This window comes from Ranitomeya variabilis, chromosome 4, assembly GCF_051348905.1.
Source record: "Ranitomeya variabilis isolate aRanVar5 chromosome 4, aRanVar5.hap1, whole genome shotgun sequence".
NCBI classification, from domain to species: domain Eukaryota; kingdom Metazoa; phylum Chordata; class Amphibia; order Anura; family Dendrobatidae; genus Ranitomeya; species Ranitomeya variabilis.
Window position 1 is genome coordinate 448811514 of NC_135235.1, and position 288358 is coordinate 449099871.

Genomic DNA, 288358 nt, shown 5'->3' on the forward strand with positions numbered 1-288358 from the left:
AGACATGTAGAGTCCATCCGTTCACCTTTTCAGCGTCGCACAAAGACACGGTGGTTGGAACCAAAGATCTCACATTTGGACTCATCAGACCAAAGCACAGATTTCCACTGTTCTAATGTCTATTCCTTGTGTTCTTTAGCCCAAACAAGTCTCTTCCTGTCCTTAGCAGTGGTTTCCTAGCAGCTATTTTACCATGAAGGCCTGCTGCACAAAGTCTCCTCTTAAGGCCGGAGACACACTGGTGCGAGATACGGCCGAGTCTCGTTGGTTAAAAGCAAGCTGTGGCACCTGCACTCCGGAGCGGAGCATGCAGCTGCATAGCAATACATGGAGCCGCACGCTCCGCTCTGGAGTGCCGGTGCCACAGCTTGCTTTTAACCAGCGAGACTCGGCCGTATCTCGCACCAGTGTGTCTCCGGCCTAACAGTTGTTGTAGAGATGTGTCTGCTGCTAGAACTCTGTGTGGCATTGACCTGGTCTCTAATCTGAGCTGCTGTTAACCTGCGATTTCTGAGGCTGGTGACTCGTATAAACTTATCCTCAGAAGCAGAGGTGACTCTTGGTTTTCCTTTCCTGGGGCGGTCCTCATGTGAGCCAGTTTCTTTGTAGCGCTTGATGGTTTTTGCCATTGCCCTTGGGGACACTTTCAAAGTTTTCCCAATTTTTCGGACTGACTGACCTTCATTTCTTAAAGTAATGATGGCCACTTGTTTTTCTTTACTTTGGATACTTTCACACTTGCGTCGTTTGACACAGGTCGCAATGCGTCGTTATGTAAAAAAAAGCATCCTGCAAAGTTGCCCACAGGATGCGTTTTTTCTCCATACATAGCGGAGCATTGCGACAGAGTGCCACACGTCGCATCCGTCGTGCGACGGATGCGTCGTGTTTTGGCGGACCGTCGGCACAAAAAAACGTTACATGTAACTTTTTTTGTCCATTGGCTCTGCTTTTTCCGACCGCGCATGTGCGGCCAGAACTCCGCCCCCTCCTCCCCGCTCATCACACTGGGCAGCGGATGCGTCGTAAGACTGCATCCGCTGCCCACATTGTGATTAATTAACACACTGTCCGTCGGGCCGACGGTTTGCGACGGCCCGTACCGACGGACTAGTGTGAAAGCAGCTTTCGCTGCTTTTTTCTTGCCATAATACAAATTCTAACAGTCTATTCAGTAGGACTATCAGCTGTGTATCCACCAGACTTCTGCACAACACAACTGATGGTCCCAACACCATTTATAAGGCAAGAAATCCCACTTATTAAACCTGACAGGGCACACCTGTGAAGTGAAAACCATTTCCATTGACTACCTCTTAAAGCTCATCAAGAGAATGCCAAGAGTGTACAAAGCAGTCATCAAAGCAAAAGGTGGCTACTTTGAAGAACCTAGAATATAATACATATTTTCAGTTGTTTCACACTTTTTTGTTAAGTATATAATTCCACATGTGTTAATTCATAATTTTGATGCCTCCAGTGTAAATTTACAATTTTCATAGTCATGAAAATACAGAAAAATCTTTAAATGAGGTGTGTCCAAACTTTTGGTCTGTACTGTATATATATGTGACAGATTATTATTATTATTATTTATTGTTATAGCTCCATTTATTCCATGGCTCTTTACATGTGAGGAGGGGTATACATAATAAAATCAAGTACAATAATCTTAAACAATACAAGTCATAACTGGTACAGGAGGAGAGAGGACCCTGCCCGCGAAGGCTCACAATCTACAAGGGATGGGTGAGAATACAGTAGGTGAGGATAGAGCTGGTCATGCAGCGGTTTGGTCGATCGGTGGTCACTGCAGGTTGTAGGCTTGTCGGAAGAGATGGGTCTTCAGGTTCTTTTTGAAGATTTCGATGGTAGGCGAGAGTCTGATGTGTTGTGGTAGAGGGTTCCAGTAGGGGAGTAGGGGTGATACGCGAGAGAAATCTTGTATACGATTGTGGGAAGAGGATATAAGAGGGGAGTAGAGAAGGAGATCTTGTGAGGATCGGAGGTTGCGTGTAGGTAAGTACCGGGAGACGAGGTCACAGATGTATGGAGGAGCCAGGTTGTGGATGGCTTTGTACGTCATGGTTAGGGTTTTGTACTGGAGTCTCTGGGCAATGGGGAGCCAGTGAAGGGATTGACAGAGGGGAGAGTGTTATGATCCCAGTGGCTTAGGATCACAAATCTAACCAGCTAAGTCAGAGATAATAGGAAAAGCTCTGGGGATGTGGTAACTGGACTGACCGCAAACCTGATTCTAACCAAACACACTAAAGGTAGCCATGGAACGTTTCCTGAAATCCTAGACGTCTCTTCACGGCCTGAGAAACTGACTACCCCTAAAGAGAAAGTAAGACCTCACTTGCCTCAGAGAAATACCCCAAAGATATAGAAGCCCCCCACAAATAATAACGGTGAGTCAAGAGGAAAAGACAAACGCAGAGATGAAACAGGTTAAGCAAATGAGGCCCGCTAACGCTAGATAGCAGAAAATAGCAAGGGATCTGTGCGGTCAGTAAAAAACCCTATGCAAAAATATCCATGCAGAGAATGCGAGAACCCCCACACCAACTAACGATGTGGGGGGAGCAACTCAGCACCCCAGAGCACCAGCAAGCAGGGAAATCACATATTAGCAAGCTGGACCAAAACACATCATATACTAGGACACATCTTGAACACAGATGAGCAAAAATAAGCAAACAAAACTTAGCTTCTCTTGGAGAGACTGATAACGGATGTAGACAGGAGCAATCAGAATAGCACTGAATACAACGACAGCAGGCAACCACTGAGAGTCCAGCTGAACTAAATAGGAACCAGCTAACAGATAACGAGACAGCTGATCCAACCTCAGACCTGCAGAATGACACAAAGAGCCACCAGAGGGAGCCCAAAGACAACACTCACACAGTACCACTTGTGACCACAAGAGGGAGCCCAAAAACAGAGTTCACAACAGTACCCCCCCCTTGAGGAGGGGTCACCGAACCCTCATCAAAACCCCCAGGGCGATCAGGATGAGCCACATGGAAGTCATGAACCAAATCGGCCGCATGAACATCAGAGGCGACAACCCAGGAATTATCCTCCTGACCATAGCCCTTCCACTTAACCAAATACTGAAGCCTCCGTCTCGAAATACGAGAAACCAAGATCTTCTCCACCACGTACTCCAATTCGCCCTCAACCAGCATCGGGGCAGGGGGCTCAACAGAAGGAACCACAGGCACCACATACCTCCGCAACAAAGACCTATGGAACACGTTATGAATGGCAAACGACGCTGGGAGGTCCAAACGAAATGACACCGGGTTAAGGATTTCCAAAATCTTATAAGGACTGATGAAGCGAGGCTTGAATTTAGGAGAGGAAACCTTCATAGGAACATACCGAGAAGACAGCCATACCAAATCCCCAACACGAAGTCGGGGACCCACACCGCGACGGCGGTTGGCAAAGCGCTGAGCCTTCTCCTGTGACAACTTCAAATTGTCCACCACATGGTTCCAAATTTGCTGCAACCTATCCACCACAGAATCCACCCCAGGACAGTCAGAAGGCTCAACCTGACCCGAGGAAAAACGAGGATGAAAACCAGAATTGCAGAAAAAAGGCGAAACCAAAGTAGCAGAACTAGCCCGATTATTAAGGGCAAACTCGGCCAATGGCAAAAAAGTCACCCAATCATCCTGATCAGCAGAAACAAAACATCTTAAATAAGTTTCCAAGGTCTGATTAGTTCGCTCGGTTTGGCCATTCGTCTGAGGATGGAAGGCCGACGAAAAAGACAAATCAATGCCCATCTTAGCACAAAAGATCCGCCAAAATCTGGACACAAACTGGGATCCTCTGTCAGACACAATATTTTCAGGGATGCCGTGCAAGCGAACCACATTCTGAAAAAATAGAGGAACCAAATCGGAGGAGGAAGGCAACTTAGGCAAGGGCACCAAATGGACCATTTTGGAAAAACGATCACACACCACCCAGATGACAGACATTCTCTGAGAGACTGGAAGATCCGAAATAAAATCCATGGAAATGTGCGTCCAAGGCCTCTTCGGGACAGGCAAAGGCAAAAGCAAACCGCTGGCACGAGAACAGCAAGGCTTAGCCCGAGCACAAATCCCACAGGACTGCACAAAGGAACGCACATCCCGCGACAAGGAAGGCCACCAGGCCACCAAATCCCTGGTACCAAAAATCCCAGGATGGCCTGCCAACACCGAAGAATGAACCTCGGAAATAACTCTGCTGGTCCATCTATCTGGGACAAACAGTCTCTCTGGTGGGCAACGGTCAGGTCTATCCGCCTGAAATTTCTGCAGCACTCGTCGCAAATCTGGGGAAATGGCAGACAATATCACTCCCTCTCTAAGGATACCAGCCGGCTCTGAAACTCCCAGAGAGTCAGGCACAAAACTCCTAGAAAGAGCATCAGCCTTCACTTTTTTCGAACCAGGCAGGTACGAGACCACGAAATCGAAACGTGAGAAAAACAACGACCAACGAGCCTGTCTAGGATTCAGCCGCTTGGCAGACTCGAGATAAATCAGATTTTTGTGATCAGTCAAGACCACCACACGATGCTTAGCTCCCTCGAGCCAATGTCGCCACTCCTCAAATGCCCACTTCATAGCCAACAACTCCCGATTACCAACATCATAATTCCGCTCGGCAGGCGAAAACTTTCTTGAAAAGAAAGCACAAGGCTTCATCACAGAGCAATCAGAGCTTCTCTGCGACAAAACAGCCCCCGCTCCAATCTCAGAAGCATCAACCTCGACCTGAGAAGGAAGAGAGACATCAGGCTGACACAAAACTGGAGCCGAAGAAAACCGGCGCTTCAGCTCCCGAAAGGCTTCCACGGCCGCAGGAGACCAATTAGTCACATCAGAACCCTTCTTGGTCAAATCTGTCAAGGGTTTAACCACGCCAGAAAAATTAGCAATGAAGCGACGGTAAAAATTAGCAAAACCCAAGAACTTCTGAAGACTCTTAACAGATGTAGGCTGAGTCCAGTCATGAATAGCCTGGACCTTGACTGGGTCCATCTCAATAGTAGAAGGAGAAAAAATAAAACCCAAAAAGGAAACCTTCTGTACTCCGAAGAGACATTTTGAGCCCTTCACAAATAAGGCATTAGCACGCAGGACCTGAAATACCATCCTGACCTGCTTCACATGGGACTCCCAGTCCTCAGAAAAGACCAAAATGTCATCCAGATACACAATCATAAATTTATCCAGATATTCTCGGAAGATGTCATGCATGAAGGACTGGAACACAGAAGGAGCATTAGGGAGTCCAAAAGGCATCACCAAGTACTCAAAATGGCCTTCGGGCGTATTAAATGCTGTTTTCCATTCATCCCCCTGCTTAATACGCACAAGGTTATATGCACCACGAAGATCTATCTTGGTGAACCAACTGGACCCCTTAATCCGAGCAAACAGATCAGATAATAATGGCAAAGGATACTGAAATTTGACTGTGATTTTATTTAGAAGACGATAATCTATACAAGGTCTCAGAGAACCATCCTTCTTGGCCACAAAAAAGAATCCTGCACCAAGAGGGGAGGAGGACGGGCGAATATGTCCCTTCTCTAAAGACTCCTTTATATAACTCCGCATTGCGGCATGTTCTGGTACAGACAAATTAAAAAGTCGTCCCTTAGGGAACTTACTACCAGGAATCAAATTTATAGCACAATCACAATCCCTGTGAGGAGGCAGGGCACCGGATCTGGGCTCATCAAATATGCAGCGCCCCAGAGTCCTGGTCGTTGCAGTACTGTGGCTCCGCCACTATGGGGAGCTATAGTGCGTCTGATGGCACTGAAGGAGTTCATCTGACCAGGTATCACAGACACCAATACTTTTCACAGCTGGGCCTCCGGGGGGAGCTAAGGGTTCTATTCATTAGGCCACTCCCCACCATAGTGGGTAAACTGGGGGTCAGTCAGGAAGTTAGATCAGAAAGCTGACTGGGTTGGAACCAGGCATCACCTTGTGGCAGAGGGTGTTGTGGGGGAAGATACAGTAGGGTCTCTGTCAGGGGTGGGATCCTGACAGAGGCTTGGCAACTTGAACGAACGTAACGGGACCGCGCCTGCTCCGGGTAGCGGCGGTGCCCAAGGAAGGACTAGAAGCGAGATAGATTGTGCTGAGTGAGAAACGAGATCAAGCAAAAGGAGAGATACCAGTAGGGGTCGTGCTGTAAGACCGGAGCAACACCCTACTGAGGCGCACTACCGGTGGCCGGAACGCCGAGGGAGTATCATAACATTCAGCTTCAAGCAATACTCTAAACAGCGGCAGGACAGTCAGTCTAAGGCGGGCTGTCTAACTTAAATCACCTATGCAGTCTTGGGGGGCAACTTGTGGAGAGGGGCGACTCTAGGGTCCCGGAAGAGCTCCGAGCCTACCCGTCATACGGGTGCCGTCCCAACCAGAACAACAGGGAGGGACGGAGGATTAGAAGAACATCATTTAATCGAGTTGTGAGGGAACTTAAGAAACAGACACAACGGTTGTGGGGACTTTCCGTAAGCACAGCAGGGAAGGACCACAACACATAGCGCTAGAAGGAAGGCACCAATTTCCACCTGTAAGGAGAACTCCGGAGGTGCCATTGGACCGGCCGGACTTGCGCAGCCTGGTGAACCGTATTCCGGACTGAGGACCCAGAGATCTTCAGTAAAGAGGTAAAGAGACTGCAACCTGGTGTCCTTGTTATTTACTGCACCGCACCACTACAGCCTCACCCCCATCTACATCATCCACTCCTAGTAATCCCCTGTGCGCCCCACGGCAGGGTCACGGACCGGGGCCTAGCCGCCGTGACAACCCCAGAGCAGAGACTCAGAGGCCCGGTACCGGGTACCCCTCGGCCCTGCGGCAGTGGGGGCGCTTCAACTTGGCGTCACGAACAGGATCTACTTAAGCCTGAAGAATCAGGTCATGTGTGCCTTGGAACTGTGACTTGACGTGCTTGGACTGTACTTTATTGAGAGACTGTGTGCTGTGCCATTTGCCGCCAAAATCCGCCGCCATTACAGCGCTGAGGAGAGCGTGGGAGGAGAAGAGGGGCGTGAAGTGGGCGTAGGCAAGCTGGAGAGCGCGAACAGCAATGGCCGCCCAGTCTAAATATTTCTGTGTCTTGAGGACGTGTCCGTCAACAGCTGAGGTCCGCCTCCTGATCCTGTTTGGAGGGTGGAGACCATGGAGACGGGGCCGCCCACGAAAGAGACCGCAGGAAGAAGACATTGGAGAGGAGATAAAGATGGCGACACCAGAAGCATCGCATGGGGATGGTCGAACTCAGAGAGAGGCTGGACAGCCCGGTGTGGCTCAGGATACGCCGCCACTGCGGGAGCTGACCCTTACGGAGCCAACGATGGGCCGACCCCCCCCGGCCGCCGTCGGAAGAGTGTATGGCCGCAGCCGAGGCCCGGCGGATCGCTGCCCGCCTGGAGGCCGATGCCCGTGTGACTGCTCGGCTGGGCCAGCCCACGGAGGTCTGCTTGTCTCCAATGTCCCCTGATCCTCTCAACCCGGTCGCGGCTGGAAGTGCGCCGCCGACACCAGGCTTGAAGCTCACGCCTGAGGCCGAACACCTGCGGCGCATGATGGCTGCATGGCGAGCCCGACCACAACCGGTACCCCAGGTAGACTTACTCACTGTTGCGGAGCCCCCCTTGTCCCACTGGGGTGTAGTGGTCTCCTTCAACCCCCGATATGGACGCGGGGTTATCCAGGAGATCGGGGAGCCGCTACAAGTCCACGTGGACCGAGAGGAGGTGGAGCCTTGCAGTGGAAGGTTTGATCGTGACCTGGAGCCGGGTGATGCCGTGACTTACACCAGGTGGAGGAGAGCAACCGGCGAAGCGGGCTGGATGGCGCGGGGCGTCCAGCGGTGCGTCGCGCTTCAGGCCGCCGCTGCAACTCCCGAAGATAAACCTCCCGCCGATAAGACAACAGAACCTGATCCTGGGGAGCAGCGAGGGACCCGGACCCAACATGCACCGTGGAGGCGTGCCGGATCCTCGGTAAAAAGAACATCCCGGCGAGGGATCCTGTCGTTGTTGGGGCGGGACCCGATCCTTGAACCAGCAGGACGACCCGTTGGTCTGGTGAGGCCCGGGAGGAAACCACCTTCCTCCCCGAAAGACGAGTAAGCATAATTGCTTTATTAATATGTAAATAGTTATTGTTTCCTGATTTTTGCTGCTGAACCCATCCAGGGTTAACTCTTAAGGGGATCCTTCTGTGGACCTGGGATCCCTATTGTTTTGCTTTTGTTTGATTTTTCTAAAGTTTTATTTGCACAAGTTTCTAGAACTGCTGAAATCATGAACAGTGCATGATCCGAACTTCTTGTACATAGTTTGCACCTTATTAAAGGCGCTCCCTACTGGTTTTACTTAAAGAAGGACTCTTTGTGAAGATATCACACTGGAACCTTTGCTGAGTATGGACTGGTAGCTTGAGAAGGCGTGCTACCTCACAGAGACTTGGTCCCCTCTTAAAGGGGATGTTCATTTGTTGCGCTTAAACCGTGATATTGCTTTAAGACCGGAAGCAATAATGTCTTGACCAAAGAACGTGATGATAATGTTTATATGAGAGAGTTATATGTATTTAATTAGTTAATTGTGAAGAAATACTGATGATGTTCTCTGAGAAGAAAGAGGTGAAAGATAGAAGAAGGATGCAGTGGGCCCGTAGGGATAGACGTAGTGTCCAGCATGCATGATAGAAAGAAAGATAATGAGAAGGCTTAATGTTCAAAAGAAAATGTTTTGACAATGATAATAGATAGGTAGGATAGAAGGTAAACCCTGAGTCCTCATAGGAGTCATGTAGAGATGGCTCAGTGCTCTTAAACTGAAAGTAATGTTATGTTCTATACTGTGTATAGTAGTGAAAAGGCAGTAGGCCCTGGCTGAACGGGGCGGTCCTGTAACCGAAAGGAGAGGCAGTAGGTCTGGTGCCGATAGGACAGGCGGTCCTGCAGATTTAAAGAAGGAGAATGAGAAAGTTAAATTACCTTATAATGTGATTATAGGAAGGTCTTTAGTGGATAAAGAGTGTATGTCCTTAAAGGCGATGTTAAATTATTGTCCAACAATTTTGCACTTAGTAGAATACCCGGTTGGGTAACAGGAGTTATTTATAGCCTGTAATTTACAATGTTAACCATGTTTGTAACGTTCGACTGTCCTTACCTCCCATAAAGGGAAGCCTGTTCAAGTATACTTATTGTTATTGCACTCAACAAAACTGTATGTCTTTTTGCTAACTTGTATTGTTGTTTTCTTCCCAGTCCCGGAGTACTGTGTTTAACCAGGGGGGAGTGCAGCGCCCCAGAGTCCTGGTCGTTGCAGTACTGTGGCTCCGCCACTATGGGGAGCTATGGTGCGTCTGATGGCACTGAAGGAGTTCATCTGACCAGGTATCACAGACACCAATACATTTCACAGCTGGGCCTCCGGGGGGAGCTAAGGGTTCTATTCATTAGGCCACTCCCCACCATAGTGGGTAAACTGGGGGTCAGGCAGGAAGTTAGATCAGAAAGCTGACTGGGTTGGAACCAGGCAACACCTTGTGGCAGAGGGTGTTGTGGGGGAAGATACAGTAGGGTCTCTGTCAGGGGTGGGATCCTGACAGAGGCTTGGCAACTTGAACGAACGTAACGGGACCGCGCCTGCTCCGGGTAGCGGCGGTGCCCAAGGAAGGACTAGAAGCGAGATAGATTGTGCTGAGTGAGAAACGAGATCAAGCAAAAGGAGAAATACCAGTAGGGGTCGTGCTGTAAGACCGGAGCAACACCCTACTGAGGCGCACTACCAGTGGCCGGAACGCCGAGGGAGTATCATAACATTCAGCTTCAAGCAATACTCTAAACAGCAGCAGGACAGTCAGTCTAAGGCGGGCTGTCTAACTTAAATCACCTATGCAGTCTTGGGGGGCAACTTGTGGAGAGGGGCGACTCTAGGGTCCCGGAAGAGCTCCGAGCCTACCCGTCATACGGGTGCCGTCCCAACCAGAACAACAGGGAGGGACGGAGGATTAGAAGAACATCATTTAATCAAGTTGTGAGGGAACTTAAGAAACAGACACAACGGTTGTGGGGACTTTCCGTAAGCACAGCAGGGAAGGACCACAACACATAGCGCTAGAAGGAAGGCACCGATTTCCACCTGTGAGGAGAACTCCGGAGGTGCCATTGGACCGGCCGGACTTGCGCAGCCTGGTGAACCGTATTCCGGACTGAGGACCCAGAGATCTTCAGTAAAGAAGTAAAGAGACTGCAACCTGGTGTCCTCGTTATTTACTGCACCGCACCACTACAGCCTCACCCCCATCTACATCATCCACTCCTAGTAATCCCCTGTGCGCCCCACGGCAGGGTCACGGACCGGGGCCTAGCCGCCGTGACAACCCCAGAGCAGAGACTCAGAGGCCCGGTACCGGGTACCCCTCGGCCCTGCGGCAGTGGGGGCGCTTCAACTTACATCCTGGTAGTCCGACAAAAACTCAGGGACCTCAGAAGGAGTGGAAGAAGCAATTGACACCAAAGGAGCATCGCCATGAATCCCCTGGCAACCCCAACTTGAAACAGACATAGCTTTCCAATCCAGAACTGGATTATGGGCCTGCAGCCATGGCAGACCCAAAACGACCACATGCAGATTATGCAGCACAAGAAAGCGAATCACCTCCTGATGTACAGGAGTCATGCACATGGTCACTTGAGTCCAATACTGAGGCTTATTCTCAGCCAATGGTGTAGCATCAATACCCCTCAGTGGAATAGGGAATTCCAAAGGCTCCAGGACAAAACCACAGTGCCTGGCAAACGACAAATCCATCAGGTTCAGGGCAGCACCTGAATCCACAAAAGCCATAACCGAGTAGGATGACAAAGAACAAATTAAAGTAACAGACAAAATGAATTTAGGCTGTATAGTAGCAATGGTGACAGATTTAGCAATTTTTTTTACGCGCTTAGAGCATGCTGAGATAACATGAGTTGAATCACCACAGTAAAAGCACAACCCATTTTGACGTCTATGATTTTGCCGCTCAATTCTGGTCAGAATTCGGTCACATTGCATAGACTCAGGTCTCTGTTCAGAAAACACCGCCAGATGGTGCGCAGACTTGCGCTCCCGCAAACGCCGATCAATCTGAATGGCCAAAGCCATTGAGTCATTCAGACTTGCAGGCATGGGGAACCCCACCATAACATTCTTAATGGCTTCAGAAAAACCTTCTCTGAAATTTGCAGCCAGGGCACTACTCATTCCATTGAGTAAGCACCGACCATTTCCGAAATTTTTGACAATACACCTCAGCTTCATCCTGGCCCTGAGAGAGAGCCAGCAAGGCCCTTTCTGCCTGGTTCTCAAGATTAGGTTCCTCATAAAGCAATCCAAGCGCCAGAAAAAACGCATCCACATTCAGCAATGCAGGATCTCCCGGCGCCAGGGAGAAGGCCCAATCTTGAGGGTCGCCACGTAACAGGGAGATAACAATTCTAACTTGCTGAGCGGAATCACCAGAGGAACGAGGTCTCAAAGAAAGAAATAATTTACAATTATTCTTAAAATTCAGAAACCTAGATCTATCTCCAGAAAACAACTCAGGAATAGGTACTTTTGGCTCAGACATAGGACTGTGAACAACACAATCCTGAATGCTTTGCACCCTTGCAGCAAGATGATCCACACTAGAAGTCAGACTCTGAATATCCATGTCTGCAGCTGAACTCAAAGCCACCCAGAGATTAAGGGGATGAGAGAAGCTGGACAGACTGCAGCAAAGGGAGAGGAAAAAAAAAAAATTGTACTCAGGAGTTCTCTTATCCCATTTCTGCGATGCATTAAACACTTTTCAGGCCTGCTGTACTGTTATGATCCCAGTGGCTTAGGATCACAAATCTAACCAGCTAAGTCAGAGATAATAGGAAAAGCTCTGATTCTGATTCTGACCAAACACACTAAAGGTAGCCATGGAACGTTTCCTGAAATCCTAGACGTCTCTTCACGGCCTGAGAAACTGACTACCCCTAAAGAGAAAGTAAGACCTCACTTGCCTCAGAGAAATACCCCAAAGATATAGAAGCCCCCCACAAATAATAACGGTGAGTCAAGAGGAAAAGACAAACGCAGAGATGAAACAGGTTAAGCAAATGAGGCCCGCTAACGCTAGATAGCAGAAAATAGCAAGGGATCTGTGCGGTCAGTAAAAAACCCTATGCAAAAATATCCACGCAGAGAATGCGAGAACCCCCACACCAACTAACGATGTGGGGGGAGCAACTCAGCACCCCAGAGCACCAGCAAGCAGGGAAATCACATATTAGCAAGCTGGACCAAAACACATCATATACTAGGACACATCTTGAACACAGATGAGCAAAAATAAGCAAACAAAACTTAGCTTCTATTGGAGAGACTGATAACGGATGTAGACAGGAGCAATCAGAATAGCACTGAATACAACGACAGCAGGCAACCACTGAGAGTCCAGCTGAACTAAATAGGAACCAGCTAACAGATAACGAGACAGCTGATCCAACCTCAGACCTGCAGAATGACACAAAGAGCCACCAGAGGGAGCCCAAAGACAACACTCACACAGTACCACTTGTGACCACAAGAGGGAGCCCAAAAACAGAGTTCACAACAGGAGAGGCCGGGGAATAGCAGGGGGACAGGTGGATTAGTCGGGCAGCTGAGTTTAGAATAGATTGGAGGGGTGCAAGAGTGTTCGAGGGGAGGCCACAGAGCAGGAGGTTGCAGTAGTCAAGGCGAGAGATGATGAGGGCATGGACTAGGGTTTTTGCAGATTCTTGGTTGAGGAATGAACGGATTCGTGAAATATTTTTGAGTTGAAGGAAAGGGCTTGGATATGTGGTTTGAAGGAGAGATCAGCGTCAAGGATTACCCCGAGGCAGCGAGCTTGTGGGACTGGGGAGAGTGGGCAGCCATTTACTGTAATGGTTAGGTTCGTTGGGGAGGGTCGCGTGAGATGGGGAAAGATGATGAATTCTGTTTTGTCCATGTTAAGTTTGAGAAATCTAGCGGAGAAGAAGGATGAAATAGTGGACATACATTGAGGGATTCTGGTTAGTAGGGAGGTGATATCTGATCCAGAGATGTAGATCTGTGTGTCATCAGCATAAAGGTGATACTGAAAGCCATGAGATTCTATGAGCTGTCCCAGGCCAAAGGTGTAAATGGAGAAGAGCAGGGGCCCAAGGACTGAACCTTGTGGGACTCCGACAGATAGGGGGCGAGGTGAGTAGGTGGTGTGTGAGTGGGAGACGCTGAATGTCCGGTCTGTTAGGTATGATGAGATCCTGGATAGGGCCAAGTCTGTGATGCCAAGGGATGAGAGGGCCTGTAATAATAGGGAATGGTCCACTGTGTCAAAGGCAGCCGACAGGTCGAGGAGGAGGACAGAGTAGTGTCGCTTGCTCTTGGCGGTTAAGAGGTCGTTGGTGACCTTAGTTAGGGCAGTTTCAGTGGAATGGTGTGACCGGAAGCCAGATTGTAAGCGGTCAAAGAGGGAGCAAGAAGAGAGATGGGAGGACAGTTCAAGGTAGACGTGTTGTTCCAGTAGTTTGGAGGCATAAGGGAGAAGTGATATAGGGCGATAGCTAGATACAGAGGATGGGTCAAGAGAGGGCTTTTTGAGGATAGGTGTGATGGAGGCATGTTTAAAGCTTGAGGGGAAAACACCAGTTGTTAGTGATAGGTTGAAGAGATGGGTTAGGGTTGGGATGAAGACTGTGGTGAGGTTTGGGATGAGGTAGGATGGGAGCGGGTCAAGCGCACAGGTGGTGAGATGCGATCTTGAGAGTAGAGTGGAGAGTTGATCTTCTGTAATGGTGGAGAAGTTGGTTTTGGAGGTGGAGGGCTGGGAAGTCAGGAGGAAGGGCTCTGGGGGTTGTTGACCAAAACTGTCTCTGATGCTATCAATCTTCTGCTTGAAAAATGAGGCAAAGTCTTCAGCGGAGATAAGTGGGGAGGGAGGAGGTGCTAGGGGACGGAGGAGAGAATTGAAGGTGTTGAATAACTGTTTAGGGTTGTGAGACATGGAGGATATGAGAGATGAGAAGTAGGTTTAGCTGTGGCGAGTGTGGTCTTGAAAGTAGTGAGGGACTGTTTGAATACAATGAAGTGCTCATTGGAGTGGGATCTTTTCCATCTGCGCTCAGCAGCCCTGGAAGCTCGCCTCAGTTCTTTGGTCAGGCTGCTGTGCCAGGGCTGTCTGTTGATTTTGCGAGCTTTGGTATGTGTAAGTGGGGCAGCAGATTCCAAAGCTACAGCTATTGTGGTGTTATATAGAGCGGCAGCGTCATCCGCATTGTGTAAAGAACTTATGTCTGTGAGAGGGAGGAGGGATTCAGAGAATGAATGTAGGTTAAGATGTTTAAGATTTCTGCGAGGGTGTGAAAGTTTGTGGGGTGGGGATTGTAGACATGGAGTGGAGAGAGATGAGAATGTGAGAAGGTTGTGGTCAGAGAGTGGAAGAGGTGAGTTAGAGAGGTTAGATAGGGAGCAGAGGCGGGTGAAGATGAGGTCCAGTGTGTGACCATCTTTGTGAGTGGCTGCAGAAGACCATTGAGTGAGGCCGAAGGAGGAAGTGAGAGATAGAAGTTTAGTGGCAGCTGAGAGGGAAGTGTCAATGGGGATGTTGAAATCGCCCATGATGATAGTGGGGATGTCCGCAGAAAGGAAATGAAGTAGCCAGGTGGGGAAGTGGTCAAAGAAGGTGGTGGCTGGCCCTGGGGGGCGGTAAATGACAGCAGGTTGGAGGAGGAGTAGATGCGCACAGAGTGCACCTCAAAGGAAGGGAGGGTAACAGAGGGTGGCAGTGGGATTGGGGTGAAGGAGCAGTTATCTGACAGGAGAAAACCAACTCCTCCGCCATGCTTGCTGCTAGGGCGGGGTGTGTGAGAAAGGTGGAAGCCACCGTAAGAGAGTGCAGCAGGGGAGGCTGTGTCAGAAGGGGTGAGACAGGTTTCGGTGATGGCGAGGAAGGAAAGTTTGGTAGTAACAAAGAGATCATGGATGTAGGAAAGCTTCTTGAAGACAGAGCGAGCGTTCCACAGAGCTCCTGTTAGTGGGACTGGGGAAGTGGGGGCTGGGCGAATGGGTATAAGGTTAGAGAGGTTACGGAAATTTGTGATAGAGCGTGGATGGGAGGTAGAAATGACTGTGGGGATGTGGTGAGGAGGACCAGGATTTGGAGAGATATCACCAGCAGTGAGAAGGAGCAGAGATAGTGTTAGCAGGTGGGAGCAGGAGAGGGCATGAGGGGGCTGCCTGTGCTTTGAAACAGAGGATTGTATGTTAAGGAACAGTTCTGAGGAGGAGGTGAGATGGATGGGGAGGATTGAAGCAGAGATAAACAGTTCCTTACTTGGTGTAGGGATTGGGGGAGGTAGCAGAAAGTGAAAGATTATAGGGGTAAAAGTGAAAACAAACTGAAACATTGTTTGCAGTAACTGGCCAGTTACCTTCAGTTCCCTTCAGGTTCAATTCAGGTTTTAATTCTAATGTAATCCACACTTTTAGGACACACTTCTAGGGATCACACTGCAGACTAAAGTCATTGCAGACTTTTGCTATGCAATATATGGAAAACTAAGTGCGTTCAGGTGAGAAGCAGAGAGGAGTGGTCTCTGCTCATCTTGGTCAGAGAATTAAGAGTGGACCACATGAATACAATCAAGCCTGAGTAAACAACGTCATAAATAACACAGGGTAAGCTGGGGTTAGCTGAAAGACATACCATGTGAAAGCAAGGAGCAGGGGGAAGTCTATGTGCAAAGCTGGGTGATGTACTATGTGCACTTCATAGACAGACAGCAGGAGAGCTGGGTGGATGAACATACCATGAGAATGCTAGGAGCAGAGGAAAGTCTGTGTGCAAAGCTGGGTGATCTACTATGTGCACTTCATAGACAGCAGGAGAGCTGGGTGGATGAACAGATAGATAGATAGAGAAATAAAAAATGGAACAGCACAGTATAATACTTATCTTCGGCTGCAAGGCCCCTAGACAATCCGTCCAATGATTATCCAAACTTCATAGAATTCCAAGAAAGAGGCAGCACTCCATTGTTTCAGTCGGAAAATGTGCAGGATTTTAATCAACCCACATGTCTGAGCGACGTTTCGGCTACAGATGAGCCTATCTCAAGCCTGGCTGAAACAATGGAGTGCTGCCTCTTTCTTGGAATTCTAGATACAGTAGATACGATAGATAGATAGATAGATAGATAGATTTTTTTTCATATTCCGCACTAATAATGTTCCAAGTGTATGTGTGCAAACTTTTGGGGGCTCTATCTGTTAAAATAAAGGGTTAATTCACGGAACTCTAGCTTTGGAATTTTTGAGAATATTTTCTCACGCTCGAGTTCATATGAGGTTATGCCAGCAGGGGGCGCAGCACCGCAAGTCTAGGTAGCTACATTCCCCTGCTTTCCATTAATTCCCCAGTTTTTACAGTCTGGAGCACGCTGCACTAGCAGGCTCCTGGTTGTAAAATTATTTAACCCCTTCTGATGGATTTACATCGTGGGACATGACTGTAGCGGCGGAGAGGTATGGGATATTGTTGTTTGTTTTTTTTACCTTTTTTACAGAAGACATGGTTCGTCATTTAGATTGAGCGTATAATAAACATATTACAACACCCTGTGTATTTATTTTGTTAAAATACTTTTGTCCTATTGTGTGTGTGTATTATTAACCCTTTATTACTATTGGATTAATAATGGATAGGTGTCTTATTGACACCTCTCCCTTATTAACCAGGCTTAATGTCACCTTACATTAGCAAGGTGATATTAACCCCTTATTACCCCATATCCCACCGCTACTCGGGAGTGGGAAGAGAGTGGCTAAGTGCCAGAATAGGCGCATCTTACAGATGTGCCTTTTCTGGGGTGGCTGGGGGCAGATGTTTTTAGCCAGGGGAGGGGGGCAATAACCATGGACCCTCTCTAGGCTATTAATATCTGCCCTCAGTCACTGGCTTTCCCACTCTGGCGGAGAAAATCGCGCGGGAGCCCACTCCAGTTTTTTCCGTGAATTAACCCTTGAATTAACCCTTTATTTTAACAGCTACAGCTCCCAAATGGGGAGTGAGGAAGGTGTAAAAAATTAGGGATATGAAATGGTTTACTGTATATAAACCATGTCTCATATCCTGTCGGGTTTGGGAAGGAGAGAGCAAAAGCCTGCAACTGAATTACCTGCTTTTCTGCTATCTAGCGCTGTATGAAATATAAATATATATATATATATATATATATATATATATATATATATATATATATATTTATGTGCCTCATTGACATATATATATATATATATATATATATATATATACCTATTCTATGTGTATATATCTATTCTATTCTAACATGTCAGTGTGATTTTCAAAGAACACTGATACGTAAAAATCAGCACTCGCATGGTGTGAGAGTTGTGCGATTTTTTTTCTCGCACCCATTAACTTGCATTGGTGAGTCTTGTCCGAGACTCGCAGCAAATCGCAGTATGCTGCAATTTTTTTCTCAGTCCGCTTTCGGCTGAGAAAAAAATCGCAAATGAGATGTCACCTCTTGACTAACATTGGTCCGAGTGCAATCCGATTTTTTATCGGATTGCACTTGTCCATTTTGCTCTCAAGTGAGAATGAGCCCATAGAGTTGCATTAGCGCCGGATTGTGCCTGATGTCCCAACATTTCATCCGTTTTTTGCCGCATCCATCCAAAATTTATTTTCCGTCGGACGGAGAAAACGTACAGAGGAACTTTTTTTTTAGTCCGGCGGAAAACCGCACAACCACTGATCCGGCCAAAAACATATGAAACCGGATCCAGTTTTTGTACAGAAAACATGCATTTACCATTCTGGAATCTCTCTCTCTCTCGTCCCTGGAACAGGAAGTCCAAATTGTATAAACAAAAACGGATCCAGCCAAAAAACGGATCCGGCGCATCAGTTTTTCACAATTTTGCACTGGATCCATTTCTTTAAAAAATAGACGGATTATGCCTGAAGGCAAAAAACTGATGTGTGAAAGTAGCCTAACAGTGATTACACGGAATCGCTTTCTTCTAAAAATAGACTCCTAGGAAGTGAGCAGAGCCAGGCTGAGGGCTTCTATGGTCTACCCCACTCTTCAATCGGTGGTCTCAGCACTAGAGCAAAGCCCACCCTTCTGACATGAAAACGTTTCTCAAACTGGTTACACTTTAAAGAACCACTCCTCCCATCTACATTCTTAGCATATTTCAATCATTATATAGCACTGTGCACCTACTATTGCTCATTTTCCCTTTCTACCCAGATAATTCATCTGTTTCCCATTAGGTCTGTGACATGACATGATCACAAAACAGACTAGCTGAATCCTTCTAAGCGCTATGTAGAAACAGTAGGACAATTTTCCCTGCATGAGTCATAAGACACTGCAAAGGTCCCTGGAAGTAGGGAGGAGCTGGGTCACGAATAATTATATATTATTCTTCTGCACTGCAGAGCATCTCATGTATACATGCATATACTATCCCCCTGTCCTGCAGAGCATTTAACCTATATCTCTTTGCTATTCTCTGTCCTGCAGAGCAGAGGTGTCAAACTGCATTCCTCGAGGGCCGCCAACAGGTCATGTTTTCAGGACTTCCTTGTATTGCACAGGTGATAATTTAATCACCTGCACAGAATGATTCCAGCACCTTGTGGAATGCTAAGGAAATCCTGAAAACATGACCTGTTGGCAGCCCCCGAGGAATGCAGTTTGACACCTCTGCTGCAGAGCATCACACCTATAATTATATATTATTCTTCTGCCCTGCAGAGCATCTCATGTATACATGCATATACTATCCCCCTGTCCTACAGAGCATTTAACCTATAATTAAGCCTGTGGGCAATTTTCTGTGGGCATTCTTCACCTTGCACCTCAAATATCATGGATCTGAAACTTTGTAATGCTGCAATTGGCAATTTTCTGTGTGGGCAATTTTCCGTGTGGGCAATTTTCCATGTGGAGAATTTTCCGTGTGGGCAATTTTCCGTGTGGGCAAATTTCCGTGTGGGCAATTTTCTGTGTGGGCAATTTTTCTGTGGGCATTTTTCCTGTGGGCATTTTTCATGTGGGCATTTTTCCTGTGGGCATTTTTCTTGTGGGCATTTTTCTGGTCACCGTAATTTTTATTTCTCTACGTGGCCCCAGTTGTGTTCCTGTAAGTCCCGGACAAATTTATCGTCTTGTGCCGGCAAGTCAAGCATGTGTAAATTGCAAATGAATATTAACCCCTTCCCCTGTCCATAATTCTGCCCACACCTCTGCACTGGCGTCACTGATTCAGTCAGACTGCCATATGCCAGAAGATCGCATAGCAATCCACGGACTGACCGTCTGCTCTCCTGACCTGAGAGTGACAGCTGCATAGAAATACATGCTGTCACACTCATATCAGGAGAGCAGATGGCCAGACTGAGGATTGCAATGTGATACTCCGGCGAGTAACATAGCAGCCTGACTGAATTAGTGACGCTGACTGGGAGAAGTGGGCAGGATTATGTGTGGGGAAGTGACGAATATATAATATATTGCATTTACATGTGCTTAACTTGCTGGCAGCTGACTATAAATTGCCCGGGGCTTAGGCTGGGTTCACATTGCATTATAGGCAGTCCGTTAGATGGAGTACGTTACACCGTGGCATAACGCGGTATAACGTAGTCCATTGACGCCGCCATTAAGTTCTATGTTGGACGCATCGCTAGCGCGCGTGCACAATGGGCGTGTGCTAGCGATGTGCTGTCATTGAGTGACGGACCCTGGGACGCAGGCTGCAGCGCTTCCGGGTCCTTCACTGCTAGCGCAGATAGAGCGTCTGCTAGCTCTATCTGCGCTAGCGTGATGACATATCTGCACTTGCGTTAACAGCAGCCCGTTAACGCATGTGTTGAACGTGCTGCTGTTAACGCAATGTGAACATAGCCTTACAGGAACACAACGGGGGTCACACACAGATATAAAAGTTATACAGTATATCCCGAAAGGGCTGCTGTACTTCAGGATACCATTAGGATACTACACAAAAATCACCTGACAGATTTCCTTTTATCCCCTTAAGAACCAAGCCACTTTGTAGGTTAATGACCAGGCCTTAATTTTGAAATCTGACCACTGTCATTTTATCAGGTTATAACTCTAGAATGCATCAACGGATCCCGGTGGTTCTAAGTTTGTTTTTTGTGACATATTGTACTTTATGATAGTTGTAACATTTCTTTGATATGACTTGCGTTTATTTGTGAAAAATTTGTAAATTTGGCAAAAATTTAAAAAAAGTCACAATTTTCAAACTTTTAATTTTTATGCCTCTAAATCAGAGCATTATGTCACACAAAATAGTTAATAAATAAGTTATAAGGGTTAAAAGTTGATGTAATAAGCTATGGCCTGGATATACCAAGCCTGTTGCTAACTCTTGGGGATTATCGACAGATATCAGCTAGAAGAGTATATCCCAAAAATTTTTTTTTTTTTTTTTTTTAAAACATAACTTTTACTGAAGAATGTTAAAAATTAGAACAAACCATAACAAACAATTAGTGCTCACGCCGAAAACTGTGCTCAAGATAAAAAACTGGTTTGGTCTCACCAATTAAGGACAAAGGATCTCCAGATGGGTGAATCGGGTGATCCTAGGGAGGGCCCACACAGTAGATTAATGAAAGGGGACAGGAACCTATTCCCCTGTCGTGCCCCGGCAAAAAACTCCTGTCCTTACAAGGACAGGCCCAAGTATGCTCTACTTTGGACACCCCCCACCAAATGTAATTGACGCCTCCCTACGCGTTTCTTCACCAATGATGGAGATTCATCAGGGGAGATTTTTTCTGGCCAAACAGGCCTGGACATCAGTTTCAAAGTCCATAAATAAAGTCCACTCAAGCATCCAAAAGTACAGGGTATACGCAGTGGCTGTATAGCATCCTGGAGATGAGTGATATCCTGTGGCACCCCACTCTGGTAGGTGAGTCAGCACAGAGTGGTTAAAGCTATCCCTTTTTATATATGTAACATATTTACATGATCCCTCCTCCACCAAGCGGGTGTATATCAGTTAGTGCCTACCCCCATCCGGCTCTGCTTGCTTACCGGGTACTTTTGCGCTCCATTACTGGAACGCACGCCATCCTCCCATGTGTTCGATAGTCGCCGACCTCCTCCCAGTGTGTATCGCGCAACCGGAAGTGCCGACGCCATATTGGATGCCTCGCTTCCGGTGCGCCGTTGCCGCTGTGCGCTTCACCATGAAACGCAAGCTGCTACCAACAGGCTGGCGCAACAGGATGACGTGATCTTATACATAAAGCTGGGCTGGTCTAGAGTACTCCGGACATTAAGCGCCAGTATAATATATGCAGGCACTTCTACAGCACATGAACGCCTTGTTTAGGACTCAAAAAGCAATGAGCCATCATAGACAGTTGGTTATCATTAAGGCTAAGTACATCCTATACGTCTAAGTACCTGATAAATAGACTACTCAATAAAACGATAGTCGATTTATGTGAGCTGGAAGTGTCCAGACCACATGATAAACTATAGGTGTACTCTTTATTATATATAGAAGTGTCCTAATATAACAAGAGGCACATAAAGGATAAATATTCATATGCCTAACATAGAATAAAATTATAATATCATAAAGGCCAACAATGTGCTGCCAAAAAGCCACTCCACATAGGGGAACATGCAGACACAAGGAAGCATAGCCCCCTATATAGTGCTGAAAGATGGATAATGCAATATATTACAATAAGAGCACCAAATGGACGTAGATGTATAAAAAGTGCTGCATATTAAAGCCCAGGGGGTATACAGTGGAAAAGTTTAAAAGATAGTCACTTGATGAACTTATGTGCCACATGGATATCGGATATATATAGTTTGTTCAAAATAAATTGCAGTACCCCTAATCCCTGGAATATAGCAAGGTTTACAAACAGAATCCCAATCTACCGAGACCAGAGATATGGTAAAAGACAGGGGACCCTAGGCAGGGGGGTAACCCTGCACATCAGTATGCAAATGTTTTGTTTATTATAGCTGGTTCCTTGGACTGGAGGTCCAAGACATCTATCAAAGGGTACCCTCACAGAGGGAAGGAAAAACAGAGAAGAGAAAGAGAGAAAAACACTCTTAAGCAAAGAGTCCAGAGTAGATGTATAAAACGAATATGTGCAAAACGCACAGCCTTGCATGGCGAATGCGTAAATGTCACTTGGAGGTGGACAGAGGGTGCCAATGGCTACAGGAAACAGCTGAAATTCAATTGTTCATTGAGTCCATGGGGGTGGCAGGTGTCCAACATAAAAATCCACCTAGTTTCCCTTTGTAGTAGGGCTTTATCAAAATTCCCTCCTCTAGGGGATGGAGACACCTTGTCAATCCCCATAAAGCTCATGACACCCACATTGCCCCCATGGTTCATGGCAACATGTCTTGCAATGGGGGTATCCCTCTCGTTGCGGATATCCCCCAGATGTTCTCCCACTCGTCTCCTGAATTCCCTAAAAGTTTTGCCAATGTATGTCATACCGCAAATACATACTGCTCTATATACCACCCCTTTTGATTTACAATTGATGAATTCTTTGATGGTATAAGTTCTTTGAGTGTGGGTGTCATAGAAATCCTTCCCCACCCGTATTGACTCACACGCAACACACCCTCCACATCTGTAGCACCCCCTCGGCCTCTGTGGCAACCAAGTTTTTTTAGTGGGTGCAATAAGATGACTATGAACTAGTCGATCTCCCAGGGTCTTACATTTCCTATACGTTATCTGAGGGCGTGTGCCTACAACTTCCCTGAGGTCCTCGTCCATCCCGAGGATGCCCCAGTATTTCTCTAAAATTGTCCTCACCGAAGAGGCGCCATTATCGAATGCACAGATCATTCTGATAGAATTATGATTGCCCCTCTCCTTTTTGTGCGGTACCAACAGATTATTTCTAACCTGGGCCCTGGCATGATGGTAGGCCTCCCTCAGCACCCGATCAGGGTACCCCCTATCCAAAAACCTAGATCTCAGGTCCCTTGCCTTGATTTTAAAATCCGTGTCATTGGAGCAATTCCTTCTCAGGCGGAGGTACTGGCCTTTAGGGATGCCTTTTTTTAAGGAATACGGGTGATGACTATCCCATCTTAGTACTGAATTCGTAGAGGTAGGTTTTCTAAAGATTGTAGTTTCAATACCATCATTATTATCATTTTTTGAGATCAAGATATCAAGAAAAGGTAAACTCTTTTCCTCCATTTCAAAGGTGAACCTGAGACCTATGTCATTTAGATTTAGTGATGCCAAAAATTTCTGGAACACATCTCTAGTACCCTTCCACAGGACAAATACGTCGTCTATATATCGAACCCAAAGGTCGATATAGACGGTATAGATCTCATTGGCTTCCGAAAAAACGATGTTGTCCTCCCACCAGCCCAGGAACAAGTTGGCATAACTTGGCGCACATGGGCTACCCATTGCAGTGCCCCTGAGCTGGTGGAGGACCCTCCCATCGAAACAGAAATAGTTATTATTGAGAACGAACTCCAAAAGGGTCATCACAAATTGGTTATGGGGGCCAAACTGTTGACCTCTTGTCCTCAAAAAATGCCGTACCCCTCGCATCCCACAAGTATGCGGGATCGAGGAGTACAGCGCCTCGACATCTATGCTTGCCAACAAAGTACCAGGTTCAAGGGAGATTCCCTCGAGCCTCCGTAAAAGGTCCATAGTGTCCCTGATGTAGGATGGGAGCGATGTCACAAATGGTCTTAAAATTTGATCTATATATGTTCCTGCATTCTGGCAGATGCTCCCTATCCCCGAGACAATTGGTCTACCCTTTAGAGGCTCGACTCCCTTGTGGACTTTAGGCAAGACATAGAAGGTAGCCATAACCGGGTGCTGAGGGAGGAGAAAGGAGAATTCCTCTTGACTGATGAGATTATCTATAAGGGCTTGCTGTAGTATGCCTTCCAAATCCTTTACACAGGATGTTGTTGGATTGTGCATTATTCGGGTGTAGGTGGTTGGATCGTTTAGCAAGGCCAGGCACATGTCTTTGTATCTCTCTACATCCATCACAACCACATTGCCCCCTTTGTCTGAGGGCTTAAAGATGATGGTTTTATCAGTTTCAAGGTTGTGGAGTGCTGTAATCTGTGCCTTGCTAAGATTATGTCTAGACCATGTCCCCGTGAGTTGTTTAATGTCCTTAGTAGCCAGATTTAGGGTATGTGCACACGTTGCGGATTTCTTGCAGAAAATTCCTGAAGAAAACCTGAAATTTTCTGCAAGAAATCCGCATTTTTTTTTTTGCGTTTTTTTTCCGTTTTTTTCGCGTTTTTTTAGCATTCTGCAAGCGTAATTAGCTTGCAGAATGCTAAAGTTTTCCAAGCGATCTGTAGCATCGCTTGGAAAACTGACTGACAGGTTGGTCACACTTGTCAAACATAGCGTTTGACAAGTGTGACCAACTTTTTACTATAGATGCAGCTTATGCAGCATCTATAGTAAAAGATAGAATGTTAAAAAAAATAAAAAAATGCTTATACTCACCCAGACATCTCCTCAGCGGCGTCCGTTCCTCTTTCTCTAGCTGGCGTGTGCGCACAGGACCTTCCGTGACGTCACGGTCCGGTCACGTGAGCGGTCACATGACCGCTCACGACCAATCACAGGACAGTGACGTCATTCGGCGAGGTCCTTCAGCGCACACCAGCTACAGGAACCAGCCAGCGTGCAGCACAGAGGCGGGAACACAGCGCCGGACATCGAGGGTGAGTATAGGACTGTTTTTTATTTTATTTCTTATTTTTTTACCAATTATATGGTGCCCAGTGCGTGGAGGAGAGTTTCCTCTCCTCCACCCTGGGTACCAACCGCACATAATCTGCTTACTTCCCGCATCGTGGGCACAGCCCCGTGCGGGAAGTAAGCAGATCAATGGACCCCTAGGTGTGCGGAATCCCCGCAATTCCGCATTTTTAATGAACATGTTGCTTTTTTTTCCGCTATGCGATTTTTTCGCGGAAAAAATCGCAACATTTGCACAAAAAATGCGGAATACCTTGTAAATAATAGGAGGCATATGTTAGCGTTTTTTTCGCGTTTTTATCACGTTTTTATAGCGAAAAAAACGCGAAAAAAACGCTAACAATCCTGAACGTGTGCACATGCCCTTAGGAAGACATCTATTGCTGAGTCGTCACCCCCTACAGGTGCCATTCTCTTACTGGGGTTCTTCAGCTGTGTGAATGGACCCATGCCTCTATCTGTCTGGGGCATAGTATCCAGGTTAGCTAGTAATTGGACGTCCTGTATCATATCTAGAGGAATCCCTAGATCAGCCGCAGTTTTTCTATCTTTTTGTTGGAACAGTTTATGCCACCTCAGTCTTCTAACAAATAAATGTAAGTCCTTTACCATATCAAATAGGGCAAAGTCTGTAGTTGGTATAAAGGAAAGTCCCTTTGAGAGAACCGACATTTCTATAGAACTGAGATGCCTATTAGATAAATTTATAACTTGTGGGGCTACTCCTTGTTGTAACTGTTGTGGCTCCTTAATTGGTAAGGACGGTCTAAAAAACCGGGCCTTGAAGTGGATGAGTGATATCTACCTCCCCTTTGATAACCTCTGTTTTTGCCTCGTTGTCGACCTCTAAAGGGGCCCACTCTACCCTCAGTGTCAGATATGTCGGTTTCAGTGGAGGAAAAGTCGGTCTCTCTGTCCACCCTATCTCGTCGATCTCCCACTACCTGATAGATCTTATTGTCCTTAAAATCTTGTAGGTCTCTCAGATATTGCTTATGTTTCCTCTCTTTCAGGTTGTATTGAAATTTTTCTATAGTACTCTGCAGCTGACTTTCTTTGGTAACAAAATCACTTTCTGAACTAAACTTCTTGGTGATCTCTATTTGTTCTCTGAGTTTAACATTGAGCCTTTCTAAATTGGTCTTCTCTTCACTGACCAAAATTTGCATTAGCCTGAGGGAACTAGAGGTAGCCTCCTTCTCCCACAGGCTCATAAGTTGTGGTGTCCTACAGCGTATAGCTGGCGGTAGGGAGATTCGCAAACCCCTAGGTACAATGCTATTAGCCAAGTAGTTTTCAAGGCTCTGTAGTTCCCACCAAGAAACTATTTGTTCTTTATAGGTTCTGGTAAGATCTTTAAAGACCGTACCATATGTTGGTGTGTACTTTTTTTTGGGCAAAGGTCTTCTCAGAAAAGATATCCTTTGCTTCCGTTAACCATAGATTAGTGTCCGGCCCCGCTGCCGTAATTTCAGGTCCTGAATGAAGAAATAGGCATCAGGACCTGAAATTACGTCACGGCTTGCTGTGATTGGTCGCGTCGCGGTCACATGGGCGGCACGCAACCAATCACAAGCCGTGACGTAATTTTAAAAATGCGCGCGTCTCCTGCCTCCCGTGACGTCACGGCTTGTGATTGGTCGCGTCGCCCATGTGACCGCGACGCGACCAATCACAAGCCGGAACGTAATTTTAAAATCATGAATGCCTAGAATTAGGCATTGAGGACCTGAAAATTACGTCACGGCTTGCTGTGATTGGTCGCGTCGCGGCCACATGGGCGGCACGCGACCAATCACAAGCCGTGACGTCACGGAAGGAAGTAAACGCGCGCATTTTAAGCAAACAACGCTGCCGGTTCCCTCGGTGAGGTCCAGGCTGCGTCGGAGAGGTGAGTATAGCAATATTTTTTATTTTAATTCTTTATTTTACACATTAATGTTGTTTCGATACCGATACCCGATACCACAAAAATATCGGATCTCGGTATCGGAATTCCGATACCCGCAAGTATCGGCCGATACCCGATACTTGCGGTATCAGAATGCTCAACACTAGTTACCATCAGTACTGTACAACCTAAATTTCTGTTATCTGTGTCCCTGATCTGCTCATTGTCATCATTTTCTGTCATGGCGTTTGTGGATTCAGGCGCCGCTTTGAACTTAATGGACTTTGAATTTGCCAGGCGTTGTGGTTTCCCCTTGCAGTCTTTGCAGAATCCTATTCCTTTAAGGGGCATTGATGCTACACCTTTGGCTAAAAATAAACCCCAGTTTTGGACACAGGTGACCATGTGTATGGCGCCAGCCCATCAGGAAGATTGTCGTTTTCTGGTGTTGCATAATTTGCATGATGCTATTGTGCTGGGTTTTCCATGGTTGCAGGTACATAATCCTGTGTTGGATTGGAAGTCTATGTCTGTGACTAGTTGGGGTTGTCAGGGGGTTCATAATGACGTTCCTTTAATGTCAATCTCCTCTCCCTCCTCTTCTGAAATTCCTGAGTTTTTGTCTGATTTTCAGGATGTATTCGATGAGCCCAAGTCCAGTTCCCTTCCACCGCATAGGGACTGTGATTGTGCTATTGACTTGATTCCAGGCTGTAAGTTTCCTAAGGGCCAACTTTTCAACCTGTCTGTGCCTGAACATACCGCCATGCGGAGTTATGTTAAGGAGTCTTTGGAGAAAGGGCATATTCAGCCATCTTCTTCACCGTTGGGAGCGGGATTCTTTTTTGTTGCTAAGAAGGATGGCTCCTTAAGACCCTGTATTGATTATCGCCTCTTGAATAAGATCACGGTCAAGTTTCAATACCCTTTACCTTTGCTTTCTGATTTGTTTGCTACGATTAAGGGGGCTAGTTGCTTTACTAAGATTGACCTTCGGCGGGCATATAATCTTGTTCGTATTAAGCAGGGGGATGAATGGAAAACTGCGTTTAATACACCCGAAGGCCATTTTGAGTACCTTGTGATGCCATTCGGGCTCTCTAATGCTCCATCTGTTTTTCAGTCCTTCATGCACGACATCTTCCGGACTTATCTTGATAAATTCATGATTGTATATTTGGATGACATTTTGATTTTTTCCGATGATTGGGAGTCTCATGTGCAGCAGGTCAGGATGGTATTTCAGATCCTTCGTGATAATGCTTTGTTTGTGAAGGGGTCTAAGTGTCTCTTTGGAGTGCAGAAGGTTTCTTTTTTGGGCTTCATTTTTTCTCCCTCATCTATTGAGATGGATCCGGTTAAGGTTCAGGCCATTCATGATTGGATTCAGCCCACATCCGTGAAGAGCCTTCAGAAATTTTTGGGCTTTGCTAATTTTTATCGCCGTTTCATTGCTAACTTCTCCAGTGTGGTTAAACCTTTGACCGATTTGACGAAGAAGGGTGCTGATGTGACGAATTGGTCCTCTCTGGCTGTCTCTGCCTTTCAGGAGCTTAAACGCCGATTTACTTCTGCCTCGATGTTGCGTCAACCGGACATTTCTCTTCCGTTTCAGGTTGAGGTTGACGCTTCTGAGATTGGGGCAGGGGCCGTTTTGTCTCAGAGGAATTCTGATGGTTCCTTGATGAAACCGTGTGCCTTCTTGTCCTGTAAGTTTTCGCCTGCTGAATGCAATTATGATGTCGGCAATCGGGAGTTGTTGGCTATGAAGTGGGCATTTGAGGAGTGGCGACATTGGCTTGAGGGAGCTAAGCACCGTATTGTGGTCTTGACCAATCATAAAAATCTGATTTACCTCGAGTCTGCCAAGCGGCTGAATCCTAGACAGGCTCGATGGTCCCTTTTCTTTTCCCGTTTTGATTTCGTGGTCTTGTATCTTCCGGGTTCTAAGAATGTTAAGGCTGATGCCCTCTCTAGGAGTTTTTTGCCTGATTCTCCTGAGGTCCTTGAACCGGCCGGCATTCTGAAAGAAGGGGTGGTCCTTTCTGCCATTTCCCCTGATTTACGACAGGTTCTTCAGGAATTCCAGGCTGACAAACCTGACCGCTGTCCAGTGGGGAAACTGTTTGTTCCTGATAGATGGACTAGTAGAGTGATTTCTGAGGTTCATTGTTCTGTGTTGGCTGGCCATCCTGGTATTTTTGGTACCAGAGATTTGGTTGGTAGGTCCTTTTGGTGGCCTTCTTTGTCGCGGGATGTGCGTTCTTTTGTGCAGTCCTGTGGGACTTGTGCGCGGGCTAAGCCTTGTTGTTCCCGTGCTAGTGGGTTGCTTTTGCCTTTGCCGGTCCCTGAGAGGCCCTGGACGCATATTTCTATGGATTTTATTTCAGATCTTCCGGTTTCCCAGAGGATGTCTGTTATCTGGGTGGTTTGTGACCGGTTCTCTAAGATGGTCCATTTGGTGCCTTTGCCTAAATTGCCTTCCTCTTCTTATTTGGTTCCGTTGTTTTTTCAGCATGTGGTTCATTGGCATGGTATTCCGGAGAATATTGTGTCTGACAGAGGCTCACAGTTTGTTTCTAGATTTTGGCGAGCCTTTTGTGCTAGGCTGGGCATTGATTTGTCTTTTTCCTCCGCATTTCATCCTCAGACAAATGGCCAGACCGAGTGAACTAATCAGACTTTGGAAACTTATTTGAGATGCTTTGTGTCTGCTGATCAGGATGATTGGGTGGCTTTCTTGCCATTGGCCGAGTTTGCCCTTAATAATCGGGCTAGTTCGGCTACCTTGGTTTCGCCCTTCTTTTGTAATTTTGGTTTTCATCCTCGTTTTTCTTCAGGGCAGGTTGAGCCTTCTGATTGTCCTGGTGTGGATTCTGTGGTTGACAGGTTGCAGCAGATATGGGCTCATGTGGTGGACAATTTGGTGTTGTCTCAGGAGGAGGCTCAGCGTTTTGCTAACCGTCGTCGGCGTGTTGGTTCCCGACTTCGGGTTGGGGATTTGGTCTGGTTGTCTTCCCGTCATGTTCCTATGAAGGTTTCTTCCCCTAAGTTTAAACCTCGGTTTATTGGTCCTTATAGGATTTCTGAGATTATTAATCCGGTGTCTTTTCGTTTGGCCCTTCCGGCCTCTTTTGCCATCCATAATGTTTTCCATAGATCTTTATTGCGGAAATATGTGGTGCCCGTTGTTCCCTCTGTTGATCCTCCTGCCCCGGTGTTGGTTGATGGGGAGTTGGAGTATGTGGTTGAGAAGATTTTGGATTCTCGTTTTTCGAGGCTGAAGCTTCAGTATCTTGTCAAATGGAAGGGTTATGGCCAGGAGGATAATTCTTGGGTTTTTGCCTCTGATGTCCATGCTGCTGATTTGGTCCGTGCCTTTCATTTGGCCCGTCCTGATCGCCCTGGGGGCTCTGGTGAGGGTTCAGTGACCCCTCTTCAAGGGGGGGTACTGTTGTGAATTCTGCTCTTGGGCTCCCTCCGGTGGTTGTTTGTGATAGTGCAGTTGTCTCTGGGTTGTAATCCAGGGCAGGTGTTTCTGGTGATTGCAGCTCTATTTGGTATTTAGGTGTGCTGGATTCATTAGTCAGTGCCAGTTGTCCATTGTTCTTGGAGGGTTTACATCCCTGTCTGGTTCCTTCTGCTCTGCTGCCAATTCAGCCAAGATAAGTGTCTGGTTTATTTTCCTGCAGCACACATGCAGTGTGCTTTTCAGTTCAGAACAATTAATTGTTTTGTCTTGTCCAGCTTAGACTTGTTTGGATTTTTTCAGTCATGCTGGATTCTCTGGAGATGCAGATATACATTCTATGTCTTTAGTTAGATGTGGAATTTTTGTATTTTCTGCTGTGGATATTTTCAGAGTTTTAATACTGACCGCTTAGTACTCTGTCCTATCCTTTACTATTTAGCTAGAAGTGCCTCTTTTGCTAAATTCTGTTTTCAGCCTGTGTGTGTCTTTACTCTTATATTCACCGTCAATATTTGTGGGGGGCTGCCTATCCTTTGGGGTTTCTGCTCTGAGGCAAGATAGAATTCCCATTTCCATCTATAGGGTTATTTAGTCCTCCGGCTGTGTCGAGGTGTCTAGGATGTGTTAGGTACACCCCACGGCTACTTCTAGTTGCGGTGTCAGTTTAGGGTTGCGGTCTGTACAGGTACCACCTTCTCCAGAGAAGGTCTCATGCGGCTCCAAGGCCACCGGATCATAACAGTTTAGGGACCTATATGACAGAAAATACCCAAAAGTGACACCATTCTAAAAACTGCTCCCCTTAGGGTATGTTTCCACGGTCCGGAAGCTCTGCGCTTTGGATGCAGCAGATACCCCGCTCTGCCCAAAGTGCCACCCCCCTTTGCATGCACCAGGGGCCGGCCCGAGAGATCACGGCACCCTAGGTGAAACTATTTTGTTGTGCCCCTACTACTTTTAACATACCTCCCAAGTTTTGAAGATGGGAAAGAGGGACAAAGTTTGCAAATTTTAGGCCACACCTCTGACCACACCCATTCATAACTAGCCACACCCATATCCACATCCCAACCACACCCATTTAGCACTCCTGATCACACTGTTTCATAAAGAATAATTATAAACAAAAAAATATGGCCACACAGTGCTCCATACTGTATAATGGCCACACATGATGCTCCATACTCTATAATGGCCACACATGATGCTCCATACTGTATAATGGCCACACATGATGCTCCATACTGTATAATGGCCACACATGATGCTCCATACTGTATAATGACCACACATGATGCTCCATACTGTATATTGGCCGCATATGATACTTTGTACCGTATAATGGCCACACATAGCTACTCCTTCACACGCGGCTGTGCTCCGTACACACTCGCTCCGCTCCATACACCTCGTACACACGCGGCTCCCCTCCGTACACCTCGTACACATTTAGCTCCGCTCCATACACCTCATACACACACGACTCCACTCCGTACACCTCATACACACGGCTCCGCTCCATACACCTCATACACCTTCAGCTCCGCTCCATACACCTTTTGCCTTTTGAAAAGATTTTTTATAATTTTTTCAATTTTTTCTCCGGTGCCCCCTTAGGGTCGGCGCCCTAGGCATCCGCCTACTTCACCTATACGTTCGGGCCGGTCCGGGCATGCACGGTGTTTACGCATGTGTTCATGGAATCCTATCCATAGACTGGGATACAAGTGACCCCATTTTGTAAACTAGACCCCTCTCAAGGGACTTATTTAGATGTTTGGTGGGTGCCTTGAATCCCCAGGTGCTTTACATAAGTTTGTAATTTAGAGCCATGAAAATTAAAAAGCTAATTTTTTCCACAAAAATCATATTTTAGCACCACATTTTTTATTTTCTCAAAGGTAACAGGAGAAAATGAACCCCAAAATTTGTTGTGTGATTTCTCCTGAGTTTGCCAATACCCCATGTGTGGGTGAAAACTACTTTTGAGGCACAGTGCAAAGCTCAAAAAGGAAGGAGCGCCATATTAGAGTGCAGATTTTACTATTATGGTTTGCAGGTGCCAAGATCCACTGGGAGAGCCCCTGAGGTGATAGAACAGCAGGACTCCTCATAAGTGACCCCACTGTAGGAAATACACCTCTTGTTGAATTAATCTAGCGGTGCAGTGATCATTTTGACACCGTTAGGTCACAGACTTTTATACCAATGGACAGTGAAGAAAAAATAATTACATTTTTACCTCAAAAAATTTGTTTTAGCCTCAGATTTTACATTTTCACACAAGAAGTGGGTAAAAAATTTGTCCCACAATTTCTACTGAACGTGGCAATACCCCATATGTGGCTGTACAGTACTGCTTAGCCATACGGAGAGTCTCGGTAAGGATGAAGCGCTATCTGCCTCCTGGAGCGCAGATTTTCCTAGAATAGTTTGCGGACTCCATATACACTGTGTTCCAAATTATTATGCAAATTGGATTTAAGTGTGATAAAGATTTAATTGTTTTGTTTTTCAAATAAACTTGTGGATGGTATTGTGTCTCAGGGCTCAATGGATCACTGAAATCAATCTTAAACACATGGGATAATTAGTTTTCCACGTGATTCTAATTAAAGGAAAACTACTTAAAAATGATGTTCCACATTATTAAGCAGGTCACAGTTTTCAAGTAACATGGGAAAGAAAAAGGATCTTTCTGCTGCTGAAAAGCATCAAATAGTGCAATGCCTTGGTGAAGGGATGAAAACATTAGAAATTTCCCGAAAACTTAAGCGTGATCATCATACTGTTAAGAGATTTGTGGCTGTATCTGAGCACAGATGTTTGTGCTGATAAAGGCATAATGAGGAAGATTTCTGCCAGGCAAATTCACGGATTAAGAGAGCAGCTGCTAAAAAGCCATTACAAAGCAGCAAACAGATATTTGAAGCTGCTGGTGCCTCTGGAGTCCCTCGAACCTCAAGGTGTAGGCTCCTTCAAAGGCTTGCTGTGGTGCATAAACCTACTATTCGGCCACCAATAAACAGTGTTCATAATCAGAAATGGTTGCATTGGGCCCACACATACATGAAGTCTAATTTCCAAACATTCTTGTTTACTGATAAGTGTTGAGCAACCCTGGATGGTCCAAATGGATGGAGTAGTGGATGGTTGGTGTATGGCCACCATGTCCCAACAAGGCTGCAACAACAGCAAGGAGGTGGAGGAGTCATGTTTTGGGCCAGAATCATGGAGAAACAGCTGGTAGGGCCCTTTAAGGTTCCTGAAGGTGTGAAAATGACCTCTGCAAAGTATATAGAGCTTCTGACTGACAACTTTCCTCCATGGTATAAAAAGCAGAAACATGCCTGGAGGAGCAAAATCATCTTCATGCATGACAATGCACCATCTCATGCTGCAAAGAATACCTCTGAGTCATTGGCTGCTATGGGCATAAAAGGAGATAAACTCATGGTGTGGCCACCATCTTCCCCTGACCTCAACCCTATAGAGAACCTTTGGAGTATCATAAAGCAAAAGATCTATGAGGGTAGGAGGTGTTATGGACTGGTAATTTAGGAGCGACATGCGACTAGCTCTGAGCAGGTGGTAACTATACAGACCGCAGTTCCTGATCTTAACACAACACTTTTCTGTAGCCGTGGGATGTTCCTGTCACTCCCTGGACACCTCGTCACAGCTGGAGAACTAGCTACCCCTAAAGGTAGAAACAGGAAAGCTATCTTGCCTCAGAGAAAATCCCCAAAGGATAGACAGCCCCCCACAAATAATGACTGTGAGAGGAGAAGGAAATGACATACGCAGTATGAAACAAGATTTAGCAAAGGAGGCCACTTCTAGCTAGATAGATAGTACAGGAAAGAACACTGTGCGGTCAGTAATAAAAACTAGAAAAAGTCCACCCCAGAGAAATGCAAAAATCTCCACACCTGACTAAAGGTGTGGAGGGCAAAATCTGCTGCCGAGAGCTTCCAGCTTAGCTGAATAGATCAATACTGATAAGCTGGACAAATGAGCAAAACATAGAATGTGCTGAACAATTAAGTCCACAACAAGTGGACTGCAAAAGGAGAAGCAAGGACTTATCTTTGCAGAACTGGTCAGAGTGTCAGGGAAATCCAAAAGAGCAGTGACTCCAAGCAGGAACAATTGACAACTGGCATTGATTGAGGGATAAGGCCAGACTAAAATAGCCGAGCCAGAAAGACGATCAGTGGAAGCAGCTGCTGATGCTAAATTCAAGAAGCAGCTATACCACTCAAAACTACAGGAGGGAGCCCAAGAGCAGAATTCACAAAAGTGCTACTTACAACCACCGGAGGGAGCCCAAGAACGGAATTCACAACAGTGAGGCAGTTCACATCAAAACAGCAGCTCTGGGAGGCTATTCTGACTTCATGCAAAGAAATACAAGCAGAAACTCAATGGATGCAGGAATTGTGAAGGTGATATCAAAGAAGGGTAGGGTAGGCCGCATGGGAGCCGGTTCCTCCTTCTTCTACCATAACCTTCTGAGCCGTACACAGGGTATGAGCATGTCCATTAAGAATTTATTTTGATGATAAACTCTCTAGTATGGGCTCTGAATTTTTTTACTCTATTTAGCTAATAATCTTAATATTCTTTAGGTTGTGTACCTGGTGGAGTTATTGCATTGATTTTCTATACGGTCAGGATATGGTTGTTTATATTTGTATTTATTACACTATTGAACTACCTTTTCCTCTATATTGGGTACCAATCTAGCTTTATAGGAGTTCTTTGAGAGAGAGCAAAATGTTGCACTACTGGTATGGTATATGATTTTGGAGGTAATCTAAAAAGGGACCGTTTTCCCGTGTGTATAACCTATTGTCTCCCCATCATCTCTTTGGGTATATTGTTTTGTCAATGTGCTTTTAAGTGTTTTTAACTCATGTTGTGTGGTCTTAGGACTTTAAATTAATAAAATTCGTTATACTTTGTTGATCCCTGCGTTTATGCATGTCTCTTTTCTTTGGTTTGTCATTGTATATTTTTTTGACATGCTGCGGGTTGAGCACATATAATGTTTGACTAGATGGTGCCCTCTTTCTCTAAGTGTATGATATCAAAGAAGGGTTCCTATGGTAACATGTAACTTGGCCTGTTAGGATGTTTTGGAGTTAAATAGCTTTTTGTTCAGTGAATGTGACCTCCTAATGCTGCAAATTCCACAAATGAGCATTTTCAGTTCTTTAAAACATATCAAATGTTTAGAAATTCTACTGTACCTAATAATTTGGAATAGTGCATTTTAAGTTTTTATTCATTTTTGAGATTATACAGTTATCATTGGGAGGTTTATTCAATAAAATTCGATGTATACTCTAACGGGTGATTACTTTTATTAGACTGACTGTCATTTGCACCGACCATTTAGGAAAATCCGAGAAAAATGTCATTTGCATAATAATTTGGAACATAGTGTATAGAGCCCCTAAGTGCTAGAGAGCAGAATCCCCCATCAAGTGATCCCATTTTGGAAATTATACCCCTGTCAAATGTGAACGCTTAGGCTAAGTGCACACGTCGCAGAATTGCCACGGAAATTTCCGCAGCAATTCTGCAACTCCTGACGCGGGTATATCGCATGCGGAATTGGCATGCATATTCCCACTAAACACTAGCGTTTTGCAAGCGTAATTAGCTTTCAGAATGCTAGCGTTTTCCAAGTGATCTGTAGCATCGCTTGGAAAACTGATTGACAGGTTGGTCACACTTGTCAAACATAGTGTTTGATAAGTGTGACCAACTTTTTACTATTGATGCTGCTTATGTTCACACGCTGCGGATTTTGCTGCGGATCCTCAGCGTTTCCGCAGCTGCGGGTCCGCAGCGGTTTCCCATGCGTTTACAGTACAATGTACTGTACAGTGCACATGCTGCGGAAAAAAACGCACGGAAACACAGTGGTTTACATTCCGCAGCATGTCAATTCTTTGTGCGGAATCCGCAGCGGTTTTACACCTGCTCCAGAATAGAAAACCGCAGGTGTAAAACCGCAGTGGAATCCGCACAAAACACGGTAATTCCGCAGTAAGGCTAGTTTCACATTTGCGTTTAAAAATGCAAACGCAGGTGGTGAAAAAAACGCATGTAAACGCGTGCAAACGCTGTGTTTTTTAGACGCATGCGTTTTCGCATGCGGTAAAAAAACCCGCGGCGTTTTGCCGCGTTTACATGCGTTTTTTCCTGCGTTTGCGTTTTTGAAACGCATGCTGAGAAGTGTGTGACAGCTGCCAATCGTCAAAATCAACAAGAAAACCCACTATAAATAGAAATAGCTAAGGTTGGGGTTAGGGTTAGGGGTAGGGTTAGGATCCCTAGGGCTAGGGGTAGGGTTAGGGTTAGTGTTAGGGGTAGGGTTAGGATCCCTAGGGTTAGGGGTAGGGTTAGGGTTAGGATTAGGGGTAGGGTTAGGGGTAGGGTTAGGGGTAGGGTTAGGATCCCTAGGGTTAGGGGTAGGGTTAGGGTTAGTATCCCTAGGGTTAGGGGTAGGGTTAGGGGTAGGGTTAGGGGTAGGGTTAGGATCCCTAGGGTTAGGTGTAGGGTTGGGGTAGGGTTAGTATCCCTAGGGTTAGGGGTAGGGTTAGGGGTAGGGTTTGGATCCCTTTATCACCTTGATGGTGGGGGGTGGCTTATCAGTGTGTATTCTGTTTTTTTTCTATGGAAATGCATGCGTTTAAAAACGCAACCAAACGCATGCGCTTAAAAACGCATGCGTTTACATAGATAGCAATACGTTTTTTTGCCGCAAAAAAACGCATGCATTTTTTTGCGGCAAAAAAACGCCTCTAGAAATTACTACATGTTGCATTTCTGCAACAAAACGCAAGCATAGAAACGACGCATGCTTCGTTAAACGCGGCAAAACGCATACAAAAAAAAGCATGCGTTTTTAATGTTAAATATAAGGAAAAAAAACGCATGCGTTTTTAATGTTAAATATAGGGGAAAAAAACGCATGCGTTTTTTGCGCTAAAACGCAGCGGCAAAAAACGCAAATGTGAAACCAGCCTAAATCCGCAATAAATCCGCAGGAAAAATGCGCAGTTATTGCCCTGCGGATTTATCAAATCCGCTGCAGAAAAATCAGATGATCATTCTACGTGTGCACATACCCTTATTCAAATCCACTCTGCACTTCCTTCCATCCTACGCCTGCCTGCACCTGAAGTATATGTATGATGCATAACTAGGTAGGGTCTGTTCACTCTTACTCTTGGTACTCATAAGTGGACAGGGAAAAAAGTGCCTGCACCAGATTCACTGCCACTGAAGTCAATCGGAGAGCGGAGCTGCTATGGCACTTCCGCTCCCCTGACAGATTCTGACGGAATCTCACCTTTCTGCGGTGCCTTCTGGGCTTCCAGGACCATCTATCTCAGCCAGCAGCACCCTGCTTTTGGTGGGCACCCACTGAGATGATACTGTATTAGATCTGACCTGCAGTCCCATGCAGGGCCGGACTGGGACTAAAATTCAGCCCTGGCATTTGAAGTCACACAGGCCCACGTGTCACATGGTGACTGTATAATATCTTTGTACACTTGTAGGCTACAAGAAGTGAGGGGAGTGTAACACGACTATATAACATATAATTACAGCTGTATCCAGCATTACAGCTCAGCCCCCATAGAATGCAATACAGCACAGCCCCCATAGAATGTAATACAGCCAGCCCCCATAGACTATAATACAGCACAGCCCCATAGAATGTAATGCTGCACAGCCCCCATAGAATGTAATACAGCACAGCCCCCATAGAATGTAATACAGCCAGCCCCCATAGACTATAATACAGCCAGCCCCCATAGAATGTAATGCTGCACAGCCCCCATAGAATGTAATGCAGCACAGCCCTCATAGAATGTAATGCAGCACAGCCCCATAGAATGTAATACAGCCAGCCCCCATAGAATGTAATACAATCAGCCCCCATAGAATGTAATGCAGCACAGCCCCCATAGAATGTAATGCAGCACAGCCCCCATAGAATGTAATGCAGCCAGCCACCATAGAATGTAATGCAGCCAGCCACCATACAAAATAATGCAGCACAGCCCCATAGAATGTAATGCAGCACAGCCCCCATACAATATAATGCAGCACAGCCCCATAGAATGTAATGCAGCACAGCCCCATAGAATGTAATGCAGCACAGCCCCCATACAATATAATGCAGCACAGGCCCATAGAATGGAATGCAGCACAGCCCCATAGAATATAATGCAGCACAGGCCCATAGAATATAATGCAGCACAGGCCCATAGAATATAATGCAGCACAGGCCCATAGAATGTAATACAGCCAGCCCCCATAGACTATAATACAGCACAGCCCCATAGAATGTAATGCTGCACAGCCCCCATAGAATGTAATACAGCACAGCCCCCATAGAATGTAATACAGCCAGCCCCCATAGACTATAATACAGCCAGCCCCCATAGAATGTAATGCTGCACAGCCCCCATAGAATGTAATGCAGCACAGCCCCCATAGAATGTAATGCAGCACAGCCCCATAGAATGTAATACAGCCAGCCCCCATAGAATGTAATACAACCAGCCCCCATAGAATGTAATGCAGCACAGCCGCCATAGAATGTAATGCACCACAGCCCCCATAGAATGTAATGCAGCCAGCCACCATAGAATGTAATGCAGCCAGCCACCATACAATATAATGCAGCACAGCCCCATAGAATGTAATGCAGCACAGCCCCCATACAATATAATGCAGCACAGCCCCATAGAATGTAATGCAGCACAGCCCCATAGAATGTAATGCAGCACAGCCCCCATACAATATAATGCAGCACAGGCCCATAGAATGGAATGCAGCACAGCCCCATAGAATATAATGCAGCACAGGCCCATAGAATATAATGCAGCACAGGCCCATAGAATATAATGCAGCACAGGCCCATAGAATGGAATGCAGCACAGCCCCATAGAATATAATGCAGCACAGCCCCATAGAATATAATGCAGCACAGCCCATAGAATATAATGCAGCACAGCCCCATAGAATATAATGCAGCACAGGCCCATAGAATATAATGCAGCACAGGCCCATAGAATGGAATGCAGCACAGCCCCATAGAGTATAATGCAGCACAGCCCCATAGAATATAATGCAGCACAGGCCCATAGAATATAATGCAGCACAGGCCCATAGAATGGAATGCAGCACAGCCCCATAGAATATAATGCAGCACAGGCCCATAGAATATAATGCAGCACAGGCCCATAGAATATAATGCAGCACAGGCCCATAGAATGGAATGCAGCACAGGCCCATAGAATACAATGCAGCACAGGTCCATAGAATACAATGCAGCACAGGCCCATAGAATACAATGCAGCACAGGCCCATAGAATACAATGCAGCACAGCCCCATAGAATATAATGCAGCACAGCCCCATAGAATATAATGCAGCACAGGCCCATAGAATATAATGCAGCACAGGCCCATAGAATATAATGCAGCACAGGCCCATAGAATGGAATGCAGCACAGCCCCATACAATATAATGCAGCAGAGGCCCATAGAATGGAATGCAGCCAGCCCCATAGAATATAATGCAGCAGAGGCCCATAGAATGGAATGCAGCCAGCCCCATAGAATATAATGCAGCAGAGGCCCATAGAATGGAATGCAGCCAGCCCCATAGAATATAATGCAGCAGAGGCCCATAGAATGGAATGCAGCACAGGCCCATAGAATATAATGCAGCACAGGCCCATAGAATATAATGCAGCACAGGCCCATAGAATATAATGCAGCACAGGCCCATAGAATATAATGCAGCACAGGCCCATAGAATGGAATGCAGCACAGCCCCATAGAATATAATGCAGCAGAGGCCCATAGAATGGAATGAAGCCAGCCCCATAGAATATAATGCAGCAGAGTCCCATAGAATGGAATGCAGCACAGCCCCCCCCCCCCCTCATAGCTCCACAATCCAGTCATCACTCATTGATAAAAAAAAACAAAAAAACACTCTACTCACCTTTCCTCCTGCCCCGCGCTGCTCTGGCTCTGGTCTCAGCAGTCGCAGTCTGCCCGCCCGGTCACACAGCAGGTGCGCGATGATATGACGTCATCACGCACCCGCAGTGTCAGCGGCAGGCAGAGCGGGGAATGATGGGAGAGGAAGCGTCAGCAGACGCTCTCTCCTCCATCATTGCATTCAACTGTACCGGCGTCTATGACGCCGGTATAGTTGAATGCAGGGCCGGGAGTGCGCCGACAGCGGGGAGAGTGTGCCGACAGCGGCACACTCGAGCGGCCCACTACTGCCACCGGCCCTTCTGGCATTTGCCAGAACTGCCCGATGGCCAGTGCGGCCCTGGTCCAATGTAACTCCACACATAATAGAGTGATTCTTTTGTGAGTACAGATAGCAGTGATGGCTCCTCTGGATCACACTGCTGCTGGTTCTGCATGTGCTTCTGCTCTGGGCTGGTGGGAGGAGTAAGGCAGAATCAGTGAGAGATGAGAGCAGACTAGATCTATCTATTGCTGAGAATGACAGACTGCTACAAACCACAGATCTTCAGCATGTTTGCAGTTTTGCACTAGGTCAGCTGTAAATCACAAGTTGATCACAAATCATGTGAACATTCTCACCTTTCACCTCAAATATCATAGATCTGAAACTTTGTGATGCTGCAATTGGCAATTTTCCATGTGGGCAATTTTCCGTATGGGCAATTTTCCGTGTGGGCAATTTTCCATGTGGGGAATTTTCCGTGTGGGCAATTTTCCGTGTGGGCAATTTTCTGTGTGGGCAATTTTCCTGTGGGCATTTTTCCTGTGGGCAATTTTCCTGTGGGCAATTTTCCTGTGGGTATTTTTCAGGGAACCGTAGTAGCGATCGCAAAACCGGGGTCGGAAAGAACCGACCCCAATTATGTTCTCTGGGGTCTCAGCTACCCCCGGCAGCCAAGACCCTGAGATCTGCCGGTTACCGGCTGGCAGATCTCGGCGGACCCACTACGCATGCGCCCGCCATTTTTTTCTGGGAAAAGATGGTGGCGCCCATAGGAGGGCCGAGGAGCACGGGAGGTATCGGGGACCCTATTACTCTCTCCTCTGATGTGCGATCACATCAGAGGAGAGAGAAATTAAATGGCACATCGGACTTTTTTTTCTGCGGTCGCCGGTAAATGGTTAATACCGGCAATTGCAAAATTGGGGTCGGTAAAACCCGACCCGAGTCATGTTCTCTGGGGTCTCGGCTACCCCCGGCAGCCGAGACCCCAGAGAAAATCCGACTCTAGGGGTGCTATACACTTTTTACACTGCACCGTTAATTAACGGCGCTGTAGTTTAAGTACCCTTAACTGGTTCCCTGAAAAATGCCCAAAGGCTCATCGGCCCTCCTGCCCCCTCCCATGGGCGCCACCATCTTTTCCCAGCAAAAAAATGGCGGGCGCATGCGTAGTGGGCCCGCCGAGATCTGCCAGCCGGTACCCGGCAGATCTCAGGGTCTTGGCTGCCGAGGGCAGCTGAGACCCCAGAGAACATAATTGGGGTCGGTTCTTACCGACCCCGGTTTTGCGATCGCTACTACTAACCATGTAGCGGCGGCCGCAAACAAAAAAAAGTCTGATGTGCTAGTTAATTTCTCTCTCCTCTGATGTGATCGCACATCAGAGGAGAGAGAAATAGGGTCCCCGATCCCCCCCATACTTACCAGTGTCTCCTGGTGCTCCTTGGCCCTCCTGCTTCCTCCGGTGGGCGCCGCCATCTTGATCAGGGAAAAAAATGGCGGGCGCGTGGGTAGTGCGCCCGCTGAGATCTCCCGGCCGGCACCAGGCATCAATAGGAAGATTTTTCCTATTAGTTCATTTTGGTCACTGTGATAAACCCTGTCACAGTGATCAAAATAAAATAAAAAGTAAATAAACCTCCATTTATCACCCCCTTAGTTAGGGAAAAATAATAAAATAAAGAACATATATTTATTTCCATTTTCCCATTAGGGTTAGAGTTGGGCTAAAGTTAGGGTTAGGGTTGGGGCTAAAATTAGGGTTAGGGTTGGGGCCAAAATTAGGGTTAGGGTTGGGGCTAAAATTAGGGTTAGGGATAGGGCTAAAATTAGGATTAGGGTAAGGCTTCTTTTACACTTACTGTAGTTTTGCATCCCATTTTTGCGGTCCCAATAGATTTCTATGGGGCCACAAAAACGGGCCACAATAATTCCACGGAGCGCCGTGTGCCGTTTGGCCGTGAGGGCTGTATTTGTGGCTGTAAAAAAATATTGAGCCTGCTCAATATTTTTCACGGCTTACGGAAATAGCCCCCATTGTAATTCATTGGGGCCGCAAAAACAATGGAAGGTTGTTTTTGCTGTGCATCGAGACTTCCGGTTTTGTGGACCACCGTTTTTTTCCAATACTTTTGCCATAGTATTGCAAACCTGAAAAATGGCTATCTGCAAGTTTTTTGCGGTCCGTTATTGCGGCAGACCGTGAAAATTGCGGCAGTACAGCCCGCAAAAAGGGCTCGCAATAAAGGGGCGGCAAAAAACCTAGTAAGTGTAAAAGAAGCCTTAGGTTTGGGATTAGGGGTAGGTTTGGGATTAGGGTTATGGATAGGGATGGGATTAGGGTTGGGGTTAGGATTAGGGTTGGGATTAGGGTTAGGTTTGGGATTAGGGTTATGGTTTGGGATTAGGGTTATGGGTGTTTTGGGATTAGGGTTAGGTGTGTGGTTAGGGTTATGGTTAGGGTTGGGATTAGGGTTAAGGGGGTGTTGGGGTTAGGGTTGTGGTTAGGGTTGGGATTAGGGTTAGGGGTGTATTGGGGTTAGGGTTGTGATTAGGATTATGTTTAGGGTTTGGATTAGAGTTATGGTTAGTGTTGGGATTAGGGTTAGGGGTGTGTTGGGATTAGGGTTGGAGTTAGAATTGGGGGTTTCCACTGTTTAGGTACATCAGGGGGTCTCCAAACACGACATGGCTCCACCATTGATTCCAGCCAATTTTGCATTGAAAAAGTCAAATGTGCTCCCTCCCTTCTCAGCTCTGTCGTGCACCCAAACAGTGGTTTACCCCCACATATGGGGCTTCAGGGTACTCAGGACAAATTGGACAACAACTTTTGGGGTCCAGTTTCTCCAGCTACCCTTGGGAAAATAAAAAAATTTGGGGCTAAAAAATCATTTTTGTGGAAAAAGAAGGATTTTTTTATTTTCATGGCTCTCCATTATAATCTTCTGTGAAGCACTTGGGCATTCAAAGTGCTCACCACACATCTAGATAAGCTTCTTGGGGGGTCTAGTTTCCAAAATGTGGTCACTTGGGGGTTTCTACTATTTAGGCACATCAAGGGCTCTGCAAACACAACATGACGCCCGCAGACCATTCCATCAAAGTCTGCATTCCAAAACATCACCACCCTTCAGAGCTCTGCCATGCGCCCAAACAGTGCCCCCCCCCCCCACATATGGGGTATCAACGTACTCAGGACAAATTGGACAACAACTTTCATGGTCCAATATCTCCTGTTACCCTTGTGAAAATAAAAATTTGGGGGTGAAAAAATAATTTGTGTGGAGAAAATATGATTTTTTATTTTCACGGCTCTACGTTTTAAACTTCTGTGAAGCACTTGGGGGTTCATAGTGCTCATCACACATCTAGATAAGTTCCTTGGGGGTCTAGTTTCCAAATGGGGTCACTTGTGGGGGGATTCTACTGTTTAGGCACATCAGGGGCTCTGCAAACGCAACATGACTCCCGCAGACCATTCTATCAAAGTCTTATTCCAAAACGGCGCTCCTTCCCTTCCAAGCTCTGCCATGCACCCAAACAGTGGTCCCCCCCACATATGGGGTATCAACGTACTCAGGACAAACTGCACAACAACTTTCATGGTCCAATTTCTCCTGTTACCCTTGTGAAAGTAAAAATATGGGGATGAAAAAATAATTTTTGTGGAAAAAATATGATTTTTTTATTTTCACAGCTCTACGTTATAAACTTCTGTGAAGCACTTGGGGGTTGAAAGCGCACACCACACATCTAGATAAGTTCCTTAAGAGGTTTAGTTCCCAAAATGGTGTCACTTGTGGGGAGTTTCCACTGTTTAGACACATCAGGGGCTCTCCAAAATCAACATAGCGTCCGATCTCAATTCCAGCCAACTCTGCACTGAAAAAGTCAAACGACGCTCGTTCCCTTCCGAGCTCTGCTGTGCGCCCAAACAGTGGTTTACCCCCACATATGGGGTATCAGCGTACTCAGGACAAATTACACAATAATGTTTGCTGTCTAATTTCTCCTGTTACCCTTGTGAAAATAAAAATTTGGGGCAAAAAGATAATTTTTGTGGAAAAAATACGATATTTTATTTTCACGGCTCTACGTTATAAACTTCTGTGAAGCACTTGGGCGTTCAAAGTGCTCACCACACATCTAGATAAGTTCCATAAGGGGTCTAATTTCCAAAATGGTGTCACTTGTGGGGAGTTTCCACTGGTTAGGCACATCAGGGGCTCTCTAAACACAACATGGCGTCCAATCTCAATTCCAGCCAATTCTGCATTGAAAAAGTCAAACAGCACTCCTTCTCTTCCAAGGGCTGCTGTTCTCCCAAACAATGGTTTACCCCCACATATGTGGTATCAGTGTATTCATGAGAAATTGCACAACAAATTTTGTGGTTCATTTTCTCTTTTTACATACACTCACCGGCCACTTTATTAGGTACACCTGTCCAACTTCTTGTTAACACTTAATTTCTAATCAGCCAATCACATGGCGGCAACTCAGTGCATTTAGGCATGTAGACATGGTCAAGACAATCTCCTGCAGTTCAAACCGAGCATCAGTATGGGGAAGAAAGGTGATTTGAGTGCCTTTGAACGTGGCATGGTTGTTGGTGCCAGAAGGGCTGGTCTGAGTATTTCAGAAACTGCTGATCTACTGGGATTTTCACGCACAACCATCTCTAGGGTTTACAGAGAATGGTTCGAAAAAGAAAAAAAATCCAGTGAGCGGCAGTTCTGTGGGCGGAAATGCCTTGTTGATGCCAGAGGTCAGAGGAGAATGGGCAGACTGGTTCGAGCTGATAGAAAGGCAACAGTGACTCAAATCGCCACCCGTTACAACCAAGGTAGGCCTAAGAGCATCTCTGAACGCACAGTGCGTCGAACTTTGAGGCAGATGGGCTACAGCAGCAGAAGACCACACCGGGTACCACTCCTTTCAGCTAAGAACAGGAAACTGAGGCTACAATTTGTACAAGCTCATCGAAATTGGACAGTAGAAGATTGGAAAAACGTTGCTTGGTCTGATGAGTCTCGATTTCTGCTGCGACATTCGGATGGTAGGGTCAGAATTTGGCGTAAACAACATGAAAGCATGGATCCATCCTGCCTTGTATGGAGCATCTTTGGGATGTGCAGCCGACAAATCTGCGGCAACTGTGTGATGCCATCATGTCAATATGGACCAAAATCTCTGAGGAATGCTTCCAGCACCTTGTTGAATCTATGCCACGAAGAATTGAGGCAGTTCTGAAGGCAAAAGGGGGTCCAACCCGTTACTAGCATGGTGTACCTAATAAAGTGGCCGGTGAGTGTATATGAAAATTAAAAAAAATTGGTTCTGAAGTAAAATGTTTGTAAAAAAAAGTGAAATGTTAATTTTTTCCTTCCACTTTGCTTCACTTCCTGTGCAGCACGTAAAGGGTTAATAAAAAATTTTAATGTGGTTTTGAGCACCTTGAGGGGTGTAGTTTTTAGAATGGTGTCACTTTGGGGTATTTTCTGTCATGAACACCCCTCAAATTGACTTTAAATGTGAGATGGTCCCTAAAAAAAATGGTTTTGTAAATTTTGTTGTAAAAATGAGAAATCGCTGGTTTCCAAAATTGTGCTGCTAAAAAGTAGACATGTAGGAAATGTTATTTTTTTTTACTATTTTGTGTGACATATCTCTCTGTTTTAAAGGCATAAAAATTCAAAGTTTGAAAATTGCAAAATTTTAAAAATTTTCGCCATATTTGTTTTTTTCATAAATAAATGCAAGTAATATCAAAGAAATTTTACCACTAACATGAAATAAAATATGTCACGAAAAAACATTCTAAGAATCAGCGGGATCCGTTAAAGCGTTCCAGAGTTATAACCTCATAAAGTGACAGTGGTTAGAATTGTAAAAATTGGCTTGGTGATTAAGTACCAAATTGGCTCTGTCACTAAGGGCAGGACCGTATTTGCCACTAGGCACTTGAGGGCACGTGCCTAGGACGGGACGATGCGGGGGGCGGCACCTGAGCAAGGTGGTTTTGTTTTTATATTTTTTTATTTTTTTAAGTCCTGGGTCACCTCCCGACCGACCGCATACAGGTCCTTTTTTTATTTTTCCAGGCGCGTAAGACTGCTTAGTGCAGTCGAAACGCGTGGACTGGGTCATGTCGACCATGTAAATTTTTCTTTTGTATGCACGATATTTTCTTTTGAAAAATAAAACGAAAAGGAAAATCCAGTCCAGTTGAGCCGGACTCCAATTTTTTATATTTTTCTTGATGTGAGGCCAGGTCGAGGCCGGTGTCAGAGTCCCAGGTAGATGAGCATAGAGCTACTAAGTTGCACTGTATTATACCTATACTGAAAGCTTCTGACACCGTGTGAGCATGGTCTCAGAAGGTTTCTGTAGCTTGGTGACCCCAAGTCACCATGGCAACGATTGGGCTCCCGCGACAATGTCCTGGGGACGCCGACCTGAAGGCAGAGGGAGCTCCCGTCCCTCTGCCTCACTCCTGAACGCTGCGATCACGCTCAATCGCAGCATTTAGAGGGTTAACAGCCAGGAGTGGCCCTGACACCACTCATGGCTGTTAGTGCAAACCACTGGCAGAGCTGAGCTGCTGTACTGATAGGGCAGGAAGTGCTGATATTTCAGAATCTGCTGCGTGATCATGCTGTGATCGGTCAGTCAGATTGACTGACCGATCACAGCTATCTGGGTGTGGGGACCTACGGCATTGGTCCCTTCACCTCTTCCCATGCCTCACAGCTGTCACAGACAGCTGTCGGCATTGAACTGTCACTGCGTGACACGCAGTGACAGTTTAAATGCATGACGGGTATAGCCCGTCCTGGTGTGGTAATTTACACCCAGCCATGATGGGCTATGCCCGTCATTGGACGTTAAGAGGTTAAGGAAGCACTCCCATCAAAGTTTTTATCCTTTCAGTGTATTGGAACAAGTCAGCTAGTGTGGCCATGGTGATGGTGCTCAGCAAAATCGCTGAAATGTGAAGGGAGGTGCTTTGGGGGTTATCTCTAATATAATGAAAGGAACGTCACTCTGTCCGAAGCCTTTATAGACTGCACAAGCACGACGCGCCTGCGCAGTCTTGACCCCAGAAAGATACGCATCCGGGGATGAGGATTGTGGCCCAGGAGATTGCGGTATGCGTAAGTACTGAACGCATACCGCGATCTCCAGCACAACAACTTACCTATCCAGCAGTAGCGTAGCTACCGGGGGGGCAAAGGGGACCATCGCCCCGGGCCGGTGCTCAGAGGGGGCTCACCCTGTAGAGGTCTGTCTGAACATCTGAAAGATGCCCTGGCACTTCACCCCCCACCTGATTCTCTGGAGGACGCCATGACACAAGCCATCCAGATGGATCGCAGGCTGCGGGCGAGAGGGGTGATGCAACTTGAGACCCCGTTGTTCACCAGTGGATGGGGAGCCAGTCCCACATCTGAATCTAAGAAGATTGATGCCATCACGCTTAAGCAAAAAGAAAGACACCGCCGTGAGAAGCAGTTGTGCTTCTATTGTGGAGAATCTGGGCATTGGAAAAGAGACTGTCCCTCTAGCCTGTCATCAGTGAAGACTTCGGGAAACGACTAAGTCTGGGTAACGATCGGGGAGGTTGCCCAGACTCCCAGGTACTTTTGTCTTCGCTTTCTAAGATCCTTCTTCAGGTGGATCGTCCTGGTGATTTTGTGGTGACTACCGCTTTTGTCGACTGTGGTTCTACTATCAATTTGATTGACTCTCGTGTGGTATCTCTTAATTACAGTAGATAGAGACAGTCAGGCTCGGGATTCCAGTCAAGGTGGTGACCATTGACTCCTCTCCTCTCACCAAAGATGGAATTTGTTTTATTTCTGAGTTTTTTTCCCTGAGGGTGGGTCTGGCTCACGTTGAAAGATTAAACTGTTTTGTTTTGGATAATTTGCCGGCAGGTTTGGTATCAGGGATGCCTTGGCTTCAACGTCACAACCCTATTATTGACTGGGTCTCTGGAGTAATAACCTGGTGGGGATGTAAGGCTAACAGCCTGTGCGGTAATGTAGTATCTACTATTACGCCTGTGAAATCTGTGTCAGTGTCGTCACACACAGTGCAGAGGCGCTTCCACCATGTAGACCTTTCGATTGTGCCACTGATTTAATCCCTGGGGCCAAATTGCCCAAGGCTCCCCTGTTTAATTTGTCCGGGCCTGAGCGCCAAACTATGAAGGACTATATTTCTGAAAGTCTTCGCAAGGGGCATATTCGGCCTTCTGTGTCACCGGTGGCGGCAGGTTTCCTTTTTTCTAAAAAGTAAGACGGTGGATTGCGGCCGTGCCTCAACTTTCAGGAATTAAATAAAATTACTGTGAAAAACACATATCCCCTTCCTCTTATCCTGGACCTACAGTATGTAATCAACTTACTGGGGCTAAATGGTTCTCCAAGCTTGATCTTCGGGGGGCCTATAATCTCATAAGAGTCCAGGAAGGGGGCTTTTTGAAAACTTGGTCATGCCCTCCGGTCTCACTAACGCTCCTTCTATTTTCCAGAATTTCATTAATGTTATTTTCTCTGACTTAATTGGGCATTTTGTAGTTAGCTATCTGGATGACATTTTAGTGTATTCTTCTGACAGCCAGTCTCATTTGCACCATCTGCGTATGGTTCTTACAGGATTCATGGAAAATAATTTGTATGCCAAACTGGAGAAATGTTCTTTTTTCATTCAAGAATTGTCCTTTTTGGGTTTGAGTGTGTCCGGGGATGGCTTCCGTATGGATCCAGGGCAGGTTCAGGCCATTACAGATTGGGTGCAACTGCGTGATTTGAAGGGGTTGCAACGATTTTTCGGCTTTGCAAATTTTTACAGAAAGTTTATTAAGGGTTTTTCGCAGGTGCTTAAGCTGTTGAATGACCTCACACACAAGGAGGCTGATGTGAGGAATTGGTCTGTGTCTGCAAAAAATTATTTTCTGGCTTTGAAAAAAATGTTTTTCTTCCGCTCCTGTATTGGTTCAGCCAGATTCGTCAAGCCCTTTTATCATGGAGGTCGACACGTCGGAGGTGGGGGTTGGGGCAGTCTTGTCTCAAGGTCCTCTTACCCTTACTAGCCTTAAACCCTGTGCCTTCTTTTCTAGAAAATTCTCTCCGACAGAGAGAAATTATGATATGGGCTGTAGGGAACTGTTGGCTGTCAAATTGGCCTTTGAAGAATGGAGGCAGTTTTTGAAGGGGATATTCACCTCTTTACCGTAATCATAGATCACAAAAACTTAGCCTATATCGAGTCTGCCAAGAGATTGACCCCCAGACAGGCTCGATGGGTGCTGTTTTTTTCCCGTTTTCATTTTACTATTACTTTTCATTCGGGATCCAAAAATATTAGGGCGGATGCCTTGTCCCGAAGTTTTGATCCCGTGTCTCCTCCTGAACTTCCATTCTCTATTCTTCAGACAGGAGTGGTCGTGGCCAAAATCTCATCTGAATTAGGGAGAGGGGTTTAGTAACCAAGGTTACTACAGAGAGACAGGAACAGAAGCGAGCTTACTATGTCACACACAGTGTAGGAAAAACTAAGTGCAACACAAAGGAATAAGGGAAAGGGAACTAAACACTAGGAAGCGGGGAGTGGAGACCCGTAGACAGATCTAGTGTCAGCCTGTCTGCCCTATCATCCCTATATAGGTTCCACCCCTATCGCCAAGCAGTATACCTGATCCTTGCCTGACCCTGGCGATAAGCCCTGCAATCCCCACTACCATTAAAGACAGATGGGATATACAAACAAGTGAGAACACTTAGAGTAGACTCAGAGAGAAACACAGGTGTCCTCCTGCAACAATAAGGAGGAAGATATCTGACTGCAATGGCTCCAAGCCTCAACAGGGAACTGGAAATAGAAATATCAACTGCACCTTAGATATATGAACAGAACCAAGTTTACTGAATAGATATGGTAATCAGAACTGGGCTTACTACATAAATATGATAATAGCAAAGTTTACTGCATAGATACAGGAATTAAACCAAGCTATATAGATATAGTACCAGAACTGAGCTTACTACTTAGATAGTGCAACAGAACCAAGCGTATTACACTAGATAAAGATGGGACCAGAACCGAGCTTACTACATAGATACAGGAACAGAACCAAAGCTTACTGCATAGATATGATACAAAAACTGAGCTTGCTACACAAGTACGGTAAAAGTCAAGCAGGGATATACATAGAAATCACGGGGCCCCATTGCAAAGTTCTAATTGGGACCCCTAAAGGAAAAAAACATATTATTCGGTGGAGTCCCAAAAGAGCATATCAAGTTTGCCGCCTTTGCAAAGTAATTTTCCTCATTCTGGAGCCCTAGATTCCCCTTTCATTGCACTCATAAAGTATGATGTCAACAAATGTGCCTCATTAACACTGTAAGATACCCTCACAGTGAATTCCTCCACATGCAGTGTATGATGACTCTACTGTACCCCATCACTGAGCACCCCCGGAAAATAATGGTGACCCCCAACACAGTATGATCCCTCAACTGTGACCCCCATATACCCTTCCATACAGTATTATGGGCCTACATACAGTATAACCGCCCCATACCTCTCTACACTGTATATTGGCCATCACACAGCCCTTACTCAGTATGATGGACCCAACACAAAACTTCACACTGTATAATTGCTTGCATACAGTATAAAAGCTGCCACATAGCCTTCCATATATAGTATAATGCACTCTCCATGGTCCTTCAAATAGTATACTGCACAAACCATAGTCCTCTATATAGTTTACTGCTTAGTGTTCCAAATAGTATAATGCACTCCCTATATACTTCATATAGGATAATGCATCCCATAGTCCTCCATATAGTATATGGCATTCCTCATAGTCCTCCATATAGTATACTGCACTCCCTGTAGTCCTCCATATAGTATACTGCACTCTCCATAGTCCTCCATATGTTATAATGCACTTCCCATAGTGCTCAATATAGGATAATTCTCACCATAGTCCTCCATATAGGATAATTCACTCCATAGTCCTCCATATAATGTAATGCAGTCCCCATAATTCTCCATATACTATACTGCACTCCTCATAGTCCTCCATGTAGTATACTGCACTCCCAAAATTCCTCCTTATAGTATACTGCAGTCCTCTATATAGTATATGTCAGTGGCATTTAAATTGTTAACAGCCGTGGGTGGATCACGGGTCCACCCACAGATGTTAGAGGCACATGACAGCTAATCAGATACACAATCTTCAGTTTCTTCAGAAAAGAAATGAGGTTTGCTCCTAGGATTTCATGATATTTAATTGAATTCTGTCAAGAACCGGAAAGGGGCAGGACGCGGCTTAGCAAGCTTAGTTAGCTTATACTCCCGGGGTCTGTGGCAGCTGAGCATGTGGGCAAGGTGGTGAGATGCAGGACTAGATGACAACGCACAACTTCAGGTGTGAAGAAACAAAGTTTGCTTAGACAAAGTCATCATACAGAACACAGGACATAATGGGAACGTTACAGGACAGCAGACGTTACACGATGGCAAGAGGTCATCACGGGTTGATGCAGTCCAGGGTCATCTGGCACGGGCATATCAAGAGAACCTCTCTCTCAGGCCTCAGGCGTAGCACTGGCACAGCAGGAGAACATCAGAAAACGACCTCGGACAGACGTCATCACAGGATGGACCCCAGGGCACGGGCAAGACATCAGGACACGGGCAAAACACGTACAGCACGGATCCAGGAACACCAACGTGGAAGCTCAAGACATCGGCTGGTCAGATCAGGACACACAGGCAGAGCCATCAGACTGGAGACTCCCCAGGAACATGGAGGAGGAGCCCATCCAGGCACACGAGTAGACTGGAGACTCCACAGAAATACAGGGGAGGAGCTTATCCAGGAAAATGAGTGGGAACCGATTCACAGGCACAGGCTGGACCACCAGGAACACGGAAGGCAAGGCATCTGAACTCCGGACAACAGACACGGCTCCAGGCACAGGACATCAGGGACAATGGCAGGACATCAGGGACAATGGCAGGACATCAGGGACTCCAGCAAGACATCAGGGACTCCGGCAAGACATCAGGGACTCCAGAAGGACATCAGGCATGACCTAGAAAGGAACTCAAGTGATATGGTGCAAGCATTGCAGCAACGGACCAGAGCTGGACGGAGCAAGCGCCGCATAATAAACTGAGCACACAATAGAAAGCGCTCAGCAGGAACTCCAGGCTCCTTCTTCAGAAGATGAACACAGGTTTATTCTCAAGACACAGATTACAGAAAGTTCACAGACTCTGGGTACATGTTCAAGTCACAGAAGGACTTCAGGAATATCACACAGCAGGAAACAAGTTTCAAGGGCAAGGACTTTGGTACCAACACATAGACAGGACAGGTCCAGGGACAAAGACATCAGCTTTCCTAGAACTGATAGCTGGAAGAACAGGAGCTGGAAAACAGGCACACCAAGAGCAACCAGGAGGACCAAACACACATGGCTAGGTTAAGAAACCTAATGAAAAGCTCTGGCAATGCCCAACAGGGAAGAGGAACTTTAAATAGAAGCTGCCCCTCAGCAATAGGCTGGGGTCAGCAATTCAAGCACACACACTGCCCCTAATAAAAGTGGGGAAGGTGTGGCCGCGCTCACCCTAAGCACAGACAGAAACCAGTACAACATAGCAAGCAAGGAACTGCGGCTTAAGGCACCTGGCAGCGACTGCAAGCCTGGGCACACATGGAAAGTCATGCACCAGCTGCAGAGGACCTCGCAAACCACGGATAGCTTCCACAGCGGCAGCCAGGGACCGCACACATGGATGGTCGTGCAGCGGAGCAAAGACCTTACAACACATGTACGGCTACGCAGCACAGCAGGAAACTGAGCAGCATCCATACAGGTAACAGTCAACAGTATCCCAGCTGGTTAGGGGGAAAGGAGCAAAGGGTAAGAGCACAGACATGCAGAGTAATGCCGGGGAAACAAGACACAGAAACAAGGACTCAGACCAGGGTACAAAGCCCCATTGGGTGGCAGAAACAAGGCAAAAAGACACTGGCATTAAAAATTCCATTTTGCCTTTCTCAGTGCCAAGCAAAGCAAACTAGTCCTGGTAGCATCACCAAGTCATCACCATGCCTCAGTGTAGGCACCACAGTGCCACCCATATGCCGCACTACATGCATCACTGAGCCACCACCATGCCTCAGGGTAAGCATCACCAAGTCACCACCATGCTTCACAATAGGCATCACTGAGCTACTATCTTGCTTCACTATAGGCATCGCCGAGCCACCTCCATGCCTCACTGTAGGCATCACCAAGCCACCCCCATGTTTAGCTGTAACAATAATATAATAATAATTTTTATCTTTATGGTGACATATTCCACAGCACTTTACATTTTAGAGGGGTCTTGTACAGACAATAAAGACATTACAGAATAATACATAACTCAGATATCAAAGGGAGTGAGGGCCCTTCTCCCAAGCTTACAATCAATTGTAAGCATCACTGAGTCATCACCAATCTTCACTATAGGTATCACCAAGCCACCAACATTTTTCATTGTAGCCACTGTATTGCTTCAATGTAGACATCACTGCTTTACTGCCATGTATCACTGTAGGCATCACCAAGAAATTGCCAGTTTTCACTGTAGGCATCACCAAGCCACCACCAGGCTTTGCTCTAAGCAACTCTGAGCCACCACCATGCTTCAGTGTAGGAATCAATGAGCCACCACCATGCATCATTGCACACATCACAAAGCCACCACCATGCTTCAATGTAGGCATCATCAAGTCACCACCAAGCTCCATTGTAGACATCGCAACGCCACCACCATGCTTCAATGTAGAGATCACCGGGCCACTGCCATACTTCTCTGTAGGCATCACCAGACTACCTTCATACGTTACTATATTAGGCTGATGGTATTAAATGGCAACATCACGTGGATAAAGTACATATGCGCACACCGAGTTGCGTACTAGCCGGACTTGTAACCAACCTAGTCGTAGCTACATGATACAAAGGGGGGATGTGGAAACCACAAAAATACGACAACAAAAAGAAAAACTATAGGAAATAAGGAGATCTTTATTGATGCAAAATACATACAAAGTTAAAATACGGACCATGACATGTAACAAAGTGGCAAGATGGTGCTGAACACAGAGAAACTGCTGCCTGTGCAGAAAATGAGACGTGCAGCTAAGAAACTGGCTACGAGTAGTAACTATATAATGTTAATAATAGGGGATATAGCAAACCAGCTGAAACACCTACTGTCTATCAGTATAGTTGGTGTCCCTGTGTGTCTCACTGTTAAACCCTAAAACAAATTGTAAACACTGTTGCGGCCCAAACGATAATAACAAATATGCCAGTGCATGTATTAAGCCGAAATATATACAAAGAATCATATAGGGTAACACAAGTACAGGAAAGACACATTAAGCAGACCAATGTGCAGACTAAATCCAAAGCTACTTCCCCATGGCCGCAGAGGTTAAAGTACAAAGACTCCCCACATGGTGTTGAGCAGACTCAGCTGCTCCAAAGTATATTACCTGCTGCGGGCTGCTCACTGTAAACTGCCAGCTCCTAGAACTGCACGTCCACCCGACGCGTGTTTCGGAGATGAACTCCTTCGTCAGGGGGCGTGTCAAGTGGGTCTCATGCTGAGGTTTAAATGTCCCACCGCTGAATCAATCAACGGCGCACACCGGAAGTGACGCAGGCGTCGCCACGACAACCCGACACTCTCAGCGGCGGCGACATCATGCAAGGGCGCCGTCAGAGTCATGACAACTGCCCAAACATAAAGACGCCGCAAGCCGCCCAGAGCGACGGTGCCCAACGCGCCTGCGTGCAGGTGCCGCCGAAGAGATACAAACACTTAGTTATAGATATAGTAGCCATAATGTATAACGCTGGAATAGAATATTAATAGCAGCCTAACACTCCTACCATAATATCACTTGCGGTATTTGGCCACATTCGGCAGACATGTTAACACCTCATAGTATACAACCTGCAGCAGTAAAACACACATGAGACCAATATGACAATGATGATGAACACATATTAACTAATCAATCTCAGTAAACAGCTAGGACTAGTCCTAACAGACACAATACATCTAGTGAGAAAACTATAAATATACACACAAAACATAAGACAACACAGATACATAAATATGCATAAAAAAATATATATGTCCGTTGACCAGATGCGGACACCATGGCTGTGTTAACGGGATATCCTCTTGATGTAAACTTCTATAAAGCTTCTAAAGGTAAATGTTGGTGAACTTAGAACGAAGCACACAGCCATCCGACATATCCAAATGATGAACATGGCTGAAAAGATTGATTAAAAACAAAATTAAAATCATGCACAAGCAAAGTCCACTGTATATCCCACCATCCATCGTGTCACAACCATGATCATAGAAACGACGCAAAACTAATTGTCTCATTGAGGCCATGTGGGTGGATACTGTTGAGGATACTGTTAGTTAGATCTCTACGACAATTTAACCAAATGTGCCATCGAAACGACCCTACCGTTAGTATATATATATATTTTTTGTGTGCAATACCCTACTTCTGTTCCATTTATAACTATATACGGTACTTTTGTGACACCCCAGGGTCCTGGTTGTCACAGTGGCATTGCTTTCCTCATGGGGAGAGTGATGTCATGCTTGAAAACGATGACGTATAACTGTCACCAGATAACACAAACATGCAACATGTTCACTCTCCAGGCCACAAGGGGGAGCTTTTGATCCTAATTCTAGGTGACTCCCCTGCATATAGAAATATATTGTGGCTTGGAGGGAAAGTCAGTTAGATAGTGCGGTTGTGTGGGACTCTAAGACTGACAGCAGAAACCGGCAGGACAGCTGGATTACAGATCACCTGTCCGCTCTAACACCCAGGAGGCACAGTGACACATAGAGCCCGGGTCATGATAGAGATCTTGTAAAAAGGCTCGAGTCACCTGCCATACGGGTTTATGTCCCACCTTTATGGAGGACAGAGAGAACTGTGAGGACCTTATCAGAAGCCATAGGCAGTAAGGGACTACAACACCACCGCGCTATGAGGAAGGTTTTTACCTCCACCTGGTAAAGGGGACTCTGAATTCGCTTCCAAGCCGGCTGGATCCTGCCTGTCCTGTAATCTGGTGCCCTGGACTGTGGCTACCTGAGGTCTTCAGTAAACCAGGTAAAGAGACTGCAAAACTGTGTCCTCATTCTTTACTGCACTATTCACCATCTTCCATTTACACACTGGGAGCCCTGGGGATATACTTCACCTGTGGGAGGTTATACCATCTATATGCCATAACATCACCCCAGAGGACCCCTTAAAGCAGCGTTGGTCCCCACTGACCGATTACCACAGGTGACGTCATGAACATAAACTTTATTCAATTTTCCTTTTACATGGGCGCCCAGGGCCACGGACCGGGTCACCACCGTGACATCCCCCTGTGAACACCGGACCCGGTACCGTGACCCCACGGTCCTGGCGGACGACTCACTTTCATACTGCTTTTATATGGCATTGAAGTGGCTATATGCACACATACTAATATTCAGCATTTTGGTCTCTGACATCTTCTACTACTATTGTTTTTACCTTTACCTTAGTGCCTAAACACGTTTAAAATAGGCATTAGTCCTTGTTGTGTATCCGCTTTTTGGGCTCCCCTGGTGGTTGCTGGTGGTACTGGTGACTTGTTTGCACTTTGCTTCTTCTGTTCACCTGCTTCCATCAGTGTTTGGGAGTTTCCTATTTAGCCTTGCTCTCCAGTCATTTCCTTGCCGGTCATCATTGTAACCAGAGCCTTCGGTTGCATGTTCCTGCTACTAGTCTGCTGATCAGCTAAGTGGACTTTGTCCTTTTGTTTTGTACCTTTTGTCCAGTTTGCAGTTTTTGTAATTCTCTGTAGCTGGAAGCTCTTGCGGGCTGAAATTGCCACTCCTGTGTCATGAGTTGACACAGGAGTCTTAAAGTAATTTCAGGATGGTTTTTGAAAGGGTTTTCAGTTGACCGTGAAGTCCTCTTTTGTATCCTTCTGCTATCTAGTAAGTGGACCTCTCTTTGCTAAATCTACTTTCATACTGTGTATGTCTTTTCCTCTTAATTCACCGTTATTACATGTGGGGGGCTGCTATCATCTTTTGGGGTATTTCCCTAGAGGTAAGCCAGGTCTGTTTCTTCCTCTACCAGGCGTAGTTAGTCCTCCGGCTGGCGCGTGGCATATAGGAAGCCGTAGGTATGCTCCCTGGCTACTGTTAGTTGTGTGGTAGATTTAGCTCACGGTCAACTCGAGTTTCCATCACCCGAGAGCTCGTTCGTTACTTATGTGTTTTTTACGTTCCCTTGCCATTGGGAACCATGACAGTATGACCGGCCAACAAAGTGTTAATTGTTTGGGCTGAAGCAGGAGAAAAAGAAGTGTTGAAGGGAAATTTTTTTTTTTTTTCTTTCCCTCAGAGTTTTGCTGCCTAGCCCTTAATTGCTGTCTAGCTGCTTCTTACCTCCTCTTAACCTTTGAATGGCTCTGACCTTAGCTGTTTAACATGGATGTCCAGAGTTTGGCTGCAGGTTTAAATAATCTTGCTACGAAGGTTCAAAATTTACAAGATTTTGTTATACATGCTCCTATTTCTGAACCTAAAATCCCTACACCAGAAGTGTTTTCCGGAGATAGATCTCGGTTTTTGAATTTCAAATATAATTGTAAATTATTCCTTTCTCTCAGACCTCACTCCTCAGGAGATCCTGTCCAGCAGGTTAAGATTGTAATCTCTTTGCTGCGAGGTGACCCTCAAAATTGGGCATTTTCATTGGCACCAGGGGATCCTGCGTTGCTCAATGTGGATGCATTTTTCCTGGCTTTAGGGTTGCTTTATGAGGAACCTAATTTGGAGATTCAAGCTGAAAAAGCTTTGATAGCCCTATCTCAAGGGCAAGATGAAGCGGAGATATACTGCCAAAAATTTCGTAGGTGGTCTGTGCTTACTCAGTGGAATGAGTGCGCCTTAGCGGCAAATTTCAGAGAGGGCCTTTCTGATGCCGTTAAAGATGTTATGGTCGGGTTCCCTGCGCCTACAGGTCTGAATGAGTCCATGACAATGGCAATTCAGATTGATCGGCGTTTGCGGGAGCGCAAACCCGTGCACCATTTGGCGGTATCTTCTGAAGAGACGCCAGAGAAAATGCAATGTGACAGAGTTATGTCCAGAAGCGAGCGGCAGAATTATAGGCGTAAAAATGGGTTATGCTTCTATTGTGGTGATTCTGCTCATGTTATATCGGCATGCTCTAAGCGTACTAGGAAGGTTGACAAGTCCATTTCAATTGGCACTTTACAGTCCAAATTTATTTTGTCTGTAACCTTGATTTGTTCATTATCAGTTATTACCGTGGATGCCTATGTGGACTCGGGCGCCGCTCTGAGTCTTATGGACTGGTCCTTTGCCAGGCGCTGTGGGTTTGATTTAGAGCCTCTGGAAGTCCCTATACCTCTGAAGGGTATTGATTCTACACCTTTGGCTTGTAATAAACCACAGTTCTGGACGCAAGTGACTATGCGTATGACTCCAGACCATCAGGAGGTGATTCGCTTCCTTGTGTTGTACAATATACATGATGTTTTGGTGCTTGGATTACCATGGTTACAATCTCATAACCCAGTCCTTGACTGGAAGGCTATGTCTGTGTTAAGCTGGGGATGTCGGGGGGCTCATGGGGACACTCCTATGGTGTCCATTTCGTCATCTATTCCATCTGAGATTCCGGCATTTTTGTCTGATTATCGTGATATTTTTGAAGAGCCTAAGATTGGTTCACTCCCTCCTCACAGGGATTGTGATTGCGCCATAGATCTGATTCCTGGCAGTAAATTTCCAAAGGGTCGTTTGTTTAACCTATCTGTACCTGAACATGCTGCTATGCGCGAGTATATTAAGGAGTCCCTGGAAAAGGGACATATTCGTCCTTCTTCATCACCTTTAGGAGCCGGTTTTTTCTTTGTCTCTAAAAAGGATGGCTCTCTGAGGCCTTGTATTGATTATCGTCTCCTGAATAAAATTACAGTCAAATATCAGTATCCGTTGCCTTTGCTGACTGATTTGTTCGCTCGCATAAGGGGGGCTAAGTGGTTCTCTAAGATTGATCTTCGTGGGGCGTATAATTTGGTGCGAATTAAGCAGGGGGATGAGTGGAAGACCGCATTTAATACGCCTGAGGGCCATTTTGAGTATTTAGTAATGCCTTTCGGCCTTTCTAATGCACCTTCTGTCTTTCAGTCCTTAATGCATGATATTTTCCGGGAATATTTGGATAAATTTATGATTGTGTACTTGGATGATATTTTGATTTTTTTCTGATGACTGGGAGTCTCATGTTCAGCAGGTCAGGAGGGTTTTTCAGGTTTTGCGGGAGAATTCTTTGTGTGTAAAGGGTTCAAAGTGTGTTTTTGGGGTTCAAAAAATTTCATTTTTGGGGTATATTTTTTCCCCTTCTTCTATTGAGATGGACCCTGTCAAGGTTCGGGCTATTTACGACTGGACGCAGCCTACTTCTCTGAAGAGTCTCCAGAAATTCTTGGGCTTTGCTAATTTTTATCGTCGATTTATAGCTGGTTTTTCTGGCGTTGCTAAACCTCTGACGGATTTGACTAAAAAGGGTGCTGATGTTGCCAATTGGTCTCCTGCTGCCGTGGAGGCCTTTCGGGAGTTTAAGCGCCGCTTTTTGTCTGCCCCTGTGTTGCGCCAGCCTGATGTTTCTCTTCCCTTTCAGGTTGAGGTCGATGCTTCCGAGATCGGAGCGGGGGCGGTTTTGTCGCAGAAAAGTTCCGACTGCTCAGTGATGAGACCTTGTGCGTTCTTTTCGCGAAAATTTTCGGCCGCCGAGCGAAACTATGATGTTGGTAATCAGGAGCTTTTGGCCATGAAGTGGGCATTTGAGGAGTGGCGTCATTGGCTTGAGGGTGCCAGACATCAGGTGGTAGTTTTGACTGATCACAAGAATTTAATTTATTTGGAGTCTGCCAGGCGCCTGAATCCTAGACAGGCACGTTGGTCGTTGTTCTTTTCCCGGTTTAATTTTGTGGTCTCGTACTTACCGGGTTCTAGGAATGTGAAAGCAGATGCTCTTTCTAGGAGTTTTGAGCCTGACTCTCCTGGGAATTCTGAACCTGCTGGTGTCCTTAAGGATGGAGTGGTTTTGTCTGCTGTCTCTCCAGATTTGCGACGTGCTTTGCAAGAATTTCAGGCGGATAGACCTGATCGTTGTCCGTCTGGTAGACTGTTTGTTCCTGACGAGTGGACCACTAGAGTCATCTCGGAAGTTCATTCTTCTACTCTGGCAGGTCATCCGGGAATTTTTGGCACCAGAGATTTGGTGGCTAGATCCTTCTGGTGGCCTTCCCTGTCTCGAGATGTGCGTGTTTTTGTGCAGTCTTGCGATGTGTGTGCTCGGGCCAAGCCTTGTTGTTCTAGGGCTAGTGGGTTGTTGTTGCCCTTGCCTATTCCGAAGAGGCCTTGGACGCACATCTCTATGGACTTTATCTCGGATCTCCCTGTTTCTCAGAAGATGTCTGTCATCTGGGTGGTGTGTGACCGTTTTTCTAAAATGGTTCATTTGGTGCCATTGCCTAAGTTGCCTTCCTCATCTGAGTTGGTCCCTCTGTTTTTTCAAAATGTGGTTCGCTTGCATGGTATTCCGGAAAACATAGTTTCTGACAGGGGTACCCAGTTCGTGTCTAGATTTTGGCGGGCAGTCTGTGCCAGGTTGGGCATTGAATTGTCCTTTTCGTCTGCATTCCATCCTCAGACCAATGGCCAGACGGAGCAAACTAATCAAACTTTGGAGACTTATTTGAGGTGTTTTGTGTCTGCGGATCAGGATGATTGGGTTGCCTTTCTGCCGTTGGCGGAGTTTGCTCTTAATAATCGGGCTAGTTCTGCCACTTTGGTTTCTCCTTTCTTTTGCAATTCAGGGTTTCATCCGCGTTTTTCATCTGGTCAGGTTGAATCTTCGGATTGTCCTGGAGTGGATGCGGTGGTGGATCGGTTGCATCGGATTTGGGGACAAGTGGTGGATAATTTGGAATTGTCCCAGGAGAGGACTCAGCAGTTTGCTAACCGTCGTCGTCGTGTTGGTCCCCACCTTCGCGTTGGGGACTTGGTGTGGTTGTCTTCCCGTTTTGTCCCTATGAGAGTTTCTTCTCCCAAATTTAAGCCTCGGTTCATCGGTCCTTATAGGATTTTGGAGATTCTTAACCCTGTTTCCTTTCGTTTGGACCTCCCGGCATCTTTCGCTATCCATAATGTGTTCCATCGGTCGTTGTTGCGGAGATATGAGGTACCGGTGGTTCCTTCTACTGAACCTCCTGCTCCTGTGCTGGTGGAGGGTGAATTGGAGTACGTCGTGGAGAAGATCTTGGACTCCCGTATTTCCAGACGGAGACTTCAAAATCTGGTTAAATGGAAAGGCTATGGTCAGGAAGATAATTCTTGGGTAACTGCCTCTGATGTTCATGCCTCGGATTTGGTTCGTGCCTTTCATAGGGCTCATCCAGATCGCCCTGGCGGTTCTTGTGAGGGTTCGGTGCCCCCTCCTTAAGGGGAGGGTACTGTTGTGTATCCGCTTTTTGGGCTCCCCTGGTGGTTGCTGGTGGTACTGGTGACTTGTTTGCACTTTGCTTCTTCTGTTCACCTGCTTCCATCAGTGTTTGGGAGTTTCCTATTTAGCCTTGCTCTCCAGTCATTTCCTTGCCGGTCATCATTGTAACCAGAGCCTTCGGTTGCATGTTCCTGCTACTAGTCTGCTGATCAGCTAAGTGGACTTTGTCCTTTTGTTTTGTACCTTTTGTCCAGTTTGCAGTTTTTGTAATTCTCTGTAGCTGGAAGCTCTTGCGGGCTGAAATTGCCACTCCTGTGTCATGAGTTGACACAGGAGTCTTAAAGTAATTTCAGGATGGTTTTTGAAAGGGTTTTCAGTTGACTGTGAAGTCCTCTTTTGTATCCTTCTGCTATCTAGTAAGTGGACCTCTCTTTGCTAAATCTACTTTCATACTGTGTATGTCTTTTCCTCTTAATTCACCGTTATTACATGTGGGGGGCTGCTATCATCTTTTGGGGTATTTCCCTAGAGGTAAGCCAGGTCTGTTTCTTCCTCTACCAGGCGTAGTTAGTCCTCCGGCTGGCGCGTGGCATATAGGAAGCCGTAGGTATGCTCCCTGGCTACTGTTAGTTGTGTGGTAGATTTAGCTCACGGTCAACTCGAGTTTCCATCACCCGAGAGCTCGTTCGTTACTTATGTGTTTTTTACGTTCCCTTGCCATTGGGAACCATGACAAGTCCTTATGTATTGTATCATCATTTATAATAATCGTCTAATTCTGTCTGTTTGTCTGTAACGGAAATCCTGTGTCACTGATTGTTCACCACATAGTTCACTCACGTTTACTGAACTAGGTCTGTCAGTCACAGTGCCACGTAGTTCAGTCACTTTTAGTGAGCAAGTTCTGTCAGTCACAGTGCCACGTAGTTCAGTCACATTTACTGAACAAGTTCTGTCAGTCACAGTGCCACGTAGTTCAGTCACGTTTACTGAACAAGTTCTGTCAATCACAGTGCCACATAGTTCAGCCACGTTTACTGAACAAGTTCTGTCAGTTACAGTGCCACATAGTTCAGTCACGTTTACTGAACAAGTTCTGTCAGTCACAGTGCCCCATAGTTCAGTCACGTTTACTGAACAAGTTCTGTCTGTCACAGTGCGACGTAGTTCAGTCACGTTTACTGAACAAGTTCTGTCAATCACAGTGCCACATAGTTCAGCCACGTTTACTGAACAAGTTCTGTCAGTTACAGTGCCACATAGTTCAGTCACATTTACTGAACAAGTTCTGTCAGTCACAGTGCGACGTAGTTCACTCACGTTTACGGAATAAGTTCTGTCAGTCACAGTGTGACGTAGTTCACTCACGTTTACTGAACACGTTCTGTCAGTCACAGTGCGACATAGTTCAGCCACGTTTACTAAACACGTTCAGTCAGTCAATGTGGTGTACAAAAATATTTTGGGTTGATATTGTTAACAAATATATTATAGTGTCGATGTACTTCTTTTGTCCAATGATTTATTTAAATACAGTTAGATATTCATGTAATGGTTTATATATTTTGATGATCTGTTTAATAATTTCGTTCAGTTGTATTAAGTTCTATGTGCAATAAAATTTAATGATAATGTATATATTTTATCCGGAAAATCCTGTGTATTCATTGCATTATTCTTAAATCTTCATAAATAAACTACAGTTACGTCCATATATATTTGGACAGAGACAACATTTTTCTAATTTTGGTTATAGACATTGCACAATGAATTTTAAACAAAACAATTCAGATGCAGTTGAAGTTCAGACTTTCAGCTTTCATTTGAGGGTATCCACATTAAAATTGGATGAAGGGTTTAGGAGTTTCAGCTCCTTAACATGTGCCACCCTGTTTTTAAAGGGACCAAAAGTAATTGGACAATTGACTCCAAGGCTATTTCATGGACAGGTGGGGGCAATCCCTTCGTTATGTAATTCTCAATTAAGCAGATAAAAGGCCTGGAGTTGATTTGAGGTGTGGTGCTTGCATTTGGAAAGTTTTGCTGTGAAGTAAACATGCGGTCAAATGAGCTCTCCATACAGGTGAAACAAGCCATCCTTAAGCTGCGAAAACAGAAAAAACCCATCCGAGAAATTGCTACAATATTAGGAGTGGCAAAATCTACAGTTTATTACATCCTGAGAAAGAAAGAAAGCACTGGTGAACTCATCAGTGCAAAAAGACCTGGGCACCCACGGAAGACAACAGTGGTGGATGATCGCAGAATAATTTCCATGGTGAAGAGAAACCTCTTCTCAGCAGCCAACCAAGTGAACAACACTCTCCAGGAGGTCGGCGTATCAATATCCAAATCTACCATAAAGAGAAGACTGCATGAAAGTAAATGCAGAGGGTTCACTGCACGGTGCAAGTCACTCATAAGCATCAAGAATAAAAAGGCTAGACTGGACTTTGCTAAAAAACATCTAAAAAAGCCAGCACAGTTCTGGAATAACATTCTTTGGACAGATGAAACCAAGATCAACTTCTACCAGAATGATGGAAAGAGAAAAGTATGGCGAAGGCGTGGTACAGCTCATGATCCAAAGCATACCACATCATCTGTAAAACACGGCGGAGGCAGTGTGATGACTTGGGCATGCATGGCTGCCAGTGGCACTGGGTCACTAGTGTTTATTGATAATGTGACACAGGACAGAGCAGCCAAATGAATTCTGAGGTATTCAGAGACATACTGTGTGCTCAGATCCAGCCAAACTGATTGGTCGTTGTTTCATACTACAGATGGAGAATGACCCAAAATATAAAGCCAAAGCAACCCAGGAGTTTATTAAACCAAAGAAGTGGAATATTCTTGAATGGCCAAGTCAGTCACCTGATCTCAACCCAATTGAGCATGCATTTCCCTTGTTAAAGACTAAACTTCAGACAGAAAGGCCCACAATCAAACAGCTACTGAAAACCACCTCAGTGAAGGCCTGGCAGAGCATCAAAAAGGAGAAAACACAGCATCTGGTGATGTCCATAAGTTCAAGACTTCAGGCAGTCATTGCCAACAAAGGGTTTTCAACCAAGTACTAAAAATGAACATTTTATTTAAAACTAGCTGAAGAGCCTGGCGTTGCCTGGGCATAGTAAATATCTGTGATTAGTTATAGCACTTCACTTATTTTCCCATCACACGACTCATTTAGCACCTCACTTCACTCATTTTCCCATCACGCCTCTCATTTTCCCCCTCACATCTTTCATTTTCCCCCTCACATCTCTCATTTTCTCCCTCACACCTCTCATTTTCCCCCTCCTCTTATTTCCCCCCTCTCATTCCCCCCTCACTCCTCTCATTCCCCCATAACACTTGTCATTTCGACCTCACATCTGTCATTTTCCGATCACTCCACTATTTTCCCTAATTCCTCTCATTTTGCACTCACACCTTTTCATTTTCACCTCACACCTCTCATTTTCACCTCACACCTCTCATTTTCACCTCACACCTCTAATTTTCCCCTCGGTATATACATGTTTGTCATTTCCCTTATATAGTATACACCTGTATGTCATCTCCCCTGTATATAGTATATACCTGTATGTCATCTCCCCTGTAAATAGTATATACCTGCTGTATGTCATCTCCTGTATATTGTATATACCTATGTGTCAACTCCTCCTGTATATAGTATATACCTGTATGTCATCTCTTCTGTATATAGTATATACCTGTATGGCATCTCCTCCTATATATAGTATATACCTGTATGTCATCTGTATGTAGTACTGTATATACCTGTATTTACCTGTTGTATGTCAGCTCCTCCTGTATATACCTGTGTGTCATCTCCTCTTTTATATAGTCTATACCTGTATGTCATCTCCTTCTGTATATAGTATATACCTGTAAGTCATCTCCTTTATACAGTATATACCAGTGTGTCATTTCCTCCTGTATATGGTATATACCTGCATGTTATCTCCTCTTACAGGTCCTTCTCAAAAAATTAGCATATAGTGTTAAATTTCATTATTTACCATAATGTAAGGATTACAATTAAACTTTCATATACTATAGATTCATTATCCACCAACTGAAATTTGTCAGGTCTTTTATTGTTTTAATACTGATGATTTTGGCATACAACTCCTGATAACCCAAAAAACCTGTCTCAATAAATTAGCATATTTCACCCGACTGTCATGAATCCCAATGGCTAGGGATAGCAAGGGACAAGCAAAGTAATACAAAATATCGGACGAGCTCTAGGGTGATGGAACCTGGGCTGACCGCTGCCCTACGCCTGACAAACGCAACTAGAGATAGCCAGGGAGCGTGCCTACGTTGGTTCTAGACGCCACGCACCAGCCTAAGAGCTAACTAGTACTGCAGAGAAAATAAAGACCTCACTTGCCTCCAGAGGAATGAACCCCAAAAGGTATAGTTGCCCCCCACATGTATTGACGGTGAAATGAGAGGAAGGCACACACATAGAGATGATATATATAGGTTCAGCAAATTGAGGCCCGCTGTAAACTAGAAAGCAGAACGATACAAAAGGGGTCTGAGCGGTCAGCAAAAAACCCTAATCAAAAAACCATCCTGAGATTACAAGAACCCATGTGCCAACTCATGGCACATGGGGAGAACCTCAGTCCACTAGAGCTACCAGCTAGCATAGAGACATAATAAGCAAGCTGGAGAAAAAAACCAACAACTGAAAATCAGCACTTAGCTTATCCTGAAAGATCTGGGAGCAGGTAGGCAGGAACCAAACAGAGCACATCTGAATACATTGATAGCCGGCAAGGGAATGACAGAAAGGCCAGGTAAAATAGGAACCACCCAGCCTCTGATGGACAGGTGGAAACCAAAGGCCGCAACCCACCAAAGTCACCCAGTACCAGCAGTAACCACCAGAGGGAGCCCACAAACAGAATCCACAACAGTACCCCCCCCTTGAGGAGGGGTCACCGAACCCTCACGAGAACCCCCAGGGCGATCAGGGTGAGCTCTATGGAAGGCGCGGACCAAATCAGTCGCATGAACATCGGAGGCGACCACCCAGGAATTATCCTCCTGACCATAACCCTTCCACTTAACCAAATACTGGAGTTTGCGTCTGGAAACACGAGAATCCAAGATCTTCTCAACAACATACTCCAATTCTCCCTCCACCAGCACCGGAGCAGGAGGCTCAACCGAAGGAACAACGGGCACCTCATACCTCCGCAACAACGACCGATGGAACACATTATAAATAGCGAACTATGCTGGGAGATCCAAACGAAAATATTCAGGGCCAAGAATCTCCGAGATCCTATAAGGACCGATGAACCGAGGCTTGAACTTAGGAGAAGAGACCTTCATAGGGACAAAACGAGAAGACAACCACACCAAATCCCCAACAAGAAGTCGGGGACCCACGCGGCGACGGCGATTAGCAAACTGCTGAGTCTTCTCCTGAGATAACTTCAAATTGTCCACCACCTGATTCCAAATCTGATGTAGCCTGTCCACCACCACGTCCACTCCAGGACAATCCGAAGACTCCACCTGACCAGAGGAAAAACGAGGATGAAACCCCGAATTACAAAAAAAAGGAGAGACCAACGTGGCAGAACTAGCCCGATTATTAAGAGCAAATTCGGCCAGTGGCAAAAAAGCAACCCAGTCATCTTGATCAGCAGAAACAAAACACCTCTAATAAGTTTCCAAGGTCTGATTAGTTCGCTCCGTCTGGCCATTCGTCTGAGGATGGAATGCAGACGAGAAAGACAAATCAATGCCCATCTTGGCACAAAACGTCCGCCAAAATCTAGACACAAACTGGGATCCCCTGTCAGAAACGATATTCTCCGGAATCCCATGCAAATGAACCACGTTCTGAAAAAATAAAGGGACCAACTCAGAGGAGGAAGGCAACTTAGGCAAGGGCACCAAATGAACCATCTTAGAAAAGCGGTCACACACAACCCAGATAACGGACATTTTCTGTTAAACCGGGAGATCAGAAATAAAATCCATGGAAATGTGCGTCCAAGGCCTCTTCGGGATGGGCAAGGATAACAACAACCCACTGGCCCGAGAACAGCAAGGCTTAGCTCGAGCACACACTTCACAAGACTGCACAAAGGTACGCACATCCCTAGACAAGGAAGGCCACCAAAAAGACCTGGCCACCAAGTCTCTAGTACCAAATATTCCAGGATGACCAGCCAACACAGAAGAATGGACCTCGGAGATGACTCTACTGGTCCAATCATCCGGAACAAACAGTCTTTCTGGCGGACAACGATCCGGTTTATCCACCTGAAACTCCTGCAATGCACGTCGCAAGTCTGGGGATACGGCGGACAATATTACCCCATCCCTAAGGATACCAGTAGGCCCAGAGTCTCCAGGAGAGTCAGGCACAAAACTCCTGGAAAGAGCATCTGCCTTCACATTCTTAGAACCTGGCAGGTATGAAACCACGAAATTGAAACGAGAAAAAAACAACGACCAACGAGCCTGTCTAGGATTCAAACGCCTGGCAGACTCAAGGTAAATGAGATTCTTGTGATCAGTCAAGACCACCACACGATGTTTAGCACCCTCAAGCCAATGACGCCACTCCTGAAATGCCCACTTCATGGCCAAAAGCTCCCGATTACCCACATCATAATTGCGCTCGGCGGGCGAGAATTTTCTAGAGAAGAATGCACATGGCTTCATCACCGAGCCATTAGAACTTCTCTGTAACAAAACCGCCCCCGCTCCAATCTCGGAAGCATCAACCTCAACCTGAAAAGGAAGTGAAACATCTGGTTGACACAACACAGGAGCAGAAGAAAACCGGCGCTTAAGTTCCCGAAAGGCCTCCACGGCCGCAGGAGACCAATCAGCAACATCAGCACCCTTTTTAGTCAAATCAGTCAAAGGTTTAACAATACTGGAAAAATTAGCAATGAACCGACGATAAAAATTAGCAAACCCCAAGAACTTCTGAAGGCTCTTAACAGATGTAGGTTGTGTCCAGTCACAAATCGCCTGAACCTTGACGGGATCCATCTCAATAGTAGAAGGAGAAAAAATGTACCCCAAAAAAGAAATCTTCTGGACTCCGAAGAGACACTTTGAGCCCTTCACAAACAGAGAATTGGCCCGCAGAACCTGAAACACCTTCCTGACCTGTAAAACATGAGACTCCCAGTCATCAGAAAACACCAAAATATCATCCAAATACACAATCATAAACTTATCCAGATATTCACGGAAAATATTGTGCATAAAGGACTGAAAGACTGACGGAGCATTGGAGAGTCCAAAAGGCATTACCAAATACTCAAAATGGCCCTCAGGCGTATTAAATGCGGTTTTCCACTCGTCACCCTGTTTTATCCGCACCAGATTATACGCACCGCGAAGATCTATCTTAGTGAACCACCTAGCCCCCTTAATGCGAGCAAACAAATCAGTCAATAATGGCAGTGGATACTGATATTTGACTGTAATCTTATTCAGAAGGCGATAATCTATACAAGGCCTCAGGGAACCATCTTTTTTGGCCACGAAAAAAAAACCTGATCCCAGAGGGGACGAAGATGGACGAATATGTCCCTTTTCCAAGGACTCCTTAATATAATTCCGCATAGCAGTATGCTCTGGCAGTGACAGATTAAATAAACGACCCTTAGGGAACTTACTGCCAGGAATCAATTCTATAGCACAGTCACACTCTCTATGAGGAGGGAGCGAATTGAGCTTAGGCTCCTCAAAAACATCCCTATAGTCAGACAAAAACGCAGGGATCTCAGAAGGAGTAGATGAAGCGATTGAAATCGGAGGTGCATCATCATGAACCCCCTGACATCCCCAGCTTAACACAGACATTGTTTTCCAGTCCAGGACAGGATTATGAGTTTGTAACCATGGCAGACCAAGCACTAGTACATCATGTAAATTATACAGTACAAGGAAGCGAATCACCTCCTGATGAACGGGAGTCATGCGCATGGTCACTTGTGTCCAATACTGCGGCTTATTCATAGCCAATGGTGTAGAGTCAATTCCCTTCAGAGGGATAGGAACTTCCAGAGGCTCCAGACTAAAACCGCAGCGTTTAGCAAATGACCAATCCATAAGACTCAGGGCAGCGCCTGAATCCACATAGGCATCGACGGAAATGGAAGACAGTGAAAAAATCAGAGTCACAGACAAAATGAACTTAGGCTGCAGAGTACCAATGGCAAAAGATTTATCAACCCTTTTTGTGCGTTTAGAGCATGCTGATATAACATGAGCTGAATCACCACAATAAAAACACAATCCATTTTTCCGCCTATAATTTTGCCGTTCACTTCTGGACTGAATTCTATCACATTGCATAGTCTCAGGTGCCTGTTCAGAAGACACCGCCAAGTGGTGCACGGGTTTGCGCTCCCGTAAACGCCGATCAATCTGAATGGCCATAGCCATCGACTCTTTCAGACCTGTAGGCGTAGGGAACCCCACCATAATATCCTTAATGGCCTCGGAAAGACCATTTCTGAAGTTTGCAGCCAGGGCGCACTCATTCCACTGAGTAAGCACCGACCATTTCCGAAATTTTTGACAATATATTTCCGCTTCATCATGCCCCTGAGAGAGGGCTAATAAAGCCTTTTCAGCCTGAATCTCCAGGTTGGGTTCCTCATAGAGCAATCCCAATGCCAGAAAAAACGCATCCACATTGAGCAATGCAGGATCCCCTGGTGCCAATGCAAATGCCCAATTCTGAGGGTCGCCCCGCAGGAAAGATATTACAATCTTAACCTGTTGAGCAGGGTCTCCAGAGGAGCGAGATTTTAAAGAAAGAAACAATTTACAATTGTTCCTGAAATTCAGGAAGGTAGATCTATCTCCAGAAAAGAACTCTGTAATAGGAATTCTAGGTTCAGACATGGAAGTGTGAACAACAAAATCCTGTATGTTTTGAACTTTTGCCGCGAGATTACTCAGGCTGGAAGCCAAACTCTGGACATCCATGTTAAACAGCTAATATCAGAGCCATTCAAGGGTTAAGAGGAGGTAAGAAGCAGCTAGACAGCAATTAAGGGCTAGGCAGCAAAACTCTGAAGGAAAAAAAAAATAAAATAAAATAAATTTCCCTTAAACACTTCTTTTTCTCCTGCTTCAGCCCAAACAATTAACACTTTGTGGGCCGGCTATACTGTCATGAATCCCAATGGCTAGGGATAGCAAGGGACAAGCAAAGTAATACAAAATATCGGACGAGCTCTAGGGTGATGGAACCTGGGCTGACCGCTGCCCTACGCCTGACAAATGCAACTAGAGATAGCCAGGGAGCGTGCCTACGTTGGTTCTAGACGCCACGCACCAGCCTAAGAGCTAACTAGTACTGCAGAGAAAATAAAGACCTCACTTGCCTCCAGAGGAATGAACCCCAAAAGGTATAGTTGCCCCCCACATGTATTGATGGTGAAATGAGAGGAAGGCACACACATAGAGATGATATATATAGGTTCAGCAAATTGAGGCCCGCTGTAAACTAGAAAGCAGAACGATACAAAAGGGGTCTGAGCGGTCAGCAAAAAACCCTAATCAAAAAACCATCCTGAGATTACAAGAAACCATGTGCCAACTCATGGCACATGGGGAGAACCTCAGTCCACTAGAGCTACCAGCTAGCATAGAGACATAATAAGCAAGCTGGACAAAAAAACCAACAACTGAAAATCAGCACTTAGCTTATCCTGAAAGATCTGGGAGCAGGTAGGCAGGAACCAAACAGAGCACATCTGAATACATTGATAGCCGGCAAGGGAATGACAGAAAGGCCAGGTAAAATAGGAACCACCCAGCCTCTGATGGACAGGTGGAAACCAAAGGCCGCAACCCATCAAAGTCACCCAGTACCAGCAGTAACCACCAGAGGGAGCCCACAAACAGAATCCACAACACCCGACCAATCAAATAAAAGTGTTTTTTAATACCAAACAAAAAAACCATCAAATAATAATGTTCAGTTATGCACTCAATACTTGGTCGGGAATCCTTTGGCAGAAATGACTGCTTCAATGCGGCGTGGCATGGAGGCAATCAGCCTGTGACACTGCTGAGATGTTATGGAGGCCCAGGATGCTTCAATAGCGGCCTTAAGCTCATCCAGAGTGTTGGGTCTTGCGTCTCTCAACTTTCTCTTCACAATATCCCACAGATTCTCTATGGGGTTCAGGTCAGGAGAGTTGGCAGGCCAATTGAGCACAGTAATACCATGGTCAGTAAACCATTTACCAGTGGTTTTGGCACTGTGAGCAGGTGCCAGGTCGTGCTGAAAAATGAAATCTTCATCTCCATAAAGTATTTCAGCCGAGGGAAGCATGAAGTGCTCCAAAATCTCCTGATAGCTAGCTGCATTGACCCTGCCCTTGATGAAACACAGTGGACCAACACCAGCAGCTGACATGGCACCCCACACCATCACTGACTGTGGGTACTTGACACTGGACTTCAGGCATTTTGGCATTTCCTTCTCCCCAGTCTTCCTCCAGACTCTGGCACCTTGATTTCCGAATGACATGCAAAATTTGCTTTCATCAGAAAAAAGTACTTGGGACCACTTAGCAACAGTCCAGTGCTGCTTCTCTGTAGCCCAGGTCAGGCGCTTCTGCCGCTGTTTATGGTTCAAAAGTGGCTTTACCTGGGGAATGCGGCACCTGTAGCCCATTTCCTGCACACGCCTGTGCACGGTGGCTCTGGATGTTTCCACACCAGACTCAGTCCACTGCTTCCTCAGGTTCCGGTCACCTCTTCTCGTTGTACAGCATTTTCTGCCACATTGTTTCCTTCTAACAGACTTACCATTGAGGTGCCTTGATACAGCACTCTGGGAACAGCCTATTTGTTGAGAAATTTCTTTCTGGGTCTTACCCTCTTGCTTGAGGGTGTCAATGATGGCCTTCTTGACATCTGTCAGGTCGCTAGTCTTACCCATGATGGGGGTTTTGAGTAATGAACCAGGCAGGGAGTTTTTAAAAGCCTCAGGTATCTTTTGCATGTGTTTAGAGTTAATTAGTTGATTCAGAAGATTAGGGTAATAGGTCATTTAGAGAACCTTTTCTTGATATGCTAATTTATTGAGACAGGTTTTTTGGGTTATCAGGAGTTGTATGCCAAAATCATCAGTATTAAAACAATAAAAGACCTGACAAATTTCAGTTGGTGGATAATGAATCTATAGTATATGAAAGTTTAATTGTAATCATTACATTATGGTAAATAATGAAATTTAACACTATATGCTAATTTTTTGAGAAGGACCTGTATATATAGTATATACCTGTATGTCATCTCCTCCGGTATATAATATATACCTGTAAGTCATCTCCTGTATATAGTATATACCTGTGTGTCATCTGCTCCTGTATATAGTATATACCTGTGTGTCATCTCCCCTGTATATAGTATGTACCTGTATGTCATCTCCTCCTGTATGTAGTATATATGTGTGTGTCATCTCCTTCTGTATTAGACCTCTTTCACACATTATTTGGTCAGTATTTTTACCCCAGTATTTGCAGTATTTGTAAGCTAAATTGGCAGCCTGATAAATCCCCAGCCAACAGGAAGCCCTCCCCCCTGGCAGTAGATATTAGCTCACACATACACATAATAGACAGGTCATGTGACTGACAGCTGCCGTATTTGCTATATGGTACATCTGTTGCTCTTGTAGTTTGTCTGCTTATTAATCAGATTTTTATTTTTGAAGGATAATACCAGACTTGTGTGTGTTTTAGGGCGAGTTTCATGTGTCAAGTTGTGTGTGTTGAGTTGCGTGTGGCGACATGCATGTAGCGACTTTTGTGAGATGAGTTTTGTGTGGCAACATGTGTGTAGCAACTTTTTGTGTGTCGAGTTGCATGTCACAGGTTAGTGTAGCAAGTTGTGTGCAGCAAGTTTTGCGCATGGTAAGTTTTGCGCGTGGCGAGTTTTATGTGTGGTGCATTTTGAGTATGTGCAAGTTTTGTGTGAGGCAACTTTTGCATGTGTTGCAACTTTTGTGCATGTGGAAATTTTTCCACGTGTTCAAGTTTTGCGTGTGGCGAGTTTTCCATGAGGTGAGTTTTGCACGTGTGGCTAGTTTTGTGTGAGACTAGTTTTGCATGTGGTGAATTTTGCGCATGGCGAGTTTTGAGTGGCGATTTTAGTGTTCGACTTTTATGTGGCGAGGTGGGTGTAAGTGTGGTGAAATGTGTGCTGAGGGTGGTATATGTGTTCAAGCACGTGGTAGTGTGTGGCGCATTTTGTGTGTGTGTTCATATCCCCGTGTGTGGTGAGTATCCCATGTCGGGGCCCCACCTTAGCAACTGTACGGTATATACTCTTTGGCGCCATTGCTCTCATTCTTTAAGTCCCCCTTGTTCACATCTGGCAGCTGTCAATTTGCCTCCAACACTTTTCCTTTCACTTTTTCCCCATTATGTAGATAGGGGCAAAATTGTTTCGTGAACTGGAACGCGCGGGGTTAAAATTTCGCCTCACAACATAGCCTATGATGCTCTCAGACTCCAGACGTGTGACTGTGCAAAATTTTGTGGCTGTAGCTGCGACGGTGCAGATGCCAATCCCGGACATACACACACACACACACACGTACACACACACATTCAGCTTTATATATTAGATTATTGAATCTGTCCAATTACTTTTGGTCCCTTTAAAAACAGGGTGGCACATGTTAAGGAGATGAAACGCCTAAACCCTTCATCCAATTTTAATGTGGGTACCCTCAAATGAAAGCTGAAAGTCTGAACTTCAACTGCATCTGAATTGTTTTGATTAAAATTCATTGTGGTAATGTCTATAACCAAAATTAGAAAAATGTTGTCTCTGTCGAAATATATATGGACGTAACTGTACGTGCTGCACTCAACAACTGTCCTGTGCTCAGAGATCATGAGTCTTCAATGCGCTTGTATGACAGTAGACTCAGTAGACCTTCTTTAGTTTTGATACTTTTTTCACACTTTTTTCCAGTGAGAGCATCTGGTTTCGCTTGCGGGAGATTCCATAAGTTTCTGTGATTTTTTCCCCAATATTTACTTAATGTATGCTCACATCTGCTGCCTTCAGGTAATTTGGGACAATTATTATTCATCATAATTTAAAGCTTTTATGACATTTTCACCTCTTGTTTTAGGTTGAGTCTTGAATTCCTAATGCTTAATGGAATGTGTCAGCTATAGGATTAGAAGTTCATAAAGTTAGCATTTTATCTAAGCACAGGTACGGAGGAGCACAAGATTTAAAGGGAACCTGTCATCAGGTTTTCCCTATATAAATGATATCCACCACCTTTAAGTCATGTTCATTAAACCCTTTCATAAGAATCCAGCTGCCCCACTTATCTAATGTATCAGGGTTCCCAGCACAGCAAGCCTACACAGGACCCTCACAGACCTCATCTTAATTTAAACTTAAATTCAAAGATGTAAATGCTGGGCCAGACCCTGATACCTCATGTATGGCCCATGGCTAACTGCTGCTATGCCATTTGCAAATTTTTACTGTGGGTCAATTGATGCCACTTTTCCTGGTGTCTGCCCCTAATTTTTGGAAATGTTTTGACTCCAGGTTGGGTCCCCTTCATGTGTGTTGCCTGTAGCAGTCGGGCTCCCAAACCAGCAGGCCTGCACTTACATTCAGTCACCTACCTTTGTTACTATCTTAAAATGTTTTTAATGATAGTTATCAAAATTGATATTCGTGTCACCTGAGTGTGGCTAAGCAGAAAACCAGTTTGAGCCGTTGCATGTGGTATCAGGGCTCCCAGCACAGCAAGCTTTCACTGGTCCCTTACCCACCTCGTCTTAATTTAAACTTACATTCCAAGCTGTAAATGCTGGCCCAGATCCTGATATATCACGCATGGCCGCCCATGGCTGACTGCTGCTGTGCCTTTTTTTTTTTTTATCAAATATTGTTTATTGAAAAAAAAATGTTTTTCCTCAAAAAAAATTTTCACAACATATATCACCATAATCAAAACTTCTCTTTTTATAAACAAGTATCAGCAAAATGCAACAGAAATTTAAACAAAATCTCAGAAACCTAACATAGGGGTTGCAAACATGCATTATTCCAATATATCAGACTAGCTCTATACCATCCAATATTATTTGCAAGCATTGTATCTTAAATCTATGATCTTGACTTCCATTACAGAACAATATTATTCTAATAAACATTTTGATCATGTGTATACGGCAAATTACAACATCCATAACACCACATTCTACTGTGGGCCAATTGATGTTAGTTTTCCTGGTGTCTGCCCCTAATTGTTGTAAATGTTTGGACTCTAACCTTCATGTGTGTTGCCTGAATTTGGCAGGGCTCTCAGAGCACCAGGCCTACACCTGTCACTCATCCACCTGATACTGATCAATGTTTCAGCTAAAAGACTGTTCCAAGTCCTGTCCCAGTTCCTATCCCATGCCGCACAATTATACTATTTGTACTCTAGGTCAATTGATGACACTTTTCCTGGTGTCTGCCCCTAATTTGAGCTGTTTTGGCAGCTTTTTGGCCCCTCTGAAGGTGTTGTCTATGCATTTGGTTTTGCCTCCCATTGAATTCAATGGGATTCTGGTATGTTTGATGAACCGTTCGGCGAACATCAGGACATTTGCTGAACTGAACCAAACCTTGAAAGATTCGCTCATCTCTAGTAGTGATGATTTGATCCATGGGTGTTTTCCAGAAACAAGCAGCAGTGGATGTTGTTGAGTGAAAATTGCAAATCTGCTATTCTAGTGCCCAATACATTAGGTAGTGCTCAGTACGTTGTGGTGTCGACTACGTTATGCCCAGCTCATGCTTCTGGAGACATGCAACCATAAACTAAGCAAGGTCTCGCTACAGAAATGCCAAACATGTGGGCACTAAATGTGGTTTAGGCACACTGGGGCTCAGAAGAGAAGGGGCATTTGGATTTGGGAGTACAAATTTGCTGGATTTATTTTGGGGGTGATGAAGCATGGCACTTTTCCAGAGCCTTTCTACTACCAGTAACATGGTAGTCCCCTAAATTTCTGTTAACAGATGATGGACCTGTTTGGGGACTTGCTTTTTTTGTGGATTGAGTTGAAGCTTTTATTGGGAACATTTTGTATAGCGTTTGGGATCACATTTATCCTGCGCTCTACACATTAGAAAAAAAGATTTATTTTTACATTGCTTTATACAGAGAGCTATAACTATTTTACTTTTCTACTGATGGAGCTGTTTGGCTACTTGTTTTTTGCAAGATGACATTTTCAGTGATGCCATTTTTAATTATATTTATCTTTTGATCACGTTTATTTAACTTTTTGTTTGGCGGAATGATGAAAAAGCATAGTTTTTTGCCTCTTTTTTTTTTTTTAACGGTGTTCACTAAAGGGCGAACTTGTGGGACAGTTTTATAGGTCGAGCCGTTTCGGACGCGACTATACCAAACTTGTACTTTTTTTGTTTATTTTTTCTTAAAAATAGTTATTTATGGGTTCAATATATATATACATTTTTTTATTATTTTGTGTTTTTTTAAAATATTTTTACTATTTTTTATTACTTTTTTTTAAACATTTTTACTTAGCATTGCATTGCTTTATAAACTGTCAGTGCTGCTCTGACACAAGCTTGTTAGACCATGCACTGCACATAATCTAGAAAGCTTGGTAGCCCTGATGACCCAGATGTCATCATGATGACTTCGGGTCACCATGGCAACGATTGGCCCCTCCCGTTGACGTCATGGGTCGCCGATTGGAGGGGAGCCCCCTCCCTCTCCCTGCATTCTATATGCTGCGATCCATACTAATCGCAGTACGTAGGGGTTTAAACTGCAGGTACCACTCCTGGTAGTGAGAGTTGGGTGACAGCTGTCAGATTCGCTGAACACCAGTCAGCGATTGCGCACACACAGAGACTGTGCATGCAAAATGGCTAGGACGTATCCACACATCCAAGGTCGGGAAGTCTTTCCCAACTTGGATGTATGGATACATCTAAGGTCGAGAAGGGGATAAGAAACATTTGTCATGTCTTCCTGAGATCAAAGTTTTGACTGGTTGGGAGGGTCTGTGTCTTAAAGTAGTTTTCCACTACCCAGACAACCCCTTCTCAATTACACACATTCCATTGATGTTGGGACTGGCTCTCCTGACCCAAGCATCATGTAAAATTGTTATGTCACATGACATTTCCAACCTCACTCTCTCCGTGCTTTTGCCCTTTGTTTTTGCTGAGCTCACGGAACCACACCGATCAAAATATTTGAGGTTTTTTTTGTTTTTTTTTTAATGATAGGTACATTAATTATTCTCCTGGCTTGTGTAGAGAAGGAGAGAAAGGATGTAAAAGAGAGTTTCTGCCCTCTGCTGGCTGCATTTAGTAAAACTAATAATGTCTTAGGTTCTATAACCTGACAACACCATTTTAGGACAAGAGTTCCAGCTTGTGACTGTCCTACTAAATTAAAGGAACTTATAAGGAATTCTTAAATTGGTTGCCACTAAGCTTAAATCTTTGCCACTGCAGGAGCATTGCTATGCTTTACAAACTATCTGTGCTGCACTAACACACAACCATGCTCTGAGCAAGGCATAACAAGTTTGCTACCTCTGGTGACTCGGATCTCATGATGATGACATTGGGTTACCATAATAACGATCGGGCCCCTACGATGATGTCGCAGGGATTCCGATCAAAGGGCAGCGTTACATTTTTCCCATTTCAGGATACGTGCACACGTTGCAGGAAGTCTTGCGGATTTTTCCAGACTGATTTTGGTAAATCCGCAGGAAATCAAATCCGCACTGCGGATTTACTGCGGAATTACCGCAGATTTACTGTGGGGTTTTTTGCGGTTTTTGTGCAGATTTCAGCTGCGGTTTTACACCTGCGGATTCCTATTATGGAGCAGGTGTAAATTGCTGCGGAATCCGCACAAAGAATTGACATGCTGCGGAATAAACAATGCAGCGCTTCCGCGTGTTTTTTTCCGCAGCATGTGCACTGCGGATTTTGTTTTCCATAGGCTTACATGGTACTGTAAACGCATGAAAAACTGCTGCAAATCTGCAGCGGCCAATCCGCTGCGGATCCGCAGCAAAATCCGCAGCGTGTGCACATACCCTCAAAGTTCTGGGTGAGTTACCATATATGGGATCTATGTTGTGTTTAAAGAAATATCAATGTATTGTTTATAATGTATGCAGCAGGATCCCAGTGTATACTATATGATGTATGCGGTAGTCTCAATGTATTCTATGTGATGTATATAGCATCATCAGTGTATTATTTGAAGTATACAGCAAAGTCTCAGTAATGGTGCATAAAAAATCACCAACAGAGTATAATTCTTACATTCAAATCTTTATTAGTAAGATATAAAAATCAGACAACAATAAAATCAGAACTACTTGAGTGGACACCATTTATCCAGGGACAGAATGTGACCAACACACCTTTGTGCCTTTTTTAGAAAAAATTGTACACTAAACCACATTACGACCTCCAGCATTAGTGATCAATCATAATAACAAAGTGCAATGTGCATATTTTGAAAGAGCATATAGCTTTCATTAAGATCTATTAGATAGCAGGATCCTACACACAAAATCAATATAAAGTGCATAATGCATACTATGAGGTCCAGGAAAAGCAGCTAAAATAAAGAAAACCATCCAAAATCAAACACAATGCTGTAAGGAAATGGAGCATGAGGAAGTTGTTGTCTGATTTTTGTATCTTACTAATAAAGATTTGAATCTAAGGATTATACTCTGTCTTATGAATTTTTATGCACCATTTCTTTGGAGATGCATATCATGGTTTGAGTTCTTGTCCTTTATACTGTATTGGGATATCATTTTTGAGTGTTAGCAAAGTCTCAGTGTCTCCTATGTGATGTATATAGAGCAGAGTCTCAGTATATCCTATGTGATGTGTTCAGCAGCATCAGAATATCCTATGTCACGTATACACAGCACTCTCAGTGTATCCCAAGTAATGTATACAGCAGTCTCAGTGTATCCAATGTAATGTATATACAGCATTCTAAGTATATCCTATGTGATGTATATGCAGCAGTATTAGTGCCTATGTGATGTATATACTGTACAGTCTCAGTGTATCCTGTGTGATATATATACATCATTCTCAGTGTCTTCTATGTGTTGTATACAGCAATCTCAGTATATCCTCTATAATATATACATCAGTCTCAGTGCATCCCATGTGATATATGCAGCAGTATCAGTGTATTGTGTGTGATATATACAGCAGTCTCAGTTTATCCTATTTGATGTACACATTTGTCTTGGTGTACTCTAAGTGATGTATACACAGCAGTCTTAGGGTACCGTCTCACAGTGGCACTTTTGTCGCTACGACGGTACGATCCGTGATGTTCCATCGATATCCATACGATATCGCAGTGTCTGACACGCAGCAGCGATCAGGGACCCTGCTGAGAATCGTACGTCGTAGCAGATCGTTTGGAACTTTCTTTCGTCGCTGGATCTCCCGCTGTCATCGTTGGATCGGTGTGTGTGACACCGATCCAACGATGCGTTCGCTTGTAACCAGGGTAAACATCGGGTTACTAAACGCAGGGCCGCGCTTAGTAACGCGATGTTTACCCTGGTTACCGTCGTAAAAGTAAAAAAAAACAAACAGTACATACTCACATTCCGGTGTCCGTCAGGGTCCCTCGCAGTCTGCTTCCCGCTCTGACTGACTGCCGGCCGGAAAGTAAGCAGAGCACAGCGGTGACGTCACCGCTGTGATCTGCTTTCACTTTACGGCGGCACTCAGTCAGAGCGGGAAGCAGACTGCGAGGGACCCTGACGGACACCGGAATGTGAGTATGTACTGTTTTTTTTTTTTTACTTTTACGACGGTAACCAGGGTAAACATCGGGTTACTAAGCGCGGCCCTGCGCTTAGTAACCCGATGTTTACCCTGGTTACCCGGGGCCTTCGGCATCGTTGGTCGCTGGAGAGCGGTCTGTGTGACAGCTCCCCAGCGACCACACAACGACTTTCCAACGATCACGGCCAGGTCGTATCGCTGGTCGTGATCGTTGGAAAGTTGCAGAGTGTGACAGTACCCTAAGTGTAGCGTATGCGATGTATAAACATCAGAGTGTCAGTTTATCCTATAAGATGTATAGAGCAGTTTCAGTGTTGTCTCCTATGTGATGTGTATACAGCAGTCTCAGTGTATCCTATGGGATGTACACTGATGAACAACCAAAAGAAACGTACTATCCTTAAAACGATATTTTATTATATTGTCTAAAATTCCAATTAAACATTAAACTCAAATGTATGCTATCAGCATCAGCCGACTGGGTTGGGTAAGCTAGAAAAATAGGGAAAAATAGCAAAGGTATACCTGACAAAGTCCCTGTTAGGTGGCCCTATAGTCACTTTTACCTACCTAACAGCGGAGGTTGGCACCCTAGATTTCGGTATGGCGCCCCCGCTCCACGTCGACTGTCCCTTCTCACCCTAGTAGGTCCTACTAGCTACCCACACCCAGGTACCCACAGACATACACACAAATTGACCACAAGGTCACACTAACCAAAAAACGTGATAAAGTGAAAAAGAAAAAAGTGAAAAACAAGTGTACAAAAAAAGGTTCTAAAAACACTGCAGAAGTTACTGCATAAAATGCACTAAATTGCGTGTACCCCACAGCTATATCAAACAAATTATTCTTAGATAAATATCGAAATGTACAAATAGTAGTACAGAACTATGGGGTACAACAGAGCACAGTTGAAGTGTGCTCAAATCAATGCTCAGAGGTCATGAATAGTGGAACCTCTAGTATATGTAACAATGTGTCACTGTCTTTGTTAGTGGTTAATGACCTGGATGTCATTAAGGCAGACCAATCAAAAAGAGCCCATATACAGAATGGATCCCTACACAAGATGACACAAATCCAAAAAATAGCAGATATATTAATACACTCAGTAGATGTAAATGTATTTTGGGTGATATATATATATTTTACACCCTAGATTGTCCAAAAATAAACGAAACAAAATATTCAACAAAAAAAGAAAAACAAAATAGACACAAATGAAAAAATTATCTGCTATATAGGGTATCACATATAGTATTTCTCATTTAATTTTTGGCTAATGCACATAAGGATACAAAAACGACTGAGGCCAATCCCTCGTTACCCTCTCATCAATAGATACTATGATAGATTTTGTTACTATGGGTAACATATAAATCTGCACTCTAGATGCCATACGAGTTCCGCATCTTATGCCAGAGAAAAAATTAGCAAAATATTAAATAAAATCAGAAAAAAGAAAGAAACACAACTGAAAAAGTTATAGCAAGTATCACATATAGCGTCTCTCATTTGAATTGGACCAGTGCATCTAGAAGCCCAAAGTATCTGAGGCCAATCCCTCATTATTTTCTTGTAGGCAAATACTGTGCTTGGTCTGCCATGACAGATAAACAGAAAGAAAAAAACTTATCTGAGTAGGTGACATATTCAGTCCCATCTCGCCATCCCTACGCGTTTCGCCCCTTCCCAGTTTAGGGGCTCATCAGGGGATAAATTCGGGTATAGCAACAATGGCTTCAGAAGTCTAGCAACAATGGCTACAGGAGTGGATTTCAGCGTGCGGAAGTAGCAGATGCTATACTTAATGATTCAGATTACCGTAATGTTTAAAGGCAAATGTCTTTTCTTCATGTTACATAGCGGCATTACAAGGTATCCGCGCCGCTCTTAAATGCAATAGCGTGCGCTTATTATGCCTCGTGGCACTGAGTGCCTCCCCACAGAGTCACATTACAACCCGGACCTCCCGGGAGCTTGACACGCAGACTGCGTGTCACCAGTTCGACATGCGCAGTGCTCAGAGTATGCTCATTATACATATAGGGCCAGAGCCCGCCCTACCATATGTTGAATCTTGGAAGTTCTTGGAGGAGTGAAACGCAAATGCGTGTCACCGGTACGTCCTCCCAGCACCACTAAAACGTGCTACTCTGCACATTGCGGCTGAGACCCGCCCCTACATCACATGCCTTGCAGCGCTCCCAGAGTAGTGGAACGCAAATGCGTATCAGCAAATGCTGACATGCGCACTAGCTCAATTCTAGTCTTATATGAGCCTATCTGCCGACGGGATATTATTACCCGGTATCAAATCATGATGAAAATACTACTGGCCCATATTTTTAGAGCATGTACATTGGCATAAGGTCATGTTCAAAAAAAGGGGAAACCCCAAGGTAAAGGTTTTAGAAAGAACTATACATGTCTTCCAACAATAAAGGAAAAAATGCATATATGAACAAAGCATACTTCTTAGTTACATATCAAATAATTCTAAGCTACACTGCATACTCAATGTCAGTAATATTCTGTATGCTGCCGGCCTTGAATGCCTAGAAAAGCACCAGATAGTCTCATATATATTGCCACCATTCCTACGCACACCCCACTATAGTATGTATATCGTGTTCTTTGCAAAAGGGCATATAGGCCCACACTAAGAGGCCATCTGACCTCTGCTGATGAAGATATCACTGTAGGGGGAAAGAATAACCCACAGTGTCTTTGGACTCACCGTCAGTCAAGAAACTGGACCAAAAGGGGGATTGGCCTCAGATACTTTGGGCTTCTAGATGCACTGGTCCAATTCAAATGAGAGACACTATATGTGATACTTGCTATAACTTTTTCAGTTGTGTTTCTTTCTTTTTTCTGATTTTATTTAATATTTTGCTAATTTTTTCTCTGGCATAAGATGCGGAACTCGTATGGCATCTAGAGTGCAGATTTATATGTTACCCATAGTAACAAAATCTATCATAGTATCTATTGATGAGAGGGTAACGAGGGATTGGCCTCAGTCGTTTTTGTATCCTTATGTGCATTAGCCCAAAAATTAAATGAGAAATACTATATGTGATACCCTATATAGCAGATAATTTTTTCATTTGTGTCTATTTTGTTTTTCTTTTTTTGTTGAATATTTTGTTTCGTTTATTTTTGGACAATCTAGGGTGTAAAATATATATATATCACCCAAAATACATTTACATCTACTGAGTGTATTAATATATCTGCTATTTTTTGGATTTGTGTCATCTTGTGTAGGGATCCATTCTGTATATGGGCTCTTTTTGATTGGTCTGCCTTAATGACATCCAGGTCATTAACCACTAACAAAGACAGTGACACATTGTTACATATACTAGAGGTTCCACTATTCATGACCTCTGAGCATTGATTTGAGCACACTTCAACTGTGCTCTGTTGTACCCCATAGTTCTGTACTACTATTTGTACATTTCGATATTTATCTAAGAATAATTTGTTTGATATAGCTGTGGGGTACACGCAATTTAGTGCATTTTATGCAGTAACTTCTGCAGTGTTTTTAGAACCTTTTTTTGTACACTTGTTTTTCACTTTTTTCTTTTTCACTTTATCACGTTTTTTGGTTAGTGTGACCTTGTGGTCAATTTGTGTGTATGTCTGTGGGTACCTGGGTGTGGGTAGCTAGTAGGACCTACTAGGGTGAGAAGGGACAGTCGACGTGGAGCGGGGGCGCCATACCGAAATCTAGGGTGCCAACCTCCGCTGTTAGGTAGGTAAAAGTGACTATAGGGCCACCTAACAGGGACTTTGTCAGGTATACCTTTGCTATTTTTCCCTATTTTTCTAGCTTACCCAACCCAGTCGGCTGATGCTGATAGCATACATTTGAGTTTAATGTTTAATTGGAATTTTAGACAATATAATAAAATATCGTTTTAAGGATAGTACGTTTCTTTTGGTTGTTCAAATTAATATATCCTTTCAATATTCTAGTTGGTTTTCATGTACACTGATGAGCAACAAGGTAACAATGATTTGAACTTTTGTCTTTCAGGCTCCTTATCTCACCATCCACTACTGCTTAGAATGTGAGACTACCATCATTTTATATACAATCATCTTGGCTATCTGATACATAAATTTATGTTCACGCTAGAACCCAGTACCCGGTCCAAGAAGTCTCTCATGGACATTCGCACTAAGTAGTAAGTACTGAAATTTTTTTAGCCAGCAGTACTACTGGTAATTCTATCCATTTCCGCATATGATCTATACTATTTTTTATTGGCAGTGACCACCAAAAGGATTTAATTCTCATGAGTTTCCTGATATATGCTCCATATTAACACAATCACAGAGTGAGTATTTTTTTTCTCTCTCTCTCTCTATTATCTCAGCATAGCGCGGTGAATTGGTATCTCATTTATTAGCAAAAATAGAAGTGCCCCCAAGCTTTTTTAAATATTATTTAAATAAATAATTAAAAAAACCAGTGCATGGTCCCTCCCTATTTTTGATAATTAGTCAAAGTAAAGCAAACAGCTGTGGACTGGAATTTTCAGGCTGGGAAGGTCCATGGATATTTGGCCCTCCTCAGTCTAAAAATAATAGTCCGTAGCCACCCCAGAAAAGGGGCATCCATTAAATGCGCTAATTCTGGCACTTTGCCTGGATCTTCCCGCTTGCCCTTGTGCGTTGGCAAGTGGGGTAATGGTTTTGGAATTGATGTCACCTGTGTAATGTTGTTGCTATTAAGCCCACGTGTTTGTAGTGGAGAGGCATCTATAAGACACCCTTATTACTAACCCTGTAGTCAAAAGTAATAGACACACACAGAGAAAAGTCTTTTAATTGTACAAAGCACCCTGACCCTCTTTTACCCATTTTTTACCTTTAAAAAATAAAATAAACCAAAGGTGTATGCTGTAAATCCATCCCACGTCCCATGACGATCCCCGTCTCTGGTATATCTGGATTCTGTGCTGAGTGGTGACATCAGTAATATGATCGCTTAGGACAGCTGCCTGAACACACTGACAGTAGTGTGTAAATCCGGCTGCTGCTTCCTGCGCTGACGTCACTAAACTTATCGCAGTTCATAACCAATGAATTGCGATAACCTTACTGACGTCTCCTTTCATAGCATGAGAAATTTCTCACTCTGCGAGCGGTGACATCAGTAAGGTTATTGCAGTTCACATAAACTGCGATAACATTACTGATATCATCAATTTTAGCTTGAGAAATTTCTCATGTTGTGAGTGGTGATGTCAGTTAAGTTGCCGCAGTTCATCGGTTATGAACTGCGATAACCTTACTGACATCAGAGCTCATCGCAGCAGCCGGTTCACACACCACTGCCAGTGTATTCTGGCAGCCATGCTGAGCGGTCATATTACTGATGTCTCCGCTCAATGCTGCTTCTGGATTAGCAGAGTCGCGGATCATCGTAGGACATGGGGTGGACCCCTTTGGATTATTTTATTTTTTAAAGGTAATAAATTGGTAAAAGAGGATCAGGGAGTGTTTTGGACAATTAAAGAACTTTTTTCTGTGTGTGTGTTTAATACTTTTGACTGCTGGGTTCGTAATGGGGTGTCTGACAGACGCCTCTCCATTACTAACCCCTGGGCTTGATGTCAGCGTACATTACAGTTACAAAGCTAACATCAACCCCAAGCCACAACCCACCATGTCAATGCACCAGGGCAAGCAGGAAGAGCCAGAATTGGCGCATCTAAGGAATGCGCTATTTCTTGGGTGGCTGAGAGTTGCTGTTGTTAGTCTGGGAGGGGGTCAATATCCATGGCCCCTTCCCAGCCTATTGACATCAGCCCACAACTGTCTGCTTAGCCTTTGCTAGTTTTTAAAAATAAGAGGAACCCCACATCATTTTCTTAGGTGGGCCCCCCTTTTTAACAACCAGATAATGCTACGCAGACAACCGTTAGCTGGTATTAATAGCCAGGGAAGAGTCATGGATATTGATCTCTTCCCAGAATAACAACACCAGTCCCCAGCTGTTTGTTTTTCCTCAGCTGGGTATTAAAAATAAGGGGTACCCACCACATTTTTTTTCTTTATTAATTAGCTAAATACATGTACAGTAAGCTACACATGCACTGCACTAATACACACATATACTATACAGTATATCTCACTATACTTACTATGCGCAGGCGCCGGCTGCTCATAATCGGCGTCACCTGCTCTCACTGCTGTCAGCAAGACCAAGCGCATGATGTTGGTAGTAGTCATCAGCTGACACCTGACCAGCAAGAACCTTTTCACCGCCGGTCACAGCTGCTGCTTCACACACTGTCCTCTGTGTGACAGCGTGGGAACCCACACCAGTTCGTGATACCCAGCTGTTGTGGCTGGCAGTGACTTCAGTAAGGTTACCGCCGGTTAACGACTCGGACGTTTTTCACGCAAGTGAGAAGGAGCCCTAAGGATGGAGAACAGAAAGAGTAGAAGAAAATGAGGTCTGGACTTGAAAGCCAAAATAGTTGAAAAGTATCAACAATCTCAAGGTTACATATCCATCTCCAGATATATTGATGTTCATTTGTCCACAGTGCACAAAATAATCAAAATGTTTACAACTAGGGATGGTCAGACCCATGGATGTTTAGTTCAGGTACCAGAATGGTACCCAAACCTGATCCCGAACCTGGACCAAGTAAATGGGGGCCTGAACATCCAGCAGTTCCCATGCTGTCATCTGTGTGATAGCACAGGAAACACCAGCTCTGACCGGCGGTAACCTTACTGAAGTCACTGCCAGTCACAACAGCTGGGTATCACGAACTGGTGTGGGTTTCCACGCTGTCACACAGAGGACAGTGTGTGAAGCAGCAGCTGTGACCGGCGGTGAAAAGGTTCTTGCTGGTCAGGTGTCACCTGATGACTACTACCAACATCATGCGCTTGGTCTTGCTGACAGCAGTGTGAGCAGGTGACCCCGATTATGAGCAGCCGACGCCTGCGCATAGTAAGTATAGTGAGGTATACTGTATAGTATATGTGTGTATTAGTGCAGTGCATGTGTAGCTTACTGTACATGTATTTAGCTAATTAATAAAGAAAAAAAATGTGGTGGGTACCCCTTATTTTTAATACCCAGCTGAGGGAAAACAAACAGCTGGGGACTGGTGTTATTATTCTGGGAAGAGATCAATATCCATGACTCTTCCCAGGCTATTAATACCAGCTAACGGCTGTCTGCGTAGCATTAACTGGTTATTAAAAAGGGGGGCCCACCTAAGAAAATGACGTGGGGTTCCTCTTATTTTTAATAACTAGCAAAGGCTAAGCAGACAGTTGTGGGCTGATGTCAATAGGCTGGGAAGGGGCCATGGATATTGACCCCCTCCCAGACTAACAACAGCAACTCTCAGCCACCCAAGAAATAGCGCATTCCTTAGATGCGCCAATTCTGGCTCTTCCTGCTTGCCCTGGTGCATTGACATGGTGGGTTGTGGCTTGGGGTTGATGTTAGCTTTGTAACTGTAATGTACGCTGACATCAAGCCCAGGGGTTAGTAATGGAGAGGCGTCTGTCAGACACCCCATTACAAACCCAGTAGTCAAAAGTAGGGCTGAGCGAAACGGATCGAACAATTTCAAAAGTCGCCAACTTTTGGCAAAGTCGGGTTTCGTGAAACCCGACCCGATCCTAGTGTGGGATCGGCCATACGGTCGGCGATCTTCGCGCCAAAGTCGCGTTTCGTTTGACGCGTTTAGCGCCACTTTTTCAGCCAATGAAGGAGCGTGGGCAGAGTGATGACATAGGTCTTAGGGGCGTGCACACCTATCGCCATCTTATCGCTTGTGTGCTGTAGCGATATGCAATGTGTAACACCAGCTTGTCTGTGCAGGGACGGAGAGAAAGAGAGAGAGAGAGAGAGAGAGAGACTTGCATTGGGATTCATGTTTCGGTCGATCCCCGACTTTTCGCGGCAATCGGCCGATTTCACTCGACTCGACTTTTGAGATAGTCGGGTTTCGCGAAACCCGACTCGACCCTAAAAAACTTAAAAGTCGCTCAACCCTAGTCAAAAGAATTAAACACACATACAGAAAAAAGTTCTTTAATTGTCCAAAACACTCCCTGATCCTCTTTTACCAATTTATTACCTTTAAAAAATAAAATAATCCAAAGGGGTCCACCGTAAATCCATCCCATGTCCTACGATGATCCGCGACTCTGCTAATCCAGAAGCAGCATTGAGCGGAGACATCAGTAATGTGACCGCTCAGCATGGCTACCAGAATACACTGGCAGTGGTGTGTGAACCGGCTGCTGCGACGAGCTCTGATGTCAGTAAGGTTATCGCAGTTCATAACCGATGAACTGCGGCAACTTAACTGACATCACCACTCACAACATGAGAAATTTCTCAAGCTGAAATTGATGATATCAGTAATGTTATCGCAGTTTATGTGAACTGCAATAACCTTACTGATGTCACCGCTTGCAGAGTGAGAAATTTCTCATGCTATGAAAGGAGACGTCAGTAAGGTTATCGCAATTCATTGGTTATGAACTGCGATAAGTTTAGTGACGTCAGCGCAGGAAGCAGCAGCCGGATTTACACACTACTGTCAGTGTGTTCAGGCAGCCGTACTAAGCGAACATATTACTGATGTCACCACTCAGCACAGAATCCAGATATACCAGAGACGGGGATCGTCATGGGACGTGGGATGGATTTACAGCATACACCTTTGGTTTATTTTATTTTTTAAAGGTAAAAAATGGGTAAAAGAGGGTCAGGGTGCTTTGTACAATTAAAAGACTTTTCTCTGTGTGTGTTTATTATTTTTGACTACAGGGTTAGTAATAAGGGTGTCTTATAGATGCCTCTCCACTACAAACACGTGGGCTTAATAGCAACGACATTACACAGCTGACATCAATTCCAAAACCATTACCCCACTTGCCAACGCACAAGGGCAAGCGGGAAGATCCAGGCAAAGTGCCAGAATTAGCGCATTTAATGGATGCGCCTTTTCTTAGGTGGCTACGGACTATTATTTTTAGACTGAGGAGGGCCAAATATCCATGGACCTTCCCAGCCTGAAAATTCCAGTCCACAGCTGTTTGCTTTACTTTGACTAATTATCAAAAATAGGGAGGGACCATACACCGTTTTTTTAAATTATTTATTTAAATAATTTTTTAAAAAGCTTGGGGGCACTTCTATTTTTGCTAATAAACGAGATACCAATTCACCGCGCTATGCTGAGATAATAGAGAGAGAGAGAGAAAAAAAATACTCACTCTGTGATTGTGTTAATATGGAGCATATATCAGGAAACTCATAAGAATTAAATCCTTTTGGTGGTCACTGCCAATAAAAAATAGTATAGATCATATGCGGAAATGGATAGAATTACCAGTAGTACTGCTGGCTAAAAAAATTTCAGTACTTACTACTTGGTGCGAATGTCCATGAGAGACTTCTTGGACCGGGTACTGGGTTCTAGCGTGAAGGAGTTCTGCTAGTAGTGTGCTTTAATTGTGCATATTTAGTACTTCAGGGAATAACAATATGTTATATGATTAATGGATGTGTTCCCTATACCTAACTACTAGCCTCTGAGTATTTGAGACTTACTGTGGTATAGGCAGAGGCAGCAATTGACACTTGAAGGTGAAGGCAGTCCAACCAGTGAGATACTGATAGAAAGCACTAGGTAAATGAGAGCGGTAATTAGAGGAGATCGCTCGTGCAGTTGAGTGCTTGAATAACCTGTGCTTATATGTGTAAGATTAGTATGAGCCCATAAGACCTTACTGCGATATAAGATACGGGCAGAGGCAGCGTATAATAATTGTAGGGGATGGCAGCCCAACTAGTAGAAATGCTGATAGCAAGCACTAAATTACTGATATATGATAGCGGTGATTAGAGAAATACTCTCAAGGAGTTAAATGCTAGAGATAGAATTGCAATTATAGTGCGCTTACTTGTAGAGACTAATTCCTTGTGTGGGCCGGCTGGGTGCTGCTGCTAAGCGTGGTGGTGCTGGCTAGCAGTGACAGTGCGGTCTGAGGAGTGACATGTTAAGCATGTTGAGATGAGGAGACTTGAAGCCGCAATGCTCCTCTGAGAAATATGCAAATTGTCTCTTCAGAGAGGAAGAAGACTAGAATTCTAGTGCCACCTGATGGAAGTAGCAATTCTAACAGTCAATGTCGACCCTTTAACGAGCCTTGTCGAGGAGCATTGCGGCTTTACGTCTCCTCATCTCGACATGCTTAACATGTCACTCTCCGCAAGGAGAAATGATACTTCTTGGCTCCCGGTCAGACGCCTCTCAGCCAAACCAGATCTCCACTTTGCACTGATGAGGGGCAGTACCCCGAAACACAGTGTCTGAAAATTGAGATTCTGGTTTGGCTTTTATCCTAAGTCATGTGACAAGGCTCGTTAAAGGGTCGACATTGACTGCTAGGATTGCTACTTCCAATTGGTGTAACTAGAGTTTTAGTCCTCTTCCTCTTTGAAGAGACAATTTGAACATGGAACTCTTCAGAGGCCTGGCTCTCAAGATCAGAGGCGGTCCCAGCAGTAGAACCCACAGCATGTGCAACATTTTTCACAAGGATAGCAAATAACGTTCAAACTTGGCTGTCCTGGATTAATTTTTATTTGCCCGGGTAGTGCCTAGGTGGCACTAGAGTTCTAGTCCTCTTCCTCTCTGAAGAGAAAATTTTCATATTTCCCAGAGGAGCATTGCGGCTTTAAGTCTCCTCATCTCAACATGCTTAACATGTCACTCTCCGCAAGGAGAAGAGTTCCATGTGAATGCTATGTGCTTTTCAGTCATGTTACCAATCCATCAGAGTTCCTGTTTCTTAATTCTGAAAGCTCTCTGTTCTCACCATGCCTTTGCTCAATATTAGAAATAGCACAAGGGAGAGGGAGGAAGTTGTACATTTTGCAGTAGAGCAGGAAGGAAGCATCTCAGGGAAAACAGTGTATAGACAAGGACGAAAGCACATGAAGAGGAAATAAGCAAAGTACTGGAGCTGGGCTAGTACAGAAAAGCACGTGTAGCGTAAGGCACACTACAGCAAATGAAGACAGCACCATCCTGGATACACATAGCTCATATCCAACCTATATTACTGAGAGAGACACTCCCACAGGAGAAAAATGTAAAACTTAGAACAGGCTGCAAATTACATATCAGGATGTCCTAAAATGAATGATTGCAGTCTGTAACTTGCAATTTTAAAGTGAAATGTTGTTAGCTAAACGTAGCCACTAATATATATGTAGAAATCAATTTTTTCCATGTCTGTAGACTTTAAAGGGAATCTGTTAGCAGGTTTTTGCTATACTATCTGAGAGCAGCATGATGTAGTGGCAGAGATCCTGATTCCAGGCATGTACCACTTTGTGGACTGCTTGGTGCAGTTTTAATAGAAAGCCTACTTTCTCTTTTGAAAATAGAGCAGTGGTCAGAGTACTGAGCTCTGTATATCCAAACCACACCCCTGATTAGCAGTTTCTTGTGTACACTGTGAGGGTATGTGCACACGCTGCAGATTTTGCTGCGGATCCGCAGCGGATTTGACGCTGCGGATCCGCAGCAGTTTTCCCAAAGTTTACAGTACCATGTAAACCTATGGGAAAAAAAACCCGCTGTGCACATGCTGCGGAAAAATCTGCACGGAAACGCAGCGGATTATTTTCCGCAGCATGTCAATTCTTTCTGCGGATTCCGCAGCGGTTTCCAACATGCACCAATAGGAAAGTGCAGTTGAAAACCCGCAGAGGAATCCGCAGAAGAAACCGCGATGAAATCCGCAGTGAAAACCGCAGTGGTTTTGCACTGCGGATTTTCCAAATCCGCTGCGGAAAAATCCGCAGCAGAATCCGCAACGTGTGCACATACCCTGAATTGTCAACAATCTGCCAATCAGTGGTGGGGGCAGGGTTAAACAGATTAGCCTGACTTGTCTGCACATTGCACCTAGTCAGTCAGTGATAATCTCCTGCTGATAAAAAAAAGTGATTATATTTAAACACAGCCTAATAAGTGTTACATCCTTGGAGTCGGGCTGTTTTGCTCTAAATTATGCTGCTTTCAGAATAAATAGCAAACGTTTGTTGACAGACTTCATTTAAATGTGGAGTTTGTGACATCATGTAATTTACCCGTTATGTATTGTATGGCTTCATTCTTCTACTTGTTTCTCATCCTAATAACCACTGTATATAAAACATCTTTCTAGTTAAAATTAAGTTGTCACGACTTGTGGTCAATTTAGACTTATTTTGAGAAAGACACATAAGGTTTGCTTGTTAAAACCACCTTTATTACAAAAGCAAATGATGCAGGATTTATTCAATTTAATTTTAAAATGTTTTATTCTGAGAGTACAAACTGTATGTGGTTGTAGTCCAATACAAAGCTCATTCCTGAGACATGCTGCACTCCATACATCAGAGGTCTCCCAAACATTACAAAACCACAACTCCCAGCACACCTTTCTAGCAGTTGTAGTTTTGGGACAGCTGGAGAACCACAGGTTAGAAGCCCCTACTGTTCATGATCACATCCCCGCTGTGATGCGTCAGACACGTACAGTAGGACCCTGTGGCCACATATTTACAGAATCATCAGAATCAGGTAGTCACTGGCACTGCCATTTTGAATCGCACATCTAAAGCTTTTACAGTCCACAATGCTTTCTGCGTATATCAATATTCAAATACAGAATTTCATTTTTGATATATACAACGTTCTATATACACCACTGCGCATGTACAGAATTATGTAGCTCTATAAATATTCTTTAATTTGTACAAAACATTTACATATGATCCAAACCTGCCAACATTTACAATTTTGCCAGGACAATCCCACAAGCCAGACTGAAGAAAGAGCAGAGTTTGGCAAAATCACCACCCAAAGTTGGTTTTAGGTGTGTATGTCCCATATTTGGCATTCTAACTGTTGGTAAGTACGTAGGATCAAGAGTTAGAGAGGTTGTCCCAGTACAGACATCGAAGGCATGATGCTTCTATACAACATTTATGTCCAACTGGTGGGAGTGCGTCTGTACTGATCTCCGCTTTTTGCTACAACGAAGTAGAGGCAACATAAAAACCACTAACTGGGCAGCTTACATTTTACTAAAGCTGTTTAAGAAATGAAAGAAAGAAAGAAAGTTTTAATAAATGAGGCCCACCATGTCCTCTGTTGGCTAGGCTTTATCAGAAAAACCTAAAAAAATAGCCTATTGGAGCCACCATGGCATGAAAAGTCACCACTGCTACTACATTCAGTCCCAGCAGTGAGGCCCTTGCAGATTCGTGTGGAATTTGTACTGACGGCCATATTGGTTGTCACATAGCTATCCCAGAAATAGTAATAAATAACATTAAAAAAAAGACAAAGTTTTTTAAAATCCTGATGGATAAGAATTAAGGATTTATGGGAAGCAAAAGATCCATTGGCTGAATTCTGATAAAAGTTTGGATTTTTATTTCACATAATTAAAAAACGGATTGTCCAGACAATTTAAAAAGAAGTGCCCGTTCTGACGCGTTTCTGGCCATAGCCCTTAGTCATCGAATGTGACTGTGAATTTTCCAGTGGCCAATGGATTTGAATCCTAGCTGTACCTTTCATATACTACACGGTGAGGCGTTTTTCAACTTTTTTTGTACTTTTTTTTCTTAAGGATTTATGGTATATTAAGTGTTGATGTTTATTTAAGGAGTGAAAAAAATTCTAGCGGAGTCTATGTAAGGGCTTTACTATACTGTATATGTATATGTCTATAGACTCCCTGCAGGTAGGAATGACTCCATCTATGTACATGTCTATAATATCCTCTATATACAGATCTACATAATTCTGTGTACACATACATGTAACTCAACATATGTACAGTTCAGGTATTTTTACATATATATTTACATAGATCTGAAGATATACACACAACCCATGCTCTGCCTATAACACAGATACAATCTTCTTTGGATACTGTAATTCCTGCAGTTATGACAACCGACAACAGCGCAATATTCTGCCTGCTTCTTGTTCTTCATCCTCAGCTGGAGACTTTAGCCGTAAAATTGGAGGGTCTCCACTGGTTGGTGTGTAGTATACAGAGGTCCCATTAGAGCACCATGGTGGGGTCCCAGGGTCACTGGAGTAATCTATACTTCCAGATCCAAGCAACTCACTAGTACTCCGGGCGAGGTACCGCCCCTGCTTGGCTGCCATCCTCTGCCTTTTTAGCTCCGAAAGAGTAAGAGGCGCCTGGTCCAGGACTCCACTCCATATAGGACTTTGTGAATATGAGGACAAAGAGTGATTGCTGTTACCATTGGTTAGTGGGGTGGGTACTGGTGAATCAGTAATAGTTTGGGAACAATAGAAAGGAGGTAGTGGAGAGCAGTACCCATTCCGATATGGGGCTTCTGGAAAGGTTTCTGGAGATGACAGAACTGTGTTCAGATCCATAGAATCGTGCTGTAAAAAAAGATAAATATGATAAATTATTGACTTGTGCTGATGTCATCAATATTAGGTTTGTCTTCCCATCAGTCGCACCTCAGGGTTTTGCTTTAAAGACAATCAACATACAAATTGTTAATGTAAATGGTTATTCTCAAGTTCTTTAATGGGTAGAATACTTGTATAAACGCGGACATTTAAAATTTTTCTCTCATTAAAAATTCTCTTTGTTCTCCAGAATAGGGGGATTTTTAATTTTATTGTTTACTGCTTGTTGCCTAAGTTACACACCACCACTGCAGTCTATCAACTGATCTCCTAGGCAAGGAGGGCTGCGCTTACAAGCTCTTTGTTATTCATTGTTCGATCCTGCCAGCTTCAAAGATTTTGCACTTCTCTTTTGCTGAAGAGGCAACCCCCGTGCCACATCGTAGACTGCACCGTATGGGCCAGCAATAGTGCCGCTGGCCCAAGCTGTCAATCAATCAGGAGTGCGCTGCTCCCTGGAAATCAGAATAGCCTGGATTCTGGGGAGCGGTGGACTCCAGAAACTAAATGATGATAATAACTCTTATATAATAATACTTATATGTTCATACATAACAGTTGATTTGGGCTCCCACTGGCACCAGAGCATAGGGAGACTACTATCTCTGCTCCTCCTATAGCTACACCTGTTTATTATACAGGAAGGTGCAATATAGAGCAGGTCTGGATCTGATGTAGATATCTATCTGATTCTAACACCTCTATTTTGTAGTTAAAACGAGCCATATCCTTAAATTACTATGTTGTCTACAATAACATGGCTCCGATTTTTCATCATGCAATTTTACATTTTCCTCTGTTACTTTACTGGCATAGATGTCATCATACTGCTCTACTTGCTACAGTATATGATATCCTTTTGTTTTCTCCATGTTGCTGTACAGCAGATGGAGGATATATATTTTTTAACATCTAAATAAATGATTAGAAATGTTCTAGCTTATTTTTTTTGGTTGTGTAACACAATATGTAAAATCCTAAGTACTAGAGATGAGAGAATTAATTCGCTGGACTTTGATCCTCCGGACAAGTGTTAGAATTCCAGATGATTTTCCTGATTTGTAGACGTAGAGTGACGTGATTTTCGTGGCATAACGTCACGCAGGAAGGCGGTACTGGGGTTGCCAGCACGTAGGAGGCGGTTTGCAGTGCTCCCGTTCAGCGGCAATGGAATACTGAAATGGCCAGATTTGGTTATCGATTTGGTCAAATCTACTAAATACTCAAATGATTTTTAAATTCATGAGCAAGCAAGACAATGTATGTGTAGTAATTGCCCATTGCTTAAAATGGTCGTCAGCTATCTGCTGAAACTTCAGAAATGACATACATTTACTAGTAATAATATTTGAAACCCTAAAAACTGGCTCAATACTTACCACAGCACTGAAGATGAAGTCTCCAGCTGCCAACATGTAAATATGTAGACTATGTCTTCCAAGATGACCAAGTGCATGATTGCCTCCCTGGCTGTGATCTCTACTGTACAAGTGCTTTAAATATTCCACAGAGGAGCAAACACAAGCAACAGAATCTACTGTATCTGTGACTGTGGTGAGCGCTTATAATGCCTGAGCTTTAGGGGACACAAATATGGAATTGTTTATGTGGGTATTCATGAGACCACTGTAATGTTGGGAGCTATGGATGGAGCAGTCCATTTATACACTGTACTCTGGGGCAGCGGGAACATCTACGTGCGTTCTACAGCAAGCAATGAGATGGTTTAAAGATTCCTGTGCAAGTACACGTCAGTGTAACAGTATGATTATGTATTTCAGAATTCTCTGTAGAAAGGGAAGAACTAATTTATCTATACATTTGAGGTGTTAAATAAACTGCACCAAGAGACTGTGCTGAACATGTATGATCCGCGTTTTATACATTAGGAGAAGCTAAGCAGATTGATATATTGATTTGTGGGAAAAGATGCATTATAACTGTAGACTATGTGCACACAGAGTATTTTTAAGGGTACAAAACCACAAGTTTTTCAAGTGGAAACCACTTCAGGAAATGCTTTTGTCTTGAAAAGTTTTTGGAGATTTTCCTTTCATGAAGCATTTTTCAGTTTTTTTTAATCCTGAAGTGTTCTTTTGCAGCCTTTTGATTTTGTGTCTTGTTTGAATATGTTTCTTTTAGGATCTGCTTCAAAAAAGTGACACGTACTTTATTTTTTCCACAAAGCATGTTTCAAAATTTCTTCATGAGTAAAAAATCTAAAAAATATTAACTGTAAAGTGGATTTCCCATAGAAATAATAATAAGAATTTTCCAAGCATTTTTTAGGTAACTTTTGAGAAGGATTTTAGAGCTCCCAAAAACTCCATGTGAACATCATGGTGTCATACCATAGTATATATTCCATGTGTTGGAATCAGATGTGTATATACTAGACGCGCGCTGTGAGTTCCCCAATAACTGGCCTAGCTGTGAAAACAGCAGCGGCCTCGTCCATCACTTGTTAGTCAATTGGGTAATTGACCTGATGTTTGGAGGCAGCAGAGAATTGTTCCTTGACAAATTGGTGGCAGCGCTGGGATCTGCCTGACCTCTCAGGTGTTTCCTTGACGGTACAGTATATCTTTCAGAGTGTTCAAGTTGCCACTAAGCAGGGTATTGAACTGTAGTGTCCCAGCCGTCACACTGTTTACTTCCAGTCATTGGGAGACCTGCAAACAGCTGATCAGATGGAGTGGAGAGCGTTGGACCCCCACTGATCTGATATTGTGGGTTGTAAATATAAATAAAGTCCTAAGTCCTGGACAACCTCATATATTGCAACTATTGTACATAGATTTGTTGTGTATTCCATCCGTTCCAGCAACTTGAAGAAACAACTCATGTAGTGTAAGGTTTTCAAAACTATATATTTACCCTTTGCATGTCGGGACTGCCTTCTTCTTCATCTTGAGTCCCCTCAGCATCCCCTGCAGAGACGAGGCACTGCCACACCACAGCCTCCTTCTCATACTCCCGCCTGTACATATTTGTTCTCTCTGATAAGCTGGCACGTCGCACTACCTTCCTGAAAGACAATAAAACGATGTTACTGCTGCAATGAAATGTGTATTATATTTGGTTGTGGTATTTGCAAAATGCATAGACCGAATGGATAGATTTCTCGGCTATCTAAGTATCAAGTAGGACCTCATAATATTTTGAAAGGTTTGTCTTACCACGCTAACCCCGTCTCGTAATGCAGGAACCACATATACATGCTAGATCGAAGGGCTGCTCCCCCACTCTTTTAAATCCAAAGCCCTTATACATTTTGTAGACGTCATTAATTTTAAAGTCTGATTTATGCTTCTAGTTTGTGTATGATAAATGCTATTAGTTGACACTTTTCCAGTGATGACAGCTGATTAGCAGTGGTTAGAGATACTTGCTTCTTTTCAGATATTAGAAGTCTTTTCGCTTTGGCAAGATGCATCAGACTATGGTATGCAATGTAAGCACAGTGCCAGCGCAGGTACTGAGATGCCACTGAGAAGAGAAGACTCTACGTCATCTTCAGGACAGTACGGAGTTTGGGTGGTTTAATAACCTTCATTATCGGCCGATTATGAGGGCTCTTAAAATGAAGCATGAGCAGGTCACATTTTGCTCCCATCTTTAGAAACACAGGCATTGCCAGCCTACAAGGGCCATCGTCAAGAGTTATGGTCAAATGTGTGTCTTCTAAAGGTAGCAGGCAGTAGACCTTTCATCCTAACAGAAATGGAGAGCTGAGAAGTTTAGTTTGTTGCCTGGCATCCAAGGATTTACAATGTATTGTGATGTGAAAATTGATTAGCCTATCTAACCCAAGAGATTATGATCCTGTGAGTTAATCTTCCACCAAAATGTTGTAACATATACATTTGGCACAATTTACTAGTACATAGTTTAGATTAAGACTGGAATATGAAACAACAGTCTGCGCCGTTGATTATAACAACATAATTTTAGGGTGGTCGAACTCTCTACATCTTGTTGCATACATCTAAATCTTCAGCTACCATGATACCCAATGGCCCACCATTTGTTTCAAATCCATGCAATTGGGCATCATGGCGGCTAGTATTGCAATGTGTGTGATCACCTTAAGACCTTGTTCACACTGTCTTTTTGCAGTGCATTTGGAGGTCCCAGCTGTATCCCCTTAAAAACAAGATTCATACAGACCCCCTTAAGGACATAATAATGAACTAAAGGGGAGATTCAGGGGAAACCCATGAAAACACTGCAGGTACACAGTATGAAAGGGGCCATTGGGGTGAAAATAATTAGAAGATTGAATGGAGTTTTTAAGACTCTGACCTTCACCTATGAGATGTTGCTTCCTTTCACAGCAAATTATTATGAAAGCATAAATTTGAACCTTTGCTTACCATAGCATTGTGCTGAAGAAAAGAGTCTTATGAAGTTTCTGCTACTGTAACATAGTACTTAAAGGGTACCTGGCATGTGGAAAAACGCTATTAACCTACAGATATGGGGTCAATCTGCAGGTTAATAGTGTTCTAAAGATGTGTAGCCACCGCACTGAAAGCCTGACTGCTGGGAACGAAATGAACTTTATTCCTCCTGGCATAAGCGCATAACTTAAATGGTTATTTCCAACTTAGATATCTATGGCATATCCGCAGAATATGCCATAAAGGTCTCTGAAGGTGCAAGATTCAGACCAGTATCTATCCCCACCTGTGTCACACCTGCATTTTGTCACCCGATCCCTCACTTCTCCAGAGCATTTGATAGCAATAAAAGTAGATGTGATTGACTAAATATTTAATTATACAAGTGAAAGACTGTTCTGGTATCAGCAGGCAATTATTTATTTGCCCTTTGGAGATGAATAACTAAAGTAGCAGTTTTTTGTTATACAAAGCATATGGCGGTCATGACGGGACTGGGGGTGATTATATCTCTGGTGGGCTATGTGAGGGTTAGAAATGATGGAAGGATTGTATTCAGGGGTAGAGTTTATGAAGGGTGGTAGGTAGGGCAAGCAATTGGTGAAGTATGCTTTAAATGTAATAACCAAGCACCACTTTCTTACTGACCCGTGACTCCCAGTGCTGGAGCTCCTGCGGCTCAGAGAAGACTTGTTTTTCTGCTGAGATTTCATTATGAGGTCATGCTTGTGCTTCAGCTCTAGGAGCAAAGAGCGGAGGTCCTCATCCTCACATAGATCTGGGGACAAAGTGTAAAACATACAGGAAGTCACAGTGCAAGAGGGACACCACTTCAGAAACCTTTCCTTGCAGACAAGTGATGGACATGACTAGTCCTCTCCATCTAATCTTGAAAATGGAGGGCCCCTTGATAAGGAAGCCTTATAAGAGCAAGGTGGTGAGAAACTAATTAGCACGCTACCTCATTAGTCATTTTTGCACAGTAGCAGGTCAATAAATTGCATATTCATCACTACTGTTTCTCCCACATAAGAATATAATAGTTGATCCAGTCCTGATACATCTACATAAAAGAGCACATAGGGGTAAAATATAAGAAACAGTAAACATGATAAAACTGGATCAAACAAACCACATCACCTCATATGTGTCACAGGGATACCCGCAACAGAGGGGGCATAATACTGTGTTGCCTGATTTCATGCACTCTTGGACTGGTTAGAAGTACTTCACCACTGTATTAAACAGTGCAGGTTTTTTCTTGAGAGCACTGCGACAGTTAATCTGTTCAGCTGAAGCTCCTGAAGCTTTCCTACTTGGATTGTTTCTGCTGTTCAGTGTTGGCCACTCCCCTCTGCTCTATATGCTGGAGATTGCCAGTGTAAGTTCTTACTGCCTGGTTCTGGAGATGGAGGTGTAGTTTGTGGTTGAACATTATTCAGGAGATTTGCCTGCAGTTTTGTCTGTGTGGACATCCTCATTCTCACCTATTTGTTTTCTTCTTTCTTTAACTCACCTGTGTCACACTCTGTTGTGTGGTGTGTGTATTTTGTATGGTTGGTATTTTCAATTATCCCTGTCCTTCTTCCCTTGTCTGGTTAGTGTGTTCCTATACACTTCAGCTTCCCCCTAACCTGGGTGAGGGAAGGGACAGATCAGGGAAGATTTGGGAGCATAGTAAGGCATGAGAACCCAGCATCTCTACCTTCAGGAGTAATCCTGGGGACATGGATAGACAAGGGCGCCCCTAGTTCTAGGGATCTGGTAAGCACCCAAACTCCCAAAACCTTCATGACACCTTTGTGACATTAACACTGGCCCATACCTTTTTGTTCCATTATGTATCCGGTGGCTGCTCTGGCAGGGCAAATACAGCAACTCAGCTTGGAGGTGTATAGTAAATCATATAAAATGCATACCCATGAAACAAGTATTGAAAAATATGAAATTTTATTAATCATAGGAAGACAAAAGACAGTGTTGACTTCGGGTCCTGTGACTGGACCACCCTCCTTGACGCGGTCCTGGGATGCACTCCTACTGATTGGTTGTTGGGACGTGCGCCACTATGGATTGAAATTAGGTTACACGTCTAATAGATTCCATTGGGCGGTCTAACTAGGGCGCACATAAATAATCAGGAGGACGGATTGCTCCTTTCTGATTGGGATTACTGATGGGCATAAACGATGCTAATGGTTTTAATCATGACGACCCTACCATAGACATACTAATGGTTGCTCCACCTATATTCAATGCCATTTAAAATGGTTAATTATAAATCTGATGTGGGTCTAAAAGCTGATTGGCCATGTTATACTATTGGTTGCCTGTGTTGGTGTAATGCCACCCCCGGAAGAAGGCTAAATGCCAAAATGTACTTAAGGTTCTGGGTTGACTCCACGTCTCACTACAGGTAACAGCATGCCTTTAATTATGTTCTTTTGTTCAAGACTCTATGTGTTAACAACTGCTAAATGATTTTCATACAGTGTTTCTTTCATTTAAGATGTTACCCTATAAAGCTGGGGTTGTTGCATATAACTTACATGACCTCCTCCCCTGATCTCCCCAAATACTTAAGGGTTTTGTTAGTTGTTTTAGCTGACTCTATGCATTTCTATGCCTATATTTAATATCTGTGGGACTGTGGCACCACCTTGTGGTCTAGCACTTTTTATATATACAGTATATTTCTTATATCAACTCTGTCTTTTGTATTGTTATGATTAATAAAATTGAATATTTTTCATTACTTGGTTCTTGTGTACACTTTTTATGATTTATGCTTCTGCTTGTACTGAACCTATTACTTTGTCCTTGCAGAAAATTTAGTCTAGTTCACAATTGAATAGGCATTTTTACTGTGTTTGTGGACATATTTGCTAATCAGCCTGGAGGTGGCAGACGTACGCACCGTCATTTTGCAGCTTCCAAACACATCAGGTTTAGGGCCTTCGGCTCCTGGGTAAACCCTGGTGGAGTCCAAGATCGCTCTACCGGATAGGTTTTCGGGGGTAAGGATAAGTTTGTTGTTTTCAGGGAGGCCTGTAAACTCTATTTTAAACTACCCCACTCCTCAGGTACCAAGGAGCAATGGATGGGGATAGTAATTTCTCCCTTTCAGGGTGACTCCCAAGCCTCGTCATTTTCTCTCCCTTCTGACTCTCATATACATATATATACGAATCCGATGACCCTGGCCGAGTCTCTCTGGCCGAGTCTACACTTCATCAGTTTCGTCAGGGAAACTGGCCAGCAGAGGAATATTGTTCTGAGTGCCCTAGATGGTCCATAAGTGGAATGACCCCATGCTCCATAACCAGTTCTGTCAGGGGCTTTCTGTGAGGGTAAATGATACCTTTGCCCTGTTTGAAACACCAGTTTCCCTGGAGGTGACCATGTCTCTGGCTATCTGTGTGGACCGCGGTCATTGCCAGAGACATAAAGAGGCACCTCAATTTTTGAGGGACTCGCGGTCAAGGGAACCTAGTACTGAGTCAATTGAGGAACCCATGTTGAGGGAGCGACTCATTTTATTTGTCTTCCTGTTGGTCGGCATAAAGGGGAAGCGTGTTTTTCTGTGGAGGGAAGGGTCTTTTAGTGGGTACCTGTCCTTCCATACATAATCGCAACAAGCTGCCAGAAAACGGAGGAACCTGAGTTGCGGGGAGGTTAGCAAGCCAGGTGTTCACATTTCCTCTGTGAGTAGGTCACAATTTTTTTATCGGCCAAGATCCATTTTGGCAAATGTAAGGTGGTTATTTCAGCCTTTTTGGACAGTGGGGTGGGGTTTAATCAGATTGACTCAAGGTTAGCCCAGGACTAGGGTCTCAAGCTACATTAACTGTCCAGACCAATAGCCATAGTCGCCATTGACTCTGTACCTTTGAGCCACAGGTATTTTACTCATTACTTTATTCGAGTGATACATCTGCAGGTAAGAGCCATACACTCGGAATGAATCGATTGTTATGTGCTAGAGGGCATGCCCTCTCCTGTGGTCCTGGGACGACCTTCACTTATGCTGCACAATCCTGTAGTGGACTGGCTGACTCGGGAGGTGGTAAGATGGAGTGAGCTCTGTCAAGGACACTGCTTTGGCACCCGGTTAGCCAGGGTGGATGCCTGGTCTTTGCTGGAATACCTTTCTGACTTTGGGCAAGTTTTCAGAACAGAGGTGTCAAGAACTCTCTCCTCATCGGTCTTATGATTGCGCCATTAATCTTATTGCAGGGGCCAAGCTGGCTAAGAGCAGGTTATATAATATTCCGGTCTGGAGAGGCAGGCCATGAAGGACTATATTGGAGAAAGTTTGGCAATGGGTCATATCAGACCTCATCTCCCATTGCAGTGGGGTTTTTTTTTTGTTAAGAAAAAAGATCGGGGTTAATCCCCTGTCTAGATTTCCACGAACTTTACAGGATCACATTCCAGATCTCTTTAACTAGATCATCGGGGCAAAATGGTTTTCTAAACTGGATCTCAGGGGGACATATAATATCTTTCAAATTAAGGAGGGGGATGAGTGGAAGACAGCCTTAAATACACCTTAGAGACACTAACGCAGATAACCATGTGCCTCGCTGAAGAGAAAGACATTTTTTTACTTTTTTCCCTACATACAGTCATGGCCAAAAGTATTCACACCCCTGCAATTCTGTTAGATAATACTCAGTTTCTTCCTGAAAATGATTGCAAACACAAATTCTTTGGTATTATTATCTTCATTTAACCCCTTCATGACCCAGCCTATTTTGGCCTTAATGACCTTGCCGTTTTTTGCAATTCTGACCAGTGTCCCTTTATGAGGTAATAACTCAGGAACGCTTCAACGGATCCTAGCGATTCTGAGACTGTTTTTTCGTGACATATTGGGCTTCATGTTAGTGGTAAATTTAGGTCGATAATTTTTGAGTTTATTTGTGAAAAAAACTGAAATTTGGCAAAAAATTTCAAAATTTCGCAATTTTCACATTTTGAATTTTTATTCTGTTAAACCAGAGAGTTATGTGACACAAAATAGTTAATAAATAACGTTTCCCACATGTCTACTTTACATCAGCACAATTTTGGAAACAATTTTTTTTTTTGCTAGGAAGTTATAAGGGTTAAAATTTGACCAGTGATTTCTCATTTTTACAACAAAATTTACAAAACCATTTTTTTAGGGACCACCTCACATTTGAAGTCATTTTGAGGGTTCTATATGGCTGAAAATACCCAAAAGTGACACCATTCTAAAAACTGCACCCCTCAAGGTGCTCAAAACCACATTCAAGAAGTTTATTAACCCTTCAGGTGTTTCACAGCAGCAGAAGCAACATGGAAGTAAAAAATGAACATTTAACTTTTTAGTCACAAAAATGATCTTTTAGCAACAATTTTTTTATTTTCCCAAGGGTAAAAGGAGAAACTGGACCAGGGACGTTGTTGTCCAATTTGTCCTGAGTACGCTGATACCTCATATGTGGGGGTAAACCACTGTTTGGGCGCACGGCAGAACTCGGAAGGGAAGGAGCGCCATTTGACTTTTTGAATGAAAAATTGGCTCCAATCTTTAGCGGACACCATGTCGCGTTTGGAGAGCCCCCGTGTGCCTAAACATTGGAGCTCCCCCACAAGTGACCACATTTTGGAAACTAGACCCCCCAAGGAACTTATCTAGAAGCATAGTGAGCACTTTAAACCCCCAGGTGCTTCACAAATTGATCCGTAAAAATGAAAAAGTACTTTTTTTTCACAAAAAAATTATTTTAGCCTCAATTTTTTCATTTTCACATGGGCAACAGGATAAAATGGATCCTAAATTTTGTTGGGCAATTTCTCCTGAGTACACCAATACCTCACATGTGGGGGTAAACCACTGTTTGGGCACATGGTAAGGCTCGGAAGGGAAGGAGCGCCATTTGACTTTTTGAATGGAAAATTATCTCCATCGTTAGCGGACACCATGTCGCGTTTGGAAAGCCCCTGTGTGCCTAAACATTGGAGCTCCTCCACAAGTGACCCCATTTTGGAAACTAGACCCCCCAAGGAACTCATCCAGAGGCATAGTGAGCACTTTAAACCCCCAGGTGCTTCACAAATTGATCCGCAAAAATGAAAAAGTACTTTTTTTTCACACAAAATTTCTTTTAGCCTCAATTCTTTCATTTTCACATGGGCAACAGGATAAAATGGATCCTAAAATTTGTTGGGCAATTTCTCCTGAGTATGCCGATACCTCATATGTGGGGGTAAACCACTGTTTGGGTGCACGGCAAGGCTCGGAAGGGGAGGCGTGCCATTTGACTTTTTGAATGGAAAATTAGCTCCAATCGTTAGCGGACACCATGTCGCGTTTGGAGAGCCCCTGTGTGCCTAAACATTGGAGCTCCCCTACAAGTGACCCCATTTTGGAAACTAGACCCCCCAAGAAACTTATCTAGATGCATAGTGAGCACTTATAACCCCCAGGTGCTTCACAGAAGTTTATAACGCAGAGCCGTGAAAATAAAAAAATAATTTTTCTTTCCTCAAAAATGATTTTTAGCCCAGAATTTTTTATTTTCTTAAGGGTAATAGGAGAAATTGGACCCCAAATGTTGTTGTCCAGTTTGTTCTGAGTACGATGATACCCCATATGTGGGGGTAAACCACTGTTTGGGCGCACGGCAGGGCTCGGAAGGGAAGGCATGCCATTTGGCTTTTTGAATGGAAAATTAGCTCCAATCATTAGCGGACACCATGTCGCGTTTGGAGAGCCCCTGTGTGCCTAAACATTGGAGCTCCCGCACAAGTGACCCCATTTTGGAAACTAGACCTCCCAAGGAACTAATCTAGATGTGTGGTGAGCACTTTGAACCCCCAAGTGCTTCACAGAAGTTTATAACGCAGAGCCATGAAAATAAAAAATAATTTTTCTTTTCTCAAAAATGATTTTTAGCCCACAATTTTTTATTTTCCCAAGGGTAACAGGAGAAATTGGACCCCAAAAGTTGTTGTCCAGTTTCTCCTGAGTACGCTGATACCCCATATGTGGGGGTAAACCACGGTTTTGGCACACGTCGGGGTTCGGAAGGGAAGTAGTGACGTTTTGAAATGCAGACTTTGATGGAATGCTCTGCGGGCGTCAGGTTGCGTTTGCAGAGCCCCTGATGTGCCTAAACAGTAGGAACTCCCCACAATTGACTCCATTTTGGAAACTAGACCCCCAAGGGAACTTATCTAGATGTGTAGTGAGCACTTTGAACCCCCAAGTGCTTCACAGAAGTTTATAACGCAGAGCCGTGAAAATAATAAATGTGTTTCCTTTCCTCAAAAATATTTTTTTAGCCCAGAATTTTTTATTTTTGCAAGAGTAACAGGAGAAATTGGACCCCAAAAGTTGTTGTCCAGTTTCTCCTGAGTACGCTGATACCCCATATGTGGGGGTAAACCACTGTTTGGGCACATGCCGGGGCTCGGAAGGGAAGTAGTGACGTTTTGGAATGCAGACTTTGATGGAATGGTCTGCGGGCATCATGTTACGTTTGCAGAGCCCCTGATATGCCTAAACAGTAGAAACCCCCCACAAGTGACCCCATTTTGGAAACTAGACCCCCCAAGGAACTTATCTAGATGTGTGGTGAGCACGTTCAACCCCCAAGTGCTTCACAGAAGTTTACAACGCAGAGCCGTGAAAATAAAAAATCATTTTTCTTTCCTCAAAAAAGATGTTTTAGCAAGCAATTTTTTATTTTCACAAGGGTAACAGGAGAATTTGGACCCCAATATTTGTTGCCCAGTTTGTTGTGAGTACGCTGATACCCCATATGTGGGGGTAAACCACTGTTTGGGCACACGTCAGGGCTCAGAAGGGAAGTAGTGACATTTGAAATGCAGACTTTGATGGAATGGTCTGCGGGCGTCACATTGCATTTGCAGAGCCCCTGATGTGCCTAACCAGTAGAAACACCCCACAAGTGACCCCATTTTGGAAACTAGACCCCCGAAGGAACTTATCTAGATGTGTGGTGAGCACTTTCAACCCCCAAGTGCTTCACAGAAGTTTATAACGCAGAGCCGTGAAAATAAAAAATAATTGTTCTTTCCTCAAAAATTATGTTTTAGCAAGTAATTTTTTATTTTTGCAAGGGTAACAGGAGAAATTAGACCCCAACAGTTGTTGCCCAGTTTGTCCTGAGTACGCTGGTACCCCAAATGTGGGGGTAAACCACTGTTTGGGCGCACGTCGGGGCTTGGAAGGGCGGGAGCACCATTTGACTTTTTGAACGCAAGATTGGCTGGAATCAATGGTGGCGCCATGTTGCGTTTGGAGACCCCTGATGTGCCTAAACAGTGGAAACCCCTCAATTCTAACTTCAACACTAACCCCAACACACCCCTAATCCTAATCCCAACTGTAGCCATAACCCTAATCACAACCTTAACCCCAACACACCCCTAACCACAACCCTAACCGCAACACACCCGTAACCCTAATTCCAACCCTAATCCTAACCCTAATCCCAACCGTAACCCTAATCCCAACCCTAACCACAACTGTAACCCCAACACAACCCTAACCCTATCCGTAACCCTAACCACAAGCCTAATCTTAACCCTATTTCAAACCCTAGCCCTAATTCCAACCCTAACTCTAATCCTAACCCTAAGGCTATGTGCCCACGTTGCGGATTCGTGTGAGATTTTTCCGCACGATTTTTGAAAAATCTGCAGGTAAAAGGCACTGCGTTTTACCTGCGGATTTACAGCAGATTTCCAGTGTTTTTTTTGTGCAGATTTCACCTGCGGATTCCTATTGAGGAACAGGTGTAAAACGCTGCGGAATCCGCACAAAGAATTGACATGCTGCGGAAAATACAACGCAGCGTTTCTGCGCGGAATTTTCCGCACCATGGGCACAGCGGATTTGGTTTTCCTTAGGTGTACATGGTACTGTAAACCTGATGGAAAACTGCTTCGAATTCGCAGCGGCCAATCCGCTGTGGATCCGCTGCCAATCCGCGGCCAATCCGCTGCGGATCCGCGGCCAATCCGCTGCGGATCCGCGGCCAATCCGCTGCGGATCCGCTGCCAATCCGCTGCGGATCCGCGGCCAATCCGCTGCGGATCCGCGGCCCATCCGCTGCGGATCCGCGGCCGATCCGCTGCGGATCCGCTGCCGATCCGCTGCGGATCCGCTGCCGATCCGCTGCGGATCCGCTGCCGATCCGCTGCCGATCCGCTGCCGATCCGCTGCGGATCCGCGGCCGATCCGCTGCGGATCCGCGGCCGATCCGCTGCGGATCCGCTGCCGATCCGCTGCGGATCCGCTGCGGATCCGCGGCCGATCCGCTGCCGATCCGCTGCGGATCCGCGGCCGATCCGCTGCCGATCCGCTGCGGATCCGCGGCCGATCCGCTCTGTGTGCACATGCCATAACCCTACCCCTAACCCTAACCCTACCCGTAACCCTAACCCTACCCCTAACCCTACCCCTAGTTCTAACCCTAGTTCTAACCCTAACCCTAGTGGAAAAAGAAAAAAAAATATTTTCTTTATTTTATTATTGTCACTACCTATGGGGGTGATAAAGGGGGGGGTTTATTTATTATTTTTTTATTTTGATCGCTGTGATAGAACCTACCACAGCGATCAAAATGTACCTCTAATGAATCTGCCGGCCGGCGGGCGCACTGAGCATGCGCCCGCCATTTTGGAAGATGGCGGCGCCCATGATGGAGGCGGACGGGGACCGGGAGCCTCGGTAAGTATAAGGGGGGGAGATCGGGGCACGAGGGGGGCGTCGGAGCACGGGGGGGTGACATAGGAGCAGGGGGGGAGCGGGCAGGAGGACGGGGGAGCGGACAGCAGGACGGGGGAGCCGGCAGGCGGACGGAGGGGACCGGACCCTATAACGGAGCACTGGGGGGGCGATCGGTGGGGTGTGGGGGGGTCACATTAGTGTTTCCAGCCATGGCCGATGATATTGCAGCATCGGCCATGGCTGGATTGTAATATTTCACCAGTTTTTTAGGTGAAATATTACAAATCGCTCTGATTGGCTGTTTCACTTTCAACAGCCAATCAGAGCGATCGTAGCCACGGGGGGGTGAAGCCACCCCCCCTGGGCTGAAGTACCACTCCCCCTCTCCCTGCAGATCGGGTAAAATAGGAGTTAACCCTTTCACCCGATCTGCAGGGATGCGATCTTTCCATGACGCCACATAGGCGTCATAGGTCTGATTGGCACGGGTTTTCATGACGCCTACGTGGCGTCAAAGGTCGGGAAGGGGTTAATTTGTCTTAAATAAAAAAACACAAAAGAGAATGAAGCAAAAAGCAAAACATTGATCATTTCACACAAAACTCCAAAAATGGGCCAGACAAAAGTATTGGCACCCTCAGCCTAATACTTGGTTGCACAACCTTTAGCCAAAATAACTGTGACCAACCGCTTCCGGTAACCATCAATGAGTTTCTTACAATGCTCTGCTGGAATTTTAGACCATTCTTCTTTGGCAAACTACTCCAGGTCCCTGATATTTGAAGGGTGCCTTCTCCAAACTGCCATTTTTAGATCTCACCACAGGTGTTCTATGGGATTGAGGTCTGGACTCATTGCTGGCCACCTTAGAAGTCTCCAGTGCTTTCTCTCAAACCATTTTCTAGTGTTTTTTGAAGTGTGTTTTGGGTCATTGTCCTGCTGGAAGACCCATGACCTCTGAGGGAGACCCAGCTTTCTCACACTAGGCCCTACATTATGCTGCAAAATTTTTTGGTAGTCTTCAGACTTCATAATGCCATGCACACGGTCAAGCAGTCCAGTGCCAGAGGCAGCAAAGCAACCCCAAAACATCAGGGAACCTCCGCCATGTTTGACTGTAGGGACCATGTTCTTTTCTTTGAATGCCTCTTTTTTTTCTCCTGTAAACTCTATGTTGATGCCTTTGCCCAAAAATCTCTACTTTTGTCTCATCTGACCAGAGAACATTCTTCCAAAACGTTTTAGGCTTTTTCAGGTAAGTTTTGGCAAACTCCAGCCTGGCTTTTTTATGTCTCGTGGTAAGAAGTGGGGTCTTCCTGGGTCTCCTACCATACAGTCCCTTTTCATTCAGACGCCGAAGGATAGTACGGGTTGACACTGTTGTACCCTCGGACTGCTGGGCAGCTTGAACTTGTTTGGATGTTAGTCGAGGTTCTTTATCCAACATCCGCACAATCTTGCATTGAAATCTCTTGTCAATTTTTCTTTTCCGTCCACATCTAGGGAGGTTAGCCACAGTGCCATGGGCTTTAAATTTCTTGATGACACTGGGCACGGTAGACACAGGAACATTCAGGTCTTTGGAGATGGACTTGTAGCCTTGAGATTGCTCATGCTTCCTCACAATTTGGTTTCTCAAGTCCTCAGACAGTTCTTTGGTCTTCTTTCATTTCTCCATGCTCAATGTGGTACACACAAGGACACAGGACAGAGGTTGAGTCAACTTTAATCCATGTCAACTGGCTGCAAGTGTGATTTAGTTATTGCCAACACCTGTTAGGTGCCACAGGTAAATTAAAGGTGCTGTTAATTACACAAATTAGAGAAGCGTCACATGATTTTTCAAACAGCGCCAATACTTTTGTCCACCCCCTTTTTTATGTTTGGTGTGGAATTATATCCAATTTGGCTTAGGACAATTCTTTTTGTGTTTTTTCATTTAAGACAAATTGAATGAAGATAATTATACCAAAGAATTTGTGTTTTCAATCATTTTCAGGAAGAAACTGAGTATTATCTGACAGAATTGCAGGGGTGTGAATACTTTTGGCCATGACTGTATCTACCTATGTTAGTGGTAACATTGTGTTATTGTTAAATAGAATCTATATATTAGGAATGTTCTCCATTTTTAGAGAATTCATCCTTCCCCTATTGTACTATAATTTTGTTTATTTATTCTTTTCTTCCCGTAACAGTATAGCAATTGCTGTATTTTGCAGCCATATTTTAATATACTGTATTTTCGTTCATAGGATTAATGTAAAAATGAAATCTCCTTTCTTACTTGATATTCATAAAAGTGTTTCCACACACGTTTTAAATGTTTTAATATGTTAATAATAAAGCTATTAAACACGATGATAGCAAAATGTTTTTTTTTTTACTTTATTTTTTAACATACAAAAGGGTGAATGATTTCAACTTTTGTATACTTTTTTACATTATTTATTTTTTTTTTATTTTAACTTTATTTTTTATTACTTGAACCTGTGGTCACTTGACCGCTACTACTGTAAGGCCGGGGTCCCATTAGCTTATGGCATCTAATGATTCTCTCATGGGATATGCTAATGACACACGGCTCTTGCTCTGCTGTGAGCGGAAGTCGAGTGTCAGTACTCTGTGCTCTCATCCTCTAGCATAAGGGGATCAGAGCACAGCTGTGGAGGAGACAGAGAAAGTAATTTCTCCATCTCCTCTGCTGCCGGTGTCGGTGGGAATCACAATATCCGAGTGCAGTGCAATGTTTCACATGCACCCATAGACTTATATGGGCACGTGCGCTCCTCTTGGGTGCAATCGCAGCATGCTGCCGAATTGGCATGAGAAAATAATCGCAGATGCAAGCTACTACATAGAGAAACATTGGGGAGAGTGCAATACGATTTTTTTATCGGATTGTTGTAGTCTGAGTGCATAACTGACGTTCTCTTGGGAGTTTAATAGAGGATTGAGAAAGTCCCTGACTGCCATGGTAACCCATCGTAAATAGTGGCATACAAGTTATTTAAATGCCATTGTCAGTGTCTGACAGCAGCATTTAAATGGTTAAACAGCAGTGATTGGAGATAACTCCAGTCACTGCTGTTACCGGCATATGCTGCCTGTATAACACAGCCAGCATCTGTCCGACATCAAGTGGGCTGAGCTCCTGAGTCCATGCCATATAGCCCGCAAATGACCTGTGACTAAAATGTATGAAACAGATTGCAAAGGGCTTAAAGGGAACAAGCAGCCAAACAGATTAGGCCACAACTATGCAATTTACATACTTCCAGACACATTCTGACTAGATGTTAGCAGGTTTACCAAGCAAGAAAGAGCGACATAACATTTCTATGTATTGAAGATTGACCTCACTACACGATGTATGCAACTCACCAAGAGGAGTTTCATCCAAGGAAGTCTTACTGCTCAAGCTGGCACCGTGTGACACTAAAATCTCTGCTACATAAATCTGCAAAGCAATTAGAAAGAACTTACTAAAATCATAAAATCAGCAGATCATTATAGGAATTTGCTCTCCTTAGCAAATCATTTCCCCATCAGTTGCCCAACGTTCTGGATCTCTGACTATAGTTAAGAGCAGAATGGCGGCTGACAGCACTACTGCAGAAAGTGGTTGCCCGTCCTAACTCCACAGGATCCAAGTGGAGGAGTACATACCAAAAGTTCAAAGTGAAGGACAGCATCCAATCCAGGTGAAGACCATAAACACTTTATTGTGCCATAAGTGCAACGTTTCAACCTCAGAGGGTCTTTGTCAAGCATACATAACAGCCAAAATGACGGCCTTAAATAGGAAGTGGATAACCACCGCCTAATAGGTCCGCCCATAAAATTTACATACACATCATCAAGTGATCTTAATTACAGAAAAAAATATATAAACAGTGAAACATATATGATTAAAAACATATCATAATATCAGTAGAAAACCCAATTAATAATAATTCTGTTCACGATCATAGTAATGTACACATGTATCCAGATAAAACATAAACAAACAAAGCTGGCTGTCAGATCTAAACCTATCAGAGCATACATAAGTGCAAACGAACTGCCATGATTAATGATTAATGATTGGGGCGGTTTGATGTGTATGGAGCCTGGATTGGCTCCACTATGGGGCGTGTCCTTCGGCGGTCCGTGGTGACGTTGCATGCTGGTGGCATGTATTTCATTACCATGGAGCCGGCGGGCATGCGCAGTGCAGCGCCCCAGAGTCCTGGTTGCTGCAGTACTGACGCTCCGCCGCTAAGGGGGGCTATGGTACGTCTGATGGCACTGAAGGAGTTCTTCTGACCAGGTATCACAGACACCAATACACTTCACAGTCTGGCCTCCAGGGGGAGCTAAGGGTGCTATGTATTAGGCCACTTCTCACAATCTGGTAAAACTGGGGGTTAGGCAGAAAGTTAGACAGACAGAAGCTGGCTGGGAATCGAACAGGCAACATCCTGTGGCAGAGGGTGTTGCGGGGAGAGACTCAGGGGGGTCCCTGTCAGGGGTGGGATCCTGACAGAAGGCCTAGCGAACAGAGAGAACGTTACGGGACCGCGCCTGCACGAGATAGCGGCGGTACCCCAAGAAAGGATAAGAAGCGAGGTTCATTGTGCTGAGTGAGAAACGAGATCAATGCAACAAGGAGAAATACCAGTAGGAGTCGTGCTGTAAGACGAGGCAACATCCTACTGAGGCGCGTAGCCGGTGGCCGGAAGGCCGAGGAAGTAATAGGCTCCAAGCAATACTTCAAACCTACGGCAGGACAGTCAGCTATAGGCGGGCTGTCTCACACAAATCACCTACGAAGACATAGGGGGCAACAATAGGAGAGGGGCGACGCTAGGGTCCCGGAAGAACTCCGAGCCTACCCGTCATACGGGTGCGTCCTAGCCATACAATCTGTGGGACGAAGAAGAACATCAGAATCGAGTTGTGAGGGTACTTCAGAAACAGACACAATAGTTGTGGGGACTATCCCGTAAGCACAGCAGGGGAGGACCACAACACACAAGCGCTAGAAGGTAGGCACAGATTTCCACCTGCAAAGGGGACTCTGGAGGTGCCATCGGACCGGCCGGACTTGCGCAGCCTGGTTGACCGTATTCCGGACTGAGGATCCTGAAGCCTTCAGTAAAGAGGTAAAGAGACTGCAACCTGGTGTCCTCGTTATTTACTGCAACCTGCACCGCACCATAACATCACCATACCCCCACCTTCATTGTACGCCCCTCAGCAGGGTCACGGACCGGGCCTAGCCACCGTGACAACCCCAGACCAGAGACTCGGAGGCCCGGTACCGGGTACCCCTCGGCCCTGCAGCAGTGGGGGCGCTACACGCACCATGTTCGGAACCACTATTCTGCCCGGTGAGCCAGATGGGCGTCTGATATCACGGGCAGAAGGTCATGTGGTTACTGTGGCAGGCGTTTCAATATGAGTAGGCTTAGAGCCTGGATTGGCTCTGCTGTTTGGAATAGCCAATCTGTTGCTGCCGGTGGGTGTGTCCCATGGCTGGCCGTGGCGGCGCTGCTTATTGTTTATATGCAGCGTTGCTATGGAGCCGGCGGGCATGCGCACGAGACATGGGGGGGTTTTATTCGATCCGGCGAGTCATGTGAACATTCGCTGTCACGGATAGCAGGCCCTATAGGCGGTATGATAGACGTAGGTATTGAGCCTGGATTGGCTCTACTGCATAAACTTTGGGCATGTATTGAGGCACATGATTGGTCTTCTTGTATTATAGGTGTTGATTGGTGGGTTATTAGGGGTTGAGATACAAGCGCAGTGATTGGCAGTTCGTTTGCACTTATGTATGCTCTGATAGGTTTAGATCTGACAGCCAGCTTTGTTTGTTTATGTTTTATCTGGATACATGTGTACATTACTATAGTTAAGAGCAGTCCGAGATCTACTGACTCTTCAGTCATTGGAAAGCAAAAGGCAGAAATTCCAAAAATATTTCATTGGTATATTACAAATAATGGGATCCAAAATGACGCATCTTTTTACTAAGGATGTAGCTGCACTGACGTAAGGAAGCAGGTATAGCAATGCCTAAAGAGAAGGGTTGGAAGTGGAAGTTCATCTGAAGGTGTATGATGATCAGCACATAAGGTGATCTAGTGCAGCTTTGTTATCTCCAGAGGCCTAATGAAGACTTGTACTAGCCGCAATATGGCCATCTCCTATGGCGATCTGAAAGTGCCACACTTTAAGCTAGTGTAGAACATAGTGATACATGCCACCAGTCTCTAACCCTAGAAAATAGATTTGATGTAATGGAAAGAGGTTAGGTTGGCTTTAAGAAGTCTTATTATTATTATTATTATTATTATATATTATTATTATGATTCATAATTTATTTGTCTATTTCTTTCACTCCCATAAACTTTGAATAGAGCAGCACCACAATTTTACAATAATCGCTGCTCCATTTAATCAGGGAATAAGGGACACTGTTGCCACTAACCATGGTATCCCAACTATAGGACCCAGAGTGATCAAAAACATTATCTATTTTGTGCATTCTTCAGACAATCCCTTTAAGCCAATAAATGGAAACCTTTGTATATGTTATAGTTGATACAATCCTTACCTGTCCCCAAAAAGCTGCGGCATGAAGGGGTTCCCACATATCAGGATCTTTGACTTCCACAAAAGCCCCATTTTCAAGTAATGTCTCTGCAACTTCTGCAAAACCCCTGGAGGCTGCAACATGGAGCTGTGGCAACAGAGAACTCAAGATAAGCATATATTCATCTACAATATCCAGTGTAAATTATCTTCTACCATTACACTGATAATACCATGATAGCGCACAGACTTATTAGGTCCTGGGGAATATATCTGGTCTTACTGTATATTTTAATTCTGAAAAACACCTTTGAAGACACGTGAAGATCCAGATGAGTTCAACAATTGGCATTTAGCTAGCAAGAAACCAATATATTGTACCCATGCATTGGTAGATCCAATAGGCATCAGGCCTTCAATAAACTGGACAGTAAGTTATATTTAATATTCCTCTGTCCCATCATATGATGTGCAACTTCCATCTATAAGCAGGTGGCAACCTAGAACACGCACTGAAAGAGGACCTGTCAGGAGGTCACCAATGGTCAATCTCTACTCTTATTTTAGTCTCAGTGCTCCACTGAGTATTCCATTCTTTTTAGAAAATTTGCCATATGGTTCCAGAGATATGAGCCTTTTATGGGCCATTAACTAAAACGAGAATATCGTGGGGAGCATCAGAAATACAATACGAACAAAAACTGTCCATTTTTGACTTGGCTTTTATTCATATCAGGAGCTAAAACTCTGTTTTGGATTTGTCATACAATGAATATCAATAGCACCCTATGGGCCCCAATAACTTACAACAAGAATAACGCTGTATGCTACAATTGTCTCGTCATTAGAGGTCCACTACTTGGACAAACCCTTCTTCAATGTTATAATCCTCCATGAAATATTGAAAAACGCTTAGTCCTGAACCTGAACCCTTCCAGCAACTTTAGCGCTGTGTCTGCCGGCATTCATGTGACATTGTTACATCATGAGACTGCTGTAGTCCATCAGAGGCCACTAATAGATTGTAGAATTCCTTCTGAGGCAAATGTGAAGGCAGCAGCCCATCAGCTGCCACTGATCGGCTGCAGCGTTCATGTCATATAACAATGTCACATGAGTGCCGGCAGACACAGTGTAGACATCATTGGAATGGCAGGTGTACGTTTTTTCTCTTACTTTAACATTGAGGATTATAGCAACTTTTAATGGTAAGAAAAGTGTAGCATGCAGCACTACTCTTCTAGTGGACACCCCCTTTAACTACAACAGAATGGCTAAGAAATATAAAATGTAATATATACTGATTTTTGAAATATTTGATAAGAGTATGTTTACATGGATTTTTTACGTGAATTTTTCCAATATACTGAGCTATAGGAATGTTAACACATTAAACTAACGTCAGCCAAACCTGCCAATATCATTGGACTCTGTCGACATTGTTAAGAGTATGGCAGCTTCCCGACTCTCCCCTGACAAATGATGATGGGGGGGGTAAGGCTCAAGAATGACCGATTTTGAATGCCGAATCTGTTTCTTCATGGCGAGTTAAGCCAACGACAGTGGAGCCAGGCAGCGGATCTCTCATGGAGAACACAGGAGTCATAGTCACAGGAGAGGTGTGTTAGGCTACGGTCACACTAGCAGTATTTGGTCAGTATTTTACATTAGTATTTGTAAGCCAAAACCAGGAGTGGAACAATTAGAGGAAAAGTATAATAGAAACATATGCACCACTTCTGCATTTATCACCAACTCCTGGTTTTGGCTTACAAATACTGAGGTAAAATACTGACCAAATACTGCTAGTGTGACGGCAGCCTTAGCCAATCTATAGTTCAGCCCGACAGTTATCTATTGTTTATGAGGCCCCTAACAATGATATAGTGAAATCGGCTTCAAGGTGGCAATTGTACCCAGAACCTGGAGCCTGAGGAGGGCTCAAAGACCCTCTTTCACGTACAGTAACAAGACACCAGTATTATAAATATCACATTATAGTTAGTGGCTTTATCTACAATTTTTGCATTTGGACCAAGTTTTGCCTCAATATGTGAATGCAGCGCCCCAAAGTCCTGGTCGTTGCAGTACTGATGCTCCGCCGCTAAGGGGGGCTATGGTACGTCTGATGGCACTGAAGGAGTTCTTCTGACCAGGTATCACAGACACCAATACACTTCACAGTCTGGCCTCCAGGGGGAGCTAAGGGTTCTATGTATTAGGCCACTCCTCACAATGTGGTAAAACTGGGGGTTAGGCAGGAAGTTAGTGGAGAAAGCTGACTGGGTTGGAACCAGGCAACACCTTGTGGCAGAGGGTGTTGTAGGGGAAGATTCAGAGGGGTCCCTGTCGGGTGGGATCCTGACAGAGGCCTAGCAACCAGAGAGAACGTTACGGGACCGCGCCTGCACGATATAGCGGCGGTACCCCAAGAAAGGACAAGAAGCGAGGTTTATTGTGCTGAGTGAGAAACGAGATCAACGCAACAAGGAGAATACCAGTAGGAGTCGTGCTGTAAGACGAGGCAACATCCTATTGAGGCGCATAACCGGTGGCCGGAACGCCGAGGAAGTATAGAGCTCCAGGCCAAACTTCAAACCTACGGCAGGACAGTCAGTTATAGGCGGGCTGTCTCACCCAATTGACCTAGGAAGACACAGGGGGGTAACAACAGGAGTGGGGCGACGCTAGAGTCCCGGAAGAGCTCCGAGCCTCCCCGTCATACGGGTGCGTCCTAGCCATATCATCTGGGGGACGTGGAAGAACATCAGAATCGAGTTGTGAGGGAACACGAGAAACAGACACAACAGTTGTGAGGACTATCCCGTGGTGCTTAGCAGGGAAGGACTACAACACACAAGCGCTAGAAGGTAGGCACAGATTTCCACCTGCAAAGGGAGCTCTGGAGGTGCCATCGGACCGGCCAGGCTTGTGCAGCCTGGTTAACCGTATTCCGGATTGAGGATGCTGAGGTCTTCAGTAAAGAGGTAAAGAGACTGCAACCTGGTGTCCTCGTTATTTACTGCCACCTGCACTGCACCACCACAACATCATCACCATTCCCTCCACCTATCATTGTACGCCCCTCAGCAGGGTCACGGACCAGGTCTAGCCACCGTGACAACCCCAGAACAGAGACTCAGAGGCCCGGTACCAGGTACCCCTCGGCCCTGCGGCAGTGGGGGCGCTACATGAAGATAAGACAAATACGCAGTTTAGTCGTATATACAGCTCTGGCAAAAATGAAGAGACCACCACATCAAAACCCTGCCATGGGCAGCCCAATCTTCAGACCTGAACCCCATTGAAAACCTCTGGAATGTAATCAAGAGGATGATGGCTAAAGTCACAAGCCATCAAACAAAGAACTGCTTACATTTTTGCGCCAGAAGCAGTGTGAAAGACTGGTCGAAAGCATGCCAAGACGCATGAAAGCTGTGATTAAAAATCATGGTTATTCCACAAAATATTGATTTCTGAACTCTTCCTGAGTTAAAACATTAGTATTGTTGTTTCTAAATGATTATGAACTTGTTTTCTGTGCATTATTTGAGGTCTGAAAGCACTGGGGTTTTTTTTAATTTTGACCATTTGTCCTTTTCAGAAAAAAAATACAAAACTTATTGCTTGGAAATTCAGAGACATATCAGAAGTTTATAGAATAAAAGAACAATTTACATTTTACTCAAAAATATACCTATAAAGAGAAAAATCAGACAAACTGAACATTTTGCAGTGGTCTCTTCATTTTTGCCAGAACTGTAAGTTTTTAACCAAGTTGCTTAAACAGGTAGCAGCTTTTATACACTGAGCCCACCAACTTTAAATGCATGGAGGGGCATCAGGGGAGGATTATGGTCAACCACAGCCTGTCAGACTTACTATATTAATGCTAGAAATAATAAATTAAAGCCGGAATCTACTCTAGGCTTTCTGTTTGGGGACGCGGACAATACAAAATGCCAACACATTCCCAATTAGGCCAGGTTCACATGTTCAGTATTTTGTCAGTATTTTACCTCAGTATTTGTAAGCCAAAACCAGGAGTGGAACAATCAGGGAAAAAGTATAATAGAAACATATGCACCACTTCTGTATTTATCACCCACTCCTGGTTTTGTCTTACAGATACTGAGGTAAAATACTGACCAAATACTGAGAGTGTGAATGTGGCTTTCGGAAATTGCTAATTACAGCACAGTCTACATTATAATATCTGTATAACATGAAGCGTGTAATGGGTGATTCTGGTTACAACAGGTGATCGCCTGTAGAGGACTTGAATACATAACTGTTATTGGGGAAAGTAACATGACTGCACAATTTATCTCACCAGAGTAGCCCCCTGGCTGTCTGTTCTGTTCAGGTCCTGTCCGGCTGCTACCAGCGCTCTGACATCACTCAGCATGTGACGCTCCGGGGCCTGCCGAGCCTCATTAACCATTTCTTGTGTGATACCTAGAAAGCAGTGAATGTAGGAAGACGAGGTACAATCTCATGATACGTTCTTATATTAACCACCCCAGTGTCACAAGTGATTAGCAGTTTGAAGGAAGAAAAAAAAGCTTGATTTTTCCTCTAATAATAATAATTTTATTTCTATAGTGCAGACATTCTGCTGCACTTTACATTTTAGAGGCGACTTGTACAGACAATAAAGACATGACAAATAAATATAACTCAAATACCATGAGGAGTGAGAGCCCTGCTAGCATGGATACAATCTATGAGGAAAAAGGGGAGACACGAAAGGAAAAAGTGCTTGTATTTTTTGGTGCAATCATCAATACAATAAATAGGGTGTTCACGTAACGCTGCAAGACCAGTCACCAGTCAGTATGTGTACAGTACAGCCACAGAGGGCTACTGAACGCATGGACGGTGTGTGAACAGATGCTGAGAGGGTCCTGACTTTGAAGAAGTGTAAAAAAAATGCATTTTTAAGCCAGTCTTTTACAAGTCTTAAGGTACCTTCACACGAAACGACATCGCTAGCGATCCGTGACGTTGCAGCGTCCTCGCTAGCGATATCGTTTCGTTTGACACGCAGCAGCGATCAGGATCCTGCTGTGATGTCGCTGGTCGCTGAATAAAGTCCAGAACTTTATTTGGTCGTCCGATCGCTGTGTATCGTTGTGTTTGAAAGCAAAAGCAACGATACCAGCGATGTTTTACACTGGTAACCAGGGTAAACATCGGGTTGCTAAGCGCAGGGCCGCGCTTAGTAACCCGATGTTTACCCTGGTTACCAGCGTAAAAGTAAAAAAAACAAACAGTACATGCTCACCTGCTCGTCCTCCAGCGTCTGCTTCCTGACACTTACTGAGCGCCGGCCCTAAAGTGAAAGTGAAAGTGAAAGCACAGCGGTGACGTCACCGCTGTGCTGTTAGGGCCGGAGCTCAGTCAGTGTCAGGAAGCAGACGGCAGGGGACGCGCAGGTGAGTATGTACTGTTTGTTTTTTTTACTTTTACGCTGGTAACCAGGGTAAACATCGGGTTACTAAGCGCGGCCCTGCGCTTAGCAACCCGATGTTTACCCTGGTTACCCGGGGACCTCGGCATCGTTGGTCGCTGGAGAGCGGTCTGTGTGACAGCTCTCCAGCGATCAAACAGCGACGCTGCAGCGATCGGCATCGTTGTCGCTATCGCTGCAGCGTCGCTTCGTGTGAAGGTACCTTTAGAGACGGGAGTGGGAGGCTTGGATTATTGAGGATGTTAGTTTTAGGTCATTAACAGAACGGAGGGCACGGGAAGGGTGGTAAACTGAGATGAGGGAAGAGATGTAGGGTGGTGATGAAGCGTGCAGCTTTTGTGGATGCGAAAGATAAGTTTATTTTGGACTCTGTAGCAGATGGGCAACCAGTGCAATGACTGGCACAGGGTAGAGGCATCGGTGTAGCAGTTGGAAAGGAATACGATTCTGGCTGCTGCATTCAGGACAGATTGGAGAGGTTAGTAAGAGGGAGACTGATTAGTAGAGGGTTGCAATAGTCCAGACAAGAATGAATACGAGCGACAGTAAGAGTTTTTTCTGAGTCAAAGGTAAGAAAAGTTCAAATACTAGAGACGTTTTTCAGGTGTGGGATGAAATGAGCGAGTGAGTGATCGGATGTGGGAGGTGAAGGAAAGATCTGAGTCAAATATGACCCCAAGACAGAAGGCATGTTTCTGGGGAGTAATGTTACAACCACAGACGAAAATGGCAATATCGGGCATAAGTAGGTTAGTGGAGTGAGGAAAAACTAGTTCAGATTTTGACAGATTCAGATTTAGATAGAGGGTGGACATAATGTTAGATGCAGCGGAAAGACAATCACTGGTATTTTGTAATAATGCAGGAGTGATGTCAGGAGACGATGTGTATATTTGGGTGTAATCAGTGTAGAGATGGTGCTAAAAACTGAATCTCACCTTTGTAGGTCATGCAGTTTTCTATGACGCTCAGTGTAGCTTCATCCTCACACAGGTCGTACACCATGTTCCCATCTGCATTTACTGCCAGCAGATCTGCACCACTGTAGACAGCACAGAATCAAAACTCACTGTTAGCCTTACATTATAGGAAACACCTAGAATGCTAACTTCTCAGCACCAGTAACATAAAGAATTAACATCTGGACTGCTTCAATGTCCCATTTACCAGCACAAACTTCAATATTATATTTCTACCAATACCAAGTCTGCCCTGCAAAAATAATCTCCAAGATATATTGATTCATTGTTACTAGTGATGATGAGCGAATATACTCGTTACTCGAGATTTCTCGAGCATGCTCGGGTGACCTCCGAGTATTTTTTAGTGCTCGGAGATTTAGTTTTTATTGCAGAAGCTGAATGATTTACATCTCTTAGCCAGCTTGATCACATGTGGGGATTCCCTAGCAACCAGGCAACCCCCACATGCACTTATGCTGGCTAGTAGCTGTAAATCATCCAGCTGCAGTGAAGAAAGCTAAATCTCCGAGCACTAAAAAATACTCGGAAGACACCCGAGAAATCTCGAGTAACGAGTATATTCGCTCATCACTAATTGTTACGAAAAACCATTATAATTATCATAGTACAAAAATATGGCAGTACTAATAATTAAAGTGCACAAAAAAGACAAGTAAAGCGAAGAGAAGGTTGTCATGGCAACAGTATTCAGACAATAGTATAAAAATAGTTACAGCAAACTGTACATACACAGTTACAGTAATGGCGCTGTATCAGTAAATGGATATATTTGAGAGATAATGTATACACCTTGGCATTGGTGTTATATCTATGAAAAACATTTCTGTAACTATTTTACTAATATTGATACAAATTTACAGTCTGTGTTATAGTTCAAAGAAACATTATTGTTGCACATGCTTCAGGGCTGAAATCTCCCAGAATTCCCTGGTGTCACTGCACCTTTGATCTCGGGCTTGATCTAACATTGTCTGTAGAGAGTTGTAGGTGAGATATACTGTACAACTTAGGCCATGTTCACACCATCAGTATTTTGTCAGGTTTTTTTACCTCAGTATCTGTAAGCCAAAACCAGAAGTGGTGACGTGTTATTATCCTTTTCCTCTCATTGTTTTGACTTACAGATACTGAGGTAAAATACTGACCAAATACTGATCTTGTGACCATGGCCCTAGGCAGTTTTGTGCATGGTTCCTATTCTAACTAATATCCTGGTAAACTAGTTTTTTTTGGTTCCTATTTGTACTTGCACATAGGCTGAAACACCAGCAACAATGTTGGTAATTTGGTGTCCTACCTGAGCTCTTTGGCAATGATTTGTACATCTCCATAGACTTACATGACTTCCACTGAATTCAATGGAGCAAACACTGTATCTAGGTGGTCAAGGTTCAATCTTAATCCACGGGGTGTAATATTTCACCAATACATGCTACAGAAATGCTTGAGTTGGGTGCTGACCTTAAAGAGTTATTCCCATAATGGCAATATATATATATATATATATATATATATATATATATATATATATATATATATATATATATATATATATATTTTTTTTTATTTTTTTTTTATTTTTTTTTTACAAAGCTGAGTATATGCATGACTATTATTGATATATAGTACAAGCAAAACAGAAAGTTTATTTCTTGTACCTTTGTGGTTTGTTTTCAACTCTTTCTGCCCCCCCCCCCCAAGTGCATCCAGATTCACAGAGCCTATTAGAGCCTATTCACAGGTCCTATTAAGTCTCCTAAAACTACATTTCTCAGCAGCGACTGCTGTTTTTCATTCCATCAGGCCTCTCCATCTGCTCTCATTGTGTGTGCTTTCTGATATAGATCTTCACAAGGCAGGGGCATATTGCCCATAGAGGAAGACCTTCCATCGGGCATTTCGATTCAACAGTGTCTGCGCCCTCAGGATGCAGATACAGTTGAATATGATGGGGGTGCCACTATTCAGCCTGTGCCACTGACCTCTCACAGCAGGCGCAAATCTGTGCCTGCTGTAAACAGTGAGCAGGTTGAAGAAGTTCACAATGGAGGAACAGGGCGAGGTAAGTATTCCTTTTTTTGTCAGAGCTCTCTGCAGACATCAAACTGTGTGGGGTCAGTGAGATGCCATCAGACTGTATGGGTGGCTGTTAGGGGCCTTCATACTGTATGGGAGGCTGCAAGGGCCCATCATACTGTATAGGAGATTGTGAGGAGACATCACACTGTGTGAGTGGCTGTGAGGGAACATCATACTTTATGAGGGGCTGTGAGGTGTCATCATACTGTCAAGGGCCATCATACTGTGTGGAGGACTGTGAGGGGACATCATTCTGTGTGGGGGGCTATCATACTATGTGGGTGTGTGAGGGGCCATCATAAAATACGTTGGGGTTTGTGAGGGGACATCTTACTGTGTAGGAGGCACTGTGAGAACATTATAATTTGTAGGGGTGTTATGAATGTATCATACTGTGTGGCAGGACTGTGGGGAGAGGACTTTATGTGCATCATACTGTGGGGTTATGCTACTGTGCATTTGGAAGAATTCACTGTGGGGATTTAAACTGTCTGGGGAGGTAATTTCTGGGGTATCATACTGAATGGGGGGCTATGAAAGGGGCATTGGAGTGCCCACTAGGACCGTGGAGTACTCGGAACCGGGCCAGTTCTTAAAGAGATGTGTCACGGTGGCAGTGGCCTGGTCCGTGGCCCTGGGCATCCAATAAAAGGGGAAAAGTATATGGGAGTAAAGTCTATGGTAGTAGTGTTTGTGACGCCACCTGTGGTATTCGGCCAGGGATGGCTGACGCTGCTTAAAGGGGTCCTCTGGGGATGATGGTATTGCAGTAGAGGTGGTATAATTCCCCACAGGTAGAGCTTAGTCCCCAGAGCTCCCAGTGTAGTTGGTAAAGATGACAGACAGTGTACTGCTGCACAGAATTGGAGGACACAAGGTTGCAGTCTCTTTACCTTTTACTGGTAGTATGCAGCCACAGTCCAGGGTACGGAGCAGAGGTGATGGTGAGGTCCGGCCAGCATAGAAGCAATTCGGAATCCCCCTAGCCAGGTGGGGTTGGAAGCCTTCCTTACTAAGCTGTGGTATAAGTCCCTTGCTGCCTAAGGCTTCACACATGGTCCTCTCTTTATCTCTCTGTCCTATTAGTAGGACAATATCCATATGGCAGGCAACTTGAGCCTTTTTACAGGTGTCCCTACTTGCGATGACTCCAGGCTCTATATGCTTATATGCTGCTGTGCCTTTGGATGTAATGGTGGACAGGCGACTTGAAATCTCCTGCCCGCCATTTTCTGCTGTGCGGCATACAGTTACCCCACAACCTCGGAATTCCGGCTTCCGGTTACTTGAGCCGATTCTGGAGTGAGCCCTCTCGCAGTTCCACTCCCGGTATCTTTCCACTCCTTTGCCTCTTCTCCCCTCGCAGTCTCTCACAGACTGCTCAGTCCGTCTCTTCTCTTTCCAGGAGCTGCAGAACCACGTGTCTGCACGGCCCCAGCTTTTCACTCCTCACTCCTTACTCGTCTCTGACAGACTGACTCTAACTCCTCCTCCAGTCAGAATATATAGGGAAGTCACCCACAAACTGGATCAGAGCTCCCCCTCCTGGCCTGGAGTCAGAACAGTGTTGTGTGTACGTGCTACCTGTTAAAGGAATCTTCCTCGCTTCCAAGCATGGCATCACCCTCCCTGTGAGGAAGACAGTACCACTGTGACAACTGAACTCCTGGGGTGTCACATTCCCACCCCCCCATTAAATCCAGTACTCCCGGACTGGGAAAAGAAACATAAACAATAAATGGATAAGATATGCAAACATTTTGAAATATGCATTACAACTGGTAACAAGTAACATAAGCTCATCTTCCCTTTTATTTGAGATACTCATCCTGAATGTTGCATAACTATAAAAGAAAAATACAAAAAAGTGCAGACATGTAGAAGGTGCAAAACATAATATTTTAAACAAGTCTATGTAGCAGGTTCCTTCTCACTAACTGTTCTTTTTCCAGGGTAGGTCCTCAGGCCTGCATCCTCCTGGACTGGAGGCCAGCTGGATCTTCTCCTTTGGGGACACTTGCTTGGCCTGCAAGGTATTGGTTAGTGCAGCCACACTTTTGTTCAGCACCTGGATCTGGAGACATAGGAATTCAGTAGTGCAGGTGTCGAAGGTGTCTTTCAGCCCGGCCAAGATTTGTTTGACAGTCCCTTTATCAGTGTTCGGCCATGACTTTACTTGCCTCTGGGCCGCACCAGTTAACTGACTAATGAGGATGCTGCGCTGCCCTTTTGATTTTGAGACAAGGGGTAGGCTTCAAACAGACTGCAGAGTATCTCTGCTCCCGCTATGTACGGCATCAATAGCGGTATTATGGGGACTGCGGCGGTTGCCAGATCTTGCTGCACTCTGGAGGCTGCAGTTGCATCTGCCGCCGGGCTCTGCTGTACTATGGGGGCTGCGGCTGAGTTTGCCGCCGGCGTTGCATCTCCACCCGGGCTGGGTATGTTCCTCCCCCTTCGTTAACCTCAGCCAGGCCCGGCACTTTGTTACCGGAGTCTGCAGGTTGTTGCTCCTTGCACAGCACTGCACTCTTGTTTCACAGTTTCACAGCTTCTCACACTTGTATTGCATTCACAGGAGCTGGCAGGCTACTGAAGACGCTTGGATGGATAGATCACACAACGCACTGCTCCTTGCAGGGGCCACTCCCCTCCTGAAAGCACACAGCACACACACTCCTCAATGCAGAGGGGTGGATCAGTGTCACCATAGTAACGCAGCCTATGCATAGAGGGTCTGGCACATTCTAATGCAGGGGAGGTAGCAATTTCTCCACACAATCTGAGGCAGGGGATTGGCACCTCCTTTCTGGAAAAACTCAAAAATTCAAAGCACAGTCTATGCAAGTGGGAGGAGCCTATTTTGGTGATGTTTCCAAGGCTCCACCCACGATGGGACACCCTGCATATGATTAACTCCACATGTGCCTCAGTAATGGCCGCTCTCAAAGTTCCAATGCACCACACAGCATGCAGTGTCTTACACAGTTCACAAACAGTTCAAAAGCAGATATTAGGCGCACAGCACTCCACTTAGCAGCGGTTCTTCATCCTGTTCGTGATGCCAAGTTGGAGCGCCAACTAGGACAGTGGGGTACTCAGAACCGGGCCAGTTCTTAAAGGGATGTGTCACAGTGGCACTACCAATACACAAAAAAAGGTTGCACTCTATCATGCCAAACCATGTCAATATGAAATGCATGAAATATGAATAGCAAAATGGCTTTTGAACATTAGGAAAAATATTTATGAGACGCTTTGCACAAAATTTGGCCAAATAGTGTGAGCCCATCAACCATCGTCAAGGTGGTCTCATTAAACTGATGGGTCCCTGACCTCCCTGTCCAATGTGAACACTTACCTAAGGCTAATTTCTGTATGCATGGGTGGATGTGGACACCTCTCTCAGTAAAGCCTACATATATGGGTTGGCTGGAACCAAGTGTGATTAGATGTAATTAAAAACCACAGGGTGAAGGGCAGAGTGCTCAGTCAGTAAGCTAACAGAAATAACAGAAAAAACCATCAGGCCCAACAGGGTCCCATCAGATTCATGAGGCCACCTTGATGCTTTTTTTTGTATATTGTATATGGAGGTAAGCACCTATGGATGTGCCAGTCGTTTTTCTGTTAGCGTCGGCAGATGAGAGCAGTAGTCCCAATAACCAACAACAGTGACCGGAGGTAAACTTGATACCTCCGATCATAGCAACGGGCTCACTCTGTCATTTTACTCCGGCTGTCTGACTGGCAGTGATGATTTTACCGTCGATCAGAAGCAGTGTTTGCCGTGACAAACACCCGGTGTTCGGGGGCCTGAACCCGAACAGTAACATTGGGTTCCTGGTTCAGTAGGTGTTCGGTACGGACGCCGAACTTTACTGTTCAGGTTCACCCATCTCTATTTAAGAGGCTATGAGAGGGCTCATAATGTATATAGGAGGTTATGTGGGGGCTCACATAGTATATAGGCACTACAGTGGGGGAAATAAGCTGCAGACATGTGCGCAAACCTCATCATCAACTACAAAAAACTCTGACTGCTGTGCTTGCCAACAAGGGTTTTGCCACCAAGTATTAAGTCTTGTTTGACAGAGGGATCAAATACTTATTTTTCACTGCAAAATGCAAATACATTTATATAATTTATACAATGTGATTTTCTGGATTTTATTTTTGATATTCTATCTCTCAATGTTAAAATTAATCTACCCTTAAAATTATAGACTGTTCATGTCTTTGTCAGTGGGCAAATTTACAAAATCAGCAAGGGATCAAATACTTTTTTCCCCCACTGTATGTGGGGGCTCACACTGTATAAAGGGAACTATGTGGGGCCTTACACTGTATATAGAGGGATATGTGGGGGATCATACTGTATTTAGGGGGCTTTGTGTGGGCTTATACTATAAATAGGCCATATATGGGCTCATACTGTATATAAGTGCTATGAGGGGCTCATAGTGTATATTTGAGGCCATGTGGGGGCTCACACTATATAAAGGGGGCTATATGGGGGCTCACACTGTGTATAGGGTCTATGTGGGAGCTCGCACTGTATAGAGGAATATGTGGGGGTTCTCACTTTATTTAGGGGTAAATGGGTGGCTCACACTATATTTAATTGGCTATGTGGTGGCTCACACTGTATATAGGTAATGGGAGGCTCCTACTATATATAGAGTGTAGGATTTTGTACTCTCTCAGCTACAGTTGAGGTAGGCACAGGAAGCGGTTTCATTAAAATGTCCAGGCAGGTTTATCAGAACTGCATAAACCGCTCAGCATAAGCAAATAAAAGACAACCTTTTCCGGCACAAAGTGAAAAAAACCCCGAAAATAAACAGTCCATTTAGTAGTGCGGGTTCGTCTGCTTAGGTCAGGGTCCTTCAGTAAACACACTGGAGGCCTGCACACCTCCAGTGACAGACACTGAATGAGACACTTGGTCTCCATTTTAGCTGCCGAGTCATGCCCCCGGGGAGGGGATATGTGAGCAGTCATTTCCCCCTCATCTCTTTGACTGCTTGTACAACCCGGCCCTGATACGTCCTATTAACTGTCTCTGCACTAGACGTGGTAGATCATGCTTTCGCGGGCTTACATCACCGAAGCTACCAACCTCGATGATACATATCTCCTCTCTCCCCTTGAAATTATTCCAGAAAATGAAGTACTTCTCCCGGAAAATTATTGCAATTACACAGGTTTTGTGATATACATGTTTAGTTCCTTTGTGTGTATTGGAACAACACAAAAAAACCTGAGAAAAAAAGGCAAATTGAACATCACTTTCACATAAAACCCAAAAATGGGCAGGATGTACAGAAAAGGGGTTACTTACTAGAATGGTGTCAGAGTACATTGTGCATCTATCTTTGGCTGTTCCATAGAGACTTATTTGAGTAATCTGGTCAGTCTCTATGGTTGGACCTGCACTGATCTAGTAGTTGTCACATACTCTGTATATAGATGGTAACTTTATCTTTCTGTATTATCACTTTATATCTCAAAGATTCATGCAGATTTCCAGGACACTGTGGGAATAGCTAGGTGGGAAGTTGGTGGAGCATGTGCAAAGGGTGCTGGGTGCCAGGTGGGGAGCCAACAAGCTAGTCCGGCTTGGACAGAATTTATATAGGATATATATGTGTCCCAGGTTAAAGAAGGTCTAGCCACAACTCTGCAAGACATTATGTTGCCTGATCACTGCCATCTAGCAATGATCTGGGTCATGTATGCAGACTGGCGTGCCAATGAGCTTGTGGTCAGTATGAGGAAGTTGTGGTGTATTCCCCAACTTCCCACACTATCACCACATTTCAAAACATAATCAGCAGAAGAATTTGTACGTAAACTACATCAGTAAGAACAGGTTCACATGAGTGTATTTCATATTCTGTATATGGACCGCAATGCCCGGTCTGGTGGCTAATCTCCCAACCCAAACCTACAGCCATATGTGTCTATAAGGCTGTAAATTCAGGTCAGGTGACCAGCGGTCAGTCCAGACATTGTAGTCCATATACAGACCACAAAATATGCTTATGTGAATCGGACTGTATGGCAGCAGAAGGAAGCATAAAAAGGCACAGTATAGACCACCCCACCGCGTGCCCTATAACAGTAATGGAAAATGCTCCTGAAAGGAGTTCCTATTAATACTGATTTTTGCAATGAGAATCCTATATGTGTGCACGTTTTGCAGAATAAACACCTAAATGCACATAAATGTATATTTATAACATATTAGCGTGATATGTACATACAGTATCTGTATAAATCTAGAGAATATGCAGGATTATTTTTAGGAGTGAACATAGCAGGAAGACCTGAAGCTATTTGCGTATATGATAGAAGATTATTAACCATGGAAACATAATACGTATGTAATTGTTGATGCTAATAGGGTGGTAAACCGCCTTGCCACTTTTAATTACGGTACATACTTAGAATAAAGAAGAATACTGCTTGTAACCACAAGGTAGCAGAATGACAAATCAGACCAAGGATATTTCCCATGTGAAGAAGATGGGAGTTATTTTCTTTAATAACATTAAGTAAATGCCATATTGAGGAGAACAAACAGGAATATTCCCTAATAACATACGAGGCTGCGGAGATGCACAAAGCAATAATGAAGCAGGAATTTTCAGGGTGCTGCACGTTACCCCTTCAAAGAGTAGAATATAGAATATTACCAGCAAACACACTTACTGCTGAATCAGTATCCGCACCAAGTTGGTATGACCACAGGTCGCCGCAGCGTGGAGTGGCGTCCACAACTCGTTGTCTGTGACATTTACATTAGCACCATGTGATAAGAGCAACTTGAGGAGATCTTCGTAGTTATCAATGCAGCACTGAGGGGACAGAGTGACAGGACAGATGATGTGATAAGGCATGTAACCATGATCTGAGATAAAACAGGTTTCCTGACATTGTGACAGACAAAGACACAGGACACTGTATGAGACACAACAACATCACAGTGACTGGCAAGATGCTGGAGCCACTAGATAAGAGGATGACATTGCAAACTACTAAAATATGACTTTTACTTCAAGATACACGAGATGCATTTAGGAAAACTATAGAGTAACATTACTCTAAAATGAATAAAAATCTAAAAAAGATATAAAAGAATAGTAATAATATATTGTATTAGTGCAATAGTATTCCCATATTATACTTGTATGGCTTATTCATTGGATATGCCATAAAGGTCTGATGGCGGGACCTTTATGGCATAACTATAAAGGTGGAAATTCCAACTCTGAGACATCTACCCATTGGCAAACAGGGGTCTGTCGACTCACTTTCCCCCAGGTGAAGTGGTCAGAATACATGGAGAGTGTATGTGGCTCCCTCCATTCACATGTATGGGAAATATGGAAGGGGTCTGTGGCTCGTTTGGCACAACCAGGGTTGCCTGTCATAGCTGGAGGATTCACCTATGAAAGACCCACCTATCTTAGAAGAAAGGTCCCCTGACCTCCCATTCGGTGACATGGCCGACAGTGGCTGAAAAGGTCTCTACATATGAATGCAGCTTTGTCTATTGAAGACTATAGAAATTACAGAAAAGGGGTTATTAGTAGAGTCTGTGGCTCAACACGCCTGTAATGGAAGTCAACAAATTGATGGATTGAGGTGTCATTTTTAGGGCACCCACCTATTAAAGGAAACAGATCTGATTACCCCAATTTACCAGCCGAGGTGGTCAGTAGAGTTTATTGACTGAATCAAAAAAATGTGTGGCTCTCTACCAACAGGTGGAGGAAGAATCCCAGATGGGTACAACCCTATAAATGTTTTTCTGCCTAAAATTAAATTACATGAACAACTCAAATGCTTTTCATTTCCCATAGTCATATAACATGCATGAATATTATCTTCCTAAAGATCGAGGAAACTTGCCATCTTAGAACCTTCATAAAACAAGCCCCATTATTTCTCTTTGAGCAGATCATTGAAGATGCAGATGTAATAGGAGTTTACAAGATCAGACAGACAAACAGTGGGTGGCACACAATGCCTTCCTTATAGTAAAATTCATGTTGGGAGCAAGGAATGTGCTGAAGGCTGAAGTTCTTTCCCACTGCAAAGACTGGCAAAGGCTGGGCTTAACCCCATAACTGCTGGAAAGCCACATACTGGGACACATGTTGGGTAGAGAGGTTAGGATGAAGTCAGCAGTGGCGATGGCTGAAGACAATATGCATATCCTCATACCTGATGTAGAGCCGTCAAGCCATCTTCATTGCTCAGGTTGGGGTCCACAGTGGTCTGCAGTAATAAAAGTACTGTAAAACAGAAAGCAACATAACACATATGTAATTATGCATGAAAATGCACTGGACAAAAAGATGTTTCCATATTGCACTATATTCCCCCAAAATAGTGACATCGCCCTTAGCTTCTATTCAACACATTGCAATAATTTAACTATCTCTAAGCTAAGGAGAGTGCAGAATGTGGGTACACACATGAATGATAGGAAACCCCTGTCCAAGCCTATGATGACTTGAGCAGGGCAATATGACATAACGCGTCTATCTCATATCCATGCGTTCATTGCGGTGTATTTTATCATGTTGTAGACTCATTAACATGAATTAAAGGTGGATATAATGTACATCAGAATGTAACATTAATTCTCAGATATACACGGTCGTTTCTGAAAGCCTCATCATGTCCTCTAGAGACTATATATTTGTATACTTCAATTTCTGTTGCAGAGATATCCATTAATTCTAGGTCACCAGTCACCCATTGATCGACCCGTGCTTTATTTAATAGGGTATTCAATTTAACTGTGTGATTGATTGTGGAGAGCAGAACTATTTGCAGTCAGAGCAATGATGGTTTTCAGAAAGGTCAAACAGGGCCTCACAGCCTCCTAGCCAAAGGATGTCTTGTAGGGTAAGTTCTCATGTAGCAGCTATGGCGCACCAGAGGAGCAACCATGATACAGCTGAAAACTATATCAGCCTACTTTGTGATTTGTACTTTAAAAGCTGACTAGATTTGCAAATTAAACGCCTATTTCTTTGCAAAATAGACTAGTCCTTAAAAATCTATTTAAAAAATGAGCCAATCTGTAGTAAAAATGTGGCACTTGTCAAAGGATGTTGAATTTAGTATGGAGCAAGTGACAATCAGTTCTTAAAGTTGATGTATTGAAAAAGAAATGGGCAAGTGTCAATCCCCACAGGGCATTAAAGGGAACCTGTCACCCCCAAAATCGATGGTGAGGTAAGCTCACAGTCATCAGGGGCTTATCTACAGCATTCTGGAATGCTGTAGATAAGCTGCCGATGTTACCTGAAAGAGGAGAAAAAGAGGTTAGAATATACTCACCCAGAGACGGTCCCGCTCCGATGGGCGTCTCAGGTCCGGTACAGCGCCTCCCATCTTCATTCCATGACGTCCTCTTCTGGTCTTCACGCCGGAAAGGTCAGAGAGGCCCGGCGCCTGCGCACTGCAGTACTCAACAGGGCAGACAAAGTACGCCTGCGCCTGAGCCGCGGCATGAAGACCAGAAGAGGACGTCATGGAATGAAGATAGGAGGCTCCGGAGCGGACCTGAGACACCCATTTGACCGGACCGCAGCGGGACCGCCCCTGGGTGAGTATATTCTAACCTCTTTTTCTCCTCTTTCAGGTAACATCGGGGGCTTATCTACAGCATCACAGAATGCTGTAGATAAGCCCCTGATGCAAGTGAGCTTACCTCACCATCGATTTTGGGGGTGACAGGTTTCCTTTAAACATGATCCTATTGTGCCTCATAGAAGTGTGACTAAGACCAAATACTGAACAGGGTAAAAATCCTAAAGATGATTTTGTAGTTGTTTCTGGTAGTAGTTAGTACTCTCTTAAAGTGGTCTAAGGAAGGACACCTGGTAAACCAGTGACAAGGTCATGGGCTTCCAAAGCTTATTGATGTACAGGAGGGAAAATTTGCTAATTTTTTGTGATTATTCGGAGAAGAAAAAGTGAGCGCTACCATGAATCCTATGTCATGCCAACAGTAAAGCATTCCGAGACCATTCATGTGTAAGGATGCTTTTCGTCCATGAAGTGGGTTTGCTCACAATTTTGCCTAAGAACATTGCAATGAATAAAGAATGAGATCTAAATATCCTCCAAGAGCAACTTTTCTCAACGATCCAGGAGCAATTGATAATTAAGAGGCTCGGCGAAAATATTGAAATTTTGGGTTCCATGGCTAAGAAATTCCCCAGATCTCAATCCCATTGAGAACCTGTGGTCAATCCTCAAAAAACTGGTGGACAAACAGGAACACAAAAAATATGAAAACTCCAAGCATTTATTAGACAAGAATGGGCTGCCATCAATCAGGATTTGGTCCAGAATCTGATATCCAGCAGACAGAATGAAGTGCAGAAGTCCCAAAAAATAAGGGTTAACACTATAAATATTGAGTTTTTGTATGAACTTGATATATTTGTTAACAAAAGTGTAAAAATTTATGAAATGCTTCGAATTATACTTCAATAACCACGGAAACATCTAATTAAAAGATCTAAAACCAGTGAAGCAGTAAACTTTGTGAAAACCAAAATTCGTGTCAGTCTCAAAACTTTTGGCCGTAACTGTACATAACACGACACCTTGGTATTAACTAGTTTTGTCTATCTTATTATTTTGGTACACAGCTTTCTGAAAAAAAGGTTAATATAGAACTAAGTTCCAATTAACCCCTTCACCTGCAAAGCAATAAGAGGGCACTGTAACCTTTCCACTCCAGCACACTTAGAAGTGAAGTAATAGTTGTCTCAACAATTATTAAAGGCTTTTCAACAAGGTCATTACTAGGGTTGAGCGACCTTAGCTTTTTTAGGATCGAGGTGGGTTTTGTGAAACCCGACCTTCTCGGATGTCGGATCGTATGGAATCGGCCGATTCTACTGTAAAGTCGGGTTCCGTACCCGGAACACGAAACCCAATGTATGTCAATGAAATTATTTTTTTTATTTTTTCTCTCTCTCTCTCTCTCTCTCTCTCTCTCTCTCTCTCTCTCTCTCTCTCTCTCTCTCTCTCTCTTTTTTGACTCCGGAAATTACTACGTCCGAAAACGTAACATAGCACTATGATGCCGCAGGAGCCGGAACCTATGTCATCACGCTGCCCACAATTAATTGGCTCAAAAAAATGGCGGGGAAGGCGTCATTCGAAACGCGACTTTGGCGCCAAGTTCGCGTTCCACATGGCCGACCCACACTGGGATCGGATCGGGTTTCATGAGACGCCGACTTTGCCAAAAGTCGGCGACTTATGAAAATGAACGACCCGTTTCGCTCAACCCTAGTCATTACCGTTTACAAGAACCTTTAACACTGGATTCTAGTGCTGGAATCTGTAACAGAATATGGGTCATGGTGTAGACCTGCTCTATATGTGATCAGATGCCAAAGGTCAATATCTTGATGAGGAATTACGCAAAGAATGCATGGATTTGTATATTGTTGCTTTACATGGCAAACTTGATACATGGACTTTTTATTAATGGAAGATTATTCTCACAAAGAATGTGTAGCCCCCATGTGCCCTCTGCACAATGCCATTCAAGATTTAATCCAGAAAACTTGCAGGAAGACAGTTACATTGAATCGGTCAGTAGGATCAACCCTCCCAAAAAGTCTATATGGGCATGTGGGTCATAGGAAGCTGAATAAAGTGATACCTTGACATCTACGATCTGATGCGTTACTGCAGAGAAATCCACATTTTTCTTATATGTAAGCCTCCAGAGGTTATTATGAATGACATTACCATCATGAAACATGTAAATTTCACTAGATTAAAAAAATGTAGTGAAAGGTCATTTTTACCCCTTTTACCCCCAAGGGTGGTTTGCACGTTAATGACCGGGCCAATTTTTGCAATTCTGACCACTGTCCCTTTATGAGGTTATAACTCTGGAACGCTTCAACGGATCCTGATGATTCTGACAATGTTTTCTCGTGACATATTGTACTTCATGATAGTGGTAAAATTTATTTGATATTACCTGCCTTTATTTGTGAAAAAAAGCGGAAATTTGGCAAAATTTTGAAAATTTCGCAATTTTCCAACTTTGAATTTTTATGCCCTTAAACCACAGAGATATGTCACACAAAATACTTAATAAGTAACATTTTCCACATGTCTACATCAGCACAATTTTGGAACCAAAATATTTTTTGGGTAGGGAGTTATAAGGATTAAAAGTTGACCAGCAATTTCTCATTTTTACAACACCATTTTTTTTAGGGACCACATCACATTTGAAGTCACTTTGAGGGGTCTATATGATAGAAAATATCCAAGTATGACACCATTCTAAAAACAGCACATCTCAAGGTACTCAAAACCACATTCAAGAAGATTATTAACCCTTCAGGTGTTTCACAGGAATTTTTGGAATGTTTAAAAAAAAATGAACATTTAACTTTTTTTCACAAAAATTTACTTCAGCTCCAATTTGTTTTATTTTACCGATGGTAACAGGAGAAATTGGATGCAAAAAGTTGTTGTACAATTTGTCCTGAGTACGCTGATACCCCATATGTGGGTGTAAACCACTGTTTGGGCGCATGGCAGAGCTCGGAAGGGAAGGATAGCCATTTGACTTTTCAATGCAAAATTGACTGGAATTGAGATGGGACGCCATGTCGCATTTGGAGAGCCCCTGATGTGCCTAAACATTGAAACCTCCCACAAGTGACATATTTTTGGAAAGTAGACCCCCCTAAGGAACTTATCTAGATGTGTGGTGAGCATTTTGACCCACCAAGTGCTTCACAGAAGTTTATAATATAGAGCCGTAAAAATAAAAAATCATATTTTTTCACAAAAATGATCTTTTCGCCCCCAAGTTTTTATTTTCCCAAGGGTAACAGAAGAAATTGGACCACAAAAGTTGTTGTAAAATTTGTCCTGAGTACACTGATACCCCATATGTGGGGGTAAACCATTGTTTGGGCGCATGGCAGAGCTCAGAAGGGAAGGAGCGCCGTTTGACTTTTCAATGCAAAATTGACTGGAATTGAGATAGGACACCATGCCGCGTTTGGAGAGCCCCTGATGTGCATAAACATTGAAACCCCCACAAGTGACACCATTTTGGAAAGAAGACCCCCTAAGGAACTTATCTAGTAGTGTTGTGAAAACTTTGAACCTCCAAGTGTTTCACTACAGTTTATAACGCAAAGCCGTGAAAATAAAAATTATTTTTTTTTCACAAAAATTATTTTTTAGCCCCCAGTTTTGTATTTTCCAAAGGGTAACAGGAGAAATTGGACCCCAAAAGTTATTGTCTAATTTGTTCTGAGCACGCTGATACCCCATATGTGGGGGAGAACCACCGTTTGGGCGCATGGCAGAGCTCGGAAGGGAAGGCGCGCCGTTTGGAATGCAGACTTAGATGGATTGGTCTGCGTCACGTTGCATTTGCAGAGCCCCTGATGTACCTAAACAGTAGAGACCCCCCACAAGTGACCCCATATTGGAAACTAGACCCCCCCAAGGAACTTATTTAGATGTGTTGTGAGAACTTTGCACACCCTAAGTGTTTCACTACAGTTTATAACACAGAGCTGTGAAAATAAAAAATCATTTTTTTCCACAAAAATTATTTTTTGGCCCCCAGTTTTGTATTTTCCCAAGGGTAACAGGAGAAATTGGACCACAAAAGTTGTTGTCCAATTTGTCCTGAGTACGCTGATACCCCATATGTTGGGGTAAACCCCTGTGTGGGCGCACGGGAGAGCTCGGAAGGGAAAGAGCACTGTTTTACTTTTTCAACGCGGAATTGGCTGGAATTGAGATCGAACACCATGTCGCGTTTGAAGAGCCCCTGATGTGCCTAAACAGTGGAAACCCCCCAATTCTAACTGAAACCCTAACCCAAACACACCCCTAACCCTAATCCCAACCATAACCCTAACCACACCCCTAACCCTAATCCCAACCGTAAATGTAATCCAAACCCTAGCTTTAGCCCCAACCCTGACTTTAGCCCCAACCCTAACCCTAACTTTAGCCCCAACCCTAACCCTAACGTTAGCCCCAACCCTAACTTTAACCCCAACCCTAACCTTAACTTTAGCCCCAACCCTAACCCCAACCCTAACTTTAGCCCCAACCCTAACTTTAGCCCCAATACTAACCCTAACTTTAGCCCAAACCCTAATCCTAACCCAAACCCTAACTTTAGCCCCAACCCTAACTTTAACCCCAACCCTAACTTTAACCCCAACCCTAACCCTAACTTTAGCCCCAAACCTAACCCTAACTTTAGCCCCAACCCTAACCCTAACTTTAGCCCCAACCCTAACCCCAACCCTAACTTTAGCCCCAACCCTAACCCTAACTTTAGCCCCAACCCTAACCCTAACTTTAGCCCCAACACTAACCCCAACTCTAACCCCAACCCTAACCCCAACCCTAACTTTAGCCCCAACCCTAACTTTAGCCCCAACCCTAACTTTAGCCCCAACCCTAGCTTTAGCCCCAACCCTAACCCTAACTTTAGCCCTAATCCTAACCCTAACTTTAGCCCCAACCCTAACTTTAACCCCATCCCTAACCCTAACTTTAGCCCCAACCCTAACTTTAGCCCCAACCCTAACTTTAGCCCCAACCCTAACTTTAGCCCCAACCCTAACCCTAACTTTATTTTTATGATTGGCAGCCATCACAGACTAAAATACGCTTTTTATTGCAAAAAATAGTTTTTGCGTCTCCACATTTTGAGAGCTATAATTTTTCTATATTTTGGTCCACAGAGTCATATGAGGTCTTGTTTTTTGCGTGACGAGTTGACATTTTTATTGGTACCATTTTCAGGCACGTGACATATTTTGATCTCTTTTTATTCCAATTTTTGTGAGATAGAATGAACAAAAGCCAGCTATTCATGAATTTCTTTTGGGGGGGCGCTAATACCGTTCCACTTTTGGTAAAATTGATAAAGCAGTTTTATTTTTCAGGTCAGAACGATTACAGGGATACCTCATTTATATCATTTTTTTATGTTTTGGCGCTTTTATAGGATAAAAACTATTTTATATAAAAAAATAATTATTTTTGCATCGCTTCATTCTGAGGACTATAACTTTTTTATATTTTCATTGATGACGCTGTATGGTGGCTCGTTTTTTGCGGGACAAGATGACGTTTTCAGCGGTACCATGGTTATTTACCGTATATCCGTCTTTTTGATCGCGTGTTATTCCACATTTTGTTTGGCGGTATGATAATAAAGTGTAGTTTTTTTGCCTCTTTTCTTTACAGTGTTCACTGAAGGGGTTAACTAGTGGGACAGTTTTATAGGTCGGGTCTTTACGGACGCGACGATACTAAATATGTGTACTTTTATTGTTCTTTTTTATTTAGATAAAGAAATGTATCTATTGGAACAGTTGTTTTTTTTTTTACTTTATTTAGGAATTTTTTTTTTAAAAAAATTTTTACACATGGAAATATTTTTATTAAACTTTTTTACATTACCCAGGGGGGGACATTATGCTATAGTGTCAGATCGCTGATCTGACACTTTGCAGTGCACTATGTCAGATCAGCGATCACACAGGCACTGCAGGAGGCTTGCCGGCGCCTGCTCTGAGCAGAGGCTTGCAAGCCACTTCCTTGCAGGACCCGGAAGGCCCCCCGTGGCCATTTTGGATCCGGGCCTGCAGGGAGGAGGAGGTAGGAGACCCTCAGAGCAACGCGATCACATTGCGTTGCTCCGAGGGTCTCAGGGAAGCACGCAGGGAGCCCCCTCCCTGCACGATGCTTCCCTGTGCCGCCGGAATGCTGCGATCATCTTTGATCGCAGAGTGCTGGGGGTTAATGTGCCAAGAGCGGTCCGTGACCACTCCTGGCACATAGTGCCAGATGTCAGCTGCGATATTCAGCTGACACCCGGCCCTGATCGGCCGTGCTCCCCCCGTGAGCGCGGCTGATCGGTAATGACGTACTATCCCATCGGTGGTCATACGGGCCCATACCACCTTGATGGGATAGTACGTCAGATGTCAGAAAGGGGTTAAAGGGAACCTGTCACTGGGTTTAACCATTATGAGAGAACACCTCCATCTTTCAGGCCTGATATACAGCATTCTATAATGCTGTATATATACCCCTAACCCGACCTGCTTCTGGGCTCTTTGACTAATCTTGGCACCTGTGCACTGCCGTACTTTGCTCTGCCCTCATCGGGGCAGAGAAGTATGCCTGTACAGGAGCGCGATGCTGAGGAGACTGTGTGGATGGACGCGTCATCCACACTAAGCAAGAAGAAGGATAGCATTACAAGAAGAAGTGAGGCACCGGACCAAGACCAGCTACACCCATTGGACTGGACCACCCCGCAGGTGACTGGAGGATTCTCAGACTGAGACCTTGAGTCTTGTACTACACCCCCTCAGGCCCTGCACTAGGCATAACACAGTGTATTCATTTTTCCTGGTGTGTTCCTTTACTTGGTTTTGGATGGATTCACATACATCACTACTTCTATTAAGGTAATACGTAAGAATGCTAATTATTATAGCATCAGCTCTCTCCTGAGCCAAGTGTGAGCAGGTTGCAGGATTCAGTGACAGACAGGAGGCTGAATAAGGGTTAACAATTTTAATAAACACTGGAATACTCCTCGCAGGGAGTTAAATGGTTAACAGGGGGGTAAACAGTTCGAAATGTAGATAGTATGCAGGGTTAAAGAACAGTAGAGAAGGTATTAACAGTTCTTGTTGGGTCAACTTATCCTGTCAGTCGTTTCTTAGGATGTGGTGGATCACAGAGCAGGTGATGACGCCCGAAAGGCTGGAGCGGCACTTGTCCGATGAGGTCCTGAAGGCAACACCGATCCAGCTTCTGGCAGCAGCGGTTGGTCTCCGGTACCTTCCGCTGAACCTAGTCCATATACTGATGTGGCCGGGGGAGTGTGGGCCACTGAACAGTCTGAGCTCTCCATGGTCTGTCAGATATACATATGGTGAAACAGGGCACAGATGGCACTCCTGCACCCGCGCGCACAGTGTTCACGGGCCCGGAGCATTTGGCACCTCGCTTCTTGGTGACCAACGGGCACAGTGCACGCCTCTCCTTACAGTCTCTGTCAGCGGTGCCGGCTATGCTCCGGCGCGGGCCTGTGCTGTACTGATACTCACTTCTCCCTGCTGCGCCCTGTCTGTTCCCACCAAATCTCTGTTTCCGTGTGGGCTGAGGCTGTGTAACCTTAACTACACCCCCTGCTTCCACCAGAGGAGACAGCGCCGACAGTTCTGGAATCGACTCAGAACAGGTATCCGCAGCACGGTCCTTCTTCTTACACAATCATAACCATGATGGGCTTGAAATGCGTAGGAAAGTGTTTCTTTTGCTGTTTTTTCTTTCATTTTAGAGTGATTTATTAAAAATGTTTTTTTTCATTTGCAGATGCTGGAGCCATCAACTTTCTACATTGTCTATGAGACCCTGACACATGCGCCATTCTTTCTGATCAAATACCATTTACATGAACACTTTTACATTAACACTATTGTTGTGAATTCCGCTCTTGGGCTCCCTCTGGTGGTTGTAAGTAGTACTTTTGTGAATTCTGCTCTTGGGCTCCCTCCTGTGGTTTTGAGTGGTATGGCTGTTTCTTGGATTTAGCATCAGCAGCTGCGTCCATTGATCTTCTTTCTGCTCGGCTATATTAGTCTGGCTTTATCCCTCAATCAATGCCAGTTGCCAATTGTTCCTGCCTGGAGGCACGGCTCTTGGATTTCCCTGACACTCTGACTCGTTCAGCAAAGATAAGTCCTTGCTTGTCCTTTTGCAGTCCACTTGTTGTGGACTTATTGTTCAGCACATTCTATGTTTTGCTCATTTGTCCAGCTTATCAGTATGGATCTATTTAGCTAAGCTGGAAGCTCTGGGCTGCAGATTTTGCCCTCCACACCTTTAGTCAGGTGTGGAGATTTTTGCATATCTCTGCGGTGGACTTTTTCTAGTTTTTATTACTGACCGCACAGTGTTTCTTTCCTTACTGTCTATCTAGCTAGAATTAGCCTCCTTTGCTAAAATCTTGTTTCATACTACGTATGTCATTTCCTTCTTCTCTCACAGCCAATATTTGTGGGGGGCTGTCCTATCCTTTGGGGATTTTCTCTGAGGCAAGATAGCTTTCCGTTTTCTACCTTTAGGGGTAGCTAGTTCTCCGGCTGTGACGAGATGTCCAGGGAGTGACAGGAACATTCCACGGCTACTGCTAGTGTTGTGTTAAGATCAGGATCTGCGGTCTGTATAGTTACCACCTGCCCAGAGCTAGTCGCATGTCGCTCCTAAATTACCAGTCCATAACAGTGCAACTGGCCAAAAATGAGTTGAATGCATCTCAAAAGAAGGAAAAGAAAAAGAGTTCTGGGCCATTTTTTTTTTCTTTAGTCTGTTTTGTCTTTTTCCTTCCTCTTAATCTCTGGGTGGATTTGGACGCGGACATGGATGTTCAGGGTTTGTTTTCTCGTGTGGATCAGCTTGCTGCAAGAGTTCAGAGTATCCAAGATTATGTTGTTCAGACTGCAGCCTTAGAGCCTAGAATTCCTACTCCAGATTTGTTTTACGGGGATAGATCTAAGTTTTTGAACTTTAAGAATAACTGCAAATTGTTTTTTGCTCTGAAACCCCGTTCCTCTGGTGACCCCACTCAGCAAGTTAAAATAGTTATTTCTCTGCTGCGTGGTGACCCTCAGGACTGGGCATTCTCCCTTGAGTCAGGGGATCCGGCATTGCTTAATGTAGATGCATTTTTTCAATTGCTCGGATTATTGTATGTTGAACCTAACTCTGTAGAGCATGCTGAGAAAACACTTTTGGCCCTGTGTCAGGGTCAGGAAGCGGCAGAATTGTACTGCCAGAAATTTAGAAAATGGTCTGTGCTCACTAAATGGAATGAGGATGCTCTGGCAGCAATTTTCCGAAAGGGTCTTTCAGAAGCCCTTAAAGATGTTATGGTGGGGTTCCCCACGCTTGTTGGTTTGAGCGAATCTATGTCCCTAGCCATTCAGATTGATCGGCGCCTGCGTGAGCGCAAAGTGGTGCACCATATGGCAGCATCCTCTGAACAGAGTCCTGAGCCTATGCAATGTGATAGGATTCTGACTAGAGCGGAACAGAGGGGATACAGACGTCAGAATGGGCTGTGTTTTTACTGTGGTGATTCTGCTCATACTATTTCTGATTGCCCTAAGCGCATTAAGAGGGTCGCTAGATCTGTTACCATTAGTACTGTACAGCCTAAGTTTCTCCTGTCTGTGACCCTGATTTGCTCATTGTCATCTTTCTCTGTCATGGCATTTGTGGATTCAGGCGCTGCCCTGAACTTGATGGACTTAGATTTCGCCAGGCGCTGTGGTTTTTCTTTGCAGCCTTTGCAGAGCCCTATTCCTCTGAGGGGTATTGATGCTACACCATTGGCCAAGAATAAACCTCAGTATTGGACTCAGCTGACTATGTGCATGGCTCCAGCACATCAGGAAGATTGTCGTTTTCTGGTGTTGCATAATTTACATGATGTTGTTGTACTGGGTTTTCCATGGTTACAAGTACACAATCCAGTGTTGGATTGGAAATCGATGTCTGTGACTAGTTGGGGTTGTCAAGGGGTACATAGTGACGTTCCTTTAATGTCAATTTCCTCTTCCCCCTCTTCTGATGTTCCTGAATTTTTGTCAGATTTCCAGGATGTATTCCATGAGCCCAAGTCCAGTTCCCTTCCTCCTCATAGGGACTGTGATTGTGCTATCGACTTGGTTCCTGGCTGTAAGTTGCCTAAGGGCCGACTCTTCAATCTGTCTGTGCCAGAGCATGCCGCTATGCGGAGCTATGTTAAAGAGTCTTTAGAGAAGGGGCATATTCGGCCATCTTCGTCACCATTGGGAGCAGGATTCTTTTTTGTTGCCAAGAAGGATGGCTCCTTGAGACCTTGTATTGATTATCGCCTTCTTAATAAGATCACGGTCAAATTCCAATACCCTTTACCTTTGCTCTCTGATTTGTTTGCTCGGATTAAGGGGGCTAGTTGGTTTACCAAAATTGACCTTCGAGGGGCGTATAATCTTGTTCGTATTAAACAGGGTGACGAATGGAAAACTACATTTAATACGCCCGAAGGCCACTTTGAATACCTGGTGATGCCTTTCGGGCTTTCTAATGCTCCTTCTGTATTTCAGTCCTTCATGCATGATATTTTTCGCAATTATCTTGATAAATTCTTGATTGTGTATTTGGATGATATTTAGATTTTTTCCGATGATTGGGAGTCTCACGTGAGGCAGGTCAGGATGGTGTTCCAGATCCTTCGTGATAATGCTCTATTTGTGAAGGGGTCTAAGTGCCTATTTGGGGTTCAGACGGTCTTTTTTTGGGGTTTATTTTTTCTCCTTCGTCTATAGAAATGGATCCTGTTAAGGTCCAAGCCATTCATGACTGGGTTCAACCCACATCTGTGAAGAGCCTTCAGAAATTTTTGGGCTTTGCTAATTTTTATCGCCGTTTCATTGCCAACTTCTCTAGTGTGGTTAAGCCCCTGACCGATTTGACGAAGAAGGGCGCTGATGTGGCAAATTGGTCCTCTGAGGCTCTGGAGGCCTTTCAGGAGCTTAAGCGCCGATTTACTTCTGCCCCGGTCTTGCGTCAACCTGATGTGTCTCTTCCTTTTCAGGTTGAGGTTGACGCTTCTGAGATTGAGGCAGGAGTCGTTTTGTCACAGAGGAACTCTGATGGTTCCTTGATGAAACCATGTGCCTTCTCTTCCCGAAAGTTTTCGCCTGCGGAACGCAATTATGATGTCGGCAATCGGGAGTTGTTGGCGATGAAGTGGGCATTTGAGGAGTGGCGACATTGGCTTGAGGGAGCCAAGCATCGCGTTGTGGTCTTGACCGATCATAAGAATCTGATTTACCTCGAGTCGGCCAAGCGGCTGAACCCTAGACAGGCTCGATGGTCCCTGTTTTTCTCCCGTTTCGATTTTGTGGTCTCAGATCTTCCGGGATCTAAGAATGTTAAGGCAGATGCCCTCTCTAGGAGTTTTTTGCCTGATTCTCTTGGCGTTCTTGAGCCGGTTGGCATTCTTAGGGAAGGGGTGATTCTTTCTGCTATCTCCCCTGATTTATGGCGGGTGCTTCAGGAATTTCAGGCTGATAAACCTGACCGCTGTCCTGTGGGGAAGCTGTTTGTTCCTGATAGATGGACAAGTAAGGTAATTTCTGAGGTCCATTGTTCTGTGTTGGCCGGTCATCCTGGGATTTTTGGTACCAGGGATTTGGTTGCTAGGTCCTTTTGGTGGCCTTCCTTGTCCCGGGATGTGCGTTCTTTTGTGAAGTCCTGTGGGACCTGTGCCCGGGCTAAGCCTTGCTGTTCCCGCGCTAGTGGGTTGCTTTTGCCTTTGCCTGTCCCTGAGAGGCCCTGGACGCATATTTCCATGGATTTTATTTCGAATCTTCCTGTGTCTCAGAGGATGTCTGTTATCTGGGTGGTTTGTGACCGGTTCTCTAAGATGGTCCATTTGGTACCTTTGCCTAAATTGCCTTCCTCCTCTGATTTGGTTCCATTGTTTTTTCAGCATGTGGTTCGTTTGCATGGCATTCTGGAGAATATTGTGTCTGACAGAGGTTCCCAGTTTGTTTCCAGGTTTTGGCGGTCCTTTTGTGCCAGGATGGGCATTAATTTGTCTTTTTCTTCGGCGTTCCATCCTCAGACAAATGGCCAAACTGAGCGAACTAATCAAACCTTGGAAACCTATTTGAGATGCTTTGTGTCTGCTGATCAGGATGATTGGGTGGCTTTCTTGCCGTTGGCCGAGTTTGCCCTTAATAATCGGGCCAGTTCAGCTACTTTGGTTTCACCTTTTTTTTTGTGATTTTGGTTTCCATCCTCGTTTTTCTTCAGGGCAGGTTGAGCCTTCTGATTGTCCTGGTGTTGATTCCGTGATGGACAGGTTACAGCAGATTTGGACTCATGTGGTAGACAATTTGACGTTGTCTCAGGAAAAGGCTCAACCGCCGTCGGTGTGTTGGTCCTCGGCTTCATGTGGGGGAGTTAGTCTGGTTATCTTCTCGTCATGTTCCTATGAAGGTTTCTTCCCCTAAGTTCAAGCCTCGGTTTATTGGTCCTTATAAGATTTCTGAGATTATCAATCCAGTGTCTTTTCGTTTGGCCCTTCCAGCCTCTTTGCCATCCACATTGTTTTCCATAGATCGTTGTTGCGGAGATATGTGGTACCTGTGGTTCCCTCTGTGGATCCTCCTGCCCCGGTGTTGGTTGAGGGGGAGTTGGAATATGTGGTTGAAAAAATTTTGGATTCTCGTTTTTCAAGGCGGAGGCTTCAGTATCTTGTCAAGTTGAAGGGTTATGGCCAGGAAGATAATTCTTGGGTGGTTGCCTCCGATGTCCATGCTGCAGATTTGGTTCGTGCTTTTCACTTGGCTCGTCCTGATCGGCCTGGGGGCTCTGGTGAGGGTTCGGTGAGCCCTCCTCAAGGGGGGGTACTGTTGTGAATTCTGCTCTTGGGCTCCCTCCTGTGGTTTTGAGTGGTATGGCTGCTTCTTGGATTTAGCATCAGCAGCTGCGTCCATTGATCTTCTTTCTGCTCGGCTATATTAGTCTGGCTTTATCCCTCAATCAATGCCAGTTGCCAATTGTTCCTGCCTGGAGGCACAGCTCTTGGATTTCCCTGACACTCTGACTCGTTCAGCAAAGATAAGTCCTTGCTTGTCCTTTTGCAGTCCACTTGTTGTGGACTTATTGTTCAGCACATTCTATGTTTTGCTAATTTGTCCAGCTTATCAGTATGGATCTATTTAGCTAAGCTGGAAGCTCTGGGCTGCAGATTTTGCCCTCCACACCTTTAGTCAGGTGTGGAGATTTTTGCATATCTCTGCGGTGGACTTTTTCTAGTTTTTATTACTGACCGCACAGTGTTTCTTTCCTTACTGTCTATCTAGCTAGAATTGGCCTCCTTTGCTAAAATCTTGTTTCATACTACGTATGTCATTTCCTTCTCCTCTCACAGCCAATATTTGTGGGGGGCTGTCCTATCCTTTGGGGATTTTCTCTGAGGCAAGATAGCTTTCCTTTTTCTACCTTTAGGGGTAGCTAGTTCTCCGGCTGTGACGAGATGTCCAGGGAGTGACAGGAACATTCCACGGCTACTGCTAGTGTTGTGTTAAGATCAGGATCTGCGGTCTGTATAGTTACCACCTGCCCAGAGCTAGTCGCATGTCGCTCCTAAATTACCAGTCCATAACACACTATGTATTATTCTATCTCTTTGCATGGATTATTGTTGACAAAACTCATTATTAAAGATCAGATACAGCATTTATTGGGTGTAATATCACATGATAATTGATATAATTCTTTGGTGCTTTTGAATTTTGTTATTGGCCTTAAGTCTTTTGCTTGATGATGTCACTATATATACACTCACCGGCCACTTTATTAGGTACACCATGCTAGTAACGGGTTGGACCCCCTTTTGCCTTCAGAACTGCCTCAATTCTTCGTGGCATAGATTCAACAAGGTGCTGGAAGCATTCCTCAGAGATTTTGGTCCATATTGACATGATGGCATCACACAGTTGCCGCAGATTTGTCGGCTGCACATCCCAAAGATGCTCCATACAAGGCAGGATGGATCCATGCTTTCATGTTGTTTACGCCAAATTCTGACCCTACCATCCGAATGTCGCAGCAGAAATCGAGACTCATCAGACCAAGCAACGTTTTTCCAATCTTCTACTGTCCAATTTCGATGAGCTTGTACAAATTGTAGCCTCAGTTTCCTGTTCTTAGCTGAAAGGAGTGGTACCTGGTGTGGTCTTCTGCTGCTGTAGCCCATCTGCCTCAAAGTTCGACGCACTGTGCGTTCAGAGATGCTCTTAGGCCTACCTTGGTTGTAACGGGTGGCGATTTGAGTCACTGTTGCCTTTCTATCAGCTCGAACCAGTCTGCCCATTCTCCTCTGACCTCTGGCATCAACAAGGCATTTCCGCCCACAGAACTGCCGCTCACTGGATTTTTTTTCTTTTTCGGACCATTCTCTGTAAACCCTAGAGATGGTTGTGCGTGAAAATCCCAGTAGATCAGCAGTTTCTGAAATACTCAGACCAGCCCTTCTGGCACCAACAACCATGCCACGTTCAAAGGCACTCAAATCACCTTTCTTCCCCATACTGATGCTCGGTTTGAACTGCAGGAGATTGTCTTGACCATGTCTACATGCCTAAATGCACTGAGTTGCCGCCATGTGATTGGCTGATTAGAAATTAAGTGTTAACAAGAGGTTGGACAGGTGTACCTAATAAAGTGGCCGGTGAGTGTATATATATATATATATATATATATATATATATATATATATATATATATATATATATATAAATACGGTATATAAAACAGTCCTAGGAAAACAAATCAGACATGTGAACTACCCCACAGACTACCATATGTACGAGCAAAGGCGTATCTGGGGGGGCAAGGGGGCAGTCGGGCCGCCTAATGCGGTGGTCCGAAGTGTCTCCCGCTGGTGGCCGCATTCTGCCTCCCCCCCGGAATGGGAGTCATCAATTCTGCACCAGTTGTCAAGCTGGCAACCAGCTCAGAGGAGCTGCAGCACGCAGGCTCCCAGGAATCAATTGTACTCGCATCTTACAGGCGTGAGTACATTTGAAGTTCTGATCGCCGCGACATCAGGAGGGTGATCAGGTCGTGTGATCACGCTGCTGGCATCACTCGCCAGTGCTGCAGAAGTGTGCATTGGTGGTAAGTGCTCCAGTGGAGATGAAGACACTGAAGATTAAGTGCATGTAGGGAGATTTGGTCTGGGGCTGGGAGTATTTAATGTATGTGGAGAGATTTAGTGTGGGGAAGGAGATTATTAATGTGTGTGGGGATGGGGGTATTTAATGTGTGTGGGTTGATGTGGTGTGGGAGAGCATTTAATGTGTGTTGGGAGATTTGGTGTGGGGGTATATAATGTGTGAGGGGTATTTGGACTGCGGATGGGAGTATTTAATGTGTGTGGGGATATTTGAACTGGGGATGGGGGTATTTAATGTGTGTGGGGAGATTTAGTGCGGAGATGAGAGTATTTCATGTGTGTGGGGAGATTTGATGTGGGGGTATATAATGTGTGAGGGGTATTTTGACTGTGGATGGGAGTATTTAATGTGTGTGGGGATATTTGAACTGGGGATGGGTGTATTTAATGTGTGTGGGGAGATTTAGTGTGGGGATGGGGTATTTAATGTGTGCGGGGAGATTTAGTGTGGGGATGTGGGTATTTAATGTCTGTGTGGATAATTAGACTGGGGATGGGAGTATTTAATGTGCGTGGGGGTATTTGGTGTGGGGCTATTTATTTTTGGGGTGGGGTATTTCATGTATGTGGGAGATTTAGTGTAACTGGATGGGGAAAATTTGAGGACACAGTTTTGGGACAGGTGCAGACACAATATGGGCAGCTAGAGAAATTTAAAAACACAAAATGAGGAGCGAGGGGTGAGATGGGGGCATGTATGAGGAAACAGTATGGGGAGATGGGTGCAGACACAGTATGGTGAGTGGGCGGATAGGTGCGGACACAATATGAGAAGTGAGGGGGATGGGTGCAGACACAGTATGGTGAGTGGGAGATGGGTGAAAATGCAATATGGGGAGCGAAGGAGGAATATATTTGGACAAAGTATGAGTAGCGAGTGGAAAAATGTATGTGGACACAGTATGGGTAGTGAGGGCGATGAGATGCATGCAGACACAATAGGGGAAGTCAGGACGATGTGTTAGCAGGCAGTATGAACAGTGAGGAGTTAAATATATGAGGAGACAGTATGGTGAACAAGTATGAGAGAGGAGATAGAATGAGGATTGAGGGGAAAATGTATGAGGAGATTATTGAGAGGAATAGTGTGAGGAGACAGTATGGGGGGAAAAAGTGAGTGGGCACAGAATAGAGACTGAGTAGTGGGGGCATAGCATGGGGGGGCAGTGAAAGGGTACAGCCAGGAGGGGACATTAAGTCATGGAGGGGGTATAGAGACTAGACCCTATAGGGAGGACACAGTGTAAAAGGACAGTGTGAAGAGGGGGCTCAGTATAGAAAGGAGAGGTCAGTGTGGAGAGCATGTACCATAGGAGGGAGAGTTTGGGGTCATATTTTATGAAGGAATATAATGAGGGGCAATTATTTATTCAGGAGCTCAGCATAGGGCAGACATTTTTTTTCTGGGACATTATAATGATACTGTTATCTTTAAGGGCAACGTGTAGGGATTTGCTGCAGAAGACTGGAGAAGATGGAAGTCTGCAGAGACGGCTGTGGATGAGAAAACTCACCATGGAGTCTAGACAAGATGAAGAAAGAAAAGAAAGAACGACTCCAGAGACAACGTCATCTAACAGGTACCTGGGTGGAAATGTTATTTGTGATACTGACTAATTCTCATATAGTTACTTATGTTATGAGCATTAAAAGGGTTGCTCAAGTTTGTGAGGAGTCTGCAGTTATTCTATGTGACTGCAGACTTCTGAATTCTCTCAGTGCACAATGCACGCTGTCAGGATTCTCTTGTGCTAATGATTTACATACATGTGGTCACGTGCCGACTAGACATGCAAGGCCTCGCAAATTGAAAAAGAGCTGAGCGATGTCAGACAAGTCTAGTTGGAATGTAGTCAAAAGTATACAATCACATGCTTGTGCTGACATGACCTTTCACTCTTGCCACCGGTAAGGGAGTATCCTAAAAGTGTGCAGTGCATGCACTGTGAGAATTCAGAAGCCTGCAGTCACACAGAGTGAATGCAAACTTTCATCTCAAATCTAGATGAGCCCTTAAATTATAAAATGAAGCCCTGTAGCCAATCCTAACAGCGCGTAATATACTCACTGTCAGGATTCAGCTCTGCTTGCTGGTTCCAGCAGTCATCACATGGCCACTTCATTAATATGCGATTTTCATACTTATGGTCCTGTGACAACGAGCTTTTCTTCCAGATTCTCTCAGTTTTTCACTGAAAATTGAGAGAATTAGGGGCAGGAGATCGTCGATAAATGACTAAGTCTGCGAATCTCATACGTGCTTGGGGGGGGGGGAGGTTGGGGGCAAGCTGAATTCTTGCCCCGGGTGCCAGAAAAAATAGATACACCTCTGGGTACAAGTACTAACAAAAGACCCGGATAAAACTCATACAAGAAAAACTCAAGTCTGAATGAGGCCTTACAATGTAATTAGGGACAGAATGTGAATAACGATAGTGACCAATACTACGAGGCTTTCTTAACAGGTTGGACATGATTTAAAGCAGTTTTCCCCAAGTTCGGTCCTCAAGAGCCACCAACGGGTCATGTTTTCAGAATTTCCTTAGTATTGCCCAGGTGAGGACTCCATCGTCTAGACAGGCAACAATTCCATCACCTGGGCCATACTAAGGAAATCCTGAAAACACGACCTGTTGGTGGCTCTTGAGGACTGGAGTTGGGGAACACTGATTTAAAGGGATGCTATATATAATATGGCACTATCCCGGTGGAGACCTAACTTATAAATCTCTTTCTCAGTGAGCACTGCCTGGCCTAAACTTCTTTCCATCCCAGCTTTCCTTCTCCAAAAGGAAAAACAGTACCCTCTCGACTTCCGTCATTGGACTTTCACCAAGCCAACCAGTACTCTACTTTACACTAATGGGAGACAAGGAATCCAAAACTACAGTCTACAGATGGAAGACTTTTCTTTTTTGGATAAGACTTGTTTGTTTCGATATCCTAAGTCATGTAGCAAAGTTTGTTAAAGGGTCGGACTTTGACATATACCATAGCTACCTTTAAAAGGTGGCACTAGAAAGCCATATTTCTTCTCGTGGGGAGCATACTTGTGGACCATTCTCCTAAAGAGTATTTCCACGTCAGCTTTCAGTCTCCACAAGAATAAACAGAACCTTCTTGACCTCTCTCATTGGACACTCAGCCAGACAACCAGTACCCTACTCTGTAATAAGGTGTAAGAACTCCGAAAAACTGCAGGTGAGTGCAGCGCCCCAGGGTCTTGGTCGTTGCAGTAATATCATTCTCCTCTAGGGGGGAGTGATGTTACGTTTGGAGGCAAAGAAGGACAACTGCATCCAGGTATCACAAACATGCAACACATTTCATACTCCAGGCCATCAGGGGGAGCTATGCTCCTATTAGGGCACTCCTCACAATTAGGTAAAACTGGTTGCCTGGGGAGGAAGTTAGTTGCTGGCTGAGCTTCGCTCAGGTAGTTGGTCCCTGACAGGGGTGGGATCCTGTCAGAGATCGAGGAGAAGGATACGGAGCTGTGTCTGCCCTAAGTGCGGCAGCTTCTAGAAAGAGATACTGAAGGAGAACTGTATTGCAGAGAGGGTGAAACGAAGTCGTAGCAAAGGAGTGGATACCAGGAGGAGATCTGCCCTACACAGGCTGCCTCCTTCTGAGGCGCAGGATCCCGGTAGCCGAAACACCGAGGGAGCATGCCTTGCTCCAGAGACCAGCAGGACAGCTAATTTCACATTACCTGTAAGCCCCTACACCCAGGAGGCAAGGTGACACCCTTAGAGGCTGGGGCATGATAGAGTCCCTGTAAAACGCCTCAAGCCACCAGTCATACGGGTATGTCCTATCCATCTGGGGGACAGAGAGAGAGACATGACATCTACAACATCTGTGAGGACCTTATGAGAAGCTTATCAGTAAGGGACTACAACACCACGGCGCTAGAGGAAGGCTACTGATTTCCACCTGGATAAGGGGACTCTGGACTTGCCTCCAAACCGGTCGGACTCTGCCTACCCCGTGGTCTGGTGCTCTGGACTGTGGATGCTGAATTCTACGTATTCTAGTAAGAGGTAAAGAGACTGCAACCTAGCATCCTCGTTCTTCACTGCGCCTCTCACCATTCACCATCTACACACCGGGAAGCCCTGGGGACATACTTCACCTTTGGGAAGGTATACCATCTAGGTGCAATAACATCACCCCAGCGGACCCCTTAAAGCAGCGTTGGTCATCCTGACCGAATACCACAGGTGGCGTCATGAACAATTCCCCTTTAAAGACCTTTCCCTTTTCCACGGACGTCCCTAGGGCCATGGACCGGGTCAGCCACTGTGACATCCCCCCTGTGAACCGAAGGTACCGAGTACCCCACTGCCCTAGGCGGGGCGCTCCATGAGACCTTTTGGTTTTGGATAAGACTGGTTCATCTCCATATTCCAAGTCTTCTTGTAAGGCTAACTAAAGGGTTGGACTTTGACTTATAAAGGTAGCTACCTCCAACCAGTGACAGGAGAGTCGGCGTTCTTCCTTCCGCGGGAGAGCTATTTGTCACCCAATCATTCAAATATATACAATTATATATTATTTTTTTTTTTTTCATTTTTTACAATTTATCATAATTACAATAAAAATAGCACAAACAAGGTGACCACAAGCCAAAATCAAATGACCATGAGTTAGTCATATATGGCAGCTGCTTGATAGTCAAAGCTACAAAGTTTCTGAGGCAGTTGTAACACACTTCTTGTTTATTCAGTGACACAGGTTTCAACTGTGTCCCTCCCTCATGCTTTACACTGCAGCACTGTATACCAAACACCATCAGTGAACACTATAAGATGTTTTTCCATCAGATAGTATCATCAAGTTTTAAGATATTTTCCATCAGATAGTATCATCAAGTTAGCCCTTATAAGGGAGATGGTCAGAGCCTTTAAAGTCCTTAACTGGAAAATCTTTACGTTTCTGTTTACAGCAAGAGCGACTTTGAGAATTTTTTACCACATGATCTAAAATGAAAACAGGATACAGAATTACCACATCCTGTAAGGTATGCACAACATTGCGCTGTGCCAAAAATCACATTCTGACAAAGTCAGAAGCTATTAATAAATATCGAGGGGCTCAGAAGTACAGAAAATGTGTCTATCACAGAGATCAGACAAATAACGGAAGGAGACCATAAACAGTCAGAAATATCTGATCTAAACTCCTGATATGGCAAGTGTCATTATTTGGATAGGAACATATGGCCCCCATCATTTCTATATGTGGACAATTACACCATATTCCAGAATCAGGACCACGAATCCCTGACGGCCCTTTAATATTGTGTGTGCTTACTGGTTGGGAATGTCGTGGTCTACAATGGTTGCACCTGTCAAACCAGATCTTCAGTTACCAGCTCCAACTGTCTGTATGCGTGGCCTCTCAAAAAGACCAATACAGGTTGTCTCCCATTATACGTACGCATTCTCTATGCAACTAAATGTAAAAGGAATCTATATTGGGTGGTCTGCCTTTTGTCTTTTAAGACCACGTTCACACATTCAATATTCAGTCAGTATTCTACATCAGTATCTGTAAGCCAAAACCGGGAGTGGGTGATAAATACAGAAGTGGTGGCATGTTTCTATTAGGCTGTGTGCACACGTTGCAGATTTAGATGCGGATCCGCAGCGTTTTTGGACGCGCGGAATTGCATCAAATCCGCAGTGTAGTGCACAAGCAATGTTAGTCAATGGGAAATTGAGATTTTTTTGTGCACATGCTGCCATTGTGTCAGGCCAATCCGCATCAAAACCGCAGGTTTAAAAAAGATCTTCAGATTTGCTGCATAGTTGCCTGCGAGAAACGCTGCAGATCGGGAGGGGAGGAGCGTGTGGGTGGAGACTGTGTGTGTGCAGAGAAGATGTGCGTGTCTGTGTGCGGGTGTTTGTGTGTGTCTGTGGGGGTCTGCGGGGCTGTGCAGGGGTCTGCAGGGCTGTGTGTGTCTGTGTGCTGGGGTATGCGGGGGTCTGCGGGGCTGTATGGGGGTCTGCGGGGCTGTGTGGCTGTGTGTGTGCGGGGGGCTGTGCAGGCATCTGCGAGTGTGCGGGGCTGTGTGTGTGTGTAGGCAGGCATCGTCTGATGGGACTGCTAGTCCCATCCTGCTATGCCTGCTACAGTGACAGCTAGCCGGATGATGGGACAGTAGTAGTCCCATCATCCGGCTACTGTGTTCAAGTGTAAAAAAAACCAAAAACATACACACATATACAGTACATACATATAGTCATACAGTACATACAACATACAGTACATATTCACCATACAGCTAATTCCCGAAGCCCTCAATCACCTGTAATAAAATTAAAAATAATAAACCAACAGTAAACTTCCTGATCCAATGTAATTCATTTAATAATGAGTGTCCCACGACGATCTCCCATGGAGATGTGCGGCGCCCCAGTGTTCTGGTCGTTGCAGTGATGTCATTATCCTTTCAGGGGAGAAGTGATGTCATGTCTGAAGGCAATGAAAGACAGCCACATTCAGGTATTACACACATACAACATGTTCACACTCTAGACCAGAAGGGGGAGCTCTAAGCCTGTTTAGGGTGAACTCCCCTATTTAACATCCTGATCTGGAGGGAAAATGGGTTCAGGGTTCAGTTCCTGTCAGGCAGGGAGAAGGAGAGGAGCTCTGCTGGCATGAAGTGCTGCAACTCCTGGGAAAAGACACTAAAAGGTGAACATACTGCAGAGAGTGTGCAGGAAAGCAGAGCACAGGAGAGGAATACCAGAGGGAGATCAGCCAGGAACAAGCTGCTCCTTTCTGAGGCGCAGAAGCCGGTAGCCAGAAACACCGAGGGAGTAACTGTCTCCAAGCCTTGCTCCAGAGACCGGCAGGACAGTCAATTCCAAGTTGGCTGCCCGACCTTAATACCTAAGAAGACACAGTGGCAACTTGCGGGGGCCGGGGCATCTCTAGGGTCCCTATAAAAAGCCTCAGGCCATCAGTCATAAGGGTTTGTCCTATCCATACCATCTGGGGGACAGAGAGGAAGAAATAACATCTAGAACATCCACGAAAGTTGTGAGGACCTTACAGGGAAGCTCAGCAGGAAGGTACTACAACACACAGGCGCTAGTAGGAAGGCTACTGATTTCCACCTGGATAAGGGGACTGGATTTGCCTTCAGACCGGCCGGACTCTGCCTGCCCTGTCATCTGGCGCCCCGGGCTGAGGATACCATCTGAAGTCTTCAGTAAACAAGGTAAAAGACTGCAAACCTGTCTCCTCATTCTTTACTGCACCTTGCCCATATATAAACTCTTTTACTGGACACCCCTGAGGGCCACGGACCGGGTCAGCCACCGTGACATCCCCCGAACCGTAGGACCCGGTGCCGAGTACCCCATCGCCCTACTCTGGGGACGATCCATTTGTGACCGCTCTCCAAGGGCTCCGGTGATACAATGATGGAAGGTATCCTTCCGCAATGGATCCTTCCATCGCTGTGAGTGCAGAGTTCAAACTGTCACTTGCGGCACCACTGCTTTGGAAAACTCTCATGCAGCATTGCCGTAAAGTGAGAGCATGAACTCAGGTAACCTCTTCAGTGATGCACTGCAGGAGCCATTGTCTCCTGTCAGTGTTTCACTGTGGGCCTATAGAGCAGCCACATCTCCTGATGTGACAGCTCTATATGGGAGATCGTCATGGGACACTCGTTATTAAATGGACTGCGTCGGACCAGGGAGTATTTGTGTTGGTTTATTATTTTTTATTTTTTGCCAAGAGATTGAGGGCGTCGCATGGATTACCAGTATAATAAAGATGGCAAAACTGCGTGGTGTTTTATTTCATTAAAATACTTTATTCTGCATGTGTATGTGTTTATTTAACCCATTAACAACTATAGGATTAGTAATGAATAGGTGTCTTATTGACGCCTCTCCATCACTAAGTCGGCTTGATGTCAACTTTCAATTCAAAGGTAACATTAACCCCCTATTACCCCATATGCCACCACTACAGGGCAGTGGGAAGAGAGAGGCTAAGTGCTGGAATTGGCGCATCTTACAGATGCGCCATTTCTGGGGCGGCTGTGAGCTGGTGTTTGTAGCTAGAGGGGCAATATCCATGGTCCCTTCCTAGGCTATGAATATCAGCCCGCAGCTGTCTGCATAGCCTTTTCTATTAATTATAGGGGGACCCCATGTCGTTTTTTTGTCGGGGTCCCCTTATTTTATTAGCCAGTAAAGGCTAAATATACAGCTGCGGGCTGATATTCATAGCCTGGGAAGATCCATGGGTATTAACCCATTCCCAGGCTTTAAATATCTATCTATCTATCTATCTATCTATCTATCTATCTATCTATCTATCTATCTATCTAAACATTATTCTTCAATGGAGTATGTAAATGAAGAGGTTGGACAAGAAATGACATCACAATTCTTTTTTTTTGTTCAATAATAGATCTTTATTTAGCTTTCAAAAACGCATACAAATCTGCATGAAAAAAACGCATGAAAATTTGCATCAAAAACGCATCAAATTTTTACCTGCGTTTTCTGCCAAGAGATGCAGAATCTGCACAGAAAATTCTACAGGCAAATCTGAAAAGTATAAGGGTATGTGCACAAGTTGCGGATTCGTGTGCGGATTTTCCACACCGTTTTAGAAAAATCCGCAGGTAAAACGCACTGCGTTTTACATGCGGATTACCTGCAGATTTACTGCGGATTTCATGCAGTTTTTGTGCGGTTTTACACCTGCGGATTCCTATTGGTGTAAAACGCTGCGGAATCCACACAAAGAATTGACATGCTGCGGAAAATACAATGCAGCGCTTCCACGCCGTATTTTCCGCACCATGGGCACAGCGGATTTGGTTTTCCATAGGTTTACATGGTACTGTTAGGGTACGTGTCCACGTTCAGGATGGCCGGTGGTTTTGACGGAGCGGCAAACCCGCTCCGCCCCCTTCTGTAGACGCGATGATGCCTGATGTGTTCATTGCACACATCCGGCATCATCGCACCCCAAACATAGTGCCCTGTGTTTTACCTTGCGGCGGCGCAGCGTCACCGCAAGGTAAACGGACATGCTGCGATCTAAAAAGACGCGCCGCATGTCCGGAATCGCAGGGCCGCCGGATGCGTGTTACCACGCATAGTGGAGACCGGATTTCATGAAATCCCCTCCACTATGCTGTAACATCTGGACGCTGCGTGCTTGACGCTGCGGCTCTACGCAGCGTCAAACACGCAGCGTTTCCTGAACGTGGAAACATACCCTAAACCTGATGGAAAACTGCTGCGAATCCGCAGCAGTTGGATATGCAGGGAAACAACGAATCTATAAAAGCAAAACTATGAAACATTTTTCATGAAATTGAATTGCAAAAAATATTTTTTAGACCCAAATATATGCATTTAAGAAAAAAAAAAGTCCCCAGAGGTGCAACGGTATAGAGATAGAGTTGCACATATCCTAGACTTATGGTGGAATGTTTAGAAAAGTTCCGATGAACCGATACCATATCAACCTATACTAAAATATCCTAGAAAAAAACTGGCTACAGATTTGATTTGACAGATTATAATATAGCTTGGTGGTGTGGTGGTATAAAAAGCTGCAATTTTGAAATTTTTCTCAAATTTAGATGACACTAGACAAATTTTCACAACACAAGTCCTATGGCTTCCCAGAAAACTACTAGACAGTCCTGCATGGATGATGTTTAACCCTTTCACCCCAAAGCCTGTTTCTACCTTCCTGCCCAGGACAATTTTTACCATTCTGACCAGTGTCACTTTATGTCCGGGGTCACACTAGCTTAGAATATGGACGAGTGCTATGGGAGAAAACATTGCATAGCACTTGGAGCAGTGTTAATCTACGGGGCAGCTCACATCACCGTACTTTTTCTTAGGCGTATTTGAAATGCGTGTAAAATTGCAGCGTGCTGCGATTTTACGTGTATATCGTCCGAGTCTCGCCAATGCAAGTCTATGGGTGTGAGAAAAACTTGGACACCACATGGAGCATCCATCTAGCTTGCCACAAATACGCACACATTTTCCTCATTTCAGCCTGTTGAGCCATTAAATTCAATGGGGGAAGTCAGTGAGAAATGTAAAGCCATACACATGTCATATGGATGTCATACAGATGCTATACGTATGCTATACGGATGCATAGGTGCGAGAAAGTCGCATCATCGCATTGCCAATGCATTACACCCGGATGACCATACGGAGAACACTCGTGCAACTCTCAGCAGGGAGACTAGGACCGATTTTCCATACACTAAGAGTGACACAAGCCTATGAGGTAATATCTCTGGATCACTTCATCAGATCTCACTGACTGTGAGTTTGCTTTCTTGTGACATATTGTACTTCATGATAGTGGTAAATTTTGTTCGATATGACTTGTGTTTATTTGTGAAAATATCTGAAATTTGGTGAAAATTTGGCACATTTTGCAATTTTCAAACTTTTAATTTTGTGCCCTTAAATTAGAGAGATATGTCACACAAAAAAGTTAATAAATAACATTTCCCACATATCTACTCTACATCAGAACAATTTTCGAAACATTTTTTTTTTTTATAGGAAGTTATACGGGTTCAATTTGACCAGCAATTTCTCATTTTTTTACACAATTTGCAAAACCATTTTTTAGGGGCTACGTCACATTTGATGAGACCTTGAGGGGTCTACATAACAGAAAATACCCAAATGTGACACCATTCTAAAAACTGCACTCCTCAAGGTGGTCAAACCCACATTCAAGAAGTTTACTAACCCTTCACATGCTTCACAGGAATTAAAGGAATGAGGGAAAAAAAAAGAACATTTAACTTTTTTTTACAAACATTTTACTTTAGACCCATTTTTTTAATGTTCAAAAGGATAACAGGAGAAAATTGACCCCCAAATTTGTGCAATTTCTTATGAGTACCGTCAATACCCTATATACAGGGGTGCGAGTTGGGAGACTGATGTGCCTAAATAGTGGAACCCCCCCCTCCCCCTCACTAGTGACCCCATTTTAGAAACTAGACCCCTCAAGGAACTTATCTAGATGTGTGGCAGTTACCTTGAAACCCCAGGTGCTTCACAGAAGTTTATAACGTAGAACTGTGAAGATAAAAAAATTACATTTTTTCCACAAAAGTGATCGTTTAGCCCCAATTTTTTATTTTCACAAGGGTAGCAGGAGAAAATGGCCCCCAATACTCGTTGTGCAATTTCTTCTGAGTACGGCCATAGCCCACATACAGGGGAAAACCACTGTTTGGGCGCACAGCAGGATTCAGAATAGAAGGAGCACAGTTTGATTTTTTTAATGCAAAATTGGCTGGAATTGAGAGCGGACGCCATATCGCGTTTGCAGAGTCGCTGATGTGCCAAAACAACCCCACAAGTGACCCAATTTTGGAATCTAGACCCTTCATGGAACTTATCTAGATGTGTGGTGAGTACCTTCAAACCCCAGGGGCTTCACAGAAATTTATAACGTTGAGCAGTGAAAATGAAAAAAAATCTAATTTTTCCCACAAAATTATATTTTAGCCCCATTTTTTTAATTTTGCAAGGTTAAGAGGAGAAAATGGACAATAAAATGTGTTGTGAAATTTCTACTCAGTACGCCGATACCCTATTTGTGGCCGAAAACCACTGTTTGGGCACATGGCAGGGCATAGAAGGGAAGGAGCACCGTTTGACAAAAATTTATAATATTAAGCCGTGAAAAAAAAAAAAAATCACATTTTTTTCCACAAAAATGTTTTAGCCCCTTTTTTTTAGTTTCACAAGGGTAACAGTAGAAAATGGACCCCAAAAATTATTTTGTACACTGATATCCCATATATGGTGAATAACTACCTTCGCGAAAGGGCTCGGAAGGGAAGAAGTGGAGTAACGGTTTGGAGAGCAAACTTTGATGGAATGGTCTGCAAGCGCCATGTCGCGTTTGGATAGCTCCTAATGTGCCTAAGCAGTGGAAACCCCCTACATGTGACCCCATTTTGGAAACTAGACTCCCCAAGAAACTTTGAGCTGTGAAAATAAAACAAATAAAAACATTTCCACAAAAATGTTTTTTAGCACCATTTTTCTTATTTTCACAAGGGTAACAGGCAAAACTGGACCACACAAATTGTTGCGCAATTTCCCCTAAGTATTTGAATACCTCATATGTGGTGGAAAACTACTATTTTGGAGCACTGCAGGGCTTGGAAGGGAAGTAGTTACAGTTAGGAGCGCAGGCTTTGCTTTTGCTCTTTCTCAGCAGTTGCCGAATTAGCGGCTTAGGGAGGCCTCTCTGATTTTTTCGCACAGTGCCACATGCAACTGTACCTCTAAGGCCGGAGACACACTGGTGCGAGATACGGCCGAGTCTCGCTGGTTAAAAGCAAGCTGTGGCACCGGCGGCTCCATGTATTGCTATGCAGCTGCACGCTCCGCTCCGGAGTGCAGGTGCCACAGCTTACTTTTAACCAGCGAGACTCGGCCGTATCTCGCACCAGTGTGTCTCCGGCCTAACAGAAAGGGTCTAGAAAAGATGCTGGTGTAAAAGTAATCTATGTAGAGTTGATAACCCTTATCCAGCAGTGGGTGCAGCAATTCCCGCACAATTATCTCACTCTAGCCCCCCAGGACGGAGGGGGCATTCAGGAGGGTCAATCTGGGTGTCCTTCCTGTCGTAGACCCTAAATCTGTGGGTGTACCCTAAGATACTCTCGCACAGCTTGTACAGTTTAATTCTATACCTGGTCCTCTTACTCGGCACGTATTGTCAGAATTTTAGCCTCCCTTTGAAATTAAACAGAGATTCATATATAGAGGTGTCCTTTTGGGGGTTGTACACACCAGCAAATTTTCTGCTGAAGTGGTCAACTTGCTGGCCGAAGTTTATATAGACGATCAAAGTTTGTATCGTCTCGGGGAGAACAGTGCGCATTATCACTATAATGCAAAAATATTCGGATCACTTCAAATCGTGTCGTTGTCATGGCCATACAGAATACGGGTGTACTGTAGAGTATATCAGTACTCCAGTATTGCTGAAGCTCTGGTTTTCTGACTATGCCCATATGCAGCACAATGCCCCAAAATGTCATCATCTCTGCTGCATTTACAGGGGTCCATCTGGAGTATGATAACGTGGGATTTTAAGTAAAAAATTGATTGGCATACAGGTTTGTCTGAGCTACCATAGTATTTATTATTTCCTTGCTGGAAAATAATTTGAAAAAGTCGACTTCATTGAGGCCAGTGGTGTCAAACTGGATTTTTGAGCTGCCGATGAAATCCGGAATGACGGGCTGATAATTTTCGGGAGGTGGAGTCCATATAAGATCAATTGCTGCAGGAGTTGCTTGGGTCCTAGGGCGCCTTGCTGAGGTTCCATCTTCACTAGATAAGGAGGAGGAGGAGGAAGAGAAATAGATGAATGTGGGATCTTCTTCAATGCCTCAAGCCGTGTCAGAGGCAAGGAAAGCGTATGCCTCCTCTGATGAATAGCGTCTTCTTTTATTCTTCAAAACACTGTGGAAGTGTGCATGTAAGTGGTGCTTTTACACGTGTAATGTGTGGGGCTTGTGTAGAGGGTACTATTTATTATAAAAAGTAGAGAGAAAAAAGTAGAAAAAAGGAAAATGGATACATTTAAAAGAAACATTCAGAAGAAAAAAAAAGAAAAGAAAAATAATATGTAAAAAAAAAAAGTTGTATAAAATATTTACAGTGACATTCACTACACTGATGCCCTACCAATAAAGTTACTCGACGCTAACACAAAACAAAAACGGATGTCAATAACACTACGACATAATGCACTAGCTAAAAAGTTACCGGGTGATGACAATTCTTTTTTTTCTTTTGAAAAAGAAAAACGTTACCTCCTAACTCTGTACTATTTTTTTTTCTCAAAAAAAAAATCAGACATCACTAACATTGTGACGTCCACTACTCTAATACTCTACTTCCCAACCTATAGAACTACACTATACTAACTACTATTAGTTTTTTTTTAAAACAAAAATCGTCCGTCACTTACACTGCGACGTCTGCAACTGTAACTAGCTGAAAAAAGAAATAGTCCCTTTGTGCAGTCTCTGATCAGCAGCAATAGTGATCAGAGCATTGCGGCCATGGGAAGAGCACAATTGCTCAGCACAGGACGCCGCACAAAAAAGTGTGCCAAAAACAGTGATTTGGGAACTGCAACTGCTGTGATCACAGATCAGTCACACAGCAGCCAGCACACAGCACGGATGACAGGAGGCAGGAGACACAGTACAGATTGCAGGAGGCACAGCACAGATCGTAGGAGGAGAACAAGTACACAGATGGGGTATACAACCCCTCTGCACGCCAACTCCGATGTAAAGATGGCGTGCAGAGCGGTGATCACTAATTTAGATTAACCCCTTTGACACTGATTGGTCAGTAACTATCGTTCAGCTAATCAGCGCCAAAGGGGTTAATCAGGAGAGTTGATATGATGATCGTCCCAATTACTGTGACTGCTGTGATTGGTGCTGCATCAATCACTGCATGTCACATGGATTTTTTTGTAACTTTATTGCGACATTGCTGTGACTGGCTGGTCAAAATTGATTAGCCAATCACAACATGAGGAGGCGGTACAGCCCCCGGGGGCGAGGTGCAGAGATGGCTCGGTCACGGCGCGATGCAGCGCGGTCACTGGAAATACCGGCGCCGTATATATACTTCACTTTGTGGGAACGCAGCTCCCACAGAGCAGTACATATATGGTGCATGTCGGGAAGGGGTTAAAGACTAACCGTTATTTTAATTTTTATTTCAGAAATGAATAGTGCACAAGAAAATAAGCAACATTGTAATATATCTTATCAGAGAAATCTACTTCTTTCTCCCCCTGGGCTGGTCATTCATTCTCAAAATTCTCAATTCATGGATAAAATGCATATTCAGTGAAGACAGGTTTTCCCATTACTGAGATAGGAGATGGCTAGTGATGAGCCAGTGTGCTTGTTACTCAAGATTTCCGAGCATGCTCGGGTGATCTCCGAGTATTTTGGCGTGCTCGGAGACTATGTTTGAGTCGCCACAGCTGCATGATTTGCAGCTGCTAGACAGCCTGAATATATGTGGGGATTCCCTAACAAGCAGGCAACTCAAACATAATCTCCGAGCACGCCCAAGATATTAGGAGAACATCCGAGCATGCTCGGAAATCTTGAGTAACGAGCACACTCGCTCATCACTAGAGATGGCAGTTGGTGCTTACAAAGTTCTATGGCGATGGGTGGAGGGAGGAGCTAAAGACAGAGCTCCACCCTCCTCTCATCTACATAGAATCTTATCAGTAGCAGCCGCTAGCTCCTATCTCAGTAATGGGAAAGCCTGTCTTCACTGAATACATATTTTACCCATGAATTGAGAATGTTGATAACGACTGATCAATTCTGGCAGAGAGACAAGCAGATTTTTCTGATAAGATATATAACAAAGTTGGTTATTTTCACATGTAGTATTCATTTATTTAAAAAAATTAATACAACAGTTACACTTTAACTTATTCAGATGTACATGCCGGAGTTGAGGATAATGAAATATCCAGTTACTTCAGACTGAATGCTGCACCAAGTACAGCATGGTTGGACGGCTCTAGGTTTACTGCGCAGGAGCAATATTAATGCTGCTCCTCACGGTGACTGTAAAAAGTTGTATACTGTTTAAAAAGTTTTGGGGAAAATGTTTTTTACAAGACAATTAACCCTCACATTTCATAATCAGCTGAACGAAGGTGGATCGAGACTCCAACAACCCTCACATGGTGTCTCTCCTGCATACTGTATGTGTCATGTCCAGCCCCTATGTTCCCTGAAACAAAGATCTGGTACTCGGCTCTCTCAAACCCGCTGGCTCCGGTTCCTAACAAGTCTGAATAACAAGCTTCACCAAGGTTTATTGGTACAGAAATAGTCAGGTGTCCTTGTGCTTCTTTAACCCTTAATGACCCACCTAGTCACCTTTGTACTGTTGAGACCTTGACGTTCACACCTTTTTCTTCCCTTCCCATCAAAGTCTTATTAATTCGGAAGTTAATTACATATTTTAATCTTGCTGAACGCTCTTTCAGACAGGATGTGCAGAAGTCATCATTTTTATGTCAGTGGAGCTAGTAATTATATCAACCCTCGTGTTATTAACCTGACGTTATGTATTACTCTTATTCTTACTTCTCCGCCACAGCATAAGCACAATGTTAATACGGATATTTACAGGGGTTGTCTAGGACTTTGACATTGATGTCTTATCCTTACAACAGGTCAACAATAGAGATGAGCAGACCCGTTGAAGTACGGGTTCTGGTGACGAGCGAAATTTAGTCCAAAGTTCGGTCCGGGTACCAGAACTGTACCTGAACTTGAACCTGAACCGAACCCCATTTAAATCACTGGGGATTCAAATATTGGAGCTAGAAAATCTCTATATCTCCTCCTGGACTGTAAAATGGACTTCCAGGAGACGTCCGCATTAGAAGTTTAGCACCGGACACTAAGTGTCTAGTATGAACCCTGAACTTTAGAGTTCAAGTTCGCTCATCTCTAGTCAACAATATCAGATCGGTGCAAGTCCGAAAGCCATCACTACCACTGATCAGCTGTTAGTAGGTCTCGTTGTGTATTGACGTACACAAGAACACCACAGCTCCGAACACTGTGTATGACCATTCTCAGGTACTGCAGCTCAATTCTCATTGAAGTAAATAGGAGCTGAGCTGCAATACCAAAATTGCCCTGGGCTGTGGTGTCCTGGCTCCTACACTGTGTGGTCACTACAGGACCTGGTAACAGCCAGTTCATGGGGGTGCTCCACCAATGTGATATTGATACCCCCAATGATAGGTCATCAATTTTGCAGGCAGAGACAATCCCTATAGCTAGATCCAGCAACAGGAATAGAAGTTTGCCTTTCATGTTTATGATATTCTGTTCAAAAACTAGCTCCAATGGGTTATCCCATAAACAGCACATATCACCTATCCACAAATGTATCATCATGACTCAGGATCCGATCACTTGGACTACTTCACCAATCTCTAGAACAGGGTCTCCTGGGTAAAAAGCTCTATTAACTGTTAGTTCTGGCTCCTATTACAGAAGTTTATAGGCAGGCAGATTTTAATTGATATGGAGCTCAGTGAAAAATTATTATTTGTTTGGTTTTAACATGAAGACATCTTAACCAGTTTGGGACTGGGTCATTTTACTCAGTTCTTTTACAGGCACATTTTCATTTTTTTCATGCGCATTTAATGGCTCTAAAGCTTATCTGTTGCGTATATTCAATTCAATTTTGCCTCTTTTTTTAGTGATACATGCAGCTTCATTTTTTGCCCTTTTCATATACTGTATATTTTTTCTGATAGGGGAAAAGCAAAGTAAAATAGGAAAAAAAGTCTTTTTTTCACCTTTTTTATAGTTGCAAAACATAGCTAAAAACATTTTAAATTGCGTTACCCTTTCTGTAGAAATTATGTTTATGTATTGGACATATTTTTTTTGATGGAGGAAAGCATAGAAACAGGTATTTGGACTTGCAGTGTCTCTTTTTTGTTGTTGTTTTTTGTTATATTTTTAGTTGCTTTTTATTTATTTACATTTTTCATTTATTCTACAAACTATGTCTCATAAGGTCTTAAAAGAACTCTAATGGGAATTTTAATATATTAATAGATTCTTTTCATTACTGAATCTCCCAGTAATTGAGATTGGTCGGATTGGCCCACTGGAGAACCGGAGGAATCTCTGGTGGGTCCAGGCACTGACACCTGCTGGCATATAGAGCCCTCGCGGGCAGGGTCCTCACTCCTCCTGTACCAGTTATGACTTGTATTGTTCAAGATTATTGTACTTGTTTTTATTATGTATACCCCTCCTCACTTGTAAAGCGCCATGGAATAAATGGCGCTATAACAATAAATAATAATAATATAGGGCCAGCAGCTGCCTCGAGCCCCCCACTGCTCCAGGGGCCCCAGCCAGTGGCGTGTCGCTAATAGCTGCACATCACGCAGCTGCTATGGGGGTGACAGCGGAGCAGCAGTGGGTGACAGGAGGCAGAAGCTGGCTGCTGTGGCTAAAGCCTGTGCCTGCTGCTAAAGAGAAATTAATATTCACCCTTCCCCACGCCCCCATGGGCATGGAGAGGGGTGAATATTCATTTCACTTTAATAGCGGGCAGTGTTAGCTGCAAGCTGCATCTAACACTGCCCGCTATCAGGGTCGGAAGACAGGGGCCCCCGCTCCCCCAGAGGCCCCTTGCAGCTTGGCAGTGGAGTGGAGATGCAGCGATCCGATGCTGTCCTGTTTCCTGCCTGATACAGCAGTGCAGCTGTATGACGTCTTCATTCAGAGCGCAGCTGTTTCAGAGAGAAAGCTGCTGGTGACAAGGATGCGGCCGGGATGTACTGCGGCTGCGGGGAACGTGTGGAGAGGTGAGTGGTGCTGTGTGTCTGTCTGCATGCGTGCGTGTGTATGTGGTGCGGTGTGTGTGTGTGAGAGAGAGTGGTGCGGTGCTGTGTGTGTGTGTGGTGCTGTGTTTATGTGTATTAGAAAGGGCAATGATGTGCGTGATGGAGAGAGCAGTGATGGGGTGGTGGGGGAGAAGTCAATGTTGGTGGTGGTGGAAAGGACGATGGGGTGGTGGGGAGGAGGCAATGATGGAGGTGGTGATTAGGACAATGATGGGGTTGGAGGGGTAGAACAATGAAGGAGGTGGAGGGGGCTGCATTATACCCTATGAAGGAGGCTGCATTATACCCTATGAGGAAGGCTGCATTATATTCAATGAGGGGGCTACATTATATTCTATGAGGGGGCTACCCCAACCTCTGCTACATAATTAAGATGTGTACTACATTTTATTATACCCTGATATTAGCGTATTTTACCACACAATTGGTGGTCTTGTATTTATATCTATGTAGCTACATTGTGGGCCCCAAGAATAATTTTCTCTGGTGAGCCCAAGGTGCTCCAGGCCAACGCTGAATACAGGGCAAATTCAGACTCCTGGCTGCATAGCAGAGCTGATTGGGTATTCTAGGATACATCAACTACTGCACTCTGCCTACACCCAGCAATTACATAGTTACTGATTCTGGAGGCAAAAGCACCGTTACTACTTCCTAATCTGTATAAACAAGCACTGGTTCACCTTTGTGCATATTATCAAGAAGGCAGACATGGTATTAAACCATATCTGCCTTCTCTATGGGGAGTCTACAGTAGCTATGCCAGCTCACCATCTCCCTACCTTGATGTTTTAGAACTTCAGTGCAGAGCAAAGTGTGCACTGCCCAGATGTTTAGGGTATATGGCCAGTCTAGAAGCAGTTAAAGGGGTTTTCATACAACTGAAAGTTAATCCTTTTTCATAAGTTAAGTGATAATGATCACTGGCTGTCTAAAGGTACCTTCACATTAAGCGACGCTGCAGCGATACAGACAACGATGCTGATCACTGCAGCGTCACTGTTTGGTCGCTGGAGAGCTGTCACACAGACAGCTCTCCAGCGACCAGCGATGCCGAAGTCCCCAGGTAACCAGGGTAAACATCGGGTTGCTAAGCGCAGGGCCGCGCTTAGTAACCCGATGTTTACCCTGGTTACCAGTGTAAAATGTAAAAAAACAAACAGTACATACTTACATTAGCGTCCCCTGGCATCCGCTTCCTGCACTGACTGAGCGCCGGCCCTAACAGCAGAGCGGTGACGTCACCGCTGTGCTCTGCTTTTACTTTACGGCCGGCGCTCAGTCAGTGCAGGAAGCAGACGGCGAGGGACGTGTGACAGACATCAGAAGGTGAGTATGTACTGTTTTTTTTTTTTACATTTACGATGGTAACCAGGGTAAACATCGGGTTACAGCGCGGCCCTGCGCTTAGTAACCCGATATTTACCCTGGTTACCAGTGTAAAACATTGCTGGCATCGTTGCTTTTGCTGTCAAACACAACGATACACGGCGATCTGACGACCAAATAAAGTTCTGAACTTTCAGCAACGACCAGCGATATCACAGCAGGATCCTGATCGCTGCTGCCTGTCAAACTCAACGATATCGCTATCCAGGACGCTGCAACGTCACGGATCGCTAGCGATATCGTTTAGTGTGAAGGTACCTTAACTGTTGGGACCTCCAGCTATCCCAAAAATAAAGGTCTGAATGAAGTGAAGGTCGAGCATCCACTCAATTCAATATCTATGGGACTGTTGGAAAAAGTGAAGCCCTCCAGTTTTCTATTTCAGGCAGTCCTATGGACACTGAATGGGGTGGAGGTGAACATGCTTGACCTCCACTCATTTCAGATGTGTCTCTAGGAAGCTCCATTTCCAGGATCTGACCACTAGGATAAGGGTTACTTTTAATGTAGGGAAAAATACTTCAAGGGGCTTTTACATGATGATTATCAGATGAAAATTCATTAGTGGAAGAAGGTTCCAATTCAATGACTACTGTAAACATGTACAGTGATAATATTTGGCAATTTGTGGTTTCTCGTTGATCACATCTTTTATACTTATGGGCAGCACATCCACTTTTGGAAACATACAGAACCCTTACACTTACATACAGATATTGATAAAATCGTCTATAGGCCCCAAGCAAATTAGAAATGTGTCATCTGAACACGCTGATCTCCGCCAGCCATCCTTACAAGTGTGTACACATGACGCAGAGAAGATTCAAGCTGTATGAATTGAAACCCTCGATCCCTTTGTTCTCAGGGAAAATAAGCAGCTGACTGAGGAATCTGACAATAGCTTACTCCTTTTTTCTGACTAAAAACACATGAATGCTCCATCCAGAGAAATAGCTGTTTGGCTAACAGCTATTTAAGGAGTATGGACTCATTGTGTCTATCACAACTACATGGGGTCTAAAAGGGGTCTTCCAAGATCCCCTGGCTTGCCCATTGTAAAATTTATAAAATAAGTTTTAGTCACCCAACCCAAGTCTAAGACTGCCTCTCCACCGCTGGCCTGGGACTTTGTTGACAGCCTGCAGTGGTGACATCATGACTATAGCAATTAGGAGAGCTGCAGCCAAACAGTGGGCTCAGTGGGGATGCGGACATAGTCAGTATGACACTGCTCAGACTCACAATTGGCTGGAGTGAATACGTGTGTTGCAGATGTCATGTCACCACTGCAGCTTGTCAACAATGACTGGGGTCAGCGACAGAGAGGAAGTGCTGGATCTGCATTGGGTGACTAAAGTTAGCTTTATTATTTTTACAGTGGGTAGAAGCATAAAATAAAAAGAAATGGAAAACTCTTTTAATTTTTACGCAGCCAACTTCATACTAGGTTAAATCTGACCATAAGATTGGTTGTACCTACTAATTATGAGATGATATTATGTTTATGGGGGTGTTTCGTTCATCCCCCCGACAATAGATTTTGGGAAAGGGAGTATCTGGTGTGTTGGACCCTTTGTTCCTGTGGGAGATAATCTGCTGCCATCAGGCTTATTACCCTTGCCCCACTGATGTAAACATGCATGCTAGGCTGAGGGATCACCCAACAGCTGCTGAATGTGTATACCCATTTTTAACCTTTACTAAACTGACTAAACAGGTTAAGGGCTTGTTCAGACGAGCGTATCATACGGACGTGTGCTGTCCATGTAGAAATCAGAGAGCACACTGACCAATGTTATTCAATAGAGCTGTTCAGATGATGGTCTTTTTCATTTGATTCCAGTGTCCATGAAAAAAATCGCAGCTGGCACTATTCTCTTCCATATTCCTTAAGTGTTTAGGTGCTTAAAAAAATCTTATTAGGGGGGTTGTCCACTATTAGGATAACCCTTTCTTGATCTAAATGTTTGGCCCCAATAAAATAAAAAACTTATACTCACCTCCTGTGCGGCGCAGTTCCCACGGTGTCTGCATTAGCGGTCCCAGGCTCTTGTGCGGTTGTTGTAACACGTGGCCCCGGCACCCAATCAGCGCTGGCGTCACTGTCTCCGCGTTCCTACGAATTGAACATGAAGAAGAAGTCCGGGTTGCAGCTGATCCCTGACTTCATCTAAATATTCAATTCGACAGGGACAGTCATGCCAGCGCTGATTGGGCACCGGGGTCATGTGTCACAGCACCGCACGAGAGCCCTGGGATCGCAAGTGCCAACACTGGTGGAACAGCGCCAGCACGGGAGGTGAGTATAGGCTTTTTTATTTTTGAGGGGCCAAGCGAGGGGTATGAGAAGGAGTTGTCATACAGATGACGCACAAATAAGTCATACTCTTGCCTGATGTCAATGCTGTGTGAGATACTGTGCCCCAATCCTACTTGCTTTCATCTGTCCGCCCCTGGGCTATGTGGCCAGCACAGGAGAACGTGTTTACACCATGTTATGTAAAGCCTGTTTTTTATCGAGATTTGTAAATGCATTTTTTTCAGCCTCAGTGCTTATTACTAACAACACTGAACACATCCGCCCACGATCCCACGCTCTGCAATGATTTTGAAGCATCTGAATTCTATGACTAACAGAACTAATTTCTAAACACTTGTAATTCTCAATCCCACACAAATCAGCAGTTGTGGTAATCGTTCTCATCTATACTAAAGGAGGTGAAAGAAACAATGTGAGCCAAACATTTGCTGCGTCTTTCTTAGTGCAGGGCCAATGTATGACAAACAACACTAATGGGAGAAACATTGTGTCATGCTCCACCCCCTCAGGACCCGCACTAGCCATAACACAATGTATTACTTTTGCTTAAAGTGTTCCTTTAACATATTTTTGTTTTATCTCAATATAGATTTATAACTGCCTCATCTGTACTTATCCTTACAGATCTACATAAACCTCAAACCTCTTATTCTAGAAGAACCCTCTAAATGCTGTACCTTAGCACCCACACAGCATTGTCTCCTAAACTGCTCAATCTATATCCATAGACACAAACACATAGCCCCAACCAAACTAAGTATCGAATCTGTATTAATCATTAGTATCCATTAATATACATCTATTAATTCTTTGTCAACTTTGTCAACCGTTTTGTTTCCATAATGACAAATTATTGGTACAAGCACAAATTGCTGGTCAAGATCAATCACTGACTCTCTACCATATAAACTTTTTTTGCATTCTCTTTTCCTGTTGTCCTTTGTGATTTTTACTTACCTTCTTCTGGGTCATTCCTCAGACAAGCCTCATGAAGGGTGACACGGGAAGGAAAAGACACTCTTTTGCTCCTAGTTGGGGTCTTCCTTCTAGCTTTCTGTTGGCGCCGTCTCCGGTTCTCCTCATCCCTCTCATTCTGGGCCCACCTTTTCAGTTGTTGCTCCCTTCGTTTCTTGGCTGCACGTAGTCTTTCTAAGGTAGATGCCTTCTCCAAGAGCTGAAGTTCTGCCAATAGATCCATTGGCTTTGAGGCCATATCTGACTGTCAGGACAGCATAAGTTCCTCTCTCACCAGATGTGGATACACTGACATATCTGTTAAATAAAGAAAAGTATTCACAACTATGACATTTAGAAGTCTGCTTTGTCTTGTGTCTAGTGAAAACACTCAAGTGCTCAAAGCTAAAACAATTGGAACGGTTTACTGGAACACCATCACTTTTGTGTTTTAGGTTATCATTTATCTTTTTGCCTTCTTTGAGGGCTCCAGGGGACAAATCCATATTTAACAGACCTCTCCCATTATACTGACTTTGGCTTTACAGTTTTTCATTTTATTGCACTTTGGATTAATTATACAATATTGACACCTATCACCCACCTAAAGTAAGACTGGCATAGAAATTAGATAAAAGTTGGCCTTTTTTGGAAGCACCAGCCAACTATCTAATTGTGTATGATGAACATCCAAAATACAATAAAGGGGAGGTATGGAGCATTGCAGCAACTTCAGCCCATCACACACATGAGATAATTTCCAATTGAATGATGCTTTGGCCAATCTTTTTGCCACCGGTTATCTCGGCCGCCTCTGCCATACACAGGAGCACTTGTTTGGCCGAGTGCTGATGTGTTCCCAGTAATAACACTGGAAGAAGAAAAGGTTCAGGAGTCTGAAACTGGACATCCCGGATCATTTATTTCACAAACAATCAATTGTCTGGGGCCACTGCAGCGCCCCAGAGTCCTGGTCGTTGCAGTACTGTGGCTCCACCGCTAAGGGGGGCTATGGTACGTCTGATGGTACTGAAGGAGTTCATCTGACCAGGTATCACAGACACCAATACATTTCACAGTCTGGCCTCCAGGGGGAGCTAAGGGTTCTATTCATTAGGCCACTCCTCACAATCTGGTTAAACTGGGGGTTAGGCAGGAAGTTAGAAGAGAAAGCTGACTGGGTTGGAACCAGGCAACACCTTGTGGCAGAGGGTGTTGTAGGGGAAGATTCAGAGGGGTCCCTGTCAGGGGTGGGATCCTGACAGAGGCCTAGCAACCAGAGAGAACGTTACGGGACCGTGCCTGCACGATATAGCGGCGGTACCCCAAGAAAGGATAAGAAGCGAAGTTTATTGTGCTGAGTGAGAAACGAGATCAACGCAACAAGGAGAATACCAGTAGGAGTCGTGCTGTAAGACGAGGCAACATCCTATTGAGGCGCATAACCGGTGGCCGGAACGCCGAGGAAGTATAGAGCTCCAGGCCAAACTTCAAACCTACGGCAGGACAGTCAGTTACAGGCGGGCTGTCTCACCCAGACCCAGGAAGACACAGGGGGGTAACAACAGGAGTGGGGCGACGCTAGAGTCCCGGAAGAGCTCCGAGCCTCCCCGTCATACGGGTGCGTCCTAACCGTAAGATCAGGGGGACGTAGAGGGAGAACATCAGAATCGAGTTGTGAGGGAACACGAGAAACAGACACAACAGTTGTGGGTGCTATCCCGTAAGCACAGCAGGGGAGGACCACAACACACAAGCGCAGGAAGGTAGGCACAGATTTCCACCTGCAAAGGGAACTCTGGAGGTGCCATCGGACCGACCGGACTTGCGCAGCCCGGTTAACCGTATTCCGGATAGAGGACTCAGAAGCCTTCAGTAAAGAGATAAAGAGACTGCAACCTGGTGTCCTCGTTATTGACTGCGACCGGCACTACACCGCACCATAACATCAGCACCATACCACCACCTTTCATTGCGCGCCCCTCAGCAGGGTCACGGACCGGGTCTAGCCACCGTGACAACCCCAGAGCAGAGACTCAGAGGCCCGGTACCGGGTACCCCTTGGCCCTGCAGCAGTGGGGGCGCTGCAATTTTGGCGTCACGAACAGGATCTACTTAAGCCTGAAGAGTCAGGTCATGTGTGCCTTGGAACTGTGATTTATTATACTTGGACTGTGACTTATTGCAAGGACTGTGTATTGCCATTTACGGCCAAAATCCGCCATTACAGCACTGAGGAGAGCGCAGGAGAAGAAGAGGGGCGTGGAGTAGGCGTGGACCAGCTGAAGAGCGCGAAGGACAATGGCCGCCCAGTCTAAATATTGTTGCATCCTGAGGACGGGCCCGTCAACAGGGGAGATCCGCCTCCTGATCTTCTATGGCGGGCGGAGACCGAAGAAACGAAACTATGACTCAGATGAGGTGGGACTGGAGACCAGAGAAGGCCTGCAGAAAAGGATGGCCCCGCATCGACCCCCGTCACCAGAGGATTATTCCGATATGCCCCCGCTGGAGGATTTGGATCCGTGGGAGCTGTCGATGGGGCATCCTTTGCCTGCGCGGTCCCCAGCCCATGTGCCTCCCCCAGGGGAATGGAGTGACGCCGGAGGAGTCACCCCAGGTAGGGGTACTGAGTGCCGCGACCCCCAGGGAGACCGCCTCATCTCTGCACCAGACCCGGCCGCCGCTGCGGCCACTGGTGCCCTAGCATTCCCGCCGCCTGGTCCCAAAGAACCGGGGGGGCCAGACATGGGGCCCTTCCCTTGGGGAGAATACAGGAACCACCTGATTGCGGAGTTCCAGCGGGAAGTGGAGCGGGAGGCGCGTGGTGAGCTGCTGGAGGGCTCCCTGCCGAAGTGGGGCGTCGTAATTGTTTACCTGCCCCAGACAGGAAAGGGCTTCGTGCAGGAGATTGGAACAGCCCTGAGAGTCCGCATCACCCGGGACGAAGTGGAGCCCTGCCTGTGTGGAGACGGCGCCAAGTCCTTCCTGAAGCCGGGGGATGTGGTAACGTATCGCCGGCACCTAAAGGGGAGCAGCTGGTGGGCCCGGGATATGCAGCGCTGCACAGCCGTTCTGGCGGTATCCCGAACCGAGGGGGAGGAGCTTGCCGCTGAAGCCGCTGCTGCCGCCGCCAGCATCATCCATCAACCCACGCAGACACTCATCGAAGCGCACGACCTGGTCGTGCAGAAGACCCGAACCCACGGGGTACACCTGGCCACGGGAGTAAACTTGGAGTCCAGCCTGTCCGGGCCACAGAGGGCCACCTGCCAGGTAAAGCCTCGGTGGGGGCTGCCAGAAACTGAGTAATGAGTAAGCAAAAATGCTTTATTGAATTGTAAATAAGTTCATCGTTCTCTATTGTTTTGCTGCTAAAACCCGTCCAGGGTTAACTCTTAAAGGGATCCCTTTGTTGACCCGGGATCCCTATTGTTTTTGTTTGTTTTCTATTTTTGCACAGTTATCAAAGGACTGCCGAATCATGGACGGTGAATGATTCAAAAACTGATGTTGTAAATAGTTTGCACCTTCTTAAAGGTGCTCTCTACTGGATTTATACAAGAAAAGGACTCTTTGCGAATATACTGTTTTTGAAGACATTACCGGAGTCCTTATTGCGAACAGACTTGCAGCTTGAGAAGTTGCACTACCTCATAGAGACTTGGTCCCCTCTTAAAGGGGATGTTCATTGATAGTACTTAGAGAATGATGATGCGCTAAAAGAAAAAGTAATAATGCTGATATGTGAAAGTTAAATGTAGCTAACTAGTTGATTGTAGGAAATGTTTAATGATGTCGATAGAAGAACGAGGACAGGAAGTGAACCCGTACGGGGTTAGTTAGTGAGTCCTCCTAGGAGCCATACAGAAATGGCTCAGTGATCTTGAACTGAAAGAAAAGTGATATGTTCTATACTGTGTATAGTAGTGGAAGGACAGTAGGCCCGGGCGGAAAGGGGCGGTCCTGTGCAGAAAGGAGAGGCAGTAGGTCTGGAGCAGTTAGGACAGGCGGTCCTGCAGACGTAAAGTAGGAGAATGCATAAATGTTGAATAGCCTTATAATGTGTTATAAGAAGGTCTTTAGTGGATTTAGCGAGTACGTCCTTAAAGGCAAAGTTAAATTATTGTTCAAAGATTTTGCACTTAGTAGAATACCCGGTTGGGTAAGAGAAGTTATTTATAGTCTGTTATTTAAAGTGTTTAACCATGTTTGTAACGTTCAAGTGTCCTCACCTCCCATAAAGGGAAGCTCTGTTAAAAAAGTTTACTTGTACTTGCATTTTCAAAATTGTATGTCTTTTTGCTAACATGTATTGTTGTTTTCTTCCCAGTCCAGGAGTACTGGATTTAACCGGGGGGGAGTGCAGCGCCCCAGAGTCCTGGTCGTTGCAGTACTGTGGCTCCGCCGCTAAGGGGGGCTATGGTACGTCTGATGGCACTGAAGGAGTTCATCTGACCAGGTATCACAGACACCAATACATTTCACAGTCTGGCCTCCAGGGGGAGCTAAGGGTTCTATTCATTAGGCCACTCCTCACAATCTGGTTAAACTGGGGGTTAGGCAGGAAGTTAGAAGAGAAAGCTGACTTGGTTGGAACCAGGCAACACCTTGTGGCAGAGGGTGTTGTAGGGGAAGATTCAGAGGGGTCCCTGGCAGGGGTGGGATCCTGACAGAGGCCTAGCAACCAGAGAGAACGTTACGGGACCGTGCCTGCACGATATAGCGGTGGTACCCCAAGAAAGGATAAGAAGCGAAGTTTATTGTGCTGAGTGAGAAACGAGATCAACGCAACAAGGAGAATACCAGTAGGAGTCGTGCTGTAAGACGAGGCAACATCCTATTGAGGCGCATAACCGGTGGCCGGAACGCCGAGGAAGTATAGAGCTTCAGGCCAAACTTCAAACCTACGGCAGGACAGTCAGTTACAGGCGGGCTGTCTCACCCAGACCCAGGAAGACACAGGGGGGTAACAACAGGAGTGGGGTGACGCTAGAGTCCCGGAAGAGCTCCGAGCCTCCCCGTCATACGGGTGCGTCCTAACCGTAAGATCAGGGGGACGTAGAGGGAGAACATCAGAATCGAGTTGTGAGGGAACACGAGAAACAGACACAACAGTTGTGGGTGCTATCCCGTAAGCACAGCAGGGGAGGACCACAACACACAAGCGCAGGATGGTAGGCACAGATTTCCACCTGCAAAGGGAACTCTGGAGGTGCCATCGGACCGACCGGACTTGCGCAGCCCGGTTAACCGTATTCCGGATAGAGGACTCAGAAGCCTTCAGTAAAGAGGTAAAGAGACTGCAACCTGGTGTCCTCGTTATTGACTGCGACCGGCACTACACCGCACCATAACATCAGCACCATACCACCACCTTTCATTGCGCGCCCCTCAGCAGGGTCACGGACAGGGTCTAGCCACCGTGACAACCCCAGAGCAGAGACTCAGAGGCCCGGTACCGGGTACCCCTCGGCCCTGCGGCAGTGGGGGCGCTGCACCACCATACCCATTTAAGTGTTGACCAAATCAGTCCATATAGGCAAGTCCAGACAACATTAGTCTAAAGGTTAAAGGGAACCTGTCATGACTGAAAACCAGCAGCTACCAGGAATAAATAAATAAATGTTCTCCCTGTAGCCGTACTTTCAGTAACACAACTGGGTAGAATTTTTACGCTACTTATGCGCAGACTAACCCCATATCTTCAGGTAAATATAATTTTCTAAAGTGACAGGTTCCCTTTTAGGCCCCCATTCATGTAAGGTAGCTGTCGGCTGGCCGAATGTTAGATGACCGCTGTCTTTTCTGGTTCCTTCATACACAAGAATTCTCAGTATGACCAATCATCGTTATGTTTGTTATGAAAGAGCCCCTTTGGCAGCAGCTTATCTAAGTGCCAAACAGAAGTATTGGCTATTGAAATTCAACAGGCTGGATCTTTCTTTTCACCAACATCAACTGCCTGGGAATAATGAGGAGGTCCTCATACACAAAGATTGTCGACTGATTCTGCCGAAGTCAGGTGGTTTGGATAACGTTATTCCAGTGTCTCTCTGGGCCTTTACTCCCCTTTTCTCATTAAAAACATAAACATTTTGGCCAAGCAAAGCATACAAGTATATTTGGGAGACAGGAGAGATAGCTGTCACCCAAATGAACATTTGATGGACTATTATCTAAAGTGTGTGGGTATCTTTAAGGAAATGAACTGACAACCTGGACAGATTGTAACACATATATTATATTCAATAAATTAAACTTCAGTCTTGAAACAGTGGAGTGAAAACATTGGTGCAAAAATGCCTATACAGGTCCTTCTCAAAAAATTAGCATATAGTGTTAAATTTCATTATTTACCATAATGTAATGATTACAATTAAACTTTCATATACTATAGATTCATTATCCACCAACTGAAATTTGTCAGGTCTTTTATTGTTTTAATACTGATGATTTTGGCATACAACTCCTGATAACCCAAAAAACCTGTCTCAATAAATTAGCATATTTCACCCGACCAATCAAATAAAAGTGTTTTTTAATACCAAACAAAAAAAACATCAAATAATAATGTTCAGTTATGCACTCAATACTTGGTCGGGAATCCTTTGGCAGAAATGACTGCTTCAATGCGGCGTGGCATGGAGGCAATCAGCCTGTGACACTGCTGAGATGTTATGGAGGCCCAGGATGCTTCAATAGCGGCCTTAAGCTCATCCAGAGTGTTGGGTCTTGCGTCTCTCAACTTTCTCTTCACAATATCCCACAGATTCTCTATGGGGTTCAGGTCAGGAGAGTTGGCAGGCCAATTGAGCACAGTAATACCATGGTCAGTAAACCATTTACCAGTGGTTTTGGCACTGTGAGCAGGTGCCAGGTCGTGCTGAAAAATGAAATCTTCATCTCCATAAAGCATTTCAGCCGATGGAAGCATGAAGTGCTCCAAAATCTCCTGATAGCTAGCTGCATTGACCCTGCCCTTGATGAAACACAGTGGACCAACACCAGCAGCTGACATGGCACCCCACACCATCACTGACTGTGGGTACTTGACACTGGACTTCAGGCATTTTGGCATTTCCTTCTCCCCAGTCTTCCTCCAGACTCTGGCACCTTGATTTCCGAATTACATGCAAAATTTGCTTTCATCAGAAAAAAGTACTTGGGACCACTTAGCAACAGTCCAGTGCTGCTTCTCTGTAGCCCAGGTCAGGCGCTTCTGCCGCTGTTTATGGTTCAAAAGTGGCTTTACCTGGGGAATGCGGCACCTGTAGCCCATTTCCTGCACACGCCTGTGCACGGTGGCTCTGGATGTTTCCACACCAGACTCAGTCCACTGCTTCCTCAGGTTCCGGTCACCTCTTCTCGTTGTACAGCGTTTTCTGCCACATTGTTTCCTTCCAACAGACTTACCATTGAGGTGCCTTGATACAGCACTCTGGGAACAGCCTATTTGTTGAGAAATTTCTTTCTGGGTCTTACCCTCTTGCTTGAGGGTGTCAATGATGGCCTTCTTGACATCTGTCAGGTCGCTAGTCTTACCCATGATGGGGGTTTTGAGTAATGAACCAGGCAGGGAGTTTTTAAAAGCCTCAGGTATCTTTTGCATGTGTTTAGAGTTAATTAGTTGATTCAGAAGATTAGGGTAATAGGTCATTTAGAGAACCTTTTCTTGATATGCTAATTTATTGAGACAGGTTTTTTGGGTTATCAGGAGTTGTATGCCAAAATCATCAGTATTAAAACAATAAAAGACCTGACAAATTTCAGTTGGTGGATAATGAATCTATAGTATATGAAAGTTTAATTGTAATCATTACATTATGGTAAATAATGAAATTTAACACTATATGCTAATTTTTTGAGAAGGACCTGTATACCTTAGATAAAAGCTGAAGGGTTGTTCTGATGACAGCTATATCTCTAAACTCTCCCATACATGTGAACATTCAGCTGGGCCAAGCATTCATGTCTTTTCTATTGAGATAGAAGAGCAAGCTGAAAGCAGCACAGGAGGATCAACTATTTAAAGGGGTTGTTGTGCCTTAAGCTACAAGTCTGCAGTCACTCTATGTGACTGCAGACTTGCGACTACTCCCAGCACTCGCACTATGACGATTCTACAGTGATGGTATCGGGAGCAGCGGACACGTGACTGCAAGTATATGACTTGCACGCATGTAGTCACATGCTGACTAGATGGGAGCGGCCTCTCGCAATGCAAGTCTATTGATCGAGGCCGGAAACAGTCTAGTCGTAATATGGACGGAAGTATACAAATAACATACTTGCAGTCACATGACTGCCAGCTCATGGCGCCACAGAATCATCACGGTGCACACAATGTGAGAATTCACTAGTCTACAGTCACATAGAATGACTGCAGGTTTGTAGCTTAATATAGGACAACCCCTTTAAATTCATATTTCATATCCAAAGTTGGGAGGCCTATAAACATTAGATGGTCATACATATTAAAGGGGTTGCCCCATCCAAATCGATAATTTTGTAGTTACTCTGTGTGACTGCAGACTTATGAATCCCGCAGGGCATGTGGGGATTCACCGGTTATTCATACTCCCAGCCAGTGTGCGTGGTTTCGCACCATACACTTGTATCGTCCATGCCGACTACAGGCTTGGCATGGCATCGCTCCATACAAGTGTATGGAGCGAGGCCATGCCCACTGGTTGGGTTATGGTCTGGAGCAGGGGTCCCCAACCTGTAGCTTTGTGAGTAGCCCTGCAGGGAAGAGCAGATCTGGGTACACATCTACTGGTCTTGGGAGTTTAGAGATAATTTAAGTACAGTACTCTGGAGACAGGATGATACTATGGTCAGGGGAAGTGCTTGAAGCTGAATATGACTGTGTTGGGAGTGTGTGATTGGAGAATGCTTAATGTGGTGGGGTATTGTGGGAACTCCTGGATCTTGGTATACTGCTTTGGGGTGATTTGTGTGGAAAAGGTGGTTGGTTATTATTATACCCGTAATAGGGGCTTTGGCTGCCACTACTGTGAGTGGGGCAAGAGCTGGATGTGGCTCGTGACCCTCTTGCAGAGCTGAATGTGGCTCTCAAGGTCAGAAAGGTTGGGTACCACTGGTCTGGAGTATGTATAAAGCATACATACTGTTATGCAGACTATAAACATATCTATAATTAATACATACTACATCGTGGAACATAGGGGTTGGACTGTCCCCCTCGAGGATTAGAAGATACTGGACTGATGCAATCATGACGCCAAACAGAAACAGGGCTTATGATGATCAGAAGAAAAAGCCACAATTAGGAAATCTTTTGCTGCTGGGCATCATCTTTTTGGGGGCTAATGACTAAGCTATCATGTAGAGTTGGCAATTAAATTACACATGTACTTGTGCTATAAAATTGGTGAATGGACCAAGAGTATACCGTAATTATAAGGAATGGGCCATCAAACCTCAGGTGGACACTGTATCCCAATTAATAGAACTGATAGAATACCGTATAGCACAATGTCCTAATTTGTATAAAGGGGTTTAATCTGTGATCATTCAGCCGTGAGACACATCCTGTATGGTAAGGGAAACAGAGGCGTCAAATGAAACCAAAGCAGGAAAGACAGATATGGGCCATGCGGTGACTTCCTGCACCGACGATCAGCAGAGAACATGAACCACTAGAAGACAATGGAAAATGCACAGACTATGTAATAGCATGATCTAAAGAATAGACTGCAGTTAGGACACATTGTTCCTTAAGTTATAGCAGGAGGATTCCTTTTCTTGACTGCAATTTACTACCTACAAATCCGGGTGTCTTGAGCAGCTGCCAATATTTTCCCAGTCTAAGTACACATCTTATGGGAGGAATCCAAAGAATAAAAATTAACATCTTACTTCCAGGAATATCGAAAAAACAAACTGAAAAAGCAATTGTAGAAAGAGCTATTCATCAAGTGTCACTGGCAATAAAATGGTCGATATTGGTTCCTTTTCAAATAAAGATAGATATGTGATGTTCATCGGTCTGAAAGCAATGTCTCCTCTTCTGGGTATTCTGGTGACAGCCCTGAGACCTGCATAATGGAAAATAGTGATGACCACTACAGAATCCTGCTTTATCATGCGGCTTATCTGTATCTAGTCATAGGGGTACAGATAACATAGTTGATAAAGTCATCACCATTGTATTCATTAACCCCTTACGGGTTGGGCGATTTTTAGTTTTTGCACTTTCATTTTTTTCCTCGCCCTTTTTCTTTTTCTGCTGCCATAAGGCCCCGTCTCACTAAGCAACGCTAAAGCGATCCCGACAACGATACGACCTGTCAGGGATCGTTGCTGCGTCGCTATGTGGTCGCTGGTGAGATGTCAAACAGTGAGATCTTCCAAACGATCGCTGCTGCGATCTCACTGTTTGAAATCTCACCAGCGACCTGTAGCGACCTGTACAACGATGTCACATGGGAGCTATTATGACGATTCAGTGTCTGAGTCGTCAACGAGGTCGTTGGTAAGGTGTCAAACACAGCGATGTGTGCTACCCAGTGGGACCTCAACGATCAAAAAAGGTCCAGGCCATTCCGACACGACCAGCGATCTCACAGCAGGGGCCTGATCGCTGCTACGTGTCACACATAGCGAGATCGCTACTGAGATCGCTGTTGCGTCACAAAACTTGTGACTCAGCAGCGATCTCGCTAGCGATCTCGCTTAGTGAGACGGGGGCTATAGCCATATGAAATCTCTTCTTTTGCCTATATTTAAAGTGTTTTTTTCCCCACTGGTGAATTTTATTGGGAGTTTTTTCCCAGCCACGAGGCAGCAGCAGTTTTATTTGTAAGAAGAATACCCCATAACCTCTTGTTGAGTGATGACATTTTTTATATATTTTGCCTCCTCTCATAGTGCCCCCCCAGGCCCATTTTGTGCGCTGTATTCCCCTCTAAAGTACATCCTAGAATGGCAAACTATTTCATTTTAGACTGTAACCTGTTTTGAACAATATAAACCCTTGTGTCTAACACTTTTAACAACAGACACAAAAGAAAAAAAAGCCCCAGACACTGTCCTAACCACAAGCGTTCTGTCATAATGTGGGAAGAATACATTTATTTAAGTCTTTTACTTCAAGAAGTTTTACAGTTTTATTTAAATACCTTCTTTTAATAACTCTGATAAGATACCTATTTTGCCTCACCTTGGAGACTAAGCAATAGCATGCATTCTGCAGCCGCCATCAGGAGTATTGAAAAATAGAGCTCAGAGCCAAAAGTGTTTAGCTGAGTCAATTGAGCCGTCCTTCTACGTGGCTACCTCTCAAAAGCAAGCTTTCACTGGATTCAGCTGTGAAAAATTTGCACTGATTTTTGACCTTGGGAGTCGGTCAGCAGGATTTCCCCCACCAAAACTTTTTATATGTGCATGCAGCTCTTTAAATGACCATTGCTGAGAAATCTTTGTTTGAATTGATATGCAAATAAAGCTGAAGAACTATTTGTAGAGCTGAAGCCTCTGTCACTCCAGCTCTAATCTTGGCCCAGAATCACCTCTTCTCCTTTTTTTTCCTCAAGCAGAACAAGGCCACTTTGGGAAGGAAATAGAGCTGGGGTGACAAAGCCTTCAGATCTACCATAGTCCTTCCGCCTAATTTGCATATCAATTGAAACACTAATTTAAATTCATATGGACTGGCCAAGTAAAGGTATTGTTGTACTTGACTTTCAAAAAGCTACATGCACATTTAAATAGTTTTAGTGGGTGAAATCCTGCTGTCAGATTCCCATTAAATGTAAGTTATGTGAATATGTTAAAAAAGAAGTGCAAACTCATTGACAGCACACATGTTAAAAGGAACCTGTCACAAAAATTATGCTGCCTGATCCACGGGCAGCAGGAATCAGATTTTGGCTGCACATTTGCCATCAGGTATATTTAACCCTGAAATGCTGTAGCAATTCAAAGAAAGCATAGATTGAAAAGCCATCCAAGAACTGGCGTAGGCCATGGCCAACCCCTACCCATCATGCTCTTGTTAATTGACAGGTCTCCCCCCACTTACACACATGGAAAAGACCTGTCAATCATCTGAATCAGGGCAGGGAGAAGTAGGACAGCCTAGACAGGTCTCTCTCTATTGTCTCCAACCAGCTTTTCAAACTATATTAGCTATGGAGTTTCAGAGTCAAACATACATGACTGCAATAGCGTGGCCAAGCTCTGATTCATGCTACCCATGATTCTTCACTATGAATTTAGTGACAGGTTCCCTTTAAATAGCGAGGAGTTGATCTAAAATGTTTAATAGAAATGTATTTATTGTTCTACTTATATAGCGCCATTGCTTTCCAAAGCACTTGACAGACATCACCATCACTGTCCCCATTTGGGGTTCACAATCTAAATTCACCAACAGTGTAGTATGTCTTTCGAGGAAGGAAACCAGATTACCCAAAGGAAACCCATGCAAAACACAGGAAGAACATACAAATGATTTGCCAATGCTCATGGTAGAGTTGGAACTCAGGACCTGGAAGGCTACAGTGCCTCCACTGAGCCACCAAGCTGGACATCTTAAGAACCTTCCATGGTTTCATAACTAAACTTGATGTAAATAGAACTGGGAAACGATTTAGAGCACATTAGGCAATAGATGAAGAGTCAATGGTTAAAGGGTCTTTTGTAGCTGATGACCTATCGCTAGTGCAGCGCCCCAGAGTCCTGGTCGTTGCAGTAATGTCGCTCTGCCACTAAGGGGAGTGATGTTACGTCTGATGGCACTAAAGGAGTTCACCTGACCAGGTATCACAGTCACACATTACACTTCACATTCCGGCCACCGGGGGGAGCAAAGGGTTTTTATGTATTAGGCCACTCCTCACACTCTGGTAAAACTGGGGGTTGGATAGGAAGTTAGGGAGAAGCTGACTGGGTTTTGCCCAGGTAACATCTAGTGAGAGGAGAGCGTTGCTTGGGAAGATTCAGGGGGGTCCCTGTCAGGGGTGGGATCCTGACAGTGGCCTAGCGAAAGGAAAGATCGTTATGGAGCCGCGCCTGCACTTCATTGCGGCGGCATCTTAAGAAAGGACACGAAGCGAAGTATTTTGTGGAGAAGTGAGAAACGAGATCACAGCACAAAGGAGAAAGAACCAGAAGGAGTCGTGCCCCTAAGATTGTGGCAACATCCTTCTGAGGCGCGTAGCCGGTGACCGGAACGCCGAGGAATATTAGGCTCTACGCATTACTTCAAACCCACGGCAGGACAGTTAACTTTAGGTTGGCTGTCTCACCTAAATCACCTAAGCAGACAACGGAGGCAATTGTTGGAGAGGGGCGTCTGTAGGGTCCCAGAATAACTCCAGGCCTACCCCGTCATACGGGTGCGTCCTATCCATATCATCTGGGGGACGGAGAGAAAGAACATCAGAAACAGATACAAGAGTTGTGAGGACTATCCCGTGGTGCTCAGCAGGGAAGTACTACAACACACAGGCGCTAGTAGGTAGGCACTGATTTCCACCTGCAAAGGGAACTCTGGATGTGCCTTCGGACCGGCCGGTCTCAGCCAGCCCTGTTAGCAGTGCTCTGGATTGCGGATCCCGAAGCCTGCAGTAAAGAGGTAAAGAGACTGCAACCCTGTGTCCTCGTTATTCATCGCGCCTTGCACTACCTACCATCACCTTTAATTGGACGCCCCTTAGCAGGGTCACGGACCGGGTCTAGCCACCGTGACAACCCCAGAACCGAGAAGAGAGACCCGGTACCGAGTACCCCGCGGCCCTGCGTCTGAGGGCGCTCCATTAGGATCTAACACGTACCTCCACCACTGCAACATAGGCAGCAGCCAGATGTAAGCAGTGAATGGAGCTGAAAAAGAACAGCTTGGTTCACTGTATAGTGGCCATTTTCAGAGGCTGCAGCTCAGCTCTTTTTGAAGAGAGTAGAAGCTGAGCTTCAGTTCTTAGCCACATCCACTAAATAATGAACAGAGCTGAGTTGTTCCCTGTACACTGTTTGCCTCTGGCTACTGAAAGAAGTGATAACAGCTGATTAGTGGAGGAATTGAGTGTTGGACCTCATCGATCTCATATTGATGACCTGTCCCAAAGATAGGTCATCAATACCCAAATAGTGGACAACACCTTCAACCAATTAAATAAAGGAAGGGAAATAAAGCAGAAAGCAGGAGAAGCAGTAATGGCCTTTACACACATTATATTAAAGTAATTTGAACCTGCCAATTTTGACAGGACCTGCCAGCCATTTCATTGATATTAGGGCCGCATTGACAGATGATACTAAGGGAGGTAAGTATTAGGCCCCTTAAAGTCCCCCATACACGGTGGACTTAAGTCAGCTAGACGTGTCAATATCAGGAGAGGAAAGGATCTGCCTGATGGATTTCCTCCTGCCAATCCCTTTGCTCTCTGGGAAATAACCTGCTTCTAGAGGAGCCTGGCAGCGGCTCTTTCATGGAGAACACAGGAGCGCTAGGCCAAGTCAAGTGTTCCTTTGTGAGGGATGGTGAAGGGGGAGAATGTTGTCGGTCAAACGATCATTTGGCCAACAGCAATCTAATGTGTAAGGGGGCTTTAAATTTAAATACACAATCCAGTTCTCAGGAGAGATAAGCTGCTTAAAGCCTCTATGTTAGGAATGATAGCGATTCTCAGTATAATTGTTGTGGAAGGTATATGTGGGAGTCTGGAGAGATTGCTGTTAGACGACAACTATCCCATGTATATGGGAACATTTCATGAGAAGGAGTGAAAAAAAAAATAGATTAGAATAGGGTGCAGCACTTCATCTACAAAGGAGTGTATGTTTTTTTTCATAAGGTTAAGTCTTTGAATATCTGTCATGTACCACACTACAGATGCCCTTTAAACTATGGGCATTGGAAAACAATATAATCGATAAAGAAAGCACTAATTGCATAAAACTGCAGATCAGGTAAAACTGAAAGCTGCTTTATCAACCTACGCGAACATTGAGTCAAGTGCTGTAGGTGGTGTGAGAGGTAGTATAAGCCATGTTCTTGTTTCCATAGAATCTCTTGCCCTATCTTTTCCATCATTGCTGATTCACTAAGAGCTAGAAGATGAGTAACACATTCCACACTGTGCCTCCTACCTGGTTAAACCACAGTGCAGCCTTTTAGCCTGCTGTTTTAGGGGTATTTAGATTGTGTAGGGGCATAGCTAGAAGAGAGGGAGCTGAAGGGGCATCAACTTGCAAATCTGCCATGGCCAGGGTATTAATACACAGGGCTGGGGAAGTGAATTGAATCTTTGGTGATGGAAAGCCTAGACACTTACAGATAACGGATATTGAATAGCACTGTTGATATGATCACGTGTAAGTGAAAGATAAGCCTGTCCAAGAAAATCAAATTGATTGTGAGATAAAATATTATGAACCACACAAAAACCAATGGATCTATGACTGACTCAACACTGACCTTCTACTTCAAGCACAGATGACCAGATCAAAGCCGATACTGAAAATAACATAAAACAACTAGGTTTAGAAAAAAAAAGTTATGAACCTAAGAGTGAGTAGACAGATAGAATCACAGAATTAATGAAAGCACCATTGAAAGGATCTAAATAGAAGACAGGATGGTCTAAGACAGGACACTTTGTCACCAAATAATCATTGAATATCAAATCATTTCTATTTCTGGCCAGTAAACAGCTGTAATAATAAGTTTATATATCTATAAAACTCAGTGGCCAGCTAACCTGGACAGTGCCCATTCTCCTAAAGGGGTAAACCACTTTTTTACACATATGTCCTATCCCTAGGACAGATCATTAATATAAGATGAGCACCCCGCCAATAAACTCTTAGCACCTCCATCAGTGGTCAAACGTTAAGTGGTGTAACGAGCTGGAAAACTGCAGTTCTGTATACTGTACACAGTGGCCATTATGGGCACTGCGGCTCACCTCCTATTGTGTTCAATAGGAGCTGATCTGTAGTACCCAAGAGAGGCCACTAACTAGTGTACGGAGCCGTGCTGTTCCCCTCTGTACATTGTTTATAACCAGCTCCCTTCAGACGGTGATTACAGCTGAAGGGTTGGGGTGTAGGTATTGAACCCACACCTATCTTATATTAATGACCTATCCTAAGGATAAGTCATCACTATAAAAGTAGTGGTCAACTCTTTTACGGCTATGTTCACACTTGCATTGTGAGCCTCAGTTCCCAATTCCGTTACAAATGGCAGTAAGAACAGGGCATCGTACAGCACTTTTTTGTTGTCAAAACTATAGACGCAACAGTTCCCCAGCAAAACCCATTGGACATCGGACCCGCCAGGTGGGGTCTGTGTAGTGCTGTTGATATCTGTTGTATTCTGCATCCAGAAAAACATCTTCTGTTATAAATAGATGCCATGGTGTAGTTGTGAACAATACCCAAAAATGTTCTCCATGCGCGTAACCCTTAGGACTACCCCAGCTCTACTATAAAGGTGACATCTCCTGGTGTTTCGCAGGTTCTATCCATGTATTCTGAAAGCATGATTAGACTTCTGTAGAACAAGGAAAGAACTTCCTAATTCTACGTTCTATGCCCAGTCCTCTGTTCTGAAAACTTGGATATATTAATCCGTGCATGTGTACGGAGTATAACTTTGTATAGCTTCATTTTAAACTATAAAACTTAGAATTTATTTCCTAAACATTTATGTATATATAGAAACAAAACATTCAAGATGCAAAGTCTACATTTTGTGACGAGTACGGTACAGGAATGTTACACTAGACCTATGAGCACCTGTGTGTAGCTATGCACCTGCTGAACAGCTGCGTCCCGGGATTTTGGAAAATGCTTACGACTGTGAAAATAGGTTAGGATTATGTGAATAGAGGGCAGGCCGGGTTCACAAACCACTCAAAATGTTTCGGAAGATACGACACCCAAACGTAGGAGGACTCTACATATCTCCTTCCTTTGGGATCGAATCTGAGTATTCCCAAGAAAAGCAAGCGCACATTGAGCATATAGTATGCATAGAGCTTCCTTGGGTTTAGACATCAATCTGAGCACATTCTGCATACAGAGGTCCTAAATAGCTAATACAGAAATGGACAATCAATAGATCACATCTCCAGCCCTAGTCCTGTGCCAAATTCACCCTATACTGTCTTGGCTGTGTGCTGTAAATGCAGCAAATGTCAAAAACTAAAGATATATACAGTACCTATCAGTATATACATATATTACATATATTATATATACACATGTATAGCCATCCTGGATGACCACCGCACGTGTTCTCTCACACACGATATGTAGTCCGATAGATGAATGTGCAGGTATCATGTGTCCGTTGAGGATAAAACACCTGCAGCGAAGTGATGGGAGCTATGTGTTCCCATACATTAATAAATACCAATTTCCAATATATTTCTGTAATAATTTATACCATATGCTAGAACTGTTCTTTCCTTTGATTTATACATTTTTGTGCATTAAATATAAAAAATTACGTCAAATACAATTCCGCCATGGTAGATCTAGTATACATAGTATAGCACACATACATTTAGGCTATGCAGATAAAATATACATAGTCGCTCTGGTACAGATCATTAGCACATTCATATCCATACATACCTATATGATATGCAGCCGGGGAGCAGCAGTCAAGGCTCTGGGAAGCATGGAGCACTTGGGGACCAATGCAAATAGGGACTGAGATCCAAGTGACAGCATAGAGGGACTAATGCAGACAGCACAGAGCTGTACAGACACAGTGCACAGTGCTAGTAGCTCTGCAGGGTAGGAGAGGAGGCGTCTGCTGCAGCCTCACTAACCAGAGAGGAGGAGGGGGAGAGTGCAGAGACTTCTCATTATACAACTCCACCTACAGCACACGCCAGTGCCACTCCATCTACATACAGTACACCGCCGACTGCATGTCTTCCACTGTAAATGCCACCCTTCTGCATGCTCTATCGGTTTTATTACATGTTTGCTTTATTATTCTGTTACTTGACCCTATTCATTTCTATGCTCAATGTGGTAAACTGTTATATTCATTACAGCCAGCCTGGGTCAGCTTCTTTACTGTTCTGGTGCTGCGCCATTGGGTTTTCTATAAAAACGTATCCTAGTAGTATTTTCCGCAGGCTTCCCTAAGCACAAATACAGTTCACAGACACCATATCATATCCAAATGCTCATCGGCATGTCACACTCTCCACAAAAAGAAACGTTACCCCTTAGACCTCAGTCCAGAGCCAAATCAGTTCTCACACTTTGCACTGATGAGGAGCAATCACCCGAAACATCATGCCTGAATATTTAAATTATGATTTGGCCTATATCCTCAGTCACATTGCAAGACTTGTTAAAGGGTCGATAATGACATGTAGGATTGCTGCTTACAACAGTTGGCGCTATGTAAGTCCTCTTCCTCTCTGAAGAGGGAATTGGCATACAAATCATCATCGTCATTTTGGACTATTCCCCATTCCAGTGCTAAAAATTGACCAAATTAAAACTCCAGACAGCTCCCTGATTAAAAATACTCTACAACAGCTACATAGATACCATCATATAGTGCTCAAACATACTGATATACTGTGACCAATTATCCGCTCCAGAAATAAAGTAGACTAATGACAGTGCGGTATAGTATCAAAATTATTAGAAGTGCTGGCTAAAGTCCTGGTTGTCAGCCCATCAATCAGTTCGATGCACCCTGAAGATCTCCCCTATTTTTCACCGGCATTTGTGTCCATTCCTACTGGTTTCTTTTACTCGGGGAAAAAAGTATTTAGATGTTTAAGGATTGTGTCTTAACATTAGTTTACAAAACAGGCTCCAAGGAAGATACCGTAATCTATCTCATCCAAAAGGAATTCCTATTAGTTCATTTTCAGAGGAGTTTTTTTTATTTTACAGCATTTTACTATAAAAAGAACTTGATCAGGATGCTATATCTACTTCCTGTCTATAGATAAAAGAGTTTCATGGTCATAGCCTGGTTTGGTTTTCATTTTTTAGAAACCTTATAGACAGTTTTTATCATGTCTATAGGCGTCACACCTTTTAATAGATAGCAGTGTCTTCATGGTGTCCTCCTCGTGTTGCGCTGCACCCTCAAGGTCCTCTCGTATCCAGCGTGACATTAGGCCTGTGGTCTTCAACTTGGGTATTCTCACTGCTATGAAACTCTCAGTATGGTGCAGACTATCAGGGAATCGTAGCAGTTGTAGGTCTGCAACAGCAACAGACCTACAGCTTTTTCTCTGTAATAGAATCTGATCACGGGGATTTCGAGAAGCTGGACTCATGGCTCTCAGTTAAACACCTTCCCAGCTTCTTTTATAAAATAGGTTGTCATCATTAGGAAAACTGTTTTACTTCAATTTGCATTTCCTCTATTAGGCAATTTTATGAAAGGGCATCCTCCCAGCTCAGGATCCTGATTGCTTAGCTTGAGTGGATAGCGACTGTGAAGATCATCTCTCACTCTGTTGGACCTGTCCTGCTTTACACAGACAGACAATTTGTTTAAGTAGGCAGCATGTAAGGGTATGTGCACACGTTAGGATTTCTTGCAGAAATTTCCTGAAGAAAACCGGAAATTTTCTGCAAGAAATCCGCATTTTTTTTTGCGTTTTTTTCCCGTTTTATTTCTCGTTTTTTTTTAGCATTTTGCAAGCGAAATTAGCTTGCAGAATGCTAAAGTTTTCCAAGCGATCTGTAGCATCGCTTGGAAAACTGACTGACAGGTTGGTCACACTTGTCAAACATAGTGTTTGACAAGTGTGACCAACTTTTTACTATAGATGCTGCCTATGCAGCATCAATAGTAAAAGATAGAATGTTTAAAAGTAATAAAAAAAATTAAAAAAATGGTTATACTCACCTGCAGGCAGCCGATCTCCACAGCGGCGTCCGTTCCTATAGATGATGTGTGTGTGCAGGACCTTCGATGACGTCGCGGTCACGTGAGCGGTCACATGACCGGTCTCGCGACCAATCACAAGACCGCGACGTCATTGCAGGTCCTTCACCACACACCAGCTACAGGAACCGAAGCAGCAGCATGCACCTGAGAGGCGGGAAGACTCCGGGGCCATCAGAGGGTGAGTATATCACTATTTTTTATTTTAATTCTTTTTTTTTTTACCAATTATATGGTGCCCAGTCGTGGAGGAGAGTCTCCTCTCCTCCACCCTGGGTACCAACCGCACATAATCTGCTTACTTCCCGCATGGTGTGCACAGCCCCGTGCGGGAAGTAAGCAGATCAATGCATTCCTAGGTGTGCGGAACCCCGCAATTCCGCAAATTTAATGAGCATGTTGTTTTTTTTCCGCGATGCGATTTTTTCGCGGAAAAAAATGCAACATTTGCACAAAAAATGCGGAATACCCTGAAAATAGTGGGAGTCATATGTTAGCGTTTTTTTCATGTTTTTTTCGCGTTTTTATCACGTTTTTATAGCGAAAAAACACGAAAAAAACGCGAAAAATACTGAACGTGTGCACATGGCCTAATAATTATCTTCTACTGTGGCGGCACCGTGTAAAGTCTGTAAAAGGTGCTATCTTAAAAAGGCTACCTTGAACAAACTCAGCATCAGCCACTGTGTTTGGCAGATCCCAGAAAGGAAACCCCAGCCCTCACCCTTTAACCACTATACAGTAATCTGGGCTTCAATGGGGTCCCTGGGTTACTTCGACATAGTGTTTTCGTGCCAGAGGAAAGAGTGAGTTAGCTGTATGTTTTGGGTCATGCTGGAAGACCCAGCCATGACCCATTTTTAATGTCCTGGCGGAGCGAAGGAGGTGGTCACTCAGGATTTTACGGTACATGTCTCCATCAATTCTCCCATTGAAACAGTGAATTAGTCCTGTGCCCTTAGCAGAGAAGCACCCCCAAAACATAATGTTTCCTCCTCCAAGCTTGACAGCGTGAACGGTGTTCTTTGGGTCATAGGCAGCATTTCTCTTCCACCAAACACGGCGACTTGAGTTAATACCAAAGACCTCAATTTTTGTCTCATCTGACCACAGCACCGTCTCCTAATCACTCACAGAATCATCCAAGTGTTCATTGGTAAACTTCAGACGGGCCTGCACATGTGTCTTCTTGAACAGATGGACTTTGCGGGCACTGCAGGATTTTAAACCTTTACGGCATAATGTGTTACCAATGGTTTTCTTGGTGACTGTGGTCCCAGCTACCTTGAGATCATTAACACGTTCTCCCCATGTAGATTTAGGCTGATTTCTCACCTTCCTCATGATCAAGGATACTCCACGAGGTGAGATTTTGCATGGTGCCCCAGATCGATGTCGATTGACAGTCATTTTGTATTTCTTCCATTTTCTTACTATTGCACCAACAGTTGTCTCCTTCTCACCCAGAGTCTTTCTTAAGGTATGTGCACATGTTGCGGAATGGGATGCGGATTTTTCCGCACTGTTTTTGGTAAATCCGCAGGGAAACCGTACTGCATATTTACCGTGGAATTATCGCGGATTTACCTCAGTTTTTGCTCAGTTTTTGTGCGGATTCCACCTGCGGTTTTACACCTGCAGATTCCTATTGAGGAGCAGGTGTAAACCGCTGCGGAATCCGCACAAAGAATTGACATGCTGCGGAAAATAAACTGACGCGTTTCCACATGTTTTTTTTCTGCAGCATGTGCACTGCGGATTTTGTTTTCCATAGGTTTACATGGTACTGTACACCTCATGGAAAACTGCTGCGGATCTGCAGCGTCAAATCTGAAAAATCCGCAGCGTGTGCACATAACTTTATGGTTTTGTACCCCATTCCAGATTGGTGCAGGTCTATGGTCTTGTCCCTGACATCCTTATAAAGCTCTTTTGTCTTGCCCATGTTGTAGAGGTTAGAGTCTGACTGACTAATTGAGTCTGTGGACAGATGACTATGTAAGACAGCTGTCTTTAATGCAGGTAACAAGTTGATTAGGAGCGTCTAACTGGTCTGTAGGAGCCGGAACTCTTAATGGTTGGTAGGGGATCAAATACTTATTTCTCACTCCAAAATGCAAATAAATTTATATAATTTATACAATGTTATTTTCTGCATTTTATTTTTCATATTCTATCCCTCAATGTTAAAATGAACCTACCCTTAAAATTACAGACTGTTCATGTCTTTGTCAGTGGGCAAACTTACAAAATCAGCAAGGGATCAAATATTTATTTTCTTCACTGTACTGTATACTATAAACAGAGCTCCTGTCTATAATGTCACCAGTAATCACTATATTATCTGTACACTGACACTATATGCAGAGCTCCTGTGTATAATGTCACTGGTGATCACTGTATGACCTGTACACTATACACAATATACAGAGCTCCTGTGTATAAAGTCACTGGTGATCACTGCAGTATCTGTGCAGTGACACTATATACAGAGCTCAAATGTATAATGTCACTGGTGATCATAGTCTGGTTTGGTGACATGATCATCTGTGGAGGTACCTCATACAGTGGTGGGGGTGCTGCTGTAAGAGGAAGAACAAGATCGGGTATACTTTTCTCACATCGGTTCCAGGACTACTGGGACTGTCACCAATTTTGCAGGGGGAAGATTTTCAGACAAGGACCGACCCTTGCATGTGACTGCGGTAGGTGGGGCCATGTTAAAAAGCGCTACGCGCAGGAAAGGAGACAGAGTCCAGGTGGGAAAGGTAAGTGGGCAGTTGGGTGCAGTGTCGGCTGTGAAAGCAGAGCATCCTTTGAGCCCAGGCCGACTTGACAGATCTCCTGCGTACCGGTCTACCGTAGGTGGACGACAGACTGCCAGTTCCCCGCTAACCTCAGTGCCAGGAGGTGACTCACTGTTGAGACGAGAGACTGTAACGTGTGCTCAGCACAGTGAGAAGCAAGTGATTAGGCCAGAGGCTCTTAGTCAAGTACCTGTATACACCGTGGAGCAAAGCCTTGTTCCGTCAGTACTTCGTACTGGACTGAGCACAGTATTTGGCATTGTGAGATCAGGAACTCCTCGCACCCTTCAAAGACTCTTCACCCGCTACGTGGATGGAACCCCATCCTATACAGACACCTTCAAGACGTCACATGCTGCTGTTGTTGGTGCCACCGTTGGAGAACCGAGACACTGCAATCAGGAAGACTACAGACTGATAAGTTTTATTGCCTTTGTTTCCTCCTATTGAACTATTGTTCGTTCCTGCCCTACCCCTTCCTAGCTCCCAGTACTGCCCTTCTCCCTAACATGCCTCCTGTGTACTACCACTCCCGCGTGGAGTATACGTTTGTTAATAAACCTGTTAACTCTTGATCTGCCTCCTGTCCGTGACGACATTTCACGTTCCTGCGATTTCTACACTGCCATTGGAGCGCCCCCACACCGCCGCAGGGCCGAGGGGTACCCGGAGCCGGGCCTCTGAGTCTCAGTTCTGGGGTTGTCACGGTGGCTAGACCCGGTCCGTGGCCCTGTCTGTCAGTGGGGGACGTCCGGTGCAATAAGTGGTGTTGTAACGGTGCAGTTGTGGGGTGCAGGTCGCGGTAAATAATGAGGACACCAGGTTGCAGTCTCTTTACCTCTTTACTGAAGATCTCTGGGTCCTCAATCCAGAATACGGCTCACCAGGCTGCGCAAGTCCGGCCGGTCCAATGACACTTCCAGAGTTCTCTTCACAGGAGGAAATCTGTGCCTTCCCCCTAGCGCTATGTGTTGTAGTCCTTCCCTGCTGTGCTTACGGAAAGTACCCCACAACTGTTGTGTCTGTTTCTGATGTTCCCTCACAACTCGACTAGATGATGTTCTGCTAATCCTCCGTCCCTCCCTGAGGTTCGGGTAGGAACGGCACCCGTTTGACGGGTAGGCCTGGAGTTCTTCCGGGACCCTAGAGACGCCCCTCTCCCACAATTGCCTCCCAAGACTTCATAGGTGATTTGAGTTAGACAGCCCACCTGAGACTGACTGTCCTGCCGCTGTTTGGAGTATTGCTTGAAGCTGAATGTTGTTCTACTCCCTCGGCGTTCCGGCCACCGGTATTGCGCCTCAGTAGGATGTTGCTCCGGTCTTACAGCACGACTCCTACTGGTATTTCTCCTTTGCGTGATCCCGTTTCTCACTCAGCACAATCTATCTCTCTTCCAATCCTTTCTTGGGCACCGCCGCTACCCGGAGCAGGCACGGTCCCGTTACGTTCGTTCTTGTTGCCAAGCCTCTGTCAGGATCCCACCCCTGACAGAGACCCTACTGTATCTTCCCCTACAACACCCTCTGCCACAAGGTGTTGCCTGGTTCCAACCCAGTCAGCTTTCTGATCTAACTTCCTGCCTGACCCCCAGTTTACCCACTATGGTGGGGAGTGGCCTAATGAATAGCACCCTTAGCTCCCCCCGGAGGCCCGGCTGTGAAATGTATTGGTGTCTGTGATACCTGATCAGATGAACTCCTTCAGTGCCATCAGACGCACCATAGCTCCCCATAGTGGCGGAGCCACAGTACTGCAACGACCAGGACTCTGGGGCGCTGCACTCCCCCCTGGTTAAACACAGTACTCCGGGACTGGGAAGAAAACAACAATACAAGTTTAGCAAAAAGACATACAGTTTGGTTGAGTGCAATAACAATAAGTATACTTGAACAAGCTTCCCTTTATGGGAGGTGAGGACACTTGAACGTTACAAAACATGGTCAAATATCATAGCAACATGCTATAATTAACTTTCCTTACCCAACCGGGTATTCTACTAAGTGCAAAAATTGTTGAACAATAATTTAACATTGCCTTTAAGGACATGCACTCTGTATCCACCAAAGACCTTCCTATAATCACATTATAAGGTAAATTAACTTTTTTTCATTCTCCTTCTTTGAATCTGCAGGACCGCCTGTCCTATCGGCACCAGACCTACTGCCTCTCCTTTCTGCTACAGGACCGCCCCGTTCAGCCAGGGCCTACTGCCTTTTCAACTACTATACACAGTATAGAACATAACATTACTTTCAGTTTAAGAGCACTGAGCCATCTCTACATGACTCCTATGAGGACTCAGGGTTTACCTTCTATCCTAACTATCTATCAACATTATCAAGCATTTTCTTCTGAACATTAAACCTTCTCATTATCTTTCTTTCTATCATGCATGCTGGACTCCACGTCTATCCCTACGGGTCCACTGCATCCTTCTTCTATCTTTCACCTTTTACTTCTCAGAGCACATTATCAGTATTTCTTCACATTTAACTAATTAAACACATATAACTTTTCTCATATAAACATTATCATCATTTCCTTTGGTCAAGACATTATTGCTTCCGGTCTTAAAGCAATATCACGGTTTAAGCGCAACAAATGAACATCCCCTTTAAGAGGGGACCAAGTCTCTGTGAGGTAGCGTATCTTCTCGAGCTACCAGTCTATACTCAGCAAAGGTTCCAGTGCGGTATCTTCACAAAGAGTCCTTCTTTAAGTAAAACCAGTAGGGAGCGCCTTTAATAAGGTGCAACTATATACAAGGAGTTCGGATCATGCACTGTTCATGATTTCAGCAGTTCTAAAACTTGTGCAAAAACTTTGGAAAGACAAACAAAACAAAACACTAGGGATCCCGGGTCAACAAAAGGATCCCTTTAAAAGTTTACCCTGGACGGGTTTAAAGCAGCAAAAAGCAGGGAAACAAACAGTTAACTATGTACAGTTTCAGGTTTCCGAGGTTTAGTTGGACGGCTTCCAGGGCTGCACCTGGCACTTAACCCTTCTTGGCCTGGGAAGAGTGAGGTCCAGGGTTACACCCAGTGCTGGACAAACGCCGTTAATCCGTCTTGCATGTACTGTTAAATCGGGCGCAACAATGGAGGTCTGCGCAGCTTGAGTAGGGGCATTTGCTGCAGCAGAGGTAGCGGCTGCTGCAAGATCAGTCACTGAAACGGAGTCAGCAGCTGTGGCACTAGCAGTCGCGTGAGTGGTGTCAGTCATCAGGGCAGGGTCGTCCTTCATACCTGCTTCAGATGCGGTCCCTCCGGTGCCGGTCTGCTCTGCCTCCGCTGGGGTCTGGAATGCTGGCTGCAGGGCCTCGTGCTGCGACGTTGTCATCTCTGCTCGCAGCATCTCGCTTTCCGGCAGGGCCTTGCTTTCTGGCTTCGGAGCGCTGGAACTTCTTTCTTGCTCCGGACCAGACGAGACTGCCGACAGATGTCTGGTGAGGCTCCTGATGATGGCCTTCTTCCACCCGGCCTCAGTGCTCAGCTGCGTCCGCCGGGGTCGGTCGCTGAGCTCGTCCACTCCGGCCTGCAGGAATTCAGCATCAGCGGTGGAGGCCTGGTTGCGGTGCCCCTCCGGGTGGTTGGGGGAGTCCTCTGCTCCGACCCCACGCTCCGGCTCCGGGCGGCTCGCCATGGCGTCCTCCATGTCGCTCACTTCTTCTTCCTGGTCCTTTTCCCGCTCTCTCCTTCATGGGCGGTTTCGTTTTCTCTGTCTCTGCCCACCATTGAGGATCAGGAGGCGGATCTCGGCTGCTGACGGACACGTCCTCAAGGGGCCGGAATGTTTAGACTGGGCGGCCATTGTCTTTCGCGCTCTTCAGCTTGTTCACACCCACTTCCACGCCCTTCTTCTTCTGCGCTGTAATGGCGGCGGTTTTGGCGGGAACTTTTGGCGGCAAGTGGCAATCCACAGTCTTTGCAATAAAGTACAGTCCAAGCACAGTAAATCACAGTTCCAAGGCACACATGACCTGATTCTTCAGGCTTAAGTAGATCCTGTTCGTGACGCCAAGCTGGAGCGCCCCCACACCGCCGCAGGGCCGAGGGGTACCCGGAGCCGGGCCTCTGAGTCTCAGTTCTGGGGTTGTCACGGTGGCTAGACCCGGTCCGTGGCCCTGTCTGTCAGTGGGGGACGTCCGGTGCAATAAGTGGTGTTGTAACGGTGCAGTTGTGGGGTGCAGGTCGCGGTAAATAATGAGGACACCAGGTTGCAGTCTCTTTACCTCTTTACTGAAGATCTCTGGGTCCTCAATCCAGAATACGGCTCACCAGGCTGCGCAAGTCCGGCCGGTCCAATGACACTTCCAGAGTTCTCTTCACAGGAGGAAATCTGTGCCTTCCCCCTAGCGCTATGTGTTGTAGTCCTTCCCTGCTGTGCTTACGGAAAGTACCCCACAACTGTTGTGTCTGTTTCTGATGTTCCCTCACAACTCGACTAGATGATGTTCTGCTAATCCTCCGTCCCTCCCTGAGGTTCGGGTAGGAACGGCACCCGTTTGACGGGTAGGCCTGGAGTTCTTCCGGGACCCTAGAGACGCCCCTCTCCCACAATTGCCTCCCAAGACTTCATAGGTGATTTGAGTTAGACAGCCCACCTGAGACTGACTGTCCTGCCGCTGTTTGGAGTATTGCTTGAAGCTGAATGTTGTTCTACTCCCTCGGCGTTCCGGCCACCGGTATTGCGCCTCAGTAGGATGTTGCTCCGGTCTTACAGCACGACTCCTACTGGTATTTCTCCTTTGCGTGATCCCGTTTCTCACTCAGCACAATCTATCTCTCTTCCAATCCTTTCTTGGGCACCGCCGCTACCCGGAGCAGGCACGGTCCCGTTACGTTCGTTCTTGTTGCCAAGCCTCTGTCAGGATCCCACCCCTGACAGAGACCCTACTGTATCTTCCCCTACAACACCCTCTGCCACAAGGTGTTGCCTGGTTCCAACCCAGTCAGCTTTCTGATCTAACTTCCTGCCTGACCCCCAGTTTACCCACTATGGTGGGGAGTGGCCTAATGAATAGCACCCTTAGCTCCCCCCGGAGGCCCGGCTGTGAAATGTATTGGTGTCTGTGATACCTGATCAGATGAACTCCTTCAGTGCCATCAGACGCACCATAGCTCCCCATAGTGGCGGAGCCACAGTACTGCAACGACCAGGACTCTGGGGCGCTGCACCATCACCATGTATTGTGGTCAAGAAAAGGACATCCCCAGAAAAATGACTTTGAAAAAGTCCATTTCCGTGAGGCCGGTGATATCAAATTGGATTCCTGATGCAACAAAATCAGGAATCAGTGGCTTTTCGGAAAGTTAGGTCCATACAAGGTAAGAATGATGTGTGTCAGTGATCAGCGCTTGACGGCTGTAAGACGGACACACGGATGAGTATTTTTTTCTGCGCTGACACTAACTCAATTCAGTAAAAAATACTGTAGTAGGCAACGATTATTACGTTAATGTTTACTGTCCCTAAACTAAATGATTTTTTACTCAATTCTTTTTTCACAAAATCCCCCCCCCCAAAAAAAATAAAATAAAATAACCTGAGGCCTGTCAGTGATGTTCGTCACCGACCAGCGCTTGACGGCTGTAGGACACACTCACAGATGTGGTGAAAAAAGGGGATTAAAAAAGTAGTTAGGAAAAAAAATTCCTTGACAAAAATGATCATGGATGTTAATCAGTGGTGTACGTCTGATCGGCGGCTGTAGGACACACACACAGAGTGGTGTAAAGGTGGATGGTGGAGAAAAAGTAGTGAAAAAAGTTGTGGAAAACAGCGAGCACAAGTGCGGACCACTGATTTGCATCATTGATGAACACTTGTTGGCTGTAGGACGCACGCACGGTGGTGGTGCAAAGGGGAAGTAAGAAAAATGGACAGAAAGAAAAAAGTCATAGAAAACAGTGAGCATGGATGTTGATTAGTGATTTGTGATAGTGATCAACGCTAGGTGGCTGCAGGATGCACAAAAAGAAAACACTGCCAAAAATCGAGTGATCAAGTACTGATCACCGCTTAGTGGCTGAAAAGATGGGTGTGGAGGAGGAAAAGGGGGCAAAAGGGAGGGAAGGTGAGGAGAGGCAGATTGAGTTGGATTAGGGAGGATCAGGCAAGGGAGGGACAGACTGACCACACTGCACAAATTAGCAGCTAAAATGAGGAAGTACAGGGTAGTCACTGCCAGGTCACAGCGCATCTGTGTGCTCTGATTGGTGGAATGTCATGGTCCATCGCACCAATCAGAGCTGGGCTTGGTGATGCTGGCATTGCTAGGCACCAGCCTATGATCAGTGCTGTAACAGCCCCAAGCATAGGTTGGACATCAGTGTTTCAGGCAATCTAATGGATGACGACTCCATTTGCTCAGGTCCAAGATAGCACCGGAACTTTAATGCTAGCACCGCTACTGCAGCCACGGTGCCGCATTAAATATATGACGTATCCATACGTTCAAGATCTGTAGCTACCAACCAACCTGGAAATATGGATACGTCTAATGCCAGGAAGGAGTTAAAATGAACTTTACTTGCTGGAAAACCCCTTTTAAGTAGGGTGTGGTATTGCCCCATTAGCCAGTGCAGAGAGCTGATTACACCTGCTGAGCTGCTTGACAGCACACACACCCATTAACCTGGTAGTCTCTGACTAATTCCTGGCATGACAGTGTCTTCAGATACTGGCCATAACATATGTTCCTTAACCAGCGCCATCTGCAGGGCGAATAGGGTGGCTCCTGGCAACTGAAGTAGATGTCGCTACTTCAGATCTACTTAGCGATGTAACACACTGTAGGAAAATTGAACACTTGCTGCAAAATTGTCCCTACAGATTACAACTGATTGCTGGAGTCTCCGCAGGACAGCACAACCTATTGTCAAAGACTTGTTTTCAAAGTAGGGAGTGTCCAAAGCAGGGAACCCCTTAAAAGACAACTCACCCCACCTTCCCCACTTGCAAATTCACACTTAGTGAGTAATGTCACTACTGAATCATATCTGTGTCTTAAATAGAGTGAGCGTCATCCTATTTTCTTTCCTGCTATCTAATCTGTTTCCCCTTCATCAGTTTCCTTTAGGGTATGTGCACACGACCGGATTTCTTGCAGAAATTTCCTGAAGAAAACCGGAAATTTTCTGCAAGAAATCCGCATTTTTTTTTTGCGTTTTTTTTTCCGTTTTTTTCGCGGTTTTTTTAGCATTCTGCAAGCGTAATTAGCTTGCAGAATGCTAACGTTTTCCAAGCGATCTGTAGCATCGCTTGGAAAACTGACTGACAGGTTGGTCACACTTGTCAAACATAGTGTTTGACAAGTGTGACCAACTTTTTACTATAGATGCTGCCTATGCAGCATCTATAGTAAAAGATAGAATGTTTAAAAATAATAAAAAAAATTAAAAAAAATGGTTATACTCACCTGCAGACAGCGGATCTCTTCAGCGGCGTCCGTTCCTATACAGGTCCTTCTCAAAAAATTAGCATATAGTGTTAAATTTCATTATTTACCATAATGTAATGATTACAATTAAACTTTCATATACTATAGATTCATTATCCACCAACTGAAATTTGTCAGGTCTTTTATTGTTTTAATACTGATGATTTTGGCATACAACTCCTGATAACCCAAAAAACCTGTCTCAATAAATTAGCATATTTCACCCGACCAATCAAATAAAAGTGTTTTTTAATACCAAACAAAAAAAACATCAAATAATAATGTTCAGTTATGCACTCAATACTTGGTCGGGAATCCTTTGGCAGAAATGACTGCTTCAATGCGGCGTGGCATGGAGGCAATCAGCCTGTGACACTGCTGAGATGTTATGGAGGCCCAGGATGCTTCAATAGCGGCCTTAAGCTCATCCAGAGTGTTGGGTCTTGCGTCTCTCAACTTTCTCTTCACAATATCCCACAGATTCTCTATGGGGTTCAGGTCAGGAGAGTTGGCAGGCCAATTGAGCACAGTAATACCATGGTCAGTAAACCATTTACCAGTGGTTTTGGCACTGTGAGCAGGTGCCAGGTCGTGCTGAAAAATGAAATCTTCATCTCCATAAAGCATTTCAGCCGATGGAAGCATGAAGTGCTCCAAAATCTCCTGATAGCTAGCTGCATTGACCCTGCCCTTGATGAAACACAGTGGACCAACACCAGCAGCTGACATGGCACCCCACACCATCACTGACTGTGGGTACTTGACACTGGACTTCAGGCATTTTGGCATTTCCTTCTCCCCAGTCTTCCTCCAGACTCTGGCACCTTGATTTCCGAATTACATGCAAAATTTGCTTTCATCAGAAAAAAGTACTTGGGACCACTTAGCAACAGTCCAGTGCTGCTTCTCTGTAGCCCAGGTCAGGCGCTTCTGCCGCTGTTTATGGTTCAAAAGTGGCTTTACCTGGGGAATGCGGCACCTGTAGCCCATTTCCTGCACACGCCTGTGCACGGTGGCTCTGGATGTTTCCACACCAGACTCAGTCCACTGCTTCCTCAGGTTCCGGTCACCTCTTCTCGTTGTACAGCGTTTTCTGCCACATTGTTTCCTTCCAACAGACTTACCATTGAGGTGCCTTGATACAGCACTTTGGGAACAGCCTATTTGTTGAGAAATTTCTTTCTGGGTCTTACCCTCTTGCTTGAGGGTGTCAATGATGGCCTTCTTGACATCTGTCAGGTCGCTAGTCTTACCCATGATGGGGGTTTTGAGTAATGAACCAGGCAGGGAGTTTTTAAAAGCCTCAGGTATCTTTTGCATGTGTTTAGAGTTAATTAGTTGATTCAGAAGATTAGGGTAATAGGTCATTTAGAGAACCTTTTCTTGATATGCTAATTTATTGAGACAGGTTTTTTGGGTTATCAGGAGTTGTATGCCAAAATCATCAGTATTAAAACAATAAAAGACCTGACAAATTTCAGTTGGTGGATAATGAATCTATAGTATATGAAAGTTTAATTGTAATCATTACATTATGGTAAATAATGAAATTTAACACTATATGCTAATTTTTTGAGAAGGACCTGTAGATGCCGGTGTGGTTCAGGACCTTCGATGACGTCGCGGTCACGTGAGCGGTCACATGACCGGTCTCGCGACCAATCACAAGACCGCGACGTCATCGCAGGTCCTTCACCGCACACCAGCTATAGAAACCGAAGCGGCAGCATGCACCGGAGAGGCGGGAAGACTGCGGGTGGCATCGAAGGTGAGTATATCACTATTTTTTATTTTAAATCTTTTTTTTTTACCAATTATATGGTGCCCAGTCCGTGGAGGAGAGTCTCCTCTCCTCCACCCTGGGTACCAATCGCACATAATCTGCTTACTTCCCGCATGGTGTGCACAGCCCCGTGCGGGAAGTAAGCAGATCAATGCACTCCTAGGTGTGCGGAATCCCCGCAATTCAGCATTTTAATGAACATGTTGCTTTTTTTTCCGCGATGCGATTTTTTTGCGGAAAAAAAGGCTACATTTGCACAAAAAATGCGGAATACACTGTAAATAATAGGAGGCATATGTTAGCGTTTTTTCCACGTTTTTATCACGTTTTTATAGCGAAAAAAACGCGAAAAATACTGAACGTGTGCACATGGCCTTAATGCAATTGTTAAGTACAATCATGCGGTACCTCTATGTGTGAGTGTATCTATACTGACACAGCTCTGGCAAAAATTAAGAGACCACTGCAAAATGTTCAGTTTGTCTGATTTTTCTCTTTATAGGTATATTTTTTGAGTAAAATGTAAATTGATCTTTTATTCTATAAACTACTGACAACATGTCTTTGAATTTCCAAGCACTAAATTTTTTATTTATTTTCAGAAAATGAGGAATGGTCAAAATAACAAAAAAATGCAGTGCATGCAGACTTCAAATAATGCTAAGAAAACAAGTTCATAATCATGTAGAAACAACAATACTAATGTTTTAACTCAGGAAGAGTTCAGAAATCAATATTTTGTGGAATAACCATGATTTTTAGTCACAGCTTTCATGCGTCTTGGCATGCTTTCCACCAGTCTTTCACACTGCTTTTGGGTGACCTTATGCCACTCCTGGTACAAAAATGTAAGCAGTTCTTCTTTGTTTGATGGCTTGTGACTATCCATCTTCCTCTTAGTTACATTCCAGAGGTTTTCAATGGGGTTCAGGTCTGAAGATTTGGGCTGGCCTTGACAGTGATTTGATGTGGTGGTCCTTCATCCACACATTGATTGATATAGCTGTGCGGCATGGCGCATTGTCCTGCTGGAAATACCAGTCCTCAGAGTAGGGGAACATTGCCTGAGCAGAAGGAATCAACTGTTTTTCCAGGATAACCTTGTATGCGGCTTGAATTATACGTCGGAGCCGCCAATCGCCTGGAGCCATGGACAGGGTGTTAGGGCTGGTGGAACGCACCAAATAATTATAGGGATGGTATGAGGTGCGTTCGCAGCCCGGGGTCCATCGTGCAGAGATGACACCTGCTGCTCGGTAATGGCGGACAGTATATGGCGATATAATGTGAACACACACGGGTTAGCTTCACCCGGTATGTAAGGAAGCGAACCCTGTTGTGTCACAGGGCTGCAATACTGCAGAGTGAACGCTAGTATTGGGTCCCAGGACTCTGCCCCAAGGACACGGGGTTAAAATCCCTCTAGACCACTATTGCTCGGCGCCGCAACTGCGGTGCCAGGGAAAAACCTAAATAATGATTTACCGCACTGAGTGCGTGCAGCGCTGCTTTGGCGAACACCACTAACCGCCCTAACTAGGGACAGGTAAGCGCACTGGTTGCGCACGGTGCCGCACTGGCTAACACTGCTGTTAGACGCTATAGATTGTGCCTGGTGCTGGATGGCACTAACTGGCGCTAGACAGCTCCAACATTCGCGAGCATTCATCAGCACTAGGGATGGGAATGGATGGGAGCTTTCACCAGAACAGGCACACATCCACACACACACAATAACTGATTTATACTAGCGCATGGCCATGCAAACCTTTTATGTCTGTAGCCTTCCAGGACATTCCTAGTGCTCCAATCGGAAATGCTACAGGACCTGAGCATGTGACCCCCGACCACCAATGAGAGGTTGTCCCGTGGGCATGCTCAGTAGAAGAAAAGCAGGACTTAGTCCCTGGAACGTCTGCTCACCTCTGATCAATGCTGGTTACAAAGGCTGAGCCTGGACTGGCAGCTGTAACCAAATGCACAGTATTTGCTTGAGCCAGACGCTGGGACCAACGTCTCTGCTGAGCAGGCTCCACTGCAGCTGAAGGAGAATGGGAGACCACAGCGGACATGGTTCGAGATTCCCCTTGTGCAGCGGCGGGAACTTGACACCTAACACAGGGTGAGCAGTACCAGTTGACCTGTGTGATAGGCGATGGTCTCCCTGGACAGTGGAGACTGGACCTGCAGCAGAGACAGAGCGGGTGTGGTGCATAGCACCGCGTGAGGAGCGCCGGTCTCCCTGTCTATGAGAGACCAGACCCACGGCTAATGGCATCACATCTGTCTTGTGGTTGTTGTTTAATTATTTTTAGTTTTGAGTTAATTATATCTTCATGCTTTGAGGTGGCCTGTGAGGAGTTTTCATGTGGTGCACTGCTTAGGTAATATACTGTGTTATATACAGTCATATGAAAAAGTTTGGGCACCCCTATTAATCTTAAGCTTAATGTTTTATAAAAATGTTTTTTTTGCAACAGCTATTTCAGTTTCATATATCTAATAACTGTTGGACACAGTAATGTTTCTGCCTTGAAATGAGGTTTATTGTACTAACAGAAAATGTGCAATCTGCATTCAAACAAAATTTGACAGGTGCATAAGTATGGGCACCCTTATCATTTTCTTGTTTTAAATACTCCTACCTACTTTTTACTGACTTTAATAAGCACTTTTTTTGGTTTTGTAACCTCATTGAGCTTTGAACTTCATAGCTAGGTGTATGCAATCATGAGAAAAGCTACTTAAAGTGGCCACTTGCAAGTTGTTCTCCTGTTTGAATCTCCTCCGAAGAGTGGCATCATGGGCTCCTCAAAACAACTGTCAAATGATCTGAAAACAAAGATTATTCAACATAGTTGTTCAGGGGAAGAATACAAAAAGCTGTCTCAGAGATTTAACCTGTCAATTTCCACTGTGAGGAACATAGTAAGGAAATGGAAGAACACAGGTACAGTTCTTGTTAAGGCCAGAAGTGGCAGGCCAAGAAAAACATCAGAAAGGCAGAGAAGAAGAATGGTGAGATCAGTCAAGGACAATCCTCAGGCCACCTCCAGAGATCTGCAGCATCAACTTGCTGCAGATGGTGTCACTGTGCATCGGTCAACTATACAACGCACTTTGCACAAGGAGAAGCTGTATGGGAGAGTGATGCGAAAGAAGCCGTTTCTGCAAGCACGCCACAAACAGAGTCGGCTGAGGTATGCAAAAGCACATTTGGAGAAGCCAATTTCTTTTTGGAAGAAGGTCCTGTGGACTCATGAAACCAAGATTGAGTTGTTTGGTAATACAAAAAGGCGTTATGCATGGCGGCAAAAAAACACAGTGCGTTGTATAGTTGACCGATGCACAGTGACACCATCTGCAGCAAGTTGATGCTGCAGCTCTCTGGAGATGGTCTGAGGATTGTCCTTGACTGATTTCACCATTCTACTTCTCTGCCTTTCTGATGTTTTTCTGTCAAAACGACGCATGCGGCAGCATCCGCATACAGCGGCACGACCTGCGTACCTAATGTTAAAGATAGGTAGGGAGGTCGCATAAGGGCCGCATGCAGAAGTAGGTGGAGCTAGCGGCCGAGGGCGGGGCTTCACGGAGGAAGTCCGCAGCCTGCCGCAGATCAGGTAAACGCAAGTGTGAAAGTAGCCTTAGGAGGCGTGCCCCGCTTACTGCACTTACTTAAAGCAGCAGAACACCTGTTCTCTATTAGGGCTGTCTGTGCTGTGCTGCTCTGTGCATAAAGGCATCCTCCCCTTGAGGGAGGTGACTGGGCAACGTGTTCATTCTGTAGGATCGTTGCCTCCGGCTCAGGCAACATTATGCTGTGCTCTAAGATTTGAAGACTGTTGCTTTGCATTATACTAATACCTCTGCCTCCACAGAATCCTTTGCTGGCAGTTCCCTATCCTGGGTTCCTCTGGATGCCGGATGCCACTCCAGGCTGACAAAGCCTCTCCTCGTGGAACCATCCAGACACCTCTACTGGAGGAACCAGCCTTTTCGGGAAATATACGGATCCTCCGGGATTCTCTCCACCGGCAGAGCCAGTATTCCACAGTCTCTTCTTTCCGGTCTGTACAAGTCATCCCTCTGGTCTGGGATTCATGGCATGTTTGGCCTCCTGGGGTTGTAACGGAGGAATCCCTGTATAGGGGTATACCTTGCCCGGTGCTCCACTATGCGGTACAGTGTCGTTATCCAGAGGGTCCTCCTCTCAGGCACCTTTTCGCTTTTGTTAAACTTTCTTTAATAAATATCTTTGGTTTTTGAAGCTCATTCTCCGGTCTCTTGAATATCGGGTATACAGCTGCCACTGCACCATCAGTAGGCTAGTGAGTCCACTATACATCATCACGCCCTGTGGGCGTAACAACGGATTTCATCAACCAAGGAACCATTGTAGTCAGTATAGCGGCGCCGACCTGACACTGTCTGTAGGTTACTGTGCACAATCCAGCTGACAGGTTTCCTTTAAGTTTTAACTTCTTACCACCATGGCCCATTTTTTTCCCCTCACCTTCTTGCAAAAATCATTTCTTTTTATTTTTCCATTCATGTAGCCATATGCCGACATGATTATTGCAGGAATAGTGGTAATTTTGAATCACTCCATTCAGTATACCATAAAAGATACCAGAAAACCGAAAAATAGAGTGAAATTGTGAATAAAATGCAAGTCTACCATTGTTTTTTGGGTAGTCTGCTCAATAAACTTGCAGTCACATTACATACATGTACAAAACATGTCAGAAAGGGGTTAAGTATTGATTCAACATCCCTAAATTTCTGCAATACTGCCAATAATCTTTTTTTTAGTTTTGGCATGCTTCAATAGCCTCCTTGGGCGACTAGAAGCTGCCACAACCCAATCGGCTCTGCCATATAGAGGTGATGATCAGATTGCCTCTATGTAGGAGAATTACTCACTTGCTATGAGCACTGACCATCGGGTGGTGCTCGTAGCAATCTGGCAGTGACAACCATAGAGGTCTCCTGGAGAACTCTGCTTGTCATGCAAACGAACCGGTGACCAGGGATTCACATATGTTCAAAACAGCTGATATGTGCTGGGAAAGATGTGGGCTCATCGCCGGAGACCACATCGAAAGGAGGGAGTCTTACATTTGCATAAATATATGCGCGATGTCGGGAAGGGGTTAATTTACAACAGGGCTCTCGCTCTGTTGGTGAGTATGCCATCCGTTTCCGCACCCTGGCTTCGGCGCTCCAGTGGACCAATGAGCCTCTGGTCGGAGCTTTCCAGCGAGGATTATCCGGAAGAATTAAGGGTGGCAGTCAGGGACCTACCCGAGACACTGGATGATCTCATATCCCTCGCCATTATGATTGACCTTCATCTCCAGGAGCGCTCCTGAGAGGTTTCTCTTGAAGCGATTTCCTCGTCCAGCATCTTCTTGACCGAAACCTCGGTTTCCACCTTGTCCTGCTCCGGTCCCTGAGGATGAACCCATGGAGCTTGACCGTGTAAAGGTGAAGAGATATCAACAGGAGGAGAAGCTCGCTAGGAATTCGCATCGTTTTGGTGGTCGCTCTGCTTCCGGGCAACGCAGTGGAACTGAGAGGTCGGAAAACTCTTCCACCTAGAACAGGTAAGAGAGGCCTCCCTAGGTGAGAATGATTCCTCTCCCCACTAATTATAGCCATGCAGGTGATCTTCAGAAAGGTGTGGTTCTCCGAGATGGCCTATCTGGACTCTGGGTCTGGTGGATATTTCATCCAGCAAGCTGTGGCCGGGCGGTTCAGGATCCCAATCGTTCCCCTGCAGCAGTCCCGGCACATCGTCTCCATAGATGGAAGACCCCTGAAAGATCCCATTCTTGGTATCACCGAAGAGGTGGAGCTTCAAATTGGAGCACTACACAGGGAGAAAATTACCTTCTATGTGAATTTGGCTCAAGGGTTTATCCAGAAGTCCTCCTCCCCAGCTGGAGCTGGGTTCTTCTTCGTCAAGAAGAAAGATGGTTCTCTTCGCCTGTGCATCGACTACCGTGGTCTCAACCTATTAATGGTAAAGAACAGATATTATTATTTATAATTATTTTCTTTAGCTAAAGTACTAAAGCCCTGATCCATCATAACAGTTTTCATCATATTACTCCAGTGCTCTTTTTAAAAATTGGAGTACAAAACACCAGTCTTGATGTAGAGGGGCTTATGTACATGTATTGGACTGACAGGAATCTGAGCTGGATGTTCTTGTAGTGCTCTACTAATTGTGCATTTATCAGTACAAATTCTAACTTTACCATTTGGTTTTATAATAAAATCATGCAGTTTGGCCCTCCTTGGGTGCATCATTGAAATTAAATAACCTTTGTCTACTTAAACAATTAATTTCCACATCTATTTTTGCACAGAGCAAACAGTACTGGTTGAGTTTAGGTGCTACTTTTGGATTGGACCAATGTGTCACCATTGCATCCATAAACTGGTTGTATTACAAGAACACGATTTACTGAGCAGGACTAGTCTACACATCTTTTTCTGGACAAAAGGACATTTGACCACTGCAACCATACTGGATGCCATAAAGAGGTGGAGACCCAAACAGCATTAGAGCGGTGGAGGATTGATAAAGTGACTATACTAAGTTTATTTTATTTTACAACATGAGAGAAAGTTAATTAAAAGGTGGACAACCCCTTTATTGACATGCTCCAAATAGTACGGGCTGACATAATGTTTCCTGTTAACTAATTAGCTAGAAACTCAAACCAGTATATTCCTAGTAAACTTCATGATAACTTTTAGTGATGATAAGGTGCAATTAACTTGTTTTCCATGGTACACTGCAAAATACTTTTGTTGGCTCTTTGTGTGAGCTCACTTTTACTTGCTATTGTATTGGTAAATTTCATCCTCGGTGAAAGACTCTTTGAATGTTTCCATTACATTTACATTGGTGGCAGATTGCATTTTTAAAATTGCTCTGATCTCATCTGTAATTTCAGCAACAGTTGTTGTATTATCACTTTTGTAGGAATTATGTGTTTCTTTGTTCACGCTTTTTTATATTAAATCCTATTTAATTTGCCCTTATAAAAAAAACCCTCACATTCCCTTTCTCTTCCCACCCCAAAGAAGAAAGGCCGAGCAAAGAAGCAAAGAAAAACAGTTAAAAAATAAACATGTAAATATATTTTTTTATATTTTCATTTAGGCACCATCCATTTTCTAGATTTAATCTCATAAATAATAGTTTAATTAGCTAGTTGACTAATTTGTCTGATTTTTCTATAATTTGTATTGGGGACTTAGTAAATTTTAATGTCTCATCTTTGAAACCACATACAAGCCTGTTTCTTAAAGGGAATCTGTTACCCGTTTGGGCTACATTGACCCTCTGGCACCTGTGCACATCAAAATTTAAGACAGTGCCCACAGATGAGCAGACAAGGGATTTCCAGCAGCGAATATGACATGAAATAGACATCTGAAGAGAAGGGGAGGAGAAAGCATGTATAATGAAGACCAGAGGCAGTTTTCTCTTCTGGGCAGCCTATGCCCCATAGCCTGGATGAGCGAAGGTATAAAAGATGATTTTTACTTAATGATACCACATCCAGGAGGCATACAGGTATGACTAATTTCACCTGCACAACCTGTATGCCCATATTATTAACTCCGAAACCTCAAAAAGATGACAGATTCCCTTTCATGTACTCCTGTGTTCTCTATGAGAGAGCCTCTGCCGAACTCGTCTGGTGCAGACCCATTTCCCTTGGAGAATGAAAGGATCAGCAGTTGGAAATCTAATGTTCTATATAATATTCTTTTCTCCCCTTTATCTTTTGAGTAGCAAAGAATCCAATATAAATTAGATTGTTAGTGGATCCCACCGATAACCTAATTAGTGCATGGGGTCCTTAAATCTTAGCAAATGCCCCCCAAAAAACAGACAAAAAAGGGCACTGCCTAAAGAAACCGAGGTTTTCCCAATCTTGAACCAGGTGCAGTAAATTAATTATCAGCCACACATCACGGTCACGGGTGCTCTTCAGAAGGAGAATAAACAATATCACTGTTGTATACGAAAAAGAGGAGAAGGCACTCACCGATCTAAAAATCCCAACTTTATTCAATCTTCATTTAAAAATTCCATGGCCAGGGGAGTGAGGAAAGGAGCTCCTATGAGCAGGTGCAAACGACGGCCGTTTGACGCTGTGCCTACGGGTAGGCTGATCCATAGAAGCGCAAGCACAGCGAGAAACGGCCTGATCTCTCCTTCAAACCACATATCCAAGCCCTTTCCACTTTCTGTCGACATCAACTCAAAAACATTTCCTGGATCTGTACATTCCTCAACCAAGAATCTGCAAAAACCCTAGCCCATGCACTCATCAACTCCCGCCTTGACTACTGCAGCCTCCTGTTTTGTGGCCTCCCTTCTAACACTTTTGCACCCCTCCAATCTATTCTAAACTCTGCTGCCTGACTAATCCACTTTTCCCCATTCTATTCTCCCCTCTGTCAATCCCTTCACTGGCTCCCCATTACCCAGAGACTCCAGTTCAAAACCCTAACCATGCCATACAAAGCCATCCACAACCAGTCTCCTACATACAACTCCGGGTACTTAGCTGCACGCAACCGCCGATCCTTACAAGATCTCCTTCTCTATTCCACTCTTATCTCCTCTTCCCACAATCACATACAAGCTTTCTCCTGCGCATCCCCCCTACTCTGGAACTCTCTACCCCAACATATCAGACATTCGCCTACATGGAAACCTTCAATAGGAACCTGAAGACTACCTCTTCTGAGAAGCCTACAACCTGCAGTAACCACTGATCTACCACACCGCTGCACGACCAGGTCTGTCCTCACCTACTGTATCCTCACCCATCCTTTGTAGATTGTGAGCCTTCACAGGCAGGGTCCTCTCTCCTCCTGTACCAATTGTGACTTTTATTTTTTAACATTACGGTACTCGTTTTTATTATGTGTACCCTTTTTCACATGTAAAACGCCATGGAATAATAATAAATAATGATAAATTAATAATGCCATACACTAGAAATTCCAATTTTACAAACCATTTTCATTATTGAGCTACTAAGATTGCCATTCTGAATGAAATGCCGTAAGTTAAAAGACAAAAAAATCTGCAACATCAAAAACTCACAAACTACTTATTGTGAGAACATAGCTGTAGTGTACGTGCACACGACTTTATTTTCAGGTGGATTCCACCTGGAACCCTCCTGAAAAAGTTCTAAAAAATGCTACAAAGACTGGAGATAATACATAGCAATGGAAGAACTATTTGCTGTGCGCACATGTTCTATCTTTGTCATTTCTTTTAACCATTTTGGACTTCAAAAGCCATGAAGTGGCTAAAAGAAGTAACCTGGTTATGGAAGCAGCCTACTATTTATAGTTTAAATAATGAACAAAGACACCAGTTTGCTCCTGCAAAAATGACTTAAAAGACACCAAAGAAGACACTGCAGGAAAGACAGCTGACGTTTTTCTGAAGTGTCTTCATCATGAAAAACTATGACGTTGTATACACATACCCTAAGAGTGGCGTAATTGTAGCTTTTTTCTACACCAAAAAGATTTTATCTGCACATTTTTACGTGCATTATTATGTATGTTTTTGCAGCGTTTTTACTATTCGCTTGAATGGGTGAAAAACGCTGCAAAAACACTTAACCCCTTAACCCCTGAGCCTGTTTTCACCTTCATGACCAGGCCAAATTTTACAATTCTGACCAGTGTCACTTTTTGACGTAATAACTCTGGAATGCTTCAACAGATTCCACTGATTCTGAGTAAGCTTTTTCATGACATATTGTACGTCATGATAAAGGCAAAATTTCTTCAATATGACTTACATTTATATGTGAAAAAAATGGAAATTTGGCAAAAATGTTAAAAATTTTGCAATTTTCAAAATTTTAAATTGTATGCCCTTAAATCAGAGAGTTATGGCACACAAAACAGTTAATAAATAACATTTCTCATATGTCTACTTTACATCAGCACAATGTCATGTCGGACGCTGTTCAGACCAGGTCGTCCGACAGACAGCGGTAATTCCGCTTTTGACCACTATTTGCTCATTGGTGTCTGCTAGATTTTATCTAGCTGTTCCGGGGTTAATTTACCTAATCCTTGGATTGGAAGCTGGGCCATGTGTTGTGAACTATACTTTTTGGCTCCCTCTTGTGGCCACTAGCGGTATGGCACTTGGATTGTCTTTCCCCAGGTTGGTACCCACCTGGTTCGTTAGGCCTTGGGTGTTCCTATTTAAACTTCCTGGATACTCAGTCTAGTGCCTGGAATCGATGTAATCAGTCTATGTCTGTTTTCTCCTGCCTCCTGGTCTCCTGGTTTTTGCAAGATAAGCTAAGTTCTGCTTTCTTATTTTTGTTCATTTGCATTTGCTCTTATTTTGTTCCAGCTTGTTCAAAATGTGATTTCTGTTTTTGCTGGAAGCTCTAGGGGGCTGATATTCTCCCCCCACACCGTTAGTCGGTGCGGGGGTTCTTGGATATTCAGCGTGGATATTTTTATAGGGTTTTTGCTGACCGCATAAGTCCTCTTCCTATTTTCTGCTATTAATTAGTGGGCCTCTCTTTGCTAAATCTAGTTCATTCTTACGTTTGTCTTTTCTTCTTACCTCACCGTTATTATTTGTTGGGGGCTTGTATTATAACTTTGGGGTATTTTCTCTGGAGGCAAGTGAGGTCTTATTTTCTCTGAAAGGGTTAGTTAGTTCTCCGGCTGGTGCGAGACATCTAGAATCAACGTAGGTACGTTCCCCGGCTACTTCTAGTTGTTGTGCTAGGATCAGATATGCGGTCAGCCAAGTTACCACTTCCCTATGAGCTGGTTTTTGTGTTTGCGGACTTAGCTGGAAGTCCTGAGATCCTCTACCACTAGGATCATAACAGCCATGCCCACTGCCTTTAAATAGTTCTCCTGATCTTTGGGCGTCGCTGATTATAGCTTCTGTCTTGTGCGTTGTTATCTCAGTCTGGTGTTATGACCCCAATGGCAGAGGGTCTCAAAAGTAAATACCAAGTCTGCAAACACAAAAAACCAGCTCATAGGGCAGTGGTAACTGGGCTGACCGTATATCTAAACCTAGCACCACAAATAGCAGCAGCCGGGGAACGTGCCTACGTTGGTTCTAGACGTCTCGCGCCAGCCGGAGAACTAACTAACCCTAGAAGGGAAAAGATAGACCTTTCTTGCCTCCAGAGAAAAGACCCCAAAAGTTGGATACAAGCCCCCAACAAATAATAACGGTGAGGTAAGGAGAAAAGACAAACGTAAGAATGAACTAGGTATTTAGCAAAGAGAGGCCCACTGACTAATAGCAGAATATAGTAAGATGACTTATACGGTCAGCAAAAACCCTATCAAAATTCCCACGCTGGATATTCAAGAACCCCCGAACCGTCTAACGGCCCGGGGGGAGAATACCAGCCCCCTAGAGCTTCCAGCAAAATCAGGAATCACATTTAGTACAAGCTGGACAAAAAATAAGAGCAATGCAAATAACCAAAAAACAAAGAAGCAGGACTTAGCTTAATTTTGCAAGATCCAGGACCAGCAGACAGGAGCAAACAGAAAGGAACTGATTACAACGATGCCAGGCACCAGACTGAGAATTAAGGAAGTTTATATAGCAACACCCCTGGACTAACGACCCAGGTGGGTGCCAAAACTGAAGAAAGACAATCCCAGAGTCATATCACTAGTGACCACAAGAGGGAGCCAAAAAAGTCTAATTCACAACAGTACCCCCCCTTTAAGGAGGGGTCACCGAACCCTCACCAAGACCACCAGGGCGATCAGGATGAGCAGCGTGAAAGGCACGAACTAAATCGGCCGCATGCACATCAGAGGCAACCACCCAGGAATTATCCTCCTGACCATAGCCCTTCCACTTGACCAGATACTGAAGCCTCCACCTGGAGAGACGAGAATCCAAGATCTTCTCCACTACGTACTCCAACTCGCCCTCAACCAACACCGGAGCAGGAGGCTCAACAGAAGGAACCACAGGCACAACGTACCGCCGCAACAAAGACCTATGGAACACGTTGTGAATGGCAAACGACACCGGAAGATCCAAGCGAAAGGACACAGGATTAAGGATCTCCAATATCTTGTAAGGACCGATGAAGCGAGGCCTAAATTTAGGAGAGGAGACCTTCATAGGAACAAATCGAGAAGACAGCCATACCAAATCCCCAACACGAAGTCGGGGACCCACACCGCGGCGGCGGTTGGCAAAACGCTGAGCCTTCTCCTGTGACAACTTTAAGTTGTCCACCACATGATTCCAAATCTGCTGCAACCTATCCACCACAGAATCTACCCCAGGACAGTCAGAAGGCTCCACATGTCCCGAGGAAAAACGAGGATGGAAACCAGAGTTGCAAAAAAATGGCGAAACCAAAGTAGCGGAACTAGCCCGATTATTAAGGGCAAACTCAGCCAACGGCAAGAAGGTCACCCAATCATCCTGATCTGCAGAAACAAAACACCTCAAATAAGCCTCCAGAGTCTGATTAGTTCACTCCGTTTGTCCATTAGTCTGAGGATGAAAGGCAGACGAAAACGACAAATCAATGCCCATCTTAGCACAAAAGGATCGCCAGAACCTGGAAACAAACTGGGATCCTCTGAGACACAATATTCTCAGGAATGCCGTGTAAATGAACCACATTCTGAAAGAACAAAGGAACCAGATCGGAAGAGGAAGGCAGCTTAGGCAAAGATACCAAATGGACCATCTTGGAAAAGCGATCACATACCACCCAGATGACAGACATGCCCTGAGACACCGGAAGATCTGAAATGAAATCCATGGAAATGTGTGTCCAAGGCCTCTTCGGGACAGGCAAGGGCAAGAGCAACCCGCTGGCACGAGAACAGCAAGGCTTAGCTCGAGCACAAGTCCCACAGGACTGCACAAATGACCGCACATCCCGTGACAAGGAAGGCCACCAAAAGGACCTAGCCACCAAATCTCTGGTGCCAAAAATTCCCGGATGCCCTGCCAACACCGAGGAATGAACCTCGGAAATGACTCTGCTGGTCCACTTATCAGGAACAAACAGTCTGTCAGGTGGACAAGAGTCAGGTCTACCAGCCTGAAATCTCTGCAACACACGTCGCAAATCCGGAGAAATGGCTGACAAGATAACTCCCTCTTTAAGAATACCAACCGGTTCTGCGACTCCAGGAGAGTCCGGCACAAAGCTCCTTGAAAAAGCATCAGCCTTCACATTCTTTGAACCCGGTAAATACGAGACCACAAAGTCAAAATGGGAGAAAAACAATGACCAACGGGCCTGTCTAGGATTCAGGCGTTTAGCAGACTCGAGATACATCAGATTTTTGTGATCAGTCAAGACCACCACACGATGCTTAGCACCCTCGAGCCAATGACGCCACTCCTCAAATGCCCACTTCATGGCCAACAACTCCCGATTGCCAACATCATAATTCCGCTCAGCAGGCGAAAACTTCCTAGAGAAAAAAGCACATGGTCTCATTACAGAGCAACCAGGGCCTCTCTGCGACAAAACGGCCCCTGCCCCAATCTCAGAAGCATCCACTTCAACCTGAAAGGGAAGTGAGACATCAGGCTGGCACAAAACAGGTGCCGAAGTAAACCGGCGCTTCAACTCCTGGAAAGCATCCACGGCTGCAGGAGCCCAGTTAGCAACATCAGTACCTTTCTTGGTCATATCCGTCAAAGGTTTAACAACGCTAGAAAAATTAGCGATAAAACGACGGTAGAAGTTAGCAAAACCCAAGAACTTCTGAAGACTCTTAACTGACGTGGGTTGAGTCCAATCATGAATAGCTCGGACCTTGACTGGGTCCATCTCCACCGCAGAAGGGGAAAAAATAAAACCCAAAAAGGGAACCTTCTGTACTCCAAAGAGACACTTTGAGCCCTTAACAAACAAAGCATTCTCACGCAAAACCTGAAACACCATCCTGACCTGCTCTACATGCGAGTCCCAATCATCAGAAAAAAACAGAATATCATCCAGATAAACAATCATAAATTTATCCAGATACTTCCGGAAAATATCATGCATAAAGGACTGAAACACTGAAGGAGCATTAGAGAGCCCAAAAGGCATCACCAAGTACTCAAAATGACCTTCGGGCGTATTAAATGCAGTTTTCCATTCATCTCCTTGCTTAATGCGCACAAGGTTGTATGCACCACGAAGATCTATCTTGGTGAACCACTTGGCACCTTTAATCCGGGCAAACAAGTCCGACAACAGAGGCAAAGGATACTGAAATTTAACAGTGATTTTATTCAGAAGCCGATAGTCAATACAAGGTCTCAAAGATCCGTCCTTCTTGGCCACAAAAAAGAATCCTGCACCAAGAGGGGAAGAGGATGGACGGATATGCCCCTTCTCCAGAGATTCCTTGATATACGAACGCATTGCGGTATGCTCAGGTACAGACAGATTAAATAATCTTCCCTTAGGAAATTTACTACCTGGAATCAAATCTATAGCACAGTCACAGTCCCTATGAGGAGGAAGAGCACTGGACCTGGACTCGCTGAATACATCCTGATAATCAGACAAATACTCAGGAACTTCCGAAGGAGTAGAGGAAGCAATAGACACCGGTGGGGAATCACCATGAATTCCCTGACAGCCCCAACTTGACACAGACATTGCCTTCCAATCCAAGACTGGATTATGGGTCTGTAACCATGGCAGACCCAAAACGACCAAATCATGCATTTTATGCAGAACAAGAAAACGAATCACCTCCCGATGTTCAGGAGTCATGCACATGGTTACCTGTGTCCAAAACTGCGGTTTATTTTCCGCCAATGGCGTAGCATCAATACCTCTAAGAGGGATAGGATTTACCAACGGCTCAAGAACAAAACCACAGCGCTTGGCAAATGACAGATCCATAAGACTCAGGGCAGCACCTGAATCCACAAACGCCATAACAGGGTAGGAGGACAATGAGCAAATTAAGGTCACAGACAAAATAAATTTAGGTTGCAAATTACCAATGGCGACAGGACTAACAACCCTTGTTGGGCGTTTAGAGCATGCTGATATAACATGTGTTGAATCACCACAGTAAAAACACAACCCATTCTGACGTCTATGATTTTTCCGTTCATTTCTAGTCTGAATTCTACCACATTGCATTAAATCAGGTGTTTGTTCAGACAACACCACCAGAGAATTAGCGGCTTTGCGCTCCCGCAAACGCCGTCACTTTGAATAGCCAGCGCCATTGAATCATTCAGACTTGTAGGAATGGAGAAACCCACCATCACATTCTTAATGGCTTCAGAAAGGCCATTTCTGAAATTTGCGGCCAGAGCACACTCATTCCACTGAGTAAGCACGGACCATTTCCGAAATTTTTGGCAATACACTTCAGCTTCATCCTGGCCCTGAGAAATAGCCAGCAAGGCTTTTTCTGCCTGAATTTCAAGATTGGGTTCCTCGTAAAGCAATCCGAGCGCCAGAAAAAACGCATCAATATTTGCCAATGCCGGATCTCCTGGCGCTAGCGAGAAGGCCCAATCCTGAGGGTCGCCCCGTAAGAAAGAGATAACAATTTTAACTTGCTGAGCTGAGTCTCCAGATGAACGGGGTCTCAGAGATAGAAACAATTTACAATTATTTCTGAAATTCCTAAACTTAAATCGATCTCCAGTGAACAGTTCAGGAATAGGTATTTTAGGTTCAGACATTGGACTACTGGTAACAAAATCTTGTATGCCCTGCACACGAGCAGCAAGCTGATCTACACTTGTAATCAAGGTCTGGACATTCATGTCTGCAGCAAGCTCAAGCCACTCAGAGGTAAAGGGGAGGAAGAAAGAAAGGAAGAAAAAAAAAAAAAAAAACCTCAGAATTTCCTTTCTTATTATCCCACTTCTGCAATGCATTAAAAATTCAACTTTGGCCTGGCATACTGTTATGACCCCAATGGCAGAGGGTCTCAAAAGTAAATACCAAGTCTGCAAACACAAAAAACCAGCTCATAGGGCAGTGGTAACTGGGCTCACCGTATATCTAAACCTAGCACCACAAATAGCAGCAGCCGGGGAACGTGCCTACGTTGGTTCTAGACGTCTCGCGCCAGCCGGAGAACTAACTAACCCTAGAAGGGAAAAGATAGACCTTTCTTGCCTCCAGAGAAAAGACCCCAAAAGTTGGATACAAGCCCCCAACAAATAATAACGGTGAGGTAAGGAGAAAAGACAAACGTAAGAATGAACTAGGTATTTAGCAAAGAGAGGCCCACTGACTAATAGCAGAATATAGTAAGATGACTTATACGGTCAGCAAAAACCCTATCAAAATTCCCACGCTGGATATTCAAGAACCCCCGAACCGTCTAACGGCCCGGGGGGAGATTACCAGCCCCCTAGAGCTTCCAGCAAAATCAGGAATCACATTTAGTACAAGCTGGACAAAAAATAAGAGCAATGCAAATAACTAAAAAACAAAGAAGCAGGACGTAGCTTAATTTTGCAAGATCCAGGACCAGCAGACAGGAGCAAACAGAAAGGAACTGATTACAACGATGCCAGGCACCAGACTGAGAATTCAGGAAGTTTATATAGCAACACCCCTGGACTAACGACCCAGGTGGGTGCCAAAACTGAAGAAAGACAATCCCAGAGTCATATCACTAGTGACCACAAGAGGGAGCCAAAAAAGTCTAATTCACAACAGTCTGGTGAGGAGAGCTGGTGGTTGGAGATTTGTTGCTGGTGGTGTATTTTCCTTTGTCTTATTTATTCCTTCCTATATTTGTATTTATTTTGCCCTGCACATTTATAGTGTATTCCTGAGTGACTGCGGCGTGGTGTATATTTTCCTTTATCCTTGTCTGTGCTAACTGTGGGTATTGGGGAATAACATCTTCACTGGGTGGTGGGAGGAGGTTTCAGCCTAGGGCTGAGCTCAGGAGACAGGGTGAGGTTTGACGCCTGGACATGCACACCTTCAGTGTAAACTCCAGGTAGAGGGTCAGTCAGGATTTCCCTAGTCTGAGGGAAGCTGCAGGGGCCCGGGTTATTAGCTCTCGCTCACCTAGTCTCTCCCTGACATTATAATCGGCCCAACAACACAAAAAAAAAGAAAAAAAAAGGGGGTTGTTTTTTTGTGTTTTGTCATGGATCCCATTGCTGAGCCTAAATTTCCTTTGCCTGAAAAATTTGCTGGGGAACGCAGTAAATTTGTTTCTTTTCGTGAAGCTTGCAAACTATATTTCCGTATGCGCCCGATATCTTCAGGTAATGAGGATCAGCGTGTGGGCCTGGTGTTGTCATTGTTGAGTGGTGATCCGCAAGCATGGGCGTTTTCTTTGCCATCTGATTCTGCTGCATTTGACTCTGTGGAGAGTTTTTTTTCCTGTCTTGGGAAAATCTACGATGAACCTGACAAAATGGCTCTAGCAGAATCTAAGATACGCTCTATTCGCCAGGGGGAGCGAGTTGCAGAGGATTACTGTTCTGAATTTCATCGCTGGGCGATCGATACACAATGGAATGATCCAGCATTGCGGAGTCAGTTTATACATGGGATTTCTGGAAGGGTAAAAAAAGCCCTTCTGATGTACGAGACTCCTGCTTCTCTAGATTCCGCCATGAGTCTGGTTGTCCGCATTGATCGCCGTTTGCGTCAGGGGGAACATGTGACACCGCCTATGGGAGAGGGTTTAGGTTCACGTGAGGTTGCTGCAGGTGAGCCCATGGAGCCTTTGCAAATCGCAGGGGTGTCACATGTGAAGCGTCCAGTCCCTGAGCTCAGGAAGCAGGGAGCCTGTTTTTACTGTGGTAAGACGGGTCATTTTATTAACATCTGTCCTCTGCTGCCTAAGAAAAACGCAACGGCGGAAAACTTCTAAGCTCAGAGGGTGTGGAGGAGCCCATCTGGGCTTATGTATATCCTCCATGGTGGTTTCTCAGTGCATGCTCCCTGCTAAGGTTTTTGTTGCTGGCAGTGAGCTGCCAATTACTGTTTTTGTGGATAGTGGTTCAGCCACAAATCTCATTGGTGAGGAGTTTGCGCGCACAGCAGGTTTTAGGATTGAAAAACTGTCTCATCCTATCCGCGTGGTCACCATCAATGCTGCTCCTCTCTCTCAGGGGGAGATTACTGAATTTGTGGCTGAGGTGAAACTCCACATTGGAGTTCTACATTCCGAGCGGGTTACATGTAAGGTGCTCAGGAATCTTCCTGCTCAGTTGGTTTTGGGTTTTCCTTGGTTGTCTATGCACAACCCGGTAATTGACTGGAAAACTCAGGACATAATTCGGTGGACCGAGTTCTGCCAGGAGAATTGCGTGGCCACATGTGTGGCTGCAGTGACTTCAAGCGTTCCGGAGTCACTTCAGGATTTTGTGGATGTGTTCTCTGAGAAGGGTTGTTCAGAGTTGCCGCCACATCGTCCTTATGACTGTTCTATCAGGTTTAAACCAGGGGCCAAATTGCCTAAAGCAAGGATGTTTAACATCTCCGGTCCGGAGAGACAAGCGTTAAAAGATTACATTGCTGAAAGCTTGAGCAAAGGGCACATCAGGCCGTCATCCTCGCCGGTGGCAGCAGGGTTCTTCTTTGTGAAGAACTCTAAAAACAAGAAAAAGAAGCGCACATAGAGTAATACCTTCAGGTATCGCAATCACCTGGACCCCCACAAAACAGACTCACCTGGTCTGGTTGTGATAGGTCACAACTCCCTTGGATAAGCACGTATGGTCGCAGCAGGCTCCCGGCAAACAGTATGGATCCACGTGGAAAAAGATAGAACCGGAGGATAGAAGCCGCGCAGACCACAATGAAGGTAACAGAGTTACACACACACTCTGTTTATTAGCCTACGCGTTTCGTGGCAAACAGGCCACTTCATCATGCCCTGATGAAGTGGCCTGTTTGCCACGAAACGCGTAGGCTAATAAACAGAGTGTGTGTGTAACTCTGTTACCTTCATTGTGGTCTGCGCGGCTTCTATCCTCCGGTTCTATCTTTTTCCACGTGGATTCTTTGTGAAGAAGAAAGATGGCGGATTACGCCCGTGTTTGGATTTCAGGGAGTTGAACCAGATTACGGTTCGTGATCCATACCCTATGCCTCTGATACCAGATTTGTTCAACCAGGTGGCAGGTGCTAAGTGGTTTACCAAGCTTGACCTCAGGGGGGCGTACAACCTCATAAGAGTCCGTCAAGGTGATGAGTGGAAGACGGCTTTTAATACCCCTGAGGGTCATTTTGAAAATTTGGTGATGCCGCTTGGGTTGACTAACGCACCTGCAGTGTTCCAACATTTCATCAATGATGTGTTCTCGCATGTTTTGGGGAAATTCGTTATCGTGTACCTAGATGACATTCTCATATATTCTTGCGACCGTGATACTCATTTAGATCATGTCAGGCAGGTGTTACAGCTTCTCAGAGAGAATAAGCTGTATGCTAAACTTGAAAAATGTGTATTTTCTGTTCAAGAGTTGCCTTTCTTGGGTTATATTGTGTCTGCTTCTGGTTTTAAAATGGATGCCGCTAAGGTGCAGGCGGTGCTGCTTTGGGAACATCCTGATAACCTGAAAGCACTTCAGCGGTTCCTTGGGTTTTCTAACTACTATAGGAAATTTATCAAGGATTTTTCCATCATTGCTAAACCGCTAACTGACATGACTAAAAAGGGTACCAATTTCTCCGTTTGGCCTGAGGCTGCTGTGCGCGCATTTGAATTTCTTAAGAACAGTTTTGTTTCAGCCCCCATTCTTGTGCAGCCAGACGTATCAAAACCTTTTGTTGTGGAAGTCGATGCGTCTGAGGTAGGTGTGGGGGCGGTACTATCTCAAGGCTCATCTTTGAGTGGTTTACATCTGTGCGCCTATTTCTCCAAGAAACTGTCGTCCGCCGAACGTAACTACGATATCGGCAACAGGGAGTTGTTGGCAATTAAGTTGGCCTTTGAGGAATGGCGACACTTCTTGGAGGGGTCGGTACATCAGGTCACTGTTATTACCGATCATAAGAATCTGCTGTATTTGGAGTCTGCCAAGCGTCTGTCCCCCAGGCAGGCTCGCTGGGCATTGTTTTTCACGCGGTTCAATTTTGTGGTCACTTACAGACCGGGGTCTAAAAACACTAAGGCGGATGCTCTGTCCAGGTGTTTTCCGGGGGGAGAACCTCGGAAAGATCCAGTACCCATCCTCCAAAAGGGTGTTGTGGTTTCGGCTCTCACTACCGAGGTTGAGGCTGAGATTGCCGAGGCTCAGGAGGAGGTACCATCTGAGCTTCCCGTCAACAAATCTTTTGTACCGCTTCATCTCCGCCTAAAGGTTTTGGCGGAGCATCATGATGCTGTCCTGGCTGGTCATCCAGGGGTTAGAGGTACCTTGGAGTTGGTGTCACGTCGGTTTTGGTGGCCCAAGATCTGACAGGACGTGGTCTCATACGTGTCAGCTTGTACCACGTGCGCTAGGGCTAAGACGCCCCGCTCCCGTCCTGTTGGCACACTACTTCCTCTTGAGGTACCTAGTAAGCCATGGACGGAAATCTCCATGGATTTCATCACTGATTTGCCCTCATCAGCTGGAAACACGGTCATCTTGGTGATTGTTGATCGGTTTTCTAAAATGTCGCACTTTGTGTCTTTGCCTGCGTTGCCTAACGCTAAGACTCTGGCCCAAGTATTTGTGTAGGAGGTGGTCAGACTTCATGGGGTTCCGTCTGACATTGTGTCTGATAGGGGGTCTCAGTTTGTGGCAAAATTTTGGAGAGCGTTTTGCTCACGGCTGGGAATCAAGTTATCTCATTCTTCGGCGTTTCATCCTCAGTCAAATGGTCAGACTGAGCGTATGAACCAAAATTTGGAACAGTACTTACGCTGCTTTGTCTCTGATAACCAGGAGGAGTGGTCTACCTTTCTTCCTTTGGCTGAGTTTGCCATCAATAATCACCGCCAGGAGTCGTCTGGGGAGTCTCCGTTTTTTTGTGTTTACGGGCTACATCCTCAATTTTGTACCTTGAGTCAGAGGGGCTCTTCCGGCATTCCGGAGGAGGACCAGTTAGGAACACAATTGTCATCAGTCTGGAGGAGAGTTAAACAGCGCCTGTTGAGTGTGGGTGCTAGGTACAAACGTGTGGCTGACAGTAGGCGTGTGCCAGGTCCGGACCTGAGTGTGGATGACTGGGTGTGGTTATCCACAAAAAACATAAGACTCAAAATACCATCCCTTAAATTGGGTCCACGGTTTATTGGTCCATTTAGGGTCACCGCCGTCATTAACCCAGTAGCGTACCGATTGGAGCTCCCTACGGTGTATAAGATACAAAGAAGGTGGTGGGTTCTGTGGACGTGGCGCCTATGCCACCTCCAGTCTTGGTGGATGGTAATTTGGAGTTTGAAGTCTCCAAGGTGGTTGACTCTCGTGTAGTGCGTCGCACTTTACAGTACTTGGTACATTAGCGTGGTTATGGGCCTGAGGAGAGGTCCTGGGTACCAGCCTCGGACGTTCATGCTGACCGGCTGGTCAGGTTGTTTCACCGCCGTCATCCGGACAAGCCGGGTCCTATTAGCCGTGAGGGCCCTGGGGTCCCTCGTAGAAGGCGGGGTACTGTCATATCGGATGCTGTTCAGACCAGGTCGTCCAACAGACAGCGGTAATTCCGCTTTTGACCACTATTTGCTCATTGGCGTCTGCTAGATTTTATCTAGCTGTTCCGGGGTTAATTTACCTAATCCTTGGATTGGAAGCTGGGCCATGCCCACTGCCTTTAAATAGTTCTCCTGATCTTTGGGCGTCGCCGATTATAGCTTCTGTCTTGTGCATTGTTATCTCGGTCTGGTGAGGAGAGCTGGTGGTTGGAGATTCGTTGCTGGTGGTGTATTTTCCTTTGTCTTATTTACTCCTTCCTATATTTGTATTTATTTTGCCCTGCACATTTATAGTGTATTCCTGAGTGACTGCGGCGTGGTGTATATTTTCCTTTTTCCTTGTCTGTGCTAACTGTGGGTATTGGGGAATAACATCTTCACTGGGTGGTGGGAGGAGGTTTCAGCCTAGGGCTGAGCTCAGGAAACAGGGTGAGGTTAGAGGCCTGGACATGCACACCTTCAGTGTAAACTCCAGGTAGAGGGTCAGTCAGGATTTCCCTAGTCTGAGGGAAGCTGCAGGGGCCCGGGTTATTAGCTCTCGCTCACCTAGTCTCTCCCTGACACACAATTTTTGAAACAATTTTTTTAGGACGTTGTAAGGGTTAAAAGTTGACAAGCAATTTCTAATTTTTCCAACAAAATGTTCAAAAATAAATTTTTTTCAGGGACATTACATTTAAAGTGACTTTGAGAGGTGTATATGAGAGAAAATACCCAAAAGTGAAACCGTTCTAAAAACTGCACCTCTCAAGGTGTTCAAAACAACATTCAAGAAGTTTATTAACCCTTCAGGTGCTTCACAGGAATTTTGTGAATGTGGAAGGAAAATATAAACATTTAGTTTTCTTTCACAACATTTTTTATTTAAATTTAATTTTTTCCTACTTTCTCAAGGGTAACTGTAACGCTCTCGCCCGGACTAGGTGGTGCGAGCGAAGATTGTGACCCCACTGTGCCACAAACCAGACTACCCCGGAGGGGCGTGACTAAGCATCTACCTTGGTGTTCACTGGAGCCTCTAGTGGTGAGGTCAGGCTTGTGCGGCAGGTAGCAAATAGGTACCACTCCAGGGCGGTGTCTGATTGTAGCAGCTGACAGGTGCGAGCAAGTACGGATGGGCACGACTGGCACTCTGGCAGGCAGGCAGACACAGCTGGCACTTTGGCAGGCAGGCGGGCTTGGCTGGCTCTTGGCAGGCAGATGTGCATGGCTGCGCTGTTCTGAAGAAGACTATGGCAGACCCTCTGATTGAGGTCCTGCGGGTGAGAGCAGAGCAGGAAGCTGAGCACTGGCTGCAAGCCCTGATCGCAGGGCTCAGCGCTCATCCCCCCGGTCCACCGCTTCTAAATTCACCGCCGGCGGTTGCCGGCTTAAGTCCCCATCACCCACCAATGGAGAATCCCCTCGCTACCCTGGCTAATACTCACAGGCAGATGAGTGCGGGGGATCATGAAGGAGGCAGGCAGTCAGTAAGGCTACGTTCACATTTGCGGTCAGCGCCGCAGCGTCGGGCGCCGCAGCGGCGCCGCATGCGTCATGCGCCCCTATACTTAACATGGGGGCGCATGGACATGCGTTGTGCTGCGTTTTGCGCCGCATGGCCGCAAGCGTTGGACGCAAGAAACGCTTCAAGTTGCATTTTTTTTGCGTCCAACTTGCGGGCAAAAACGACGCATGCGGCGCAAAACGCAGCGTTTTAGCGTGCGTTTTGCCGCGTTTTTGTTTGCGTTGTGCGTTGCGGCGCCGACGCTGCGGCGCACAACGCAAATGTGAACGTAGCCTAAGGCACTCCCGCCCTCCAGCGCACCTCAGAGAGAGCTTCCCTGCTACAGCAGGAAGTGCTCGCAGGCGCCATAGTACCAGAAGGCGCCCGTCTAGTAAGTTCCCACCCCCGTGCTCATCGCATGCTGCTATCAATCAGCTGAGCAGCAGGAACACGGAGATAACACAGCTATCACTGGTCACAGCGCTTCCAGGGCAGGCACTTCAGGTAATACACAGCTCTGCTATTCCAGTTGAGCTAAGAGCAGTGCAGCTAGATCAGGATGCAACACATGTGCCTGAGGTGACTGTCATGGGTTCCAAGAACAGTAACACATCGCCCGGCTCTACTGAAGAGCCAATTAACCCCCTTTTTACCAATAATAAAGAGACTCCTCCTGATCGTGCCCTTCAATATACAGCCCCAGGGCAGAACGTTTTGACTATGACAGAATTTAGTCAACCTGATACAGCATCATATAGCTAGCCCAGTGGCACTGTACTCCCAACAGCACCCCCTTTGCCATAAGTTGCTCAGACACAGATGCAGGTACCACCTTTCCCTACTGTTGCGCCTATCACTTCTGGGCCATATTTGACTGGGGAAGGGAACCTTAGGGCTCCTATCTCTTCTGCCCACTCCCGCAGTGGTAAATATGACAGGCATAGATGCCATAAGTCATATTCTTCTTCTTCCTCATCCTTTTATTCCCGTCATCGCCTCATAATTCTGATCAGCGCAAGAAGCGCTCTGCATATTCATGCAGGAGATTGAAATCCCATATACCCGATCGATCACGGTCCTCGAAACAAGGCTCTCCATCTTCTTCATCTGAGATGTTAAGCGTGTCTGCGAGCCCCGATCATGTGCCTTGCCCTCCCTGTGATAGACAGGAGTCAAGGGCACCTTCTAGGGCTTCCAGCCTGGTCGAGCCAAGGGCAGCACCAGGAGCTTCAAGCCATGGTCTCAATTTGTCTTCTGCTTATTCTGGAGCCGGAGTTCCTCCACCTGTGGGAGTCCCTTCTCTAGCTGCTGATCCGGGTGAGTGTGCTGCTTTGGGAGTTCACAATAAGGACGATAATACATTAGTATCTGCCCTTAAGGCTTTACCTAGTCAGTTATCTGCACCAGTTAATTCAGTTAAAGACATATCTAAAGTTAATCCTCCCCTTGCTAGCGTACATAAAGAAGCATTTGTTTGTGGGGTTATCACGCTTGGGTCTCATGTAAGTGAGGAAATAATAACTAAAATTTGGAACAATTACTATATTGACATTTGGTCTCTAATTTCTGTTGCCAAACATACCGTGGACAAAGAGAGCTAGGATAATTGAAAGAGCATTTGATAAATCTAGAAAAAAGGTGGCGAAAACAATAAATAATTGGCTTCAAGCATTCGCGGTTTTTGGTTGCATCATGGGCCAGAGGCACCCGGAACGCTGTTTGGAACTGTTTATATATCAGGACATGATATACAGCTTGTTTAAAGCACATGGCAGCACCGCCTGGTGGCGCTATGACGAGGAGTTCCAAAGGCAGCTGGCTCTTCAACCAGAAATAGGATGAAGGGTAAAAGCAACGGATGTTTGGCTATGGCTTATGATATCGCAAAAGCAATTCCCCTTTTCAGCAATGGGTATTGGACAAACAACAACAGGCCAGACTTCAGTGGTCGTACTCAGACCGGGAGCCTGTTGGTTGTTCAACGAAGGGCATTGCTGTTTCTATGGCTTATGCAAATTCAAACGCGAGTGCTCCGCCTGTGGGGGATCCCACCCCGCAGCCCGGTGCCCGACAGGCAAATTACCAACTAAACCCCAACAAACAGAATGCAAGGACCCCGGTGAGCATAGTCGTGATGGGCCCATGGTTATACCGGTACCCTAAAAAAGAGGCGGCGGGACAATTACGATTGGGTTTTACTTATGGTTTTTTCATTCCATTCAAACTGCATAATTCGATTAATGTCACAAAAAATTTAAAATCCGCTAGAGAACATCCGGAAGTCCTCTGTATTAAGATCAAGAAAGAAGTGGCCTTAGGCAGAATAGCCGGGCCTTTTCAAGCCCCCCTTTTCATAATTTACGAGTTTCGCCTTTAGACATCATTCCCAAAAAAGACCCTGTTCGTTCAGGCTTATCCATCACCTGTCAAACCCCAATGGAAATTCAGTCAATGATGTGATTTCGCTGGAGGATGCTTCAGTATCCTATGCATCCCTTGACAGGGCTGTTGCGCTGGTGCGGGTTGCAGGAGTTGGAGCTTGGCTGGCGAATTCTGATATTGACTCCGCCTTTCGTTTATTGCCGGTGCACCTTGATTGTTTCCATCTATTAGTTTGTCAGGTTGACGGTGATTACTACTATGATATGTGCCTCAAAATGGGTTGTTCTATCTCCTGTTACTACTTCAAACTTTTCACTTCCTTTTATATTGGGTGACCAGATACGAAACAGATAGCAATGTGGTGACCCACTACTTAGATGTTTTTTTGTTGGCCCCGAAAATTCTGACTTATGCCAAAATTTGATTAGTAAATTCAAAATGATAGCTCGACTCTTCGGAGTTCCTTTGTCGCCAGAAAAAACGATTGGTCCGGTTCATACATTGTCGTTTCTAGGTATAGAAATCGATACGGTGGAGATGGTTTTCCGCCTTCCTGCCGACCATATTCAAAAAACGATTGGTTTAATTGAGGGTTTTTGTTCTGTGCGGAAGGTGACAATAATGCATATGGAATTCTTGCTGGGTTTACTGCTGCAAATGAGTAGAAGAAAAAGCGGGCACTCACCATCCAGGTAAAATCCAAACTTTATTCTGACAACATGTCAAATGCAGGACAGGCAGGGAAAAACAGGCTTCCACAAGACGATGGCCATTTCGCGCAAATGCGCTTCCACGGGTCTTGATGTAGTGACAATTTTGACGTCATGGGTGTTTTCCAGAAACAAGCAGCAGTGGATGTTGCTGTGTGAAAATTTCAAACTGCCATTACAGTGACCTGTACATCTGCAGATGCACCCTTTCTGAAGAAAAAAACAAGCCAAAACGCACGTCAAGGGATTCACTGTTGCATGTCCTGACTGTGGGTAAATATATTTATCAGCATCTATTGTTTGAATTCGTTCATTATAGTTTGTTTGTTTGTTTAATCTAATGCTTCCTTCTCACTTATCTATCTGCAGACAGGTGACTCAGATTAATGCCACTATAGCTCTACCCTTAAATATCTGATTCCTCTGATCTGCAGTACATGATCGGGTTAGTTTCCAGCATTGCCCAGCATTTTCTATACACCCTATGTACCTAGCACTTTATCAGGGGTGGATTAAGGGCAGCCAGGGCCCCGGGCTGTTCAGACACTGTGGGCCCCCCTGTCATGTGACGGGGTCATGTGATGGGGTCATGTGACGGGGTCATCATATACCTTAACCAGATTATTCCACAAAAATAGTGGCTGTGTGAAACTATAACCTGTCAAACATCCATTGATCTAGTCAATTTACCCTTCAGTTAGGAAGAAAAAACAAAAAAAACAAAAAAAAAACACAATACTATCACCATAAGTGCCAGTATTCATAGGAGATCTGTACTTAGTATGCAGTGTCTGTGTAGAGGTAATACAGTGATCACCGGTATACACAGGAGCTCTGTATATAGTGTACAGTGAATAGTGTCAGTGTATAGGTAACACACTGACTCACCAGTGACGTCTCTAGGTGAAGTCCTTCATCTTTCATCCAGCACAGACCGCCATCACTTCATACAGCCAGGACTCGTCTCTGCAGGAAATAACACAGTCATCTCGAGCTCCGCTTGCAGAACACATTACTTAATTTTTCCCAACTTCTACATTACACCACATGAAGAAAAAGAGGCAACATAGTGTCACTCTACACAGTAACAGGACCGCCCGCCATTTAAAACAGGGTCCTCAAAAAATAAAATAAATACATCACTGCAGTAATAATATCCCTTAATTAGCTATATATTATATACAGGAGGAGATGACATACACGTATATGCTATATACAGGAGGAGATGACATGCAGCTATATATTATGTACAGGAGGAGATGACATACAGGTATATACTATATACAGGGGAGATGACATATAGGTATATACTATATATAGGGGAGATGACTTGCAGGTATATCTAATATATAAAGCTGAATGTGTGTGTATGTATGTATGTATGTACAGTATGTGTGAATGTCTGGGATTGGCATCTGCACCGTCGCAGCTACAGTCACAAAATTTTGCACAGTCACACGTCTGGACCCTCAGAGCGTCATAGGCTATGTTGTGTGGCGAAATTTTAACCCCGCGCGTTCCAATTCACCAAACAATTTTGCCCCTATCTACATAACGGGGAAAAAGTGAAAGGAAAAGTGTTGGAGGCAAATTGACAGCTGCCAGATGTGAACAAGGGGGACTTAAAGAGTGAGTGCGATGGCGCCAAAGAGTATATACTGTACAGTTGCTAAGGTGGGGCCCCGACATTGGATACTCACCACACATGGGGATATGAACACACACACAAAATGCGCCACACACTACCACGTGCTTGAACACATATCACCCTCAGCATACATTTCACCACACATAAACCAACCTCGCCACATAAAAGTCGAAACACAAAAGTCGCCGCTCAAAACTCGCCACGCGCAAAACTCTCCACATGCAAAACTAGGCTCATGCAAAACTCGCCACACGTGCAAAACTCACCTCATGGAAAACTCGCCACACGCAAAACTTGCACACGTGGAACAAATTGCCACGTGCACAAAAGTTGCAACACATGCAAAAGTTGCCTCACACAAAACTTGCACATACTCAAAACGCACCACACATAAACTTGCCAAGCGCTAAACTTGCCATGCGCAAAACTTGCTGCACACAACTTGCTACACTAACCTGTCACATGCAACTCGACACAAAAAGTTGCTGCATGCATGTCGCCACACAAAACTCATCTCACAAAAGTCGCTACATGCATGTCGCCACACGCAACTCAACACACACAACTTTACACATGAAACTCGCCCTAAAACACACACAAGTCTGGTATTATCCTTCAAAAATAAAAATCTGATTAATAAGCAGACAAACTACAAGAGCAACAACTGTACCATATAGGAAATACGGCAGCTGTCAGTCACATGACCTGTCTATTATGTGTATGTGTGAGCTAATATATACTGCCAAGGGGGAGGGCTTCCTGTTGGCTGGGGATTTATCAGGCTGCCAATTTAGCTTACAAATACTGAGGTAAAAATACTGAGCAAATAACGTGTGAATGAGGTCTAATACAGGAGGAGATGACACACAGATACAGTACAGACCAAAAGTTTGGACACACCTTCTCATTTAAAGATTTTTCTGTATTTTCATGACTATGAAAATTGTACATTCACACTGAAGGCATCAAAACTATGAATTAACACATGTGGAATTATATACTTAACAAAAAAGTGTGAAACAACTGAAATTATGTCTTATATTCTAGGTTCTTCAAAGTAGCCACCTTTTGCTTTGATGACTGCTTTGCACACTCTTGGCATTCTCTTGATGAGCTTCAAGAAGCAGTCACCGAAAATGGTTTTCACTTCACAAGTGTGACCTGTCTGGTTTAATAAGTGGGATTTCTTGCCTTATAAATGGGGTTGGGACCATCAGTTGTGTTGTGCAGAAGTCTGGTGGATACACAGCTGATAGTCCTACTGAATAGACTGTTAGAATTTGTATTATGGCAAGAAAAAAGCAGCTAAGTAAAGAAAAATGAGTGGCCATCATTACTTTAAGAAATGAAGGTCAGTCAGTTTGAAAAATTATGAAAACTCTGAAAGTGTCCCCAAGTGCAGTGGCAAAAACCGTCAAGCGCTACAAAGAAACTGGCTCACATGAGGACCGCCCCAGGAAAGGAAGACCAAGAGTCACCTCTGCTTCTGAGGATAAGTTTATCCGAGTCACCAGCCTCAGAAATCGCAGGTTAACAGCAGCTCAGATTAGAGACCAGGTCAATGCCGCACAGAGTTCTAGCAGCAGACACATCTCTACAACAACTGTTAAGAGGAGACTTTGTGCAGCAGGCCTTCATGGTAAAATAACTGCTAGGAAACCACTGCTAAGGACAGGCAACAAGCAGAAGAGACTTGTTTGGGCTAAAGAACACAAGGAATGGACATTAGACCAGTAGAAATCTGTGCTTTTGTCTGATGAGTCCAAATTTGAGATCTTTGGTTCCAACCACCTTGTCTTTGTGCGACGCAGAAAAAGTGAACGAATGGACTCTACATGCCTCGTTCCCACCGTGAAGCATGGAGGAGGAGGTGTGATGGTGTGGGGGTGCTTTGCTGGTGACACTGTTGGGGATTTATTCAAAATTGAAGGCATACTGAACCAGCATGGCTACCACAGCATCTTGCAGCGGCATGCTATTCCATCCGGTTTGCAATTAGTTAGACCACCATTTATTTTTCAAATTGACAATGACGCCAAACACACCTCCAGGCTGTGTATGGGCTATTTGACCAAGAATTAGAGTGATGGGGTGCTACGCCAGATGACCTGGCCTCCACAGTCACCAGACTGGACCGCAGAGTGAAGGCAAAAAAGCCAAGTGCTAAGCATCTCTGGGAACTCTTTCAAGATTGTTGGAAGACCATTCCCAGTGACTACCTCTTGAAGCTCATCAAGAGAATGCCAAGAGTGTGCAAAGCAGTCATCAAAGCAAAAGGTGGCTACTTTGAAGAACCTAGAATATAAGACATATTTTCAGTTGTTTCACACTTTTTTGTTAAGTGTATAATTCCACGTGTTAATTCATAGTTTTGATGCCTAGAGTGTGAATGTACAATTTTCATAGTCATGAAAATACAGAAAAATCTTTAAATGAGAAGGTGTGTCCAAACTTTTGGTCTGTACTGTATATACTATATACAGGAGAAGATGACACACAGGTATATACTATATACAGGAGAGATGACACACACATATATACTATATACAGGGGAGATGACACACAGGTATATAGTATATACAGGAGGAGATGACATACAGGTATATACTATATACAGGAGGAGATGACACACACATATATACTATATACAGGGGAGATGACACACAGGTATATACTATATGCAGGAGGTGATGACACACTGGTATATACTATATACAGGGGAGATGACATACAGGTACATACTATACACAGGGGAGACGACACACAGGTATATACTATATACAGGGGTGATGACACACAGGTATATACTATATACAGGAGGAGATGACACACAGGTATATACTATATACAGGAGGAGATGACATACAGGTTCATAATATATACAGGAGGAGATGACATACAGGTACATACTATATACAGGGGAGATGACACACAGATATATACTATATACAGGAGGAGATGACACACAGGTATATACTATATACATGAGGAGCTGACACACAGGTATATACTATATACAGGAGGAGATGACAAACAGGTATATACTATATACAGGGGAGATGACACACGTATATACTATATACAGGAGGAGATGACACACAGATATATACTATATACAGGAGCAGATGACACACAGGTATATACTATATACAGGAGGAGATGACATACAGGTATATACTATATAAAAGAGGAGATGACATATAGGTATATAGAGGAGGAGATGACATACAGCAGGTATATACTATATACAGGGGAGATGACATACAGGTATATACTATATACAGGAGATGACATACAGGTATATACTATATATAGGAGGAGATGACATACAGGTATATAGTATATACAGAAGAGATGACATACATGTATATACTATTTACAGGAGGAGATGACACAGGTATATACAATATACAGGAGGAGATGACATACAGCAGGTATATACTATTTACAGGGGAGATGACATACAGGTATATACTATATACAGGAGATGACATACAAGTGTATACTATATATAAGGGAGATGACAAACATGTATATACTGAGGGGAAAATGAGAGGTGTGAGGTGAAAATGAGGGGTGTGAGGTGAAAATGAAAAATGCAGAGTGCAAAATGAGAGGAGTGAGGGAAAATAGTGGAGTGATCGGAAAATGACAGATGTGAGGTCGAAATGACAAGTGTTAGGGGGGAATGAGAGGAGTGAGGGGGGAATGAGAGGAGTGAGGGGGAAAATAAGAGGAGTGAGGGGGGAAAATGAGAGGTGTAAGGGAGAAAATGAGAGATGTGAGGGGGAAAATGAGAGGCGTGATGGGAAAATAAGAGAAGTGAGGTGCTATAACTAACCACAGATATTTACTATGTCCAGGCAACGCCGGGCTCTTCAGCTAGTTTTAAATAAAGCTGATTTTTTTTTGTTACTTTATTATTATTATTATTATTATTATTATTATTATTTATTGTTATAGCGCCATTTATTCCATGGTGCTTTACATGTGAGGAGGGGTATAGATAATAAAAACAAGTACAATAATCTTAAACAATACAAGTCATAACTGGTACAGGAGGAGAGAGAACCCTGCCCACGAAGGCTCACAATCTACAAGGGATGGGTGAGGATACAGTAGGTGAGGATAGAGCTGGTAATACAGCGGTTTGGTTGATCGGTGGTTACTGCAGGTTGTAGGCTTGTCGGAAGAGGTGGGTCTTCAGGTTCTTTTTGAAGATTTTGATGGTAGGCGAGAGTCTGATGTGTTGTGGTAGAGAGTTGCAGAGTAGGGGTGATACGCGAGAGAAATCTTGAATGCGATTGTGGGAAGAGGAGATAAGAGGAAAGTAGAGAAGGAGATCTTGTGAGGATCGGAGGTTGCGTGTAGGTAAGTACCGGGAAACAAGGTCACAGATGTATGGAGGAGACAGGTTGTGGATGGCTTTGTACGTCATGGTTAGGGTTTTGTACTGGAGTCTCTGGGCAATGGGGAGCCAGTGAAGGGATTGACAGAGGGGAGAGGCAGGTGAATAGCGGGGGGACAGGTGGATTAGTCTGGCAGCAGAGTTTAGAATAGATTGGAGGGGTGCGAGAGTGTTCGAGGGGAGGCCACAGAGCAGGAGGTTGCAGTAGTCAAGGCGAGAGATGATGAGGGCATGGACTAGGGTTTTTGCAGATTCTTGGTTGAGGAATGAACGGATTCGTGAAATATTTTTGAGTTGAAGTCGTCAGGAAGTGGAAAGGGCTTGGATATGTGGTTTGAAGGAGAGATCAGCGTCAAGGATTACCCCGAGGCAGCGAGCTTGTGGGACTGGGGAGAGTGGGCAGCAATTTACTGTAATGGTTGGGTTCATTGGGGGGTCGCGTGAGATGGGGGAAAGTGTTGTGAACTCCGTTTTCAGGCTCCCTCTTGTGGTCACAGATGGTATTGTGTGACTTTGGTTTTTTGGCTCCCCCTGGTGGTTTGGTTTATTATCCTGCGGGTCTGCTGGATCAGCTGCCTCGTTATTCACCAGGGAGGCTCCTATTTAGCTCTGCTTCACTTCCACTTGTTGCCGGCTGTCAATGTATTCAGTGCTATTCTGATTACTCCTGATTATCTCGTTTTCTGCCTCTTCAGGATAAGCTAAGTTCTGTTTGAATATTTTTTGCTCATCTGCCTGCAATATGATTTCTGTGTATGATGAGTCTAGTCCAGCTTGCTAACATGTGATTTATTTTTGCTGGTAAGCTCTGGGGTACGGAGTTGCTTCCCCCGCACCGTTAGTTGGTGCGGGGGCTCGAGCAATCTCTGCATGGATATTTTGAATAGGGTTTTTTATTGACCGCACAATTTCCTTCCTATTTTCTGCTATCTAGTATTAGCGGGCCTCATCTGCTAAATCTGATTTCATCTCTGCGTTTGTGCTTTCCCCTTAACTCACCGTTAATATTTGTGGGGGGCTATTCTATATCTTTGGGGTCATTCCACTGAGGCAAGTGTGGACTTACTTTCCCTCCAGGAATAGTCAGTTTCTCAGGCCGTGACGAGACGTCTAGGATTTTTAGGTAACGTTCCACGGCTGCCTATAGTTGTTTGCAGATAGGATCAGGTTGCGGTCAATCTAGTTACCACTTCCCCAGAGCTAGTAGTCTGTTCAGTTACTTAGCTGGTCCGCAGGGCCGGCGTTAGGGGCAGGCAGACTAGGCAGCTGCCTGGGGCCCCCGCTGCCCTAGGGGCCCCCAGCCAGGGGCAGACATACTGTTGATGGCACTGCTCTGGGGCCCAGAGGTGGAGGGGGCCCCCTGCAGGCAGGCCCGGTATCATGCAGGATCGGGCCCCTCTCACTCCCTCCTGTAATCACGGAACACCGAGTGCCGGGGAGAGAGCGGGGCGCGAAGTGCAGGAGATCAAAAAGGGGGCGTGTCATGCTGGGAGAGATGCTGGCCAATGAACGCTTTCCTTACCTCACAGTGACCAGACTGAGGAGAGCGTTCACTGGCTGCCGTCTGTCCCCCTGCATGGAGCGTCCCAATCGTGAGTACTCGCCTACAGTCAGGGGCCCCAGCTGCACAGCAAATAGAGACAGCAGTGGAGGAAGAGCAGGACTTCTTCTGCTCCCTCCACTGTTCTGTTCAGAGCAGGCTGCAGCATCTCCTCACAGAGAAGAGATGGGGGAGGAGCTCACTGCAGGGGACAGCAGGGCAGCAGCAGGGGGCCGATATCAGTGCTGCCTGCTGTGTGCCCCATCCCCCACAGTGGGGTCTGCAGCCTTCTCCAGCTGAACTGACCTGCAGGGCTGATCTGATCACCTATAGAAGATTAGTATGTATGTATGTATATGCTTGTATATGTATGTGTGCATCTGTGTGTATCTATGTGTATGTTTCTATCTGTGTGTGTATCTGTGTATGTACAGTATATGTGTGTATGTATATGGTATAGTTGTATGGCTGTGTGTGTATGCATGTACAGTATGTGTGTATCTGTGTATGTGCAATAATTTGTATGGATATATGGTATATATGTATGTTTATGTGCATGTACATACAGTATATGTGTATGTATATGTGTGTACGGTATGTGTATATACTGTATGTGTGTATGTACGGTATGTGTATGTGTATCTGTATGTTCGGTATATGTGTGTGTATGCATTACGGTATATGTATGTATGTACGGTATGTGCATTTGGGTGTATTTTATATGTATGTACGGTATGTGTTTACTATATGTATATAACTATCTGTGTATGTACGGTATATGTATGTGTATCTGTGTGCATGTACGGTATATGTGTGTACGGTATTTGTGTGAATGTACGGTATATGCATGTGTGCATGTACGGTATGTGTATGTATGATGGTATATGTATGTGTATCTGTATGTATGATATATGTATGTGTTTGCATATACTGTATTTGTATGTGTATCTGTACGTACAGTGTATGTATGTGTATTTGTGTGTATGTATGGTATATGTATGTACGGTATGTGTATACTATATGTGTATATAACTGTATGTGTGTATGCATGTAATGTGTATGTCTGTGTATGTACGGTATGTGTATCTGTGTGTATGTACGGTGTATGTATGTACAGTATATGCCGGAACAAAAATCATTGTTCTCATCAGCACATCGCCCAGTTAAAACTGCAGATATTCTGCTAAGATGATACTGTATGGGGACAGATTGATTTACTAGTGATCATTCTGTCCCCAGCCAGTGTAAAGAGGCTGGAAACAAGTGGCGAATGACTTCAATATTGTTGATCACGCTCGTTTAGTGGCCTGAAATCAGCGCATGTAGCTACAACCAAAATGTTTCTGTTGGTGCAATATGTTAGCATTTGGGGCCCCATTTTAAACTTTTGCCTAGGGCCCCACTTTGCCTAAAACCGGCCCTGCTGGTCCGACCTGCGATCCTTGCCACTAGGATCATAACAGTACAGCCGGCCTATAAAGTGTTAATTGCGTGGCAGAAGCAGGAGAAAAGAAGCTTGGAGATATTTTTTATTTTTTTTTGCTGCCGTGTGTCTAGCTGCTGTGTGTCTGGCTTCTCTCCTCCTCTTAATCTTGGTGTGGCTCTGAGTTCAGCTGCTGATATGGATATCCAGAGTTTAGCCTCCAGTGTAGATCATCTTGCTGCAAGGGTACAAAGTATTCAGGATTTTGTTGTGCACAGTCCTATGTCAGAGCCTAGAATACCTATTCCGGAGTTGTTTTCTGGAGATAGAACCTAGGTTCCTGAATTTTAAGAACAATTGCAAGTTGTTTCTTTCTTTGAAACCTCATTCCTCTGGGGATTCTGTTCAGCAAGTTAAGATTATTATTTATTTCTTGCGTGGCGATCCTCAAGATTGGGCTTTCGCATTGGCTCCAGGGGATCCTGCATTGCTCAGTGTGGATGCGTTTTTTCTGGCCCTTGGATTGCTCTATGAGGAACCTAATCTTGAGAACCAGGCTGAAAAAGCGTTGTTGGCCCTCTCTCAGGGGCAAGATGATGCAGAGGTGTACTGCCAGAAATTTCGGAAATGGTCGGTGCTTACTCAATGGAATGAGTGTGCCCTGGCTGCAAATTTCAGAAAAGGTCTTTCTGAAGCCATTAAGAATGTCATGGTGGGGTTCCCTACGCCTGCAGGTCTGAATGAGTCAATGACTCTGGCCATTCAGATTGATCGGCGTTTGCGGGAGCGCAAACCTGTGCACCATTTGGCGGTGTCTTCTGAACAGACACCTGAGTCTATGCAATGTGATAGAATTCTGACCAGAAGTGAACGGCAAAATTATAGACGGCAAAATGGGTTGTGCTTTTACTGTGGTGACTCAGCTCATGTTATCTCAGCATGCTCTAAGCGCACAAAAAAGATTGATAAATCTGTCACCATCGGTACTTTACAGCCTAAGTTTATTTTGTCTGTTACCCTGATTTGTTCCCTGTCATCTTACCCGGTTATGGCTTTTGTGGATTCAGGTGCTGCCCTGAGTCTGATGGATTTGTCATTTGCCAGGCGCTGTGGTTTTGTTTTGGAGCCTTTAAAATTCCCTATTCCACTAAGGGGAATTGATGCTACACCATTGGCTACGAATAAACCTCAGTACTGGACACAAGTGACAATGTGCATGACTCCTGTTCATCAGGAGGTGATTCGCTTTCTTGTATTGCATAATTTGCATGATGTTGTCGTGTTGGGCCTGCCATGGGTGCAACCTCATAATCCAGTCCTGGATTGGAAAGCAATGTCTGTGTCAAGTTGGGGTTGTCAGGGAATTCATGGCGACGCTCCTGTGGTGTCAATTGCTTCATCCACTCCTTCTGAGGTCCCTGCGTTTTTGTCAGATTACCAGGATGTATTTGATGAGCCCAAACTCAGTTCTCTACCTCCTCATAGGGATTGTGATTGTGCTATAAATTTGATTCCTGGTAGTAAGTTTCCTAAGGGACGACTTTTCAATTTGTCAGTGCCGGACATGCTGCTATGCGGAGTTATATAAAGGAGTCTTTGGAGAAAGGACTTATTCGCCCCTCCTCCTCCCCTCTTGGTGCGGGGTTCTTTTTTTGTGGCTAAGAAGGATGGTTCCTTGAGACCTTGTATTGATTATCGCCTTCTAAACAAAATCACGGTCAAATTTCAGTATCCTTTGCCATTGTTATCTGATCTGTTTGCTCGCATTAGGGGGTCTAGTTGGTTCACCAAGATAGATCTTCGTGGTGCGTATAACCTTGTGCGTATTAAGCAGGGTGATGAATGGAAAACTGCATTTAATACGCCCGAAGGCCATTTTGAGTACTTGGTGATGCCTTTTGGACTTTCTAACGCTCCTTCTGTCTTTCAGTCCTTTATGCACGACATCTTCCGCGAATATCTGGATAAATTTATGATTGTGTATCTGGATGATATTCTGGTTTTTTCGGATGATTGGGAGTCCCATGTTAAGCAGGTCAGGATGGTGTTTCAGGTCCTGCGTGCCAATGCTTTATTTGTGAAGGGCTCAAAATGTCTTTTTGGAGTCCAGAAGGTCTCTTTTTTTGGGTTTCATTTTTTCTCCTTCTGCTATTGAGATGGACCCAGTCAAGGTTCAGGCTATTCATGACTGGACTCAGCCTACATCTGTTAAGAGTCTTCAGAAGTTCTTGGGTTTTGCTAATTTTTACCGTCGCTTCATCGCTAATTTTTCTGGTGTTGTTAAGCCATTGACGGATTTGACCAAGAAGGGTTCTGATGTTACTAATTGGTCTCCTGCGGCTGTGGAGGCCTTTCGGGAGCTGAAGCGCCGGTTTTCTTCGGCTCCGGTCTTATGTCAGCCAGACGTCTCCCTTCCTTTCCAGGTCGAGGTTGATGCTTCTGAGATTGGAGCGGGGGCTGTTTTGTCGCAGAGAAGCTCTGAAGGCTCTGTGATGAAGCCATGTGCTTTCTTTTCAAGAAAGTTTTCGCCTGCCGAGCGGAATTATGATGTTGGTAATCGGGAGTTGTTGGCTATGAAGTGGGCATTTGAGGAGTGGCGACATTGGCTCGAGGGAGCTAAGCATCGTGTGGTGGTCTTGACTGATCACAAGAATTTGATTTATCTCGAGTCAGCCAAGCGGCTGAATCCTAGACAGGCTCGTTGGTCGTTGTTTTTCTCTCGTTTTGATTTCGTGGTCTCATACCTGCCTGGTTCGAAGAATGTGAAGGCTGATGCTCTTTCTAGGAGTTTTGTGCCTGACTCTCCTGGTGATTCAGAGCCAGCTGGTATCCTCAGAGAAGGGGTGATTTTGTCTGCCATCTCCCCAGATTTGCGACGAGTGCTGCAGGAGTTTCAGGCGAATAGACCTGACCGTTGTCCACCGGAGAGACTGTTTGTCCCGGATAGATGGACCAGCAGAGTTATTTCCGAGGTTCATTCTTCGGTGTTGGCAGGTCATCCTGGGATTTTTGGTACCAGAGATTTGGTGGCTAGGTCCTTCTGGTGGCCTTCCTTGTCGGGGGATGTGCGTTCCTTTGCGTAGTCTTGTGGAATTTGTGCTCGGGCTAAGCCTTGCTGTTCTCGTGCCAGTGGCTTGTTGTTGCCTTTGCCTGTCCCGAAGAGGCCTTGGACGCACATTTCCATGGATTTTATTTCAGATCTCCCTGTCTCTCAGAGAATGTCGGTCATTTGGGTGGTATGTGATCGTTTTTCTAAAATGGTCCATTTGGTGCCCTTGCCTAAGTTGCCTTCCTCCTCCGAGTTGGTTCCTCTGTTTTTTCAAAATGTGGTTCGTTTGCACGGGATCCCTGAAAATATTGTTTCCGACAGAGGATCCCAGTTTGTGTCTAGATTTTGGCGGACCTTTTGTGCTAAGATGGGCATTAATTTGTCTTTTTCGTCGGCCTTCCATCCTCAGGCGAATGGCCAAACCGAGCGCACTAATCAGACTTTGGAAACCTATTTAAGATGTTTTGTTTCTGCTGATCAGGACGACTGGGTGACTTTTTTGCCATTGGCCGAGTTTGCCCTTAATAATCGGGCTAGTTCTGCTACTTTGGTTTCGCCTTTTTTTTGTAATTCAGGGTTTCATCCTCGTTTTTCCTCGGGTCAGGTGGAGTCTTCTGACTGTCCTGGAGTGGATGTTGTGGTGGATAGGTTGCATCAGATTTGCAATCATGTGGTGGACAATTTGAAGATGTCACAAAAGAAGGCTCAGCGCTTTGCCAACCGCCGTCGCTGTGTGGGTCCCCGACTTCGCGTTGGGGATTTGGTGTGGTTGTCTTCTCGCTTTGTTCCTATGAAGGTCTCCTCTCCTAAGTTTAAGCCTCGGTTTATCGGTCCTTATAAGATTTTGGAAGTCCTTAACCCTGTGTCATTTCGTTTGGACCTCCCGGCATCGTTTGCTATTCATAAGTGTGTTCCATCGGTCGTTGTTGCGGAGGTATGTGGTGCCTGTGGTTCCTTCGGTTGAGCCTCCTGCCCCTGTGCTGGTTGAGGGAGAATTGGAATACGTGGTGGAGAAGATCTTGGATTCTCGTATTTCTAGACGGAGGCTTCAGTATTTGATTAAGTGGAAAGGCTATGGTCAGGAGGATAATTCCTGGGTTGTCGCCTCTGATGTTCATGTGGCCGATTTGGTTCGTGCCTTCCATGTGGCTCACCCTGATCGCCCTGGGGGTTTTGATGAGGGTTCGGTGACCCCTCCTCAAGGGGGGGGTACTGTTGTGAACTCCGTTTTCAGGCTCCCTCTTGTGGTCACAGATGGTATTGTGTGACTTTGGTTTTTTGGCTCCCCCTGGTGGTTTGGTTTATTATCCTGCGGGTCTGCTGGATCAGCTGCCTCGTTATTCACCAGGGAGGCTCCTATTTAGCTCTGCTTCACTTCCACTTGTTGCCGGCTGTCAATGTATTCAGTGCTATTCTGATTACTCCTGATTATCTCGTTTTCTGCCTCTTCAGGATAAGCTAAGTTCTGTTTGAATATTTTTTGCTCATCTGCCTGCAATATGATTTCTGTGTATGATGAGTATAGTCCAGCTTGCTAACATGTGATTTCTTTTTGCTGGTAAGCTCTGGGGTATGGAGTTGCTTCCCCCGCACCGTTAGTTCGTGCGGAGGCTCGAGCAATCTCTGCGTGGATATTTTGAATAGGGTTTTTTATTGACCGCACAGTTTCCTTCCTATTTTCTGCTATCTAGTATTAGCGGGCCTCATTTGCTTAATCTGATTTCATCTCTGCGTTTGTGCTTTCCCCTTAACTCACCGTTAATATTTGTGGGGGGCTATTCTATATCTTTGGGGTCATTCCACTGAGGCAAGTGTGGACTTACTTTCCCTCCAGGAATAGTCAATTTCTCAGGCCGTGACGAGACGTCTAGGATTTTTAGGTAACGTTCCACGGCTGCCTATAGTTGTTTGCGGATAGGATCAGGTTGCGGTCAATCTAGTTACCACTTCCCCAGAGCTAGTAGTCTGTTCAGTTACTTAGCTAGTCCGACCTGCGATCCTTGCCACTAGGATCATAACAGGAAAGATGATGAGTTCTGTTTTGTCCATGTTAAGTTTCAGAAATCTAGCGGAGAAGAAGGATGAAATAGTGGACAGACATTGAGGGATTCTGGTTAGTAGGGAGGTGATATCTGGTCCAGAGATGTAGATCTGTGTGTCATCAGCATAGAGGTGATACTGAAAGCCATGAGATTCTATGAGCTGTCCCAGGCCAAAGGTGTAAATGGAGAAGAGCAGGGGCCCAAGAACTGAACCTTGTGGGACTTCGACAGATAGGTGGAGAGGTGAGGAGGTGGTGTGTGAGTGGGAGACGCTGAATGTCCGGTCTGTTAGGTATGATGAGATCCGGGATAGGGCCAAGTCTGTGATGCCAAGGGATGAGAAGATCTGTAATAATAGGGAATGGTCCACTGTGTCAAAGGAAGCCGACAGGTCGAGGAGGAGGAGAACAGAGTAGTGTCGCTTGCTCTTGGCGGTTAAGAGGTCATTGGTGACGTTAGTTAGGGCAGTTTCAGTGGAATGGTGTGACCGGAAGCCAGATTGTAAGCGGTCAAAGAGGGAGCAAGAAGAGAGATGGGAGGACAGTTCAAGGTAGACGTGTTGTTCCAGTAGTTTGGAGGCATAAGGGAGAAGTGATATAGGGCGATACTTCCTGGTATATGACTTTAACAAAACTTTATTGATATAGTCATGTGCAGGATGCATGCGTTTTTGAAGCGTCTTCGATGCACAAATAGAATAAAACGAAACTGCATTTTTTACCTGTGGATTTTACGCATCTAATGCAAGTCTGTGGGAAAAATCTGCACATAAAACTCACCATACCTGCAAGAGAAATTGACTTATTGCAGATTTGAAACACGCACCGCAGGTCAGTTTACGCTGAGTGAAAACCAGGAGTGGGTGAAAAATGCAGAAGTGATGCACGTGTTTCTATTTTGTCTTACAAATACTTAAAGGGCACCTGTCACCCCGTTTTTTCCGTATGAGATAAAAATACTGTTAAATAGGGCCTGAGCTGTGCATTACAACAGTGTATTTTGTGGACCCCGATTCCCCACCTATGCTGCCAAAATACGTTACCAAAGTAGCCGTTTTCGCCTGTCAATCAGGCTGGTCTGGTCAAAAGGGCGTGGTGTCTTCCCCCAGATCTTGCTTAGTTTTCCGTTGGTGGCGTAGTGGTTTGCGCATGCCCAAGGTCCCGAATCCACTGCACAGGGGAGTGAAAACAGCGCGATGTGTTCTATTTCCCTGGTGATCGGTGGGGGCGGCCATCTTCCTTTGGCCGCGTGTGCGCAGATGGAGCGCTCTGCTGCCCGCGGCTTCAGGAAAATGGCCGCGGGATGCCGCGCGTGCGCAGATGGAGATCGCGGCGGCCATTTTCCTGAAGCCGAGATGCGAATTCTGCTTCAGGAAAATGGCCGCCGCAATCTCCATCTGCGCATGCGCGGCATCCCGCGGCCATTTTCCTGAAGCCGCGGGCAGCAGAGCGCTCCATCTGCGCATGCGCGGCCAAAGGAAGATGGCCGCCCCCACCGATCAACAGGGAAATAACGCACATCGCGCTCTTTTCACTCCCCTGTGCAGTGGATTCGGGACCTTGGGCATGCGCAAACCACTACGCCACCAACGGAAAACTAAGCAAGATCTGGGGGAAGACACCATGCCCTTTTGACCAGACCAGCCTGATTGACAGGCGAAAACGGCTACTTTGGTAACGTATTTTGGCAGCATAGGTGGGGAATCGGGGTCCACAAAATACACTGTTGTAATGCACAGCTCAGGCCCTATTTAACAGTATTTTTATCTCATACGGAAAAAACGGGGTGACAGGTTCCCTTTAACATGTGAATGTGGCATTTAAGGATAAACACACGTGGTCAAAATTGTTGGTACCCCTCGTTTAATGATAGAAAAACCCACAATGGCCACAGAAATAACTTGAATCTGACAAAAGTAATAATAAATAAAAGATCTATGAAAATGAACAAATGAAAGTCAGACATTGCTTTTCAACCATGCTTCCACAGAATAAAAAACACAGGTTTCTACAATCTTGGAATCAGTAAGTGAGCCTGTATATAGGGCTACATATAGTCACTGCTGTTTGGTGACAAGGTGTGCATCACACACAACATGGACCAGAGGAAGCGAAGGAAAGAATTGTCTCAGGAGATTAGAAAGAAAATTATAGACAAACATGTTAAAGGTAAAAGTTATAAGAACACTGTCCCTACTGTGAAACATGAAGGAGGCTCTGTTATGTTCTGGGGCTGCTTTGCTGCATCTGGCACAGAGTGTCTAGAATATGTGTAGGATACAATGAAATCTCAAGACTATCAAGGGATTCTAGAGAGAAATGTGTTGCCCAGTGTCAGAAAGCTTGGTCTCAGTCGCAGGTCATGAGTAGGGTTGAGCGAAACGGATCGTTCATTTTCATAAGTCGCCGACTTTTGGCAAAGTCGGCGTCTCATGAAACCGAGCCGATCCCTGTGTGGGGTCTGCCATGCGGTACGCGACTTTCGTGCCAAAGTCGCGTTTCAATGACGCTAAAAGCGCCATTTCTCAGCCAATGAAGGTGGACGCAGAGTGTGGGCAGCGTGATGACATAGATCTCAGTCCCCACCATCTTAGAGAAGGGCATTGTAGTGATTGGCTTGCTTTCTGCGGCGTCACAGGGGCTATAAAGGGGCGTTCCCGCCGACCGCCATCTTACTGCTGCTGCTCTGAGCGTAGGGAGAGGTTGCTGCAGCTTCTTCGGAAGCAGGGATAGTGATAGGCAGGGTACATAAAGCTACAAACCGCTTGTGCTGTAGCGATTTCCACTGTCCAACACCACCTTTTGTTTGCAGGGACAGTGGAAGCTACTTTTTTTTTCCTCAGCGCTGTCGCTCATTGGGCTGCCCTAGAAGGCTCCCTGACCCTGATAGCTGCGTTGCTGTGCCTGTGTGTATGCCGCTGTGCAAACCAACTGCTTTTTTCAAAGCACAAATCCTGTTTTTCCTTCCTTTCTGCACAGCTATCTTGTGTGTTTGTCCACACTTTTGTGTGCAGCAGTCCTTATTATAGCTGCCTGCCATACTTTTCTGAGATTACTGCAGGGGGATAAATATTGGCAAGTCTGCCTCTGTGCCATTGCTGTGGGTGGCATCTCTCTCTCATTGTGTGCCACCGAAAAACAAAAAACACTGTGTGATACTTGGCCATTTTTTTTTTTTTTGCTAAATTCTCCCTTTCCCCAAAAAAAATTAGTGGGAGATAAATATTGGCAAGTCTGCCTCCGTGCCATTGCTGTGTGTGGTATCTGTCTCTCATTGTGTGCCACCGAAAAACACTGTGTAATACTTGGCCATTTTTTTTTTTTTTGCTAAATTCTCCCTTTCCAAAAAAAAAATTAGTGGGAGATAAATATTGGCAAGTCTGCCTCCGTGCCATTGCTGTGTGTGGTATCTGTCTCTCATTGTGTGGCACCGAAAACACTGTGTAATACTTGGCCTTTTTTTTTTTTTTTTTGGGTACATTCTCCCTTTTCCACAAAAAAAAATTAGTGGGAGATAAATATTGGCAAGTCTGCCTCCGTGCCATTGCTGTGTGTGGTATCTGTCTCTCATTGTGTGGCACCGAAAACACTGTGTAATACTTGGCCTTTTTTTTTGGGGGGGGGGTACATTCTCCCTTTTCCACAAAAAAAAATTAGTGGGAGATAAATATTGGCAAGTCTGCCTCCGTGCCATTGCTGTGTGTGGTATCTGTCTCTCATTGTGTGCCACCGAAAAACACTGTGTGATAATTGGCCATTTTTTTTTTTTTTGCTAAATTCTCCCTTTCCAAAAAAAAAATTAGTGGGAGATAAATATTGGCAAGTCTGCCTCCGTGCCATTGCTGTGTGTGGTATCTGTCTCTCATTGTGTGCCACCGAAAAACACTGTGTGATACTTGGCCATTTTTTTTTTTTTGCTAAATTCTCCCTTTCCAAAAAAAAAAATTAGTGGGAGATAAATATTGGCAAGTCTGCCTCCGTGCCATTGCTGTGTGTGGTATCTGTCTCTCATTGTGTGCCACCGAAAACACTGCGTAATACTTGGCCATTTTTTTTTTTTTTTAGGGTAAATTCTCCCAGAAAAAAAAAAAAAATAGTGGGAGATTAAGATTGGCATTTCTGCTTGAGTGCTGGTCCTGTGTGTGCCATCTGTCTCAAATTATTGGGGCACAGAAAACCTAGTGTGTAACATTGGGCCTGATTTTCCTTTCAGTGTCAGGCACCTAGAAAGGTATATATAAATCCTACAGAAGTTTAAGTTCACCTAATAAGTTGTTTTACAGTAACAAATAGCGTTACTTTGGTTACGTTTTGCAAACAATGAGGAAGTCTAGTGGAAGAGGTCGTGGCCGTGGGCGGTCATTGTCAGCTGGTAATGATGGTAGTGGTGGTGGAGCATCAGGTGGTCGTGGTAAAAGCAGTACAGCACCTAAGTCTCGAGTTGTTGAGCCAGGTTCGTTGTCTGGCTACACAAGGCCTCGAACGCTCTCTTTTCTGGGAGTAGGAAAACCACTTTTGAAGCCGGAGCAGGAGGAACAAGTATTGGCTTTCATTGCTGACTCTGCCTCTAACTCTTTTGCCTCCTCCTCGGAAAGTGCCAAATGTCAGAGCAGTGCATCGTCAGTGGATGCTCCCGGTCAGGAACAAGTCGCTTCCTTGTGTCCTTCACTAAAAACAACAGTTAAGGATGCGTCAGTCGATACAACAGGTTACTCCATGGAGCTCTTTACACATACCGTTCCTGGGTTACACAGTGAAACAGTTAACAGGCTATGCCCATTAGAAGTTGAATCGGACATGGAGTGCACAGATGCACAGCCACAGCCAGATTACTATGCTGTTCCTTTGACTCAGACCAGAACATTGCCCTCGCAGTGTACTGAGGCAGAATCAAAACCAGCGGAGACTATGGTGCTCCGTCACGAACGCAATACCAACGGCTTACACGGTGACACAGATGAAGTTGCACACAACATAGAAGAGGAGGTCATAGATGACCCAGTTGTGGACCCCGATTGGCAGCCATTGGGGGAACAGGGTGCAGGCGGCAGTAGTTCTGAAGCGGAGGAGGAGGAGCCGCAGCAGGCATCAACATCACAACAGGTTCCATCTACCGGGCCCGTATCTGGCCAAAAACGCGTGGCAAAACCAAAACCAGTTGGAGGACAGCGTGGCCATCCAGTTAAAGAAGCTCAGTCTGCAATGCCTGAAAAGGTATCCGATAGTAGAAAGAGTGCAGTCTGGCATTTTTTTAAACAACATCCAAATTATCAGCGCAAAGTCATCTGTCAAAAATGTTCAACTACCTTAAGCAGAGGTCAGAATCTTAAAAGTCTAAATACAAGTTGCATGCATAGACATTTATCCACCATGCATTTGCAAGCCTGGACTTACTACCAAACGTCCCTAAAGGTTGCAGCACCCTCGGCCAATGAAGCTAGTCAGCAACGCTACATCCCTTCCCTCCCTGTAAGCCCACCATTTCTCGCGCCACCTGCAGTATCTGTGCAGCTTTCGTCACCAGGTTAGTAGTAGGAAACACTGCATGTAGGGCACCGGCAAGAATACCATCTCCAACCCTCTCTCACTCACCCATGTCCACCGGCACCACCGCTAGTTCCACGATCTCCAGCTCTCCAGTCCAGCTCACCCTACATGAGACTCTTGTTAGGAAATGGAAGTACTCATCCTCGCATCCCCGTACACAGGGTTTGAACGCCCACATTGCTAGACTAATCTCATTACAGATGATGCCCTACCGGTTAGTTGAAAGCGAAGCTTTCAAAGCGCTGATGGACTACGCTGTACCACGCTACGAGCTACCCAGTCGGCACTTCTTTTCTAGAAAAGCCATCCCAGCCCTCCAACAGCATGTTAAAGACCGCATCGTCCATGCACTCAGGCAGTCTGTGACTACAAAGGTGCACCTGACAACAGATGCATGGACCAGTAGGCATGGCCAGGGACGTTACGTGTCCATCACGGCACACTGGGTGAATGTGGTAGATGCAGGGTCCACAGGGGACAGCAATATTGGGACAGTTCTGCCTAGCCCACGGTCAAGGAAAGAGTTGGCTGTAGGCGTTCGCCCCCCCTCCTCCTCTTCCTCCTCCTCCTGCAGAAGCGAGAGCTCATCCACAGACCGCAGTCGCACATCCACTCCATCCGCAGCTGCCACTGTTGCACCAGGTGTGCCATTATGGGACAGCTAGTGGCAAGCGTCAGCAGGCTGTATTGGCAATGAAGTGTTTGGGGGACAACAGACACACCGCGGAAGTTCTGTCCGAGTTCTTGCAGAATGAAACTCAGTCATGGCTGGGCACTGTACATCTTGAGGCGGGCAAGGTTGTGAGTGATAACGGAAGTAATTTCATGGCTGCCATAGCCCTTTCCCAACTGAAACACATTCCTTGCCTGGCTCACACCTTAAACCTGGTGGTGCAGTGCTTCCTGAAAAGTTACCCGACCTGCTCCTCAAAGTGCGCAGACTTTGCTCGCATATCCGCCATTCGCCCGTACACTCCAGCCGTATGCAGAACTATCAGCGGCCTTGAACCTTCCCCAGCATCGCCTAATCATCGACCTTGCAACAAGGTGGAACTCCACACTGCACATGCTTCAGAGACTGTGCGAACAGAGGCGTGCTGTTATGTTTTTGTGGGAGGATACACATACACGGGCATGCAGTTGGATGGCAGACATGGAGTTGTCAGGTGTGCAGTGGTCGAAGCTACAAGACCTGTGTCAAGTCCTTCAGTGTTTTGAGGAATGCACACGGCTGGTTAGTGCAGACAACGCCATAATAAGCATGAGCATCCCCCTAATGCGTCTGCTGATGCAAAGTTTGACGCACATAAAGGAGCAGGCGTCTGCAGCTGAGGAAGAGGAAAGCCTTGATGACAGTCAGCCATTGTCTGGTCAGGGCCGTGTAGAGGACGCGGTAGCGGGCGAAGAGGAGGAGGAGGACGAGGAGGTTGATGGGGATGAGTACTTTTTGAATGAGGAAGCTTCTCCTGGGCCAACAGAAATTAGTGGCATTGCAAGGCCGGGTTCTGTTTTTTTAAGGGAGACAAGTGACGTAGATTTGCCTGTAACTGCCCCTCCAACCAGCACAACCGCAGATTTGACAACTGGAACTTTGGCTCACATGGCGGATTATGCCTTACGTATCCTCAAAAGGGACACACGCATTATAAAAATGATGAGCGATGATGATTACTGGTTGGCCTGCATCCTTGACCCTCGCTATAAATGCAAATTGCAAAATATTATGCCACATGAGAACCTCGAACAAATATTAGCAACCAAACAAGCTACTCTTGTAGACCGTTTGATTCAGGCATTCCCAGCACACAGCGCCGGTGATGGTTCTCACACAAGCTGCAGGGGGCTACATGGCAGAGGTGTTAGAGGTGCACAGATCAGAAGTGGCGTTGGACAGGGGTTTTCTGACCAGGTTGTGGAGTGATTTCGCAATGACCGCAGACAGGACAGGTACTGCAGCATATATTCAAAGTGACAGGAGACAACATTTGTCCAGTATGGTTACTAACTATTTTTCATCCCTTATCGATGTTCTCCCTCAACCGTCATTCCCATTTGATTACTGGGCATCCAAATTAGACACCTGGCCTGAATTGGCAGAATATGCATTGCAGGAGCTTGCTTGCCCAGCAGCTAGTGTGCTATCAGAAAGAGTATTCAGTGCTGCTGGTTCAATATTAACCAAAAAAAGGACTCGTCTGGCTACCCAAAATGTGGATGATCTCACCTTCATTAAAATGAACCACTCCTGGATTTCAAATTATTTTGCCCCACCTTTCCCGGCTGACACCTAGCTTTCCTATAAAAATTGCTTGCTTGTGGACTGGTCTTACTGAGTGTTCCAATCTGTTAATTTGCAGCAGCTGTTTGTCCAGCATACGACATGTTTACACCTCCCCCAATGGGAAAACTCCCCCCACGGGGACGTGATCTCGCCACTTGGCGCAAGCAACCTTTACAGTGCTGTTTGTCTGAACTGCCACTGGGTCCCTCATAGTACAATGTAGTGTCTCTGGCGGTGGTGGTGCGCACCCAACGTCAGACACACTGTTGTAACATGAGGGGCCCTGGGGCGGTACCGCCGGCCACAAGAGAGTTCCCCCCCCCCCCCCGCTCAAACTGTGCTCTACCACGTGCAAAATTATCTCGCACAGCTCCACCAATGTTTAGTCTATGCGCTGACATCATTCAATGCCTGGCACTGACAAACAATACCAATTTGTTGACATCTATGATGCTAGTTAAAGTAGTCTGGGTCAGTGTCCTATATTGACACCAGTAAATACTAATTTACTGCCAAATTACTTTGTCATAAACTCTGCAGATGAGCCCACCCCTGTACCTAAGCATGCCACCCTTTTTTTTATTTATAGTTGTTTTGCGAGACATTAACATCTATTTATTTTTTGGGAGTACTAACTGTATCAGACACTTCTTGCAATACTCCTCCACTGACCACAATGCTGCCTGCCTGTGTATCCATGTAACCGATTTAAAACTGCCATGCCTGCCTATTGTTTGTTATTTTAGGCCTTTGATAGCCTGTCTGCGGCCCCTACTTGCAATACTCCTCCACTGACCACAATGCTGCCTGGAGTGCCTGCCTGTGTATCCATATAACCGATTTAAAACTGCCATGCCTGCCTATTGTTTGTTATTTTAGGCCTTTGATAGCCTGTCTGCGGCCCCTACTTGCAATACTCCTCCACTGACCACAATGCTGCCTGCCTGTGTATCCATGTAACCGATTTAAAACTGCCATGCCTGCCTATTGTTTGTTATTTTAGGCCTTTGATAGCCTGTCTGCGGCCCCTACTTGCAATACTCCTCCACTGACCACAATGCTGCCTGGAGTGCCTGCCTGTGTATCCATGTAACCGATTTAAAACTGCCATGCCTGCCTATTGTTTGTTATTTTAGGCCTTTGATAGCCTGTCTGCGGCCCCTACTTGCAATACTCCTCCACTGACCACAATGCTGCCTGGAGTGCCTGCCTGTGTATCCATGTAACCGATTTAAAACTGCCATGCCTGCCTATTGTTTGTTATTTTAGGCCTTTGATAGCCTGTCTGCGGCCCCTACTTGCAATACTCCTCCACTGACCACAATGCTGCCTGCCTGTGTATCCATGTAACCGATTTAAAACTGCCATGCCTGCCTATTGTTTGTTATTTTAGGCCTTTGATAGCCTGTCTGCGGCCCCTACTTGCAATACTCCTCCACTGACCACAATGCTGCCTGGAGTGCCTGCCTGTGTATCCATGTAACCGATTTAAAACTGCCATGCCTGCCTATTGTTTGTTATTTTAGGCCTTTGATAGCCTGTCTGCGGCCCCTACTTGCAATACTCCTCCACTGACCACAATGCTGCCTGCCTGTGTATCCATGTAACCGATTTAAAACTGCCATGCCTGCCTATTGTTTGTTATTTTAGGCCTTTGATAGCCTGTCTGCGGCCCCTACTTGCAATACTCCTCCACTGACCACACCAATGCTGCCCGTGTACCCCTGGAACCTATTTAAAAGTTCATAGAGCCTAGTTATATATTTTATTTACTATTAATAAGGCCATGATGGACTACGCTGTACCACGCTACAAGCTAACCAGTCGACACTTCTTTTGCGAGAAAAGCCATCCCAACCCTCCACCAGCATGTAAAAGACCGCATTGTCCATGCACTCTGGCAATCTGTGAGTACAAAGGTGCACCTGACAACAGACGCATGGACCTGTAGGCATGGCCACGGAAGATTACGTGTCCATTACGGCGCAATGGGTTAATGTGGTGGATGCATGGTCCACAGGGGACAGCCTACTAAGTCTGTCTGCAGTCCCTAATTCAAATTGTCCTCCACTGTCTAATTCGGAGCTTCCACCTTCTGGCTTTCGGCCTATAGTATCAGATATTAAACTGCATTTGGCCTTCAACTTTGGTTACGCCTACTAACGGTGTCTGCCCCTGCCTGGTGTTTGTCCTCAACTGAATAAAGCTGAGCTTCAACCTTCTGGCTCTCATTAAGTGCTGTGTTTTTAAAAATTGGTGGTTAGGGCCTACTAACGGTGTCTGCCCCTCCCTGGTGTTTGCCCTCAACTGAATAAAGCTGAGCTTCCACCTTCTGGCTTTCGGCCTATAGTATCAGATATTAAACTGCATTTGGCCTTCAACTTTGGTTACGGCCTACTAACGGTGTCTGCCCCTGCCTGGTGTTTTTCCTCAACTGAATAAAGCTGAGCTTCAACCTTCTGGCTCTCATTAAGTGCTGTGTTTTTAAAAATTGGTGGTTAGGGCCTACTAACGGTGTCTGCCCCTCCCTGGTGTTTGCCCTCAACTGAATAAAGCTGAGCTTCCACCTTCTGGCTTTCGGCCTATAGTATCAGATATTAAACTGCATTTGGCCTTCAACTTTGGTTACGGCCTACTAATGGTGTCTGCCCCTGCCTGGTGTTTTTCCTCAACTGAATAAAGCTGAGCTTCAACCTTCTGGCTCTCATTAAGTGCTGTGTTTTTAAAAATTGGTGGTTAGGGCCTACTAACGGTGTCTGCCCCTCCCTGGTGTTTGCCCTCAACTGAATAAAGCTGAGCTTCCACCTTCTGGCTTTCGGCCTATAGTATCAGATATTAAACTGCATTTGGCCTTCAACTTTGGTTACGGCCTACTAATGGTGTCTGCCCCTGCCTGGTGTTTTTCCTCAACTGAATAAAGCTGAGCTTCAACCTTCTGGCTCTAATTATTATTTTTTTTTTAAGTGCTGGTTGGGGCATAATACCTCTGTTTGCTGCTCCCTGGTGTTGACCTCAACTGAATAAAGCTGAGCTTCCACCTTCTGGCTTTCGGCCTATAGTATCAGATATTAAACTGCATTTGGCCTTCAACTTTGGTTACGGCCTACTAACGGTGTCTGCCCCTGCCTGGTGTTTGTCCTCAACTGAATAAAGCTGAGCTTCAACCTTCTGGCTCTCATTAAGTGCTGTGTTTTTAAAAATTGGTGGTTAGGTGTTGTGGATTCTGTTTGTGGGCTCCCTCTGGTGGTTACTGCTGGTACTGGGTGACTTTGGTGGGTTGTGGCCTTTGGTTTCCACCTGTCCATCAGTGGCTGGGTGTTTCCTATTTTACCTGGCCTTTCTGTCATTTCCCTTGCCGGCTATCAATGTATTCAGATGTGCTCCGTTTGGTTCCTGCCTACCTGCTCCCAGATCTTTCAGGATAAGCTAAGTGCTGATTTTCAGTTGTTTGGTTTTTTGTCCAGCTTGCTTATTATGTCTCTATGCTAGCTGGTAGCTCTAGTGGACTGAGGTTCTCCCCATGTGCCATGAGTTGGCACATGGGTTCTTGTAATCTCAGGATGGTTTTTTTGATTAGGGTTTTTTGCTGACCGCTCAGTCCCCTTTTGTATCGTTCTGCTTTCTAGTTTACAGCGGGCCTCAATTTGCTAAAACTATATATATCATCTCTATGTGTGTGCCTTCCTCTCATTTCACCGTCAATACATGTGGGGGGCAACTATATCTTTTGGGGTTCATTCCGCTGGAGGCAAGTGAGGTCTTTATTTTCTCTGCAGTGCTAGTTAGCTCTTAGGCTGGTGCGTGGCGTCTAGAACCAACGTAGGCACGCTCCCTGGCTATCTCTAGTTGCGTTTGTCAGGCGTAGGGCAGCGGTCAGCCCAGGTTCCATCACCCTAGAGCTCGTCCGTAATATATTTGTACTTTGCTTGTCCTGTGCTATCCCTAGCCATTGGGATTCATGACAGTATAGCCGGCCCACAAAGTGTTAATTGTTTGGGCTGAAGCAGGAGAAAGAGAAGTGTTTAAGGGAATTTTTTTTTTTTTTTTTTTTTTTTTTTCCCTTCAGAGTTTTGCTGCCTAGCCCTTAATTGCTGTCTAGCTGCTTCTTACCTCCTCTTAACCCTTGAATGGCTCTGATCTAAGGCTACGTTCACATTTGCGGTCAGCGCCGCAGCGGCGCCGCATGCGTCATGCGCCCCTATATTTAACCCCTTCCTGACATCGGACGTACTATCCCGTCGAGGTGGGGTGGGCCCCCATGACCACGGACGGGATAGTACGTCCAGCGCGATCGGCGGCGCTCACGGGGGGAGCACGGCCGATCGCGGCCGGGTGTCAGCTGCCTATCGCAGCTGACATCCGGCACTATGTGCCAGGAGCGGTCACGGACCGCTCCCGGCACATTAACCCCCGGCACACCACGATCAAACATGATCGCGATGTGCCGGCGGTGCAGGGAAGCATCGCGCAGGGAGGGGGCTCCCTGCGGGCTTCCCTGAGCCCCCCGCAGCAACGCGATGTGATCGCGTTGCTGCGAGGGTCTTACCTCCCTCCCTGCCTGCTCCAGACCCGGATCCAAGATGGCCGCGGATCCGGGTCCTGCAGGGAGGGAGGTGGCTTCACAGAAGCCTGCTCAGAGCAGGCACTGTGAAGCAGCCTGTACTTCTCTCAGATCGGTGATCTGTCAGAGTGCTATGCAAACTGGCAGATCACCGATCTGTATTGTCCCCCCCTGGGGCAAAGTAAAAAAGTTTAAAAAATTTTTTCCAAATGTGTAAAAAAAAAAAAAAAAAAAAAAAAAAAATATTCCAAAATAATGAAAAAAAAAAAAATATTATTCCCATAAATACATTTCTTTATCTAAATAAAATAAAAAAACCAATAAAAGTACACGTATTTAGTATCGCCACGTCCATAACGACCCGACCTATAAAACTGGCCCACTAGTTAACCCCTTCAGTAAACACCGTAAGAAAAAAAAAAAAAAAACGAGGCAAAAAACAACGCTTTATTATCATACCGCCGAACAAAAAGTGGAATAACACGCGATCAAAAAGACAGATATAAATAACCATGGTACCGCTGAAAGCGCCATCTTGTCCCGCAAATAAGGAGCCACCATACAGCATGATCAGCAAAAAAATAAAAAAGTTATAGTCCTGAGAATAAAGCGATGCAAAAATAATTATTTTTTCCATAAAATAGTTTTTATCATATAAAAGCGCCAAAACATAAAAAAATAATATAAATGAGGTATCACTGTAATCGTACTGACCCGAAGAATAAAACTGCTTATCAATTTTACCAAACGCGGAACAGTATAAACGCCTCCCCCAAAAGAAATTCATGAATAGCTGGTTTTTGGTCATTCTGCCTCACAAAAATCGGAATAAAAAGCGATTAAAAACTGTCACATGTCCGAAAATATTACCAATAAAAACGTCAACTCGTCCCGCAAAAAACAAGACCTCACATGACTCTGTGGACCAAAATATGGAAAATTTATAGCTCTCAAAATGTGGTAACGCAAAAAATATTTTTTGCAATGAAAAGCGTCTTTCAGTGTGTGACGGCTGCCAATCATAAAAATCCGCTAAAAAACTCGCTATAAAAGTAAATCAAACCCCCCTTCATCACCCCCTTAGTTAGGGGAAAAAAAATGTATTTATTTCCATTTTCCCATTAGGGCTAGGGTTGGAGCTAGGGTTAAGGCTACAGTTAGGGTTGGGGCTAAAGTTACGGTTAGGGTTTAGATTACATTTACGGTTGGGAATAGGGTTGGGATTAGGGTTAGGGGTGTGTCAGGGTTAGAGGTGTGGTTAGGGTTACTGTTGGGATTAGGGTTAGGGGTGTGTTTGGATTAGGGTTTCAGTTATAATTGGGGGGTTTCCACTGTTTCGGCACATCAGGGGCTCTCCAAACGCGACATGGCGTCCGATCTCAATTCCAGCCAATTCTGCGTTGAAAAAGTAAAACAGCGCTCCTTCCCTTCCGAGCTTTCCCGTGTGCCCAAACAGGGGTTTACCCCAACATATGGGGTAGCAGCGTACTCGGGACAAATAGGACAACCACCTTTGGGGTCCAATTTCTCCTGTTACCCCTGGGAAAATACAAAACTGGGGGCTAAAAAATAATTTTTGTGGGAAAAAAAAAATATTTTTTATTTTCACGGCTCTGCGTTATAAACTGTAGTGAAACACTTGGGGGTTCAAAGTTCTTACAACACATCTAGATAAGTTCCTTGGGGGGTCTAGTTTCCAAAATGGGGTCACTTGTGCGGGGCTTCTACTGTTTAGGTACATTAGGGGCTCTGCAAACGCAATGTGACGCCTGCAGACCATTCCATCTAAGTCTGCATTCCAAATGGCGCTCCTTCCCTTCCGAGCCCTCCCATGCATCCAAATGGTGGTTCCCCCCACATATGGGGTATCAGCGCACTCAGGACAAATTGGACAACAACTTTTGGGGTCCAATTTCTCCTGTTACCCTCGGGAAAATACAAAACTGGGGGCTGAAAAATAATTTTTGTGGGAAAAAGTTTTAGTTTTATTTTTACGGCTCTGCATTATAAACTTCTGTGAAGCCCTTGGTGGGTCAAAGCGCTCACCACACATCTAGATAAGTTCCTTAGGGGGTCTACTTTCCAACATGGTGTCACTTTTGGGGGGTTTCTACTGTTTAGGTACATTAGGGGCTCTGCAAACGCAATGTGACGCCTGCAGACCATTCCATCTAAGCCTGCATTCCAAATGGCACTCCTTCCTTTCCGAGCCCTCCCATGCGCCCAAACAGTGGTTCTCCCCACATATGGTGTATCATCGCACTCAGGACAACTTGGACAACAAATTTTGGGGTCCAATTTCTCCTGCTACCCTCAGGAAAATACAAAACTGGGGGCTAAAAAAATAATTTTTGTGGGAAAAAATTTTTGTTTTATTTTTACGGCTCTGCATTATTAACTTCTGTGAAGCCCTTGGTGGGTCAAAGCGCTCAAAACACATCTAGATAAGTTCCTTAGGGGGTCTACTTTACAAAATGGTGTCACTTGTGGGGGGTTTCAATGTTTAGGCACATCAGTGGCTCTCCAAACGCAACATGGCGTCCCATCTCAATTCCTGTCAATTTTGCATTGAAAAGTCAAACAGTGCTACTTCCCTTCCGAGCTCTCCCATGCGCCCAAACAGTGGTTTACCCCCACATATGGGGTATCAGCGTACTCAGGACAAATTGTACAACAACTTTTGGGGTCCAATTTCTTCTCTTACCCTTGGGAAAATAAAAAATTGGGGGCGAAAAGATCATTTTTGTGAAAAAATATGATTTTTTATTTTTACGGTTCTGCATTATAAACTTCTGTGAAGCACTTGGTGGGTCAAAGTGCTCACCACACCTCTAGATAAGTTCCTTAGGGGGTCTACTTTCCAAAATGGTGTCACTTGTGGGGGGTTTCAATGTTTAGGCACATCAGTGGCTCTCCAAACGCAACATGACGTCCCATCTCAATTCCAGTCAATTTTGCATTGAAAAGTCAAATGGCGCTCCTTCGCTTCCGAGCTCGGTCATGCGCACAAACAGTGGTTTACCCCCACATATGGGGTATCGGCGTACTCAGGATAAATTGTACAACAACTTTTGTGGTCCATTTTCTCCTGTTACCCTTGGTAAAATAAAACAAATTGGAGCTGAAGTAAATTTTTTGTGAAAAAAAGTTAAATGTTCATTTTTATTTAAACATTCCAAAAATTCCTGTGAAGCACCAGAAGGGTTAATAAACTTCTTGAATATGGTTTTGAGCACCTTGAGGGGTGCAGTTTTTAGAATGGTGTCACACTTGGGTATTTTCTATCATATAGACCCCTCAAAATGACTTCAAATGAGATGTGGTCCCTAAAAAAAAATGGTGTTGTAAAAATGAGAAATTGCTGGTCAACTTTTAACCCTTATAACTCCCTAACAAAAAAAAATTTTGGTTCCAAAATTGTGCTGATGTAAAGTAGACATGTGGGAAATGTTGCTTATTAAGTATTTTGTGTGACATATCTCTGTGATTTAAGGGCATAAAAATTCAAAGTTGGAAAATTGCAAAATTTTCAAAATTTTCGCCAAATTTCCATTTTTTTTGCAAATAAACACAGGTAATATCAAAGAAATTTTACCACTATCATGAAGTACAATATGTCACGAGAAAACAGTGTCAGAATCGCCAAGATCCGTTGAAGCGTTCCAGAGTTATAACCTCATAAAGGGACAGTGGTCAGAATTGTAAAAATTGGCCCGGTCATTAACGTGCAAACCACCCTTGGGGGTGAAGGGGTTAACATGGGGGCGCATGGACATGCGTCGCACTTGCGTTTTGCGCCGCATGCATCGCTGCGGCGCCCGTGTCCGGGCGCAGAGGACGCAGCAAGTTGCATTTTTGCTGCGTCCAAAATCAATTAAAAAAGGACGCATGCGGCGCAAAACGCAGCGTTGTGCATGCGTTTTGCTGCGTTTTTGTTTGCGTTGTGCGCTGCGGCGCCGATGCTGCGGCGCACAACGCAAATGTGAACGTAGCCTTAGCTGTTTAACATGGATGTCCAGAGTTTGGCTTCCAGCCTGAGTAATCTCGCGGCAAAAGTTCAAAACATACAGGATTTTGTTGTTCACACTCCCATGTCTGAACCTAGAATTCCTATTCCAGAGTTCTTTTCTGGAGATAGATCTACCTTCCTGAATTTCAGGAACAATTGTAAATTGTTTCTTTCTTTAAAATCTCGCAACTCTGGAAACCCTGCTCAACAGGTCAAGATTGTAATATCTTTCCTGCGGGGCGACCCTCAGAATTGGGCATTTGCATTGGCACCAGGGGATCCTGCATTGCTCAGTGTGGATGCGTTTTTTCTGGCATTGGGATTGCTCTATGAGGAACCTAACCTGGAGATTCAGGCTGAAAAGGCTTTATTAGCCCTCTCTCAGGGGCATGATGAAGCGGAGATATATTGTCAGAAGTTTCAGAAATGGTCGGTGCTTACTCAGTGGAATGAGTGCGCCCTGGCTGCAAACTTCAGAAATGGTCTTTCTGAGGCCATTAAGGATATTATGGTGGGGTTCCCTACGCCTACAGGTCTGAATGAGTCTATGGCTATGGCCATTCAGATTGATCGGCGTTTACGGGAGCGCAAACCCGTGCACCAGTTGGCGGTGTCTTCTGAACAGGCACCTGAGACTATGCAATGTGATAGAATTCAGTCCAGAAGTGAACGGCAAAATTATAGGCGGAAAAATGGATTGTGTTTCTATTGTGGTGATTCAGCTCATGTTATATCAGCATGCTCTAAACGCACAAAAAGGGTTGATAAATCTTTTGCCATTGGTACTCTGCAGCCTAAGTTCATTTTGTCTGTGACTCTGATTTTTTCACTGTCTTCCATTTCCGTCGATGCCTATGTGGATTCGGGCGCTGCCCTGAGTCTTATGGATTGGTCATTTGCTAAACGCTGCGGTTTTAGTCTGGAACCTCTGGAAGTTCCTATTCCTCTGAAGGGAATTGACTCTACACCATTGGCTATGAATAAACCGCAGTATTGGACACAAGTGACCATGCGCATGACTCCCGTTCATCAGGAGGTGATTCGCTTCCTTGTACTTTATAATTTACATGATGTACTAGTGCTTGGTCTGCCATGGTTACAAACTCATAATCCTGTCCTGGACTGGAAAACAATGTCTGTGTTAAGCTGGGGATGTCAGGGGGTTCATGATCATGCACCTCCGATTTCTATCGCTTCATCTACTCCTTCTGAGATCCCTGCGTTTTTGTCTGACTATAGGGATGTTTTTGAGGAGCCTAAGCTCAATTCGCTCCCTCCGCATAGAGATTGTGACTGTGCTATAGAATTGATTCCTGGCAGTAAGTTCCCTAAGGGTCGTTTATTTAATCTGTCACTGCCAGAGCATACTGCTATGCGGAATTATATTAAGGAGTCCTTGGAAAAGGGACATATTCGTCCATCTTCGTCCCCTCTGGGAGCAGGTTTTTTTTTTGTGGCAAAAAAAGATGGTTTCCTGAGGCCTTGTATAGATTATCGCCTTCTGAATAAGATTACAGTCAAGTATCAGTATCCATTGCCATTATTGACTGATTTGTTTGCTCGCATTAAGGGGGCTAGGTGGTTCACTAAGATAGATCTTCGCGGTGCGTATAATCTGGTGCGGATAAAACAGGGTGATGAGTGGAAAACCGCATTTAATACGCCTGAGGGCCATTTTGAGTATTTGGAAATGCCTTTTGGACTCTCCAATGCTCCGTCAGTCTTTCAGTCCTTTATGCACAATATTTTCCGTGAATATCTGGATAAGTTTATGATTGTGTATTTGGATGATATTTTGGTGTTTTCTGATGACTGGGAGTCTCATGTTCTACAGGTCAGGAAGGTGTTTCAGGTTCTGCGGGCCAATTCTCTGTTTGTGAAGGGCTCAAAGTGTCTCTTCGGAGTCCAGAAGATTTCTTTTTTGGGGTACATTTTTTCTCCTTCTACTATTGAGATGGATCCCGTCAAGGTTCAGGCGATTTGTGACTGGACACAACCTACATCTGTTAAGAGCCTTCAGAAGTTCTTGGGGTTTGCTAATTTTTATCGTCGGTTCATTGCTAATTTTTCCAGTATTGTTAAACCTTTGACTGATTTGTCAAAAAGGGTGCTGATGTTGCTGATTGGTCTCCTGCGGCCGTGGAGGCCTTTCAGGAACTTAAGCGCCGGTTTTCTTCTGCTCCTGTGTTGTGTCAACCAGATGTTTCACTTCCTTTTCAGGTTGAGGTTGATGCTTCCGAGATTGGAGCGGGGGCGGTTTTGTCACAGAGAAGTTCTAATGGCTCGGTGATGAAGCCATGTGCTTTCTTCTCTAGAAAATTCTCGCCCGCCGAGCGCAATTATGATGTGGGTAATCGGGAGCTTTTGGCCATGAAGTGGGCATTTGAGGAGTGGCGTCATTGGCTTGAGGGTGCTAAACATCGTGTGGTGGTCTTGACTGATCACAAGAATCTCATTTACCTTGAGTCTGCCAGGCGTTTGAATCCTAGACAGGCTCGTTGGTCGTTGTTTTTTTCTCGTTTCAATTTCGTGGTTTCATACCTGCCAGGTTCAAAGAATGTGAAGGCAGATGCTCTTTCCAGGAGTTTTGTGCCTGACTCTCCTGGAGACTCTGGGCCTACTGGTATCCTTAGGGATGGGGTAATATTGTCCGCCGTATCCCCAGACTTGCGACGTGCATTGCAGGAGTTTCAGGTGGATAAACCGGATCGTTGTCCACCAGAAAGACTGTTTGTTCCGGATGATTGGACCAGTAGAGTCATCTCCGAGGTCCATTCTTCTGTGTTGGCTGGTCATCCTGGAATATTTGGTACTAGAGACTTGGTGGCCAGGTCTTTTTGGTGGCCTTCCTTGTCTAGGGATGTGCGTACCTTTGTGCAGTCTTGTGAAGTGTGTGCTCGAGCTAAGCCTTGCTGTTCTCGGGCCAGTGGGTTGTTGTTATCCTTGCCCATCCCGAAGAGGCCTTGGACGCACATTTCGATGGATTTTATTTCTGATCTCCCGGTTTCACAGAAAATGTCCGTTATCTGGGTTGTGTGTGACCGCTTTTCTAAGATGGTTCATTTGGTGCCCTTGCCTAAGTTGCCTTCCTCCTCTGAGTTGGTCCCTTTATTTTTTCAGAACGTGGTTCGTTTGCATGGGATTCCGGAGAATATCGTTTCTGACAGGGGATCCCAGTTTGTGTCTAGATTTTGGCGGACGTTTTGTGCCAAGATGGGCATTGATTTGTCTTTCTCGTCTGCATTCCATCCTCAGACGAATGGCCAGACGGAGCGAACTAATCAGACCTTGGAAACTTATTTGAGGTGTTTTGTTTCTGCTGATCAAGATGACTGGGTTGCTTTTTTGCCACTGGCCGAATTTGCTCTTAATAATCGGGCTAGTTCGGCCACGTTGGTCTCTCCTTTTTTTTGTAATTCGGGGTTTCATCCTCGTTTTTCCTCTGGTCAGGTGGAGCCTTCGGATTGTCCTGGAGTGGACGTGGTGGTGGACAGGCTACATCAGATTTGGAATCAGGTGGTGGACAATTTGAAGTTATCTCAGGAGAAGACTCAGCAGTTTGCTAATCGCCGTCGCCGCGTGGGTCCCCGACTTCTTGTTGGGGATTTGGTGTGGTTGTCTTCTCGTTTTGTCCCTATGAAGGTCTCTTCTCCTAAGTTCAAGCCTCGGTTCATCGGTCCTTATAGGATCTCGGAGATTCTTAACCCTGTATCTTTTCGTTTGGATCTCCCAGCATCGTTTGCTATTCATAATGTGTTCCATCGGTCGTTGTTGCGGAGGTATGAGGTGCCCGTTGTTCCTTCGGTTGAGCCTCCTGCTCCGGTGCTGGTGGAGGGAGAATTGGAGTATGTTGTTGAGAAGATCTTGGATTCTCGTGTTTCCAGACGCAAACTCCAGTATTTGGTTAAGTGGAAGGGTTATGGTCAGGAGGATAATTCCTGGGTGGTCGCCTCCGATGTTCATGCGACTGATTTGGTCCGCGCCTTCCATAGAGCTCACCCTGATCGCACTGGGGGTTCTCGTGAGGGTTCGGTGACCCCTCCTCAAGGGGGGGGTACTGTTGTGGATTCTGTTTGTGGGCTCCCTCTGGTGGTTACTGCTGGTACTGGGTGACTTTGGTGGGTTGCGGCCTTTGGTTTCCACCTGTCCATCAGTGGCTGGGTGTTTCCTATTTTACCTGGCCTTTCTGTCATTTCCCTTGCCGGCTATCAATGTATTCAGATGTGCTCTGTTTGGTTCCTGCCTACCTGCTCCCAGATCTTTCAGGATAAGCTAAGTGCTGATTTTCAGTTGTTTGGTTTTTTTGTCCAGCTTGCTTATTATGTCTCTATGCTAGCTGGTAGCTCTAGTGGACTGAGGTTCTCCCCATGTGCCATGAGTTGGCACATGGGTTCTTGTAATCTCAGGATGGTTTTTTTGATTAGGGTTTTTTGCTGACCGCTCAGTCCCCTTTTGTATCGTTCTGCTTTCTAGTTTACAGCGGGCCTCAATTTGCTAAAACTATATATATCATCTCTATGTGTGTGCCTTCCTCTTATTTCACCGTCAATACATGTGGGGGGCAACTATATCTTTTGGGGTTCATTCCGCTGGAGGCAAGTGAGGTCTTTGTTTTCTCTGCAGTGCTAGTTAGCTCTTAGGCTGGTGCGTGGCGTCTAGAACCAACGTAGGCACGCTCCCTGGCTATCTCTAGTTGCGTTTGTCAGGCGTAGGGCAGCGGTCAGCCCAGGTTCCATCACCCTAGAGCTCGTCCGTAATATATTTGTACTTTGCTTGTCCTGTGCTATCCCTAGCCATTGGGATTCATGACACCTCCCATAAAGGGAAGCCTGTTCAAGTATACTTATTGTTATTGCACTCAACAAAATTGTATGTCTTTTTGCTAACTTGTATTGTTGTTTTCTTCCCAGTCCCGGAGTACTGTGTTTAACCAGGGGTGAGTGCAGCGCCCCAGAATTCTGGTTGTTGCAGTACTGTGGCTCCGCCACTACGGGGAGCTATGGTGCGTCTGATGGCACTGAAGGGGTTCATCTGATCAGGTATCACAGACACCAATACATTTCACAGCTGGGCCTCCGGGGGGAGCTAAGGGTGCTATTCATTAGGCCACTCCCCACCATAGTGGGTAAACTGGGGGTCAGGCAGGAAGTTAGATCAGAAAGCTGACTGGGTTGGAACCAGGCAACACCTTGTGGCAGAGGGTGTTGTAGGGGAAGATACAGTAGGGTCTCTGTCAGGGGTGGGATCCTGACAGGGGCTTGGCAACAAGAACGAACGTAACGGGACCGTGCCTGCTCCGGGTAGCGGCGGTGCCCAAGAAAGGATTAGAAGAGAGATAGATTGTGCTGAGTGAGAAACGAGATCACGCAAAGGAGAAATACCAGTAGGAGTCGTGCTGTAAGACCGAAGCAACATCCTACTGAGGCGCACTACCGGTGGCCGGAACGCCGAGGGAGTAGAATAACATTCAGCTTCAAGCAATACTCCAAACAGCGGCAGGACAGTCAGTCTAAGGCGGGCTGTCTAACACATATCACCTATGCAGTCTTGGGGGGCAACTTGTGGAGAGGGGCGACTCTAGGGTCCCGGAAGAGCTCCGAGCCTACCCGTCAAACGGGTGCCGTCCCAACCAGAACACCAGGGAGGGACGGAGGATTAGCAGAACATCATCTAATCGAGTTGTGAGGGAACTTAAGAAACAGACACAACAGTTGTGGGGGACTTTCCGTAAGCACAGCAGGGAAGGACCACAACACATAGCGCTAGTAGGAAGGCACCGATTTCCACCTGTGAAGAGAACTCTGGAGGTGCCATTGGACCGGCCGGACTTGCGTAGCCTGGTGAACCGTGTTCCAGACTGAGGACTCAGAGATCTTCAGTAAAGAGGTAAAGAGACTGCAACCTGGTGTCCTCGTTATTTACTGCACTGCACCACTACAGCGTCACCACCATCATCCGTTATACCTATTACACTGTGCGCCCCACGACAGGGTCACGGACCGGGCCTAGCCACCGTGACAACCCCGGAGCAGAGACTTAGAGGCCCGGCACCGGGTACCCCTCGGCCCTGCGGCGGTGGGGGCGCTACAAACTTGGCGTCACGAACAGGATCTACTTAAGCCTGAAGAATCAGGTCATGTGTGCCTTGGAACTGTGATTTGTTGTGCTTGGACTGTACTTTATTGCAAAGACTGTGCTGCGCCATTTACCGCCAAAACCCGCCGCCATTGTAGCGCTGAGGAGAGCGCAGGAGAAGCAGAGGGGCGTGGAGTGGGCGTAGGCAAGCTGGAGAGCGCGAACAACGATGGCCGCCCAGTCTAAGTATTTCTGTGTCCTGAGGACGTGTCCGTCAACAGCTGAGGTCCGCCTCCTGATTCTGTTTGGAGGGTGGAGACCATGGAGACGGGGCCGCCCACGAAAAAGACCGCGGGAAGAAGACACTGGAGAGGAGATAAAGATGGCGACGTCGGAAGCCCCGCATGGGAATGCTCAGACTCGGAGAGAGGCTGGACAGCCCGGTGTGGCCCAGGGTACGCCGTCACTGCGGGAGCTAACCCTTGTCGAGCCAACGATGGGCCGACCACCCCGGCCGCCGTCGGTAGAGTGTATGGCCGCGGCCGAGGCCCGGCAGATCGCTGCCCGCTTGGAAGCCGATGCCCGTGTGATCGCTAGGCTGGGTCAGCCCACGGAGATCCGTCTGTCTCCAGTATCCCCGACTCCTCCCAACCCGGCCGCGGCTGAAGGTGCGCTGCAAGCGCAGGGCATGAGGATCTTGCCGGAGGCCGAACACCTGCGGCACCTGATGACGGCGTGGCGGAGCCGGCCCCAGCCTGCAGATCAGATTGATCTGACCAGCGTGGCAGAAATCCCATCGTCCCACTGGGGTGTAGTGGTCTCCTTTAACCCCCGATATGGGAGAGGGGTTATCCAGGAGATCGGGGAGCCGCTACAAGTCCACGTGGACCGAGAGGAGGTGGAACATTGCAGTGGAAGGTTCACCCGCGACCTGGAGCCAGGTGATGCCGTCACTTATACCAGGTGGAGGAGAGCAACCGGCGAAGCTGGCTGGATGGCGCGGGGCATCCAGCGGTGCGTCGCGCTCCAGGCCGCCGCTGCAACCCCCGAAGATGAACCTCCCGCTGAAAAGATAACGGAACCCGACCTTGCGGAACAGCGGGGGCCCCGGACCCACCATGTGCCTTGGGGGCGTGCCGGATCCTCGGTGAAAAGAACATCCCGGCGAGGGATACTGTCACTGTTGGGGCGGGACCCGATTCTTGAACCGGCAGGACGACCCGTTGGTCTGGTGAGGCCCGGGAGGAAACCACCTTCTTCCCCGAAGATGCTTTAAAGATGTACATAGTTTTTAACTGTTTGTTTCCTGATTTTTGCTGATGAACCCGTCCAGGGTTAACTCTTAAGGGGATCCTTCTGTGGACCTGGGATCCCTATTGTTTTGCTTTTGTTTGATTTTTCTAAAGTTTTTGCACAAGTTTCTAGTTGAAAAGAACTGCTGAAATCATGAACAGTGCATGATCCGAACTTCTTGTACATAGTTTGCACCTTATTAAAGGCGCTCCCTACTGGTTTTACTTAAAGAAGGACTCTTTGTGAAGCTACCACACTGGAACCTTTGCTGAGTATGGACTGGTAGCTTGAGAAGGCGTGCTACCTCATAGAGACTTGGTCCCCTCTTAAAGGGGATGTTCATTTGTTGTGCTTAACCCGTGATATTGCTTAAGATAGGAAGCAATAATGTCTTGACCAAAGAAAGAGATGATAATGTTTACATGAGAAAGTTATATGTATTTAATTAGTTAATTGTGAAGAAATACTGATGATGTTCTCTGAGAAGAAAAAGATGAAAGATAGAAGAAGGATGCAGTGGGCCCGTTGAGATAGACGTGGTGTCCAGCATGCATGATAGAAAGGAAGATAATGAGAAGGCTTAATGTTCAATAGAAAATGTTTTGATAATGTTGATAGATAGTTAGGATAGAAGGTAAACCCTGAGTCCTCATAGGAGTCATGTAGAGATGGCTCAGTGCTCTTAAACTGAAAGTAATGTTATGTTCTATACTGTGTATAGTAGTTGAAAAGGCAGTAGGCCCTGGCTGAACGGGGCGGTCCTGTAACTGAAAGGAGAGGCAGAAGGTCTGGTGCCGATAGGACAGGCGGTCCTGCAGATCTAAAGAAGGAGAATGAAGAAGTTAAATTACCTTATAATGTGATTATAGGAAGGTCTTTAGTGGATTTAGAGTGTATGTCCTTAAAGGCAATGTTAAATTATTGTTCAACCATTTTGCACTTAGTAGAATACCCGGTTGGGTAAGAAGAGTTATTTATAGCATGTTGCTATGAAATTTAACCATGTTTGTAACGTTCAAGTGTCCTTACCTCCCATAAAGGGAAGCCTGTTCAAGTATACTTATTGTTATTGCATTCAACAAAATTGTATGTCTTTTTGCTAACTTGTATTGTTGTTTTCTTCCCAGTCCCGGAGTACTGTGTTTAACCAGGGGGGAGTGCAGCGCCCCAGAATTCTGGTCGTTGCAGTACTGTGGCTCCGCCACTACGGGGAGCTATGGTGCGTCTGATGGCACTGAAGGGGTTCATCTGATCAGGTATCACAGACACCAATACATTTCACAGCTGGGCCTCCGGGGGGAGCTAAGATGCTATTCATTAGGCCACTCCCCACCATAGTGGGTAAACTGGGGGTCAGGCAGGAAGTTAGATCAGAAAGCTGACTGGGTTGGAACCAGGCAACACCTTGTGGCAGAGGGTGTTGTAGGGGAAGATACAGTAGGGTCTCTGTCAGGGGTGGGATCCTGACAGGGGCTTGGCAACAAGAACGAACGTAACGGGACCGTGCCTGCTCCGGGTAGCGGCGGTGCCCAAGAAAGGATTAGAAGAGAGATAGATTGTGCTGAGTGAGAAACGAGATCACGCAAAGGAGAAATACCAGTAGGAGTCGTGCTGTAAGACCGAAGCAACATCCTACTGAGGCGCACTACCGGTGGCCGGAACGCCGAGGGAGTAGAATAACATTCAGCTTCAAGCAATACTCCAAACAGCGGCAGGACAGTCAGTCTAAGGCGGGCTGTCTAACACATATCACCTATGCAGTCTTGGGGGGCAACTTGTGGAGAGGGGCGACTCTAGGGTCCCGGAAGAGCTCCGAGCCTACCCGTCAAACGGGTGCCGTCCCAACCAGAACACCAGGGAGGGACGGAGGATTAGCAGAACATCATCTAATCGAGTTGTGAGGGAACTTAAGAAACAGACACAACAGTTGTCTGGGACTTTCCGTAAGCACAGCAGGGAAGGACCACAACACATAGCGCTAGTAGGAAGGCACCGATTTCCACCTGTGAAGAGAACTCTGGAGGTGCCATTGGACCGGCCGGACTTGCGTAGCCTGGTGAACCGTGTTCCGGACTGAGGACTCAGAGATCTTCAGTAAAGAGGTAAAGAGACTGCAACCTGGTGTCCTCGTTATTTACTGCACTGCACCACTACAGCGTCACCACCATCATCCGTTATACCTATTACACTGTGCGCCCCACGACAGGGTCACGGACCGGGCCTAGCCACCGTGACAACCCCGGAGCAGAGACTTAGAGGCCCGGCACCGGGTACCCCTCGGCCCTGCGGCGGTGGGGGCGCTACACTTGCAACAGGATAATGACCCACAACACACAGCTAAAACACCCAAGAATGGCTAAGAGGAAAACATTAGACTGTTCTGAAGCGTCCTTCTATGAGCCCTGACCTAAATCCTATTGAGCATCTTTGGAAAGAGCTGAAACATGCCGTCTGGAAAAGGAAACCTTCAAACACGAGACAACTAGAGCAGTTTGCTCTTGAAGAGTGGGCCAAAATACCTGTTGAGAGGTGCAGAAGTCTCAATGACAGTTACAGGAATTGTTTGACTGCAGTGATTGCCTGAAAAGATTGTGCAACAAAATATTAAGTTAAGGGTACCATAATTTCTCTCCAGGCCTATTTCATGAGTTTTATTTTTTTTTAAATTCTGTGGAAGCATGGTTGAAAAGCAATGTCTGACTTTCTTTTGTTCATATTCACAGATTTTTTATTTACTATTACTTTTGTCAGATCCAAGTTATTTCTGTGACTAGGGTTGAGCGAAACAGATCGGACAAATTCAAGAATCGACGGCAAAGTCGGGTTTCATGAAAACCGACCCGATCCTAGTGTGGGATCGGCCATGCGGTCGGCGATCATCGCGCCAAAGTCGCGTTTCGTATGACGCGTTCAGCGCCATTTCTCAGCCAAAGAAGGAGGACGCAGATTGAGGGCAGCGTGATGACATAGGTCTCGGTCCCCACCATCTTAGAGAAGGGCATGACAGTGATTGGCTTGCTTTCTGCGGCGTCACAGGGGCTATAAAGGGGCGTGCACGCCGCCCGCCATCTTACTTCTGCCAATCGTAGCATAGGGAGAGGTTGCTGGAGCTTCATCAGAAGAAGGGATATAGTTAGGGAGGGAAGATTAACCCCCAAACCGCTTGTGTTGTAGCGATTTCCACTGTCCAACACCACTTTTGTTTTGCAGGGACAGTGGAGGCTATATCTTTGTGCATCAGCTCTGTAGCTTATTAGGCTGTCTTATAAGGCTCCCTGATAGCTGCATTGCTGTTTGCACCGCTGCTGTGCAAACCAACTGCTTTTTTAAAAGCAAAAATCCTGTTGATTCTTTCTGCACAGTTATCTTGTTTATTTGTACACACTTTTGTGTGCAGCAGTCCTTTTTATTGCTGCCATACTTGTCCTGAGATCATTGTAGGGAGATTGAAATTGTACTACAGTCCTTGTATTTTTTCATATATCTTCCAGCCACTTGCTGCCTCTCACATTGCGTTGTTTTATACACTGTGCCTGAGTTTGGGTTCAGTCCCCCCCCCAAAAAAAAGTGAGATTTAAATTCTCACAAAGTCGATATAACTCAGTCTTCGTAGTTTGTCGGGTATCAGCCAGCCACTTGCTGCCACTCACATTGCGTTGTAAAATACACTGGGCCTGAGTTTTAGTTCAGTCTCCAAAAAAAAAGGGAGATTGAAATTCTCACAAAGTGAATATATTTCAGTCCTCTTAGTTTGTCGTGTATCAGCCAGCCACTTGCTGCCACTCACATTGCATTGTAAAATACACTGGGTCTGAGTTTGGGTTCAGTCTCCCCCCAAAAAAGTGAGATTCAAATTCTCACAAAGTGGATATACCTCAGTCCTCTTAGTTTGTCGAGTATCAGCCAGCCACTTGCTGCCACTCACATTGCATTGTAAAATACACTGGGTCTGAGTTTGGGTTCAGTCTCCCCCCAAAAAAGTGAGATTCAAATTCTCACAAAGTGGATATACCTCAGTCCTCTTAGTTTCTCGTGTATCAGCCAGCCACTAGCTGCCACTCACATTGTGTTGTAAAATACACCGGGCCTGAGTTTGGGTTCAGTCTCCCCCCCCCAAAAAAAAGTGAGATTCAAATTCTCACAAAGTGGATATACCTCAGTCCTCTTAGTTTGTCATGTATCAGCCAGCCACTTGCTGCCAGTCACATTGCGTTGTAAAATACACTGGGCATCAGTTTTGGTTCAGTCTCCCCCCCAAAAAAGTGAGATTCAAATTCTCACAAAGTGGATATGTAGCGCCCCCACTGCCGCAGGGCCGAGGGGTACCCGGTACCGGGCCTCTGAGTCTCTGCTCTGGGGTTGTCACGGTGGCTAGACCCGGTCCGTGACCCTGCTGAGGGGCGTCCAATGAAAGGTGTGGGTGGTGATGCTGTATTGATGCGGGTCGCAGTAAATAACGAGGACACCAGGTTGCAGTCTCTTTACCTCTTTACTGAAGGCCCCAGGATCCTCAGTCCAGAATACGGTTAACCGGGCTGCGCAAGTCCGGCCGGTCCGATGGCACCTCCAGAGTTCCCTTTGCAGGTGGAAATCTGTGCCTACCTTCTAGCGCTTGTGTGTTGTGGTCCTCCCCTGCTGTGCTTACGGGATAGTCCCCACAACTGTTGTGTCTGTTTCTGAAGTTCCCTCACAACTCGATTATGATGTTCTGCTTCGTCCCCCAGATCATATGGCTAGGACGCACCCGTTTGACGGGTAGGCTCGGAGCTCTTCCGGGACCCTAGTGTCGCCCCTCTCCAGTTGTTGCCCCCTATGTCTTCTTAGGTGAATTGAGTGAGACAGCCCGCCTATAACTGACTGTCCTGCCGTAGGTTCGAAGTTAGGCCTGGAGCTCTATACTTCCTCGGCGTTCCGGCCACCGGCTGCGCGCCTCAGTAGGATGTTGCCTCGTCTTGCAGCACGACTCCTACTGGTGTTTCTCCTTGTTGCATTGATCTCGTTTCTCACTCAGCACAATAAACCTCGCTTCTTGTCCTTTCTTAGGGCACCGCCGCTATCTCGTGCAGGCGCGGTCCCATAACGTTCTCTCTGTTCGCTAGGCCTCTGTCAGGATCCCACCCCTGACAGTGACCCCCCTGAATCTTCCCCTGCAACACCTTCTGCCACAGGATGTTGCCTGGCTCCAACCCAGTCAGCTTCTGTCTAACTTCCTATCTAACCCCCAGTTTTACCAGACCGTGAGGAGTGGCCTAATACATAGCGCCCTTAGCTGTTATGACCCCAATGGCAGAGGGTCTCAAAAATACATACCAAGTCTGCAAACACAAAAAACCAGCTCATAGGGCAGTGGTAACTGGGCTGACCATATATCTAATCCTAGCACCACAAATAGCAGCAGCCGGGGAACGTGCCTACGTTGGTTCTAGACGTCTCGCGCCAGCCGGAGAACTAACTAACCCTAGAAGGGAAAAGATAGACCTTTCTTGCCTCCAGAGAAAAGACCCCAAAAGTTGGATACAAGCCCCCAACAAATAATAACGGTGAGGTAAGGAGAAAAGACAAACGTAAGAATGAACTAGATATTTAGCAAAGAGGCCCACTGACTAATAGCAGAATATAGAAAGATGACTTATACGGTCAGCAAAAACCCTATCAAAATTTCCACGCTGGATATTCAAGAACCCCCGAACCGTCTAACGGCCCGGGGGGAGAACACCAGCCCCCTAGAGCTTCCAGCAGAATCAGGAATCACATTTAGTACAAGCTGGACAAAAAATAATAGCAATGCAAATAACCAAAAAACAAGGAAGCAAGACTTAGCTTAATTTTGCAAGATCCAGGACCAGCAGACAGGAGCAAACAGAAAGGAACTGATTACAACGATGCCAGGCACCAGACTGAGAATTCAGGAAGTTTATATAGCAACACCCCTGGACTAACGGCCCAGGTGGGTGCCAAAACTGAAGAAAGAATATCCCAGAGTCATATCACTAGTGACCACAAGAGGGAGCCAAAAAAGTCTAATTCACAACACTTAGCTCCCCCTGGAGGCCAGACTGTGAAGTGCATTGGTGTCTGTGATACCTGGTCAGGTGAACTCCTTCAGTGCCATCAGACGTACCATAGCCCCCCTTAGCGGCGGAGCATCAGTACTGCAACGACCAGGACTCTGGGGCGCTGCACTCCCCTCCGGTTAAATCCAGTACTCCTGGACTGGGAAGAAAACAACAATACATGTCAGCAAAAAGACATACAATTTTGAAAAGCAATAACAATAAGCAAGTTTGAACAGGGCTTCCCTTTATGGGAGGTGAGGACACTTGAACGTTACAAACATGGTTAAATATTTTAAATAACATACTATAAATAACTTCTCTTACCCAACCGGGTATTCTACTAAGTGCAAATTTTTGAACAATAATTTAACGTTGCCTTTAAGGACGTACACGCTGAATCCACTAAAGACCTTCTTATAAAACACTATAAGGCTAATCAACTTTTTCTTCATTTTCCTCCTTTACATCTGCAGGACCGCCTGTCTATCTGCCCCAGGCCTACTGCCTCTCGTTCTGTTGCAGGACCGCCCCTTTCCGCCCGGGCCTACTGCCTTTCTGCTACTATACACAGTATAGAACGTATCATCCATCTCTCAGTTCAGGATCACCGAGCCATCTCTGTATGGCTCCTAGGAGGACTCACCGACTAACCCCGTACGGGTTCACTTCCTGTCCTCATTCTCTAACACATTATTAAACATTCCTTACAATTAACTAGCTAACTACATATAACTGCTACATGTCAGAATTATTACTTCTTCTGTTAAAGTATCAGCATTCTCTAAGTGCTATCGATGAACGTCCCCTTTAAGAAGGGACCAAGTCTCTAAGAGGTAGTGCAACTTCTCAAGCTGCGAGTTCGTATACAGCAAGCGCTCCGGTGCTGTTTCCAGAAACAGTTTCTCCGCAAAGAGTCCCTTCTTTTGTAAAACCAGTAGAGGGCACCTTTAAGAAGGTGCAAACTATTTACAGAGTTTGTAATCATGCAGTGTTCATGATCCAGCAGTTCTTTTCAACAATGATGAATGAGAAACAAAACCAAAAAGGCAATAATAGGGATCCCGGGTAAACGAAGGGATCCCTTTAAGAGTTAACCCTAGACGGGTATAAAGCAGCAAAAAGCAGGGAAACAAACAGTTAACTATTTACATATCCATGGCATCGAGGTTTACTCTTGCTCTGGCGGCCGTAGCTCCGCATAGACCTCGCCCGGCAAGGTGATCGGCGAGATCGGGGCCTTTAAGAAGTGCTCCATACCCGGGGCCTGATCCCAGGGTGTAAGGCGCTGGAGTCTATAGGTCCCAGGGAGAGGGGGTGCCGCGACGGGGCCTATCAGCAGGTCCTCTGCTGGCGGGGCAGGGTCGTTCTTCATACCTGCTTCAGATGCAGTCCCTCCGGTGCCGATCTGCTCCGTCTCCGCTGGGATCTGGAACGCTGGTTGCAGGGCCTTGCGCTGCGGCGCTGTCATCTCCGTTTGCAGCATCTCGCTTTCCGGCAGGGCCTTGCTTTCTGGCTTCGGAGTGCGGGAACTTCTTTCCGGCTCCGGACCAGACGAGGCTGCCAACAGACGTCTGATGAGGCTCCCGACGAAGGTCTTCTTCCACCCGGCCTCAGTGCTCAGCTGCGTCCGCCGGAGTTGGTCGCCAAGCTCATCCACTCCGGCCTGCAGGAAGTCAATATCAGCGGTGGCCTGGTTGTGGTGCCCCTCCGGGTAGCTGGGGGAGTCCTCTGCTCCTACCCCACGCTCTAGGTGGCTCGCCATGGCGTCCTCCATGTCGCTGACTTCTTCCTCGTCCTTTTCCCGCCCTCTCCTTCGTGGGTGGTTTCGTTTTCTTTGTCTCCGCCCCCCATTGAGGATCAGTAGGCGGATCTCGGCTGCTGACGGACATGTCCTCAAGGGGCAGAAATATTTAGACTGGGCGGCCATGTCTTTCACGCTCTCCAGCTTGTCCACGCCCACTTCCACGCCCTTCTTCTTCTCCTGCGCTCTCCTTAGCGCTGTAATGGCGGCGGTTTTGGTGGGAACTTTTGGCGGCAAGTGGCAATACACAGTCTTTGCAATAAGTCACAGTCCAAGTATAATAAATCACAGTTCCAAGGCACACATGACCTGATTCTTCAGGCTTAAGTAGATCCTGTTCGTGACGCCAAGTTGTAGCGCCCCCACTGCCGCAGGGCCGAGGGGTACCCAGTACCGGGCCTCTGAGTCTCTGCTCTGTGGTTGTCACGGTGGCTAGACCCAGTCCGTGACCCTGCTGAGGGGCGCCCGATGAAAGGTGTGGGTGGTGATGCTGTATTGATGCGGGTCGCAGTAATAACGAGGACACCAGGTTGCAGTCTCTTTACCTCTTTACTGAAGGCCCCAGGATCCTCAGTCCGGAATACGGTTAACCGGGCTGCGCAAGTCCGGCCGGTCCGATGGCACCTCCAGAGTTCCCTTTGCAGGTGGAAATCTGTGCCTACCTTCTAGCGCTTGTGTGTTGTGGTCCTCCCCTGCTGTGCTTACGGGATAGTCCCCACAACTGTTGTGTCTGTTTCTGAAGTTCCCTCACAACTCGATTATGATGTTCTGCTTCGTTCCCCAGATCATATGGCTAGGACGCACCCGTTTGACGGGTAGGCTCGGAGCTCTTCCGGGACCCTAGTGTCGCCTCTCTCCAGTTGTTGCCCCCTATGTCTTCTTAGGTGAATTGAGTGAGACAGCCCGCCTATAACTGACTGTCCTGCCGTAGGTTTGAAGTTAGGCCTGGAGCTCTATACTTCCTCGGCGTTCCGGCCACCGGCTGCGCGCCTCAGTAGGATGTTGCCTCGTCTTGCAGCACGACTCCTACTGGTGTTTCTCCTTGTTGCGTTGATCTCGTTTCTCACTCAGCACAATAAACCTCGCTTCTTGTCCTTTCTTAGGGCACCGCCGCTATCTCGTGCAGGCGCGGTCCCATAACGTTCTCTCTGTTCGCTAGGCCTCTGTCAGGATCCCACCCCTGACAGTGACCCCCCTGAATCTTCCCCTGCAACACCCTCTGCCACAGGATGTTGCCTGGCTCCAACCCAGTCAGCTTCTGTCTAACTTCCTATCTAACCCCCAGTTTTACCAGACTGTGAGGAGTGGCCTAATACATAGCGCCCTTAGCTCCCCCTGGAGGCCAGACTGTGAAGTGCATTGGTGTCTGTGATACCTGGTCAGGTGAACTCCTTCAGTGCCATCAGACGTACCATAGCCCCCCTTAGCGGCGGAGCATCAGTACTGCAACGACCAGGACTCTGGGGCGCTGCAGATATACCTCAGTCCTCTTAGTTTGTCGTATATCAGCCAGCCACTTGCTGCCACTCACATTGCGTTGTAAAATACACTGGGTCTGAGTTTGGGTTCAGTCTCCCCAAAATAAAAAGGGAGATTTAAACTCTCAACAAGTTTATATACACCTTCTACCTTGTTTTACAGTACCATATAACGGTTGTTATTTTGGTTACATTTTCTCAAAAATGAGGAAGTCTGGTGGAAGAGGCCGTGGGCGGTCGTTGCCAGCTGGTACTGATGGTGGTGGTGGTGGTGGAGCATCTGGTGGTAGTGGGAAAAGCAAAATAGCACCTAAGGCTGGAGGTGTTGAGCCAGCATCATCGTCTGGCTACACAAGGCCTCGAAGGCTCCCTTATCTGGGAGTAGGAAAACCTATTTTAAAGCCGGAGCAGCAGGAAAAAGTTTTGGCTTTCATTGCTGACTCAGCCTCTAGTTCTTTCGCCTCCTCTTCAGAAAGTTCCAAATATAAAAGCAGCGAGTCGTCAGTGGATGCTCCCAGTCAGCAACAAGACGTTTCCTTGTGTCCTTCACCCAAACCAAAAGTGAAGGATGCGTCAGGCGACACCACAGGTTATTCCATGGAGCTCTTTACACATACCGTGCCTGGGTTAGAAAGGGAAATTGTTAACTGCCCATTACAAGATGAATCAGACATGGAGTACACTGATGCACTCCCACAGCTAGATTATTATGCTGTTCCATTGACTCAGATCACTACATTGCCCTCGCAGTGTACTGAGCCAGAATCTGACCCTGATGAGACTATGGTGCCCCGTCCTGAACGCTATAGCACCTTACACGGTGACACAGAGGAAGGTGCACATGACATTGAAGAGGAGGTGATAGATGACCCAGTTGTTGACCCAGATTGGCAGCCATTGGGGGAAGAGGGTGCCGCTGCCAGTAGCTCAGAAGCGGAGGAGGATGATCCACAGCAGCCATCTACATCGCAACAGCTGTCATCTGGCAGGCCCGTATCAGGCCAAAAATGTGTGTCAAAAACAAAAACAGTTTTAGGACAGTGTGGCCATCTGGTGAAAGTAGCACAGCGTGCAATGCCTGAAAAGGTATTCGATAGTAGGAAGAGTGCAGTGTGGCAATTTTTTAACCAAGATCCGAATGATCAGTGCAAAGTTATCTGTAAGAAATGCTCAAAGACCTTTAGCAGAGGGAAGAATCTTCAAAATTTAAATACAACGTGCATGCATAGACATTTAACCAGCATGCACTTGCAAGCCTGGACTAACTACAAACATCACGTACCATTGGTGCACCTGCTCAGAATGAAGGTAGTCAGCAACGTTACATTGCATCCCTCACTGTAAGCCCACACCAGCAGCAAATGTGGAGGTATCGTCGCAAGGCCAAAGCAGTCAGGGAATCACAAGGTTATTGGTAGGAAACACTGTATGTAGGTCAACATCAAGAATACCATCACCAACCCTCTCTCAATCCGCCATGTCCACCACCACCACCACCGCTAGTTCCACCATATGCAGCTCTCCAGTCCAGCTCACCCTACAAGAGACTCTCGTTAGGAAAAGAAAGTACTCATCCTCTCATCCGCGTACACAGGGTTTGAACGACCACATTGCTAGACTAATCTCGTTAGAGATGATGCCCTACCGGTTGGTTGAAAGCGACGCTTTCAAAGACCTGATGGCCTACGCAGTACCACGCTATGACCTACCCAGTCAGCACTTCTTTGCGAGAAAAGCCATCCCAGCCCTCCACCAGCATGTCAAAGACCGCATTGTCCATGCACTGAGGCAATCAGTCAGTGGAAAGGTGCACCTCACATCAGATGCATAGACCAGTAGGCATGGCCAGGGACGTTACGTGTCCATCACGGCGCACTGGGTTAATGTGGTGGATGCAGGGTCCACAGGGGACAGCCATAGTGGGATAGTTCTGCCTAGCCCACCGTCTAGGAAACAATTGGCTGTAGGCGTTCGCCACCCCTCCTCCTCCTCTTCCATAAGCGAAAGGTCGTCCACAGAGCGCAGTTGCACAACCACTCCATCTGCAGCTGCCAGTGTTGCACACGAGGTGTCCCATTATTGAACAGCTAGTGGTAAGCGTCAGCAGGCTGTGTTACAAATGAAGTGTTTGGGTGACAACAGACACACCTCGGAAGTACTGGCCGAGTACTTGCAGCTAGAAACTCAGTCATGGCTGGGCAGTGTACATCTTGAGGCAGGCAAGGTAGTCAGTGATAACGGAAGGAATTTTATGGCTGCCATAGCCCTTTCAGAACTGAAACACATACCTTGCCTGGCTCACACCTTGAACTTGGTGGTGCAGTGCTTCCTTAAAAATTATCCGGGGTTACCAGCCCTGCTCCTGAAGGTGCGAAGACTTTGCTCGCACATCCGCCGGTCGCCCGTACACTCCAGCCGTATGCTGAACCATCAGCGATCGCTGAATCTTCCCCAGAACCGCCTAATAATCGACGTTGCAACAAGGTGGAACTCCACATTGCACATGCTTCAGAGGCTGTGCGAACAGAGGCGTTCTGTCATTTATTTGTGGGAGGATACACATACACGGGCAGGCACTTGGATGGCAGACATGGAGTTGACTGGTGTGCATTGGTCAAAGCTACAAGACCTCTGTCAAGTCCTACAGTGTTTTGAGGAATGCACACGGCTGGTAAGTGCAGACGACGCCATCATAAGCATGAGCATCCCACTAATGCGTCTGCTGATGCAAAGTTTGACGCACATTAAGGAGCAGGCGTCTGCAGCCGAAGAGGAGGGAAGCCTTGATGACAGTCAGCCATTGTCAGCTCAGGGAACTCTCCTGGACGAGGTGGCGAATGAAGAGGAGGAGGAGGAGGATGATGGGGATGAATATTTATGGGAGGAGGATGCTTCTCAGGGGGCAATAGAAACTGGTGGCGTTGCAAGGTCAGGTACAGGGTTTTTGCGGGACACAAGTGATGTTGATTTGCAAGAAAGTGCTCCTCAACCCAGCACAAGCAGTGAATTGACAACTGGAACATTGGCCCACATGGCTGAGTATGCCTTGCGTATCCTAAAAAGGGACCCCCGTATTATCAAAATGATGACCGATGACGATTACTGGTTGGCCTGCCTCCTGGATCTACGGTATAAAGGAAAATTACAAAATATCATGCTACATGAGAACCTTGAGCAAATATTGGCTACCAAACAAGCAACTCTTGTAGACCGTTTGGTTCAGGCATTCCCAGCACACAGCGGCAGTGATGGTTCTCACACGAGCCGTAGTAGGCAACATGGCAGACGTGTTAGAGGTGCACAATTCCAAAGTGGAGTTGGACAGAGGGGTTTTATGACCAGGTTGTGGAGTGATTTCGCAACGACCGCTGACACGACAGGTACTGCTGCATCGATTCAAAGTGACAGGAGACAGCATTTTTCCAGTATGGTTACGAACTACTTTTCCGCCCTTATCGATGTTCTCCCTTACAGGTCATTCCCCTTTGATTACTGGGCATCTAAAATAGACACCTGGCTTGAATTGGCAGAATATGCATTACGGGAGCTCGCATGCCCTGCTGCTAGTGTGCTATCAGAAAGAGTATTCAGTGCTGCTGGTTCAATACTGACCGAAAAAAGGACACGTCTGGCTACCCGAAATGTTGATGATCTAACCTTCATTAAAATGAACCAATCATGGATTTCAAATTATTTTGCCCCACCTTCCCCTGCTGACACGTAGCTTGCCTGAAAAATGTCTTGCTTTTGGCCTCCTCTTACTGACTTCTCCAATTCCTCCATTTGCAGCTGCTGAATGTCCACCATAGGCCATTTTTATACCTCCCTAAATGGGCTGACTCCCCCCACAGGGCCGTGGTCACCACCTGGCGCAAGCACTCGTGCGAGTGCCGTTTGCCTGGACAGGTGGGTGTGCCCACTCTTGGGCGACGGCACTGGCACAGGGTCCCTCATAGTACAATGAAGTGTCTCTGACGGTGGTGGTGCACAACCAACGTCAGACACACCGTCGTAATATGAGGGGCCCTGTGCCAGTACCGCCACCCACGAGAGAGTGTTCCCCCCAGCTCGGACAGTGCTCTACCACTTGCAATACTTACCTCTCCCTGCTCCACCACTGTGTAGTCTGTGCTGTTAAATCCTTCAATGGCACTGCCAATACAAATTTGTTGAAATGATAGATGATAGTTAAAATATACAGGGGCCCTGGCCTCCATTTAGACCAGTTAATACGTTGCGCCTACTACCACTGTCTGCTACTCAGCAGAGGAGCCCACCCCTCTACCTAGCTATGCCACCTGGTTATTTCTGAAAAAATTTTTGGCAGACATTTAGCCTACTTTATTATTTGGGCCTACTCACTGTGTCAGCCACTCCTTACAATTGTCCTCCGCTGAACCAAGCAACGCCGCGAGTTTAGTCCTGTTACCAATTTTGAACTGCTTTTAGCCTACTTACTTATTTGGTCCTACTCACTGTGTCAGCCACTCCTTACAATTGTCCTTCGCTGAACCAAGCAATGTTGCCAGGTTATTCCTGTTACCAATTTTGAACTGCATTTAGCCTACTTTCTTATTTGGGCCTACTCACTGTGTCAGCCACTCCTTACAATTGTCCTCCGCTGAACCAAGTAACGCCGCCAGTTTAGTCCTGTTACCAATTTTGAACTGCATTTAGCCTACTTACTTATTTGGGCCTACTCACTGTGTCAGCCACTCCTTACAATTGTCCTCCGCTGAACCAAGTAACGCCGCCAGTTTAGTCCTGTTACCAATTTTGAACTGCATTTAGCCTACTTACTTATTTGGGCCTACTCACTGTGTCAGCCACTCCTTACAATTGTCCTCCGCTGAACCAAGCAATGCCGCCAGTTTAGTCCTGTTACCAATTTTGAACTGCTTTTAGCCTACTTACTTATTTGGGCCTACTCACTGTGTCAGCCACTCCTTACAATTGTCCTCCGCTGAACCAAGCAACACCGCCAGTTTAGTCCTGTTACCAATTTTGAACTGCTTTTAGCCTACTTACTTATTTGGGCCTACTCACTGTGTCAGCCACTCCTTACAATTGTCATCCACTGAACCAAGCAATGCCGCCTGGTTATTCCTGTTAGCAATTTTGAACTGCATTTAGCCCACTTTATTATTTGGGCCTACTAACTGTGTCTGCCACTCATTACAGTTGTCCTCCACAGAACAAAGCAATGCCTCCTGTTTAGTCCTGTTACCAATTTGGAACTGCATTTAGGCTACTTTATTATTTGGGCCTACTAACTGTGTCTGCCACTCATTACAGTTTTCCTCCACTGAACAAAGCAATGCTGCCTGTTTAGTCCTGTTACCACATTTGAACTGCATTTAGCCTACTTTATTATTTGGGCCTATATCTGTGTTTCATCCTCATCCTGCCCATTGCCCAGCCACTGCTAGATGAGTCTGCTGGTACATTGACCCAGACCACTACATTCCCCTTGCACTCTACACAGCCAGAATCTGACCATGCTGAAAGTCAGGTTCCCCTTCCCGCATGCTATACCACCTTACACGGGGACAAAAAAGGAAGGTGCAGATGAAAGCGCAAGTTCCTTCATGAGGTGGGGGGGCATACTCGTTGGCGACATCACTGGCACAGGGCCCCTCATAGTACGCAAAAGTGTCTCTGCCGGTGGGAGGCGCCACCCACCGTCAAACACACCGCCGTACTATGAGGGGCCCTGTGCCAGTGCCAATGACAACGAGTGAGCCCCCACTGCTTGCTCAGGATCACAGCACTTGCAAAGTTGAAATACTTACCTCTCCCTGCTCCACCGCCGTGACGTATTCAGCGTTTCCTGGGCCCACGAAAAACTTGAGCCAGCCCTACCCCCCCACAACTTTAGCCAAATTACCCCCAGTTTTCAATGCCTAACTATTATTATAAAGTAAATTAAGATTGATAAGCTTCAGTAATAAGAATTTATGTTTTTGGCACTGTAGGTGTTTTCCTGTCCTCCACTCTCTGCCGACTGATTCCCCATTGACTTGCATTGGGTTTCGTGTTTCAGTCGGCCCCCGACTTTGCGCAATAATCGGCCGATTTGACCCGACCCGACTTTTGACAAAGTCGATTTTCGCGAAACCCGACTCGATCCTAAAAATGTAAAAGTCGCTCAACTCTATCTGTGACCATTGTGGGGTTTTCTGTCATTTTACGAGGGGTACCAACAATTTTGACCTCATGTGTATCTGGGGCTTTATGATAAACAAAATATGTGCCTAAGCATTAACAAGCAGGTAGTTGCTGCCTACCTGCCTGTTGTGCACGGCACCGTTCTTCCCCATCATAGAGTGGTCACAGACAGCTCCTACCGGCGCTTCAGCTTGCTCTACTGACATGATGGGGCATGACTTCTGACATATTATATACCCTTTAACCCCTTCCCAAACTTGGACATATCCATACATCCAAGTCGCTAGGTACTTACCAAACTTGGACGTAAGGATACGTCCAGACAATTTTTGCGCGCACACGGTATTGCTGCCGGGCATCAGCTTATTCAGACAGCAGTCACTCGACACTCACTGCTCCTGGCACTTTAGCCCCCTAAATACTGCGCTAGCTGCAATTGCAGCATTTAGAGAGCAGGCAAAGGGAGAAAGGCCCCTCTGCCCTTGGATTAGCGCCCCTGCAACGTCATTTCGGGGGCCCGATCATTGCCATGGTGACCAAATGTCGTCATGTCGACATCCGGGTCACCAGTCACCAGCAGATAGTTAGATCCTGTGCTGTGCATGATCTAACTAACTTGCGTCTGCAGAGCTGACAGGCTGTTAAGCACTGCAATACTGCTGCATTACAATGCTTTATAACAGTGATCAGACTGCAGAAAGTGAAAAAAGGTTTAAAGCAGCTAAACATAAAAAATATATAAATCTGGTATCTCTGTAATCGCACCGACCAGAAGAAAAAAGTCGTCTAATCATGTATACCACACGAGGAACGGCATAACAAATAAAGGAAACCAATTCTTCACCTGCAATTGAATTGCTCATTCTGCCCATTCTGTGCAGTTTTTAGAATGGTGTCACTTTGTTGCTTTTTCTGTTATATAGACACCTCAAAGTGGTCAACTTTTAACCCTTATAAATCTTAACAGAAAAAAATGTTTAAAAAATTGTGCTGATATAAAGTAGACATGTGAGAAATGTTATTTATTAACTATTTTGTGTGATATAACTTTCTGATTTAAGGGCTAAAAACGAAAGTTTAAAAATGTTAATTTTTGCCAAATTTCAATTTTTTCATAAATAAATGCAAATCATATCAAAGAAATGTTGCCTTTTTCATGAAATACAATATGTACTGAAAAAAACTGTCTCAGAATAAGTGGGATCCATTTAAGCGTTCCAGAGTTATTACCTCATAAAGGGACACTGCTCGGAATTGTAAAAATTGGCCTGGTCATGAAGGTGAAAACAGTCTTGGGAGATGAAGGGTTAAAGTCTAATATATCAAAATATAGAATTATTCAACTCATAAGAAAATTGCTATTGATGCATCATATCTGATCCATTGCTGCACCTTCCCTAAAAATGCAATAAAAATGAAACATGGGCCGTATCAAATTGTTTCTGAACGGTATCACACATTTTATTTGCTCCGAGACACAGCAGGTTACAGAAGGGGCAGATTTATGAAACTGTCTAAAATAAAAGCTGTTTTTGTTGCCCACAGCAGCCAATCCCAGCGTATCTTTCATTTTGAAAGTGCGTTATTTGAAAGCTGCATTGGATTGGATGTTATGGGCAACAAAGACAGTTTTTCTTTTGAATGTTTTCAAAAATCTTCCCATTCGGCAGGAATTAATTCACGGGGGGTACTAGTCATATTATCTACTTAGAGATGATGATTGTGTAATACATCTAATGTACAACTTGAAACTAGAGTATAGGAACTGGAGTTGTGCCACCATCTAACACATAAGATTCTCCTAAGAACAGATATTATAAGAACAAAAGACATTGCTGAGATGAAGACGTATCAAGTTACCAAGAGTTGCATAACTGGAAATGAATACTGGGCCTAAATCTAATATAATCTTTTCCACTACTCTCCAACAGATCTGGGACAGCGCCATTTGGATTAAGTTTTATATTCTATAGCTTAAAGCGGTCTTCCGTAACTTTGATATTGATAGGTTATCCCCAAGGATAGGCCAAGAAATTAAAATAAAAGTGCTGCAGCCAGTCACTGAGCTCAGTGGCTCTAAATAGTATCTGCCGTTTAAATGGGCAAAGTTGCTCAGCTCAGTGATTGGTTGCAGCACTTTCAAAGTGACATCAGCACTGCAGATAATACCGGAGATGACAGAAGTGCAGACTCATCGCTGGACCCCAAAACGGTGCAAAAAGTGCAGTTTACTTTTTTAAAATAAACCGCACCTGGGCACAGGGGTGTACTGAAAATGTGAAAACCCATTTAAGAGCTGCTATTTAAATAATTATATAATGTTAGGAGGGTATTCTGATGCAGCATTATTTTTTATGAATGTAGGATTTTAAAAAAATGTAGACACTGAAGGGTCTAATCAGGACACACAATGGTTTACCGTTCTGTATGTAGTGTATGTAGGATCATCAGCTATAGACACCATACATTTATAGGCAGTCACCAAATCCAAAAAGAAAGGGATGAGTATTTATAAAGTTAGAGATTGGATAAAGAAATCAGCTAGGTGTATGACAAAAATTGTTGATAGAAGGAAACAGGTAGAAGGAGAGAAGTTTGAAAGGTTATTCCCACCAGTGGTCTGAGCCTAAAGCAGAGAGGATGGAGGGGAGTCAAGGATGGCATTTATTGACGTGGTTATTATCACTTATCAGGGTTGTCCCAATGACAAAGAACAAATAAGAGTCATCCAGGTGACAGACTTGTGTTGTGACTGAGCATTTGTGCTTTTTGGTACCTCAGGGGTCATTACATTGTTTTTACAATTATGTTGTATTTTAATAAATAAAAAGCTATTAAATATACGCTTTCATAGATATAAATTAGAATCTATAAGACATCTCCAGAGATGGGACATCTCACTCTCACAATGAACATATGAGATTAATTGTGGCTTGGAAAGAGAAAAACTAATTATAACAAGGAGAGAGAAACTAATTAGAACTGAGGAAGTGATAGAGAGAACTGACACTTCCAACTCAAGTGAAGTAGGGGCCTCCTGCTGTGACCAGGTAGTTAAAGCAGGAATATTTGCCAGGAAGAAGACAACAAGGATAAGATTTGTTTATGCTTCAAAACCAAAGAGCTTCCTCTGATCAAAGCACTGATTGCAGACCAGCTGGAGCCAGCGAACCGAGATGAATATTGGGGTTTGCATTGATCTGATATTTATGACAGTAATACTTTTGGCATCCTAGTGAAGGGTTGCACATAAAGCCTTCACTCACATCACTGTAAGGCCATTCTAACCCCTCCAACTTTATATTAGCCACATGGATCCGTGCCATGCTTCATCTCTATAGACAGATAAAATATCCACAAGAAACATTATGACAATATCTACCACCTTGGACCTCCAGGGGTGAAGATATCATGTAAGTTGGGGATTAGTGATTAGCGAATGTGCTTGGTGATACTCGGATATTACTTGAGTATCTGGGTGCTCGGATATGCTCGGAACTAGTCGAGCATTGGCTGGTGCTCGGATTGAATACTCGAATCTCCGGACTGCATGTTTGGTGCTTGTTACACAGCTAATAAACATACGGTGATTGCTTGCCAGTCACTGTAATGACATAGCCATTTTGGTAGTGGCATTGCTAAGATTGGCTGGCCATATGACCTCATCAGAAGTTATAAAAGGACTGGCGCCGCTGCGCTCAGCTCACTGACACCATTGCACAGCTCAGGGACAGTTCTTA

General features: G+C 45.2%; 1 protein-coding gene across 3 annotated transcripts; it reads right to left on the minus strand.

Annotated features, from left to right (window-relative positions):
- Window positions 1-93509: 93509 nt before the first annotated feature.
- On the minus strand, window positions 93510-228138 carry PPP1R16B (protein phosphatase 1 regulatory subunit 16B). Of its 3 annotated transcripts, none has more exons than XM_077251528.1 (12): window positions 228090-228138; window positions 210886-211009; window positions 173039-173353; window positions 133218-133288; window positions 131700-131845; window positions 122859-122962; window positions 120781-120905; window positions 116470-116595; window positions 113247-113322; window positions 100778-100907; window positions 98604-98754; window positions 93510-95693 (listed from the first exon to the last, which is right to left on the minus strand). In XM_077251528.1, the coding sequence occupies exons 3-12, from the start codon at window positions 173292-173294 to the stop codon at window positions 95217-95219; spliced, it is 1662 nt and encodes a 553-aa protein (XP_077107643.1). In that variant the 5' UTR covers window positions 173295-173353; window positions 210886-211009; window positions 228090-228138; the 3' UTR covers window positions 93510-95216. The 3 variants fall into 3 exon arrangements, with proteins under 3 accessions (XP_077107643.1, XP_077107642.1, XP_077107641.1); XM_077251527.1 differs by lacking the exons at window positions 210886-211009; window positions 228090-228138 and adding exons at window positions 188484-188522; window positions 190652-190829; XM_077251526.1 differs by lacking the exons at window positions 210886-211009; window positions 228090-228138 and adding an exon at window positions 190652-190829.
- Window positions 228139-288358: the final 60220 nt, after the last annotated feature.

Coding starts and splice junctions, on each gene's coding strand:
- PPP1R16B (XM_077251528.1), bottom strand. CDS start 173,294: ATGGCCTCAAAGCCAATGGATCTATTGGCAGAACTTCAGCTCTTGGAG. Junction 122,963..131,699: donor GTGCGGATACTGATTCAGCA/GTAAGTGTGTTT, acceptor TGCTGTCTACAG/TGGTGCAGATCTGCTGGCAG. Junction 95,694..98,603: donor GCAGTCCCGACATGCAAAGG/GTAAATATATAG, acceptor CTTTTTTTACAG/CACGATTCTATGGATCTGAA.